Consider the following 288358-nt stretch of genomic DNA (forward strand, 5'->3'; position numbering starts at 1 on the left):
AATTGGCTGACAGCAAATATCATCCAACTGGGCAATGAGTCTTTTTGCTTTCCAATTGTCATAGGGAGGCAAAGAATGGATATTCTGACTGAATAATGGTTGGAGTGTGGGGGCAAGTCATGTGATGAAACCTCCAGGACTACATTTAATCATATTTGGCAACCCTATGCATGCAGTGCAGGATCAGTAGCTTGGACACCCCTTAATAATTCTTTCACTGCACGCTTCTGAAGAATAATTGCTGTTAAGTGAATAAAATATGGTCATGGATTATTCAGTCAGATCAACAGTGTTGTATCTATCACCTAGATTCAACAAGATTATGTCAAAAATTGGCCACTTAGTTCATCTGCATCACTCACTCCACTGCTAACTGTAGTTAAAGAAGCAATTAACACACCTCCTGCCTACGAGCTTATATTGATTTTTTTTGCCTTATAGATTTTGCTCTGCTTCACATACTGTTGACGTGTGCAGTAATTTTCTCGTTGGCTCACTAATATTTCATCCAGACATAGGTCACTAACTAAACATAAAGTAGTTGCTTGAACTCACCTGGAGTTTGGCTGTCCTTACTGCTCTTGGACGTACACCTGTGTGATAACTGTTCAACTAAGCATTCATCTGAGGTTAGTGATGCACTCACATTTCATGGAAGGAGAAGCAGGAATACTACGGGTGTTGAAAATATGGAAGAAAGACAGAAAATGCTGGAAGCACTCAGCAAGTCAGGCAGCAACAGTGAGGAGTGGAACAGAGTTGATGTATCAGGCTAATGGCCTTCCATCAGATTGGGGAAATGCTAGACAGAGATGAACCATTTTTACACAAATACAGAGCCAGGGAAGAGGGTGGAAGAGGGGCATATGGGGTGGTGGGACTGTAAAAGAACAAACGGGGAAGATCTGTGATAGGGTGGAAAGCAGAAATGACTAAATTGACATGTGATTTAGATGCAAGGCAAAAGGAGTTGATAATGGGATCAACGATGGAAGCAAAAGATAGTTCCAGAAGGGGTTACAAAGTGTTCAAGAGAAAATGAAAAATTAAGATGGAATTTCATATTTTTCAAAAATAAATCCTTCCCTGCCTCAATGCTTGAGAATCTCAGCCACCCCTTCTCAGTGGGAACTTAATGTCTTCATTTACAAACATACAAACATATGAATTAGGCCACTCAGCCCCTCAAGCCTTCTCCATCATTCAATAAGATCCTGCCTGTTCTAATTTTAACCTCAACTCCACATTCCTGCCAACCCCCTATAACCTTTTGCCCCCTTTCTTATCAGGAATCTATCTAGCTCTGCCTTAAAGATATTCAAAGACTCTGTCTCAACCACCTTTTGGGAAGAGAATTCCAAAGCCTCACAACCCTCTGTGAAAAATAAAAATTCCTCATCTCTGTCTTAAATGGACGACGCCTTATTTTTAAACAGTAACCTTTAGTTCTAGATTCTCCCACAAGAGGAAACACTATCTCCACATCCACCTTGTCAAGTTCTCTCAGGATCTTATATGTTTCAACCAAGTCACCTCTTACTCTTCTAAACTCCAGTGGAAGCAAGCCTCACCTGTCCAGCCTTTCCTCATAAGACAACCCGCTTTTGTATTTCTTTGTATCAAGAAAGCTCAGTATAAAAATGATGAAGCCCTGCAGTGCAGGGCCTAATAAATGACATTGTGAATTAATAGAGTCTATGAACATTCGGTCATTTCACTAGTTTCTCAAAAAAGTTTTAATTAGGAGGCCGCTGGCACTCTTCTTCATTTTATACAGCCTTGGGACACAGGTCTTAAATAAAACTCCTCATCATTCAATTACCAATAAGCAACTGGTGCCAACCTAAGCCAAAAAAACAGTCTTGTCTGATTCTGACCAAATCCAGACGTTTCCTTTGAATAACCCTTTCACTATAGAGGCCAAACAGTTTCATTCAATACGATCATTCAATGAACTGATCACTGATGTGCTCTTTTTTGGGAGGGGTGAGGGTAATCGGAAAATATGACTCAGGTTATAGGTTCATGCATACACAGGACTGTAGGAAAATCTACAGAAACTAGCTTTACATTTCCAACCGCATGCCTTTTTAATTCAGTGTCCCATTCCCAGTTTGACCTCCCTGACCTCAGCCACCTACACTGTTCCAATGTAGTTCAATGGAATCTCAACGAACGTCACCTCATCTTTTGATAAGGGACTTTACACCCTACCGAACTCAACATTGAGTCCAGCGATTTCATCTCATAATCCACTGCTCATATATTTCTGTCAACATTCTGCTGCTGCCATTTTCACTTCCTCTAGACCCATCTTTTTTTTGCTTTATAACACTTGTCTCATTGTGACTCCCCATTTGCTTTGCACCCATCACCCTTAACATTTTTTAATCACACCTGCTCTCCACTTCATCACAGCTCTTCCCATTTGAACTACTCCCCTCCCACCCGCCCCTGCCACCACCCTTCCCGACTCCCTTTCCCTTGCCTCTGGACTTACTTAAAACCTGTTGTATCTCAAACTTCTCTGAAGCAAGGTCACCAACTTGAAATGTTGGTGGGATCTTCCCAGCCTTGTGGAGACAGATTAGGAGGCAGCACCAGGAGCAAAATTTGAAACTTGTGTGATGGGGTTGGTTCTCCAACATGTTCCCGCCCACAAGCGATCTTGCCCGACAGCCAATCAGGCCAATTAAAGGACCGCCAGGGGGCAAGTTGTTGATCTGAGATTTCCCGCTGAGTCCGGAGATCGGCAGCAACTTGGAAGCAGAGTCCCAGCAACAAGCCGGAGGGCCTTCGGGGTCTTACTGTTACTGGCCCCAAGAATGTACCACAAAAATGCAAAGGCCACAGACTCGGCCATAACCCTCCCTGCGGACGGTCTTCCCTTCCAGTCTGATGGCTGTACATTTTTTGAAATATTATTCAAGCTTCCAAGGGCACCTCCATTTTGAGGTGCCCCCATGCTCCCCTACCTTCCTCAACAGCATCCACCTCTGCCAATGGGGTTGCCATCCATCCAGTGTTATGAGCCTACCTATTGGGCTCGCACCTCCAGAGCCTGCCTGTCATCCTTAATTGGACGGCGAATGCGGAAGACCACCTTCCAGAAGATTCTGACTGTCAGCGCACCTCTGACCCTTGCAGGGTCAGGACCCAGAAACAGTCCCAACGGCGGAAATTTTTCAAAGACCATAGACATTCCGCCCATTAACTCTTTTTTTTCTCTCCACAGGTGCCACCAGATCTGCTGAGTATTTCCAGCGCTTTCTGTTTTCATTCCATCTTTTTTTTTAACAGGTTTCTAAAAAGGGCAGAAAGGTTTATAGAGGAAAAGAACGAAAATTGCAAGGGAACTGAGTGACGATGAGGGTGTACATCCTGACTGTAAGGAAAGTAACAGATTAATGGTAGGAGTGGGAGGCAGCATTGAGCAGAGCGCAGGCTAAAGATATTGTTCCAGCAGGAAAGCTGCCAGAAGCAAGGAAAACATTGCTTAGCAGTGAGAGTTTGACATAATGAATTATTTTAGCCAGGAATCCAATGTGAAGGCAAATAGTGTTGAGTGATTATGTGGATTAAACCCAGTTGTCACATAGAAATTAGTCCTGTGGTGAGCTGGGAGTCTTTCAGGGAAGTCAGCACTATTTAGAGACTCCAGATTTAAGCACAGTTTAGAGTTGCTAGGTTCAAACACAATGTAGAGACTCTAGGATGAATCATGGTTTAAAGACTCCTGGAGGTAAATATCTACAGTTGGAGTTCAAATAACCTCAGTAGCCCCATTTTTCTTTGAGTAATAATCTCCAATAGCAGATTTACGACCACCTCTACAATTCCAATATTCCACTCATCTGTGAAAACTGAGGCAAATTGTCACTGACACTCACTCGGCATACTAAGTCTGCTTCCTTCATTTCTGAATGGGATCCATCTCTTTCCCCTTACCACTAATATCCTTAAAACTTTGCTGCCCTTAATGATTTTTGCTATTTCCTGCTCAAATTGTCTTTTTGCCTTTTCAATCTCCCTATTTGTCTCTTTTTATACTTGTCTTCCTTTTTTATTATTATTAATTTGTACTTTGTGTTACCTTTCTAATTAGCACCTTTGTAATTTGTACCTTTCTATTATTATTGATTTATACCTGTTTATATTTGTCTTCCTGTTTTATTATTATTAATTTCCCTGTAAGCAATAAATATTTCCTTATTAAATATCAAATTCGATTGAACCTTCCTATTGAACAATGAAACCTCAGTCCACACTTTTGATTCCTGTTCACTGAAATATCATTGATTTGAACCTTTTCCATCACCTGTTCCCATTGCTGACCCATTGTTCTACTGGTCAATTTTCCTTCCATTTATTCTGGGCAAGCTCCATTTGTACCTGACAATAATTGTTTTTCTCCCCAGTCAATTGTCCCTGTCCTCAAGGTTCCTGTATCCATTTTTATCCTTAACACTGAATCTAATTATATTCTAGTTGTTGCTTGCCGGATGTTTATCCAATCAGCAACTTCCTCTAACTTCATCACCCAGAACCAGCAAAATATTGACTGGAAAAGAAAACAGCCCTGGATATCCCACAATAACAACCTCCTTTCTCACCACATACAACAACTTGCATTTATATGGTGCCATTAGCAAAGTAAAATGTCCCAAGGCATTTCACTGGAGTGGAATCAAACAACAACTGATACTGGGAAAAAGAAGGACAGATTAGGACAGGTCACCCAAAGCACAGTCAACGATATAAGATTTAAGGCAGATCATAAAGGAGGGGAGAGAGAGAGAGAGAGGCCCAGGGATGAAATTTCAGAGTTTAGGACGTAGGCAGCTGAAGAAATGGCTGCCAATGGTGGGGTGAAAGTGGAGATGCAAAATTCCCAGTTGAAGGGTCAGCGAAGATGACAGAGATTAGAGGCCATTGAGGGATTTTGAAGACAGGGATGAGACTGTTAAAATTGAGGTGTTACTGATCCAGAAGTCAGTGTGAGTTAAGACAGGTGCCAGAGAGCATTGGACAACTGAAATTTATTGAAGGTGGAAGATGAGGAGCCGGCGAGGAGGGCATTGGACTAGTCAAGAGTAAAGGTTACAAAAGTATGGATTCTCATAACTTCTCTCAAGAAATTCAACATCCTCACTAAGAGCTTAGGTGCCTGGCGTTGGATATTCATCTGGCTACTTCATACGACAAAGGTTTCTTCCTTCCTCTCCCATGACATTGCAAACCAATTGTCATCCTCGTCAAATAGTTAACGTTGCTTGAAGTTGATCACTCCCATTCTCACAGCGGAACTATAACAACAAATTTCTATCATGTATATAACAACTGAATTTCATACAAAACATTAGCTCGCAGCTGAAGGAGTATGACAGTGTGGCAGTTAAGTTATGCTACTATAGACGAATAAGGTAAAGGGCCTCATCCTAGCCTATTAATCAAGGAAAATATGAATTTAAATCCCACCATGGTAGTTTGAGAATTTGAATTTAGTTTTGAAAATCTGCAAGATAAGGTGGTATTCGTAAAAGCCTGTTGGATTGATGGGAAAACCCACTGGTTCATTAACATCCTGCAGGGGTCCTCACACAGTCTGCCTCTATGTGAGTCCAGGCCCACGCTGACATGCTAGGGGGAATTTTATGAATGGGGTGAAGGCCTCGGCCATCGGCTGGAGAGCTGCCGAGAACGTGGTGCTTCCACCTCCTGGGGAAGTCTGTCATTTAACCAGCCAATCAGGGAATGGAGAGGTCACCTACGGGCCTTTCATGGGATCAGGATCCCAGGAGTGGGAGGTCCAGCCCACCTAAAGCTACTGGCCAATCCAAGGTCAGCAGCTATTTTACTCAGCCATTGAGGAGGCGGATACTGTGGGGGATACACGCACCGGAGGTCCAGGATCGCGGACCAGCCCCGGCCGGGGGTAAGTAATGGCCGGAGGGGTTTTGTAGGGCAGGGGGGTCACAGAAGAGGAGTCTGTAAGGGGGTGGGAAGCCAGGGCAAGTGATGGCCTTCAGCATTCCAGACCTTCCCAATACCACATCCCTCGATCAGGTACTGCCTGCCTTTGAACACCAGCCGCACCCATCTACCACCTGACCCCAGGGACAACAATTGACCTGCACAGGTTTGCATGTCATGCAACCCGCTTGGCAACAGGTCCTCCGGCACTCAGTTAATACCAATGGTGATGGGAAGAGGCCCTTAATTGGGCATTAATAGCCCACATAAGGGCCTCATTTGGCAATGGGGCAGGAAAGGCATCCATGGCCCTTCACACCACAGACTTAATTGGGGTGGAGGTGGGATGGTCAGGGTGATCCTGCCACCCTCCAGCCCAATTAAATGCCCTCCCCACCTCCAAACTCACCATGGAGGCACAGGGGGGAACATAACTTACCACCTCCTGACTCTTAACTGTCACACTGAAGTGGCCCAGCAAGCAACCCAGTTGTATCAAAACTTGGGCAACTAAGAAATTGCAATAAATCCTGGCCGGATCTTGAGAATAAATTTTTTAAATGACTGCATCTGAGAGACCCTGATAAATATACAGACTTCTCCCTCTACAACAGGTGACTGTGTAGCAGAGTGTATCTCCCCTACTAGTACAGTTTCAATAGCAAGAGAGGCAGCCAGATCAATTGCATATAGCAACATAAGTCTAGACCAAATATTTTATTCAATATTAGCCTCTGGCACTTTTCACAATACATTAATTTTTCAGTCAAACTAACCAATATCCATCGAGTTAACGGAGCAGAAGTTAATAAGGAGAGAGCAAGGCCATTAGAGTTCATGGTTGATTCATATTAAAGGAACGGAATCTGATATCACTTTTGTTTAGCTTTTCTGGCTGGACTTTTCTCATTAAACAGATGGAAAATTTGGGTAGACCATGCATTAAGTTTGCTGATCTTCTCTCCTGAATCCCTGACAAGTGCCCCCATTACACAAAGCCTAGCAGTCTGAGTGCTATACCATCAAATTTCCCTTCTGACCAGCACAGCAGTCGCTGACATTGAGCACACTGTCCTCCACTGCTGCAGCTAAGGTTGGAAATGAGCCTGGATTAATGTGATAACAGTCAACAGTCTCAACCCAGTTCCCAGGGGACACAAATGATCAGTCCAAAACTACAATAATTCAGTACAAACTGACACTAAGGTTAAAATAAACTGAGACCTATCTGCCCCCTCGGGTGGACATAGGAGATCCCATAGTGCTATTCAGAAAAAAGCAGGGCAGTTTTCCCTAGCGTTCTGACCAGCATTTATCACTCAACCAGCATCATTATAAAAACAGATGAATTGACTACTTATTGTTGTTTATGAGACCTCGCTATGGGCATATGGATATTACAACAGTGACTGTACTTCAAAAGTGCTTTATTGGCTGTACTGAGGATCTGAGCATAAAGATGAGAATCAGCCAGAGTTCTTTCTTAAATTAGTAATTTCTCTTAACGAGGCCATGTGGGTAACTGGTGTAAGAAATACAAAGGTCACACTGAGGCAGTAAAATTGTACTTCTGAATTTTGGATTAACCCAGGGCCAGGGGAGCGTTCCTTCTCTTTGAACTTGACTTGAGCATCCTAGAAGCTGACAGAAAACTCATTCCTCGCAAAAAACAGAAACTGTAACAGGAAGGAAAACAAGTAACATAGGGGTGAAACCTTAGCTGGTCTGTCAGCTAGGTGTTTTTAATCCCAGGTGTGTCCGTGCCTCAAAAGGCACATCGGCCAGAAGCCCAATTTACAGTTGACCATCACGTTGGCTTAAGAATTCAATTATTTCCATTTGATCTTTTGGGTTTGTCAGATGTGAAGAGGCAGCACAATCAGCAGGTCACAGTCACCATGGCTTTTCAACTTCTTGCCATTGGTTTCTCATTATCACAGTGGCTAGTGTGGGTACATCCAGAACGTGTGGAGGGAGCCATAAGTTATTTTTGAAAAATGGATGGTTCCAGGAAACCAGCTGAAAAATGACAAAGTTTCATATTTTAGTCATGAGGCCATTGAAGAAAAAGTCATTCTTTTCCGCCACTTGCTTTGGGGTCTGAAGATATTGTGGCATTAATTCTTAACATGAAGGTTTCTAATGCAACTCTGTCAGCAGCAAAGAAAATATTAATGGACGGACATTTGTCTTGTGTTCACTTAGAATTCTTAGCATGCACTCTCGAAGGGCAAAGCTCCACAACGTGAAATCTTCGGCTGACTCATGGTAGCTTGCCTAGTTTCGTGCTTGCTGACAATTTCTAGTGAGACAAAAGGAGGGGATAAGTGTGGTGGGAATGAACTAAGGATTTACAATAAAAACAAGTGCAATAACTTTACAGAGGTGATGGTGGCATAGAGGTAATTTCACCAGACTAGCATTCCAGATCCAGTCGAATGCTCTGGGGCTAAGGATTCAAATCCCACCACAACAGCTGGTGGAATTTAAATTAAATTAATAAGTCTAGACTTATAAATCTAGTCTCAGTGATGGTGACCATGGAACTAACATTGATTGTTATAAAAACCCATCTGGCTCACTAATGTCCTGCTGCCATCCTTACCTGGTCTGTCCTACATGTGACTCTAGATCCACACAATGTGGTTGACTCTTAACTGCCCTCTGAAATGGCCTAGCAAGCCATTCAGTTTAAGGGCAATTAGGGATGGGCAACTTCTACTGACCTTCTTAGCACTGACCACTTCCCATGAAAGAATAAAAGATTAACTGTGTACATGTCCTCACAATGGAGGTAGGGCTACTGGTTGGCTATGACAGATCAGGCCATTTGCATGAAATCGAGAATAGAGGAGGAACTTATCGTGTATTCTAGTTCCCATAAGTTAGAAGTAATCACTTTTTAAACTCAGAGTGCTGGAGGTTCATCAAGTGCATTTCGTTCAGCTCTTAACTGGTGGACAGATACTTTGTTACTTAGCAACTGACTGCAATGCCGCAATAAAGTGGCATCCCAGATTCACATTTTCATAACAATTAGTTCCTAATTCTTTATGGATGATGTAACTGAACTCCTTTGGGTAGGAGGGCAGAGTAGAGAGGAACAAGACAAGAAGACACAGACACCAGCAGTAACCTATTCTCCAAAGGTCTGGGACAATAGCTGCATTTTCTATTTACTGCTATGTTACATTGTATAACTGATTGGATTAGATCATTTAAATTGCTGCCATATTGGGTGTCTTATTAAATCTGGAATACCTGGAATGGGCAGGTTATTTTATTAGGAAAGGTTGGACAGATTAGGCTTGTATCTGGTGGAGTTTAGAAGATTAAGAGGTGGCTTGTTTGAAACATATAAGATCCTGAGGGGTCTTGATAGGGTGAATGTGGGGAGGATGTTTCCTCTTGTGGAAGAATCTAGAACTCGGGGTCACTGTTTAAAAATAAGGGGTCACCCATTTAAAACAGAGATGAGGTAAAATGTTTTCAATCAGAGGGTTTTGGTCTTTGGTACTCTTTTCCTGAAAAGGTGGTGGAAGCAGAGTCTTTGAATATTTTAAGGCAGAGGTGGATAGATTCTTGGTAAGCAAGGGGGTGATAGGTTATCAGCAATAGATGGGATGCTGATTTCAGGTTACTATCAGATCAGCAATGATCTTATGAAATGGTGGAGCAGGTCTGAGGGGCTGAATGGCCTACTCCTGTTCCTTGTTCATATGTAAACCTGTTTACAACCAAGAATACACATTTGAAAAAGTCAACCGTCAGACCTCGTGCTATAATCCCACCCAAATTGGATCCAGTTTTTGAATTTGGCAGAAACTGGCAGCAGTACATCTTGTGCCTCCTGGCAGCACCACCAAGAAGATTTTGATTGCATTCATCTCAGTCACCCGATACTGTATGCGGGACCTAGCTTTAGATGGCAGCTACGACAGCTGCAGTGCCTCAGTGGTGGATATGGAGGCCAGTGGCAAGGGGACACTGATCAAAGAAACTGCTCCATCTTGGATGCTGTCAAAACCCTTGAGAGTTGTTGCGGCTGCATCCATGCAGGCATATGTTGAATATTCCATCGCACTGACATTAGCCTTGTAGATAGGAGAGAGGCTTTAGGGGGAGTGGGGCAAGCTAACAACTAAGATCAAAGAAGCCACTTTGCCAACATGTTTTTGCTTCTGCTGCTCCAGTTAAACTTCTGCCATTTATTCATTGGTTCTCTCATTAGCATCGCTATCCCTAAATCAACAGTGCTCTTTGGTTGAGCCTCGACTTCATGACAGTCATCTTCCTGACCTTCACTGAGCCTTGACTTCAGCTGCTCGGGCCCATTCTCCATCACCCTCTCTGCCTCACTCTTCTTTAAGATGCCCCTTCAAAGCTACCTCTTTGACCAAGCTTTTGGTGACCTGCTGTATTATCTCTATGCTTTGCATCAAATTATCTTTGATAATATGCCTGTGAAGTGCCTGGGGTTGTGTTTAACCATGTTAAAGGTGCTCCAAGTTGTTGTTGTTGTTGTGTGGTTCTGTGCTGGAGCCTGATTCCAGGATGAGTCTGTATACTCCAGTCAATGAAGCTCGTCCGCTTTGCTTGAAGAGCAACTCGCCATTTGAGCTGTGAATACAGCTGATATTACATTCTTATTAAAGAGGTACACTTGCCCATTTCATTGATACTGCTCTGCTTCTGGGTGCATTCGCATTAATACAACTTGGTATGCACCATGAATTTTGCTCCACAGGCCTTAAGTCTTCCAAGATCTCCCTGCCAAACAGCTGATGAATAATTTCCTCATGAAGGGTCCATAGTTTCAGGGTTCACGATTGGCACAGCAACTTTCCATTATCTGACACCCTTGCCTTTAGACATCAGGGATTGGGGATTGTAAATGGCGATTTGATCCCTGGAACCTGCTGCCTGTGGTTGGTTTTCTCTCCTAGGTGAACAGCCTTAGCTCAGGGATAGAACTTATGCCTTCAAGTCAGAAGGTTATGGATTCAAGCCCCATTGCAGTGACTGAGGCTAGGCTGACAGTCCAGTGAAGTACTAAGAGAATGCTGCATTCCATCTGCCAATCCATGTAACCTCATGCCTTCCACCCACCCCTCATATCTTCCATGCTAACCAACCTTCCCATCGTCTTTTTATAGCTCCTTTGCCAACCTGTGCACCACCCCCCCCCACCACCACCCCTCCTGGCCCTCTACTGCCCTTTTGCCAACTTAGTGCTGTAATGTTTCTATTTTTGCTTTACCCAAACTTACCAATCTCACAGGCAGGATTTGTAAACCAGATGTAGGTTTGGTTTATTTGAAGTTATGGTACAAGGTGGCTCAGCAAACAGTTCTACATTGTGGATCCAGCAACCGCTACTCACAAGAACAGTACTGCTGCAATTCTACACCACACTACGCACACAATAGCTGCTGGTCATGTGCTGCTCTGCATCCTGGCTACTAGCTCATTAGCATATTTCTATAAAGTGATATCACAAGTGCCATCTCATCCCAACACATGCCCCTCACCTACCACCCTTTACCCTTACACCTCCACGCCAACTCACCTAATATCCACCATGGACAGATCTCAGGGGCACTTCAGTAAGGTAAAGTTCAAAGTGTCTGTTGCAGACTTCACCATATTGAAAAAAAAACTCATTCATAAAAAGCCATTTACTACATTTATATTTATTTAACTAAATTAAAGCTTTATAACAACAAACTTTCATTCAAGTGCACAATCCACCATGAGAACAAGCATTAGAATTCATAGTTCCACATCAAAGAGTCCATTACCACTTTAGCCGTCTATCAAACTGTGAAGTGGCAGAAACCTGACTGATAATTATTGTTGTGAAATCAGTCATGCAGAACTCAACCAGTAATGGAAGTTCTCAGGCTTAAGGCAACAGGCAGAATGAAATAGCAAGTAATCATTTTTTTAAAAAATACTCCAGCCATTTTTTTCAAAGATTTAAAGGGCAGGACTTTTAAATGCCTTGGCTGCTCTCTTTGACAGCTCCCTTTGGCAGGTGATTCTGACAGTTTTGGCAGTTGGTTTTGACAGGCCTGTTGACAGTTCCAATGAGTTGACAGTAATGAGTTTATGAGCCTTTTAAGCACATTAATCCCTACTTTTAACAATCCCAAAGGACATCTTACCTCCTCCAAAGGATGCCTTAGCTCCCTCAAAGGTGTCCATGGAGCAGATCCAAAGGGATACCTTACCACTCCTGGCTATCCAAATGAATTCACCAAGTTCAGGCCTGCTCTTCCCTGGTCTAATCCACACACTTTGGATTTAAAACTCCTGGTCCATTAAAATCCCACTTCAGTGGAGGCAGCGGATGATGGCCAGTTGAGAAATACCCTCTGCCCCCAATCCGACCCTCACGAGAATGGGAATTTATATGCTCGGGGCTTACGATTTTTGGCCACTTTTGCTATTTTACCATGATGGAGTGCCTTTCTGTCAGGGCAGAAATCTGGGCCATTAAATTCAGATCCTGCCTGTCTTCCAATGGGGGTTCAAGATCAATAGCACTATTCAAATAAAGGGAGTCCTCCTGGTGTCCTGGCCAATATTTATGCCTCAATAAACCCAGGCCCTCACAGTTGGACATATAAGATCCCAATCCCAGTATTCAAAAAACAGCAGATGAATTCTCTCAGTGTCTGAAACAGTATTTATCCTTCAACTAACATCACTCAAACTGAACAACTCCATCTTTGACTCCATTCACTGCCTCCAAATAAAATTGCAATGGGAACCCAGTTCTCATAGTTCCTAGTTATGCCAGGCTTTTCTTGAAATACATGGAGCAGTTTCTGTTCCAGTCCTACAAAAGTCCCCTCCCCTACCTCATTTTCCAATTCATCGATGACTATATCGGTTCTACTTTCTACTCTCGCCCTGAACTGGAAAATGCATTCAGCTTTGGGTCCAATTTTTATCCCTCCCTCATCTATACATAGTCCAACACTTCCCTTTCCTTGACTTCTCCATTTCTGCGGCCATCAACCAGAAAATATGATAAGCCAAAAGAAAAACACAAGATGCTGGAAATCTGAAATAAAAACAGGAAATGCTGGAAATACTCAGCAGGACTGGCAGCATCTGTAGCGAGAGAAACAGAGTTAACATTTCAGGCCACTCACCTAACATCGGACTGGAAACTGTAAAACCCACTGACTCCTGTAGCTACGTTGATTACACTTCCTCCTACCCTGCTTCCTGGAAGAACTCTACTCCATTCTCCCCAGTTTCTCTTTCTCCCTTGTATTTGTTTGGATAATGCCGTCTTCCACAACAGTTCTTCTAATAAATCTTCCCTTTTCCACACCTGAGTGCCCGCCCAATTTCTGCACTTCTCTTCTCGAACGTTCCCCTCCATCTCAGAACCACGATAGGATTCCCCTTGTCCCTGACTTCCACCTGACCAGTCTCCACATTTCTGTTACCTTCAGCACAATGCCACCACTAAACATATCTTCCTCTCTCCTCGGCTTCCGGCATTCAAAAGGAACACTCGCTGACACCCTGGTTCACTCTTCCAACTCTCCTTCCCCTTCCCAGTCTCCCTCTTGTGCAAGCGCAGGACATGCAACATCTGCCCTTTCACCTCCTCCATTCCCACCATCTGGGGCCCCCACCATTCCTTCCAGCTGAAACTGCAATTTATTTCTTTTAATTTAATATACTGTGTTCACCACTCACATTGTGGTGTCCTCTACATTAGGGAGACCAAACTTAGATCGAGTGATTGCTTTGCTGAGCACTTTCATTCAGTCTGCTGCTGTTTGATATTTTAATTCTCCACTTCACTCCCACTCTAACCTCTCTGTCCTTGACTTCCTACACTGCTCCAGTGAAACTCAGTGGAAGCTCAAGTAACAGGACCTCAACTTTTGATTAGGCACTTATCAAATTCCAGACTCAGCACTGAGTTCAAAATTTTACATCATAACTTAATGCTCCCATTTTCTCAGGTAGCAGATTCGTGCCTGTTGTTGTTATTAGATACAACCCCTCTACCCAGGGCCGTCCCAAGGGGGGGCGTAAGGCCTGGGACAAATCACATTGTGTGGGGCCCCCGTTAACATTTTTAGACAAGTTTCCTCTGACAGCCGGGCCCCTGAGCGTGTGTGTGAAAAGGAGGACCAGCAGCGTCCCAGCTACCGAGCGCTCAGTCACAAGCACGTACTGCACTATTGACTGTGATAACTGTGTCGCATGTAAAACTGCACCTTGCTTCCAAGGCTGAATATAATTGTTGGATCTCCTTTTCTTAAGGAGAAATCCATGATCTCAATGGGAATCCATTATAACATTTTTACTGACACACCCCACACCCCAACTGGGGAAAACCTTAAGGCCCGAATTTTCCAGCCCCTCTCGCCAACAAGACCTTCCAGTCCTGTCGATGTGAGCGAAGATTTCAATGGCTCACTGGCCCTGCCACAGGGGGACCCACTGTTGCTGGGGAGGGGGGCTGGAAAATTCCAGCCTAAACTCAGAGCGAGGACATTCACCCTTGTTCAACGTTTTTGTTAAGGATTACAAACACGATGCAATAAATAATTTGACTTCAAAAGAAAAATGACTGTCCATCTTCCAACATCAAGCAAATGTTAGCTGCAAGTGCGCACTGGAAGGAAAATAAAATAAGAAGCACTGGGTTTATATTGCCACGGGGCCGAAAATAAACATAGCAAGTGAGTGACTTACCCCGCAGGTCAGACGCTATGTGCTGTATACGAGCTTTCAAGATGTTAATAGTTCGGAATATTTTATTTTGCCCCTCTGCAGTGAATGAGAGTTAAAATAAAAGCTGCTTGGCCGCTGCTGCTGAGGTCAATGCTGCCGTCTCCAAGGATTACGGGCAGCGCTGAGCCCGCACCACACTTCTGGCCACCCGGCCTGCTGCCTTGGCAGGGATTTATTCCAGTTCATATGGTTTTAGTCTGCTTTCTCGTCTACCCTTTTATGGGTTTTGGAGCAGGGATACCTGCTTCGTTTATTCGCTTACGTCCACCAGTAAACAATCATTTTGAGCTTAGAGTGCGAGAGAGACAGTGAATCAGCTGGTACGTACTACAGGCTGTATCATGTCTGACACTGTGATGTCAAAGTGCGGCATCCCCCCCGAAGTGCGGCCACTCCAATTTGCCATACCCTGGGGACGGTTCTGCCTCCACCCATATTTTGGCTGGGATTTCCTGGTGCTGCCCACGGCAGGAACTGTGGAAGAGGGGGATCAAAAAGTTTGGAGGGGGCAGCTAAAAGCCCATTGACTTATGCGGGACTGGAAAATCTCGCCCTTTGTTTCTTTATTGATTCACTTACCACCTCCTTTTGCCTCACACCATCAACGCCTTTGCAATTTAATCACTCCTGCCTTTCATCCTAATACAGACCTTCCCTTTTGTTCTTTCACCCTTCCCTTGCTTCCCCTGCCTCTGTACTTGCTCAAAACCTGATACATCTCTAACGTTTCCAGTCCTGATCAAGGTCACTGAGCTGAAAGATTAACTCTATTTCTCTCCACAGGTGTTGCCTGACCTACTGAGTATTCCCAGCATTTTCTGAGCTGTGGCTCAGTTGGTAGCAATCTGAGTCACAAGGTTCCAGGTTCAGGTCCCACTCCAGGACTTGAGCACAAAAATTAAGGCTGATAATCCAGTGCAGTACTGGAGGAATGCTGTACTGTCGGAGGTATCATCATTTGGATGAGACGGTAAACCAAGGCCCCATCCGCCTGCTAGGGAGGATGCAAAAGATCCCAGGACACTATTTTGAAGAAGACAGGGGAGCTATCCCTGATGTTCTGACCAATATTTAATCCTCAATCAACATCACAAAAACAGATTATCTGGACATTATCGCACTACTGATTGTGGGAGTTTGTTGAATGCAAATTGGCTGCTGCGTTTCCTACATTACAACAGTGACGACACTTCAAAAGTACTTCATTGGCTGTAAATCACTTTGAGATGTTCGGTGGTCATGAAAAGCGCTACATAAATGCAACTCTTTACGTAGGTAGGTACCTTTCATCCGAGATGTGTCGGTCCCACTTACAGTGCTGGAGACCACCTCAGGAATTCCTGAGGTAACAACATAAGGATAGGTTCCAGATGTAATGAGTCGCTAATCCTCTTCTTCCTTTTGCATGTTTGTGCACTTTGTACAAACAATACCTTCACAAAACACAACACAGGAGAGTTCCTTCATCTGCCCCTTCCCTAACCTAGTATTGCAGTATTGCTTTCACACTCTGTACACGCATTGCAGATTTAAACATTTCACATGGAGAGTTAACAACCCCATTTCTCACCTTTACAAATCACAGAATTATTACTGTGCAGAAGGAGGCCATTCAGCCCATCTTGTCTGCACCGGCTCTCCAAATGAGCATCTTTGACTTAGTGCTACCTCCAAACACCTAACTCCTAACTCTTGCTTTTCCCCCATAGCCTCACAGATTTTTTCCATCCAAATAATCATCCAATGCCCTTTTGAATGCCTCGATTGAACCTGCCTCCACCACACTTCCAGGCAGTGCATTCCAGACCCAAACCACTCGCTGCATGAAAAAGTTTATTTTCACATCACATTTGCTTCTTTTGCAAATCACTTCAAATCTGTGCCCTCTTGTTCTCTATCCCTTGATGAGTGGAAACAGTTTCTCCCTATCTACTCTATCTAGCCCCCTCATGATTTTGAGCACGTCTCCTCAGCCTTCTCCTCTCCAAGGAGAACGGTCCCATCCTCTCCAATCTATCCTCATAACTCAAGATTCTCATCCCTGGAACCATTCTTGTAAACCTCTTCTGCACTCTCTCTAATGCGATCATATCCTTCCTATAGCGTAGTGCCCAGAACTGTACACAATTCTCCAGCTGAGGTCTAACTAGTATCTTATATAAGCTCAGCATAACCTCCTTGCTCTTGTACTCTATGTTCATTGTCCATCTATATGGCTCAGTTGAATGCCTGATTACTCAATTGCTACTAAACTACATAATAGAAATGTCAAAGATGCCAGCTTTTCAGAAATTCCTGAAAAGGTCTATTCATATAGTCTTACAGCAAACAAGGAGGCCATTCAGCCCATTGTGTTTACTTGCTCGTTGGTAACCATGCAAGACCTGAAAGGGTGCTAGAAGCAGGTTCATTAGTAGCTTTCAAAAAACAATCGGATAAATTCTTAAAAAGGAAAAATTTGCAGGACTACAGGGAAAGAGCGGGGGCAATGAGAATACTTGGACTCACAATTCCTCGGATAATTAAGCAGTCAGTGCCTGTATGCATCAAGACCTAGACAACATTTAAGTTTAGGCTGATATATGCCAAGTAATATTCAAGGCACCCATGAGCCAGGTAATAACCATTTCCAGCAAGAGAAAGTCTAATACATTAACATGACATTTAATGGCATTACCATTGTCAAATCCCCCACCATCAACATCCTGGGGGAGTCACCATTGACCAGAAACTTAACTGGACCCGCCATATGAATCCTGTATCTTTAAGAGGCTATAAGTCAGGAGAGTGATGGAATACTCTCCACCTGCCTGGATGAATGCAGCTCTAACAGTGCTCAAAAAGCTCAACACCACCCAGGAGAAAGCAGTTCACCTGATTGGAACCCCATTCACCACTTGCAACATTCACTCCCTCCACCTCTGACCTACAGTAGCAGCAGTATGTACCATATAGAAGATGCACTGCCACAACTCACCACAGCTCCTTTGACAGCGTTTTCCAAACCTGGGACCTCTGCCACATAGAAGGACAAGGACAACAGGTCTTTGGAAACACTACCACCTGCAAGTTCCCCTCGAAGTCATGCACCATCCTGTCTTAGAACTATAGCAACATATCTTCACTGTCATTGGGTGAGATCCTGGAACCCCTTCCCTAACAGCACTGTGGGTGTGCCTACAATACACAGGCTGCAATGGTTCAAGAAGGTGACTCACCGCCACCTTGGCAAAAGCAATTAGGGATGGGTAACAAACTCTTGCTTCATGAGCAATGCACACATCCTATGACTGAATTTAAAGAAATAGCTCTTTTAAAGAGCCATGGCACAGCCATGTTGCTGAATAACTCCCTTCTTTGCTGAATGATCCCATGCACAGCTGCTTTTAAAACCCATGATACTGGTACTGCTATTAGGGAGCAAACTGGCTGGGACTCGCTACGTCCAACAGTGAGGGAGATCCATTAGAATGTGGCTCCTCCTGCCCACCAGATAGTAGATCCTAGCAGGCTGTAGCTGGCTGTGCCAGTCCTGTGTGTTAGAAGACAATGTTACTGGCACAGGTCCTGTCTGTATGTGTGTTGTGCTGCCTGATCCATTCGGAAATGAATGTGACGCTGTGGAACACAAAAGAAGAGGAAAAGATGCGAGGCTTCCCACAAAATCTGGGGAATATTTTTCAAAACTGAGGATGCTGGGTGTAGGGCCAAGGGTCATGGTGCAGGATATCACCAGTGTTAACAAAATGCAAACTTACATTTATTGTGACCTACTTGTTCTCAGAATGTAGCAAAGCTCTTCCCAGCTGATAGATCAACCAATGGATCACTGAAGAACAGGAAGAGACCATTCAGCCTTTTGACCCAGCTTCACCATTGTACTAAATCATGGACAGTCTGGTGGGTAGATCTAAAAAAGAACTAAAAATGCTAATGGAATGTTGGTCTTTACCTCAAGAGGGGTGAATTTTCAAAGGACGAATTTATGTTACAATTGCAAAAACTCTGCTGAGACCCCCATCTGCAGGATTGCACTCAGTCCCAAACATTTCATCTCAGTAAACGTATATTGGCCTTGGAATTGGTGCAGTGCAGATTCTTCAGAAGGAGGGATAAAAGGGTTAAGTTATGAGAACAGGTTGTAGGGAGTATCTTGTATCCTTTTGCAAACAGAAGCTTAAAGGGTGATCTAACTGAGGTGTTTAAGGATATTAAAAGAGCTGACACAATAGATAGAAGCTATTCCTTCCCTCTGGTAGGATGCTCCAGAACAGTTACAGGGGCATAGCCTTAAAATTAGAGCCGGGCTGTCCAGGGGTGATGTCAGAAAGCACTTCTTCACATGACTAATTGTGGAAATCTGGAACTCTCGTCCATCAAATGCTGTTGAGGCCAGAGGTCAATTGATTTCAAAACTGAGGTTGATGGATCTTTATGAGGCAAGGGTGGAATGCTTATAGAACCAAGGTGGGTAAATGGGATTATGATATGGATCAGGCCCAATCCAACTGAGTGGCCGAACAGATTCAAGGGCTGCTTGGCCGCCTTCTGCTCCTATATTGCTATCTGTACCTCGATTCCATTTACTCTACATTTTTGAAGTATTTACAGATACATAGGCAAATATGGCACCAGTTTGCACACAGCAAGATCCCACAGACAGCCAATTTGATAAAACTTATTTTATGTGTTAACTTGTTTTTAATAGTGTTAGTTGAGGAAGGACAGTTGGCCAGGCCACTCAGTTAAATCCTTGCTCTTCTTTGAATATAGCCTTAGGATCTTTTACATTCACCTGAACAGGCAAATGAGCAGAGGTTTAATATCCCCTGTGAAAGACAGTGCAGCACTCCCTCAGTACAACACTGAAGTGTCAGCCTAGATTTTGTGCTCAAGCCCTTAAGGTAGAACCTGAACCTAAGACCTCCTGACTCAGAAAAGGTGAGATGAATCAGGAACTAGGGGCAGGCTAATGTTAAATTTTGCTTTTAAATGCTTGAACAATGTAAGAGAGAGAAAAGATGGGCAAGGATAGTGCAGCCTCCTTGGCATATAGGACATAAGTAGGGAGCCAATCCAAACACACAGAAGTTGGTATTGTTTTGAACTTAGATCATTTGCTGGGAATTCAGTCAGGTAAACATTTGTCTGCACTCTTGTACTTATGAAGGATTAAATTTTATAATTAAGAGAACCAATAATAAATCTTAATTGAAAATCTATTTCATTTTAATTTACTGAACTGTAGGTATCTGAGGAAAAGTTAATGGACATACAATATTTTATCCAATTCTGAGGATGGTGATGGGAGATAACAGAATGGCTGGATAAGGTGCTCAGGGGATTAGCTTCATATACTTGGTAATCCTCTCATTTTTATCTGTTATATTTGTCTCCTAAGGGCAGCAGCTTCTGTGATTTAGATGATTTCAAATACTTCCCAGGGTACTTCAGCACAGCCTGCTCACACCTTGAGATAAAACCTGCTCCTTCATTGCTCAGAAGGCAATCTTTTATTGCTTTCCTCTGATTAAGTTGTCACCGTTTGAGACTTCGTCCCAGACCCTGTCCATATCCAAAGGTATTGTATAGAAAACTCCTTTAAGCTAAGCTGTCAGAATGTGCTGAGGCAAATCATGAAGAACTACAAGTCCTGGAAACTGAAATTAAAATAGAACATTCTAGAAGTGCAAGGCAGATCCATTGACATCTGTAAGAGAAAGGATAGATGAACGAAAAGATAGATTTTTTTTTGTCATTTCTGAACAAGAGCCTATACCACACACATTAGCCTGCATTTTACTAAGAATCTAAGAAGTGAGAGAAGGATTTGGCCATTCGGCCCATCAAGCCGACTCTACCATTCATTAAGATCATGACTGTTCTGATTGTGGCCTCAATTCCACATTCCTGCTTGCCCCCAGTAACCCTTGACTCCCTCATCATTTCGAAAACCTGTTTAACTCAACCTTGAATATGTTCAGAGACTCAGTCTCGGCTACTCGCTAGGGGAGAGAATTCCAAACACTAACAACCCGCAGAGAAGGAATTCCTCCTCATCTCTGATTTAAATGGGGGACCTCTTATTCTGGAATTCTGCACTCTAGTTCTACATTTCCCCACAAGAAGAACCATCTTCTCAGCATTTACCTTGTCAAGCCCCTGCAGAATCTTATATGTTTCCATTAAAATCACTTCTCATTCTTCTAAACCCCGATGAGTATAGACCCAACCTGCTTAGCCTTTCGTCATAAGACAAGCCCTTGATCCCAGAAATCAGCCTGTGAACCTTTTCTGAGCTGCTTCCAATGCAAGTATGTCTCTCCTTGAGTATTATGGTCAAAGCTGTACACAGTACTCCAGGTTTGTTCTCACCAATGCCCTGTACAATTGTGGCAAAACTTCCCTACTTTTATATTCCACCTCCCTTGCAATAAAGGCCAGCATTTCTTGTTGCACCTGCATCCTAACATTTGGTGATTCATATACAAAGATAGCCAGATCCCTCTGTAACACAGCATTCTGTAGTCTCTCTCCATTTAAATAATATGTTGCTTTTCTTTTCTTCTTACCAAGGTCGCCAGTCTCACATTTTCCCACATTGTACTCCATCTTGCAAATTTTTGCCCACTCGCTTAACCTATCTATATTCCTTTGCAGACTCTTTGTATCCTCCTCACAACTTGCTTTCCTACCTACCTTCATATCATCAGCAAATTTAGCTACAATATAGTCGGCCCCTTCATCCAAGTCATCAATATAAGTTGTAAATAGTTGAGGCCCCTGCATTGATTCCTATGGCAGCCCACTAGTTACAGTTTGCCATCCTGAAAATGACCCATTTATCCCATCTTTTTGTTTCCTCTATCCATACTAATATATCACCTCTAACACCAAGAGCACTTATCTTGTGTAGTAACTTTTATGTGGCATCAAGTGTTAGGCAATGACCATCTCCAACAAGAGAGAATCCAACCATCGTCCCTTGATGTTCAATGGTATTACCATCACTGAATCCTCTACTATCAACATCCTGGGGGTTACCATTGACCAGAAACTGGAACTGGACTAGCCATAAAAATACTGTGGCTACAAGAGCAGGTCTGAGGCTAGGAATAGTGCGACGAGTAACACACCTCCTGACTCCCCAAAGCCTGTCTGCCATCTACAAGGAGTGTGATGGAATACTCTCCACCTGCCTGGATGAGTAGAGCTCCCACAACACTCAAGAAGCTTGACACCGTCCAGGACAAAGCAGCTCCCTTGTTTGGCACCACATCCACAAATGTTCACTCCCTCCACCACCGACGCACAGTAGCAGCAGTGTGTGTACCATCTACGAGATGCACTGCAGGAATTCCCCAAGCCTCCTTCAACAGAACCTTCCAAGCCCATGACCACTACCATCTAGAAGGACAAGGGCAGCGGATAGATGGGAACATCACCACCTGGAAGTCCCCCGCCATTCTGACTTGGAAATATATCGCCGTTCCTTTACTGTTGCTGGGTCAAAACCCTGGAACTCACTCCCTAACAGCGCTGTGGGTGTACCTACACTACATGGACTGCAGCAGTTCAAGAAGGCAGCTCACTACTTCCTTCTCAGGGGCAACTAGGGATGGGCAATAAATGCTGGCCCAGGCAGCGATGCCCACATCCCATGAATGAATAAAAAAACCTTATTGAATGCCTTTTGGAAATCCAAATACACTACAGCTACTGCTCCCCCTTTATCCACCCTTCTTGTTGCACCCTCAAAGAACACCATTAAATTTGTCAAACACGTTTTCCCTTTCATAGAACCATGTTGGCTTTGCCTGGTTGTATTATGATTTTCTAAATGTCCTGCTGCTATCTCTTTAATAATGAAGTCTAGCATTTTCCCAATGACAGACTTAGGGTAGCCGTCCTATAGGTTCCTGTTTGTCTCCTCACTTTCTGGAATAGTGGTGTTACATTTACAGTTTTCCAATCCTCTGGAACATTTCCAGAATCTAGAATATTTTGGAAGATTACAACCAATGCATCTGCTATCTCTGCAGTCACTTATTTTAAGACCCTAGGGTGCAGGCCATCAGATTTGTCAGGCTTAAGTCCCATTAGTTTTCCCATTACTTTTTGTCTAATGATGGTGATTGTTTTGAGTTCCTCCCTCCCTTTTGCCTCTTGATTTTATATTATTTTGTCTTTACAGATGTTGCCAGGAACAGTTCTTGCTGTTTTCATTACACATGAATTGTACATCCAAAGCTATTTCAAAATAAATGTTCTTTCATTTGCCTTTCAGAGTCAAAAGGTATTGGAATGCATCTTGTAATGTTTGGGAGATGCTAAGATTGAGGGATACACTGGGTTTGTACCCAGCCTGATTTTAGCCTTTACTGAAATCACTGGAGAATAAACATCCAGTGTGTTACAGACAGGAAGGGGTTAATTTAACCAACCCTGATTTCCTCTTTCATTACTCATCCATAAACCAAAAGGTGTTTTTTTGATTTGCTTCCCCCTTTATAAGCAGTGACATGTTTCCCAACCCCCCAGTTTTGATGTGATCCAATTTCTATTAATAACCCCACAGCAAACTCGTGCTAGCATGATCTCAAAGGGTTAGTTTATTTGCACACACTCAAATTTGGGTAGCACTCATACAGTAAATGAGAGATAGAGAAAGAAAGGTTTACAGGGCAAAGACCACAGAATTAGTGTTTCACATGTGTCCAAAGTCCAGAATCAAAGTCCAATGGTGTATTCCTTTACAGAAGTTGGAAGGCTGAACCAATGCTGGATAATTCACTTTTCCAGTAGAACTGACTTCCACAATGAGATAGGCATGTAGAGATGAATCAGTTTTGTAGGCAATGGTACAAAAGTTCCAGTTGAAACAGTGCAGTTGGGGCCAGACATTCAAATCTGGACAGAGCACCTTTTCTGTGCTGCTGCTAGGAAGATAGAAAGATGGCAGACTGAGCTAAGCAGCTCCATGAGGCAATATTATTGGCTCCACCAGTTGGAAGTTCATGTCACATGACTCTTATTCCTCCACACCACCTTTGACAAAGGATATGTACTCCTCATCAGGGTCTCTGGGATGGATAAATGTCCAAGCCATTAAAAATTAAAAGGAAGATTCCAGGGTCCTTTGTCCTAGCAGAATTGTTGGCCAGCTTGAGTTCTGAAATGCAGATGGCCTTTGTATAGTTCTCTTTGAATTTGGTCTTTGCAGTCCATATGGGGACTGTTAGGGTCTCTTCAGAGATAACGAGGTGTAAGCTTCTTTGAAACTGCCAAATAGCTCCTTTTGTTCAGGGCCACAGCCATATATATCTTCAGCCATTTTAAAATAAGCTTTGCCCAGTGTTTAAAATTTTAGAAATAGCCATGAGGATATCAATGGGTGGAATTTTATGCTGAAGTCAATGGACTTTTGAATGGCTGGCTGCATGTTATGGTCCCACCCCACCACAACAGGACTGTAAAATTCCATCCTATATCTATTTTATGAAAATATACAGTGTGAAGGATTATGACCACTGCCAGTGTTAATTGAAGCGCAAATCAAATACCAGAGGGAAAGTTGACTTACTTGCCGTACCATTTTTTTTGTATTTTGAATCCCCACCCACCTTTAAAAGCTTCATCAAACCATTCCCGGCACCTTAGGCCATTTCATTCCCATTTCCTGCAACTTCTCCATCAAATCCCGTAACCTCTCATCAATATGCTATAAGTATTTACTCAACTTCCTACACCTGAACTGTAGCTCAGTGGGTATCCTGCTCACCTCAGAGTCTGGAAGTTGCAGATTTGTGTAAAGATGGTGGTATAATAGTAATGTCACTTGACTGATATGCTAAAAGCCCAGGCTAATGCCCTGGGGGCATGAGATCAAATCCTACCAGGGCACTAGTGGAATTTAAATTCATTTAATTAAAAATGATCTAGAATTGAAAGCTAGTCTCAGTGATGGTGACCATGAAATCATTGTTGTTAAAAACCCACCTGGTTCTCTAATATCCTTTAGGGAAGGAAATTGAGGGGAGACAGTGGCATTGTGGTATTATCACTGGACTAGTTAACCAGAAATCCAGGCAAATTTGGAGACATGGGTCGAAATTTGAATTGTAATTCAATGAATAAATTTGGAATTATAAAACTAATCTCAGTGATGGTGCCATGAAACTTGCATTGATTGTCGTAAAAACCTATTTGGTTCACTAAATCCCTTCAGGGAAAGAAATCTTCTGTCCTTCGCTTGTCTGGCCTACACCTCATTCCAGTTCCAGAACAATGTGGTTGACTCTTAACTGTCCTCTGAAATGGTTGAGCCAAGGGATATTATGGATTGGCAACAAATGCTGGCCTTGTCTGCGACACTCATACCACATGAAAGGATTTTTAAAAATCAGCAGTCTTTGCTTACTGTACATGTGATCCCAGACCCACAGCAATGTGATTGCCTGTTAACTGCCCTCAAAGGGAAAATAGGGATGGGGAACAAATGCTGGCTTGCCACTGACACCAACATCCTATGAAAGAATAAATTTTAAAAACTTGAGTATGGAATCTGGACTGGTATTCCTGTGCAGAACTGAGGAAATGCTACACTGTTGGGAGCACTGTCTTTCAGGTGAGATGTTAACTCAAGGCCCGGTCTATCCTCTCAGATGCCATGGTATTACTTGCAGCAGAATTCTCCCTGGTGCCCTGGACGTTACTTAACCTGCAACCAGCATCACTGAAACATATTATCTGATGGTGATCGCATTGCTGTTTGTGGGAGTTTGCTGTGTTCTCTACATTAAGAGTTCCAAAGAAGAGTCCTACGGACTCAAAATGTAAACTCTGTTTTTCTCTCTCCACAGATGCTGCCAGACTAGCTGAGTTTTACTAGCGGTCTCTGCTTTTTATTTCAGATCTCCAGCATCCGCAGTATTTTTCTTTTATTTTAATGTTTACTTTTGAAGTGAAGTTGTTATTGGTATTGTAGGAAGCGCAGCGACCAATATGCGCACAGCAAGATTCCACAAACAGCAATGGGAAAATGACCAGGTCGTATTTACTTTAATAGGATGGTTGAAGGATAAATATTGGCCAGGACACCAGGGAGAACTTCCCTGGCTCTTCTTCAGATAGTGCCATGGGATCTTTCACATCCATTTGTAAGGGTAGATAGGGTCTTGATTTAATACCTTAGCCACGAGACAATACCGCAACAATGTAGCATTCCCTCAGTAAAGCACTGGTGGCAGACTGAATTGTGTGCTCAAATATCTGGAGTGAGACTTGAACCCACAATCTTCTAAGCCAGAGGAAGGAGTGTTACCCCTGAAACATAGCTGATCTCAAGAGGTACGTATACACTTTTGAAAGCATATATAAAACAGAACGCTACTGGAAATGATAAGTGATATAGATTAATAGAATCTGTCAAAAGAGGTTAGCCATTTAATGGCAATTGGCTATATTTAAAGGTTTGGAGTAACCTTTGCCCTTAACTTTCTGAATGCTTTTATGTTAACACAGGTCTTTTTTTATATCCCTGTATCTGCCCTGTACCATTTCCATGTGAGTTCCAAAACAGCATTAAGTCTTGTTCAGCAAAAGCAATAATAATAAAGCCCAAAGTCAAATTGAAAAATAAATGTGATGAATTTCTTCTACAAAAATGGCAAAATGTGAAAGCAATTTATTTAATAGATCACTCTTCAGGCAGAGAGAGAGATCTGTGTCGATAGAGAACATTAAGTGCATTTTTTGCTGATGTGATTTAACTAATCTTTTAGCATAACCATTGGCCTCTTAAAAGAGCTAAATTACTGCTAAAAGGGTGACCATTTATAGATTATAATTAAATAATGGAAGTCTGAAGCCTGTGGAGTGTGTGCAGGAAGGTTTTTCATGATAGGTCTTCACAATGTCTGAACGGGAATTGCTGACAAAATACATTGTGAAAAATCAAGTGGGATTTCGCACAGGACCAATACGGAGGAGGCTCATCAATAATGAACAACCTAAAATGTATATATTCTGTGTACCATTCAAAATAAAAGATGGGCAACAATGGCACCTTCCACAGCCTTGGGACTTTTCAAAGCGCTTCACACTTATGGAATACTTCTAAAATGTAGTCACTGATAATGCAGGAAACCCGGCAGCCACTTTACACACAGCAAGGACCCACACATAGAAATGACGTAATGATCAGGTAATCTGCTTTAGTCATGTTGGTTGAGAGATACATAATGGCCAGGGCACCAGGGAGAGCTCTTCTCCTCTTTGCAATAATACTGTGGGATCTTAAGTCTATCTGAAAGGGAAGACGCGGTCTCAGTTTAACATCTCATCCAGAAGACAGCCTATCCAACAATGGAGCACACTTATCGCACCTGGAAAGGAGTTTGAACCCATGAACAAGAATGAGACAGTACCCATGCACTGACCACAGCTGATACCAAAGCATCTCATGCAAAATAAAAACAGAAAATGCTGGAACTGTGGCAAGAGAAACAGAGTTAACATCTCATCAGGACTGGTGAACAAACTGAAATGTTAACTCTGTTTTTCTTTCCCCACAGTGTCTGGACCTGCAGAGTATTTCCAGCATTTTCTGTTTCTATTTCAGATTTCCAGAATCTGCAGTCTTTTGCTTTTGCTCATGCATGTAATATTTACTTTAATTCACAGCACCTCACCCAAAGGTAGCTCCTACAACCCAAATGAGGCAACGCTTGCCATTTGGCAAAATGTGCGCAAGGAAAGACTAGGGGGTTTTTCTATTTTTTTAAACATGGATAAGAGTATTTATTTCAGAAATGTAACTGATTGCAATGCACTGATGTAACTGTTCCCAATTTTGTTGGATCAGCTTACTTGAATAATGAGCTTTATCACCCAGCACAGCTTTGGCCATTTGCCACCAGCTACCCAAATAAATGATGCACCAAGCCTTGGTCAAGTGGTAGAGTTGTTTAGGGAGTGAATTCCTCTCCCCCCGCAGTTCTGGAAATCAGCCCTTCCCAAACCTCCAGGCTCACAATATTCAAACAGGGCAAGCCAGCCAATAAACAATATTCAAACACAAATAGGAATGAGTCGCCTGAGTTTTTAGGGCTAAATATTGCACAGTACATACAGCACAGAAACACACCATTCGGCCCACCTTGTCAATGCTGGTGTTTATGCTCTTTGCGAGCCTCCTCCCATTCTAGTCCACCCCATCTGCATGTCTTAACTTTTTCAAGTTCTGATGGCAGGTAAAGGGTTAGCACTGAATCTCTCTCTGTAGACGCTGCCTGGGCTGCTGAGTATTTCCAGCATTCTCTGATGTAAGTTCAGATTCCTAGCATCTGCAGTATTTTGCTTTTCAATCTGCATATCCTTTGAATATGCCTAATCGCGGGTGCCACGTGAGGACTAAGGATAGTCTAGATGTCCATCCCTAACGCTAACTGGAGATTTCTGAAATAAATACTCTTATCCATGTTTTAAAAAAATAGTTTTCAGCACTGAATCCCCTGCAACTGGCTTCGATCAGAACCAGCTCCCTCCAGTGGTGGTAGCTCGGCTGTGGCTGAAATGCAGGTTCCTGCATCATGTAAGGTTTATGTTGAAATGGCTTGTTTCCTTGCAGACAATGCTTATGTCAATGATCTCAGGTATTTGTACCACGCACCTCTGTAACTGATTATTAATGTTATGCCCAGAGGAGGTATGTCCTATTCATAACTTTAAACCTGGGCATTCAGCATGTAATTTTCTGGAATTGTCTTTTATTTAAAACTGGACACGAACAAGACTGTTAAGATGGCTGCCAAAGGTCAGGTGACTTTTGCAATGCCTGCACAGATGAAGAATTAACTCATGTCTGAACATGCCTCTGGAAAGTTCTCAAATGCAAGTGGCAAACTGGCCACCCTCACCAGCTTAATGGAAGGGACGCAATAGACGATGGCTGCCAGGCTTGTTCAGAGCCATCAGAGGGTGGCATATCAAAAAATGCCCTCCAGTTATCTAATGGTAGCTGGCATGTTGATAGGTTATCAATCATTCCCCCATCTTGTATCAATCACCCGGCTCCAATCCATTATGTGGATAATGGGAGACCTTGAAACTTGCCGTCACATGACCGAAACCGATTTCAGATCACAAGTTCTTTTATCCCAAGAATCAGAGGAAAAAGCAAGGTAGTCTTTGAAAAAAAAACTGCAGAGATAACAGCAGCAAGGAACCACCAGCTCTGCCTTTTAAAAAGCTAGAGGCTGCAATACCTTAAAATGTCTCCCAGCTGTTACTTTTCAAAGTCCACCAGTAAAGAAACATGATCTCCAGGTAAAAAAAACTAAAAGTGACTAACTTCATGATCTTCTGAAAAAGCCACCTCTTTGAGGGAATCCTACAGCAACACTGATATAAGACTCCAGCTATTGAAACCACCAAGACTATCCTTTCAAAGGCAAAACTCCTTCTTCAACAGGCCCACAATGACTGCTTTCCTAAGACCAGCGGAACATGTGAACTATAAAATATTCTTTTGTTCACAACTTGAGAAAGGTATCAAGAAGATAGTGCACTTTTACAAGTGTGTGTGTGTGTGTGTGTGTGTGAGAGTAAGTGGTGGAGCATTTAGACTTTTGGGCTGAATATGTGAACAAATAATCCTCTCTATTTAATCCCACGAGAGCTGCTGCTGATTATTCAAAATTGACCTCACATTCAGGGATTGAGAAACACACATACCTTCCTTTCCAAAAATACAGCGATTATGGACAGTAAGGGAAAGGGTACAAGGTTTCAGCTCTCTCACATCCCTGTCTATAACATCAATAACAAAACTGATAAATTCCAATTAAATTCCCAATTATAATTATCCCTAACTTCTTGCTCTGGAATGCTTACTAAAGCAATATCAAATTGACTCCTTTGTAGTATTTTTAAGCTGCAAAACCCATGTACCTGATGGAATTAAGTGTTTGAAATGGCTGATTTCCTGGAGATTATTGGAAAAGAAAGGTGAAATTGACAAAAGCTCGCTGTTTTGCTAGTCAGTAGGGGCATAGTTGGAGGTATTCTCACTTCCAGGGTTGAAGTTCAGGATGTTCAAATCCCCTCCAGAGATCCAGGTTCATACTCCAGTGCAGTGCTGAAGGGCCTTCCACTCTCAGAGGTGCCACTTATTGGATGAGACGATAAACCGTTCCCAATTTGCCCTGTCACATAGACTTAAGAGATCCTGCAGCACTATTTGAAGAAGGGCAGGGGAGTTCTCTTCATTGTCCTGACCAATATTTATCTATCAGCCAACATAATTAAAACATATTATCTGGTCATCATCACATTGTTTTTTGTGGACCTTGCTGCATGCAATTTTGCTGCTGTGTTTCCTGTGTTACAATAGTGGCTTCCCACATGAAATGAACTGGTCAGCCATAATTCACAGAGGCCATGGCCCCATTGTCCAGGTATGGTGCAGTTTGCCAATAATTGGCAATCTCACTCAGAGGACCATGAAGATGCTGATGCGGGAACAGGTAGAAACACAGGCTGGTGCATTAGGACCATTGCTCAGAGGTGGGGTGGAGTAAGAGGAAATTTCTTCTGCACGTGGTGCACCTTCTCCCAGTTTAGGAGATGGTGATACTGGCCCTGGGTGACTATTTGTGAAGGAATTCCACTCTCCAACACTGACATTATTCACCTCGATGGGCACAAGATCCTTCCAAAAAACCCAGGGTATACTGCTCCGGATGAACATCTCCATCATATTGAAATTTCCCTCAGCACGAGGTGAAAAGTTAGCAGCCCTACATACACAACAGTAACAATTGGAACTGGTTTTGTTTCTAACTCCTTTAACACTGTAAATATTAACTGTCATGAAAATATAATAACTTTCAAAATATTATTGTGATTTTTGTAGAAGCGGGTTAATAATGAGGTTTGGATTAGCCTCTCTGTGTGATGTGTGTGGGGTGGGGGGGAAGGATTCAATTCAATTGGTGACAGCTGGTCTGGAGGTTTTGAGTTATCAACAAGAAGCTAGGTTTGAAATGCTAAATACGTAAACATGGCTGGAGTTTTAGACTGTGAGGTGTAAGGAACATTTGCATTTTTAGATAGATTAGGTTAGTTTGAATTTCAAAGAGATGATAGGATGTTACTCCTAGCCAGTAGAAGGTAAGCCAAACAGTGTGTTTATTGTTCCCAAAGGTTACTGATAAAGTTAGTACCATGAAAGATTTATATTATGGGCAGGATTTTCTGCTTGTCGGGCAGGCGGAGCAGGAGCGGCCGCAATTAAGGCCCACGCAGCGCATTTCCAACTCCTGTGAACAGTGGGAGTGTGGGGGCTGCGGCAGGCTTGCACTGACCATCGGGTCCAATGGCGACCCGGCAGTCTGGTTAAAGGAAGGCCTGGCAGCCTCCTGTAGGCTGGTTACAGTGGTCAGTTCCTGGTCACACCACAGGGGGTCGGCTGAGCAGGCCAGGCTGAAGGGAGGAGCAGAGGAGCAGGTCAGACTTCAGGGTGTGTCACAGGAGCAGGGCAAGCTGCAGGGTAGGCCAGCACCCAATGCACCCCTCGCTTTTCTGATGAATGCCTTGCTGCCCTCCTTGAGGAGGTGGCAGCACGGCTGGAGGTGTTGGTCCCCCAGGATGGGAGGAGGAGCCCCCCCCACCGACATGATCAAACCTGCCTGGGAGGGGGTGGCAAAGGTGGTGAACTCCCACGACGTGGTGTGGCACACCTGGATCCAGTGCTGTAAGCACTTCAATGATTTGTTGCACTTTAGCAGGGTGAGCACCATGTTGGCGTTGGGCATTTGAGTAGCCTTAGCCTTTGAGCACCCACCCCCCAAGTCTTACTGCCGTGACTGCATTGAATCATGTTGGCATTTTTCCTTTGCTGCGTTGGCAAGCTGATAGTGCCCATGGTTAGATCAGCCTGAGTGATTCATGAGGAGATGAGTTCTTCCCCGCACCATGTGCTGCTCTTAGTCACACATGACTAGTCTGGGGGCAACCTGCAGGAGGTGCAGCTCGGCGCACACTCAGAACTCCAGCACATGTCTTTTTCAGGGTGATGAGACGGTGGAAGGGGAGCTTCAAGGTGTTGTGGCCGAGAGCCATCGCTGCCCTCGACACTGCACGTAATAGCGCCTCCTTGCTATGGGAGCAAAGATTGTGTGGTTCCTAAAGTGATGGATGCAGAATGTGTCCAAGGTGGCCCTTGGTAGGGGGGGGGGGGGGTGGGGGGGGGGGGGGCGGTGGTGTTGGTACTATCTTTGTGTGATTGATCAGCAGTAGCGTGGAGAGGAGTCACTGGAGGTCTGATATGGGCCACTGTGGTTGGGGTGCAGCGTGCGTGTGCAGAGTCCGTGTACGATTAGCCACAATGAATGGTCTTCTCTGTTTTTCAGGAGCAGCCAGGTATTTGAGGTCAACAGTGACACCCGCTCTGTCCTCCCACCATCCAAAGCATTGATGATTGTTTGATTTGTTATTGTAGCAACATTGCTCAGTCACAGAGTGGTAGAGTCAGATGTGAGGGTCATAGACAAAGGTCCCTCAGCCCTTCGAAGATGTGCTTACAAGCACACAGGTCCCTGAAGGCAGCAGTTCAAGCAGACAAGGTTGTAAAGAAGGAATATGGAATGCTCTCCTTCACTGGAGGAGGTATAGAATGTAAGAGTAAGGATATAATGTTGGAATTGTATAAAACACTGGTGAGGCCACAACTGGAATATTGTGTGCAGTTCTGGTCACCACATTACAGGAAGGACGTAATAGGTCTGGAGAGAGAGTGCAGAGGAGGTTTGCAAGAATATTGCCAGGGTTAGAAAAGTGTAGCTACGAGGAGAGATTGGATAGGTTGGGGTTATTTTCCTTAGAACGAAGAAGGCTGAGAGGTGACTTGATTGAGGTGTACAAAATTATGAGGGGGTAGATAGAGTGGACAGGATAAAATTGTTTCCCTTGATGGAGAATTCTAGAACCAGGGGACATAGATTCAAGGTAAGAAGCAGAATATGTTGGGGGGACACGAGGAAGAACTTTTTTACACAGAGGGTATTGGGTGTCTGGAATTCGCTGCCCAAGTTGGTAGTAGAGGCAGAAACTCTAAACTCGTTTAAAAAGTACCTGGATCTGCACCTAAAGTGCTGTAAGCTGCAGGGCTATGGGCCGGATGCAGGAAGGTGGGATTAGAAAGGGCACCTGGGTGGCCTCGGGCTGGCATGGACAAGATGGGCCGAATGGCCTCCTTCTGTGCAGTAACTTTTCTATGGTTCTATGGTTCTAAGAATGCTCATAATGTGTCTGAGCATGTGAGGACTGGAGGCAGCCAGGCCCAGCTGATGATTTTAAGCCGTTTCGAGCAGGAGGCCCCGGAGCTTGAGAGATACCATGCACCCAGGTCAACTGGTGTCGGTGAGGCTGGGGTGGAGCGGCCAGGTATTTGAGGTCAACAGCAACATCCGTTCTGTCCTCCCAACATCCATAGCACTGATGATTGTTTGATTTGTTACTGTAGCAACATTGCTCAGTCACAGACTGATAGAGTCAGACGTGAGGGTCATAGACAAAGGTCCCTTGGTCCTTCGAAGATGCGCGTGTCAAAAACACCATCCAAAGTCGCTTTATCCCATTTCCCACCACTATCCCTATAGCCTTGTATGCCATGGCATTGCAACTGCACATCCAAATACTTATTACATGTTAGGAGGGTTTCTGCGTCCACCACCCTTTCAGACAGTGCGCCCCACATTCCCAACACACTCTGTGTACAAAAGTTGTTCATCACATGCCCTGTCAACCTCATGCCCCTTACCTTAAATCAATGCCATCTGGTTACTCACCCCTCCGCCAAGGGGAAAAGTTCCTTCCTGCCAACCCTATCTATGTCCCTCATAATGTTATAAACCGCAATAATGTCACCCCTCAATCTCCCCTGCTCCAGGGGAAATAACCCCAGTCCACTCTATGTCTGCCCATAAGTCAAACTCTCCAGCCCAGCCAGCATCCTGGTCAATGACCTCTGCACTCTGTCCACTCCAATCACATCCCTCCCATGAAGCGCATTTCACAACTGCAAGCAGAATTATAGCTGTGGGTTTGGCAACGTTTTCTGCACTTGGAACATTACCTCCCTGCTCCTATATTCTATTCCCCAGCTAATAAAGGCAAGTATGGCATTTACCTTCTTAAACGTCTTGTGTATCTGTCCTGCTACCTTAATGGGCCTGTTGACATGCACAGCAAGGTCCCTCTGATCCTCCTTACTCTCCACGGTCCTACCATTCCTTGTGTATTCCCGAATCTTGTTTGTCTTGCCCAAGTGCATCACCTCACACCTATCCACATAACATTCCATTTGGCATTCCTTAGGCCATCTAACCAACCAGTCTGTATCTGCCTGTAATGTAAGGCTATCCTCCTCACTATTTGCCACTCCACCAATATTCGTGTCCATAGGCTCTGGAAGGTTGAGCGCATAATGAGCCGGGGGAAAGGGATGAAGTGTGTTGCTGTGTGCATGCTAACTGATCCACTGTCCTTGTCAGTAATCTCAGCATCATCAGAACACAGCCATCAGGGGGAGCTGCAGATACCCCCTTTCACACCTGAGGGGTCTGAAGTCTCACCAGCATCACACCATTTCTGCGAGACAGGCACCAGCGCACATACTAGTACCTCAGTTGGCAATGCAACATTGGCTAGTGTCCCAGGGCACAGTGGTGAGGGTGCTTCACAATCGCTGGAGGAGCTGGCAGAGTCAGAGAGTGCCAATGGCGTCAGCAGGCAGAGGACTGCAAGGGACCAGGCACATGCTCAGTTGGTGCCCGATGATGTACCTCTGGAGTCGTCCGTGATGCAGCAGCTGCAGGAAATGCGGCCGGGTCTGCGGGAGCATCTGGTGGAGATACATGATGCTATGCGTCACTTGATGTCCATGGTGGAGGAGTCCATGTGGAGCATCACTGATGCAATGAGCCTCGTGGCAAAGCGTCAAGCTTCCTCCATGGAGACAGTGGTGAAACTCGTGGAGAGGCACCTCCAGGAGAATAATCAGATTCTCCTGGGGTCACACTCAGACCTGCAAACCCTCACAGCAGCATTGGCCTCAGCTGGTCAGTGCCAATGTGGGAGATGGTGCGGGCTTCAAGCTTCTCAGCTCGTTGCCCATCCATCCACAGTGAGCAGGGAGGTCCAAGGTGACCTCACATTGGCACAGCAGCTGCCTGTCATATCTGCGGGCTCCTCTCACGGCGCTCCGGATGAGGGTGGCAGCTCCTCCGCCCCTCTCCCAGTGACCGCTTCATCGGGTGAGGCTGCGATGACTGTGGAGATGCCAGCTGTGGAACTGGCAGATCCCTCCCAGGCGGGGCCAGCACAAGCTCCACGGGCCAGAGGACGTCCACCAAGGTCATCAAGGCCAACAGAGTCAGCAGAGTCAGCAGGCTGTCTCAGATACCACTCCGAGCGATGGGGCAGCACCAAGACACAGCACCTGTAAACGAAAGCATAAGGCACCTTAGGCACAACACGGGTTTCTCACTGGCACTTTTGAATTAGCCCAAGATTAGGGAATTATTATTTGTTTCTGCTTGAATAATGTTTTGTTTTGATTTTGTGTGAACTTCTGATGGTGAAAATTAAATCCAGATGTGTTACCAGGGCTGAGGGTGGCTCCTTTGTGCTGCACTTTTATGTTTAAGATAAATGTCATGAGTGTCTGTTTGGACATTCAAATTTATGTCCAAAGCCCTTAGTTGCAGCTGATGACCTGGCAGATTTAGCACTTAGGTGCCGAGTATGGACGCGCCAGGCAAGTCTGGTCCTCCTGATCCATTTGTGTGGAGCTAGCTGAAGGTTTGTTGGATTAAAGTCTCCCAGGTGTCCCTGCCTCCTTGGTGTAGCCCTGGGTCAATGTTTAGCCCCTCATCATTCTCCTGTGCTTCCTCACCCTCAGAATCAGTGCTGGACTCATCGTGTGCAGCCTCATCCACTGTGTCAACGACTTCGTCGTCCACCGCGTCCCCCCCTTTCCAGAGCAAGATTGTGAAGACTATTACTGACACACAATCTGGGGGGTACTGGAGTGCACCAACTGAGCAGTCCAGGCATCGGAAGCGCATCTTGAGAAGACCGATGGCTCTCTCCATCACAGCCCTTGTGGTGCCCTGGCTCCTATTGTACCGCTGCTCACCTTCTGTTCTTGGATGGCGGAGAGGCGTCATGAGCCACCTTCTGAGGGGATAGCCCTTGTCACCCAGCAGCCATCCATCCAGCCGGGCTGGAGCACTGAAGAGCCCCGGCACCTGGGAATGTCTGAGGATGTAGGCGTCGTGGGAGCTGCCTGGGTACCTTGCACAGACTTGTAGAATCAGCATCCTGTGATCACACACTATCTGCACGTTCATGGAGTGGAAGCCCTTCCTGTTGACGAAGGCACCGGGCTCACCCGCTGGCGCCTTGATGGCCACATGTGTACAGTCTATTGCACCCTGGACACGGGGGAAGCCAGCAATGGCTGCAAAGCCTCTGGCTCGCTGTGTCTGGCTTGTCTGGTCCCAGCGGAAGTGGATGAAAGTCAATGCCCATCTGAACAGAGCGCCTGTCACCTGCTTGACACAAGCATGGACAGCAAAGAGACACTGCAAAGATCACCCGAGCCCTGTAAGGAGCCAGAGGCATAGAAGTGGAGGGCAGCTGTGACCTTCAGAGCCACTGTGTCTACCTATACAGTTAGGAGAGATCCCAGGGCCATATAGTTGAGGTACTGCACCTCAGACATATTGAGGTAGCTGCTTTGCCGCCCGTAAACCCTGGCAGCAGGATAGTGGTGTCTTCTGCCGTCCCTTCCACCTTGGTCTACCTCTTGGCCCTGCACCCCTTGTGCCTGCGCCTGTCCTCCCAAAGGTGGCTCCCCTGGAGGCTGATTGTCCACTCCTGGCCTCCACCTCATTCTAGCCCTCCCTTCCTCCTCAGAGGAGCTGCCTCCAGTGGACATGTCAGAACCCATACCCAGGCTAAGGGGAGGCCTCTGGAAAGCATCAGGCCCGATAAAGATTCCTGACTGAAGAGTGCTGAGCTGAAGGTTCAAAGTGCACAGAAAGCTGCTGGAATTCGTTCTGAACTGCTATAGCTCACACAGGCAAGTTTAAAAAACTTTCTGCAATAAATACTCACAGACCAGATTGACAACACCAGTGAGCCCTCTTATCCCACCCCTGGATGAGTTTGATTAAAAAGTCTCTTACCCGCCTGCCCGTTGCGCCCGTGCGCTGACCCAAAGATCGTACGGGTACCTGAAAATCGCCATTGATTGATGAATTAAGGGCCTTAACTAGCCCGTTAATTAATGGCGGGCGCGCGTCGAACTTCATCGCGCGCCTGCCCAGCGAAATATCGCGATGGCGCACGGTGACATCGGGACACTCGCCCGACGTCGCCGCACGTCATTTTACGCACTGACGCGCGGAGCTCACCCTCCGTATGTCAAGTGGAAAATTCCGCCCTATGAGAAAAGTAAAGTTGCAAAAACATATTGAAACAGTGGAATTTTCATAAAAAAGGGAGAAACATGTATAAAGGATATGAGGTTATGTGTAAGGGAGAAGGCATTCTAATATCTAACACAGAAAAGTCTTTAGCCTCTGTGCATCAAGTCGCTGTCTATAGGAACCGAAGCTAAGAATCTCACTTTGGATATCATTGTTCAGGGTATTATGTGCTTTGCCTGGGTCTGTCAAAATTCATTTGTTTTCACCATTACCTTAAAGGAGGTGTAACTGGGAGCCAGATTAATTAGGGCATTTAGGAGTTGTTATAGTAGTAGTTTTTAGACATATGTATGTACTTGAAATCTTTTCTTTTGTTAATAAATGTTTAATTTAGTTTTCTAAAAACCTTTGGGGTCATGGTAGTCTTAAAACTTCTGAATTCAAGGCATGCATCTCAAAATAAAATACAAATTGCAAAACAGTTGTGGCTGCGAAATCAAGGGGAGAATTTTCTTCCCGTTCGGGGTGGGGGGGGGTGGGGTTGTGTGGGCAGGGGTGGGTGCAGACCCAATCGATGCCCCTGATCGGGTCCACACCGCCATTTTACATGGGCATGCCAATTAAGGCCCACCCATTGTAAGGCACACCCAGAAGTGATGTGCTCTCCCTGTATGGGCGGGGGTGGGGGTGGGGGGGTGGGGGGCTGCGGGGGCGGTGTGGGGGTGCAGGTGGGTGTTGCCTGAGTTGGGAGCATGTGCACAAAAGAGTGCAGAAATCTCCCTAAAAATATTAATGACATGACCCCTCATGTGAAACTGTCACACGAGCTGGGACAATGCACATCCATTTCTATAAAATTTTTTCTGAAAATCTTAAATCATTCATGAAACCTCATCCCGGCTGGGCAGCTCAGCTGATTGCCTTAATTGCTTTTTTAACAGGCCTTAATAGGCCTTTGACAGTTCGGCGGGCGTGTAGCTGAGTTGGCTGCGCGCCTGCCGAACTGAAAATCTAAATGACACGCGGTGATGTCGGGAGGCATGCTCGACATCACCATGCGTCATCTTACACTTCGGTGAATGGGCCCCGCCCCTGCTCGCCCAGCCGAAGATTCAGCCCCAAGTTCCCCTCGTGGATTTGATCACACATCATCTGCCACTTCATAACATAACAAGGGTATATATAGCTGCATTGTATCAGTGACTAACTATCCTGCAATAAAAGCAATGTCCAGTCCTGCTTCCTCCTTAAAACTACCAATTGTACACATATCTGTTATAGGTACAATGCTAATGAGTTAGCACACATAGAATTTGGTGATTTATTTTTAAATATATATTTATTTATTATTTATTATTTCCTTTTATGTGTTATTTTAGTTCATTTTTATTTCATACTGTATTTATTATTTTATTGAACATTTTATTTATTATTTAAATTATTTTGAATGTTTTATTTGTTCCTGTGGAAGCTCAGTCATTGAGCATAGCCAAGACAAAGACTGCTAGATTTCTAGATACTAATGACATCAAAGGATATAGGGAGAGTGCGAGAAAATGGCATTGAGGTAGATAATCCACCATGATCCAGCTGAATCGTGGAGCAGGCTTGAGGAGCTGAATGACCCACTCCTGCTCCTATGTTCCTAAATTAAAGGGTTGAGAATTGATGATAATTAGCCTCAGTTCTTGTGGCTCAATAAATTATGCAATAAATTATGTTAGTCTGTTGACTAACAATGATCTGCTGTTTCTGCTCCCACACAAGTTGTATGAATTTATTTAAAGAGGGAGAGGTAGCTAGATCTATATTTGCTGGAGCCTCCTGTCTTAGACTCAGAGGTTATTAATCAGAGAACCTTGAAGCACAGAAGGAGGTCATTTGGCCCAAAGTATCTTTGCCAGTTCTTTGAAAGAGCTATCCAATTAGTCCCACTGCCCAGCTCTTCGTCCACAGCACTACAGTTTTTTCATGTTCAAAAATATGCTGAATTTCCTTTTGAGCCATTAAATCCACCACTGGGGATTTTTTTCAATAATTTAAATGTCAGCTATAACAGCACAGCTTCTTTCTGCTACACAGTCCACACTTAGTTACTCCCTTCCTCTTGTGTCACAGAGCCCTTTTTTTATTCATTCATGGGATGTGGGTGTCATCCCTAGTTGCCCTTGTTCAGGGGGCTTTTAAGAGTCAACCACATTGCTGTGGATCTGGATTCTTAATTCCAGATGTTTTTTAATGAATTCAAATTCCACCATCTGCTATGGTGGGATTCAAATCCAGGTCCACAGAGCATTACTCTGGGTCTCTGGAATACCAGTCCAGTGACAATACCACTACAGCATCACCTCCCACTAATGGTGAGATGTGAGTGGTAATGCATTCCTGCTTTTTGTAACTTTCTTAAAGCTGTGTCCTCACACCTTTATCAATATAAGTAGATTGTCTGACATACAACTCTTTTAGGATTACATGATATTTTATTCAAGCTCTACTGTCCCTCTTTGTGCAGTCAACTATGTAACTTCTCACCTCTCTCACATTCCTCTGCCTCCTATAGATTCCATACCAGGAAGTGTAAGTGGTTAACAGTTCTACCAACTAGAACACATCATAATGTCTGAAAAGTGTGATTACAATATGGCAAAACAGTCAGCATTCACTGTCATTACTGTACAAAACTGACAATATCTTCTGGTGCCTGGCATGCACAGTTAAATACAGAAATCTCAAATTTGTTGTCAGTGATAGCCCATTCCTCCACAGTTCTAGTCCTGTTCTAGTCCTTGCAAATGAAAACCACCTAGCATCTGTGATTTGATGTGAACATTAACTTTTTACGTGCTATTCTCACTATAACAACCAATAAAAATGGCCAGCCTTGCTTGATCAGAGGTTACAGAGTTACTATTGTGTGCTAGGTCACGCTAACTTGTGAATAACCTCTCTGGCCCTGAAAAACTAACTTAATAGTGTAGAGTCTCATTCCCTCATAATAAAGTTGAATGATTTTTAAAATTAAAAACTGATTTTATTTTTCAAAGGTTGCTTGTGAGATTTTAGTTTCTCCTTTGATCCCATGTGTAGGTATCAATCTTTATGCTGCTTTCTGCAAAACGATTAGAAAGTCAGTTATAATCCTAGCATTTTACCTCCTGTGAGAACTTTTCAATCTAAATGGCTGATCAGCCTCATTGATGATGCCACTGTTACTAGATACCATGGACCCCCTATACATGGTATCAGATTGAAAGTCGTGTTGGAATGAGGAAGTTGGTGCTCTTGAGCCCACTAAGTCTTGTGAGCAGCTTCCCTCGAGGTCATTGGTGAGCTGCAGTCCTTAGCTACTCCCTGCAAAATCCTGGTCATTGTCACTTATTCTCTCCTCACATCTCTGACTTTGCTTTCATTCTCTTCCACGTCATGTTTCCCCTGTACCATCCTTTGCTACCCCACCAAGCATGGACTCCTCACCTCTCTCAGTCTTCCCTTAATTTGCAATTTGTTTTTGGGAGGTCATTTCCTGAGAAGATGGTGGTGTCTCTTTTCCTGCAATGCTTACGCTGATAGATCTGCCTTCGATGGTGGTATCAGGGTAGGCTTGGAATTCCAGTTACAGTGCAAAACCTTTTAAATCACAAAATAGTCCACTTCTGTCCATTCCCTTTCCTACTCTTTTCAACATGGTGCCAAGCCTATGGGCCTCCTACAGTCACTGAGGTTTCTTAACAAGAGCAAGGAACATTGAACCAAAAAGAAAAATAGCTGGAAAAACTCCGCAGATCTGACAGCATCTGCGGAGAGGAATACAGTTAATGTTTCGGGTCTGTCTGGCTCTTCATCAGAACATTCACGAACCATTGAACCTGATTGGTTGCCTCACATCCTTTAAAAAGTGCCTGAATGAGCACTTGGCACATCATAACATTCAAGGCTATGGGCCAAGTGCTGGTAAATGGGATTAGGTAGGTAGGTCAGGTGTTTCTCACATGTCGGTGCAGACTCGATGGGCCGAAGGGTCTCTTCGGCACTGTGATTCTGTGATTCTATGACTCATTTTCCTGGAAAGCTCATTTTATAAAGCATTCCCTGTAAATTTATCAACAATTATTCAAGGAAAATCTGCTTGCTTCTATAACATTTAAAAGTCAGTCAGGTTAAAGGATTTCCATCTTCATTTGAAGGCACTTGGGAAGCCATTTGTTTGTATGGAATCTCAAGATGTAATTACACAATTTTTAAAATTTTCATCCTTGTTTTCTAATCCCTCCATGGCCTTGCCCCTTCCTAACTCTGCAATCTCCTCCAGCTCCTCAACTCTCCAAGATCTCTGCGCTCCTCCACCTCTGTCCTCTTGAACATTCCCCAATTTTAATCACTCCACCATTGGCATTTCAGCTGCCTAGGCCCTAAGCTCTGGGATTCGACTCTAAATGTCACAAACCCTCCACCTCACCTTCTTCCTCTAAGAATCAGACTTAGATTTAGTTCCTTTAGTCCCATGTGGGACAATGGGCAGCAAGTTTCCACAACTGGCCACTGCAATCTCCTTCACTCCAGCCCAAGTGGTGTCCAGCTCTTTGATGCCCTCCTTAAATGTATTTACCTGTCTTCTTTGGCCAGCCGCTTCTTCTCCTTCCATCCTGTGGTATCCAGTCTATTGCCACTCTGGCAGGATCTATGCCTGTAAGGTGAAGTCCATGTCCTGCCAGCATCAGTAGTCTCTCCATCATGATGTCCTGCAGGCACCTCTGACCAGTCCTTGTAGCACTCCATCGTTGGTGATGCTGTCTCTCCATGTGATGCCCAGGATCTTCTGTAGGTAGTGCTGGTGAAAGACATCCAACTTACGCCACCCCCTTTGCTGTTCTCCTCCATGTTTCATTGGTATAGATTGCAGTTAGTGCAGCATGGGTTGCAGCATTGGCACACCTGCCAATGGTGGAGTGATTAAAATTGGGGATGCTCAAGAGGGCAGAGTTGAAGGGGCACAGAGATCTCGGAGGGTTGTGGAGCTGGAGGAGATTGCAGAGATAGGAAGGGGGGTGAGGCCATGGAGGGATTGGAAAACAAGGACATGAAAAGTCACAGCTTCATGGCTACGTTGATGGTATTGGATCCCCACACCTTGTGGAGCCGTTGGAAGACTGACGCTGCTTGGCCGATTCTTGTGTGGACAACGATCTCTACACTACCCTCCCGGGAGGTGTTACTTCCTAGATAGGCCAAGTGGTTGACATTCTCAATGTTCTGTTGCCTGAAGGCAACTCCTTAATGGCGATCCCTAAAACCTACCTCTTTGACTAAGCTTTTGACAATCAGACCTAGTATTTCCTTACATGACTGGGTGTCAAATTTTGCCTTATTTAGCATCTGTGAAGCACCTTGAAGGCACCATATAAATACAAATATTGTTATGTCACTCTCATTGGTTTGTTCGAAAGTGATTTCATCGGAAGGAAATGCCACAGAATTCCTCTTGCTCATCTCTCTCCCTGTAAAGGAGATCAGTGCCCTTTAAGACCCTCCATCAAACAACGCTGACTGATTGAAGAGTACAAAACTTTTCATATAGTCTTGGAATTGTGATGAAACAAATCATAGGATCCAAGAGTGATATAATGCAAGCGGTCAGTCCATTTTGCCTCTCTTGGCTCATTGGTAGAGTTTTCAATTAATCCCATTCTCCAACTCTTTCCCCATAGCCCTGTAATTGGTTCCTTCTAGGTATTTATCCAATTCTCTTTTAAATGTTGCTATTACATCTGTGTCTACCGTCCTTGTAACAGTGCATTGCAGACCATGACTGTTTTCTGTGTAAAAAAAAGTTTTCCCATGTTGCCTCTGGTTCTGAATCACTTTAAACCTCTGGTTACTGACCCTTCTGTCACCAGAAACAGTTTCTCCTTATACCTGAGGTGATTAGCTGCTTCATGTTCCACCCCCGAAAGTATTCCTCTCCACATATCTCTCCGTGTAAATTCCAAATATGGCCTTTCTCATCCTTCAGTTGCTGACTCAGGATATTTTTTCCTGCCATGATGAAGTGCGACAATTAGGAGAGTGTAGATGTGCCATGGCGAGATGTAAAAGTGCATTGGAGCTATTTGCTTGCAGTGCCTATTGGGATGAATGCCGCCCTTTTGTATTGATACTGTCAGCATTTGCTCTGGGGCATTGTAGCTTAATTCAGCTGTTGAAATATTAATGACAATTCAGGTATGAATGGGTTCATTATTTCTTTCCAGAGAGGCTGGAGTTGAACCTGATAGAGTACCAGTACATTGTTGATTAAATATTCATTTAGATATTAATGAGACACAAGTTTGCATTAATAGGAGAAAACACAGAACTGAGAGTAATGAATCATTTAGTGAATGCCTGGTGCCATTTCATGACCATCACTGACCCTTTGTTTCCTCCAATGTTATCCCCGAAGGTCTTCACAGTGCTAACTCCTGCCTGGAACCTGGCCTTTGGATGTCAGCCTCGGCTGAAGGTGCTAACCCTTCCATGAGCACAGTCTTATGTGTTGCAGCCTTAGTGAAAGATGCTGACTCCTTCCTAGGCACGGCCTTATGGGAGTCAGCTGTCCTCCAACGATTTGAAAACAAGAATGGGAGTTAAAGTGAAGACATTGTGGGCCAGTGAGCATGAGGGTGATGGGTTAGCAAGACTTAGTGTGAGATAGGATATGAGTCTTGGATGAGCTTAAGTTTATGGGGTTGAAAGATACGATACTAGACCGGAATGGATTGGAATAATCAAGTCCAAATGGGATATCAAAGACATGAACGAGGGTTTCAGCAGCAGGTGAGCTGAGAGAGAGGCATAGAGGGGTGATGTTACGGAGGTGGAAATAGGCAGTCTTAGTGATGGCGTGACGATGAGATTAGATGCTCAGCTCAGGGTTAAATATGACTGTATTATGACAGGGTTAAATATTGTAGCTGAATTAAGCTACAGGGCCCCAGAGCAAATGCTGACAGGGTTAAATATGAAAGTTTGCAAACCATCTGGTTCAGCCTCAGATGGTTGCCAGGATGAGGTATGGAGTCAGTAGTTGGAAAACAGAGTTTGTGGCTGGGACCAAGGACAATGGCTTCTGTCTTCTCAATATTCAGTTGAAGGAAATTTCCTGTCATACAGTACTGGATATCAGACAAGCAGTTTAAAAATTTAGAAACTGTGGAAAGGCAGTATACTATAAATGCCACAATTTTGAAAAGTAATGATGACCAAAGAAACCTTGGTCTCCACTTGTACAAGTGGCATGGCAAGCTGATAAGGTGGTTGAAAATAGTATATGTATTACTTGGGTTTATACATAGAGGAATAGAATATAAAAGCAGAGATCATGTCAGAACTTTATAATTCACTGGTCAGGCCTCTAAGCAGGAGTATTGTGAACAATTCTGGGCACCACACTTCAGGAAAGGTGTAAAGGCCTTAGACAGCATATGGAAGAAATTAACCAGTATGTTATCAAAGATGAGTCGCTTCATGTGTGAAGAGAAGTTGGAAAAGTTAGGACTGTTCTCCTTGGGACACAGATGATGATAGGGTAACCTGGGGGAGATGATGGCATCAAGGTAATATCAGTAGACTAAGTAAGATCCTCAGGCTCATACATAGGAAGCACAGGTTCAAATCCCACCACAGCAGCTGGATCAATGGATTATTTTAAAAATCTGGAATTAAAAGCTAGTCATAGTAATGGTGACCATGACAACTATCATCAATTGTTGCAAAAACCCATCTGGTTAATTAATGTCCTTTAGGGAAGGAAATCTGTCATCCTTACCTGGTCTGGCCTACATATGACTCCAGGCCCACAGCAATATGATTGACAAGCCATTCATTCCAAGGGCAATGAAGGGTGGGTAACAAATGCTGACCTTTCCATTGATGCCCACATCCCATGAGAGAATAAAGAAAACTACACATTTTTAAGACAATGAGAGGTTTTGATAGTGTTGATCTAGAAAGGGTTGATAAGCACAGAACATGAGTTTAAAATCATTGGCAAAAGATCTAGAGGAGAGATGAGGAGAATTGTTTGCCACTCAGAGAGTTTTCAGGATCTAGAACACTCTACCTGAAAATCTGGCAGAAGCTGGTTCCATAAATAATTTTAAGAGAGTGTGGGGTAAGCAGGGAGAGATGGTGATATAGCAGTAACATCACTGCTAAGTTAGAGGCTGATGGTCTGGGGACATGGGTTTAAATCCCACTATAGCAGCTGGTGGAATTTAAATTCAGTCCATTAAAAGAAATTCTGGAATATAAAACTAGCCTCAGTAAAGTTCCACAAAACTATAATGATTTGTTGTAAAAACCTATCTGGTTCACTAATGCCCCTTTAGGGGAAGAAAATCTGCCATCCTTGCCTGGTCTGACCTACATGTGACTTCAGACCCACAATAAAATGGCTGACTTTTAACTGTTCTCGGAAATGGCTGAGCAAGTCACTTAGTTCAAGGGAAAATAGGGATGGGCAATAAATGCTGTTCTTTCAGAGGGCTGGCATTGGCACAGTGGACCTCCTTCTATGCTGTGTGATTCTATGAACCATAAGTTCCAAGATGGATAGAATGTTCCAGGAAAATAATTATAGAGGTCAAATGATACCTGTGGACACCTGAGTCAGAAGAGAGAGGGAGCAGAAAGAAAAATTATTTTTGGCATTTAGTTGTTGCTGCAATGCGATTTATACAACATCCCACAAACAGTAATGAGATAAATAGGCAGATAATAGGGGTGATGTTGATTAAGGGATAAATGTTGGCTAGGACACAAACCCAGTATTCAGTGGGATGGAAGAACACTTCCTGCTTTGCTAGAATGGTTTACAAACCCTCAACTGTGTTCCAGCTTTGGAATGCACTTGGTGTTTTTGCTCTCTGCGCGGTATAATTAAATAAATTAGGGCCTGCAATTCGAGTTGTGAGGGCTCACAGCAGCAAACTGCCCTTAGAATTTATCAATCATCACAAAACTGAGAAACCAACTGGCCAAGACATCGGGAGATGTTTGCGTAACAGGGCGCACTGCTGTTTAAAGGCTGTGACTCCAGAATGTTGTCAAGATAGCAGATTGTGTTATGCCTATTGCCAGGGCACTTGATGATGTCACTGACTGGAAGATAACAATATGTACAATTGCTCAATTCTGACAGCCTTCACTTTGATGATGACAAGTACATAATGACCCTTCATCTCTTGAAAAATATTCGACTATTTAATAAACACTGGCACAAGATCAATGGAGCAGTGTCAAATCCTGGAAATCCACCATCAAAGCTAGAGAGATGTGATTTTGAAAAGATCTGAATGAGTAAAAGATTTTATCTCAATAGAGACCACTTCACTATTTGCTGCACTGACTGGATGTGGCGAAGATTAAAATTAAGATACTGACTAGGGTATTGTACAAAGTCCGGATCAATTTAAAACAGTCCCGTGCAAATTCAGGGAGGCCACAAGCCCCCACGGAGCCTTGCAAGATGGGAATGCCAATCAGATATTAGTCTGTAGCTCTAATTCTCTGACACATATTACTGACTTAATACTGTCTGGCTGACTTACGAAGTAGTGGTTCAGAGGTTTTTTTTAACTAGCCTGCTAAGTGGCTGTTCTCCATAAATAAGCCTGAAAGGTGAGCATCAACAAGCTATTTGTCCACAAAAGGCCACATAGACCAGGCCCTGGTCTGGATCAACGTGCATTCACAAACACTCTCAAGCAAGTGGTAATGGATAGTGATTAGGAATAGTAATATTAGTTGATGTTTCCTCTAGATCAAGGACACTCAGGCCAATTTCAACATTCAGCTACCTCAGCACAGAGCAGAGATTGAACGTTGTCCCCTCCCTGACCAAAGTGACTCTGCTATTCACTCAGGAGTTCAATTACCAGGGAGCTTCTAGGGAACTGTATTTAAAACTTGCATTTGCATAGTATCTTCCACAACTGCAGCATTCCCCAAAACGCCAATGAAATACTTTTGAAATCTAGTCACTGTTGAAATGTAGGAAACATGTAAGGCAGTTTATACACAGCAAGATCCCACAAATAGCAATGTGGTAATGACCAGATAACAATGCTGAGGTGATGTTAGTTGTGGGGTAAATATTGGCCAAGACCAGGGAGAACATTGTTGCTTTTCTTAAATGGTGGCATGGAATCTTTTACATCCTACTGAGGGACAGACAGCCTCTCAGTTTAACATCTCGTCCATAAGAGGCACCAGTGCAGCTGTGCAGTTAGAAACAGTATCAATAACCATGAACAGGGGTAGAGGAGGGTCGCACTATGGGTTGGTGTTTGGGTATAAACAGTGCTGGGATTGTTAATAACTCTCTATCTTCAAAGTTATGGCATGCTGAAACTGAATGTATTTTTGTTCAATTGTGCAACTCCCTGATGTCATCTTGATAAAAGATCACTCCCTCCACCACCGAAGCACCCTGGCAACAGTGTGTACCACCTACAAGATGCACTTCAGCAACTCACCAAGGCTCCTTCAACAGCACCTTCCAAACCTGCGACCTCTACCACCTAGAAGGACAAAAGTAGCAGACACATGGGAACACAACTACCTGCAAGTTCCGCTCCAAGTCACTCACCATCCTGACTTGGAACCACATCGCCATTCCTTCACTGCATCTGGGTCAAAATCCTGGAACTGCTTTCTTAACAGGGCTGTGGATGTACCTACACCACATGGACTGCAGCAGTTCAAGAAGGCAGCTCATTACCACCTTCTCAAGGGCAAAAAGGGACAGGCAATAAATGCTGCCCTAGCCAGTGACGCCCACATCCCGTGAAAGAATATATATGTTTAATTCCACGTAAGTGGAATCTAGTAATAGTGTGGTAAAATGTTGCCACAAAAAGAGCACAGGTTGGGGTTCCAGCTGCAACATTGCAACCTTCATTCTCCAGCCTCCATGCTCCTTATGATCACAGATCCCCCATTACCATCATGGAATTGGGAGTAAATCTATCAGCTTGAGCTACCACCTCAGAGTTTTGCCTGCTTCAAGCATAACAATGCCATGATCTGGCACATCTGGCATATCGCACTCAACAACAACTTGAATATAGCACCTTAATGTAGTATAACATTCCACAGTGCTTCACAGGTATGTTAGCAGGCAGAATTTGACCTTGAGCCGCAAGGAGATATCAGGGCAGTCGAAAAGCTTGCTAAAACAGCTAGATTTTAAGGAACATCTTTAAGGAGGAGAGATGAGAAATGGGGTGGGCGAGATGTTTAGAGAGGAAATTCTAGAGCTTTGGGGTAGGCAGCTGAAGCCACAGCTGCCAATGGTGGAGGGATTAAAACTAAGACTAGAATTGGAAGAGTGAAGATAGCACAGCCTAATGCACGGATAGAAAGATTTTACAGAGATCAGTAGGGGCAAGCCATGGATGGTATTTTAAAACTGAGGCATTGCTGGGTTGGGATCCAATGTAGGTCAGCAAGCATAAAGGTGATGGCTGAATGGAACTCAGTGCAAGTTAGCAGAGTTTTGGATGAGCTTAAGTTTACAGAGGGTGCAAGGTGAGAGGCCAAGCAGCACACCTCGAGATCCACCCACAAATTAACACATAATAGCAGCTCACAGAATCTGGGCATCTAAAACTGAAACAGAAACAGCAAACAATGAGGATGTTCAACTGCTCAGGCAATGTCTAACTAAGAGGCCAAGTAACAAAATGATAGAGAGAAAGAGAGAGAGAGGCAAAAATAAAAATCCTGCATTTATCTAGCACCTTTCATGACCACCAGGCATCACAAAGCACTTTTCAGCCAATGAGATACTTTTGAAGTGTAGTCACTGTTGTAATGTGGGAGATGCAGCAACTTTGTGCATAGCAAGTTCCCACAAACAGCAATGTGATAATTGGATTAATTCATTAACTAATCTGGTCCTATGTTACTATTTGGGATAAATATTGGGCTCAACATTGGGGATAACTCATATATTCTTGTACAAAATATGCCATGGAATCTTTTACATACACCTGAGAGGGGATGTCCAAAAGACAGCACCTCCAACAGTGCAGCACTTTCTCAGTATGGCATTTGTAGTTTCAGCCTTGGCTTTTGAACTCAAGACAGGACAATATAGATACTAACAATGTAAGCCACCTGCAATAGCCAAAATTAAGCAATCCCACAGCCAACGGATCAGAATAAAGCTGATCTTTGATCACATCCAGTGTGAATTGTTGTGGACAAATAAACAACCAACTGGAGCAGGAGGCTCCCCAAATATCGGGGAAAAGGCAGGAGATTGGTGTTAAGTTAAAATGCTCAGACAGCCGGTGCAGACATGATGGGCCAAATGGCCTCCTTCTACACTGTAACAATTCTGTGATTCTGTGATGCCCCATCCTCAATGATGGGGGGAATCCAGTGGAAAAGACAAGCATTTGCAGCAACCTTCAGCTAGAAGTGTTGAATAAATGCTCCATCTCGGCCTCCTCCCGAGGTCCCCAGCATCACAGGTGCCGGCCTTCAGCCAATTCAATTCACTCCATGTGGTATCAAGGAACGGCTAAAGGCATTGGATAACGCAAAGGCTATGGGCACTGACAACAGTCTGGTAGTAGTACTGAAGATTTGTGATTCAGAACTAGCCACACCCCTAGCCTGGCTATTCCAGCACAACTACAAGACTGGCATCTGTCTGATAATGTGGAAAATTTCCCAGGTATGTCCTGTCCACAAAAAGCAAGACAAATCCAATCCAGTCAATTAACATCCCATCAGTCTACTCCCGACCATCAGCAATGTGATGGAAGATGTGTCGGCAGTACAATGAAGCAACACTTACTAAGCAATAACCTGCTCACTGACGCTCAGTTTAGGTTCTGCCAGGGCCACTCAGCTCCTGACGCTCATTACAACCTTGGTCCAAAACATGGGCAAAAGAGCTGAACTCAAGAGGTGAGGTGAGAGTGACTGTCCTTGATATCAAAGCAGCATTTGACCAAGATGGCATCAAGGAACCCTAGCAAAACTGAATTCAATGGGAATCAGGGGGAAAACTCCACTGGTTGGAGACATGCCTGGCACAAAGGAAGATGGTTGTGGATGTTGGCCCCAAGTTTCACAGTCACAGGACATGGAGGAGTTCCTCAGGGCAGTGCCCTCGGTTCAACCACCTTCAGTTTCTTCATCCATGACCTACCCTCCATCATAAGGTCAGAAGTGGACATGTTTGCTGATGATTGTACAATATTCAGTACTATTCACAACTCCTCAGGTATAGAAGCAGTTATGTCCATATGCTGCAAGACCTTTACAACTTTCAGATTTGGGCTGATAAGTGGCAAGTAACATTCATACCACTCAAGTGCCCAGCAATGATTATCTCCAACAAGAGAAAATCTAACCACCTTTCCATGACATTCAATGGCATTACTATCACTGAATCCCGCCCCCCCCCTCCCCCACCACTGTCAACAGCAAGGAGGTTACCATTGACCAGAAACTGAACTGGACTATCCATATAAATACTGTGCCTTCAAGAGCAGATCAGAGGCTGGGAATTCTGCAGTGAGTAACTCACCTCCTGACTCCCCACAGCCTGTCTACTATCTACAAGGCACAATTCAGGTGTTTGATAAAATACTCTCAACTTGTCTGGATATGTCCGCCTCCAACAATACTCAAGAAGCTCGACACTTTCCAGGACAAAGCAGCCCTCTTGATCGGCACCCCATCCGCCACCTTAGACATTGTCTCCCTCCAACACCGACACACAATGGCAGCAGTATGTACCATATAGAAGCTACACTGCAGCAACTCATCAAGTCTCCTTTGGCAGCACTTTCCAAAATAGCGACCTCTACCTCCCCTCGAGGGACAAGGGCAGCAGATGCATGGGAATACCACCATCTGCATGTTCCCCTCCAAGCCACTCACCATCCTGAGTTGAAACTATATCGCTATTCATTCACTGTTGCCGTGTCAAACTCCTGGTACTCCCTTCCTAACAGCACTGTGGGTGTACCTGTACCAGATGGATTGTAAGCAGTTCAAGAAGGTGACTCACCACCACCTTCTCAAGGACAATTAGGGATGGGCACCAAATATTGACCTCGCCAGCAACATCCACATCCTATGAAGGAATAAAAAATTTGCTGTCTTTCGGACCGAAATGTATGTAGAGGTAGAGTAACAAGAATAAATTATATTAGCATGCTAGAAGGGATCAAGAACAACTCTTCTGAGGTGACTCTGTACTTGAGGATTCACCAGGTTGGCCCATGAAGGCAGAGTGTGGACAAGCATCTGTGGACTTCTATGCCCTGAGTTCCCTTTCTCAGTTGTATCAACATAGCAAGAGGTTAAACAAAGGAGCTTCCATTTAACAGTGAGAAGCTCCTCTAAGGTGCATTCAGGTCGCCAATTTAAAAGCAGAATTGCAAGTGGGCCGACAAGCAGATTGTCTGCTTTCCTCTCTACTCAGAGTAAGATGTGTGGAATTGTTTGAGCTGCTAAAAAGGAAAGAGAACAAATGCTTCATGTGGCTTTCATGCAATAATCAAAGGCAGCGAGCACTTACGTCATAATGTCTTCCATTAGATGAAGTGTTCACAATTTACTGAGATGCAATGACCTTAAAACAAGGCAAACTGCTGGGATAATGAGAGCACAGTGGAAAAATCACCGGATGGAAAAGGACTGAAATAGTCTGACCAGCATCGGCAGAACTTATATTCCAAAAGTGAAACATTTAAACTTGACAATAGCGCTCTAGGAAAACTATGGAGTCTGGAAAAGGCAGATGGGATGTAGAGAGAAAATGGAACTGTTACAGGACACAGCAAAACAACATGGCCTCTGCTGTCATGTTGGTTGTCAGAAAGCTGAAGATACAAGGTGAGTTGCCCATTAGAAATAATACAAATCTGTGTCTGAAATCATGAAGTACCTGAACTGGATGGTTTCATGAAAACAACTGCTGTGTCTACCATGGTTATGTTGGAAGCATTCTCCCCTCTGAGTCAGAAGCCTCTGGGTTCAAGTCCCACTTCAGTACTTGAGCACAAAAATCAAGTCTGACACTTCAGTGTAGTGCTGCACTGTCAGAGGTGCTGTCTTCCAGATAAGACGTTGAACAAAGGCCCCGTACACCTGGTCAATAGATATAAAAAGACCGCATGGTACTTGTTCAATGAAGAACAAAGGAGGAATCTCTGGTGTCCTGGCCAATATTTAGCCCTCAATCAAAATCACAGAAAAACTCTAGTCATTATCAGGTTGTTGTTTGTGGGAGCTTGCTGTGTGCAACCTGCTGCTACGCTTCCAATATGACAACAGTGGTTATACTTCAAAAGTGTTTCACTGACTGTAATGCACTTTGAGCTGGCAGACGGTTGTGAAAGAGCTACATAAATGCAAATCTTTCTTTCTATACAACGCCTATAAAACAAGACACACGTGACAATCTTAAATACTTTCACATTCAGGAAAAAGAAACTTTTCCCCTCCTTTCATCTCAAATGGAAACTTGGGGCAGGCAAAGCCATCTTTGTCATTGAACCAAAGGAAAGATTTGGAACCTGATGTTAATGCATTGAGGCAGGGAGGAGGGGGGAGTGCAGTAACCAAGTAAAAACAATACCGAGGGTGTAGGGGCTTTACCGGTCTTAACACCAGGGCCTCGTTTCAATAATGTGCAGCAGACATACTCCTGAAAACAAATCAGATTAGCAGCCTGATCAACAGGCGGAACAGAGAATTTACAGCAGGTGAACACAGCTGGGGACTGGTGGAATGATCCCTGGCAGTTCGTGAGGCCATGATCGGGTGCGGGTGAGTAGCCCAGAGCGAGGGAGCATCAAAGATTCCCAGTGGGGCCCAAGAAATGCACCCAACTGCTCCACAAGAAAACCTGAAAAATGTGTTTCAGGCTTAACTGCTGGATCCAAACACTGGCCAAACTTATCCTGACCCAGGATTCAGTTCCCATCAGATTTGACCCAGGATCCTGTTCCTGGCAGATTTGACCCAGGATCCGGTTCCGTTTGACCTGGGATCTGGTCCCTGGCATGTTACATCCAGGATCCGGTTCCCATCAGGTTTGGCTCAGGACATGATTCCCGACAGGTTTGACCCAGGATCGAATTCCATTTGACCCCAGATTGAGTTCCATTTGACCCAGCATCCAGTTCCCGGCAGGTTTGACCCACGATCTGGTTCTCAACAGGTTTAACCCAGGATCCAATTCCCATCAGGTTTGACCCAGGATCCGGTTCTCAATGCATTTGACCCAGGATTTGGTTCTTGGCGGGTTTGAACCAGGATCCTGTTCCCGGCAGTTTGACCCAGGATCCGGTTCTTTTTGGCCCAGGATCCAGTTCCTGGCAGGTTTGACCCAGGATCGGGTCTCCAACAGGTTTGACCCAGGATCTGGTTCCCGGCGGGTTTGACTCAGGATCCGATTCCTTTTGATCCAGGATCCTGCTCCCAGCAGGTTTGACCCAGGATCTGGTTCCCGGCGGGTTTGACTCAGGATCCGATTCCTTTTGATCCAGGATCCTGTTCCCAGCAGGTCTGACCCAGGATCTGGTTCCCGGAGGGTTTGAATAAGATTCCAGTTCCTTGTGAGTTTGACCCAGGATCCGGATCCCAGCAAGTTTGACCCAGGATCCAGTTCCATTTGGCCCAGGATCCAGTTCCATTTGACCCTAGATGGAGTTCCATTTGACCCAGGATCCAGGTCCCGGCAAGGTTGACCCAGGATCCAGTTCCATTTGACCCAGGATCCAGTTCCTTTTGAACCCGGATCCAGTTCCATTTCATGCACGATCCAGTTCCTGGCAGGTTTAACCAAGGATCCGGTTCCATATGACCCAGGATCCGGTTCCCAACAGGCTTCACCCAGGGTCCAATTCCTGGCAGGTTTAACCCAGGATCCGGTTCTGTTTGACCTGGGATCTGGTTCCCAACAGATTTCACCAAGGATCTGGTCCTGGTGGCTTTGACCCAGGATCCGGTTCCGTTTCAACCAGGATCCAGTTCTCTGTGGGTCTGACCAGGATCTGGTTCCCATCAGATTTGACCCAGGATCCGATTCCTGATTTATTGACCCTGGATCCAGTTCTGTTTGATCCAGGATCCAGTTCTTGATGGGTTTGACCTAGGATCCAGTTCCCGCTGGGTTTGACCCAGGGTCCAGCTCACAACAGGTTTGACCCAGGATCCAGTTCCTGGCAGGTTTGACCCAGGATCCGGTTCCCGACAGGTTTGACCCAGGATCTGGTTCCCGACAGGTTTGACCCAGGATCTGGTTCCCGACAGGTTTGACCCAGGATCTGGTTCCCGACAGGTTTGACCCAGAATCTGGTTCCCAACAGATTTGACTCAGGATCCGGTTCCGTTTGACCCAGGACCCGGTTTACGACAGGTTGAACCCAGTATCCGGTTGCTGACAGTATTGACTTTAAATCTGGTTCCCAGAAGGATTGGCCATACAGAGAAACTGACATTCCCCCTCCTCATTCCTCCCATCTCCCACTCAGATTGAAATTGTGAAACACATGTTGGTGGCATCATCTGACCAGATCTGTATGTTTAAAGTAGGAACAAAAATAAAAATACCTGGAAAAACTCAGCAGGTCTGACAGCATCTGCGGAGAGGAACATAGTTAACGTATCGAGTCCGTATGACTCTTCAACAGAACTGAAGAGTCATACGGACTCGAAAAGTTAACTATGTTCCTCTCCGCAGATGCTGTCAGACCTGCTGAGTTTTTCAAGGTATTTTTATTTTTGTTTTGTATTTCCAGCATCTGCAGTTATTTGCTTTTATCTTTGTTTAAAGTAAGACCCTGTTTCCTTTTTGCTCGCCACAGCAGGTTAACACGACAAGCCAGCAGGGAGGAAGCAGAATCAGAGAGGGTACATGGCTCAAGTTATTTAAACCCCGCCCTCCCCCCCTCCCTCCGATTTCCATTTGGTGAGAGGAAGTAAAAATGGAGGCCTTTTAGGTTCTGAGGTTATGGATTTGGTTTGGATTCCATATCAATGTGACCTTTTCCAATGACCCACAAAGGCCTTGCCATTCTCACATAGACCAGGAAACACAACAGAGCAGAGGTACAGAAGCCAATGAAGAACCCATGTCTCTTTATCATGCTTCCTGGAGGAAGACAAAGATTGGACTTTAGAAGCTACACTCAGACCCACAGCAAATAAACAGAGTGGAAGCAGGAGACAGATATCTTTTATAACACCAGAAGTATCTTGTGACAGTTTTATTCAGATTAAACTCCCAGGAGTCAGGAAGGGTTCACATCAGCTAGATAATTAAGAGGCTGAACTGATGAAGAACTTACTTGCATACATTAAAATGGAGATGCCTAAATTAGCAAGTGCGTCATATGAAAAGCAAGTGATTTGTTACAACAAGTGACTTATTATCACTAGTTCAGCTCAGAAACTGGCATTTTATCTGCCTCTGGGAATATCTAATAGCAAAATTGCTGTATTCAGGCAGTAGATCACACTTCCAGCAGTTGCTTCATGTTGTTAGACCTTAATTAAAAGCCCGTGTTCTCAAAAGTGTCAACCCTGGAAGTAAGGAGATCCTGAAAGGCCTGTGAAATCATCAGGTTTCTGTATTTGTTGATGAATTAACATTATTTCTGTTGCTGTACACGAACATAAAATGCATTTTCTGCAGTGATAACATTGCTTTTCTTTGGGCTGGCTACAGTCTTAGAGGATGTTAGGAAGAACAGTAAAACTTGGAAATGAGTATTACTGGTCTGAACTGGCCTTGTACACCTGAAACTGGAACTTCAGTAGTCCTGGCTTTTGACAACTTTGGACTGATTTCTCGACAGGTGCCACCCAAGACAATGATCATGTTTCAAGGTGTTTCCAGCAATGTGTCCAAGACTTACAGGGGCCCCCCAAGGCTGTACCAATGTTTGCAAGCAGTGGCTGGGGGCATGAGGGTACGGACCGGGGGCACTGTTCCTTTATTTGCAGGGATCATTTTCTGGGACTGAACCGATGTGTGTTGGGTGGGGTCCCCAAGATGGTACCAATACTTGCAGGAGTTAGTTCCCAGGACTGTACCAATATTTGGGTGATTGACGGGGGTAGGGTCAGGACTCCACCAATGTTTACATGAGGTCCCCAGGACGTCACCAATATTAGCATTTTCAAGAACATGTCAACATTGCCAGGAGTGGGGTAGGGGGCACCTTCCTTGGAAGTGTGTCAACTTTTTTATTTGTGAGTTTTGAAAAGCATTCAAATGAGACAAAAAAATGAAGCAGCATCACTTCTGTTATGCGGGCTTTACTGGAGCTGTGAAAAATAGAATGATTTATGGAAAACAACCACACATATATACAACATGGAGAAAGGATATACAGCAGGGAACAATAGAATGCTGGCTTTATTCTATGGTGGAGAAGGTTCTCTTACCGTCAAGCACAAACAAATTATTAAAGGCTTTTCTCACAGGTGGGAGAGCTCAGGTGTTCCGCTGTCATCCTCTCATTTATATCACAGGTAGTAATACAGGGAAGGGGAGGTAAATTAGTTTCAAGTCTACTGGAAATTAAAGTAAAACAATGCAAGCAGTTAAGCTCTTTTATGATGTCAGGATGCTGCTGTTACAACAAAGCAGTAATTGTGATGACACAAGGAAAGTGATAAATCACCAATGTGGCATAGAACAGCAAAGCATTGCTTCATAGAAATGACAACTTTCCGTGGTAGAGTTTTCGAGTGCCAGTGAATCTAAAGGGATTTCAGCCCTGATGTTATTCACTTTTGTGACCTTGCTGTTAATAGATATATATATCTATTTATATATATGTATATATATATATATATATATAAAAACAACCATTGCTCAGGACCAATGCAAGCGAAAATAAAGTCAATTTGCCTCGCAAGATGAACATTGCCCTTTTAAAGGTGTGATGAAGATTTGAGTAAATATTGAGTGAAAATGTCCGCAGTCTTTAAGTCTTCATGCTCAGGTGCCTAGTCTCTCCAAGATTTGCAAATTTGCAGATGCAGAGTGCACAAGCCCAGCACAGCTCCTGTGGATGTGCATGTGCTACATCTTCGACATCATGTGTGAACTTGGAGTTGTTGGCACCACGATCGATATCTCCCACTCTTCTGCCGATGCTTCAGTTCTTTGCCACTGGTGGCCTTTCCCACCCCTCTTTCATTCCCAGCCAAAGTTCTGTCCTGTCATTTGGTAGAAATGGCGGTTGAAAGGCCGGTAGAATTCCCGCAGTTTCTCTACCACCCCTGGATCTATGTTGGGGTGGATCCTGCCTTTTGTTTTGCCCAGGCAGTGAGGTTTGCCATTGCCCTGGGGTTTCTTCAGGCAAGGGAATCCCTTAGTCTCATTGAAGAAGAAGTGTTCATCCGTTATCATTCTCTGCAGGCCGAGGAAGTCCTGGACTTTTCCCAGCTCCCCAGCTGGATCACTGATCAGCCTTTCCCCACTGACAAAGTGCATCTGGGACAATGGGAAGTACTGGAGCCAGTTCTCCAAGTGCTGAGCATAGATCCCAATCCATATTGGGCTCCACGACGCATCTATCAGGCCCGTAGTCCTGTTTTTGAAAGTGAGAGTTTCAAAGCCGGGGATACCCGGTGCTTTCGAGATGATCTGGGTGTAGTCCGAGATAGCTCTTGTCACTGGGTCCCGTACAACCACTATTAGTTTGGTGTCCTTGGACATTGCATGAATACGACCTGGAGCCTCTGCTGTCACAAAGTATCTGGGCGTTTTCTCCATCACAATCTGACCATCAAGTGCTTTGGGCATCAGGTTCCTGCAAAGAATCACAAACAAGTTACCCTTATATGTCAAAAGGGAAATGTTTATTTGCCCACCACCCCCTGAAGTCACAAGCAAAGACATTGATGAAAACCCTCCGCTTGATAACTAGTTTCTTGCCAGTTGGTCTTCCACTTGCACACCCTCCAATTATAAGGTGGAAAAGCTAGAAACCTCCCCAAATCCAGGTAAGTGAAGTCAAGACCATACGTACAACCACACTTCAATTAAGACTCGAGCCAAATCTGAAAAATACCAGTGGATGCTGGAAACCAGAAACAAAAACAGATATTGCTGGGGGCACTCAGCACATCAGGCAATATCTAGGCAGTGGAAGATAGAGCTAATGCTTTAGGTCGATGAAACTGCGCGTTCTGACAATAGATCATTGACATGAAACCTTAGCTTCCTCTATCCACAGAGGCTGCCTGACCTGTTGAATGTTCCCACCATTTTCTGTTTTTATTTTCAGCTAATAAAAAAATTAGTTTCAGGACTGACAGAAAATTGACCCTTTGAGCTGACTAACAGATATCCCTTTAATGTTGAACTGGAGTTGGGAGTGATGGGGTAAGAATGTGTCAGCTCCTTTTACATGCTAAGAATGCCTCCTGCAACATTGCTGCCAAAATGTCATTGTGCCTCCAGTGAAGTTAATGAACACAGAATCTCAGGCTGGAAGTTCAACATTTCCTGAAATGTGCTCCCAGTTTCTGAAGGAGTTAATGGCTCTGTGGAATATTTGACCCAATGATAATAATTGCTCAGATGGGACTACATTTTTTTGGTGGAAGAGAACATTTGACTAATTCTAATAGGGAGCATGGGCCTCACCACAGTCCAAGAATCCAAGAGGTGACAGTCGCTGCTCAGTATTGACATCCTCACCTTGGAGTCAGAAAGTTGTGGGTTCAAGTCTCACTTTAGAGACTAGAACATATAATGCAGGCTGACGCAGTTGTCCAGTACTGAGGGAGTGCTGCATTGTCAGAGGTGCTGCAAAGATAAGCCATTAAACAGAGGCCATATCATGGACACTAAATATCCCATGGCACTATTTAAAGAGCCGGGGAGTTATTCCTACCGCCCTGGCCATTACTTATCACTGTTGTTTGTGGGAGCTTGCTATACATAAATTGGCTATCCCATTTCTTACAGTACAACAGTGACTAGACTTCAAAAGCAGCTTGTTGGCTGAGAAGCTCTTTGGGGCTTCCTGAGGTCATGAAAGGTGCTATAGAAACACAAGCTCTTTCTTTTAGAAATGCTGCCTCACTGCTGGCTACTTCATACAGTGAACATCAAAGATCCATTCACCTGTGAAGCATCTTGGACTATTTTTTTTACATTAAAAGCACAATCCAGTTGAAGTTGCTCTTGATGTAGAATGTTGTATGCTTAAATTTAAAGAAATTATATCAAAATATTCTTCTAGTGAGTATAGCATCCCAGGGCTGCACATTCCAGTCACATATTATTGAAGAGGGGCTCCCATGGGGCAACATTCAAGCTTAAACCCATTGGGCTGGAAATTCCTGTGGGGTTATAATTGCCTGTTCACATACCCATTTGGCCCACATCAATTTACGCCTAAATTTCTGGCTAATCACATTAGCATATCAAAGTGGAAGAATCAGTGTAAACAAGCGGGGCCAGAGGAAAGAGCAGAACGCAACCATAACTTCCTTAAGTGAGAAAAGTAAGCCATTTAGCCATCATTCACACACAGATATATTGTTGTTGACATCTTTTGATATTCTGCTTCTATCACTGCTTGTTTGTCGCTACAACCACACCAACCCCCTCCACCTCTCTGTCTCTCTATCTCTCCGCCCCCCACACACACACCTTAAACCAGCTTATATTTCAGCTCTTTCCTGGACTCGAACTCAAGTTCTGTCGAAGGGTCATGAGGACTCGAAACGTCAACTCTTTTCTTCTCCGCCGATGCTGCCAGACCTGCTGAGTTTTTCCAGGTAATTCTGTTTTTGTTTTTTCATCATTCACACACATTAGGCATAGAATGTTTGTGGAAGCTTTTCAATTTTTAATGTGATGTGTATGCTGATGTTATAAAGCTACAGAGAAATAGAAAATGTAGGGCAGGTCTCAGTGAAGGTAAATAATAAAATGGAGCTCCTACAGTTACAATAAAACAGCAGGAAACTATCTGGTTTCTGCTGTGCTAAAATTCTAGGCGTTATTTCACTTCCATTTGAAACAGCATCATTACAGGAAATTTGCATGTGTGGGATGTATGCTCTGGAGGTAGAACCATCACAATGGGCTGAGGGGCTTGGCCTAAATAGCCAAGTGGTTATGGTACTGGGCTTGTAACCCAAGATCAAGAGTTCACATCTCACAATGGCAAACTATGAAACAATGTAACTTCATCTGAATAGGAACAGATGGAAACGTGTTTGTACTCGGAAGAGTTACAATGGGCTGAGAAGGGTTGATAAATGGGTTTAAAAGATTGAGGATATTTGGGTGCAGCATAATTACATGCCTAACACACGTGCCGGGTTCGCTCAATCTTTCAAGCTGAGTATTTGCTTCACATCCTGATTACATTTGGCTCTGGTGCAAATAACGCAGGAAATTCCACTCCTTAATCCTCTTCAGTTTTGTTAGCCTTTTGCTTTTATTATTTTCCTATTACCCATCAAGATCAGGATGTGTTGGGTACTCATGGGTACTTAAAAACCAAACAGATGGGAAGAAAGCAATTTTTTGCACACAAATGGCAGTAGAAATCAGGTACCCGCCCCTCTCCAAATGTTGTGGATGATGGGTCAAATTGGACCATGCCAGAATGAGATGGATTGATATTTCATGGGTATGGGTATCAAGGGACACAGGGAAAAGCTGTGTTTATTTGTCCAGCGACAGGGAAGCGCACTTCCTACACATGCTCAGTTGCAATCTCAAGGTCAGTGTCAGCTGGCAGCATTAAAACAAACAAGTTGGCTTGACCCAGACTAACAATAAAGTTCATTTTTAGGTCTGTGCACCATAACCAATTGCAAGTTCTTAGAGTTAGTCCACACCTATCATTAAGTAACTGTTCCCTCTGGAAAACTTGGACCTGAATTTCACGCTACCCTGCTGACGGGTTTTTAGGTAGGTTAATTTTTGGCGGGAGGATTTACCTGGCATAGGGGGACCCAGAAAATGAACGGGCTTAGGCCTTGGGTGGGGAGGGCCACACCTCCATCAGAAGCCCCTTTCTGACTTCAAGCACCCCCCCTTTAAGGTCTGGTAGTCGTTGGACCTCCCCTCAGCCTCTCCCTCAACACACCAATTGACCACTTTCCACACGCCCTCTCACCGTGCCTTCCTACCCTTCTCACCTTGGGTCCCCCAGAACTTACCTTGTCATCCAGTCCCAGGACTTAGGCTCTGGCATGTTGAAGCACTTCCTCTTCTGTCGACTGCAGCTCTTGTCACTGCAGAGACCAGAGAGCTTCGGTAGGACTTTGTCCCAAGTGAGGGTCAGAAATCCCACCTGCAGTCAACTGATGCTCATTCGAGCATGAAGTGGCTGTGGGGCAGTCAGAGTTGGTGGGGAAGGGAAACGAGCCATCTGAAATACTCAGGTCATACCCCTGATAATTCAGTAAATGGTGATGTATAATCAGGACATTTCAGCAAATGAGATTCTCAACTTCCAATGTAGAAAATTGTTTGTAGTATTTAGTTTAAGGACACTTTCAAGTAACAATCAATCGAAAGGCATTTTGACAAAAAAAATTTAAGAAAAAATAATTAGCCAACACGGGACTCAAAATGATGATCCTGGGATTATGAGTCCTGGAATCTACTGCACAAAGCCTGAACACACTGTATTTGGCCTAAGGATGCAACAATCACACAGGCCAGAATTTTACATTCCCCCCCCACCAACGCACCCGCCCCCCCCCCCCGAACATCCCGACATCATCGCGCATTCTCGTGATATTTCTCTCGGCGGGCGCGAGTGGGAGTCAGAAGTGCTCCCGCTGACAACTAAGTGGGTAATTAAGCCCATTAATGGCACAAACAGCAGCGATTTCACGTGGCTCGTCCACATTTATGGTTGGTGGACAGGCTGTTCTCCCAGGCGGTGTGCACATTTTTGCTCAAACCTCGACCCAGGGCGGGATGAAATCTCCGTGGGGGAAATAGAATATAAAGAGATATCTGGGGGGGGGCTGGTTTTTTTATGGGGTGCTTTCAGGTGCCTGATTGTGCTGCATGGACATATCTTGCAGCATTTTTGTCATGTCCTTCAGCCTGTGGGGGTCTGCAGCTCCTTAGGCCAGCTGTCTGCCTTCAGGGAGCTCTCCCCAAGTGCTCACTCGCACTCTCGGTTAAATCGGTGCCTGCCTTCTACCTGTTCCCCCACCCCGGCAGCGCTGAGCTTTTCACTGCACATTTCACGCTGGCTGCCCGTTAATTGGCCAGCCCCCGTGAAATTGCAGTCGGGGGCCGAGGGGGCCAGTGGCCCATTTCCTGTCCGCTCCCGGGCTGGTGTGCACCAGACGACCAAAAAATTCAGGCCACAAAATCTAATTGAGATTGCAATCCCATCACAGATTGGGGTCTGGGATGAATTGGTGGCGGCAAATCATGTTTTTCGATGTGTTACACTGCTACACTGAAAAGCTACAGTGGAATTCCCATGATAATGCCACTTGCCATTATTACTGGTAACATACAAACATTTAAATATTGAATGTCAACATTGTAATTCCCTTGGGAAATGCTTCCATTACAGGTTCCAATGCAGTGTGAAATTACATGGCCTTAGATAGATCCAAACTCCTGCTGATTAGAAAGGCATCAGGAGCAGTTGTCCATGTGCTGGCAGCCATAAGTGAGCATGCGCAACTGTTCCTGACGCTTTTCCAATTGGTGGTGGGAGTTAGAGTGAGGCAGGCTAATGGAGTAGAGGTGCAGATCAGCCATCGTCTAATGGAATGGGAAAGCAGACACTAGAGGCTGAATGGCCTACTTCTGTTGCTGTATCTCTTTGTACATCAGCACTTACTCGTGGAGTCCCTCCTGGCCATCGAGATGCCCAAGCTTTTCTGTCTTTGTGGGCCAGCTGGTGTCTACCACAGAGACCCAGTGGTCAGGTGTAAAGATCAAATCCATTAATCTCTATCTGATTCAGGGTTTATCCAGCAGTGAGGCAAAAGTGCTGACAACCACTCATCCAAACCCAGGGCATAAAAATTATTAAGACAAATAGGCCTGGAGTGCTCGGCTTTGTGGAGTTGTTGAGGGGGTTGGGGTTGGTGAAAGGGTGGCACTCGTACTCCACCAGCAGCAGCTTACACAGCCTGAGGTAGAATTTGGTGTGTGTATAACTCAGTTCTTGGGAGTAAAACAGATGCAGTTCATTCCAATTTAGCAGCGACATGGCCTGGGCCCAATCCCCACAGGTGCTGGTCCCACTGCTAAACCTTTCGGGACCATTACCCTATCAGATGGACCCTTAAAACAGGCCCTTTGAATCTGCAAACTAGGGGCCCGACACATTTTGAGCATCCCACTTGGGAACTATTCTAATTGTCATTGTCAGCAAACGTAAGTTGTGAGAAACTTTAATAATAAAAACTGATCCTGTGGAAATGAACTGGGCACCCTAATTCCCCAGGATTAGTGCTTGCCCCCTGTCCCTATTTCCTCCAACCCTACCCCACCTCCTGGGACATGCAAAAGAGCTATTATGGTGGATGTGGCTCAAAATTGAAACCTTCGTCCTGTGGAGGTACAACTTGCATCAAGCATGGAGCTCAAGGACCAATGTCTATTGATCTTCAAGCCTGTCAGTTCAGGCTTGCACTAGCTGCAGAGCACCAAGTCTGGGTCCAAACACATTTCTATCCCCTGAGCTCTAATATATTGCACTTCCACCCACACACAGCATATGGTTGGAATAAGTTAAAGAAGATACAGCCAATATTTTTATTAACCAGATGCTCAGTGTAGTATGTCTGAGGAATATTAAACGCCAACCTACGAGCAATGGAATGTTATCAATGTCGAATCAATCTCCTACTTACACGGAAACACTTATGCAAATGTCCAAGGTCTGAATCTGTTAGATGTCAATCTAGGGTGGGGAGTGAAGCATTACAGGTACATCTCACCACTTAAGTTTTCCTTTGCTTGTGCTCAAAGCGCTTTTGCACAAGAAGTCAATTGATTCCCTCCTTGGATGGTGAATTCCCTTAATTTTCTTTTCCTCAGTGCCAATACACTGTGGTCCCTTAGCCTCTGCATTATTCAGCAATCTGCTACCATCCTTTGAATCCATTCCACTGCCTCAAGCACTTTTCATGTGTACAAGTTACAGGCCCTGATCACAGAGCAAACGAGGGGGTCTTTTTAAAAGATCGCCACCCGGGCTGTTCCAACCACATAGCGCACAGATGCAAAATGACCCTCAGTTCAAAGGTCAGGATCTTATTTCACGGTCTACACCCTCTGATTCTCTGGAGAACCAGCCTGTCTGAAACACTAAAACCGATTGGGGGTATTGAACAGTTCTGTGCAAAACAACAGAGACACAAAGGGAGAGATGGGCTTTATATTTTTTTCCTTTTAAGGTTGTTTTACAGGCCACAAAACAATAATCTTGGCAGGGAGGAAAATGAGCAGTCGGACAGTTTGTGGGGACCCAGGCCAGCAGTGGGTAGATGGTAAGTAGAGTGGGGCAGACACTTCAATGCCAATCTTAACCCTGTCTACCCAGTGGAAAAAGTGAGCAGTTGAAATGCTTGGGATTTACACACATCAATCGAGGTGCCAACCACCCAAGCAGGCAGGACAGACACACCCCCTGCTGCCATTTTAAATGGAGGTCCTCAGGCAGGGGAAGGCACGAGTGTAAGAGGAGTAAGTCCTTGGGATTTCCCCGTCTGGCCAGCCTATTGGGACAAGTAGCCAGGGGCAGCAGAGTAAAAGTTAAATGGTTTTATATCTTTCTTTCTGCGGGTGCCACAGAGAATATTTAAGATTCTTCTGCCCAGCCCGAGGGTTTTCTCCCTAACCCCATCCACAAAGCCGTCTCAGGCACCCCCCACCTTCCACCCCCCCCACCCCTCCCCTCCCCTACCCCGCCCCCACCCCACCCCTCCACCCCTCAATGTGATTCCCAGGGACCAATCCATCAGGTCCTCAGCAGTGGCATCCAAATGTTGGACATTCAGGTCCTGTCCGCTGGACAGAAGCTACATCCCTCTGGAGAGAGGCCAGTGCAGCAGTTAAAATCTGCCAAGAGCCTCATATTGCAGAGATTCAGATAGTTTATCTATCAACCTCAGGTCCTGCCCCATACGACTCCTGGCCCCAGTTAAAAATCGGCCCTTCAGTTGGAGTGAAATGGGCGGTCAGGCGGAACAATTGGTGTTCCGAGTCAGCATTTATCCACTAGTGAAGTAATATTGGAGGTAACAGCCTTTCCAAGCCCACACAGTGGAGGCCATCATTCATTTGGAGAGCGATGGGCTGGGAGGAAGCGGGAAGCCAAATAAAGAGGATGGAAAACGAGATGGGCAACCAGGCAAATTTCCCGACATCCCAAAGCCAGGCAATGTGTAGTAGATCTTCAGTTTGTTGATTCTGAATTCTACGTGTATGAAATAATATTTGTGCTAGAACTCATTGTGAGATGATGAGAGAAGGCCAGATGCTTAAATTGTTTTGGATTTAACTCAGGTGATTCCCCAGTCCACTATGCGGGGGAAAAGAACTATTGACTGATGGAGAAAATGTCAAAAATTCTTGTGTTGCAAGGTTAAAAAGCAAAATAACTCTTAGATACAGAGGAATAGGACACAGGCAGACTCTTCACTTTGAAAGGAGTGGAGGGGGTGGGGAAGAATGGAGATGACCATGACCATCCATTCCCTCATCAAAATATTACCGCTAAAGCAGAAAATGGAGCAAAAATGTGAACAGAGATATAAATTACAGAAATGATAGTGCCAAACATCACTGGGCCAAACTCTTGGACCTCCCTACCCATCACCACTGTGGGTGCACCTACACCACATGGGCTGCAGTGGTTCAAGGCGGCGGCTCTCCGCCACCTTCTCAAGGGCAATTAGGGATGGGCAACCAATGCTGGCCTTCCTAGTGACGCCCAAATCTGAGAATGAATAAATTTATACACTGACTGGGATCATGGGGCCTTGCCATGTTCTAAAGTAGATTTTAAAAGCTCTTAAATTCTCCTTAGTCTGTTAGAAATCCAGTAAGTTATATAAATAAATATATATTTAGTGGTTCCACAATGTGATGGTACGTGGGGATTTGCACTTAAGGTCAGACTTGGCGTATAGTAGTAAAATTGAAACAGCTGTTATCATCACACTAAAGCAGCAACTGTGCATGTGTGAGACTGTGAATGCAAAGTTATTCAAACACTAGAACCTTGACTTTGAGCTTCTGCTCGGAGTCTTCGCCAATGAAGGTTTTTTGTTTCCAGGCTTTTTGTGATTTATTGGTTGAAGAAAAAGAGGAGGTTTCACGCCAGTAACTGTTCGACCCCTGCTCGCAAGCCCATCCTCCATGGTCTGGCTGGAACAGCAATCATCAAACCAGTCAACTTGTTGTCAGATACAGGTAGTTCAGAGAATTTTAAGAGCGGGGTTGGGGGGGGTGGGGGGGGCGTGATTTGCATTTATACTACAACAGAGGTATTACTATGGGGCAGTTTCACTTAGCACCAAAATTGGAGTTACCGTCTACATTCATCCAGAATGTGGAACAGGGTGAGAGTCCCTGCGGAGCATAGTCTTGCTCTGTGACTTGATTCGCTTCAAGGGCAAAGGGTTAATGCCATTTACTGAGGTGTCAATGTAAAGGGTTAATGCTACTTAGAAACCCAGTGTAAAGGCAGAAAAAAATCAATTTCCTGTAACATTCACATTACAGAATATTTCTCAGATGAAAGGGAGGTTTGTGGTCGGGGAATGTTCATTTTGATGTTGCTCTTTTTGTAATGTAGCCTTTTAGCCTTCACTGAACAGCCTCTTATCTCTCCACAGGCTTGACAGGGGTACTCTCACTGATTGACTTCATTGTAATTATCAATAGACTCCCAATTAGTCATGCACTCAAAAGCCATGGAATGAAATGGCCCTGTTTTTAAAACATCTGAAAGAGGTTTGATGACCACACAAGCATTTTCCTGGCCTGTGGGAGAGTACATTCACATGAATTTTTGATCTGGGCGTAACTTTGGTCACTACGAGGGTGCACTTAGAATGTGAAAACACTAGCTGGCAATATTTAGCCTTTGAGAGGGCTGCGGGAGCAGTTTCAGAACTCCTCTAATTTGTTTGCTAAGACAGCTGCAGATTCATTTTATTTGCCTGAGAGTGCCTACGGTTAAATAAAGGAAAAATGATTACCTCACCAAATAATGCAATAGCTCAATTAATATTAATATTTAAAGATTATCTCTATGATATTGTTAACCTATTTTGCTATTCATAAAACTACCTTGATAAGTAACTTATTCTAGCAGAATTCTTTCATGCAATTAAGACTGTAACATTGCGTAAAAATGCCTACAATAGTTAGATTTATGAAGGTTTTGCAATACATCAGTCATGCCTCAGGTTTCACACTTCATCGCGTGCGTTTTGTAGCTTATGGAGCAGCTATGACAGCTGCAACTGTGAGCCGAGCATTGCAAGGACAGAAGTATGTGCATTTACGCTGCCTTATCACATTAACAACTTTCAATTATGGAGTACCCTCTATGTAATAAAACGTCCCGAAATATTTCAAAGTAGCGTTGCCAGACAAAATTTGCCATTGAGCCATCTAAGATAGGACAGGTGACCAAATGCTCAGCAAGAGAGCTTAGGTTTTAAGGTGCAACTTAAAGGAGCCCTTTACCTCAGGGGAAGGGGATTACAAAGGGGAAATTATGGCTCATTGTACAGAGCTTTGGTTGGACTGCATTTGGAATATTGATACTGCCCTTCAAAAAGGATATATTGGCCTTGGGAGGGGTGGAGTGTAAATTAATCCAGGATAAGACTGTGGATTAGAGGTTTAAATTATAAGATTAGGTGGCATGAGAAGGTTCACTTGACTCATTACTGCGATGAAGAGCTTATTTTGAAGAAAGAACATAAGAACTAGGAGCAGGAATAGGCAATTCAGCCCCTCGAGCCTGCCCCGCCATTCATTACGATCATGGCTGATCTCATTTCGGCCTCTCCAATTTCCCGCCCTCTCCCCATAACCTTTCAACCCGTTACTAATTAAAAATCTGTCTATCTCCTTAAATTAATTCAGCGTCCCGGCATCCACTGCACTCTGAGGTAGTGAATTCCACAGATTCACCACCCTTTGAGAAAAGTCATTCCTCCTCATCTCTGATTTAAATCTACCACCCCTTAGCCTAAAACTATGGCCTGTCATTCTAGAATGCCCCACAAGGGGAAACATCCGCTCCACATCTACTTTGTCTATCCCCTTTAGCATCTTATATACCTCAGTTAGATCTCCTCTCATCCTTCTAAACTCTAATGAGTATCGGCCTAAACTGCTCAATCTCTCCTTATAAAACAAGCGCCACATCTCTGGAATCAATCCTCTGAACCACCTCCAGTGCAACTACATCCTTCCTCAAGTAAGGGGACCAAACCTGTGCACAGTACTCTAGGTGCGGTTTCACCAATGCCTTGTACAGTTGCAACAACACTTCCCTATTTTTATACTCTATTCCTTTAGCAATAAATGCCAAAATTCCATTTGCCTTCCTTATTACCTGCTGTATCTGCATACTAGCTTTCAGCAATTCATGCACAAGTCACCCAGATCCCTCTGAAGTGTTCTGAAGTTTCCCTCCATTTAAATAATAAATCGCCTCTTTATTCTTCCGACCAAAATGAATAACCTCACACTTATCCACGTTAAACTCCATCTGCCAAATTTTGGCCCATTCACCTAACCTGTCCATATCCATTTGTAAATTTCTTATTTCTTCATTGCAACTTACTTTCCCACCTATTTTGGTGTCATCTGCAAATTTAGCTATCATACCTTCTATCCCTGAATCCAAGTCATTAATATAGATTGTAAATAGTTGGGGACCAAGGACCGAACCCTGTGGCACCCCACTAGTTACAGCTTGCCATCCAGAAAAAAGACCCATTTATCCCAACTCTCTGCTTGCTGTTAGTTAACCAATCCTCTATCTAAGCTAATATATTACCCATAACTCCGTGTGATCTTATCTTATGATTTGTTGAACAGGTGGGGCCTATACCCATTGGAGTTTAGAAGAATGAGAGGTGATCTTATTGAAACATATATGATCCTGAAGGGATTTGATAGGGTAGATACTGGGAGGATATTTCCACTTGTGGGAGAGACTAGAACTAGGGAACACAGTTTAAGAATAAGAGGTCAACCGTTTAAGATGGGGATGAAGAGAATTTTTTTTCTCTCAAAGGGTCGTATGTGGAATTATCTTCCCCAGGAAGCAGTGGAGGCTGGGTCATTGAATTTATTCAAAGCAGAGTTAGACAGGTTTTTGATAGACAAGGGTTTTGGGGGACTGACGGTAAAGTGGAACTGAGATCACAACCAGATCAGCCATGATCTTATTGAATGGTGGAGCAAGTTGAAGGGCTGAATGGCCTACTTCTATTCCTAGGTCCTATGTTCCTATAAAGTCAGCTTTCCCTTTCTCAAATTTAGGTGGTTTAGGAGTGACCTGATTGAGGTATTTAAAATGCTAAAAGGGTTTCATGGGGAAGGTCTGACAATGGGTCACCGAACTGAAATGTTGGACAGAATTTAATCCAGCCTGTTACGTTGGGAAACATGGCCCACTAAATCATACGGGAGGCTGCATGTCAATCTGGCAGGGGTGGGAAAATCTCCTCTGATTAACTTGGGGGTGGGAAGGAGCTGATGTCCCCAACTTGCCCATTTGCGGCAGGATGTCAATTGGGCTCATTAAAGAGCCACTTGGCACCAATTATCACTGAGCCCATTGGAATTTAATGGTGGCTCAGGGTTTAAATGGGAATGGCATGCCTCGCCTATGCCTCTCAAAGGCCACCCAACAAACTCTGTCAGGTTTGCCTGTGGCTTTGTTTTGGCGGTGGTGGGAAGGAGGGTGTGGGGGAGGGGAAGGGGGAAGGGGAAGGTGGGAAGGATGGAAGCCTCATTTGGAGGTGCTCAGTTCCCCATTTGAGGAACCCGCCATCTGGAAGTGGGTAGGATGTTGACAGCCCTTCCTCCAGTGACTCCTTTCATGTGATCCCCAGCCCACCCCACTCACCTGTATCCAGGGATCCAGTGATGATCCCTGTTGAGGCCCTTGGAGCATTGCTGGCAGCCACCACCAATCTCAGTGGTAATGCCAGCAATGGAGGGCTGCCCGCCTCTGATTCACCAGCAGGTCTCCGGGGCTGAGGTTTTCACTCCCGGGATCCTAAATCCCAAGGGAAGGCCCAAAGCTGGTCAGTTAAGTGCCTAACGGACACTTGAAACTGAGATTGATAGACCTTTGTTAGAGCAGGGCATCAAGGATTATGGATCAAAGGCAGATAAAGGTTCAGATAAGCCATGATCTAATCGAATAGTGGAGGAGGGTTGAGGAGGTAAATGATCTACTGCTGTTCTTATGCTCCTAAAGCGCTGCCTAATGCATAGCCAATACCAGAGAGGGAGATGTACGAGAGGCTGGAGTCAGGGAAATGGAGTGTGAAGCGGGTTATAGGGAAACTGATATGAATCGTCAACAAACTCACAACTCATTCATTTGAAACTCTGTCCAATATTTAAATAGTTCTAACCAATTTATTTTAAACTGGTTACTACCTCTTTGAAACACAATTCTAGAACAGCAGCTGTTTATATATATTACAGTGAAATGTTTGGGGAGTTCTGTTAACTTACTGTTAGTAGCACAGTCACTCTAAATTCACATGGGTTTATGTTTTGCTCTGTTGCACCTGGCAATAGCCCGAATGCTGAATTTTCTGCTAAAGACCACTGGAGGGTTAGATTCTAGTTGTTCCTTCTACGCAAAGTCAACACTTTAATTATACGTAAATGAGAATGAAGTGCCCGAGAGAACTGAATGCAATAATCGATGAAAATGCGCAAGGCCAACCTTCTGGTACTATCTTTCCCTGTTCAGTTTTGTTTGTGCTTGGCTGAATCTCCATGATAAAGTTGAGCTTTGTCAATTGTGGAACAAAAGTATTTATTCATTTGTTGAACTCCTCCAGTCAGCCCAGGTCTCACCAGGTTTGGATCATCCTAGTTGGCCAAGGAAGATTAACAACAGGCATAATGACTTTCGGATTTGATTCCAGTTCTGGGCAACTGGCCTAGGCCTTTCACTGTTACGTTAGGGATGAAATTTGGCCCTGAGCATGCTCCGTATATGTAATGTTTAAGGAGGGTCGGGGGGGGGGGGGGGCGGTGGCGAGGGAAGTTAAGTCTCTGCAAGTTTGTTGAGGGAGTTTTTGAAAGTAGAGTGAGGTGGAAAGTAGAAAAAGTAGAGAGTATGACAACATCTTGGATTTATATAGTGCCTTTAACATAGCAAAATGTCCCAATTGGCACTTCACAAGAATGTTGTAAAACACAATTTAACACCGAACTGCATACGGCAATATTAGGGCAGATGGCCAAATGAGGAGGTTTTAAGGAATGTCTTAAAGAATGAAGGAGAGAAGTAGAAACGTGAAGGGGCTTAGGGAGGGAATTCCAACATTTAGGACCCAGACAGCTGAAGACACGGCACCAATGGTGGAAGGATTAGAATCAGCATCTCACCAAAGGCCAGAATAACTTAAAGGGTTGTGGGGCTGGAAGAGATTACAGAGCTAAGGAGGGGCAAGGTCAATGGGCAATTTGAAAACCATTTGATGTGATGGAAGAATTTGTAATGAGAATTCCTAAGCACAAGAGGCTAATGGTTGAGGGTTGGAGTTAAAGGAAACCAAAAAATCCTGGAAATATGTATCAATTGGGCACATAATAAACATTGGAAATAACTTTTTTGGTTTGAACGAAATGTCAAACTTTTCACATGGAGTCGTTTTTAAATTCCTCCATGTAAGACTATAGCACTAGCTATTATTGTTCATACAGCTGCACATTAGGCTGTATGGCCTAGTGCTTGATACCTTAACAGTTTGTCTATAGAACACATCCATCACACCCAACCTACATCTATTCTTCATGGCATCAGAGAAAAGGAGGGGAGGGGGATGTGTCCCTAACTGTTGTTTAAACACATATCTACATTGGAGATTCAGTCCTGGAATGATTCAACTGTAATTTCTGACAGGAACTTATTTGTAATCTTTTTGGAGTTGGATCTTTTTCCATCAAAGCAACCATTTTTTAGTCTACATTACATCATTGACAGGACCAACTCAAATTTGACTTATAAATTGACCATTGTTCCATTGAATTTTCCTCTTCTGCTTCCCTTAAGCTCAAGTGCTGTTCTACACACTTTCCATCTTCTCTGTCTCAGGGCCGCATTGGAATAAAGATTCAGCATCCCCATCACCTCATGGTCTAATTCAACCATGGCATTCCTTACTATTCAGTTTTCCTCTTCTCCTACCATCTGGGTTTAAACCCCAAGCCAGGTATCACTTCTTGATTTACTTCATTATCTTCCCCACCTTACTCTACCCTGCAGTTTATTGAGGTGTGGCCTTGGTTGTCTGACTGTATATCAAAAAAAAATCCAGAGTAGGTTAAATTGTGCTCCTAAGAGGTTCCAATCGCCCAAAGAAAGACTTCCCTGAAAATTATTCAATGTATAAAAGGATTGTAGTAAATCGATTAGTGGTAAAATAGTTTTCGATTAGTGTAGAGCATCTTAATTACAGTCCCCAAAGGATGGGGACTTTGGCAGATTTCAATGTGAGGAGGAAAAACAAGGAGACAACACTGAAATCTCAGAGTTAAATATTCACAATAACAGGCATGTTTATTAATCCTTCACCATTGAAAACAATGGGAGGTTTGAGTTCATTAATTACTTTCCCACAGGCTTGTAAGTTTTAATTGGTTATTAAGTACTCTTGAGAAAACTGTTTAATAATCTGTTCTAGTGATCTAATACAATTGAAAACAGTAATTAGTGTTTAATTAGGGAGGCATGTGGCAGGCATCATACTGTGAAATGAATGGGAGTTTAGCACACTCAAGATAACCTATTGAGGCTTAAGAGAGATTTGATTTAACACCCTCCCACTTCTTACGGACCTGAATATAACCTTCAAGTTATCCGTTATTAAGTACCACCGTGTTCCAACAATATAACAGGCCATGTGCAATCAGTGTTAAGATCCTTTGACTTGCTACCCATGTCCAACAAAATTTATGCTTGGTTAGTCACTTTGTGTTGCATCTGTAAGTCAGTGTTATTAGTTATTCTATTGATCTTACAGTCCATAAAAATCCAAATGTATGCACTAGGGACATTCCGTGGTGCAAATAAGAATGTTGGAGATCCCACAGTGTTGCTCGCAGCTTAAAAGCAGAGTTTGGTATGCTGTATTGAAACACCTTCTCCCTTCCCATCCAGATGGCACTGTGTCCGGGAGAATAATTTGTTCTATAAGAAGTTAATGACTACTTATTTGGTGCTTGCAGATTTAGTCTAGAATTCCAGCTGTTACTACTATAAGTAAGTTTTTCTTAGCCAATTGATAAAATGCTTAAAAGAAAACTGGAAGGTTGCAACTTTTCGTTTCCAGTTGCTTGATTTCCTTCCGCTCCCTTTCCCTCTTCTGAACGTGTGGACTCCTTGACCTCATCCGAGTGCCCATGATTCATGTCTGAGCCATGACAACATAACTGACTCTTAACTGTTCTGTGAAGGGGCCTAGCAAGCCATTTAATTGTATCAAACTGCTGTGGCTCAAGAAGATGGCCCACCACTATCTTCTCAGAGCAAATAGGGGTGTGCAATAAGTAGAACCTTGCTGGTGATACCCACATTGTGATAACGAATGAAGAAAAAAATGTGTTAATAGCCATTTGAGTCATGAGGGCATCGTATCCCAGTCCAACTTTTTCCATATATCGAGGGAGCTCTGAAAGCTCCAGTTTGATGAGTTAAAGAGGTGTTTGTTTGACACGGAGCCTGTGCCTAAACCCACTACCAAAAACGAAACAACCACAATAGACAGATGATGGTGAATTCAATCTCTATCCATTGGAATAATTACTAACTAACTTCATTCTGTGAAGTAGAGGGCTTCAGCAGAAGGGATTTAAGGGATTCTCAGACTGAGAATATTGTGCCCCATTATTTTAATAACCATAATCTTCACAGCCTCTTGTAACTTGCAATTGGTATTCCATATTGAACAACTTCCCCTCACACTTGTCAAATGAACATTTCCCCTTCCAGATGTCTGAGAGAAGAGCTTGTTCAATAATGGTTCAGTTAATCTGTAGCAGCCCATTCCAAAGGGTCATCACGAATGACTCCTTGCCTGTGAAGGGTCAGATCTATATCAGAAGAACAAGCTAAACAAAGCCTAGAATGAACTGACAGTCCAAAGAATGAAGTAGAACTCCTTAGGGATGCATACTGGCCATCGTCTACAAACTGGATGCATCTCCAAGAGGGAGAACCTAAACATTTCTCACATTCTTGGGTTGGCTTACTTCAGTTTGTTTTGTTTTTATCCTTAGGATGAGTGCAGACTTTTTTCTAAAGAAAATATTATAATCTGAAATGCCTTTACGTGGACAAACATGGTAGCCAATTTACACGAACACATACCATCAGGGAGAGGAATGGCCAGTTCGCGCATTTCTGATGGCATTGGTTAAGAAAAGAACATTTGCCAGACCATCAAAACTCTTTGCTCCTTTTCAAATGGAGACATGGGGTCTTTAAAAAATGGCTTCCATTTATATATAAGTTTATATATTCCATTAATATATTATATTTTTCATAACCACTAGGCACTTTTACAGCCAATGAAGTACTTTAAATGTCTTTACTGTTGTAATGTAGGAAAAGTGATAGCCAATTTGCGCAAACTCCCACAAACAGCAACAATGACCGCATAATCTATATTTGTGATGTTGGTTGAGGGATAAATATTGGCCAGCACACCTGGGATAATCCCTTGCTCCTCCTCAAAATAACGTCATGGGATTTTTAATGTCCATTCAAGAGGGGCCTCAGTTTATCTGAAAGATGGCACGTCCAACACTGGAGCACTTCCTCAGTACTGCACTAGGTTGTCAGCCCTCGATTTTTATGCTCAAGCTCTGGAGTGAGACTTAAACCCACATTTAATCTACTTTTGACCCACTAGAACAAGCAAACAGGATATAGGTTTGTCTCTCACATAAACAATGGGATTGCTGGCATTGCAGCACTCCTCAGTATTGCACTGAGTGTCTAATTAAATTACAATATGAGGAATATTGCTACTCATAAGTCAGACCCAAACAAATTGATGACTTTGTCACTCAGCAATAGGTTGTAATCACTGAGCAACTTATATCATAAAGCTAGTTATAAATCAACTTTCCTCCCAGTCCATTCATTTCTGAGAGATTTGGTTTGCCAACTCAATACTTCACCTAAATGAGATTTTCCGATCAGCCAATTCTCGTTATTCTAACAATGAGTTAATATGCAGCTTGGTGGGGTGTTGTAGGCCAGTAAAAGATCAGATTTGATCCATTTTCTGTCAAAGTTATCTGAGCTCAGCCACTCTCCTCGGTATCCCTGGGTCAAAGGTGGTAAAAATCAACCAGAGCTTGCGTATTTAAACTTTCAAATAGGACAGGCTGATTGAGCAGTCAAGGGGGTGCATGTGGCACCAACTTATCAGTAACACCACCCCATCCTATGACTTCAAGTTCTTTCAGACCAACCTAATCCTACCCTAATTTCCAATGTAATGTGTAGCTTCCTAACAAAAAAAAATACACTATGGGCTGCAAAGCAATTTGGAACATCTAGAGTTTGTGAATGCATGTTATTTCTTCTTCTTAATTAGCAGACATTCAAGGCTTGTTCAGTTCTGGGATATATTTATTTCAATTATTAACACAGAATCAAAAACACGAGCCTGCTTCTACTGAGCGTGTGACACAGCGTACCAGGTCAAAGGAGAACCTCATACAGAGGCCACCAGTCTATCATACAGGAACCTGCTTGGTTGTAAATCTGCATATGTCTGAGGCAGTTACCCATCTATCTGGTGCACTAGACTAATCAACACGGGCTCCTCAATCGCACGCAGAGAGCTTGTCCTGCCCTCAGATTCCTCTGACATACTGGACAGTCAGCGTACATCCAGCCTACAGCAGGCATTACAAGGGTGACATGCACGAGTCACACAGAGCCAGATGTGAGCCAATTTCCTATTTCCAACCAGCATGGGCAGTCGATGATGATTTGTGGAGCACCCACTGCTGTCCTTTAGTGACACATTAGCACAAGGCAAGGCTCTGAGCATCAGTGTTCCTAACGTTCACATTAATAAGTGTCCAGGAGGCAGATGTCTGGCTTGGTGCAACATTAATCATGATAGACTGGTGACATACAAGAGGAAGACAAATGATCGAAAAGGGCTTTCTTTTCATCTCAAGATGGGCAAGGGCAACACTGGTTTCTAATCTGCATTCCTCAGTCTTACAGAGAAGGCCAGGCCTAATGAATGTTTAAAAGGCATTGAGTACACCTGCTCTCTCATCTGCCTCAGGACCCTCCTGTGCTTTCTTCTATCTGGCCTGCTGCTCATTAGATCCCATAGAAAGCTTCTATCACTGCACCTGCTCATCTCCATGACCCATATGCAGGCACCTTATCCGCACATTCAATCACATTCTTCCTAAGCCTGAGGCATCACTGGAAAACTCTTTCCACAGAAGGGGGGCGATTCTTACACTCGATTATCTATGATAGCATCTCCATCTCTTGACCCACAACTTTTGTGGTATAAAACCAAATTACTGCGGATGCTGGAAATCTGAAACAAAAGCAGAAAATGCTGGAAAAACTCAAGCAGATCTAACAGCACCTGTGGAGAGAAAGACAAGAGTTAACATTTCGAGTCTGTATCACTCTTTTTCACCTTTTGTTGTATGTTGCTCATGCCTCCAATAGTCGATTGAGAAATAAACCATTGCTGCAGTTACCTCACAGCCCTGACCCCAGCAGCAGTGCTTTGCCATGTGAGAGAGAGGGGAAGTAAAATAGAAAGAGGAAAAAAAACCTGGTTTGCATTTATCTAGTGCCTTTCACAAACTCATGACGTACCAAAGTGTTTTACAACCAATGAAATACTTTTGAAGTGTAGCCACTGTTGCAATCTAGGAAACATTGGTACAACGGTGACAAAATCTTAGGAGATGGGATGACCCCAGCCTTCCTTTGGGGGTCCCATGTGCCCATCGGAGGCATCTCCCCATCACCACCCCTGCCACAAGGTCATACCCCCACCCCTTGAACCCACCCTCCACGGCCTCCCAAACCCAGCTCCCACTTTCCTCAACCCCTTGCTGGGGCCTGCCAGCCAGGCCCTGCCAATAGCCCAGACTTACCTGAAGTCCAGCCCCCATAATTTTCTCTTCTTCGGGAACTGTTACCGGGCAATCAGATTGGCTGGCATGTCTCTAAGGCTGTACTTTCTCCCTAGTAGGGAGCAGAAGTCTCTCCCTGAGCCAATTAATGGCCCTTTGAGTGTAAAATGGCTATGGGGCAGCTGGCTTTTCTTATGGGTGGGCTCCAGCTGACCTTTGAGTCTGGGAGTTGGGGGAGAGGGTGGAGAAAACAACACCCCAATAAAATCCAATCCCTGGAGTCCAGGACCAGGTAAGTGCAGGTTTGTCTCTCAGTGGGGAGGTGAGGCAAGGCACGAGATGGGTGTGGAGAGAATTCGCTTCCCAGAGAGCAGTGGAGTCAGGGTGATTTGATTATTTTTAAGGAAGAGGAGGATAGATTCTTGACTAACAAGGGAGTCAAAGGTTATTGGGGTAAGTGGAATGTGGAGTTGAGGTCACAATCAGAGGTCTTGTTGAATGGTGGATCAGGTGTGAGGGTTCAAATTGCCTACTCCTGCTCCTAATTTATATGATTGTATGTTGGTATAAGAGAAGAATGGGGGTCTTGATGGAGAGGCCAGAGGTAATGTGCACCTGCAGAGGACAGACCTTGGGAGGAGGCACCCGATATGGAAAGGGGGTAGTTGAAGGAGCACTCCCCCCCACCTTTCTGCCTGAGGCCCGAGCAGGTTGACCTGCCAGGTTCCCCACCCCTGAACTCCTCCCATCAGCCTCAAAATTGAGGCTGTGTGGGAAGCAAACCTTAATTGGCCTAAGGCCCTCAAGTGGGGCAAGGGAGGGCCCTAGGCTTCCCCTGCGCCCATAAAATTGCAGACAGGTCGGAGGCAGATGGGAAGGTCCCCCCCACCCCCCAACTGCCTTCAAACCCACCGGCAGAGGACAATAAAATTCTGCCCCACATCACTGAGCTCCGCGGACTTTATCCCACCTTTAACAGCTAGCTGCTCCCCCCACCCATCCACACCGTCACCCCTCAGTCTTTCCCCAAACATTGAGTAAATAAAGTGTGTGGCCAGAAACTTTCATTTCTATAGTGTCTCTCATGACCTGAAGAAGTCACAATGCTCTTTCCAGCCAGTTAGTGATTGTTCAAAAACCAAATCAACATTCCCCTAAATCAACATTTAAGAATACATTGATTAGGTGGTTAAAGAAAAGGAGAATAAAGAGACATGGAAGCAGTGTGGGCACTTGGAATTGGGATGACTGCTCATATGGAGAATAAATAGCAACACAGACTAGTGTTAATGCTGTAATTTCTAAGTAATTCTGTTAACTGGCTAAACACCTCTGTTAAAGTCACAGGTATATTTGTGTTGTGCATGTACTAAGACTTGCCAACAGTATCAACGTTCAGGTGCAGGTTGGCACTTGCCTGGCATGGAATGTGCTCCTCTTAAAATCCCAATGCTTGGTCCCTCTGTCGTTACAAATTATCACCTCATCTCCAACCTCCCTTTTTTTTCAAAGTCCTTGGACGTGTTGGTTTCTCCCAAGCCCCTGCTCATCTTTCCCAGAATTCCAAGATCAAGTTCTTCCACCCCACAACAGTACGGAAAATGCTTTTCTCATTGTCACAAAGGACTGTCTATATGACAAAGGTAAACCATCCCTCCTTGTCCTTCTCAACCTGTCTGCAGCCTTTGATAGAGTCAACCACACCATTCTCCTCCAAAACCTTTCTGCTGAATGGGACTGCCCTCTCCTTCCATTCCTATCGATACAGTCATAGTCAGACAATTACCTACAATGGCTTCTCTTTCTACCCCTGCACTGATAATTTTGGTGTCCCCCATTGATCTACCCTTGGCCTCCCCCTATTTCGCATCGATGTCAATATCCAAAAATTCAATGTCAGTTTCCACACGTACACTGACAACACCCAGCTTTACCTCACCATCACCTCTCTTTATTCCCCCATTGTCTCTAAATTGTTACATTGCTTGTCCAACATACAGCGCTGGATGAATGGTAATTTCTTTCAACTGAATAGTGGCAAAATGTCTTTGCTCCTTGCCATGAACTCTGTTCCCTAGCCACCAATTCCGTTCCTCTCCATGGCAACTGTTTGGATCAGACTGTTCACAACCTTGTGTCATACCTGACCCAGGGATGAGCTTTCACCCATATATCCACGCTATGCCTAAGACTGCCTCTCTGTAACATCGCCCAACTCCCCTCCTACCACTGGAGGTTTGTTACCACTAGACTTGACAATTCCAGTGCACTCCAGATCTGCCTCCCATCTTCCAGACTCTGGAAGCTTAAGCTCTAACTCTCCACACCACCACCCCATCCCCACCACATGCAAGGAAGATATTCAGAAAATGAATGGGTTATACACCTATTAAAATTCAATTCATAGCCACAGTCCCTGATAGGATATTCAATTGGTCTAAACTCAGGAAGCTGACAAAGAAACAACATGCATTCTCTTTTGATCATCTCTTATTTTAGGTTAGTTATTTTGTACTTTATCCTCCTTTACATCGTCAATTCTCTTCTTCCCATTCATCATACCATGAGAGGGCAGGAAGGAAATTTGGCTCCAATGCAGGTGTAGATGAGAGGTATTGCATCCCTTTATTCCCCTCAGCACATAGTTTCTTCTCTCTGGGGAAGTGCTTGAAATCTGCCAGGGGCTTCCTGCTCATGTTAGGACTGAGATCAGGCACTGATTAGGTAGGGCATCATGGACATAAGCCTGTGAACTTCCTTAAACACAGGTGGGGACCTCCAAATTTGCAAGCCTCTGTTGCACCCCAATCCCTGACACAATTCATTTTTAGGAACCCTTAGTAATGGAGAATCTATGGATACATTACCTTTAAAACCTGCTCTAATGGCTTCCAAAGATTATATTAGCATAGCTACAAACAAAAACCTTTTGAATTTTTGCAATCCAGTTTTGGTTACCATGATGCTATTGTCTCACTTTTAACCATCTTCCAGCTTTCCTTACAATTTTCTGTCTTTAAAGTATCAGCTTATTTTGGGGCCTAACTCAATAGCCTCATCAACGATAACAGCTCGAGGGGGAGGACACTGGCTAATTCAAATGGGGAAACACGGGCCACTCCACAGTTTAAGCACAAGCGGCGTCTGCCATGGCTTTTAGTGGGTAATGGTCTGACATGATTCTGAAGGTCATGGACAGGACCATCTCTAGGGTGGGGGGTGTGGGGCCTGGGACAAATCACACTGTGTGAGGCCCCTTATTAACATTTTTAGACAAGTTTCCTCTGACAGTTGGGCCCCTGAGTGTGTGTGTGAAAAGGAGGACCAGCAGCGTCCCAGCCGCCGAGCACTCGGTCACAAGCACGTACTGCACTATTGACTGTGATAACTGTGTCGCATGTAAAACTGCACCTTGCTTCCAATGCTGAACATAATTGTTGGATCTCCTTTTCTTAAGGAGAAATCCATGATCTCAATGGGATTCCATTATAACATTTTTACTGACACACCCCACACCCCAACTGGGGAAAACTTTAAGGCCTGAATTTTCCAGCCCCTCTCGCCGATGAGATCTTCCAGTCCTGTTGATGTGAGCGAAGATTTCAATGGCTCACTGGCCCTGCCACAGGGGGACCCACCGTGGAGGGGGGGGTGGATTGGGGGGTGGGTGCTGGAAAATTCCAGCCTAAATGCAGAGTGAGGACATTCACTGTGTTAAACTTCCTAAAAAAAATTACAGCCACAATGCAATAAATAATTTGACTTTAAAAAAATGACTGTCCAACTTCCAACATCAAGCAAATGTTAGTTACAAGTGCGCACTGGAAGGAAAGTAAAATAAGAAGCACTGGGTTTATATTGCCCGGGGCTGAAAATAAACATAGCAAGTGAGTGACTTACCCCGCAGGTCAGACACTATGTGCTGTATGGCCGCTTTAAAGACATTAACTAATTATGAATAATATTACATCTAATACCGTGATGTCAAAGCACGGGGTGCCCCAAATTGCGGGGCCCAGGACAATCGCCCCGATTCACTGTACCCTAGGGACAGCTCTGGTTGTGGACTGAGGTCCCACTGCAGAGGCCCGAGCACAAACCTCTAGGGGAGTGCGCAAGGTCTTAAAACAAGATCCCATCTGCCCTCTCAGGTGAATGCAAAAGATTCCTTGGCACTATTTCAAAAAAGGACAGGTGAGTACTCCCTGGAGTCCTGGCCAATATTTATCCCTTAACCAATATCACCAAAATAGATTACAAAGGTGAATCAAACATTTAGATGCTGGAAATTTAAAATATGAACAGAAAATGTTGGAAATACTCGCCAGGTCAGGCAGCAATTCTGACAAAAGGCATCAAGCTGAAAAATGAACTTTATTTCTCTCTCCACAGACGCCACCTGATCTATTTCCAGCGTTTTCTGCTAATATATTTAAAAACAGATAACCTGGTCATTATCTCATTGCTGTTTGCTCCGCAACTTGGCTGTCAAGATTTTTTAATTTCAATAGTGACTACATTTCGAAATTACCTTCACCTCTGTTGCAACTATTCTACGATGCCACTTTCAAAAACAGTTCCTCTGACATGTCTTCCTTCTTCCTTAACCGAGGTTTTCCACCCACAATGGCTGACAGGGCCCTCAACCATGTCCGGCCCATCTCCCACGCATCCGCCCTCATGCCTTCTCCTCCCTCCCAGAAACATAATAGGGTCCCCCTTGTCCTCACTTATCACCCCACCAGCCTCCACATTCAATGGATCATCCTCCGCCATTTCCGCCAACTCCAGCATGATGCCACCACCAAACACATCTTCCCTTCACCCCCCCAGGGGCATTCTGCGGGGGTCATTCCCTCCGGGACACCCTGGTCCACTCCTCCATCACCCCCTAAACTTCCACCCCCTCCCACGGCACCTTCCCATGCAACTGCAGAAGGTGCAACACCTGCCCCTTTACTTCCCCTCTCCTCACCATCCAAGGGCCCAAACACTCCTTTCAAGTGAAGCAGCATTTCACTTGCACTTCCCTCAATTTAATCTACTACATTCGCTGCTCCCAATGCGGTTTCCTCTACATTGGAGACACCAAATGCAGACTGGGTGACCGCTTTGCAGAACACCTTTGGCCTGTCCACAAGCATGACCCAGACCTCCCTGTCACTTGCCATTTCAACATTCCACGCTGCTTTCATGCCCACATGTTCGTCCTTGGCCTGCTGCAATGTTCCAGTGAAGCTACAGCCTTCCGGACTGAATATGGATTTCAACAACTTTAGATCATGAGCTCTCTCCTCCATCCCCACCCACTTTCCGATCCCCCCTTTTTTCCAATAATTTATATAGATTTTTCTTTTCCCACCTATTTCCATTATTTTTAAATGTATTTCCATCCATTGTTTTATCTCTACCTTTTAGCCTATTTCGATCCCTTCCCCCCACCCCACCCCCACTAGGGCTATCTGTACGTTGCTCATCCTGCTTTCTACCCTTAATGTCACTTATTAGCACATTCCTTAGATAATATCACCACCGTCAACACCCCTTTGTCCTTTTGTCTATGACATCTTTTGGCAATCTCCACCTATCACTGGTCCTCTATCCAGCTCTACTTGTCCCGCCCCCCTTAAACCAGCTTATATTTCACCTCTCTTCTATTTTTTCTTAGTTCTGTTGAAGAGTTATACGGACTCGAAACGTTAACTGTGTCCCTCTCTGCAGATGCTGTCAGACCTGCTGAGTTTTTCCAGGTATTTTTATTTTTGTTTTTGTTTCTAAAGTACTTCACTGGTTGAAAAGCACTCTGCATTTCCTGAAGTTGTGAAAAGTGAGAGAAAGCCAAGTCTTTCTTTTTGCAATCAACTCGGGTTTTCGGAGTTAAACTTGAGTAATCTGACCACTGCACTCTAATTTACCTGTAGCTCCTTTCCACCATGGTCGAGTCTTCTATGGATGTTCTGCCCTTCTCCTTGGTAACTTTTTAATCATTTAAATTAAGTGCAGATTTTCAGGCCCAAATTCTTTTCAAAGTGCAGCTTTGTTGAGGAGAGCACAAAGGAAGGAGATCCCCTCAGCAAGACCGACCTCTTACTGTCACTGTCCCTGTGTGGACAAGTGTAGCTGATTAAATTTAGATATTTGCACAATCCATCTTTCCATTGAATAATGTGAATGAATAAAAGCTGACAGATGGATGCGCTAAAAGGATTTTTTTTAAACCGACAGCTTGACAACAGTGGGATAAATTGTTGATGTTGAACCTTCTAATCGTCTGCACATTCGACTGAACAATTAATGGGTCAGGCACAGGTGTGACTGATCGAATGATTAGCGCCCGTCTTCGGTGAACATCCCCGTTGTAGTTTATTTTTCACTTCATTAGTCAGACTGCACATAATGATGTCTTTATCCTTCGTGCTTTGAGGTTTTTTTTTTTAAAAAAGTGCTCGACGGCTCTCAAGGATTTTACGTTTCGTTTTGAAGGCCAGAAAGTATTTCAAAACGTTTCAGCAAAAAGCCACATTCCAGTTTGCCTAGCCACATGCCGACCAGGCAGTCCAAATTAATAGCTTCTTAACTAAAACATTCATTTTAGAATCACTTGGTTGCAGACTTGAAGTCCTACTTAAACACTAACACAAAAGCAAACTACGGTGGATGCTGGAAATCTGAAATAAAAACAGAAAATGCTGAAAATACTGAGGTCAGACTGGACCAGTGGAGTGAAAAATCAGAGTTAAAGTTTCGGGTCTGTGACCTTTCGACAAAACTCAGATATTCAGATTTCCAGCATCTGTATCTTGCTTCTGTATCAACGTTTAATTCACTGTCATTTCTGTTCCAGGAATGCCCACTTTGAGGAAGTTTTGCTCTCCTCTCCAATGGGATTTCCGTTAGTCTCTTCTGCCTTGCTCACCTTCATTGCTTTCTATTTCCCTTCCAATGGAAGGTCACAGAGCTGAAACATTAATCCTGTTTTTTCTCTCCACAGATGCCACCTGAGCTATTGGATATTTCCAGCATTTTGTATACTTGTTCCTCTTTAAGCATGTTCTTTGCTCTGAAATGACCTTTTCACAATGCTGCGACTCTGCTTCCAAACGGTAAATTTAGCAAGTTGCCATAGAGACAAAATAAATGTTTTTTTTTCATGGGCTCAGGAAGATTAGGTCAAAGCATTCAGATTGTGATGTAGAGAATAATCTTAAACTCTGCAATACTGCAAAGCAATAATTTGTTTTTAACATTTTCTCTGATGCTTGTGCATTTCATTTTGTCCCTCCTGCCTTAAAGCTGCTGTTTCACATGGGGCTAAGGTCCGTGAGTGCTGTTTGTCATGCGGTGCTCCCCCAAAACGTAGATGCCTACAGTGGCCATGTAGGGTTGCCAACTTTCCAGGATTGTCCTGGAGTTTCCTGGAATCGAAGAATAATTTCCAGGGCACTGCTGTCAGTGATCATGGAGAAAAGTCATTAGGGCATCAAATAATTGTGCTTTTCTTCATTATCCTTTGCACAGTTTCACTTTTTAGTTGACAAACAATGGAGATGGTCAGGGAAAGGAGGAAAATACTGTTTGACTGGGTGAGGAATAGGTCCAAGCAGAGTTGCCAACCCTATAGTTATACAGTCACAGGAGACAGAATACCAGCTAAATTTTAGCTCTTCCCCAGCCTCCACAATCTACCTCACCAAGCTTAGGTGCACTGAGGCCTGAGTAATCAGCCAACCATATCGGTGGGAGGGCAGAGAGTTCAAGCCTTAGTATGTGACTTAGTACCAGATTGGATATCCTTAACAACAGATCAAGAGAGCTTAATATAGAAACAAGAGTACAACACTAGTGTTGTGGAGTGAAATCTCAAATCGTCTCAAAGCACATTACAGCCAATGAAGTACTTTTGAAGTGAAGCCCCTGCTCAACACTAGTGGGGTCTCGATTCTGTACCCGTCTTCTTCAATTTATAAAACAATCAAGAAGGGTATTTCTATTATTATTTTGCTAAGATCATTTTTGGCCTTTTAGGAACACATGCTTTGGCCTTTATAAATGTTTGGTGTGTGGTAGCACTCAGGGACAATGGCTAACAGGGATTGTTCATATAATAAAACTTTCCAAGTTGTTTCTTAAGCAAATCTTGATCCGATCTGTTGCTGATTTACAGCCTCAAATTCCACAATAGGTCCTGTCGCGTCCTCCTCAGTCTCCTGCTGGAGTTAGGATGGGAGACCAGGAAGGAGGGAATCCCAGTGAGATTCAAGGGTCTTGGGATCCAATCTACAAAGTGTTTCCTGACTGTGGAATTACATTTTTCACAGCCATAGCTATTCTGCTCCTGCTTTCCTGTAACTTCAGGGAGCTGCTGCTTCTCATTGCTAAATGGAATCAATCATTCAGGTCAGGAATGTGCCAGATTTAATTCCCTGCTCCATTAGCTCATAACCAGCTGAACCATTGTGGCGATGTTGGTGGGGTATCAGCTTTACCATCGGTTGGAAAGGAGCAGAGGGAGCCAGCGCACTTTGCAGTGGGTGCATGAGTTGATATGCAAACACATCCTTGTCAGCAGTGCGGCATTTGGCTTTGCCACCAGGCGGATGCCATTGCTCTCTCACTTGGCACCACCATGTGCCAGCTTGCACTCCGCAGCTGTGGCATGTAATTAACTCTGCGCTGCATCTTGGCATGGGCCTCAGACAGACACTTATCCATAGTATGGAGCCAAAAGAGCTACAGAGCACAGCTGCACAGTACAAACAGATCCCAGTGATGCCATCTCCCCACAATGGCATCTCTCCGGTGGTGTGAATGTAACATTATGAGTGGATTTATCTACAATAGAGCAGCATATGGGTTCGGAAAGACTGGCCAAGGATTTTGTCTCTAAATAAATTAAATATTTTTTTAAAAGATTGTTTTATAAATTGAGAAAGGCAGGTGCAGAATCAAGACCCAGAGTGCAGGAACACATCAATGGCACAAAGACTATGGGAGGAGACAAAGTAATTCAAAATGTACAGATTAGCTGATGCCAAGTTTGGGTTTTGACCAGTTGTAAAGGGTGGCAGGAGGGTTTAGATGCCCATTTAAAATAAACTGTGCCTGATGCATTTTAAGTTTCTCAAGCACTTGAGGCAAACAAAAGGGAGAAGTAACTTGGTGTGAAAGCTTAAAGAATGAACTTGCATTTATATAGCACCTTTCAAAACCTCAAATTGTCTCAATGCATATTACAGCCAATGAAGTACTTTTGAAGTGAAGTCCCTCCTCAACATTAGTGTAATCCTGCACTGTGGGTTTCGATTCTGTACCTGCCTTCCTCAATTTATAAAACAATAAATATAGATATATAAAATAGTTCTTAGTTTTTTTTTTTTACAAACAAAATCCTATTGTAGATAAGTCCACTCAATGTTACATTCACACCACAGGGGAGATGCCATTATGTGGAGATGGCATCACTAGGACCTGTTTGTACTGTGCAGCTGTGCTCTGTAGTTCTTTGGCTCCAAACAAGAGGTTAAGTCTCTGCCTGTAATATAGAGAAATGCAGAAGCCAAATTAAGTACAGCCAGCTCCTATGAACAGCAATGAAATGAAATGATGAGATAATCTGTTTTTGGGTGTTAGTCAAGGGATACATATTGACCAGGGCACTGGGAGAGCTCCCCTGCTCTTGAACTAGTGTCATGAGGTTATTTTTTTAAACATTGATTTTCTAAGATGGATACAATGCTTCATTTAAACCTAAAACTCAAAGTTTAAAAGCTTGGTGGCATGGAAGACAGGTTTTCATTGGGAGGTAGTAAAAACTTATTTTAACACTTGTTCATAAAACTTTACTATTTTAACAATCCATATAGTCACAATCCTCAAGTAAGCCTTGTTATTACATGCCAAACATTTAAAGAGACCAAATAAATCATTTTGAAATAACTATGGAAATATTCTTTTCTTATTTTCATTGCCTAGATTCTCCATAATTAGCTAATGATGCCTCCCAATGGGAAATGGAGCCCCGTGAGTCAGGACGGTCTCAGATTCGTTGGTATTGATTTAGTTGATCCAAGTGAGAGTCAGACACAAAAATCTCAACTAGAATTCCTGCTGCTGATCATGACTCGGTGACCCTTACTGGAGCGGTATTTGTAGGATGTCAAGTGAGAACTTGGACAGAACCTCATGGCCCCGTGACCTCAAACGCCAAGAAGGACAAGGGCAGCAATTTTATGCCAAGGCCTCTCCAAGTTAGACACCACCCTGATATCAGCATATACTGCAATCCCTTCATTCAGAGTCCACTGGCCAACCAATCAGCATTCTCTTCTTATTATTGGCTCTACTATTTTTATCCCCCAGCAAGGTAAACCTATTCCCTTGAACTTGTTAGCCCAGGACCCCAAATAAAAGAAATTTCAAATCATTAAAGGAACATTGTCTGCCTGATCAGCTATAGACTGGGTCCTGAAATATAAAAAAAAATAGCCTCTATCCCGGGAGTTTCCAATCTAGCAAAGTTATCTTAGGATAGAATACACACAGAGGTATATTATAGCAGAATAAACTATTGTTAAGTTTCCCAATATCAGCTCTTAGAATTCTAACTTGGAATTCTAGGATATTGTCATTATATGTGGGCTCATGAGGATTATAGATCTGAGATTACAACTCTTTTATATTTGTTTAATGAATATTTATTGTTAAAACCAATTATAGATTACAGTTTATAAATGAGGATTACATGATAGCATAGCTGGTAACTAAAGCAATAACATGCCAATAATGTTTAACATACACAATTTGAATCTACTGTAGTAAACAATTTGGATATAGAAACAAATATTGATTAAAGATAATTATACTTAAAATCCAGTAAAATTTCTCATTAATTGGAAGTACCCTGTCTCAAAAAAGTAGGGGAATTCTCAAAAGGAACTTGGCCCCATGTGCTCAAAGATGGCTGAATTGAATTGTACTGTCCCCTATTTTAAAAGAAATTTGCAACTAAATTGACGCAGACTACTATTAGCTTTTGTTCTCCAAGAAAAGCACATTCTTATCAATTTAGGAGCCTTGCAGATTCTGTCTGGGTGTCTAGAAAAAAAAACAGCTGCATGGCATGTTTCCAACAGCAAGGTAGCTCAAGGAGTTTTATTTATTTTTACACTTGGCATCTCAGCGACGATTCAGATACTACAGCCATGTTTTTAACATTTGTATGTTAACTGTATTCATTTATTGTTTGCCTATTAATTCTCATTAACATTTTAACTTGCCCATCAAATGTGTTAATTCTGTTACATTCTCATACAGTATAAATTGTTGTTTCCTTTACACTTGGCATTCTTGCAAATTGTCCTGATGAGTGCAAGATGAAAAGCTTTGACAAAAAATGTCTCTTTTTTCAGCAATGCTCAAATTCCTTCATTGTCACTGGTTGAATAGCATGAAATTCTGAAACCAATATCCTCATGAAGCACAAAGCAGGTCACGCAGTGAGAACAAATTAAAAGAGAATGAGGATTTTCTCTGATAATCCCATTGGTAGATTAACCTGAAAATATTCACTGTCCATGCCCACAAGGAAAGAACAGGCATTCAGGCAAGGTACAGATCATCGGCTTGGAACCGTGTAAACAAATCCTAGTGAGAGCAGTGGAGAAGGGGGCGGGTTAGTCTGGTATTTGGGGAGAACCACTGTCCCAGATTGACAGTCCAAGGGGCACATAAAACAGCTTAACAAAACCATCAACCATTGGAGTAAAGCCTGACAGATTTACTAATGTTGTCCAAACCACAAGTTGTGTTTAAATTCATTGATTACGTTCTTACCCTTACTAAACTTTACCATACAGGAAGCAAGGGTTTGCAATAATTAAGCTATAACCTCGCAAACTTAGAAATGTTCTGTTGCAGCCATTTTAAGTATAGGGAAAAAAAGCACAAAGTGAGACGAATAATCTGTTGATGTATCTCTATTGCTGATATTCATTGAGAAGGGAAAGTTGGGCAGAACCCCACATGAACTCTTGTCATGGGATGTGCCGTATTACTGAATTTATCAATAAATTCGATGGTGAGGTTCATTCCAACTTTTGCCAATTGTGTAAATCCCTGTTTGGTCACCTGGTAAACATTTCGCCTCAATCTTGATTTCCACAGTTGGCTTTAATAGCCTTTCGGACATCCTGTGATCATGAAAGGTACTATATAAAAATGCACGTCAGTCTTTCTTTCTATTACCATTTCCCAATCTCATGTCGCTTCTCCTGATCTTCCATTGTCTCTCTATTTCCATTGACCAGAGAATGACAGAGAAACAAAGGGGTACGAAGGAGGCCAGAGGTAGAAACGTGTATAGGAGTAGATAAAAGTCCCCGTGCAGCCTCAGGTCAACTGCTGCCTGGGAAACTTGGAGGATGTGCCCTATGCTGACCATAGAAACATAGAAAATAGGAGCAGGGGTAGGCCATTCAGCCCTTCGAGCCTGCTCCGCCATTCATTATGATCATGGCTGATTATCCAACTCAATACTCTGCTCCCGCTTTCTCTCCATATCCTTTGATCCCTTTCACCCCAAGAGCTATATCTAACTCCTTCTTGAAAACATACAATGCTTTGGCCTCAACTACTTTCTGTGGTAGCGAATTCCATAGGCTCACCACTCTCTGGGTGAAGAAATTTCTCCTTATCTCAGTCCTAAATGGTCTACCCCATATCGTCAGACGGTGACCCATGGTTCTCCACCACCATCGGGAACATCCTTCTTGCACCTACCCTGTTTAGTCCTGTTAGAATTTTATAGGTTTCTATGAAATCCCCCCTCATTCTTCTGAACTCCAGCGAATATAATCCTAACCGACTCAATCTCTCCTCATATGTCAGTCCCACCATCACAGGAATCAGTCAGGTAAACCTTCACTGCACTCCCTTTATAGCAAGAACATCCTTCCTCAGATAAGGAGACCAAAGCTGCACACAATATTCCAAGTGTAGTCTCACCAAGGCCCAGTATAATTGCAGCAAGACATCCCTGCTCCTGTACTCAAATCCACTGGCTATGAAGGCCAACATACCATTTGCTTTCTTTACCTCCTGCTGCACCAGCATGCTTACCTTCACCAGCTGGTGTACGAGGACACCTAGGTCTCATCGCACATTCCCCTCTCTCAATTTATAGCCATTCAGATATTAATCTGCATTCCTGTTTTTGCTACCAAAGTGGATAACCTCACATTTAACCACATTATACTGCATCTGCCATGCATTTGCCCACTCACTCAGCTTGTCCAAATCACACTGAAGCATCTCTGCATCCTCCTCACAGCTCACCCTCCCACCCAGCTTTGTGTCATCTGCAAATTTGGAAATATTACATTTAGTTCCCTCATCTAAATCATTAATATATTAATAACTGGGGTCCCAGCATCGATCCCTGTGGTACCCCACTAGTCACTGCCTGCCATTCGGAAAAAGACCCATTTATTCCTACTCTTTGTTTCCTGTCTGCCAACTAGTTTTCTATCCATCTCAATACACTATCCCCAATCCCATGCGCTTTAATTTTACACACTAATCTCTTATGTGGGACTTTGTAGAAAGCCTTCTGAAAGTCCAAATAAACCACATCCACTGGCTCCATCAAATCTACTAGTTATATTCTCGAAAAATTCCAGTAGGTTTGTCAAGCATGATTTCCCTTTCATAAATCCATGCTGACTGTCTGATTCTGCTACTGTTTTCCAAGTGCTTTCCCCACTACCGACGTCAGGCTGACTGGTCTATAATTCCCTGTTTTCTCTATCTCCCTTTTTAAACAGTGGGGTTACATTAGCTACCCTCCAATCTGAAGGAACTGTTCCAAAGTCTATAGAATCTCGAAAGATGACCACCAATGCATCCACTATTTCCAGGGCCACTTCCTTAAGTACTCTGGAATGTAGATTATCAGCCCTGGGGATTTATCGGCCTTCAATCCCATCAATTTCCCCAACACCATTTCCCTGCTAATACTGATTTCTTTCAGTTCCTCCCTCTCACTAAACCATGCGTTCCCCAACATTTCTGGTATGTTATTTGTGTCCTCCTTTGTGACCACCCAGGTAATTGTGTTTTTTAGAACTCTTAGACCGAAGTGTAGGCTCCTAAAGCCACACATGTGGCTTGTTATAACAACTTGTTACACGGGAATACTCAGCAGTTAATGTCTACATGATAAGATTCAACAAAAAATCCAAAGGGGAGATGAGAAGAATCCTTTATGCTTTTAAAAACACAGCGAGTTATTGTGATTTGAATCCACTGTCTGAAGGGAGGTATATGGGGAAAGAGCAGGGAAGTGGATCTTATTAGATAGCTCTTTAAAGTAGCCAACAGAGGCATGATGGGCCAAATGGCATTTTTCTGAACAAAAGAGGAGAAGCCATGAGCTGGATGGGGATGGGGCTGGAAAAAAAATGGAGAGACTGAGGAATGACCAACATAATTATTTTTGGTGGTGTTGCTCAAGGGGTAACAGGTTTACCAGGATCCCTTGATTGTACGATGGGATCCTCAATATATAACAGAAGAGGCGGGCATGAGTTTGGTTTCAATGTACTCTGTCGGTACTGCTTTGGATTGGCAGCTTGGATTATGTGTCCATGTCTTGCAGAAGTCTTAAAGTAACAATCTTCTGACTCAGTGGAGGAAGTGCCACCCACAGAGCGCAAGCTGGCAGCTTTGGGGCATCAAATATAGACTTGTACACCGGAGTAAATTGCTAATATCTGTGACTGAAAGCTCACTGCGTGCCAATCCCTTAATTATTTCCTGTTAATTCATTTCTTTCAGACTCTGTGGGAGTTTTTCACTGCAGAAACCTTATTTAGGTGCCAGTGCTAGGCTGAGCTGTTGACAATGCTTTGTTTTAATTTATGAAACTAATTTAAAATTAACATGCAAGTCAGTAGAAAAGGCCTCCAAAACACGGAGGAAAGAACAACTTGCAGTTCTCACAATGTCAGGGTCAATGCCCCAACATGCTTTACAGCCAACTAAGTACTTCTGAAGTGTTATAATAGAAACGCAGCATCCAGTTTGTGCTCAGGTTGAGGAGTTCAGAAGAGTGAGGGGTGATTTGATTGAAGTATACAAGATCCTGAACGGCCTTGACAAGGTGGACCTCGAAAGGATGTTTCCTCTGGTGGGCGAGTCCAGAACTAGGGAGCACTGTTTTAAGTTTAGGACAGAGATGAGGAGAATTTTTTTTCTGTCAGAGGGCTGTGCAACTTTGGAACTCTCTGCCTCAGGAGGTGATGGAGGCGGGGTCAGTGAATATTTTTAAGGCAGAGGTAGATTCTAGTTAGGCAAGGGAATCAATCTATGGTTGTCAGGGTTAGATGGGAATGTGGAAATGAAAACACAAAATCACCTGCCGTGATCTTATTGAATGGTGGAGCAGGCTCGAGGGGCTGGATGGTCTACTGCTGTTCCTATTTCTTATGTTCTTATGTTAAATACCTGCCAGGACACTGGGGAAGAGTTCCCAAGCTCTCCCTCAAAATAGTGATCATTTATTTGCAGCTGAGATGTTTAACATCTCCTCTGAAAGATGGCACATCTGAAAGTGCGGCATTCCCTCAGTACTGCACTAGAAAGGGCCAGTCTACCTTTTGCACTGGAGCGGGATTTGAACCGTGAACCCTTAAATACAGAGGTGAGAGATGCTACCAACTGATCCACGGCTGACTCTTGAGGAGTAGTAATCACTATAGAAGTGTTGGCTCAGGTTTATGAAGTTGGTTTTTTGCCCCCCCCTCCTCCCCCCCACCACAGTTGCCTCAGTAGCTGAAGATAACTGACTGGTGCGGGAACTGAGACACAGAGCCCAGGAAGACCCTACGTTCAGACTCTGGTTTGCTCCAAGTGAGTTTATCTTGGCCAGGGCATGGTTGGTGCTGCTGCATTTGTCCTCGAATGGTCTTGGACCAGTGGAGGGTAAAACAGACTAGTTTACCAACCACTGACCCTTGCTGGAAAGTGGGCATGTGTGGTCAACTGGGCACTGATTGCCAGACAGATACTTGACATTCAAATCAGGTCTGAAAAAAATCTAGGCTGCACCATCCAGGCTACTTAATTAAAAATGCGACTTGGACAAGGCCTGGTTGGGCAGTCAGGAACACATGCAGCTTCACCCCAGGGCAGGCTGGAGACATCAACCTTCTGAAATCATTCTGGAGTTTCCAGGAATTAAAGATTAAGCTGCTGGGCTTAATTGCTGAGCATTGCGAGCAACCCAGGAAAAAATTCTTAGAAGCATTAAAATGATCTTTTCCCCCTTCTCATTTGTGTGTTATAAAAACTATCGTGAGATGGGAAGAAACCTGCTGGACTGAATCATCCATTGGGATGAGAAAGAGCCTGTTTGCTTTTCAAGTGCTGTGGGGAAGCGGAGCAACCTGTTAGTGAACATGTCAGGGTGCCCGTAGTGGCAGGAGCCTGGGCTCAGGCCACTTGATGTGATGAAACCTCCAAGAATCCATCCAACAATGGCAACTTTAGAACCAGTCAGTCTCTTCATGAGAGGAGGAGAGACAATTAAAAGGTAGAACAATGAATTAGAAAAGAAATCCTTCTTTCCATGATTGGCTCATCCATGTCTGATAAACTCCCATCAGAAGAAACAACAACCAGTGCCTTCCTCACACATATGGAAATAGAAACACTCAGTAATATAACAGATTACAAGAATGATGACATTCGAAAGATTATTTATAAATCTCTCCCAAGTTATGTCCTTTTTTGTTGTCCAACTCTTGGTTCAAATTTGGTACCGATATTGATTTCTAACGAAGGCCTACAGCTGAGTCTAGGCCTCCGCAGTACATGAAATTCAGTGGGAACTCATTGAATCCCCTGCCAGGATACATTATCTGTTTCTTCACTCCTGCCAGTACTTCCCTCAAACACTTCAGTGTTTACCCTGTCCCATTAGGGAGCTGCGGAGTCTATTAGAGTAACGTATCAATTATTCAGACACTGCTCTTTGCAAACTCAATATCTCTGTGAGTGCCAATGTTTCTTTCCCTCCACCCTCTCTCTATTGTTCTGACCTCTCTACCGTGGAGACAAGCCACGTTTGATCCTCTTGTGTTATCTTTTATTGTATGTTCCCAGAGCTGGCAAAAAAACACAGCACTGAAACAGAATAGGATTAGGTCAGGGCAACAGTGTTATCTTCTAACTAGAAGTGAAGAGAAAAACATGCAAAAACAAATAGCAACCCCCACCACCCCCCCCGCCCCACCCCCCCTCAGCCCCCCCACTCACCAACCCCGCCACTTTTTCTTGATTCTTAGTCACCTTGCATCACCAGATTGAGAGAAATGAACTCCATGGCATCATTTCAACAAGTCAGATGCTACCAGGGATTCAGTTACTATTGCCCATTTAGAATATTCAAAGAAAATCCATCCGTTAAGATTAAGTATCACATTATGGACAGAATTCTGCAAATTAAGGCTCGCCCAGCATGAAACGTGTGCTGCAGCGCTCAGCGTTGCCGGGGAGTGTGGTGAAGGGAGTGGGGGACGACAATGCAATGAAAGCTCCCTGAGGCACAAGCATGCCTCAGGGAGATGAAGATTTAAAAAATCAAAAATAAAGACTTTTAAAATGTTAAAAAAACATGTCCCCTCATGTGACTGTCACATGAGCAAGGACATGTTATTAATGAAACGTTAAAATTTTTTTTAGATTTTTAATTGTTGTTGGAAACCCCATCCCACCCGTGGATGAGGTTTCCTAAAAAAATCCAAAGGCCGCTTGACCTTTTCGCCTGCCCCGCCCACCGTAAGGTTGGGCAGACAGGGAAATTTTCATTTAATTCATACTTTAATGGCCTTAATAGGCCTGTTAATTGTCGGTGGGCGCACTGCCGATTCCCGCGCGCGCCCGCCAACCATAATATTGTGCGAGTGTGTGATGATGTCAGCGCGCTCGCCCGACATCATCGCGTGACATTTTATGCTCGTTTGGGTTGGGCGCGTGCCTGCCCTACAAGTGAAAAATTCTGGCCTATGTTTCTGAAATCTGAAAAAGTGACCTGTTCAATATTGCGTCCCGGAGGAACACAAGGATCTTGGTGATATGTCACGGCAGCTGTGAACTCCAAGACACAGGACAGGGTCATGAGGCACCAAGTCAGTGTTCAATTCCCTGGCAAATAGCATTACAGGTTTCCTCTGCATATTCCTGACAGCATACCCCATTCGGAACATCAAAGAGTAAGGTTGTGAGTTGAATGTGACACTATGCTAAGAATTCTAGAACTAATTTAATCTTTTTTCTTTGGGCCATTTACTGGAGACATTAAACTGAGATTTAATTAACAAATCCATTATGCATAATAGGGGTGGAGACAGTGGGGTGAGGGGGGGGGTGGTTGATGCAATAGGGAACAAGAATTCAGGCTAAATTGTGGACAGTGGGGGTAATTTTAACTTTGGCCAATAGTTTGTAAAGTGAGTGTCCACCTATTGTACACCTCTCCTGATTTCTATTCTGTACCATTCTTTCAAAGAGCTAGCACAAGCACAATGGGCCAAATGGCCTCCTTCTGTGCTGTGTCATTCTATGGTGCAGTAACAAACGTAGCAGGTAGGATTTCATGTCCCGCGGGCAAGCGTTCGCCCGAAAATAGTGCGCGCTGACATCAGGCGAGCGTCCGATGTCATTGCGCACTCACGCGATATTCCGGTCGGCAGATGCACGCGAGAGTCAGAAACACGCCCACCGACAATTAAGAGGCCTGTTTAAACAAATTTTTCACTGCCCATCCAACGTTACGTTCGGCGGGCGGGCGAATTGGCCAGGCGGCCTTTTGATTTTTTAGCGAGCCTCACCCACAGGTGGGATGAGCTTTCCACAATTAAATAAAAAATATAAATTATTAGGCAGAATTTTTATTCTGTCCATGTTAATCGTGAGCAAGTCCCATGTCAGGACGTTTTATTCAGGTTTTAAAAATATTTAATTTTGGTTCAGTTTTTGTTCAGCTCCCTGCCTACGGGGACCATTCCATGCATGACCCCCCCCCCCCCCACTCCGTGCATGCGCAGGCTTTTGCACTCGCGCCCCTCCCTCCCTTGCCCCGGCAGCGCAGAGGTTCTCAGCGCGTCTTTCATGCCGGCTGGCCGTTAATTGGCCAGCCAGAGTGAAATTGCAGCCGGCAGACCGTTTCCCAGCCACTCCTGGGTCTGCCCAACGACCCAAAATTCCGAAACAAAAACAGAAACAGAAATACCTGGAAAAACTCTGCTCTGTTGAAGGGCCGTGAGAACTCGAAATGTCAACTCTGCTCCTCTCCGCCGATGCTGCCAGACCTGCTGAGTTTTTCCAGGTATTTCTGTTTTTGTTTTGGATTTCCACCTTCCGCAGTTTTTTGTTTTTATTTTTTTGACCCAAAAATCCTGCCCAGCAAGTCTTATCGGTGTACTGTACACACTGACTTATCACATCATTTTCCCTTGCTGCAATACACCAGAGCCTGAATATCAAATTGGGCCCTCTCTGCAAAGTTCCTCACCCCACAGTGACCCAGTGGCCCACAGTGGCATCACTACTTAAAGCAGGCATCAGCTCAGAGACAGAAACACAGTGGGTGAGAGCCTATGCTTAAGGGAGGGATTTACACACACGCCGAGTGTTCGCCCAAGCTCCTACCTCCTGAATGTACTTCTGTGATATACTTCTGGATTTTTACCCATTCGACTCAGAAGAGATTTTGCTCGAATCTGTATTTTACCTGGTCATGTTCACTTACAAAGGGTCAATCAGAGACAATCAAATTTTAGTTAACTTTGTGTAAGACAATTAGGCAGAATACCAGATGAAACAGCCATCACAATTGTGTACATTCACAGATCACGTTAGTTTTCAGACAATTATGGGGGAGTTGTTGAGCACATCCCAAAACAGTTTGCAGCTTAATGCACAAATGGGTTTCATTCAATGGACCCGCAGGAGCATAACTAATCAGAGCACTCAGGCGCCTGAGGCTACAAATCAAAGAATGGGGCAGCGAGGAGGGGGTAAGGTTTCATTCAAGGTGATAACTTTGATTGACAGCTCTCAGCAACACACAGCAGAGGGAGGGATCAGAGGTTCATCTTTGACTCTTGTCTCTCTTTGGAGCAGTCAGTCTTGGAAATGTCAAGCTGAAATAGTTTAATAGTTAAAGAAATAGTTAAAGAAGGATTTCACTTTCTAATAGCCAGAGGGGACATTGAGACACCCGAGGCTGAGATGTGAATGTGTATATGCCTTTACTTGGAAAGGTTAGTGCAGGGCCTTTTAACTTGTAAGTGAATTTAGCTGATAACAAGGCAAGGTTTGGGTATTTTATGGTTCTAGGATATAAGGGGTGACAGGGGTTAATTGAATCTCACTGTAGGAAACGTATCCTGTTCATTCAAGCTTTTTATTTCATTTTTGAGCATCACTAGCAAGAGAGCATTTGTTCCCCATCCCTAGTTGCCCTCAAGAAGGTGATGTTGAGCTGCCTTCTTGAACAATTGCAGCCCATGTGGTGAAGATATTGCCATTGTCAGGGAGAGTGTTCCAGGACTTTGACTCAGTGACAGGAAAGCAACATGGGAACATAGGAAATAGGAGCAGGAGTAGGCTATTCAGCCCATCAAGCCTGCTCCGCCATTCAAACAGATCATGGCTGATCACCTACCTCTATGCCATTTTTCTCCACTCTCCCCATATCCCTTTGTGTCATTAGTATCCAAAATCCTATCAATTTCTGTCTTGAATATGCTCCCACAGCCCTCTGGAGTAGAGAATTCCAAAGATTCACCACCCTCTGATTGAAGAAATTCTTCCTCATCTGAGTCTTAAATGGCCTGTCCCTTATTCTGAGACTGTCTGTCTCCCCTGGTTCTGGACTCACCAGCCAGGGGAAACATCCTATCCACATCTAGTTTGTCATGCTCTGAAAGAATTTTGTAAGTTTCAATGAGATCACCTCTCATTCTTCGCAACTCTAGAGAATTCTGGCCCAGTTTTAACAGTGATATATTTCTAAGGCAGGATGGTGTGCGACTTGGAGGGAAACTTGTAGTTGGTGGTGTTCCCATGCGTCTGCTGCCCTTGTCCTTCTAGGTATTAGAGGTCACGGATTTGGAAGGTACTGTTGAAGGAGCCTTGATGAGTTGCTGCAGTGCATTTTGTTGATGGTACACGCTGCTGCCACTGTATGTTGCTGGTGGAGGGAATGAATATTTAAGATGGTGGATGGGGTGCCAATGAAGCAGGCTGCTTTGTCCTAATGGTGTCAAGCTTTTTGAGTGCTGTTGGAACTCATCCCAGGCAAGTGGAGAATATTCCATCACACTCCTGACTGTGTCTTATGGACAAGTTTTGGGGTATCAGGAAGTGAGTCACTCACCGCAGAGTTCCCAGTCTCTGACCTGTTCCTGTAGCACAGTACTTTGGTAGCTGTTCTGGTTAAGTTTCTGGTCAATGTTGACCCCCAGAATGTTGATGGTGGGAGATTCGCTGGTGGTAATTGCATGGAACAACAAGGGGAGGTTGTTGGATGCTCTCTTGTTGGAAATAGTCATTGCCTGATATTTAAGTGATAAGTAACATTTAGGCCATATATCAGCATAAACCTGAAAGTTGTCCAAGTTGTGCTTCATGTGGACATGGTCTGCTTCAGTTGAGAATGGAGCTAAACAGTGTGCAATTATGAACGAACATCCCCACTTCTGATCTTATGATAGAGGGGAAGACCATTGATGAAGATGATTGGACTTTATGAGTTGGTATTAAAGTGTGATAGGCTGCTTTGGTCAGAGGAAGAGTTTGGCTAGTAGACCTTGGGTTTAAAAAAAATGTGCATACTCCATTAATCCACACTGCACACTTACTGCAATGTACAAATTACCAGTAACTTAGAACAAAAGAAGTAGGAACAGGAGTAGACCATTCGGCCCTTCAAGCCTGCTCCGCCATTCAGTAAGATCATGGCTGATGATCATGGCTGATGATCTTGTGTTTTAATATCCACATGGCCACCTAACTCCAGTAACCTTTGATTCACTTGCCTAACAAGAATCTATCTACCTCTGCCTTAAAAATATCCAATTAACCCGCCTCCACTGCCTTCTGAGGCAGAGAGTTCCAAAGTTGCACAACCCACAGAGAAAAAATTTTTCACCTCTTCAATATTACACAACACTCACAATAGCAATATTTTACAATGGCATAGCAGTACTTTATATATTGCATAACAGACTGTGTTATCAAGAGATCATTCATATATATTGTAATTTTAATCTGCTCTATTTTAAACTGGTGCAAACAATTGTGGATGTCCCATATAATGCACCTGTATTATAAAGACAGAATACATCAGCACATATGCTGGCACACATTGTGACAGTGACAGATTATTTTACAGTGGTGTAACACTGCATATAATTGCTTTTAACTATTCGCTTTTATAGGCTAGAATCTGCTGCTTCATTCAGTCCATGAGGTTGTTCCTCATGATAGACAAATATTTTCAATTTTCTGTTAAAAGTCACCAAACATAAAGGCCTGTGAGAAGTGAAAAGGGAGATCTTCAAAGCAACGTTTTTGTTTTTATGAAGAGCTCACCCTCAGTCTGTCCAAAATGACAAAATGGTAGAATCACAGCAGACTCGAGCTGCTTGCCAGTTCTTTGTTACAGCTAAATAGGTTTCTTAATCAGCAGGAGTGTCTCCATATGCTAACTGCTGCTAAATGGGCAACCCAGGGTTAACTCTATGGGGGAAAACATTGAAGTGAACAGCCCACTCCAATAACTTTGTGAATGAATCAAGTTTTGTTCCAGTCTAATTCTTAACTTCCTCTTTAAACTGATAGGGCTCCCTAACCCAAACTTCTGCCATCCTCACCAATACTTTCTCTCTCCTCTTTTCAGCTTTGTTACTTTCTTGTGCTATGGCTCACCCCCTCAACACAACGAGAAGGGATTGGTCAGTGTATGACAGATCCTTACTGCTGAGGAGCTCCTAACAAAAACAAAAATACCTGGAAAACTCAGCAGGTCTGGCAGTATCTGCAGAGAGGAGCACAGTTAACGTTTCGAGTCCGAATGACCCTTCAGCAGAACTAAGTAACAATAGAAGAGAGGTGAAATATAAACTGGTTTAAGCGGAGGTGGGACCAGGAGAGCTGGATAGAGGGCCAGTGATAGGTGGAGATAACCAAAAGATGTCATTGACAAAAGGACAAAGAGGTAAGGAAATATGGCTGTGAAAGCGGGTTTTAGTAAACACCTTGTCAAACACCAGGAGAGAAATGGAAAGCAATGAAGGTGAACAAGGCAAAAGAGAGATACAAAAATCCTGACGGAGAGAAGAGCAATACATCTTCAAGGTAGGCATTCCATGAAGAGAAGTGGCAGTCAATTAAACACTAAGATAAAAGCAAAAAACTGCGGATGCTGGAAATCCAAAACAAAAACAAAAATACCTGGAAAAACTCAGCAGGTCTGGCAGCATCTATTCTCAACCTGTGCAGTTAGCTGATCTTAGCCAGGGCTCTGTTACAGCTGCTACAATGGCCTTGATGTAGAAAGGTTACGTTGGAGTTTGGGGATATTGGCCAGGATTTCCTCTCCTACTAATACCACCCAGTGACTCCTTAGCGTAAGGTTTGTGCATTTGAATATCAGGCAAGGACTGACAGTGATTTGGGAAATTAGGTTAAGTGATAGGTCAGTAAAAGATGCAGTGGCAGACATTTAAGGAAATATTTCAGAATACTCAAAAGATACTTTCCAGTGAGAAAGAAAGACTAAGGGAAGTGCACACCATCCATGGCTAACTAAAGAAGTTAACGGTAGTGTCAAATTGAAAGAAAAAAATGCATACTTCCTCAATGATGAGTGGCAGGTCAGAAGATTGGACAAAATATAAAGAACGGCAAAGAATGACTAAAAGACGAATAAGGAGGGAGAAATTAGAGTGTGAGAGAAAGCTAGTTAGAAATATAAAAATGGATTGTAAGAGTTTTTACAGGTATGTAAAAAGGAAAAAAGGAAAAATGAGTGTTGATCCTCTAGAGTGTGAGAATGGTGAATTAATAATGGAAAATAAGTAAATGGTGGATGAATTGACAGGTATTTTGTATCTGTCTTCACTGTAGAGGATACAAATAACATCTTAGAAATAATTGTGAATCAGGGAGGGAGGAACTTAAAACAATTCCAATCATCAGGGAAAGGGTACTGAGAAAATTATTAGAACTAAAAACTGACAAGTCCCCAGGTCCTGATGGATTTCATCCTAGTGAGTGTTAAAAGAAGTGGCTGGATTGGAAAATAGTGAATATGACTCCTTGGTTCAAGAAAGGAAGGAGACAGAAAGCAAGAAACTACAGGCCTGTTAGCTTAACATCTGTCATAGGGAAATTGCTGGAATCTATTATTAAGGAGGTTATAGTGGGGTACTTCGAAAATCTTGATGCAATCAGGCAGAGTGAACAGGATTTTGTGAAAGGGAAATCATGCTTGACTAATTTATTGGAGTTCTTTGAAGAAATAATAAGCAACGTGGATAAAGGGGAACCTGTGGATCTTCTGTACTTAGATTTCCAGAAGGCATTTGATAAAGTGCCACATCAAAGGTTACAATGCAAAATAAGAGCTCATGGGTAGGGGGTAACGTATTAGCATGGATAGAGGATTGGTTAGCTAACAGGAAGCTGAAAGTAGGGTTAAATGGGCATTTTTTGGGCTGGCAAGATGTGACGAGTGGAGTGCCACAGGGATCTGGGCTGGGGCCTCAACTATTTACAATTTATAACAATGACTTGGATGAAGGGACCAAATGTATGGTTGCTAAATTTGCTGATGCTACAAAGAGAGGTAGGAAAGTAAGAAAGAGATTAGATGTGAAATATGAGTAATATGAATAGATAATGATATGAATATAATAAGAACAACAACAGATGTGCAGGGTATTGCCTAAATTGTAAGAAATTAGGAAATGTAGATGTACAAAGGGACCAGGATGTCCTTGTCCATAAGTCACTGAAGGCTAACATGCAGGTGCAGCAGGCAATTAGGAGGGCTAACGGTATGTTAGTCTTTATCGCAAAAGGGTTTGAGTACAGGAGTAGTGAAGTCTTGCCTCAATTGTATAGAAGCTTGGCACCTGGAGTAATGTGCAATTTTGGTCCCCTTACCTCAGGTATTGTCATAGAGGGAGCGCAACGAAGGTTCACCAGGCTTGTTCCGGGGATGGCGGGACTGTCTTATGAAGAGAGATGGGGAAACTGGGCCTGTATCCTCTAGAGTTTTGAGGAATGAGAGGTGATCTCATTGAAACCTCCGAAATACTTAAAGGAATAGACAAGGTAGGTGCAGGTAAAATGTTTCCCCTAGTTAGAGAGTCTAGAACCAGGGGACACAATTTCAAAATAAGGGGGAAGCCACTTAGAACCAAGATGAGGAGAAATTTCTTTACTCAGAGGGTTGTGAATCTTTAGAATTCTCTACCCCAGAGGGCCATGGAAGCTCAGTCATTGAGTATGTTTAAGGTAGAGATTGACAGATTTCTGATTAACAATAACGTAAAGGGTTATGGGGATAGTGTAGGTAAAAGGCATTAAAGTGTTCGATCAGCCATGATCACATTGAATGGCAGAGCAGGCTCGATGGGCTGAATGGCCTTCTCCTGTTCATATGTTCCTAAGGAGACAGATGGGTTAAGCGAAAGGGTAAAAATTTGGCAGATGGAGTATAAGGTAGGAAAATGTGAACTTGTCCAGAACAGAAAAGCAGCATATTATTTAAATGGAGGGATTGCAGAACTCTGAGGTATAGAGGGATCTGAGAGTCCTGGTACATGAATCAGGAAAAACTTTAATACGCGTGTACAGCAAGTGATTAGGAAGACAAATGAAATGTTGTCATTGTTGCAAGGGAAATGGAACATAAAAGCTGGGAAGTTTTGTTACAGTTGTACAGGGTGTTGATGAGACCACAACTAGAATACAGTGTAGAGGTTTGGTCTCCTTATTTAAGAAGGGACATAAATGCATCAGAAGCAGTCCAGAGAGGTTCACTCAACTGATACCCGGGGTGGGGGTTATCTTATGGAGGAAAGGTTAGACAGCCTGGCTCTGTATCCATTGGAGATTTGAAGATTGAGAGGTGATCTCACTGAAACATGTAAGATCCTGAGGGGACTGGACAAGATGGATGCTGAAAGGATCTTTCCCCTTGTGGGGGAGACTAGAACTAGAGGACACAGTTTAAAAATAAGGGGTCTCCCATTTAAGATGGAGTTGAAAAGAAATCTTTTGTCTCAGAGGGGTGTGAATCTTTGAAGCTGTCTTCCCCAGAGAGTGTTGGAGGCAGGGTCACTGAATATTTTTAAGGCAGAGGTAGATAGATTCTTGACTAACAAGGGAGTCAAAGATTATCAGGGGTAGGCGTAATGTGGAGTTGAGGCCACAATCATATCAGCCATGATCTAATAGAATGGTGGAGCAGGTTTAATCTTGCTCCTAACTCGTATGTTTGTAAGGACAACAACATTAACATGTTGCATTTATATAGTGCCTTTAATTTGTTAAATGCCCTAAGAACAAGATTTGCTGTACTCTGATGCCATGCATGGTCGATCAGCCTGCTGACATTCACTGACTGTTTCACTAATGAAGAATGGCCACTGAGCTGCCAGCCAAGGGGGAACATGTCAGCGAAGAGCAGAGAACATTTGAAAATGATATACATAGAAGAGGAGGTTAGAATGAATGTTCAGTGCTACCAAGGTTAAAAGTGAGTCACCCAACCCACCACCCCCTTCTCTCCAGTCAGGTCTCTGAGCCTGCACCTCTTCGAGAAAATATTCATTGATCATCATTCCCCAGGGTGTGAAGGACATGCTCTGGGGGCCAGCTATGCTTAACCAGATACTAACGGGTTTTGCCTTTGACAGGATTAGTTAAAGAATTTTATATATTTGTCACTGTTGGATCAACACACAAGTCCAATCATTGTTACAGCATGAAATGTGGAGATCATGCCATATGGACTGAAGTTTGCTCTTCTTCGAATTGCACCCCTTTTCTCGCAGATTTAATATTCTCGGTGCCGACGCTGCCCAATGCCTTGCTCAGATGCTTCATCCTCGTGTATAGGGTGAGTCAGTGGAGAGTCAGCAGCCTGCTCAACCTTGGAGGGCTTTACAACCCAGTTGGATCCTTTCCTCATAGGTCATCCCACAGGGTAGAAATGCATCTCAGGCAGTCGCTTGACTGGAATGAAGCTAAATATCAACCGTCACCTATAACGGGTGGTCAACATGCCTCCGAGAGCTCTATGTTCCTCCAACTTGGATCTCTTCTGCATCCCCCATTCCCTTTGTCCTACCATCTTTCATGCTTTCAGACACTTAACCACTAAACTCCCTCCTTAAAAGAGGAGAGAGCCTAGGGAGTTCATTAAAACCTACCTTTTTGATCTAGCTCCGTCCTAATGTCTCACTATGTGGTTCAGTCTCAAATCCGTTTTAATTTTTTTTTGCTACATTAAATGTGCCATATAAATGTAAGTTGTTGAAGCTTTCAGGTCATATCCCAGCTGTATGTCTACACACTGCTTCCATTTTTGACTATCAGCCTCGTGATTTGAAGCCATTCAAGCAAGGAAGGCCACTGCTGAGGCACCTCCTTTGGTTTCTGTTAGCACTGTGGTAGGAGGTCAGGGAAACAACCAAGAGTGCATCTTATTGATCAGCAACCAGTGGCCTCTGCTAGAAAGGGCACACAAGTGACTGAAGGGAGGCCAAATCAGGTTCAGCTGGTATTTTTGCCAAAGATTTATGCATAAAGGATGTGCAGTGGAAGAGTTGATATGAGTTGAGAAGTGGAGGGGAACTAATGTCCCAGAACGTGCTGCCAAAACAACGGCAAGTTTAATGTCGCTCATTGTTATTAATGCATAAATTGACCAGCAACTTGTAGTGAGGAGGAGAAACCCTGGGAAGTGTGAATCTCAACAAGTTGCAGGGTCATTTGACCTGCTCCACTGTTAGCCTCATGAAAACAAGCAGCTAGCCCTTAACAACCTGCCGAGTTCCACACAGTTGCTGCTTTTACACATGAATCACCTCTTATAGGGGCCTCGAAAAGTTGGGGCTGATACTCAACAGCATGAGAACTATTTTAGATGAGATTTATATTCTTGCAATGCCACTCAATCCCTCTGGTTTAGAAAGTGATGAATTCAAACTTTGGAGTCTCATTTCTGCAGGTGGCAAAACATTAAAGTTTTTGAAAACTCCTTTGTCCCTCGATTAATCCAATCTTTCTTTCTATTTGTATTTCTGTACCAGATTTGATTCAATTTCATCCTGCTTCCATCTCTATCACTCCTCTTTCTTTCTCATTTCCTTAAATCTCACTGGTTAAGGTGTGCTGGCCCATCATTCACCAATGTCCCAGATGCCCTTCCATCGTCATTGCATTGTGCTCAGCTCATGCTTCCAGGGGCATAATATTTGAGCTGAAGGGCAAGGGAAGATGACTGACAGGCCATGCCACTCTGTGCCCTGCTCCAACAGGTGTGGGTATTACTAGCTAGCACCATATTTACTTATGCTAGCGCCATCAAATCATAGGAAACCTGATCAATTGTGGGCAGTGTCCTCTTGCAAATCCTGTATCCAATGATGAAAGCATGGTTTTAATATGACATAATCATCAATTCCCAGAGCAACAAATAACTGCTATAGTGCACTGAACATAAGAAATAGGAGCAGGCTTAGGCCATTCAGCCCCTCGAGCCTTCTCCGCCATTCAGTAGGGTCATGGCTAATCTGCTTATGTTTCGAATTCCACATTCCTATCTACCCCCAAAAACCTTTGATTCCCTTGCGTAACAAGAATCTATCTACCTCTGCTTTAAAAATATTCAATGACCCCGCCTCCACCACCTTCTGAGAGTTCCAAAGTCATGCAACCCTCAAAAAAAATTCTCCTCATCTTTGTCCCAAAAGGGAAACCCCTAATTTTAATACTGTGTCCCCTATTTCTGGACTCACCCACAAGGGGAAATATTCTTTCTATATCCACTTTGTCAAGACCGTTCAGAGTCTTATATACATCAATCAAGTCACCCCTCACTCTTCTAAACTCCAGTGGAAACAAGCCCAGTCTATCCAACCTTTCCTCGTTAGACAACCCATTTATTCCAGGTATCAATCTAGTCAACCATCTCTAAACCACCTCTAACTCATTTACATCCTTCCTTAAATACAGAGACCAAAACTGCACATAGTATTCATGATATGGTCTCACCAATGTCCTGTATAACTGAAGCATAACATCCTTACTTTTATGTTCAATCCCTCTCATAATAAGAAGTAGCATTCCATTAGCCTTCTTATTAACTTTCTGTGCCTGCATACTAACTTTGAGAGACTCATACACTACGACACCCAGATCCCTCTGAAACTTGGAATTCTGAAGTCATTCTCCAGTTAAGTAATACTCTGTTTTTTTATTCTTCCTGCCAAGGTGAACAACTTCACATTATCCCAACATTATATTCCATTTGCTAGATCTTTGCCCACTCACTCAACCTATCTATATCCATCTGCAACCTCATGTCCTCTTCACAACATTCTTTTCTACTTATCTTTGTGCCATCTGCAAATTTAGCTATTATGCCTTCACTTCCCTCATCCAAGTTATTGATATAAATGTTAACAATTTGAGACCCCAGCGCAGGTTCTTGTGGATCTCCAGTTGTCCCATCCTGCCAATCAAAAAAGACCCATTTATACATACTCTCTTTTTTTGCCAGCCAGCCAATCTTCTGTCCCTGCTACTATGTTACCCCATACACCATGAGCTTTTATTTTATGCAATAATTTTTAATTTGGCGCCTTATCAAATGCCTTCTGGAAATCCAAGTACAGTATGTCTACAGGTTCCCCTTTATCTACACCGCATGTTGCTCCTTCAAAAAACTCAATAAATTGGTTAAACATTATTTCCCTTTCACAAAATCATGCTGACTCTTCCCGATTACCTTGAGGTTTTCTAAGTGCCCAGCTATAAACTCCTTAATGATTGATTCTAACAACTTCCCCACGACAGATATCAAGCTAACTGACCTATAGTTTGCTGTTTTCTGCCTCCTTCCCTTCTTGAATAGAGGGGTTATATTTGCTACTTCCCAGTCTGATGGATCCTTTCCAGAATCTAGGGAATTTTGGAAAATTAACACCAATGCATCTACTACCTCATTCACCACCTCTTTTAAGATCCTAGGATGAAGTCCATCAGGGCCCAAAGACCTGTCAGCTCGTAGCTCCATTAGTTTGCTCAGTACCACTTCACTAGTAATTTCAATTTCACCAAGTTCTTCTGTCCCTTCCACCTCCTGAATTACAGCTATTACTGGAATGTTTTTAATATCTTCTGTACTGAACACAGAAGTAAAATATTTGTTCATATCATCTGCTATCTCCTGATTATCCACTGTTAATTCCCCATTCTCACTCTCTAGGGGGCCAACACTCTCTTAACCTACTCTTATCCTGTTTAAACATCTGTAGGAACTTTTGTTATCCATTTTTACATTTCTAGCTAGTTTCTTCTCATACTCTAATTTCTTACTCCTGATTAATCTTTTAGTCATTCTCTGCCGTTCTTTACATTCTGACTAATCATCTGACCTGCCATTTATCTTTGCTGAATTATATGTTTTTTCCTTATGTTTGATGCTTTCCTAATCTTTAGTTAACCATGGATGGTGGGTTTTCTCCTTAGAATTTTTCTTTATAGTAGGAATATACTTATTCTGAATATTCTGAAATATCCCATTAAGTGTCTGCCACTGCTTCTCTATTGATCTATCTCCTACCCTAATAGCTCAGTACACTTCAGCTAGCTCAGCTTTCATGCCCACATAGTTGCCCTTATTTAAACTCAAATTACTAGTCTTAGACCCACTCTTCTCCCTTTCAAATTGGATGTAAGATTCATTCATATTATGGTCTCTGCTACCTAGGGGTGCCTTTACCCTGAGGTCATTAATTAATCCTGTTACATTTCACAATACCAAGTCTAATATAACCTGCTCCCTGGTTGGTTCCAGAATGTGCTGCTCTAAGAAACTATCTTGAAAGCATTCTAAGAACTCATCATCCAGGCTACTACTGCCAATCTGATTTTTCCAGTTTATATGTCGATTAAAGTCATCCATGATTATTGCCATCCCTTTATCACAAGCAGCCAATATTTCTTGAATACTATGTCCTACATTGTGGTTACAGTTAGGGAGCCTGTAGACTGCTCCCACTAGTGACTTCTTTCCCCTACTATTCCTCATCTCCACCCAAACCAATTCTACATCTTGATCTCCTGAGCCAAGCTCATCTCTCACTATTGCACCAATGCCTTCTTTGATTAACAGTACTACCCCTCTACTTTTACCTAGCTTCTTATTCCTCTTGAATGTCATGTACCCCTCAATATTCAGGACCCAATCCTTGTCAGCCTGCAGCCATGTCTCCATAATTGTTATCAGATCAATGTGTGCTATCAATTCATTCACTTTGTTTTGAATGCTATGTGCTTTAAAATACCGAGCCTTAAGTTTTGACTTCTTGTTATCTTTGCAACATCCAGTCTCGACTGTTGTTGTATTCTTAGGTTTTTTTCTCTATCCCTTCCTGCCACACAAACCAGAATCCACTTCTCCCACACCAGTCTTTGAGCCACGCATTTGTCGCTCTAATCCGATTTGCCCTTTGCCAATTTGTACATGGCTCAGGTAATAATTAGAGAATATTACTTTTCAGGTTCTGCTTCTTAATTTGGTGCCTAACTCCTCATACTGACTATTCAGAACCTCTTTCCTTGTCCTGCCCATGTAATTGGTACCTACATGGAACCAGGACTTTGGAATCCTCCCCCTCCCACTGCAGGTTCCTCTCCAGCCCTGAGCAGATGTCCCGAACCCTGGCATCAGGCAGGCAACATAGCCTTCTGGATTCTTGCTCTTTGCTGCAGAGAGCAGTGTCAATCCCCCTGACTATATTGTCACTACCACCACTAGATTCCTATTAGCTCCCTCCGCTTGAACGGCTTCCTAAAATTATATAATGTAGAGACCTACATTGAAAAAGTGAATCTAAAAATCAGCATATCTGCAATTCCAATTTCATTTTTCAAATTAGTATTACAATACATTTTATGAGGCACTCTTTAAAAGGGCTATGTACTTGGTAAGGTTCACCAATAGCTATAATGGTAATTAGGTCCATAAATTGCTTCTTCCACTTATTTTTTGACCTTGCTGTAGAAATGGCATCAGTGTAATAGAAGGAGAACATTAAATTAAACAAAATAGACTAGAACAAAATTAATTCATGGTATTGTGTTTCAGATATAATATGCACAGGAAGACTTTCATTTAATATAAAAACAGAAAATACTGGAAAAGCTCAGCAGGTCTGGCAGCATCTGTGGACAGAGAAGCAGAGTTAATGTTTCGCATCCAAAATGACACTTCTTCAGAACTCAAGCTCCAAAGGAGAATCATATTGGTCTCAAAACGTTAATTCTGTTTCTCTCTCCACAGATGCTGCTGAGTTTTTCCAGCATTTTTAGTTTTTGTTTCAGATTTCCAGCATCTGCAGTATTTTATTTTTGTTTTCAGGCTTTCATTTACTTTGTGAGGGTATAAGAGGTGAGTAAGGAAGATGCTTCTGGGTGTTAACAATTCTGATTGGGGTTAAGAAAGTTGATCTTGTTTTCTGTGTGGCAGAGGTTTTGAAGGGAATTGAAGCATCAACCCCAGCATGTTGTTCACTCCAATGGAGGGATGAGTTTCTAGCAGAACACAAGTTAAAAATAAATAAGTTAAAGGCAAGAGGGTGAAATCAGGTGGAATTTTTCCATCAAAGGGTAATAAGGGTTGGGAAACAATGAGCCAGCTAGGCCCTTGAAGCACAGCATGAACGGGTTCCAGAAGGAATTTTGATGCATTTTGGTGCAAGAAGGAAGCAAGGGACGTATTGGGAAAGTGGTCTGAGGTCTATCAAAACGGACAGGCTTACGGGACTTAATGGACTTTCTCTGTTCTTAAGTGGCAAATAGTTTGATGTCTCATTGCATAGGTAATTGGATCATGTATACTGAGTGAGCGGCTGTAAAGGAAACCCATCTCGTTCCACCTTCCTGTGGGCAAAAGCACTCAGCTGGTTTATTCACCTTTCTGAATGTCAGCATGCATTCCCTTTCAGTGCTGCATCTTACAGTCCTGCTGTCAATTTCTGTGAGTACATTTCTTTCAGTGGTGCTTGTCAATATGTTCATCAGGGGAACTGGGCTGAAGGAATAGCTGAGTCTTTGATAGCTTTACTGCTGTTAATGGCACTCTGCCTCCCACAGTAACTCCTCCCAAAGGTTCCCCGATGGTCAAATCATTGCTCCTTCTTAAAGGAGTGCATTCAAAGAATTGGCAGAAATAAACAGAATTGAACAAAAGCATGTAAGTAATAAATCTATGTGCCTGCCTGATTTGTGAAAGGGTTTGAAAGGTGCCATTTTACCTTGAGCAAGACCTGGGGAATATCACAGTAGAACCAGACTTCATGTGAATCAAGAACCAGCCAGTTTTCTCTGACAATGCCCATGGAGTGAGTTGACAGTGGCGTATACCTGGTCAGTGAGGTGGGCTTACCTCCCAGTCTAGAAAGGGTCACCCATTTAAGACTGAGATGAGGAGGAATTTCTTTTCTCAAAAGCCTGCTGGAATTCTCTTCCACAGAGAGCAGTGGAGGCTGGGTCACTAGGGCAAGGCTAAGTTATAGACAGATTTTTGATTGAAAAGAGAGTCAAGAGATATGGGGGACAGGTAAAGTGGAGTTAAGGTCACAATCAGATCAGCCTTGATCTAACTGAATGGCAGAGCAGGCTCAAAGGGGTAAATGGCCTACTGCTCCTATTTTTTATAACTTTATGAAAACCAGCAAAAACTAACCAACAATTTGAGAAAAAACTGGCAATTTCTAAAAAAAAAACTCTAAACAAAACCTATAAAATGCAAAATCAAATAATTACACTGGAACTACAGGGGAGCATGAGCTTGTAGCTATGGGCATACTCGGCCTTCCCCTCCTTTAAACACATGAAAGTCCAAAATGGGATATGGAAAATTTATTTTCTAGGAGGTACCTTGGAGCATGCTTGCTGTCCCAAGTACTGCTCCACACTTCTGTACTTTGAACCTTACCTCCATACAACTCCTGGCTTCTCCTCTCTTATTAATTCTCAAAGTTTTCCCCTTTTTACAAGATGCCTGACTTTTACCTTCTCCCTTCTCAACTCTGAAGTGCTGCTCCTTGTCCCCCTGTCTCTCCCCTCTCGAAGTACTCCACCAAGTTTCTCCTCTCCTTGCTCTTTCTCCTACTTCAGGGGACTGCTAGCATTTTTATTCTCTTCAAAACTCATTCCCCCTCCTCATACCCCCAAAAGTACTGCATTTGTAAGAAGCAGTTCTGCACACAAATGGTAATGGGAGTCCAAAAACCTCTCCTTCAAGAAGTTAAGGCCAATTGAATAATTTTTGAACAGAGATTAATAGATTTTTGTTAGATAGGTTATGAAGGGATTATGGAGCAAGTTGCAGAGCTGGAAAGGGAGTAAAGGCAGAGACGCATGCTAACACAGAGTGGATTGGGGTTCTTAAAACTGCATCCAACCCAGAAAGAAAACACAGTAAAAACTGAGAAATAAGGATGCCGGTCTGAACTGGTTTTTCCTTCTGGGAAAGGCTTGTGCAGGTTGAGACATCGCTCCAGTAGCATGCGTCAAGTGGAGTTACAGGTTTATGCAGGTTACATTCTGCTATTTTGTTCTTAGTGGTATACAACAATTCACTCCAAACTCACAACATATAAAGCAATGAAATGGCTTTCTCGCAGGTGGGGAGTTTCATGGCTGCTAGGTTACAGGGAAGTTGTTTTTCTGCAATGTGATTGGGTTGAATCACTTTAGCAACATGGTCATTGGGGAGAAAGACTTTGCACACTAATGATTCAAAAGTAGAAAATAAAACTCCACCATTTAAAAAAAAAGAGGAAAATGAGGAGACTTAGCCAAAGAAGAATAAGAAAGCAGATACACAATAGTCAGGATGTTGATTGTAGGAACAGGGTAGATTCTCAACCCCTTTGACTGGCATAAACGGGGCAGTGATTTTCTCAAAATGGGGGTCAGTAGCAATACCGCCTTGTTACGCCAGTTTGTTTCAGGGAATCGAACCCTGACTGCCATATTAAAAAGGGACCTATGGCATAACTAGTACCCGGATTGTCATTGTGCAATGCAGACTCCCATCAGTTCCAAGGGCGTTGAGAGGCTCAATAACAGCAAATCTTAAATTATTAGGGGCACCAGGGGATGCAAAAAGTGCTTTTTTTTTATTCATGACAGACTTGATTATAAACTGCAACTGAGAGACAACATTCATTATTAAAAGGTACAGACTGCAGACTGACACTACAAGCATCAACACCCACCCCCCAAGATACAAGTGGACATGAAAATCAAAGCAAACATCCAAAACACAACTGAGTTTGACAGGCAAATAATGAGTTCTACAACATGTCTTTTCCTTTTTGGCAAATAACTAATAAAACGACTCCAGAAACAAATAGTGGTGTGACTTAGCTCCTCCTCTTGCACCCAAACAGTTTGTCTTGTTCTATATTGTTTTATTTCTGTGTGCTCGTATAGTGGAGCTGTGATGAATGATGCAGTTGTTAGCACTGTAATGTCGACATTATTCAGAAGTCACTGTGGATTCTAATCTCTGGACCCAAAACTAATTTCAAATGAAGGCATTTCATAATTCAAAGATTAAATACAGTTTCAGCAACCTAATTTACATAAAGTCAGTGCATAGACAAATTCGACGTCAACTATTTTGGCATTTTAATAACTAGTTCCTTGGACCATGTGATACGATGAAAGAGACCAGTTTAGTTAGAAACGTGTAGGCATTGGGGGGGAGGGGATTGCCTAAATGCCAGTTAATAATGTAATGGCTCAAAATCTGTCAACAGAAAATGGCTGTCATGGTACAGAGGGGAGGCTGAGTCCAGAGGGGAGTGCAGAGCGAGGGCTGAGCCCATGGGGAGGGACAGAGGGGGCCAGGCCTGAGCCCAGGTTTGGTGGGGCGCAAGGGGGGGTGGGAATGGAGAGCCCAGAGAGGAACATGGGGGCAGTGGGGGAGACCATGCCCAGAATGGGGGCTAATCCTGGAGAGAGGCCTAAAAGAGGTCTGGGCCCAGTGAGAGGCCGAGACAGGGCCGAGCCCATATAGGGGTGCAGAGGGGGCTGAGCTTAGAGAGGGGCAGACTGGGGGGTGATTGTTTGATTGTGTATTTGGGATCGAGATGGGGTTCTTTGGAGCCTGTCTATTCACCCCAAACTTGAGACTCTAGTTTATTAAATCCACTATTTTTTTTTTTTACAACACTATGTACATTTTAGGGAACTCTGCAGGAGGTTGGAACCTCTGCCCCCTCCAGATCTCTGTTGGTCAATCATGTGATGTTATATCATCGTTATGTCAGCATCATGGGATTCTGATGTTCATCCTTTGTGCTAAGTGACCAAGCCCGGAGAGGGCACCAGACATTCTTTTTTTTGAGGCATTGAAGCAGCTGAAGATGAACCAGGTGAGAGAAATATTCAACACTAGCAAATATAGACAGACACGATATCAAGTCAAAGTGCGATACAAGTGCCAAAATGAATGTTAAACTCATTTGTTCACTCAATATTGCAGAATAACACGAGATGAGTCATCAGATGTTGAAGCAAAGCAATACCAAGCCATACAGGCACAGAGACAGCAGCCTGAGAGCCAACACAAACTGAAGTGACAACAAACAATAGGAGTTAGGCAGGTCCACGGTGGTCCCACAAACATCATGGGGATTCAGGTGATAAACCGCGTAACAAAGATGTAAAGCCTATTAAAATCTTGTTGCCTATCAGTATGTCACAACTGGAGAAGGGGAAAGAAATCTAGGTGCGCTCAAAAATTATTTCTTTCTGCATCAGTGATCTGACTGGTGGATCTCGTATGAAAAGCCGAGTCAAGAGAAAGCAGCAGAAACAATCCCCTAGCACTCATGGGACAAGGTCAAGTCTGAGTCACACGTATGGAGGCTGCACAACTGTTATGACTGACAAGCTTAGTGATTGGATGGATTTTATGGTTGCCATTGCAATGTGAAGATGAATCCAGATCTCAAAGACTCAAACCGTCAAGAGGAAGCTTGACCCAGGTAAAGACAGTCACACATTTGGCAAGAACCATTTCCTCAGTGCCAGATCAGGGGAACTGGCAAGCATCATTTTCCAACACACCACCCATATTTGCTACATTCGACTTGCTGGACAAGCCAGCACTGAACTGTTCATATGACATGAGGCATTCAATCAGTTCAGGAGCTGTTCCAAAAGCAGGTCTATCAAGCATACAAAGGAAGCAAGGGAATTCACATCATCATAAATGGCATAACCATCATTGGCAGCAGTCAAGCTGAAGATGACAAGAGTCCAGCTGCTGAATCCAGAGAGCTGGAAGTAACACTAAATATGGTTCAGATACAACTGCATGCCATCAATCCCAGCCCTCTGGCTGAGTTCTAATCAACAGAGGACTGAACCCACTCCCAGCTATGAACCTATCAGTGCACATGAACATGAAACAGCTAGAATGCTATCTGGGTACCTTTACATATGCAGCTGAATGCACAGAACACCTTGTGTGAGAAAGCCAACACTGGAGAATTCCTGAAGGACACAGTGGGAATTATCTACAACTTCACCACTTTGGCCAAAAGCTGGCCAAATGGATTATCCACCTGATTCCCATCTCCATCAGTTTCAATGCAAAATGACAGATTGGTCTGGGGTGGGAGGTGGGGTTGGGGGGTGGGGCGGGCTTACGATGGGCCCCGCCAGTTATTACCTACTTCAATTCATGACTTGGTCCAACTGAACGGCATCAAAAGTAATACCACAATAACTCCATAAAGTCAGTGTTTGCTCATCATTGACAGGACTAACTGAGGGAAGTGATGCCAGCTTTCAGGCAAACTGAGGCCCTGTCTGCCCTCTCAGTTTGACGTAAAAGATCCCACTGCACTATACAAAGACGAGCAGGGGAGCTTTCCTGAGAGTCCTGGTCAATATTTATCTCTGAACAAACATAATAGTGAAATGGATTATCAGGTCATACATTACTGTTTATCGGAGCTTGCTGTGCATTAATTAGTTGCTATTTTTTTTATTCTTTCATGGGATGTGGGTGTCACTGGCAAAGCCAGCATTTGTTGCTCATCCTAATTGTCCTTGAACTGAGTGACTTGCAGGGCCATTTCAGAGGGCAGTTAAGAGTCAACCACATTGCTGTGGATCTGGAGTCACATGTAGGCCAGACCAGGTAAGGATGGCAGATCTCCTTCTCCGAAGGACATCAGTGAGCCAGATGGGCTTTTACAACAATGGTTTCATGGTCACCATTACTGAGACTAGCTTCACATTCCGGATTTCATGATGACACAAGGATAGGTAGGATTGCAAGATGTGAAGAGGACACAAGGAGGCTACAGAGGGATAGAGATAATTAAGTGAGCAGGCAAAGACCTGGCAAATGGAGTATGAAGTGGGAAAGTATGAAATTGTCCATTTTGGCAAAAAAAATAAAAAAGCATATTATCCAAACGATGAGAGATTGCAGAGCTCTGAGATGCAGATGGATCTAGGGGTTCTAGTGCATATATCGCAAAAGGTTAGTATGCAGGTGCAGCAAGTAATTAGGAAAACTAATAATATGTTATAATTTGTGAGGGGAATTGAATACACAAGTTAGGAGGAGGCTGGGAGAGGGAGAGAGGAGGAGGGGCTGGGGTGAGCACAGGGAGAGAGGAGAAAGGGGGTAGAGAGGTAGGGGAAGAGGGAGAGAGGGGACAGAGGGAGGTTGGAGTGGGAGAGGGAGGGTGGAGGGAGGGAGAGAGAGACTGAAGATGGATGTTGGGGGAGGGAGAGGATGTGGAGGGGGGGGAGGGGGGATGGAGAGGGTGGGGGGTGGTGAGGACTGGGGGAGGAGGAGGGAGGGAGGTGGAGGGGTAGTTGTGAGGAGGGGGAGGGAGTGGAAAGGAGGGGGTGGGAGGCAGGGGAGGACCGGCCTGTTCCTGCTAGGATGAAGGATAAGTATGGCAAGATTCAGGAACCTTGGATAATGAAGGATGTTGTGAGATTAGTCAAAAAGAAAAGGGAAGCATTCATAAGGGCTAGAAGGCTGGGAACAGATGAAGCCCGTGGAGAATATAAAGAAAGTAGGAAGAAACTTAAGCAAGGAGACAGGAGGGTTAAAAGGAGTCATGAAAAGTCATTGGCAGCCAGGATTAAGGAAAATTCCAAGGCCTTTTATACTTATGTAAAAAGCAAGAGGGTAGCCAGGGAAAGGGTAGGCCCACTCAGGGACAGAGTTGGGAATCTGTGCGTGGAGCCAGAAGAATGGGAGGGAATCTAAATGAATACTTCTCATCAGTATTCACCAAGGAGAAGGACTTAGGGGTCGATTTGTCTAGAGAAGAGAGTGTGTAAATAGCCGGGATCATGTTGAGATCAAAAAAGAGGAGGTGCTGGGTGTCTTGAACAATAATAATGTGGATAAATCCCCAGGGCCAAATGGGATCTACCCCAGAGTACTGAGGGAGGGAAGGAAGGAGTTTGCTGGGGCCTTGACTGAAATCTTTGTATCCTTACTGGCTATGGGTGAGGTCCCAGAGGACTGGAGAATGGCCAATGTTGTTCCATTGTTTAAGAAAGGTAGCAGGGATAATCCAGGAAATTACAGGCCGGTGAGCCTTATGTCAGTGGTAGGGAAATTATTGGAGAAGATTCTTCGTGACACGATTTACTACCATTTGGAAGCAAATGGGTGTATTAGTGAGAGGCAGCATGGTTTTGTGAAGGAGAGGTCGTGTCTCACTAACTTGATCGAGTCTTTCAAGGAAGTGACAAAGATGATCGACGATGGAAGGGCAGTGGATGTTATCTACATGGATTTCAGTAAGGCCTTTGACAAGGTCCCTCATGGCAGACTGGTACAGAAGGTAAAGTTGCACGGGATTAGAGGTGAGCTGGCAAAATGGATACAGGATTGGCTTGGTCATAGAAGACAGAGGTTGCAGTGGGAGGGTGCTTTTCTGAATGAAGAGCTGTAACTAGTGGTGTTCCGCAGGGATCAGTGCTGGGACTTTTGCAGTTTGTAGTATACATAAATGATTTGGAGGACATGTAGCTGGGCTACTTAGTAAGTTTGCAGATGACATTAAGGTTGGAGGAGTTGCAGATAGTGAAGAGGATTGTCAAATGATACAACGGGATATATATCGGTTGGAGACTTGGGCAGAGAAACAGAAGATGGAGCTTAATCCGGACAAATGCGAGGTAATATATTTTGGAAGGTCTAATACAGGCAGGAATTATACAGTAAATGGCAGAACCCTTAAGTGCATCAACGGCAGAGAGGTCTGGCTGTACAGGTCCAGAGGTCACTGAAAGTGGCAACGCAGGTGGATAAGGTGGTCAAGAAGGGACATGACATGCTTGCCTTCATCGGCAGGGGCATTAAGGATAAAAGCTGGGAAGTCATGCTGCAGCTGTTTAGAACCTTGGTTAGTCCACACTTGGAATATTGCATGCAATTCTGGTTGCCACATTACCAGAAGGATATGGAAATGTTGTAGAGGGTGCAGAGGAGGTTTACCAGGATGTTGCCAGGTCTGGAGGTTATTAGCTATGAGGAGAGTTTGGCGAAACTCAGATTGTTCTCACTAGAGCAACGGAGATTGAGGGGCGACTTGATAGAAGTTTACAAAATTATGAGTGGCATGGACAGAGTAGATAGTCAGAAACTTTTCCCAGGGTGGAAGAATCAATTACTAGGGGACATAGATTTAAGGTGAGAGGAGAAAACTTTGGAGGAGATGTGCGGGGCAAGTTTTTTTTTTTTACGCAGACAGTAGTGAGTGTCTGGAATTTGCTGCCAGAGGAGGTGGTGGAAGCAGGTACGATAGTGGTGTTTAAGATGCAGCTTGACAAATACATGAATAGGATGGGAATAGAGACCCCAGAAGTGCAAAATGTTTTAGTTTGACAGGCAATGTGATCAGCACAGGCTAGGAGGGCCGAAGGGCTTGTTCCTGTGCTGTATTTTTCTTTGTTCTTTGAGGTTACGCTTCAGTTATACAGAGCATTGGTGAGACCACATCTGGAATACTGTGTACAGTATTGGTCTCCTTATTTAAGGAAGGATGTAAATGAGTTGGAAACAGTTCAGAGAAGGTTTACTAGACTAATACCAGGAATGGGCGGGTCACCTCATGTGGAAAAGTTGGACAGATTAAACTTGTATCAGCTGGAGTTTAGAAGAGTAAGAGGCGACTTGATTGAAACATATAAGATCCTGAGGAGTCTTGAAGAGTGGATGTGGAAAGGATGTTTCCTCTTGTGGGACAATCTAGAACTCGGGGTCACTGTTTAAAAATAACAGGTCACCCATTTTGGACAGAGATGGAGAAATTTTTTCTCTCAGTGGGTCAAGAGTCTTTGGAACTCTCTCCCTCAAAAGGCGGTGGAAGCAGAGTCTTGGTATAATTTAAGGCAGAGCTAGGTAGATTCTTGATTATCAAGGGGGTAGGTGGGAATGTGGGTTTGAGATAACAATCAGATCAGCCATGATCTTATTGAACGGCAGAGCAGGCTTGAAGGGCCAATTGGCTTTCTCCTGATTCATATGTTTGTATGTATTTATTAATTGGAGTTAAATTCCACCAGCTACCGTGGTGGGGTTTGAACCAATGTCCCCAGAGCATTAGCCAGATCCTCTGGGTTACTAATCCAGTGACATTACCATTATGGGGAGAAGGTGGCATAATATTTCCTACTTTCCAACAGTGAGCACACTTTGAAAGGTACGTAACTAGTTGTAAAGTGCTTTGGGACATTTTGCCATTTTGAAAGGTACAATATAAATGCATGTTTGTCGTTCTTTTTCAGTTGCACATTAGCACAGTTTGTCAGCAGCTGCAGTGAAAATATTAACCAGTGCAAAATGGTGGAAGAACCCAATCAACAGTCCTAATGCTGTCGTTAACGATTCTCAATGGGGAGGCAATGGCATAGTGGTATTGTCGCTGGATGCTCTGGGGACCCGGGTTCAAATGGTGGAATTTGAATTTAAAAAGTCTAAAACCAAGAAACCATCGTCAATTGTTGTAACAACCCATCCTAATCACTAATGGGAAAGAAATTCTGCCTTACTCACCAAGTCCGGCCTATATGTGACTCTGCATATGGGCAATAAATGCTGGCCTAGCCAGTGACACCCACATCCACGAATGAATAATAAATGTTAGTAGAGCAACCAACTGTCTCCTCAGCTATCTGGGTCATCAGCGTGAGGAAACCATACTTTCCCTGATAAACGTCCCTTAGCACAATTGGGATCTGCTAACTTCACACTGCTCTCCATAGATACTCCTTTCAGATTCCCTACCCTCATGTAGGTAACAAAAGCAAAATTGACGTGTGCCAAAGAAGCTAACAAAAGCCTTTCAAGAAATCAATGCACTTTGCCAAACATATAACTTTACACTCGACAATTTCTGGTTCCAGAATTTTTAATTAAAAAGCTGCAGTGCCCAGACAAATTATTATTAGAATAACAAGCATCTTATTTGTTAATTTTAAAGCAGAAAGGCCAATTACCCTTCACAAGGTTCAATGGTCACTAACTTAATATTATTGGCTGCAGTTGCGCCATGACATCATTTTGTCAAACTGAACCCTAATAAGCGTGTCGTGAATTAGGTCAAAATTGCTAACTTTGTCACGGAGTCCTGATTAATGCAGGCTGCATATGCTAATATCGGCCTCAGCTGGTTAAAAGCTGGCAGCTGGAGTGTGTACACAGACTGAGGCTGATCCAGTCAGCTGCTTGTTGTGTGGTAGCAGATGTGCTGCAATTACGAAGCCATTCCCTTCAGCTGTTATCTGCTGGCCTTGCTTAAATTGTAGGGCCCTTGCAAAACCCCTCCCCCGACTCTGGGGCTCAGACCTATCTGCTGCAATATATATGCAAACACAAGCAGTTACACTGGCCACAGGCATTTTCCAACCTGTACTCGAAGTTGCAGTATGATTAACTATTGAAGAACACTTGTGCATTATAGTTTATTAGACATTTCTATATGTCACAGAGGTTTCAAATTTCTCCATTAGCCTCACCCCTCCCTAACTCGTTTCCTCTGTAGTATAAGGACCTGGCACGTATAGGGTTAATGTAGGACTGAGTACACCACTGCCCACACAAGTGATGTAAGAGAGCATATAACCAGTGCCCAGAATCAGTTGAGTGTTGGCTAGAGCTGTGTGCACCAGCAAGCATGGAGACAGCCCCTAACTTGTACTCTTTACATGTGTACGTGGTTCTGAGAGTCAGTAAAGACTTACAGTTAACCCCCATATGATTACAAAGATTTCTTCAGACCTACCAAACTGTAACCAATACCTTACAACATGGTGGCAGGGGTGGGATTTTACATGGTGTGAATAGGCACATAGGTTTAGCAAGCCTTCTCAGTGTGATCGGGTCCTGTGAAGAGTTTTGGGAACTCACATTTGTACTTGGAGCCAAGTCCTTGCTGGCTGACCTGGTCAATCTTCTATAACAAGTTAAGTTCAACATAGGCTCTGCAGCTTAATAAAGATCAATCCTGGTTATGGATTACAAAAAGGGTCTCACGGATTGTTTTATTCTTGTATCTCAATGTCACCTGCAGGGTGCCTTTCGCCAGGACTTTCAAACTCCTGCCCCATATAGGGGCGTCGCGGGGTGGTATCAGTCACCGGCTCACAACACCCCTCCGGCACTGCACCCTTTCGACACTGCACCCCTCCGGCACTGCACCCCTCCGGCACTGCACCCCTCCGGCACTGCACCCCTCCGGCACTGCACCCCTCCGGCACTGCACCCCTCCGGCACTGCACCCCTCCGGCACATCCTTGCTCATCTAATACTGGCCTTTTAAATTTATGGCTGTGCCTTTCAGCTGCTGAGGCCCTAAGCTCTGGAATTCCCTCACTTAACCTTACAGTGTCTCTTCCTCTCTCTCCTCCTCTACCTATTCCAGGAGTTGCCAACCCTCCAGGGTTGGCCTGGGGTCTCCAGAAATTGAAGATCAATCTCCAGGACACCAGAAACCTGGGGGAAAAAAATCAGATTTTTTTGTAATTTTCTTTGAATCCAGTCTTTGGTTGCCTGATTCACCTATTGTCACAACACCCTGTCTTCCCATGCAAATTGTAAAGTCATTCTTTCTTACCAATTGGATGATTCTTGACACTTGGTGAAACAGCCTTTAGTGGCTTTAGTACTAATATGCAAAATTCTTCAAGGAAAATGGAAAAACATCTTTTTAGTGACCCTATGAATTTTCTCCATGATTGTTTCTGGCAGTATCATAGGGAACCTACGAAAATTCTGGAATGTTGCCACCCCTGCTCCTAATGTAGAGAAGATTGTGCACAGGGAGCTCACCCTGTGCATTTAACCATTTAACTGACTCCGAACCAGGGTAATGGCATAACAACTTGCATCCAAAATGCTTCACAGGAGCGTAATCAGACAAAAACTGGCAGAAACCAAAGGAGACATTGGGCTGGATTTTACCATACCCCCACCCATGCCTCCCCACCAACACCCCCCCACCAACCCCCCCACCTCCCCCCTCCCCAGATGGTGGTGGGTTTGCAGTTTGGGGGCCCCATAGGATGCCATGGGCACCATGCTCGCTGACTACCTGTCCACACCAGCCTCAATGCAATTTTACCAACAGTAGGGAGGGGAGTTGGGCAACCTGCCCATCCATGGGCCAATTGATGCACTTTAGTGGCTAATTAATGCCCAGTTAATGGCCTCACCCCATGATGCCGGGATTTAACCAGTGATGGGAGATGCCCACAATGAGCATCCAATCCAGTAGCTCTCAATGCACGGACTGGTGGCAGGCACGTGGTGGGAGGGGGGGGGGGTCCCTCCTTTATGAGTCCCCTGGACCCATCAGAGGGTCCCTGCCATGGTCTAACCCACTCCCCTCTCAGGGTCTGTCTACGCTAGCCCCCGCCCAAGTCAACCTCTTGAGACCCTTGTTGGGGACTGCCAATCTGGCCCTGGCAAGACCCCTAGACTCACCCCAGCCCTGGCTCCAGTGCAGCACCCCTTCCTGCAGACCTCAGTGCAGTACAGGCAAATAGCCACCCCTTCTTCAGTTCCTTCCTCTAGCCGAGGGTTGGATGCAATGTTGTGGCAGGTGCTTCCACTGTAAGCAACAGCATTTTTGCAACAATGTTTCATTGCTAACCATAGGATGATGTTCGTAAGGTCCCATTCTTTTCTGAGATGACTGGTCACAAGACCACTTTGTCAGGAGTGTGCCCTGGACATGCCACGTATCTTGGTGGCACCTGCCTTCAGAGCCATTGTTCTCTTGTTAGGATCACCTGCTTCTTCCATCAGCACCAAGTTCAAATGGTCTTGCTGAGTGTGGGTTTTCCTGTTCTGTGAATCATGCTCTTCCTCCATTGCCCTGCCAGCAAGATGGGGAAATGGGTCCCACCTGCCATTTATAAAGGTCTGTGGAGTCTTCCTGACTCCAGGAAATTCTGGCCCTTACTGTCCAATGAATCTAATGGTCAGATCATCAAAGGCTGTATGCACAAGAAGCACTCCTCATGAGTGGTGTTCACTTCTAGAAGCTTCGAATTACAGAAATACCCAATAAAGAAATGGCCATGTCTTGAGTTAAAGAACCAGCTCATTTTGAACAACTCTGGTAAGAAAACGGCTTGTAGCAAGATTATTAATGTGTTCTAAAAAGTATAGTTGTGAAATAACTTACACACAGGAACCACAGCAATACCTGATGTAATTACACTAAGCAAATGCATAATTGTGAATGAGTTACAGAGCTGTAATCTAATCAAGAGACCCCCACAGTTAATAACCAGCACCTGACCTACTTGATTAGATTCGAAGCCTAGAACCTGCTCCCTGGTGCCCATTATATTTTTATAATATCTACCGCTTTATTTGTGGGAGGTTTCAGTTTCATCTCTAGTATGTGTGACAGTCTGCTCCATGCCTATGATAAGTGATCATGTTCCCTGCAGAATATTAATGAGTTTTATTGTACTGTAGGTTACCAGGATTTTATACTCCCATTCTAGGTTGCAAGTCAATAACAGAATGGTAACATGATGGTAAGGGCTCTTCAGTGGTGTGACACAATAGTGTAATAATTAAAAACATAAGAATTTTTAGGAAGAGAAAAGGCTAGCATCATGGCCATTAATAATTAATCAACCCCATCTACTCACCTTCTTCTCTCCATATCTCTTAATTCCTTTTCCTTCCAGAAAGATGTTCAAATGGGTTTTTGATTCCACTTATATCATCCAGTGCAAGGTTTTTCCAAAAGCTTATTCACTACTTTATTTAGTTCCATATGTATTGTTCACATTTTTTCCTTCTCCCATTGTGTTGAAATCAAGACTCAACCCTGCACTCTCCTTACATTTTTAAGCTCAACCTAACCTACCCTTCTATTCCCACCTATTTAATTTATAACTTGCATATCCTGCTACCGAAAGCATTTGCCAGATGAACAATTTACAATTAAATATTGACGCAAAGTCATTTTCAATTGAGGAAGCAAGAAGAGATTCAAGGTCCATCATGCAACTTGAAAAGGATAAGACAAACAACTCATGTTGGTTAAGAATGTCAAGCTTGTGTCTCAAACACTGTAGAATGGAGGACAATGAAAGCACAAGACTTATGAATGGAGTAGGCCATTCTGCCCCTCAAGCCTACTCCGCCATTCAGTAAGATCATGGCAGGTCTGATTGTGGCCTCAATGCCAGATTCTCACCTACCCATAACCTTTGACTTCCTGGTTAATCAAGAATCTATTTACCTCTGCCTTTAAGATATTCAATGACCCTCCCCCACTGCTCCCTGGGGAAGCTAGTCCAAAAGACTCTCAATCTCCAAGAGAAAAAAAAGTCTCCTCATCTCCATCTTAAATGGGAGACCCCTAATTTTTAAACAGTGACTCCTAGTTCTAGTCTCTCCAATAAGAGGAAGCATCCTCACAGCATCCACCAAGTCAAGTCCCCTCAGGATCTCATGTTTCAATGAAATCACCTCTCAATCTTCTAAACTCCAATAAACAGGCCCAGCCTCATAAGGGGAATTCCAGGGTAGATTTTTCTATTTTACTATTGGGAAAATGCAGAGAGGGAATTCAGGTTGGAAGATTGCTGCCTGTAACATAGCCCACCCAATGCTGCATTCATTTAACTGGCTAAATGAAAAATTGTACAGGCTCCATTCCAGTTGTGTGATCCTCCCAGCTTGATTTGCCTTCATGTGCTCCAGTTGATCCTTTATGTCAAATTACATGAAAAGGAAAAATCAATCTTCCACAATGCTGAAGTCAAAGAATAACCAGTAGATCATTTGCTGACTCCTGATTAGAAGCATATTTAGCTAACCTACTTGTTAGAAAACTGATGGGATCAGATGCAACATTGGTTTTACGTCTGTCTGATTTTACTCTGCACTGCAGTCAATAATATTGGGTGGGATGTAGAACCAAAGTTGCACCCGATCCCATCAGTTTTTATTACCCTGGACCTCCTCTATTGCCTCCCTCTTTTGTCCTCTCATCCTCCCACAGTGTTGGGAACCCAAGCCTGATGTTACTTAACCATCATGACTTGATTTGGTTTCATCTATCTTCCCCTTTTCAAGTTGAATGATGGACTTTGGCATCACAACTTCCTTCCTCAACTGAAAAGGACTTTGCATCATAAGTTATTTGTAAAGGTGATCCCAGCAAATTGTTCATCTGGCAAATAATTTAAGTAGCTGCATACCGCAAGGCTTAAATTTGATAGTTGGAAGTAAAAAGGTTGGTTAGGTAGAACTTAAAACGTAAGGAGACTGTGTGGTGAACCTTGATTTCAAAACAATGGGAGAGGGAAAACGTGTAGACAGTGGCCCAAAACTTCCGATCAGATTCAGAACCCGTGTCTGAAGCTGATCAGACAGAAAATCACCTGTAGATATTGAAAAGGCACCAACCTGTGATCCACGGTGCAGAACTCCCTCAGCACAGGAACCTTCACAGGACGCGCAAAGAGAATCCATGCAGTAGCCATGCTCCCTCTTAACGGCACTGGCTACCATATTCTGGTAAGTATTTAAAGCTTCCGAAGCTTCTGATTTAGTGAATGAGAGTGGGCGAGCGGGCAGGGATGTCAAAGGGCGGGCGGGGAAGTCAACGAACGGGCGGGCAGGCGAACGGGAAGGTGAAGGGGCGGGCAGGCAGGTTAACGGGCAAGCGAGCGAGCGGGTGAACGGGAAGGTCAACGGGAGAGCGAGCAAGCAGGCTAGAAGGTCAACGGCGAGCGGGCAGAAATGTCAATGGGTGAGCAAGCAGGCGAGCGAGCAGGAAGATCAATGGGCCAGAGAGCGGGAAGGTCAGTGGGCAAGCAAGTAGGTGAATGAGTGAGCAGGTGGGCAGGAAGGTCAATGGTGAGCGAGTGAGTAAATTGAAAGGTCAATGGGCGAGCAAGCAAGCAGATGGGTGGGAAGTCAATAGGCGGGTGAATGAGTGGGCGGGTGAGTGCGTGGGTAGAGTGGTAGGAATAATTAAATTTTATATCCAGCATTCCACATAATCCTGCAGGTTTCCTGCCAGGTGAGTTAGGTTAAAATTATCCCCAATTTCTTCAAAGTGAAGATATGTGAGAAGGAAAAGGAAGTACAACATTGTACTTACAGCCAAGAGGAACAAGAATGGAGCTGTGATAAAGTGCTCCCAATACAAAGGGCAAGGAATGTTGTGACAGAGAAGCTGAGGTTAAAGACGAGAACCAGGTGACCCTTTAAAAGCAATTGTGTATTAACGGAAAAATGAGTAATTATAATGTGATAAGGTACACGTCATTTAACTTCTTGCATGCATATCAAAAATACATATAACTGCATCATTGCATTGAGAAGCCAGCTGCACTGTCCTCAACCATGCAGAGTCGCCAACAGTGGTCCAGGGTGCAAGTGCCAGCATAGCTATGATTAATACCACCAGCTGTTTTCATCCACTGATCCTGTGCCTATCTTAATAATGGTACACAGGGTGCCATTGCCATTGAACGCAACTTGCTGTTGTGAAAATAGTCACTTCTATTCTATTAGGCTTGCATACATTTTCAATAACTGTTGTAACCCAGATTTAAGATGGCCACTATTCTTTTGTCCTTGAACATAAAATGGCATCAGCTATCAGTACCTGCCTGATGTCTTTAAGGTCTTTGATCTGTGTTCCACTTAGACTGTGGGTTGTTAATTGCTGATATATGCTTCAATGTATTTGTTAATTTGGCCAAGCATCCTTTTGATGGATGTCCCTTGAAGTCCTTTGTCAATTTAATCTGTCTAGCTTTGGTAAATTTGGTCTATAGTAGATCTCAGTACTGAATGTCTTAGTATGAATAGGTTCAATAGAAGAATAGAAGTGTTATTAAAACTTCAATTCTGCACGTTAAAGGTCATTCAATTTTAATTTTAACTGAAGTTGAGCTTTATCAGCAACCCTAACTGCAATAGAAAAGTCTATGTAAAAGATGCTTGGTATTAATACAAACCAACTTTTGTTCAGGAGGCTATATTCTGGACAATTTAAAAAGGCTGGGTTTATTCTCTACTCAAGAGATGCAGAGTGATACCTATTATAAACTTTATAATGAATTTGCATTGTGACTATAATATTATATCCACATTTTCAATTCCTATATATTCTTTATTGCTTAAGTAAACAGTTTGTATTGTTTAAACTATGCATGTTACTTCCATTTCAAAATAGACTGGAGGCATTGTGAGAATCATATACTAACTTCAATACATAATTTAGTGCAGTTTGCTTATCTGTTAGACCCAGGTCACATTACCTTGTGTGGGGTCTAACTTTGGAGCACAAAATCTACTCACAGAATGTGTTACAGTGTGAAAGGGAAATGCTGCACTAAAAGTAAACTGTATTACCTGGAAGTTCCACTGTCATAGTACAGACCCTAGCTGGGTACCAGAACTGTTACGACATTTGAAATATTAGTAGTCGTCCATTCATGCCCTCAAACCTGCTCTGCCATTCAATTCGATCATTAATACCTCAATGCCAAATACCTGCCTTAGCTTTGTATCCTTTCAAACAAAGAATCTATCAATCTCAAATTTTGGAAGCCTCAATTGACCCCCAGCATCCATAACCTTTTGGGGAAGTGTTCCAAATTTCCACCACCTTGTAAGAAATGCTTCCTGATTTCCCTCCCAAATGGTCAAGCTCTAATTTTAACATTGTGCCTCTAGTTATGGATTCCCCCACCAGAAAAAAGTTTTTTCTTGTGTGCCACAAAATTCTTTCCCAAGGCCTCTTTACCATATTCAACTTGCCTTGCTTAATTTTTGTCAATCTACTCGTAGCCAGAGAATCAGATACAATGGCTTCTCTTCCCACTCCTGCACCATTACCTCTGGAGCCACCCCAAAAGCCTATCCTTTGTTATGTTGTATGTTCAGTAGGTCTCACAAAGAGGTTCTGAGTCTTTTTTGGTTGAACATTAAGTGTTTATTGATAACATACAACTATTTACACGTATACAGGGTATAGCCAAGCTAACTCTATTGCTTCTGCACACATCACTGTCCAGTCCACAACTCTCTCGTCTCAAGTCATGTGCCTCCTCACATCACACTGTGGGCAGTACCGTTTTCCAGTCCCACATTAACCCTTGCTATGCCAGATATCCTTATACTACGCCTCTCCCAAGTCTTTACCCAAGTATTTACATTACATTCATGCTACCCCTTCTCCCCACCTCAAGTGTCTGACTTTATAAATTCAGGTGGTCTGGAGGCTTGACAATTCTTCCAGATCCTGTTCTGGTCACATTCAGAGGAGTGGTCGGCTCTGTTGATTTGGGCAACTTTTGTTGATTCAGGCAACTTTTGTTGATTCAGAGTTTGAGATATAGTCTGTGTTTCTGGCATTGGTCGTCATCTTCTGATACATTTTTCCACTCCTTGGAGTTCAACTTCTCTTTGTCAACTTGCTATCTGCTCTGCTTGGTGAACACTGGCTTGTCTTGTTCTTTCCAGAGAGACTGTTCACTCCATTCATTCATGGTATGAACCCAATTTTTCTTTTTCCACATGGCCTGCCATGACCTTTGTGGGAATTGAAGATGTCTTTCCCTGTTGTTTGGATGTTCCTCGTCAGTGGGGTCACCTTGCAGTTTGGCTTTTATCATGACATTGTGTCCTTCTGTGCACCTCAATGCCTCACTGAGGTGCACTCTAGTGAGTTGTTGGTCACTAGTTCCTTCCTCCATCATTGTGTTGCAGCTTTGCATATTGGCTGGAACCTGCAGTGCCTGTTCTGTGGTGTTTACAGGTAGTGTGACAGCAACTGTTGGAGCCTGGGGTTGGGGCTCATTCTTCTGTCTCTGGTCATTTCCCTGAGTGTCTTCTATTTCCACTTGAGGTACACTGGTAATTATCTGAAGGTTTGACTGGTCTGACCAAAAAAGAGCTTCTGCTGCCTGCAAAAAAAATGGACAAACTGGGTCTGTGAAGAGTGAAGACATTTCAGAGCTGAAGTCCCAATCCAGAGTCTCTCTACTGGTGAGCCTCTAGGAACTTGCAGTTCCATATGATTGACAACAGAGGTTGTCTTAAACCTTCTTAAAATGGCAGAAGACATCAAGGGCATCAGAGGTATTTCTGCTCAAGAGAGAAAAAGATTGGTTTCAGATGATATACATGACTTGAATATCTGCTTGTCTCCATTACTTTGTGGTTCTAGGATCATGCCTTTGATTGGAAGTCAGATTCCTCCAGGCCCTTAGAGTGGTGGTGTCTGTTGGTCACTGCCAGAGGTCTCTCAGCCATGGCTTCTTATCTGAGAGGACTGTAACACTGGCTACAAAGTCCAATTTTAAGTTGGTGAGGCGACCATTTACTGAGATGCCCACTTTCCAAAAAGAGAACCCGGGTCCTTGACCTCACCCAAGCAGCTCAGTTGGGTCTTTTTCTGGTGTGCTAACACAATCTCATGGATTGTCTTGGGATCCTCCACCCGTCTGGGTGTCTTAGATTTGTACAGCCCCAGGCGATTGCAGCTGAAACACTGCACAGAGATTGCTGGACATTTCTCTCGCTTGTGAGGTTGATAGTGGTGACATGATTGCCACCCTCATGTGGTCCATTTGGATATTGCTTTTCTTGGTCCGGAATCTCTCTGCCCCTTTGTTGCTTTACTAGCTGGACATGTTGGGGTTGTTCTGTACCATGTTTTGCTTCTGCCATGTAAAATGGATTGATGTTGCTGGCGTATTTCAGACTGTCTAATTATTTGGATGTCCTTTTCTAGAATCAGATCTTCCTTGGCCTGTAGCATGTCTGTAAGGGTATCAGCCATTCTGACAACAATTCTGCCCTTTATGAATTATGGCTTAGAGGCACCATAGTCATAGCCTTCAGCCAATTTGTATAATTTGTTTATAAAAGAGTCAACTGGTTCTCCAGGCCATTGGATGTGTTTGCTGAATTTCACTCTAAAATTTTGTTGCTTCTTAGATTAAAATATGTATCGAATGATTATTGAAATTAATCACTTCTACCTGAGGATTTGTTTATTCCTTATCACACAATATCATTGGCTATTGGGCCTACTGAATAAAGTAGTGTATTCACTTGTTCAGATTCTGTCTCTTTATCGAAGCCTGAAGCTATCATGTACCTTAAGAATCTTTCTGACAAAGTTCCCAATTTTGTATTTGGATCAGTCCAAATTGGTGTGGTAATGTTGATTTGTTGTCCATGGCTGCTTTAAAGTTCAGGTGGATACAGCTTTAAATGCTGTGCAGGTTTTAGAAATGGTGCCGCAGTAAGTGCTTTTCAGGGAGTCTTCCTGTCCTTGTTGCATTTTGGCTCCCACGGCAATGATGGCCCCAACCTCCTTGGGTTTAGTTTTTTTGCAGCGATTTGTTAAATCAATGATTTGGGGTCTTCCCTGCAATATGAGGATTTTCAGGCATTTTAAAATTGATTCCTGGCTTTGGCTTCTTTTTTTTAAAATCCCTCTTACAAGCTCAGCCACCAGGTGGTACGGTGCTGATTCTGAATCCAGGCAGGCCATGGTGCTTTTGGAAATGGGCTCCTTTACTTTTTCTTTTTAAGGACAACACTGAAACATTTTAAACTAGTCCTGGCTTAGAACTGACCTTTTGCTCATCCCTGCTAAATCCTATGACTCTGCACTCTATAGACAATCACAATGGACCTTCACAAGGTTTCGTGGAGCCCTCAGCTGCACAGTGGAGTTTTTTCTCTGCCTTTCTGCTTCCAGTTCTGCAATGGCGCTTCTTTCAGGCGACCTCCGTCTACGTCGTCACTTCAAGTGCTTTCAGTCAGGTCAGGATACTGCGCCTTTAATTTTCTAGCTTTTGAATTTCTGCTCCACCTTCTCTGAGGTTCTGGGATTTTCCATTGGCTGCCACCATGTTATGTTATATGTTCAGTAGGTCTCAAAAACAGGTTCTGAGTCTTGTCTGGTAGAACATCAAGTGCTTATTGATAACATACAGCTAAGTACATATATATAGGAAAAAGCCCCAGCTATGAACTAACCCATGCTTCCTTCTACACAGGTCTCTGCCCAGTCTACAACTCTCTCTAGTCTTAGGTCATGTGTCTCCTTGCATCACACGGTGGGTGGTACTGTTTCCCAATCTCCTTGCTATGCCAGATACCCTTATGCTATAATCTTACCCCCCTCCACTTTCTCATCCACATGCTGCCCCTTAGCGATATTATCTGAAAATGTAATGTTAATTTCCACCTGCACGTCGCCTCCATCTTTCTCAATCTGTCCACTGTCTCCTAATTGTTACACTGTTTGCCTGATAATCAGTACTGGAGAGACAGAAATTTTCTCCAATTAAATACTGGAAGATAGAAGCCATCATCTTTGGTCTCTGTCACAGATTTGGTCCCTTACCTCTGACTCCATCCCTCTCCCTGACAACTGTCTCAGCTTTAACCAGACTGTTCACAAACATGGTGTCATATTTGCCCAAGATGAGCTTCCAATACACATCTGCATCACTTAAGACTACCTATTTCCACCTCTGTATCATCATCCTACCTCGCCCTTGCCTCAGCTGATCTGCTGCTGAAATCCTCTTTCACACCTTTTGTTACCTCTAGGCTTGTCTATTCCAATGTACTCTTGGTCTGCATTTTGGCCTCTGTAAACTTGAGGTCATTCAAAACTCTGCTGCCCATGTCCTAATTAGACCAAATTAAACCAAAAATTCTTCAAAAAAGCAAAACCAAGGCCTGTGGTTTTGAAAATAGATCTCCGAAAAAGCTCCCCGTCAACAAATCTAAAAGCTAAAAGACCAAACATATCAACCAAACAAATTCCATTAACACCATGCTTGAGCCAGCTAAAGAGAAAGCTCTCTTCTGAAAAGTATTCCTTATAAACAGAAGGTTCAGTATCACACTTGCTGAAAGATGCAGACTCTCTGCGACAATAATTGTTTTGAATGGAAATGATTATAAACCTTTGATTAACGTTCAGTTCAAGTTAAACTTACCTCAATGGCTCTTTAATGGCAGTACCGATTCTGAAAGGAAACTAATTACATGAAGGCAAATAAATGAATGCAGACTAATTCAATAAATAATGTTAAGACTGCAACTAATGACCCCTGTTACATTTTTCTTTGTTGATGGGAGTAAGCAGAGAGCTAGCTAGCTGATATACATAGCTGCAAGCCATACATCAATGTTTAAAGTGCATTAATAACATAATTATGCAAAAGAAACTAGTTTTTCCATTTGTTTCTCGAGTCAAATCATTATCTGATAGATAAATTACATCCCACGCTCTTTTCATAGGGGCATTCAGATTCCCCACGTTATCTGCAACATCATGAATATCTTCCACATTAAACATGTTTTTATTCAATGTGTAATAAACCAGTAATAGATTTTACAAAACTGCACCTAGCAAATTCATGTGTTGCAATGAAGCTTATCCCATAGCAACCATTTTTTTCATCTTTCACCACAGGTCAGAATATTTATTTTACAATATTAATCATTTTTAATTTAGACCCCAATATTCCACCCCCTTTCTTCTTTATAGTCTTTTGCAAACGAAGGTGTTGAGCAGCAAGCTGCTCCAAGGCTCTATCATTACAACAGTGACTACATTACCTTGGCTATAAAGCCTGAAGTCAGCTTAATGTCTCATCCAAAAGATGGCACTTTGACATTTCAGTATGCCCTCAGTACTGCATGGAAGTGGCAAACTACATTTAGTGCTTGGAGCTCTAGGACTTGACCTATGACCAACTGAAGTGAGAGTGCTATACAATGACCCTCATCTCACATCTCGAAGCTTGTGTGTGTTGTATGTAGTTCCTCTAAGGTAAGGTCTAAGCAAGAATTAGTGGCTGCAAAAAGGAAGAGGGAAAAAAAGGGGCCTTAAAAAAATAAATATTGTGAGCCATGCAGAAGCTAACTTTTGGCGATGCTAGAAATCTCAGAGCAAAATGGAAAATGGAGGAAACACTCAAGAGGGTAAGCAGCTTCTACGGAGAGGAAAAGTCAACACTTCAGGAGCAGGACCATAAATCAAGAGCAAACCTGTGAGTCTCGACAAAGAGTTCTCATGTTTAGAAAGGGTGACTGGACTGTGCTCTCCACAGATGATGTCTGACCCTGCTGTGGGCTTCCATTATGTTCTGTGTTTCAATATATATTCTGCAATTTTGTTTTACTTATCCCCAGATGGAAGGAAAACCTTCACATAAAATTCCCTCAGGTAACTAAATGGCCTTGGCAGAGTCCGTGATAGAATGGCCTATGAAAGGAATGGGCCTGATGGGTTGAATGTCATCGCGCCCATTCCTTGCTCTCTTTAAGTACAACAATAAATCAAAGGAATTAGTTGGCTAGAAACTTGATCGTTGCTCCCTCTTTCTGTCCCCATTGCTAATAAGCCCATTGAAGAAACCAACACCCCACAAAGCCAATGCAGTCGTTACAGCACATTTCTCCATTGCTTCTTTTACCAATTACGTTAAATCTGTGCCCTCTCATTCTTGACCTTTCTACTAGTGGGAACAGCCCCTCCCCATCTATTCTGTCCAGACCACTCATGATATTGAGCACCTCCATCAAATTTCCTCTCAGCCTTCTCTTCTCTAAGGAAACAGTCCCAAATTCATCAATCTATCCAGGTAACTGAAGGGACTTAATTACTTCTGCCACTGTTTATGGGTTCTGTGGAGCCCCCGACTGTGCCAATATCTTTGCCAATGTTCCACTAAACTCTGCAGCTTATTGATATTCCCAAAAATCATGGCGTGCTTACTTGTGGAACATGAATCTCCGTGGAGAATGCACAAATTAGATTGAAGCAGGATGTGACCCTTGCTAATTGTAACTGAATATCCTCTGACCAGGGCTGAGCATTTTGATATTCATTTTAACTCAAGGTCAAATAGGATGTCTATCGACCCGAGGCACTGCACAGTTAGATTTATTGCATTCCTTGTCCTCGGAACTTGTCACAGATAAATCGTAAACACAAGCCGACATCTATATAGAAACATGGAAAATTTTCAGGAAGAAAAAAATGAAATGATTGACAAATGTGTAATATTAGCAAAGAAAAATATGAAACTCCAAATTCGTAAGTAACAAGTTAAAATTTCAACCACATCTGTTGCAGGTCAATAACCTTTGCACCTATTGACAAATCTGTCAATATCTATTTGGCTGTCTATAAATTCTTTTCATCTGCCTCTATTTGAATTGTAATCACAAGTGTTAGATTGGTTCCATTGTGAACACCTACAGCACTGGGTCAGAAGATTGTGTCTCTATGCTACACTCCAGCACACAATGGCAGTCCTGAGGAAGTGTTGCATTGCTGGAGGTTATGTCTATCACAAAAATTGTGAAACTGCAGGCCCAAAACATCTATCCCAGTTGGTTTAGATAGGCTATAATGATCCATGGCACTATTCCAAGTGAAGCAGGAAGTCCTTCCAGAATGCTGGCCAATATTTCACTCCTACTACTACAACTAAACAGATTCAGTGACCATTCACCTCCTGATGCTTATGGGACCCAACTATTCAGATTGTGTTTGCTCATGTAACATCAATTGTGAAGCACTTTGAGTTGTTTCTGGGAGATGTGATAATTGTATGATATGCTTGTGCTATCTATATGTAACACAAATGAGGTGTGTGGATTCTGTTTGCTTGAGGGTCTCTGGTGGGGTCTGTTTACATCTAAAATCAGTACAAGAGTAGAGCAATCTCTAGACACATCTTGTTGTCTAGGGTGCTACAATGCAGAGAGAGCCAGTAGTCCTGCTCATCTGCAAGTTGAGCTTCTTAAAGGGACATCACTCAAAGCAATATTACAACATCCCCTCTTTTTCTCCCAAAGTCAAATCTCATACGTTACAAGTGAGACACAGGCTCTGAGTAATTGCAAACTTAGTCAAACAGAGATAGGGATTGTAAGCTTTATGAGTACATAAATAATTATTGTAAAATTTAGGAATTTGGAAGTTTAGGTGTCCATATATCTTTTCAGGGGTTTGACAATTCTTCTAGACCTTGGTATAATGTAACATTCTGGGAATGTGGGTTTCACCCTTGGCTGTTCTTGATTTTCAGACATGTTGTCAGTGCGCTGGTTACTGTCTGATGTTCCATTTCATTGTTGTCATCCAGGTGTGCTCTTTCGTGTTGGCTGAGCACAGTTGCCGTGTTGTGCATTTTTCTTAGCTGGCTTCCGTTCCTCCTCAACATTGCTCCATTGGATGCTGTGACTTCTTAAGACCTAGGCTCACTGCACACTTGTGGATATCCCTGTGGGTAACCATGTTCCTATTGCGGGGTGAGCGAGTTTGCAACCTTGACTTTTTGTCCTATGTGTAGCTAAGGTAGCTCTGCACATTCACACAGGCCAAGTATCATCTTCATCCTCTCGGGTGGTCCTGAATCTCAGAAACTTTGGATGGGTGATGACTTGGTAAGATCATTCTCACTTGTCTTCGAACATGATCTCTGCTGGTGATGGTAAATCTATTTCCAGAGGCCTGGTTCAGGAGGTGTAACATGGTGACAAGAAATTCTTGTTTCATTGTAAATGATTTGATGATGCGGACCCTTCGCAAGGCGAGACCATTAGATTGGGGATTGTGTGGTGAGGCCATCACATGGTTCACCCCCCATTTGGCACACATGTTCCTGAAAGGCTTGCCCGCACGCTATGGCCCATTGTCTAAAATGATTTCATCAGGCACAAACAGACAGTCTGATGTGTCTGCCATGGACGCACTTGATGCATCCCTTGCCTGCCTGACCATTGGAAATTTGAAGTAATTGGTGGCTGAGATCTCCATTTACAGTAACTAGATCAGTGTCGATTTTAGACCAAGGAACCGACGGACCCGTGTAATCATATAGAGGTTCTTTACATTCCTATAGCTGGTGGCTCTGGCATGTCTTGCACATCCTCACTAACTTTGATGCCAATGTTAATCCCTGGCTAACAGACTATATCACATGCCAGTCATCTTGCCCGGTCTGTACCCACATGTCCTTGCTGTGGTTAAGACAATATGTCATGTCGGAGAGCTTCAGGCACAAGCGCTTGTTTCTCTTTCAAGATACTGAGTTCATCCCTTACAGCCGGAAACATCTGAGGTTGGCTGGCATCTCCTATCATTCCGGGCCATCCTTCTTTGATAGCAGTGCCTTCAGTTGAGGTAATTTTCTATTTCTAATTGAAGTTGGTCACACTTGTTGCTGACCAAAATGCAGAAAGTCTATTCTGAGCACATCTTCTGCCTCAATGTCCATGCTGTCTACTTGTATCTCCAGTGGAACATCTGCATTCTTGTTCAGGTTTGGCAATCTGCTCAGCAAGTCCAAGGTGACCATTTTGGTATCAGGCTTGCAGCAGATGTCAAAGCTGTAACCCTGTACTTTTCTGAATCGTCGCTGTAGTTGAGGTGGTGCACTTGTCAGTGGTTTGTGCCGGATCATCTCCAGTGGCTTGTGATCGGTTTCTACAGTGAACTGCTGACCGAACAGGTAAGTGTGGAATCTGGTGATTAAATACCAGAGTGAGTGTCTCATGGTCTATGGTGGAGTAATTAGAATGTGCATAAGATATGCTTTTGGATCCGAATGTGATGGGTTTGTCATCTTGAACAATGCACTTTCCTAGTCCTGTGAGGCGTCCGCTTCCAGGATTGTCTTTTTCCTTGGGTTGTAGTACTGTAGAGTGCAGGTATCTGCTGACAACGCTCGTTTGAGAGACTTACTCATATGTTGTTGGTCCTCCCATCATACATTTAGAATGTCTTTCTTCAGCAGCTCTCTCAATGATGATGCTTTGTCAGAAACCTTCGGTACGTATAGTGCCAAGAAGCTGAAAGATCCAAAGCATCTCTCTAGGTCTTTGTCCTGTGGGGTAGGCATATGCCTGACATCTTCAACTTTGCCGGGATCAGGATGGATTCTGCAACCTGAATAGATGGAGCCAAAGAAATTGATCGGACTCTGCTGTTGAAGATGATCCCCTTACGGTGAGCTATTGCCATCAGCGAGTGAAGATTTTGATCATGCTCTTCTTTGCTTTTGCCTGTCATCACAAACATCACCGGTGATGCATATGCATCCAGGCATGCTTTCTGTGACTCTGTCCACATGCTGCTGGAACAGATGTTGACTGACAAATAAGCTGAAAGGTGGTCTCTGGAAGTAATATGGTCCAAATGGTATTCTGAAGGCAGTGACTTCCTGAGATTCCTTAGCTAAGTGAACCATCCAATACCCATGTTTGGCACCAGTTTGGAGAAGAATGTAGCTCCTGTGAACCTGAGATTCAGTTCCTGCAGTGTTGGAATCTTGTGTGGACATCTCTTCAGGGAGAGGTTTAGAAATCTCGCGTTTAGACATACCCTGATTGTACCATCCTTCTTTAGGATGCTTGTAATTGAACGACGCCAGCCTGTGTGGTGCTGCACACAGTGGATAATGCCATCTCATTCCATGTCATCCAGACCACACTCAAGCTTTTCTTGTTATTCGAATGTTACACTTTCTGGGAGGGTTGATTGACGGAATTGCATCTTCTAAGCTGCAGTACAGCATCACCTTTGACAGGCGTCGAACCTGTCCGGGTACAATTATTGCAGCTCCTGGACCGACTTAATGCGTGTATTCTTGTCTCTTCTGCTGCAATTGGTACCTTGTGATCTGGTGGACAGTCACAATGTTGAGGTCCATACATGCTGATGGCCCTGCTACAGCTGGTCCGCTCATGCCTCCAGGTAATATTTATGGTTGCCATGCCAAATTGCCGTAGCTGCATTGCAGGGGATTAGTGACCCATTGTATGCAGTCAATTTAGCAAGTGTCAGTGACACCACTGAATCCCACCAGCCAGGCACATGCTCAAGATTCAGGCTGTTAGGATATTTGCACTAGCTCCCGGTGTCAATCTTGGTCTTGAGCTTGTTTGCCAAATTTCTTTGGGCATATGACGTTGATAGTGACGAAAGCTTCTAGTGGCCTGACTTCATCAACACAATGTATTACATTGTCAATGTGGGAAGCTGCTCACAGCCTCGGCTCAGGTCTGTCTTGCTGTGAACTTTGTGTATCGCTTTTAATTTGTGCTGGTCTCTCGTGCTCTCCTTGCTGCTGTACCTGCTGCTGCTGCACCCTCTGGCTGTATCTCTGGAGCCAGATTTCTTGCATTGACGAGCCCTGTGTCCTTTTGCACCACACGCCTTACATAGATCTTGGAAATCAGGGCAGCTGCGCAGTGGGATTTTTAAAATTCATTTACGGGATGCGGGCATCGCTGGCTAGGCCGACATTTATTGCCCATTCCTAATTGCCCTCGACAAAGCGGTGGTGCGCTGCCTTCTTGAACCGCTGTAGTCCCTGGGGTGTAGGAACACTCACCGTGCTGTTGGGGAGGGAGTACCAGGATTTTGACCCAGCGACAGTGAAGGAACGGCGATATGTTTCCAAGTCAGGATGGTGAGTGGCTTGGAGGGGAACTTCCAGATGGTGATGTTTCCATGTGTCTGTTGCCCTTGTCCTTCTAGGTGGTGGTGGTTGTGGGTTTGGAAGATCTAAGGAGCCTTGGTGAGTTTCTACAGTGCACCATGTAACTGGTGCATACTGCTGCTACTGTTCGTTGGTGGTGGAGGAAGTGAATGTTTGTGGATGGCGTGCCAATCAAGTGGACTGCTTTGTCCTGGATGATGTTAAGCCTCGAATGTTGTAGGAGCTGCACTCATCCGGTGTGACAATTGCGTCCAGGTGCAACGAACCACAGTAGCTACAGAGCTTGCTTGCTTTTTGTGGTCTATCATGCCGATTCTGTTTGCTACACCTAGTGCTTGCAGATGCTGTGGTCCAGCTACAATGGCTTTGTACTCCTGCCATCTTCTAGCAGCACATCAATACTGTGACCTTTCTATCTTCCCCCCCAAGAAATCTTTTTGGAATGCTCCGATGTGTGTTGAGGCTTTCGCCAATTCTGTTATTCACGCCGACAATTCGGTCCCTGAAAAGTTGCGTTTGTTGCCCTTGCTACGACATCTACTGATAAATGGTCTATTGATTCCTGTGGCTGTTGCCTGTAGGACATCAATTCTAGGCAATGAATTCTAAAATTTACTCTTATCCAAAGTTGATACTGTAGCACTTTCCATATCCTTGTGGGATCTTTCTAGCCCTCTTCAGATAAACCAGATGTATTGGCTCTGTGTAACCCCTCGTTACCAATTGCTATCAGTATTCTCACAGCTTACTCATCCGGTTCTGCAACTGCTCAGTCTATGAAGCATAGCTGCATTCTTTGTTTTAGTAGTTTGAATTTGGATAGGACATCGGTGGTCTTCCCTTCATGCTGGGGGGGTTTGGTATCCATCTTTCTGCTGATCTTTATCCTTTTTCAGGCAGTATTGGTATGCAGGAATGTTCTTCTGCTGCTCTCTTGCCTTTTCAGATACCATTGATTTGCAGGAATGTTTTATGTGCCTCCAGCAGTGTTCCTGCTGTGCACTCTGCTTTTTATCTTGCTTTATAATTTACTTTGTACCGTCCGTGTGTGCCTTGAGCACTGTATTTGTGGGCGCCTTTTTTATTTTGTGTTTTCAAATTATCTCTGTACCCTCAGTTTTGTTCGGCCTACCCTTTACTTTAAGTAGCACGATCCTGAGGCAGGTGGCTGCTTGCCCAGGCCTGTCCAGCCTAAAGGTACTCACAGTTCATGAAGTAAGTGAACTTCATTTATTCTGTTTTCAGTGCTTGTTTCTGTCTGTTTTTTGTACCTTGGGAATTTCTGGAGTGCTTTTTAACCTTGTCTACTATTTCTCCCCATGGTCTTCAAACTTGTATCATTTGTTCTGCTTTTTCACTTCAAAGAGAACAACCATTTCTATGCACCATGTAGCGATATCCTTGTGCTATCTACATGTAATACAAATAAGTTGCATGGATTCTATTTGCTTGAGGGTGTCTGGTGCAGTCTATTCATAATTAAATCAGTATAAGCAGGAGAGCAATCTCGAGACACCTCAGTGTTCTGAAAAAGGGTCATACAGACTCGAAACGTTAACTCTGTTTCTCCCTCCACAGATGCTGATAGACCTGCTGAGTTTTTCCAGCATTTTCCATTTTTGCTTCAGATTTCCAACATCCATAGTACTTTGCTTTTATCTAGACACATCCTGTTTCTAAAGTGCAGAGACAGACTGTGGCTCCTGGTCACATGATGACATCTAGGTACCTGGCTCATCTGCATGCTGAGCTTCTTAAAGGGACATCACTCACGTTACAATAAGCTACCACAAAAGTACAAGTCTCTCTCTGCCTCCAGTTTTGCACACCCAGAGAGCAATCTATGAAGGCAATGCATGTGAAAGAGGTGCAATCTGGTGTGTTTTTACATTATAAAGTGAAATGAAGTTTAAATATAATGGGAGTTCACTACCATAATAAAAGGTGCCATACTAAGGGTACCAAATGGTGTGTGCTGTGGTTAATATAAATATCCACATTATTTATCAGCACCAATGGACAAACAACTTACATGTTGTTTTGTACATACAATGTAATTTTTATCAGAGTTATTCCCACTTAAACCAAACTAAATAAGTGAATCTGCTCGGACGCCTAACCTGGTCCCTAAGCTTCTCTCCTACACACAATCCATTCCATCAATTTAGGTTTACAATGATTTCCAACACATTCGCAAAAGTATGGCTAATAATTTTATTTATTCTTTAATGGGATGTGAGTATCACTGACAAGGCCAGCACTTGTTGCCCAGCCCTAATTGCCTTTGAATTGAACAGAGTGACTTGCCAGAGCATTTCGGGGGCAATTAGAAGTGTGGGTCTGGAATCACTTGTAGGTCAGGGGCATTAGTGAACAGATGGGTTTAAATAACAAACAATAAGCGTTTCATGGTCACCATTACTGAAAGCAGCTTTCAACTCCAGATTTTATTAATTGAACTTAAATTTGATGAGCTGCCATGGTGGGATTTGAACCTGTGTCTCCAGAGCATTAGCCTGAGCCTCTGGGTTACTAGTACAGTGACATTACCACTTGCCACCATCTCCCCCCATGGCAAATGGTTCATTCTCTGTTTTATTTAATATACAGCCTGCGCGATCAACTTCTTCTTTTCACACCCACGTGTCCAACTAATCTTCTTAGCTTGCATTTGTCAGATAATAATGATGATTAGAATTTGTCTGGCTCCATTCTGACCAGTCTGACCTCATGCCAGTACCTCCTCTGTTTTACTCATTCAAGTCTGATACCGTTACGGCAGTCTAGAGATGTTCAAGCTTTAGTTCAAGGTCAGGCAGGGCAGGCCAAGCATATGATCTGCCCTAGTTCACTAAATCTAGTGTTTTAAAAGTAGTTTTACATTTATATCTCCTAAGGGTATAGCTATATATTTCTCTCAATCTTTTATAAACATGTCACCACAGTACAATAATGATAAAGTGCATAAGTATTATTGAGTTACAGTTATGGCTGCATCCAAGCATTTACCTTGTTGGTTTAATAATCCTGAGCAAAAGGAAAGCCAGTCAGCTAACTTCATCTTCCTTTTATCTTGTGTTTGTCTGCATTAAGATCCGTCTATGCAGTGTAGAGTCCACTAGTCATCACATCAACACTTTCAGTGAAATGAAAGGATGTCATTGCAATGTTTTATTGTTAAAAAGTGCAACACCCCAACAATTCATTCCTGATGGCCATAAGGAAAGATGGTTAAATAATGCATTCACAAATGATGAGATGACAAATGAGGAGAATTATCAGGGATATTGTGTCAACAGAAAATAGCACCAGTTCCAGTGTAACATAACATTTTCTCAACTTGTATAACCCACTATGCTACTTCAAATCCATATAGAGCAAATCCACTGGAAAGTCAGCTTTCAAATTTAGGTACCATAGACCTTTGCTACAATGTCTCCACAATTAAATAACCTGCTGGTATTCACTGGTTCACATATGAAGAATGACCACTTGTACAAGGTGCTGTGACGCTATAAACCCCAACCTTCAGGAGAGGATAACAATGAAAATCAACTTTGTTTCCATCATGGATTCTCTGTGCATCTAAATTTACTGATTAGATTATGATTGTGCTACTCACTCCAAACCACTCAAAATTCTATGCAGCTTCACTGGTGGGAAATATTATTGGACTGTATATGCATGTTAGCAGTGGTCCACTGCTGAGTTAATACAGCAATGCATAAATAGGTGACCACTCACTGTTTGCCTAATGGTATAGTTATGTAGCAGAATTGTTGGCTTTTATTCTCAAAGAAGCTGCAATGCAAATGGATAGAATTTATGTTCCGGTTATATAAAGTTCATTAGAATTTGCTTAGAATACTGTGTTCAGTTCTGGGCACCACACACAAGATAGATATATTGGCCTTGAAGGGGACAGTGTGCAGATTCACCAGAATGATATTCGGGGCTAAGTGGTTCCATAGACGAGGCTTATATTCCCTTAAGGATAAGAGCGATCTAATGGAGGTGCTCAAGATGATTAAGGTTCTCTCTATCTACCCTAAGGGTAGGGTAGATAGAGCGAACCTTTCCCCTGGTGGGAGAGTCTGGATCAATGGGGAAAAGCCCTAAAATTAGAGCTTGACCGTTCAGGGAGGTTGTCAGGAAGCACTTCATCATGCAAAGGGTGGTATCCATCTGCAACCCTCTCCCCAAAAAGCTGTTGAGTTTGGGGGTCAATTGGAAATTTCTAAATTGAGATTTGTCCCACAACGGATATGGAATATGTGGCTGGATAAAGTTAAAGTAGAGATTTTCTTTTATTCTTCCATGGGATGTGGGTGTCGCTGTCTAGACCAGCATTTCTATTGCCCATCCCTAATTGACCTTGAGATCAATTATAGCCTAACTGAATGGTACAAAGGCTGGACGGACCACTCCTGTTCCTATGTTTCTAACTGGCTCAAGAAGCTCTTCCCAACACACTTGATGCTGAACAGAGCTTGGGAACTGAAGCAGGCCATTCAACCCATCGATTAGTGCATGGCTGATCGATATCTCAACACCATTTACTCGCCTTAGCTCTATATCCCTCGATTCCTTTTCCCAGAAAAATCCGTACCTAAAGTCCAGCCGTTTGTGGGGGGGTTCCGTTCCCGCGAAATCTGAAATCAAGAAGGGTGAACACGTGCATGCGCGGAAATGGCACAGTGCTCGCTTTCTACTTGGAAAAGATGTGGGAAAGGTGAGAAGTTTGACACTTCAAATTGTGGATGAATGAAGCTTGGGGGCGGCGAGCTGCGATCAGGTGTACAAACACATTCGCACGGGTAAACAAATTTGCTTTAGAAGGGGGTTGCAAACAGGGAGTCGACTGTATTAAAAGCTCCAATTGTTCCCCATTATCCATAGCCTTTTAGAGGAGAGGATTCCGGAATTTTCCCACCAGTCGGAGTAAAACAACTGATTCCACCATCAGAGAAAATGGTTTCTGTCTCTACCCTGTGGAATCTCTATAATTTTAAACACCTCGGCCAGGTTAACTCAGTCTTCTAAGTTCAAGACAATGTGATTTTGTATACACTGCAATGTGGATTCCACAAGCTCAGAGCAAGACAGCACCATAAGTGCAGAGGTAAATTTTCACCCTCATTGGTTCTGATATCCATCTCTGCACATAGGAGGGTAAAAAGCAGTGGGGGAGGGGAGGCAAAGAGGGGGGACAGCTTGGGGGAGTTTGGGGGGGCGCAGAGGCAGGGAACGAGGAGGGACCCAGGGCAAGGGGAGATGAGAAGGGCAGCGGGGAGAAGATAGATGAATGTAAGAAATGTGGAAGGGGCATTTCAGGAAATCAGATATATGTTACCTTCTGTTCCCGATGACAACAATATTGCCCCTCAATCCTTTGAAAGTTTTGTAGTTTTGCTACTGATTTCCAGTGGTTGGGGTAGGCCTATACATACAGTAACAAGGAAAGGGTGAAAGATCCCAAGGAGCCACAGCACTGACAAGGTCCCCAGTATGATGCAAGTGTTATTCAAAGATTGTGAATACCGTGCCAATCAGCTAGATGTGAGATTACTACCCTCTTATTACTGGTCAGTTTTACTATGTTACCTGCAGAGGAATCAGTGTTACCCACGCTCTATGTTGGAGCGGGTACTTGACATCTCTGGGAGGGACAGTGATGCCAGTTTAACTTCATAGCGCTACTCAATGTCAGGAATGAGTTCAGCAGCAGTGCTGTAGGTCTAATAGAGAGAGGGAAAGAAAATGGCAACAGCCCAATAGCAATAGAAAATTCTGGAAATTCACAGGAGGTTATCAGTGACTGGGTATGAGCAAGGAAGATTAACTCTTCAGGGAGCAATTTTAACCTGATATACCGCTGGTTTGAGTCCAATTTGACACGTCTCCCTGAAGTTCATAGAGAGTGATATTTGATAGGTTGAGAAACAGATGTACTACCTGATCCTATGGAATTCTTGCCCATCAATGTTTAAATATCCACTCAGGTCTGAGATTCCTTTTCTCCTCTTTCAATTGCTGACTCACAACAGATTTCCAGTATTTTGCTGGTTTTTTTTCTATGAATTAGCTAGGTCATTGGAGTTATCAACAGAAAAAGCTGAAAATACTCAGCAGGTCAAGAGGCGTTTGTGGAGAGTGAAAACTTTGGACTGTTTCCCTATGCATTACAGTTTTTTTTATATATATATAAATACAAAAAAGTGAGTTTGCACATGATGAAAATCCTACCACATTTGTAGCCAGGTGAAGTGTGTTCATGGTATATCGCACTGCTTCATGAAGGCAGCTGGGAGACACATTTTTACCAATAGGAAAACATATCATTGGGCAAACCTTGAAAGTGGAAAGAATTGGAAGACAAACTGACCACTGTTGGGCACCTCCAAGGGACAGATTCAAACTCAGTACCAGGCAGAGATATGAGGACAACAAGACTCTTCATTCATCAATGAGACCATCACACGAGCTTCCCTATCTACCCCAGTGGGAGAGAAGAGCTCATTTATATATATGTTTTATTTAAAAGAAAGCAATTGGAGTGCTTGAAAATTTAAAATAAATACTTGATGCTTTCATCGTTGCCACCTCCCACAGCTGCTTCACACTTGATGGATGTGGCATTGAAAATAAAAGTACAACAAGCTGCGTTTAACCTACTGCAAAGACATCTGGAAGTCATTACAGCTCCTGACATCCATCTTGTTGCTGTTGAGTTTACTCAAGTCAGTAGTTTTAATGAAAATTACCAAACATATTGACGGCAGAGAATGCCTCCTCAATGGCTAAATTTTCCAATTAAAAAAAAGATGCAGAATGCATCAAGGATTGCAACCCCAATCAATCTTCATTTCTGCTGGATAACATACTAACTTGTACAAATTTGGCAAGCATTATAAAACGAAGGCTGGTTTATTAAAATAGAGGCTGATAGAAATTTCTCACACCTGCTGATGGATTTAATGTGAAATTATTTCCTCACCCAAATAACTAGGAGTGAAGTCAGATTGAAAAATGTGCATTTTTTTGTTTAAATATCCTGCAAGTGTAAATCTCGTTTTCCATCCAACAGCAACTAGCACTTGTATTTAAATGTCAACTTTTAACATAATAAATCACCTCTAGGTGTTCATTGATCAGCCACGGTTAGTCACACTCAAAATGTATTGTGAGAAAGATAAAAATACAAGTTGTGTGGAGGATGTCACACTTTAAATGTGTTTGTGCCCCAAAATAGTTATGCATATCTGATTGGCTCAAATAATCATGTGGTTTGTTCAATATAGAAAGGGAAAACAATCCACCCATGGCCATGTTGCCTTCTATAAACACTTACAAACAACATGAAAAAAAACATGAAAAATCGAAGAATTCTGTTGAACACAAAACTTATCAGGCCAGCAATTCAATATGTCTTCCTATACATTCATCATTCCCCCTTTTCTCAGCAATCTTGGCCCTGCCTTCTGCTCAATTCCCTTCTGTGCTTTCCCCTCACCCTTCACTACTGCACCAATTCAACCCTATGGCTTTTGTTGTGCTTTCCTGAACTTTTTTCATGAACTTTCCTCTCCCTTCCTTTCAGGCCTCTGCACCTGTGCTACTTGTACATCTGATGTTCATATGAATCTTCACGGCAACTTCCAACTGACTGTTCTGAACAAGGAACTTGTTAAGTAATGAGGGAGCAAACTTTAATACTTTACGTTCACCAAGTGATGGATCAAATGGCTTATCTCTACTTGGTTTCTAATATAAGTGTGCACATGAGAAAATAGTGAGGGAGACTTGTTGGAGACGTAGCCTTCCATCTTGAAACTACTACTTTGCAGTACCATATTAAGCTGCAAAATGTTTGATTATTTGCTGAGTTTCCATCATACTCAGTGTATAAAACACCATGGCACATCATGGTTCAAATATTTTTGAAGTGAGCCTAAGAGAGGGAATAATTACCATGGTTTAATGATTCCAGATCCACCACCAGAAATAAATCTTCGCCACCCTAGCTCACATCTCCTTTACAGAAGTTCTAATTCCAACACTTTAAAATTGTACCCTTGCAACTTTTCAGAAGGGTGAAATTGGACTTGGGTTGGAACATAAAACATGAGGAATCAGATCGGACACCCACATTCAGTCTCTCTGTCTTCAACAGAACAGGTTGTGCTTATATCCTTTGGAGTTTAGAAGAATAAGAGGTGATCTTATTGAAACATAAAAGATTCCGAGGAGACTTGATAGGGTAGGTTTTCCACTTGTGGGAGAGACTAGAACTAGGGGACACTGTTTAAGAATAAGAGATCTCCCTTTTAAGACAGAGTTGAGGGGAATTCTTTTCACTCAAAAGACCTTTAGCAGGCTAAAAGGCTGAGCGGCCTACTCCTACTCATAAGTCCTATATCCCTATATTCCTAGAAATATAGGATGTATCATAGGTGTGTGACAAATGTATTGCCACCTCTTTTGTGTCCCTGCCAGTGCTCAATATCACCCTATGGGTCCTTTTCATCACACAACACAATTAAGGGAATCTTGGGTCCATTTGTAGCTTAGATCATGACACGTTTACATCTCCCTATCCCATCATCACTCATGAAACCATTATGTTTCCATTTCACCAAGCTGAAATGCGGAATATGATCTCCAGAGCACCAACACAAACCCTGCAATCCAAGCTAGATCAAGGAACTCAGTCACTTCGAAGCCACGACCTTGGTCATTGGCCTTTATTCAGGGCTCATTTTTCAAGTTGTACGTTTTTGTCTAAGTGATTATTTTGGGGCTGTGACAGCTTTTCCCAATGTTGTAGATTGACTCGGCTGCTATGCGTCAGTGAAACTTGAGCGGCGTATTGAAAATATGCAGCGTACAGGAAAAGCCAGACTGGAACATATACGTTCTCTATTTAGCTCACTGTGACAATTTAGCAAGGGCTCGGACTAGTATTTCTCACTGTCTTTTCGTCCAGTCCTACTATCTAGAAAAGTACCACAAGTAGTTAGATCAATAGGTTCTATTTTATCAGGTTGCATTCAGTTCCTGTATTGAAACTTTGAAAAACCTGCCTCCGGATTGCATCACCTCAGTGCAGCACTACCTGCACTGTTGGAGGTGTAGTCCTTCTGATGAGACATTAAAATGAGGCCCCAACATTTTATGTCCTCTGGGTGGGCATAAAAGATCCTATGGCACAATTTCAAAGATGAGCAGGGGAGTTGCCCCGATCAGCATTTAACCCTCAACCAAGGTCACAAAAAAAAAATAGATTGGGTAACCTATGTTTCATTGCTGCTCGTGGGATGTGTGTGTAAGTTATCTGCCATGTTTTCTCCCACACTACAGTAGCAAATACACTTCAAAAGCTTGAGGTCATGAAAGGTGCTATATCAATGCAAGCCTCTCTTTCTCACTTCCTCTTGCAAAAGGACAAGCAAAGATGTGTGAACAGCTCTGAGCCTCAGCTCAATCAGCACCAGACAAGCAAGCAGGCAAAAGGAAGCCCATAGCCCAGGGTCACCAAGGAGCAGCAAGCCTATTGATGATTGTAGGAACAGGACCAACAGGCTGGAGCTGCTCATGGGTCATATGACAGATACAACTGTTTCACAGCTGGATAGGTCTGTACAGGTAAAGTGAAGTTTAAGCAGGATAGCATCTGGAATGGTGAAAACGTGAAGAAGCACATTTAAAGCCCAAGATAGACTTCCAAGTAGCCTGCCAGGTGCAAAATTGGCATTGCAAATTGTCTGCCTCATATAGAAACCACATAATTCTCATTTCCATTAAAATCAATAAAAAAAAAGCAACCAACTCACAGCAAGGGTTTGACACCTGAGGGCAAGTTGAAAGTCTACCCTGGAAAGCAAATTTCCTTCATTGGTGTATACTTATTGGAACAGGGCTCCAGATAAATCATGGAGAAGCAGTAACATTCAACAGCAGCATTATTGCAAAAAATCAGTCAAATGTGTTGGTGCAACAATGGGTGTAAGACAGATTTCTGATGAAGGTTGTTATTAAATTACTCCCTACAGTCCCAACCTCATTCTTCAAACAGAGCGCCCACATTACCAAGCTGGTCCAGTCTGCATGAGGCACGCTCTTGTTCCAGGCACCTCTTCTCCCTGTCTGCTCAAGGAGGGTGACCATAAGTCAGAAATAATAAAAGGAAATGGTTGTTCAAATGAAATACAAGCCATAGACTTGTGTATGTGGGGAGGGCAGATTTGTCAGGTAGATTAATATTTGTTTCTCTGTTTTTATTTTCTGGGATGATCAGTAGTGGCACGTTGCCCTCTCGATTTCTGTGAGAAAAAAGCTTGCGTAGCTTGGGTAAAAGTACCAGGCTTTTTATGTGGTGCTTTCCCAGCCAATTGTTAACAGTCAATCGCTGAGGATTCAGGAAGGTTAAAGGTTAGAAGTTAGTATTTGTAGTGTTAGAGTTCATATCTAATTCTTCCCTCTGCTACCATGATGAAGATGTTAAGCCATTTAAAATAAGTAGGTTAATACCTCCATGAAAAGAGCGGAGGGGAATTAAATCTAAGCACATTAATTGCTCGTCTTAATGCTCCTGACAGCTAGTGAGCTGTGGGTGGCATTACCCACAGTCACTTGAAGAAGTTGTTTTTTAAAAACATATCAAGGAGTTAGACTTGGGAAGAAGGAACTAAGAAAGACAAAGTCATACTTGCATTTACATAGCGCCTTTCACAACCTAAGAACATCCCAAAGTGCTTTAAAACCAATGAAGCATTGATAACCAATAAACCACCTAGTGGTCAGAGCCTATAACTACATGGTAATATTTCAAGAGGAAAATGACCAGGAAATGTTCACATGGAAAAATGTGACAAAAAGATGAAAAGAAATAAGGTTTGTGAATATGAAGTGTGCACCCTACTCAAGATTTTTAATGATATAATTGTACAAATGAGAACCTTCCTTTTTTAATCCTGCCTAAATATTATCATTTGCCTCATCATGACAGTGTTTTGGAGATATTTGTTTCACACACAAATTCTGAAGCTATAAGCTGCTATAGTCTTCCCCCATGGTAATCGCACTGTGTAACGTGTGGGACTGAGCCAAAACAGTCTAAAAGGTCCCATTTTCAATACCTTTGTTATGTTGAGCTAACTGATTTCCAAGGAGAAAGATATGGAGGAACTACAGCTGACTTCTGCAAAGGGGAGCGGGGAGGAAGGGTGGGGGCCATGAATCAGCCAAAGTTTACGTTCCTTATCTCTACCCAGTGTCTGCAAGTGCTTTTGCATGGCCACAGCAAGGCTCAGCTGTGATATGCCTCCGTAGGAGAGTAACCAGACAACACGTAACGTCTAGTCTCGCAGATGATGAATGGCCATTTGGGCAAGGGATCAGAGGGCAGCAGGTGCCGGTGGAACTGTACCCCAGCAGGTGACTGCATCTGGAGGAGCAAATTGCAAATGCATAGCAGCTTATTCTCCTTTGGGTGAATTTACAGGCATTTTTGGATTCATTCTGTGACAAATATGTATTCAATACTGTCAAAGGGTGTTCAAAGCAACTTACCAATGAGATACTTAACAGTTTGTGGACAAATTTTAGTCATAATCTGTGGACGTTAATAGTCCATAGGAACCGAATTACAGGATGACCCATTTGTAACCCTTGCCTCCCATAGGTGGCCTGCTGGTCCTCCCATGTTCGCCACCCTAATGGGCAGGCCCAATGTCACAGCAAAACTGATTCATTCACACTGTAATCACACATTACCAATTTGCCAACAAAGTCATGTTGGGGGTGTTTTAAAATAAAAACACCAAGCTCTTTTTAAAAAAAATATGCTCTCAATTGAGCTAAAGATAATCAATTCCTGTCAGGCAGCAGTGCACCTCAAGAGAGCATCCACCAACCATTTACTATTTCCCTCTCAATTGTCGGGAAATGACCACAGTTTGAGCACAACAGCTCACATTACACATTTGTTCCCAAGTGTCTCCCTGCAGTTTGCAAGTTGTGCTTCCCTTATCCAGCACAAAAGAGGAAATGTTTTGCATTTCAAGTCGTTGCTCAACTTTGACCTTCCAATTGCATGACTCAGTGAGTCCACAACAACAGTCACCACAGGTAGCTGCCATGCCGCAGTGACCCACGTTTTTTTTGTTCCCTTAAATGTACAGTTAGAAGAAGCAAGCCATAGGCCATTGTGTTCAAAGACAAGTAAATTGAATAGGGCTCATGTAAATTGCTGGGGAGAGTCCACAGTCAGAGCCCACAGTCGCTGCAATTGCACACACAGGGTCATGTTAAAATAACAATATTGGCAATGCAGCAATCCATTCAAGCCTACTGGGCAAGGCAGGACTGAGATCAGCCACCTCGTGTCCCACCTGGAGCTGGCTTTATTTGTGGTGCGGAGGGACCCCGGCTTGAAATGCCTGAATGATTACCACGACAAACCGGGGGCTTTACATTCAACCCAAAATTTTGGTTAAGTGAACTCATGCAAAATGATGACAATCGTTAATTAGCATTTTAACAACACAAACGAGGATGAGGCTATCCCTCAGTGCATGGTATGAAAATTCACAAAACTGGACAAATCATTGAATGCAATTAAGGAGTGTGAAATAGAGCATTAGCCAGGCTCCATCCCTTGCCAGCAAGAATGCTGAACCACCCCAAGGAATTTTCTCAAGCTCTCTCTTTCAGGATCAGAGCAGTGCTGGTACATAATTTTATTCACACAAACTAGCGCATTAGGAACCGTATTTTCTCTGTTGATCCAAAGGTACCTAAACAATAAAAGATAAAAATGTAGAAGAAAAAATATGCAAATGCTGCAGTCAGCTCTTTCCAAATGCTGATAAGCTAAAGCAGCTTAGGGTTTTGGGTGTGGGAGTATTCAGCGGAAATTGGAAGGTAAGCAGGGGCTTTCGAGAATGAAAGAAAATGGGAGCTGGTATTCACGGAATCAGGTGAGACTCCAGCTGATTCTGGCCATAAAACAACATTTGTTAAGTCTAATAATTTGGGAAACAGGGCATAGTGTAAATAATATAATAAAGCAGCACCAACAAGGTGCCCTACAGAGATATATTGGGAGATTCCAAGTACATTCACTGCCTGTGACTTTTCATCTGCTTGAAAATGGGTGGTCAGAAAATTGTGAGCATCAGGACTGAACGTGGCTGCCCATGTCCTGCATCTACAAGAGTGTGTGTGTCTGTGTGGTAGATTTATGATAAAGATTCCCCCACTGAGGAGTCACTTTTGTCCAAATGGGTTTGATGATCTGATAACTTGAAAATCATCATCCCTGGCAACATATGGTTAACACCGCAAATTATATCCCCTGGGTCTTCATCAGCTCTTCAGTTTATACCACACATTGGCTAAGCGTTTAGAATTAAGAGCCTAAGCATTCGAGTGAAATGCATTATAATTTTTAAACCATACATGATCGATTATATAAATGGGCTAATGTTCCCCTTCTCCCTCTCCTGAAGCTATTGACTCCTGCTATATTATGTTCACCCACTCATAGCTTTCTGAAGTGGCCATTCTTCAAACGTGAAGAGATGTCCCAGGTGGGTCATTTGCTCATGAGCTGGCATCAAAACTGAGCTCAATCCCGTTCTCCAGCAGAGACCATTATAGAGCAGGAACCCTTGTTGATTACTTTCCCTCCTGAACACAGGGCTACAGAAGCTTTACTTAGTGCACTGGCTGTGATTAGCCAATTCAGCACAGCCTGAAAATCAAACTGGGGACTGCCTGGTCAGTATGGCTCAGTTCCAGCCTTCTTTTACTAACTAAAGCATTGGAGGACCCTAGCTATTCATTTCAAATGTGAACTGGACTTACTGTGCTGACTGCAAACCTATTCCCTCATGGTACGGTCCAATACAAAATGAGCTAATCTTAAACTCTTTGAAGAATATAATGTCATCATGTGTGATAAACACCTATTATGAGAAACTGGGTGAAAGTTTCCACTTTTGTCTTTCCTTTTGCCATCTCAAGACGCAATTTCTCCAATGATTTCCTTTCCAGCTTCCAAAGCTCCACCCTCTGCAAATGTCAAAGTCTATCAGAACATTATACCCCCCATCCTATCCAACATAAAGTCCCCCCACCCCTGTTCTCAGCGGCCTTCACCAACTCTTCCTCCACTGATTTTAAAAATGATCATCCTGGTCTTCATTTTCCTCACTCCACCTGACCGCTGGCTATCCTCTTCACCCCTAAATCTATGTCACACTTGCTCATCCGCTATAGGGGAGATAGTGGCATAATGGTAATGTCGCTCGACTAGTATTCAAAAGATCCTGGCTAATGCTCCGAGGACATAGGTTCAAATCCCACCAGGGCAGCTGATGGAATTTGAATTCCATTCACAAATCTGGAATGTAAAGATAGCTCATACTATCATTAATTCTTGTTAAATGCCCATCTTGTTCACCAATTTCCTTTAGGAAAGGAAATCTGCCACCCTTACCTGGTCTGGCTTTTACACAATTCCAGACCAACAGTAACATGGTTGACTCTTGAATGCCCTCTGAAATGGCCAAGCAAGCCACTCAGTTCAAGGGCAATTAGGGATGGGTATCAAATGCTGGCCTTGCCAACAATGGCTACATTGTACAGAAGAATTAAGAAAAATAAAGTATTTGCCCACAAACTCCACTGATGGTTGGACAGCAATCAACCTCCAACTCCCTACTCTGGAATATTTTTCACTCTACTTATTACCTCTTTATTGAGAACTTGCCTTATGACCATGATTTCAATCACTTCCAGTGATCTCCTTTATTTCCTGCATGACAACCATTAGCACTCTTTCAAAGCCTAAAGCCTTGGACCTTTCATCATATGGAAGGCCCTGTAAAGTTGTGAGTTATTGTTGCCAATTCTGAACACAGCCAGAATGTGCTCAAATTTCAATTGGTATAATTGGGTTATGTCTACTTGAACACGTAAATGTATCTGTTCCTGTTTGTTGTCTATTTTAGCTTTTATTACCAATATTCCTGTGCTAGGGGGTAGGGAATCAGTCAGGGTTCTGAGCTATCATCAGGTAAATCCATGACTTCAGGACCAGGGAAGTTAATATGAAGAAATGCTTCCTGGCCTCAGTTTTGAACATGTCCATTATTGTTTTTTTTAAACTAAGTATGATTGTCACCCTGCAATACTTTTCTGGGTAGGGCTAGGGAGGCCAAATCTCTGGAGTTTGTCAATGGGCAGTGGATACTATTGTGGGTGGGGAAGGAGAGAGGAAATCAGATTTCTTTGGAAGAATGACCTGGATGGGCCAAATGGCTGGCCTCGTCTCTATTATTCCTCTGCTTCTGATCACTATCCCCTGTGACAAACCTCCGGTTGCAGACTTCGAGTGAGAACACGCACTGATTCAAGTCCATCATGGTTAATGAGCCAGTTGCCACACACCGTCAAAGATCAGGATGAAACATGGGGCATGTGGGCAGGGAACTACATGAGGGGGGGGGGGGGGGGGGGGGGGGGAGGGGCGGCGGGGGTGGCATCCGTGGAGCCATTTGCCAGCAGGATTTAGCTCTTTCAAGAGGAGGAGGAGCAGAAGGGAAGCAAAGTCTATCAGAAAAAGGAAGAAAAATAAAACAGGAACCTTGGGTGGCCCAAGAACGAGGAAGCATTCTTCAATGGAGCTTTTAGAAACAGAAGCCAATTCGGCTCATCACAGGCCCGTAGTGATGTGCCTTTTGTTAAGTTGCCATTGATTATATGATTGATCATTCTCAGTTAGGGTGTAATTACCTTAAAAGGATTACAGGGTGGAGATTACAGACAACAGCTGTGCCCAGGCCGGCACTCAAAACTACCTCTTTTGCTCATGTGCAAATAAAGCATGTCTGGCACCAATACAAGCAATTAACCCAGTCTATAATGTGTTGTCCCATGAAACACACACTTTGCATCATGCTGCTTATTGCACTAAAACTAACGAAGTCATTCATTTGCCAGAAATAAAGTTCCTGCTAGGTGAGAGCAGACTGCTGCAGCACCATCAGTAATAGCCTATTAAACCTGGCACAATTATAGAGGCCGAACGTAAAGGCATTAGCAGCTATTTGATGGCACTGTGGGAGTCTATGGAGGGGGCTGAGGTTTAGCCAGCTTCGTTTACCTGTAACTCCAATCCAAAGCTGGCTAGATTCCCTGCATTTTTTTTTTTGAGTATACCATGTGTGAAAACTGGCTGGGGCTGTCAGTCGAACTCCAAATTCAGACTCTGGTTTGGGTTTTTGCTCCACATGCACCAACCATTGTCCAGGACTGCATCCAGTATCCATTTATTTTTTCACATGAGCCTGGCTGCAGCATTAGTTTGGGAGTTTAACAGATTCTCAACCATAGCACTAAATACAACATATACTTTATTCTTTAGGCAGTGACAAAATCAGCAGGGTGACTATCCATGCCTCTTCATTCAGCTCACAGTAAAAAAAAGGCACCAAATGTCATTAGATTATAGGCTTAACTATTCTGCTTAGCTAGATGGGGAGTCAGGAAAGCAGTCAAAAATGAATGTAATCAATCATTCAGGCACCTCAGTGATTCAGAACTATACAACAAATTGTATTTTTATGTTAACTTTAACTGTCCCCAAAATGTCCCAAGGCAGTACACAGGGATTAATCAGGCAGGAATTTATACCCAGCCAAAGGAGATATTAGGACAAGTGACAAAAAGTATCGGCAAAGAGATAGGTTTTATGGAGTCACTTAAAAGGAGCGAGAGGCAAAGAGGTTTAGGGAGAGAACTCCAGAGTTTAGGGACGAGGCAGCTGAAGGCTATTGGTGCAGCAAAGGAAGTAGGGGCAATGCTCAAAAAGGCCAGAATTGGAGGAGCGCAGATAACTCAGACTTGTGGGGCTAGAGGAGGTTATAAAGAGGGTAAAGGCAAGGCCATGGGACAATTTGAAAACATGGATGAGAATTTTAAAATCAAGGCATTTGCCAGGCTAAAATAATGTAGGCCAGTGAGCACTGGGGTGATAGGTACCAGGGAACTCAGTGTGAAGTGGGACACAAAGATGTGACTGATGCTATCCAGGATGTTGCAAGGTTTGATTTCTAGTGTGTGCCAATTAAAGTGATCCAAGACAGGGCAGTAGTATGGCTGCTATAAATGCCACAGAAGAATGTAATGCTACTCAATATGGAGATAATCCCAGTTTTGGTAAAATCAGGGGCATTAGAGTCAGGGAAAACCTCCATTCACATCAACAGCGCAGCAGTGCAACCCACTCAGTATAACATGAAGCTAATTAATTAGACCTGTACCCATTTGTGCCACGTATGCCAGTTCCGTTGGGCTGGCATGGGTGAACTTTGAAACAAAAAGGTAGCCAGCTGTCAGCACGGCAACATAACCCAGCTTCTGTTCACCCGCCCCTGTGACTGCCAAGATAGAAATTGTGCTTTGATAATAGGCGACCACACATGCCAACACTCCTACTTTGGCCGAGAAACAGCTTCTCAATTTTACACACACGCTTAACACTTCCCATTAACTTTTCTGGACAAGAATACATTTTCTACATCCACCAAGGCACTGATTATTTTAAAGAGCAGAGAAGTGGCATGCAGGAACCTACACAATGAGGGAAATTGCAATGCAATCATGTTTTTTTATTCATTCGTAAAACATGAGTGTCACTAGCAAGGGCAGCAATTATTGGCCATTCCTAATTTTCCTTTAGCAGGTGGTGGTGTGCTGCCTGCAACTAAGTGGCTTGCTAGGCCACTCCAGAGGGAAGTTAAGAGTCAACCACATTGGTGTGGCTCTGGAGTCACAGACATGCCAGACCTGTTAAGGACAGGAAATTTACTCCCTGAAGGGCATTAGTCAACCAGATAGTGTTTTTTTAAAAATGACATTACGACATTATTACGATTTTAAGCTCATTATCAATGAGACGAGTATTTTATTCCAGATTTATTAATTAATTGAATTAATCTCCATTTCAACTCTTCTTGGTCTCTCTCTCCCCTCTGGGTTCATTGTCCTTGTTTTCTCCCTAAATCTCTCCCTCCATATAAGCTCTCCTACACATATTCACGGCCACTCCCTCAGCTTTGCCAGCTCACGTGGTCTCGTTGTACCCATTGTCACCATCAGTGGCAAGGCAATCTCCAATCATTTCCTTGTATAGATTTCTATCCATATTTTCCTTTCCTTGCCCAAGCACACTTCTTTCTGTGTCTGCCTGGGGGGGAATAAAAGCAAGCATTCTCTCAAATTACTTACCACCGTACTTTTAAATTCCCAACTATCAAGCCTTTGGACGACAGTTCATTACAATATTTCTGCAGCTACCAATTTGCTCAATCACACCTTCTCCTCCACTTCAATGCCTTTGTCCCCATTAAAACCATTATTCTCTCTCACACCAAATTGTTCTCCCAATATACTGCTCATCTCCAATCCCTTAAATCCAATGGTTGTAGATTTAAATGTTTTGGTGGATAACTGGCTGAACCATCCAGTGCCAGATCTAGCTGGACCACTTAAAGCATTGTCAGCTCTTGCTAAAACTGCGCAATATTCAAAGATCATGAAGGAATGTAAAGATAACCCTCAGTTTCTCCTCCACCAAAAACCATCTTCTGAACCCCCCTTCCCCACCTTCTACACCCTCACCTCTAACAAGTGTAAGGAGCTCATGAAATCTTGCCACAAAGAATGAGGCTATCCAATCAGTTGCCCCTGTGGCTTCTCTCCCTTCCCCTTGCCCATTGGACCAAACTTCCCCAAATGTTCCCCACTGCTCCAGACCTAAACTCACATCATTCTCTGCATCCTATCTTATCCCACCTCCTGCTCCTCAATCCTATTTCAGCTAAACCATTGGCTACCCAACTTCACTTCCTTGGCCACATGATAGCCGATTTTGTTAATGGTTCCTCTCCTCAGGTAATGTCTCTATCCCGTTTCAAACCTGCTGTCAATGTGCCTTTCCTCAAAAGATTCACCCTTGATCCCCCTGACCTCACAAGGTACCTCCTCATCTGACAACATCCTTTTTCCTCTCCGAACTCCTTGAATGTGTTGTTTCCTCGGTGCCTGTTCTTCAACTCTATGTTCGAAACATTCCAATCAGGATTCCAACTCAGCCACAATTCTGAAATAGCCCATGTCAAAGTCAGAAATAATATTCTTTTTGACTGTGATGTACCATCCCTGTTCATATTTCTCTGTATATCTGCAGCCTTTGACACCCATCTTCTTCCAAAGTCTCTTCTCTGTTATCCAGCTGGTTGGATCTGCCCTTGCTAAGTTCCATTCTGATTTATAAAATCATAGGCAGAGAATCACTGCAATGGTTTTTCCTTCCCACCCCTGCATTGTTACCCCTGGAGTATCCCCAGGATTTATCCTTGACCCCCTCCTGTTTCTCATCTATGTGCAACCCCTCAGTGATGTCATCCAAGAAACACATTAGGTTCCACATGTACACTAACACCCCCCAGTTCCATCTCAACTTAAACTCTGAATCCCTCAAAGAGCGCTGACCCTTGTCCTGCAATTAACACATTCTGCTATCTTACCTTTATGCCACAATCAATACCTTCTTTAATCTTTAACACTACCATTAACACTCCCTTTGTCCTGTGTCCATGACACGCTTGTCAAATTTCTTCATAGTTCCCACCCTCCCTGACCGTTAATTTTGCTCTACCTGCTCCACCCCTTCTTAAACAGTACCAAATCCATCACATTTCTACTTCCCTTTAGCTCTGAAGAGTCATGCGGACTCGAAAGGTTAACACCATTTCTCTTTCCACAGATGCTGACAGGCCTGTTGAGTTTTTCCAGCATTTTCTGGTTTTATTTCAGGTTTCCTGCATCTGCAATATTTTGCTTTTATCTCTGAGTCCCTCCACTGTTTTGGATTGTCTGACATATATATTTCTGAACTTAATACTGGGAAGACTGAAGGCATCAGGCTGGATTTAATGCAGCACGGCATTCATGGCAGGACACATGGTGGTGCGGCCCACTCAATCAGGGAGAAACTCTGCATCAGTCTCCGGCTGGTAGGAAAGCCTCCTCTGATTAAGTCAGAGAACGGAAGGGGCTGTTGTGGAATTCCTGGCCACCATCAGTGGGATGTCAATTAGAATCATTAATGAACCAATTGTCATCCATTATCCCAGAGCCGGTTGCAATTTAGTCGTGGCCAGGGATTAAATGGGAGCTGTGTGGCTTCCCGGCATCTCCTGGAGGCTGCCCAGGAAACCACAGCAAGTTTGCCAGCAGACTCCCAGGGCTGGGTCCCTTGTTATCAGACACTCTATGCCAGGTCAAAGGACCCAGCCTCAGGAAACTGGGAGGCTGCTGAAAGCCACCTCCTTGCTCGTGCCACCAACCACCACCTCCCCGCCCCCACCCACTTTCCCACGACTTGCACCCCATTATCCCAAACCCACACTCGCTCACCTTTAGCTTGAGGTCCAGGATTGCCAAGGAACCAACCCCTGCTGAATGCATTGCTAGAAGCTGCTGCCACTCCCACTGGCACTGACAAGCAACGAGGAGCTGATGCCCTCTAATTGGCAGACAGGACTTCCGCTGCCAGGGTCCTGAATCGCCTGGAAGGTCCAACGTTGGTCACTTATGTGCCTGACAGGCCCTTAATACAGTTGGGCCTCCACCATGGGACTGATGGGTGTTGCCCACCATTTTTCCAGCCAGTGGATGAGGCTGCTGACAGGCCCAATCCAGCACATCATCTTTGGTCCCATCCACAAATTTTGTTCGCTGGCCACCATTTCAATCCCTAGCAACTGTTTGAAGCTGAGCCAGAATGTTCACCACCTTGGTATGGTGCTTGACCCAAAGATGAGCTTCAAGCCTGAATCCACTCCATCATCAAAACTGACTACTGCTACATTTGTAACATCACCCAACTCCAATCCTGCTTCAGCTTAACTGCTGGTAAAACCCTCATCTGTGCCTTTGCTACCTCCAGGCTTGACCATTCCAATGTTCTCCTGGTTGGCTCCATATTTTCCACCCTTCGTATGCTTGTGCTCATCTAGAACTCTGCTGCCCATGTCCTGACTGGCTCCAAATCTGGGTCACCCATCACCTCAGTGGATGCTGATCTGCATTGGCTCTCAGTCTGGCAATGCCTCAATTTTAAAAGCATCATTCATGTTTTCAAATACTTTCCATGGTCTTGCCCCTTCTCTCTAGCCTCCTGCAGGCTTACAGTTGTAAAGTAAAGAGTTAACATCAGCAGCACCCAATACGGATGTAACTATGAGGCAAGGTCACATGACTAAGAGACTGCAATCTGGTGGGAAGCAGAAGTACAATCTCGTGTAGAGTACTGAGACATACATAGATCTGCAAATAAACAAGAATGTTATTCATAAAAAACATTCTATGGTAGTGTTCTTAGGGTAACAGGCAAACTTTAAAGAAACCTCATCCAGACCTTGAACTTGACAAAACACAAGATCTCTGTACTCCTCCAGTTATGGCCTCTTGCACATCCTTGATTTTTAATCACTCCACCATTGACAGCTGTGTCTTGGCCCTAAACTCCGAATTCTCTCCCTAAACATCTCCTCTCTCTCTACTTCTCTCTCCCTTTTTTTAAACTCGCATTAAAATCTACAACTTTGACCAAGCTTTGTTATCTGTTCTGATATCTCTTTCTATAGCTCAGTGACAAAAACATTTTTATTGATACCATTCTTGTTAAATGCTTTGGGATTTCTGCTATAATAAAAGTGCTATGTAAATGCAAGTTGTTGGTTGTTGTTGACCACCAGCCAACTTCAAGTTTGAATTTGAAGTGTGCAACATAGACCCACACGGTGTGACCATGGCACAGTATCTCACTCACCACCCACCTAGCAGTTTGAAAGCATTGATTCCTGTACTTCAGGAGTTACATTGGCAGTAAATCAGCGGAGGAAAAGCTGTGCCAGCTTCCTCCTTCACACAGCCCATTTGATCAGCATTCACGGCTTCAACTTTTTTCTACAGTGGAATCCTGGCCAGACCCAAAGGACTGGATGGAAGGAATTGCTCTGGTTCTGGAGAGCCAAATCTGCCTTTAGCTGGTTACAAACAAGACTCATTTCATTCAGCCAAGTGTTTTTAGCTGGTAACAATGTGACACAGGCCATTATGACAGTTGCAACAAAATGTGCCTGGAGATTGTTTAGAAGATCATTAATTAGACAGTTAAAGCACAAATACTTGGACTAATTTGATGTCTTTTGTTGATGGGACAGAGTTTTTCTATCCTAGCAAAATTCAGTTTAAGTTGGACAAAATGAGGTGCAAAGCTAGCCAGAAGTGTAATATGCCAATAGGATGAAGTCTTCCTCAGTAAATTAACCTACATAATTACTCTCAACTCACCATGTAGTTTAGGACTGGTGCAGGGAGCTGATCCATTATAGTGCAGACCTCAGATAATTGCAGAGCAATTTGTACTTGTATCCACTTAAAGCAAATGGATGCATTTTGGGGAAAAGACAGAAGAATATTTTAGAGCTTAAAGAAAGGCTTAAAAAGGAATTTAATCTGAAGGCTGGTGGGAGTGAGGAGAAATATTAAGCTAAATAGACAAGCCAATGTTTAGGACAAATGACAGAATGGTACAGCCCACCGCTTCGCTTCTTGGCTGTTGACGTAGATGTTATGCTGCCTGTGTTAAAGATGCTACTTAAATGAAAGTTGTTGAAAGAATCAAATAGAGAAAGAGAAGAGAATATCTACTTCACAGAAAATCTGGCAGTTACATATCTGGAGGCACCAAGTGAAAACTTATTGATAAGTATAGGAGAACATTTTCACTCTCTCCAGACTTTACCTGGTCACTGTTGATGTGTACGCAGGAAAATAGAGGAGAAATACATGGGAAATTATTTGGTATAGAGGCCTCTTCATGTTATGAAGGCTTATTAGGAACAGCTTTTAATTTTTGCCATTCTACAGTAAAAGAACAAATGCCCTATTTGGCAAGTCTTATTTCAGTGCAAAACATCTATGTAAATTACTTTCAATCTTTCTGCTAATGGTCTACACTTCCTGGTTTGCTGCATAGCCCTTTCAGCAGCCCCATCATCTACTCCAGGGATGAAATTAAAACTGGATCTGGTCTCTATTTAGTCCAACTGATGGTTTTGCATACTCCCATCAGCGACAAGTTGTCTGCTTGAGGAGAGTTTGAGTCGTCTCAGTGCAGTTCTGAGCCAGTGCACACCTGCAACACTAAGCATCTGGCACAATATGGCAAAATTAGTAACCTCATTCAGAGCTGGTGCAAGGATTGTCAAATATGAAGAGAAGATTTCATACTATGGCAATTAGGGATAGTCAGATTAGGGTTTGGGCATCTTGAGGGGACAGATTTACTCTTTATATGACATATAATTTGGGAATACTTGGTGTTGGGTATCGTAGCATAGACAGAATGCATGTGTTTCCTATTACTGCTGCACATGATCAGCATATTGTATGTAAGAGGTGTGTGTTTTCTTACCTTCAAGTGTGTGTCCCTATTAAATAATTTCAGCAGCAAGCTTTTTGAGAGTTTAAAAAATAAAAGTGGTCTCACACAGAGAAAGATTAGATAGAGATGAAGGTAATATACAGTTACAATTTATAATTATTTCAGTCTCATTCATGGCAGATCTATAGTTTCTTTGATGAATTTGAAGAGAAGGTCTGGTAAAACAAAGGATCCTCAATAAGCTGCAAAGTTTCCTATAGTTGAATTTCCAGGAGCTTGGATCTCAGATCAAAAGTGGAACAGGTTGGGGAGTCCATTTCTGTGTCAGAATCTCCGACTTTCAAGGTATTGCTGCTTATTATCTTGGCTGCTTGGATGATTTGCAGCTAGTTCGGTGGTTTCCAGTGTAAGTCTCTGCCTGCATGCAGCTTCTTGCTGATTACTCATAGTAGACTACAAAAATGATTCCCTCATCATTTGACTTCCACAAGTTCAAATTCCTTTTTCCAAGCAAAAGGGTGGTGCTTATGTTGATTTCAATCATCCTATGTTGTCATTTGAAACCTTTAGAGTCGCCTAGCCTAGTTTGGAAGAGGCAAACTATCATAATACAATGGAAGGTTGATATAATCTACTCACTTCCATCTTACACAGAGTTTCAATGTCCCCTTTTGTCCAGGGTGAAACAGTTCGGCCAGCTGGATCTCTATGGTTCTTTTGTGTTGATCCATCCTTAAACAAAAAGGGATGTGTGAATTCCCCAGATGGCTGCAAATGTCCATATTTGATTAGGTATTCACTAGAGACTTAGGACTGTGGTCACGTGATTTGCAGCAGCCATCTTAATAGTTTGTTTGTCCAGTTTTTAAAAATATTGACAAATGTTCATAATATAATTGGGACATTACAGAATACTTCCCAACTTCCTGTTTCTAGAACTGATTAGCACATACATTCATCTGCCAAAGTGACTAGACTCAAGATAAACTTGGAATGCTTTGTAATTAAAAAAAAACTTGCATTTAGCAGGACTTCCCAAAGTGCATTAGAGAATGAAGGATTTTTGAAGCATAGTCACTGTTGTTTCCTAGGGAACGCGACAATCTATGTATAGCAAGCTCACAACAAGGTAATTTAAAGGGTTATCTGAATGGATATGTTAATGTATGACACAGATAATGTATCACTGACACAGTCAGTCATGTGTTGGACCGGAGGGTGGGGGGCAGGGGAGGGAATGAAGGGCTTCACAGAAGCATTGCAAAGCAAAATATAGCAGCGAGCCACATAAGGGGATAATGGATCATTTGACCAAAAGCCTGGTCATAGAGAGAGGTTTTAAGGAGTCTTTTAAAGGAGGAAAGTGAAGAGAGAGATGTAGGGAGAGTATTCCAGAATTTTGGGCTTTGACAGCTGAACGCTTGGCCACCAATGGTGAGACAATTAAAATTGCACAGCTACAACGTGATAATGATCAATCTGTTTTCTTTCCAGTGATGTTGGTTGAGGGATACATTTTGAACAAGATACTAGGAGACAATCTTGGAACAGAGGGATTCGGACTCAAATTATACCGTTAACTGTTTAGCTGGCAGTGGTCTTCTTTTATCCAGTCAATGGTGACGCTGCATTAAAATTGTGTCACTACTAACAAGAGTACTAAAACCAGATGTTGTATCTATGCAGCCAAATAAATTCATGGCCTCACATTCTGCTGCCATTGCTAATTAGTAACAAGATAATTGGAACTCTACTGTCTGAGCCCATTCCCAATAGATCTCTCCAAAGTAACCTTTCCTACCAATTTGAAATCAGGAGTAAACTCAACAAGGCCATGAGGTGATGACCTGTCAGTGCTATGATTACAAACAGGTGGATGCTGTGCTTCAAGACATTAAAAGGGAGCTCTGTTGTTCCCCAAGAGTTCCAGATGATACATAGACTCTTACTTCAGTATTTTATAGCGAGCAAAACCCTCAGTATTTAGCAAATCACTAGGGTTCCATTAAAATCAGAGGTGCACAATCACGTTAAACAGCCAATTACCTTTGATTGTCCCAAGGGGAAGGTGTGTTTTTCAGCTCGTCCACAATTATAATTGGGGCTGAGTTATTCCTTAACAGCTGCTTACTGTCATTTCTCAGTAACTTCCAATGTCTGGCCATGGAACTCGCTGCTCGCAAAACACACAGAGTCAGAATTCTGAATGCCAAGAGACACCTAAAAATGAGTGAAGCAGCTGCAAAAGTTATGTCATTATTAATGAACTGCCTGACTGAAGATGCAAATGAATGGAAGCCAAGTATAGGTTCAACTTTTAGACCATGACTGGTGCTGCAGGCAGTGAGTCAGAGCTTTGGCTCTTTTTGAGAACAGAATTCTTATATGATATAACAATGTACTATTCTGCTGCTAAGTGAGCAGCATGGCCTGGCCCTTTAGGTTTCATTTTTGTAATCGCCATATGTTGAAGTCAACTAGAACATATCACTTATTGATGTGTAGTTTGTCGGAAATCAGTAGGAAAGATCAGTCCTTGGGTTTTTGAATAGTTAGTTGCCTTTGACAAATCAGATCTTTTGAGAAAATAAAATCAAAACTCAGATTATTCTTTTTTTTTAAAAAAATATTGTTCATGAGATGTGAGCACCACTGGCAAGGCCAGAATTTAGTGCCCATTCCCAATTGCCCTCGAGAATGTGGTGGTGAACCATCTTCTTGACCCACTGCAGCTTAACTGGCTTAGGTACCCCCACACTGCTGTTAAGGAGACAGTTCTGAATTTTGACCCAGCGACAGTGAAGGGACAGCGATGTCCAAGTCAGGAGGTTGTGTAGCTTGGAGGGGAACTTGTAGGCGGTGGTGTTCTCATGTGTCTGCTGTCCTTAGCCTTCCAGGTGGTAGAGGTCATGGGTTTGGAAGGTGCTGTTGAAGGAGCCTGCTGACCGCATGCACCAGTGGTCGTGGATGGGGTGCCCATCAAGCGGACCACTTTGTCCTGAATGTTGTCAAGCTTCGGGAATGTTGAGGTGTAATTTGGGCTCAGTTTTTATTCCTGATTTACGCAGTCAAGCCTGCGCTTCCTATGAATGTAAATTTGAAATTACACACAAGCATCAGGATACTAGGGGTCTAGGAAAACAACAAGACCATTTAGCTTTGAAGTATGCATCAAAAACTATTCTTGATCTACTTGGAAGAAAATATCGTCCTCCAAGAAAATTGCTTCAGGTTAAAATTACTAACCTGTAGTTATTCACATCTAAGGCTAAACAGAAGCAAAAATACAGTAGAGTTATATAGATTACAGAACATAACTGTTTAATAAAGAATAAAAGTTCCAAAGTCTTCGTAGTTTTCCTTCATAACTTCGTGCATTCATGAACAATTTTACATGCAAAATAACATTAATGAAGTGCCCAACATGCCTCCAGCCTGTAAGTCCAAAAAAACAAAGTGAGAGAGAATCTGGGTTATGTGCTTTTCTTCCCTTTGAAGTCAAGCTGATGCAGAAGGAAGATAAAACATTTGCCATTCAACTAAAAAATAGAATTGTCAATGGGAATATATTTCAAAAGACTCAACATCTTGTTTGTCTTAGCAGGATACTCCCTGATGGAACAATGACAGAGAATTGGCTTACACATGGTACCTTTCATTCTTTGGTTCTTCTCCGCTAGGAATATCCAGAAATAAAAAGTTCCATACCTTAGTTGTCAGAGATCAAAGGCTACTGAGGCATTCAATGATCTAACTAGACTATTAGACTGCAGCAACATTAGCTATCCCTAGATAATCTTTTGGGATCCATTTTTAAAAAATACCCAAGATATTGGCCTAGTTAAACTTTTAATTAAGAACAGAGTATTGAGCTTCCTATGAACTGGAATAATTGAACCGTCTGTCAATACGTCCTGTGTTTTATTCCTGGACTTTTCTAGTTTTTTTTTAATATTGTTAATAACTGTGCTAAGCAACTTTTGATGACACTCTTCATAGGTTGCTTAATGTGTGTTTTAGTTATCAATAGTCATCGATCAAGACTTAATCACAAATAACCCATGAACTGACACTTAGTTGCAGTTCTGCCAGAATCAATTAGCACCAGAGCTCATCATCGCCTTGATTCAGATATCTTACAAGAGTTGAATTTCAACAAACTGGCCAGAATAACCTCCCTCGACATCAAGGCAGCATTCCCCTGAATAAGGAGCATCAGCATCAATGGGAAAGCATTCCAATGGCTTGAGTCAAGGAAAATGATTGTCATCGTTATCGGGGGTGGACAGCCATGACAGCCCCAGGACATTACTTATAGGAGTTTTTGAAGGAAACATACCTGGCCCAACCATCCTCAGTTGCTTAATTAATGGTGTACTCAACTACAAGGCCAGGAGTGGGACTTCTATTGGCAAATCCATAGTTTTCAGGTCCATCGTAACTCCTCTGATAGTGATACAGCTGGTTCCAACCTACAACAGGACACATATAACATCCAGACTTGTATAGACAGATGTCAGATAACCCACACAAGTGCCAGGTATCACCATCTCAAACAGGAGAAGGGCCAAACAATGCTCCCTTGGTTTTCAATGCCTCCCCAGTTCTGAGTTCCATTACCATCAACATCCTGGTAGGCAAGATCACCTTTCACCAGAAACTAAACTGGGCCAGTCATTACAACACTGACAACAGCAGGACAGAAGGTAGGTTCCTCACTGTAGCCTAGCCCCGCACCCCCTCAAAGCCTAATCTCTATTTACAAGGTTCAAATCAGGACAGTAACAGGAAATATAGCACTAGCCTAAATAGGTGCAACATAGGAACATACAGGAGATATGAGAGGAGTCGACCATTTGGCCCCTCAACTCTGCTCCTCCATTCAAAAGAGATCATCGCTGATCTTATATCTCAACTCCGTTTCCCTTACTATCTCCATATCCATTGATGTTTCTACTATCTGGAAATCTATCAATCTTTGTCTTGAACATACTCAATGACTGAGCATCCAGAGCCCTCTGGGTAGAGAACTCCAAAGATTTACCAGCCTCTGAAGTGAAGAAATTCCTCCTTATCTCAGTTCTAAATGGCCTACCTCTTGTTCTGAAACTGTGTCGCCTGGTTTTAGATACCCCTTCCAGCATCTACCTTGTCGAGCCCTGTAAGAATTTTCTATGTTTCAATGAGATCACCTTTCATTCTTCTAAATTCTAGAGAATACAGGCCCAGTCTCCTCAATATCTCCTCATGGGCAATCCTGCCATCCCTGGAATCAGTCTGGGGAACTGTCATTGCACTCCCTCTATGACAAGTATATCATTCCAGAAGTAAGGAGATCAAAACTGTACACAATACTCTAGGCGGGGTCTCACCAAGGCTCTACACAATTGCAGCAAGACATCTTTACTCATGTACTTAAACCATCTTGCAATGAAGGCTGACATACCATTTGCCTTCCCAATTGCTTGTTGCACCAACACGTTAGCTTTCAGTGACTCATGAGCAAGGACACGCAGGTCCTGCTGGATATCAACGCTTCCCAATCTCTCACCGTTTAAAAAATTCACCGCATTTCTGTTTATTTCTACCAAAAAGTGAATAACTTCATATTTTTCCACATTATATTCCATCTGCCATGTTCTTGCCCACTCACTTAGCCTGTCTAAACCCCCTTGAAGACATTTTGCATCCTCTTCACAAATCGCATTCCTACTTAGTTTTGTGCCATCAGCAAACTTGGAAATATTACATTTGGTCTCCACATCCAAATTGCCAGTATAGATTGTCAATAGATGGAGCCCTGAGCACTGATCCTTGCAGTATCCCATTAGTCACAGCCTGCTAAAGTTATAATGACCCATGTATTCCCTACCCTGTTTTCTGTCTGATAAATAATTCTCAATCCATGCCAGTATATTACCCCCAATCCCATGTGCAACTGCAACAATGCTCAACAAACTCAATATCTAGCAGCTCACGTGGTTGGTGGACATGGCAGTGTCCACCTCCTCCACATCACCGCCAACCAATGGCTGCAATATAAACAACCTACATCAATACACCACCATTACGTTAACAGTACCTCCTTTGCTTGCAACCTCTACCACTAAAAACATGGAAGGTAAAACAGTGTGAATGTTTTCACATCCACGTCACATACCAGTTTAACTTGGACATAAATTGTCATTCTTTCCTCGTCACTGGGTCAAAATCCTGAAGTCCCTTTCCTAACACCAAGAAATGTAGCAATGCAGCAAATAAAGCCGAGGACTGTCACCATTTCAGGAGAACAAGGGGAGGTCAGTAAATGCAGCCTTGTCCAGGTCACCCATGTTATAATTAAGATTTCCAGGCAATGAAGGATAGGATACTGGAGTCTAGTGTTTGTACATTTAAGAGCTTTTATTTACAGACACGCATAATAAGCAACTCCAATTCAACAATTAGTTTCAGCTGGATTCTGTATATATGAGCATTGGTTGAACCCCCAGTTAATTACCTGAACACAATTAAACACACAATTAACAATGATCATCCCAAGAGTAAAACAAAAGTCTTGGCCAGTCCTTTGATTGAATTTCTATTTCTATCTATTTCTCTTTGGAAGTTGCCTGTGAAGTACATTTAGAATAAAAGCAATAGAAGGAAGTGTAGGCAATTAGGAACACAGGAAGAAGACCACCATTTTATACAAACTGAAATTGGGTGAAATTGTAACCACTATTCCCACTATAGGTTTCAACATAGAAACTGTGGAATACAGCCCATCGAGCCTGCTCCCCCATTCAATATGATCATGGCTGATTAAACACTTTACCCACAATATCCCCATAACCCTTTACGTTATTGTTAATCAGAAATCTATCAACCCCAACCTTAAACATACTCAATGACTGAGCTTCCATGGCCCTCTGGGGTAGAGAATTCCAAAGATTCACAAACCTCTGAGTATAGAAATTTCTCCTCATCTCAGTCCTAAGCGGCTTCCCCCTTATTTTGAAATTGTGTCCCCTAGTTCTAGACTCCCCGACCAGGGGAAACATCTTACCTGCACCTATCTTGTCTACTGCTTTAAGTATTTTGTAGGTTTCAATGAGATTACCTCTCATTCTTCAAAACTCTAGAGGATACTGGCCCAGTTTCCCCAACTCTCTTCATAAGACAGTCCCGCCATCCCCGGAACAAGCCTGGTTAACCTTCGTTGGACTCCCTCTATGGCAATAATATCCTTTCTGAGGAAAGGGGACCAAAACTGCACACAGTACACTAGGTGCGCTCTAACCAAGCTTCTATACAAATGAAGCAAGGCTCCACTACTCCTGTACTCAAGTCCTCTTGTGATAAAGGCTAACATTCCATTAGCCTTCCCAATTGCCTGCTGCACCTGAGTGTTAACTTTCAGTGACTTATGGACAAGGACACCCAGGTCCCTTTGAACATCTACACTTTCTAATTTCTTACCATTTAGGAAATACTCTGAACATCTATTCCTTCTACCAAAGTGGATAACCTCACATTTTTCCACATTATATTCCATCTACCATGTTCTTGCCCATTCACTTAAGTTTGTCCAAATCCTCCTGTAGTCGCTTTACATCTTTCTCGCAGCACACTTTCCCACCCAGCTTTGTATCATCTGCGAACTTGCAAATATTACATTTGGTCCCCACATCCAAATACTTGATATATGTTGTGAACAGCTGGGGCCCAAGTACTGATCCTTGTGGTACCCCACTAGTCACAGCCTGCCAACGTGAGAATGATCCGCTTATTCCTACCCTGTTTTCCACCTGTTAACCAATCCTTAACCCATGTCAGTTTATTGCCTCCTATCCCATGTGCTTTTATTTTGCTAATCGATCTCCGTTGGGGGCTTTATCAAAAGCTTTCTGAAATCCCAAGTATACTACATTCATTGACTCTCCTTTATCAATTTTGTTAGCAACATCCTCAAAAAACTCCAAGTTCGTCAAACATGATTTCCCATTCGCAAAACCATGCTGACTATGCCCAATCAGATCATGATTATCCAAGTATCCATTTATCACATCCTTTATAAAAGTTTCTAGCATTTTCCCTACTACTGACATATGGCTAACAGGTCTGTAGTTCCCTATTTTCTCTTTCCCTTCTTTCTTGAATAGTGGGGTGACAGGTGCTACCTTCCAATCTTCAGGAACCATTCTAGAATCTATACAATTTTGGAAAATTATCACCAATGCATCCACTACCTCTATAGCAACCTCTTTCAACATGCTGAGATGCAGAATGTCAGGTCCTGGAGACTTAACTTTCAGTCCCATTAATTTCTCCAATACAACCTTCTTACTCCTCATTATCCTTAGTCCCTTGGATCCCTAAATCTGGGAGATTTCCTGCATCTTCCTCAGTGAAAACAGACACAAAGTAATCATTTAGTGTGTCTGCCATTTCTCTATTCCCCATTATGAATTCTCCTGACTCTGCCTGTAAGGGACCCACATTTGTCTTAATCAAGCACTTCCTTTTTACATACCTATAGAAGTTTTTACAGTCTGCTGTTATGTTTTTTGCTACATTGCATTCATATTCTATTCCCCCTTTCTTTACCAGTTTCTTTGACTTAATTTGCTGTATTCCTAAAAATCTCCCAATCCTCAGGTTTACTATGACTTCTGGCAACTTTATAAACCCTTTCATTTAATCTTATACAATCCTTAGCTTCCTTTGTTAGCCATGGCCGACTGTCTTTTTAGGGTTTTTGCACCTTGAAAGAATGTATAAATGCTGTAAGTTATGTAACAATTCTTTGAAGACTATCCATTGCCTATGTAGTCATACCTTTTAATGTATTTTCCCAATTTGCCTCAGCCAATTTGTCCCTCATGCCTTCATAATTTCCTTTATTCAACTTTAATAGCCTTGCTTCAGAATGAACTCTCATTTTCAAACATAAATGTAAAATTTTATCATATTGTGGTCACTGATCCCTAAAGGTTTTTTACAAGATTATTAAGTAGCCCTTTTTCATTACATAATACCAGATCTAAAATAGCCTATCCTCTAGTCAGCTCAACATACTGCTCTAGAAAACCATCCCAATGCACTCCAGAAACTAGTCTTCCACAGCATTAGTGCTCGATTGGTTTACCCAATCTATATGCAGATTGAAGTCTCCCATGATTACTGTATTGGCCACACTGCATGGTTCTCTCATCTCCCGATTAATACCATGCCCCACATTACCACAACTATCTGGTGACTGATAAACAACTCCAACCAATGTCTGAACTACGTGGGAAAACTCAGCGGGTCCGGCAGCATCGGTGGAGAAGAAAAGAGCCGACGCCTCGAGTCCTCAAGGACTCGAGGCATTGGCTCTTTTCTTCTCCGCTGATGCTGCCAGACCTGCTGAGTTTTTCCACGTAGTTCTGTTTTTGTTTTGGATTTCCAGCATCCGCAGTTTTTTTGTTTTTATCCAACCAATTTCTGCTGCCCTTTGTTTCCTGGCCCCACCCAAACAGATTCCACACATTGTTCTTCCAATCAGAGATCCTCTCTTACTAATGCACTGATCCCATCCCTTATTATCAGCGCAGCTCCACCTTCTTTCCCTTCTTGTCAGTACTTCCTAAACATCGAATATCCTTGAACATTCAGTTCCCAGGCTTGGTCACCATGCAGCCAGGTCCGACCTGCCACAGAACCAGTCCCAAAGCTTCAGAAATCTGATGCCCTTCCTCCTACTCCAATTCCCCAGCCACATATTTAATCGATCAATCTCCCTATTCCTATACTCACTAACATGTGGCACTGGGAGTAATCCTGAGTTTACTGGTCTCGAGGTCCTGCTTTTTAATTTCCTTCTAATTCCCTGAAATCTACTTTCAGGACCTCATCCCTCTTCCTACCTATGTCATTGGTACCAACGTAGACCACAATTTCTGGCTGATCCCCCTCCCCCTGAAGGATGTCGTGCAGCCACTCCATGACATCCTTGACCCTGGCATCAGGGAGGCAACACACCATCCTGGAGTCACATTTACTGCCGCAGAACTGTCTGTCTGATCCCCCATCTCTTTACAACTTTTTTGGGGTCCTCCTGACAGTTTATATTCCCACTTAACTTTGTATCGTCAGCAGCTTGAATACATTATCCCCACCTCCTAATCTAAGTTATTGATATAGACTGTAAATAGCTGGGGCCCAGGGCTGATCCTTATAGTACTCCACTCATTATAGACTGCAAACCCATAAATGATTATTTATTCCTACTCTGTTTTCTGTCTATTAATCAATCCTCAATCCAAAATAATATATTACTTCTCAATCCTACGATCAAGAACCTCTTGTGTAGCACCTTATCAAATGTTATTTTTTGAAAATCCAAGTGCATGACAACCATTATTTTCCCCCTTATCTATTCTGCTTGTTAAACAAGCTTAATAACTAACAAATATATCAAATACAATTTCCATTCATAGATCAATGTTGACTCTGCCCAATCATATAATGATTTTCCAAGTGCTCAGTTGCCACCTTCCTAATAATAGATTCCAGCATTTTCTTGGTAAGCTGACTGGTCTTTGGTTCCAGGTTATCAGTATCCCTCCCTTCTTGAATAGCAGAGCTATGCCTGCTCCCTTCCAATCCATGATGACCACTTTAGAATCTAGGGAATTCTTGAAGATCAAAATCAATGCCATCACTCTGCATCTAACGCTTTTGAAACCCCATGATTCAGGCCATCACATCCAGATTTTTCAGCTTTCAGACCCATTAATTTCTCCAGTGCTATTTCTTAATCAATACTAATTTCTTTAAGTTCCTTATTCTTGCTAGACCCTTGGTTACCCACTATTTCTAGATTTTTTTGTATCTTCCACTGCGAAAACAGATAAAGTTTTTGTTTCATGTCTTTGCCATTTTCATATTTCTCATTATTTCTCCTGTCTCTGCTTTTAAAAGGGACCCACATTTATCCTCTTTACATACTCTTTTCACGTTCTTATGGAAGCTTTTACAGTTTGTCTCTTGAAAATTTACTCTCACATTCTCTCGTTAATTTCTTGGTCATCCTTTGCTGAATTCCAAAAATTCTCCCAATCTTCAATATTACTACTTTTTTTTGGCAACATCATAAGTCTCTTCCTTTAATCTAATACCACCTTTAATTTCTCTTGTTAGCCATGGTTAGATCACTATTTCATTGGGGCTTTTGTTCCTTAAGGGACAATGATCTCACTAACCTATTAGACAAGCCAATAATATCTAAGCAAACCTGTTCACCGCTCACACATTTATTCAATGGCTAACATAGCATGCTATCACAGATACAGCAGAAGGTGTTTGTGATTCCTGTCGTGGTGCCTTGCCAGTTAATCAAGTCTTTATCTCCTCTTTTCATAATACAAACATGATTAAAAGAGAATTTTTTTTGTTTTCAGCCTCACCTGTCATTTCTGCTCATTGAGTACTTGCAACATGAAACTCCATCAACTACTAACCTTTACTCTTCCTGACAGTGACAGATGAATAAGTGTTAAAGAAAACATTGTGTACTCTGTAGCAATAAACCTTTAGCAGTATCTGCCAATACATCAGCCTGACAATGAAAATAAAAGCAAAGAGAAGAAACCATTAATTTCTAGTGGCTTAGGCCAACTATATTTTTACATTCTCACAAACGGAACCTACATATTACCAAGAAACAATAAATCTGCATATACACTGCTTCAGGACCTGATTAGATAAATCGAGGGGTTAGGCGCAAAGGGGGACTGGGCAAGGTTCCAATCCATTCCCTGGTGTGGCAATTGGACTAACTCTCGCTTACCTCCCGTCAATCCCATTTCAATTATGTTTGCGGCTCAGTTCCTTTGTTTATTGTACTTCAGTTCACTAAATGCCCATCTCTTTATCCAGCCTTATGCTGTGGTTCCTGGTCCAATCCAATGTGATGTTGCATGACCATTCTGATATCATCAAGAAAATCATCATCTTCAGATATATTTGCAGCCATTCAAATGAACCATTGCTGACCCCAACAATTTCCTCTGGTGGGGGAATCCAGAGAAAGGAGGCATAATCTCAAAATTAGAGATAGGCTGCTAGGGAGTGCAATCAGAATGCACTTTTATCCCACAAAACAGTCTGGTAAATGCATATTGAAAACCTGAATACAGTTTTATAATTATACAGATTTATAAAACTTTTTAAAAATGGTACGTTCAGCATTTTTCTCTTAAATTGAACAATTCTAAGCTACATATTTACAATATTAAAATAGCTCAAGGCAACTTAAAAAGATTAGCTCTTTAAACAGCAGCTCGATTAAGGGAAGTAAATCTAAGGAGAGCACTTGGATACTAAGTATATTTATCTTCTACTTGTGCTGACGGAAGTTAATGAAACCAATTTGTTTTGAAAATATTCTCAGTTACAGGGAATCCGGCACAGCACAGCAAGAGGTAAAGAGAAGTTTAAAATAAAGAGATATCTCAATCCGCATCTGACAACAAAACACGCTGGCAAAACTCCGAGGGGATCTCTGTATCTGAGTCACCAGAGGGCATTCTGTCTGTTAAGGAAATGGGGGATCATTAACGCTCCCTGGAATGAAAATATTTTCGCAATCAGTTGTTTGAGATGCCACTTAGGGAAGTATCATTCTGTTCACCGTGTGTTGATTTAACATGTTACAAAGCTCACTAGAAATAACGACCAGGATAACCTTAAAGAATGCATTTCACATGTTGCTACACTTTGCATTAGGGCAAATCTTCAGTTTCTCTTCCTTCTTTAACATAAGTTGTCGATGCCAGGGGATGCACTATCGAGTGAATAGGGTGAGCACTGACATGCCCGATGGTCTTTTCTCTGTCTCTGAATTACATATATTGGACACATCTTGGATTAAGTACCACAGACCAGAGCACAAAATATGGGCTGACACTCCAACATAGTACTGATGGAGCGCTGTAGTATTGGAGGTGCCGTCTTTCAGGTGAGATGTTAATACAAGGCCACTCCAACCCTTCTGCTGGGCATAAAGATCCCATGGCACTATTTCAAAGAAACACAGGGGAAGTGTCTCCAGTGTCTTGGCAATATTAATCCCACAACATGGAAACAGATAGTCAGTCATCATCTCATTACTGCATGTGGAAGTTTGCTGAGCATAAATGTCTGCCAGGTTTCCTACAATATAACAGTGATTATCCTTCAAAAGCACTTCATTAGCTGTCAAGCATTTTCAACCATCTTGAGATTATAAAAAAAAAGCATTATATGTAATACAAGCTCTTCCTTTATTTTGAATTTGTCCAAAGCACTTATCACTGGGGTTACACAGTCTCCTTCAACACTGTAGCTATGAATGTGCAGGAATAGACTACAAAGATCATACACTATTTTGTACAAAGTGAGATCAAGTTTCCCTATTGACTCAACAGATGTAATAAGTAACTAAGCCATCCAGAACAGTTTATGCAACTAAACCTGTTCTTTACAGACCACAAATAGCCTTGTAGAGCCAGTCTAACTTCCCAAAATCCAAATTGAAGGACCCATATAAATGGAGCCAATCTTACCATTTCTTTCACTTGTGCTGTGGTACGACTGAACAAGATGAGCTGTGCCATTGGGACCTAATCAGAGGCTCCACAGTAAAGCAAATGATCAAGGTGTGAAATGTTCTGTTCAACCTCATGGGATTAAATTGTAACAATTTAGCCTTTATTGATACATTGAAATTGATCAATAATGGGCTAATAGCAAATACTCCATTGAACACCAACCTAGACACAAAATGTTCCATTTAATCTCACAAAGCTTAATCTTACACATTGGTTAACTGGTTAAAAAAAAGAATTTTATATTCAAATAAACTCAGAAATCATATTCCTCTCCAAAACAAACTACAGAGCAACTCGATTTCTGTTTGCCTGGTATAAAGTGCAATTTTTCCATCAGGTTGTTATCCATTTATCAAACCATAGAGAAGATAGGCATAGATTGCCAAGAGCTGAAATTTTAAGGATTTGCACAAATACAAATTGTGACTGCTGAGCTAGCTTACTAGCATAGAGCAATAGTGAGTATCCTGCTAAGTAGTGAATTAGGACAAACCATTAGAGCACAGGCTGCAGTGTCAAATGGAAGGAACTCCACCCCCTAGTAGTAGTTTGACTTTGCCATTGAGGCAGACTTGTTGGTCAACAATCAACAGAATTCTAGAATACGGCAGACTAGATTGGCTTGTATACAGATGACAAAGACTGCCACAAAGAATCAATTTGGTTCCAATCTTCCATTAATGGATTGTGGAGCTAACTTGCCCATAAAGAGAGACATACTCCTGCTCTCAACTTTCTAGATAAGCTAGGTCACTGGTTTTGCATTGGACAATTGTAAAGACGGAATTCGAGCCGTCAGGCAGGTGGCAAGTACTTCTCCTAAGTGACAATATCTGCACGACCCCTCATCATGAAATATGACTTCAACTCATAACTCTCTGATTCAGAGGAGTTTAGCACCAACTGAAGCCAGCCACAAACACTACAGGTTGCCATCCTGAAAATCTGCAATGGGGGCATCTTCCAAGTGTCAGAATGCACCAACTGGGAACGCTGACTCCAGGAAACTCCAAGAGCAGGAGAGAATTTCCTGATTTGTGTGCCAGTGATGGGTGTGCGTGCCACAAGTGGCACATCTGGGACACACACAGTCTCAATGAAGGGAGGCCCATGGGGGTAGAGTAGTGTAAGAATCATCCCCCATCTCCCTTTGTATTACCAAACAAAATTATTTGCAGGGATCCAGACCTTGACCCAGCCTATATCTCTAGGTGGGCCCCATTGGCATCCTGGTGGGCAAGGCATGACTGATCTGACAAGGCTTGCAAACACTGGCTGCACATTGGATCACACTGGTCCTAGGCCACGGAACCTCCCTATGTATGGAGACTCAACAACCCAGCCACACCCCCTCCAATGCCTTGGGCATCTTGGAAAACGTCACAAGAAAAGGACCTAGGTCCCGGCCTAGTTCCAGGCCATTTGAGTGGACGCTGACCGAGGTTACAGAGGGATTCTGCTGGGGGAAGCCACAGATTTTCAGAGCTGACAAGCCAATAATAATAGATCCAGGCTCATCTGCCTCAACACACCAAAAGAGGTCTTCCTGGGTCTGTACCCAGGGCACAAAGCCATCTGAGCATAGCAAATATCAAGGAGTCAGAAGTTTTGAAGGACATTGCTGTAAAGAAAGAACAAACTTGCACGTATATATAGTACCTTTCATGACCAGATGCTTTACAGCCTACTTTTGAAGTGTACTCACAGAAGCTATATTGGCTGACAGAAAAATATTGACCAGGGCACCATAGTGGACTCTAAATCTCTTCTCCGAAATAGTTCGACGGAATCTTTTGCTTCTACCTGAGAGGACAGGCATGGCCTAGATTCAACATATCATCCAAAAGATAGCACCTCCAACAGAGCAGTACTGCACTGGAGTATCAGCCTTTGTTTTGTGCTCAAGTCTCTGAAGTGGGGCTTGAACCTACAACTTTGTGACTGAGGGGTAGGAAAGCTATCTACTGAGCTAAGGCTGGCATGCCTGTTAAGGAAGCCACCTAATTTTCCCACTTAAAACATCAGGAAAGTTTCTTTACCGATGTGTGCTCCTAGCTCCCCAAAATTTCTAACGTTTACCATGCCCAGAAAACCTTCTCCATTGTTTCATTTGGGAAGGAGTTCTTTCAGAAATGTCTAGAACAAAGCATTCTATGCAAGCCAAAGCCTTCATCATTAGGGACCATTTTAGGTGGCTTTTCTGTCACTTCACAACCTCTCGAGCAAGGAATTACAGCAAAGGACCTGGCCATAAGTTTCCACTGATCTTTCAGCAGGAAAATTCCAATGGAAATTGCTGGCACCTAACTTCAACCCAAGCTTCCATATAGTGAAGGCCTGTGCTAGCCCAGTTAAAAATAAACAAACAAACAGTCTGTCATTTTTCATAGGGAAAATAAAAGAAAAAAACTTGCATTTATATAAGAATGTTTCGCGATCTCATGATGTCCCCAAGCTAAGTTAAAGCCAATGAAGTTCTTTTGAAGTGTCAACACAAGATCCGATATCTCATCACCAACCAGAGATCAAACCAGATATCTTTCTTTTCTCAATAACTCTGTAGCACACTGGGCAGCACACGGATTAACTCCCCCGAATCTAAAGGGGGTACTGATTTGTTCAAAAAGGAAGTCGTGCATTTATGTAACACCTTTATAGAGCCACAGGTTGCATTACAGCTGGCGAGTCTTTTTTGAAATGTAATCATTGCAGCAATATAGAAAACACAGCAGCCAATTTGTGCATAGCAAGCTCTCACAATCAACAGCATGATGATGATCAGAAAATCTCTTTCAGTGACATTGGTTGACAGATAAATAATGGCCTGGACACCAAGGAATGCTCCCCTGCTCTTCTTCAAATAGTGCAATGGGACGTGGGTGGAGAGGGCCTCTGCTCAAAAGCCAAACAAAAACAACTTACATTTATATAGCTCCTTTACCAAAGTAAAATGTCTCAAGGCACTTAGCAAAATTTCAGGGCAGATAGCCAAATGCTTCGTCAAAAAGATAAGAACATAGGACTTTGGAGCAGGAGTAGGTTTTTGGGATAGAAGCAGGAGTAGGTTTTAGGGACTGTCTTAATGGAGGAAACCAAGGTTGAGACGTGGTTTCGGGAGGGAATTCTGGAGCTTAGGATTTAAGCAGCTGAAGGAATGGCTGCCAATGGTAAGGCAATTAAAATTGGGGATTTGCAAGAGGCTAAAATTGGAGGAGTGCAAATATCATAGTGGAGGAGGTTTCAAAGATAGTTATAGGCAAGACCATGAAGGGATTTGAAAACAAGGATGAGAATTTTAAGCGAGGCATTGCTTAACTGGGAGCCAATGCAGTTCAGTGAACAAAGGGTCGGTAGGTGAATGAATGAGACTTGGAGCGAGTCAGAATGCTGGGCAGTAGAATTTTAAAAAATTAATTTACAGGATGTGGACATCACTGTCTCGGCCAGCGTTTATTGTTCATCCTTAATTGCCTTTAAGAAGGTGGTGGTGAGTTGCCTTCTTGAACTGTGCAGACCCTTGGTTGTGCATAAGTTTACATAGGGTGGAAGACGGGAAACCAGCCAGGAAAGCATGGAAATATTCAATGGTAACAAAGGCATGAATGAGGATTTCAGCAGTGGATGAGCTGAGATGGGGGTGAAGCCAGGCGTTGTTAGGCAGCTTTAGCAATGATGCAGATATGTGGTTGACAGCTCAGCTTGTGGTCAAATACAATACCAAGGTTGCAAATAGTCTGGTCCTACCTCAAACAGTGGCCCTCTCATTTGAAACACCGCGCTTTGACAGTGCAGCACTCCTTCAGCATCTCACTTTATTATCAGTTTGTGTTATATGATCAATTCCCTCGAGTGGGACTAGAACCCATAACCTTCTGAGACAAGGGTGTTACCAATGAAACCAAGGAAGCAAATTTCAATAAACCTCCTTAGAAATGTTAAATTGATTTGGTGTGTGATGTCGGCCAAAGGGCAACATGAAGCGCTAATCAAAGGTAAATAAAACACAGTAAAAAGTGGTCAAGGACTGTAGGAGTAGGTCAATGAGCCGGACAATTGTTTTGCATCACATGCAAGAGAAAAAGACAAATTAAAGCTTTTATGAATGGGGAGCAGGCAGAGTTTAAGTGATGTAATCAAAAAATTATAATCTAATTACCCATCAATGGTTGATTATTTTATTCCATACTGGAAAGGGGCTGCTCATAAGGAGAGAAAGAGCTAGATTTTCTTCACTCCTTTCAATTGCAATGCCCTTCCCACTATATTAAAGGTGCTGACACACACCAAAATACAGTTCCACAGGCACCTATCACCCTACAGTAACTCAAACTCTGATGACAAATGGCCTTTTAAGAGAGTGAATGTGAACATGATGCTGAACAATGGTGGAGGGCTTCCCATTGAACCTGTCCTCAGCTAACATCCTCAACACTTCAGATTCCTCTGTAAACTAGCCTGCTACATATGTAACATTTTCTAGTTCTGACAAATGGTCACTAACCTGAAACACAAACTCTCTTTTTTTTATTATTTTCCCATGGGATGTGAGCGTCACTGGCAAGGCCAGCATTTGTTGCCCATCCGAAATTACCCATGATCTGAATGGCTTTCTACGCCATTAAAGAGTCAACCCACGTTGCTGTGAGTCTGGAATCACATGTAGGCCAGACCAGGTAAGGATGGTAGACTTCCTTCCCTAAAGGGCATCTTCCTTTTCTCAATTACTCAGATGCTGCTGGGATAGTCAGTGGTTCAAAGGCATGAATGAGGATTTCAGCAGCAGATGAGCTGAGATGAGGTGAAGCCAAGGGATGTTAAGAAGGTGCAAATAGGCAGCTTTAGCAATTATGCAGATATATGGTCAGTAGCTCAGCTAGTGGTCAAACACTAAGGTTGCAAAGAGTCTGGTTCAATCTCAAACAGTACATGAATTAAACCGCCAACTCTAAAGGGAGTACTAATTTGTTGAAAAAGGAAGTCTTGCGTTCATGTAACACCTTTTAGAGCCAAATGTTGCATTACAGCTGCAAAGTACTTCTTGAAACGTAGTCACTGTGTTAACGTAGAAAACACAACGGCTAATTTGTGCGTAGCAAGCTCTCACAAGCAACAGCATGATAATCAAGTAATCTGTTTCAGTGACATTGGTTACAGATAAGTAATGGCCCAGACACCTCCGCTGCTCTTCAAATACTGTAATGGGACTTGGATGGAGATGATTTTTTATGATAATCAATGATAGTTTCATGGTCACCATTACTGAGACTAGCTTTCAATTCCAAATGTATTAATTAATTTAAATTTCACTTGCTGCCATGGTGGGATTTGAACCCATGTCCTCAGAGGATTAGCCTGGGCCTCTGGGTCCAGTGACATTACCACTATGCTATCATCTGCCCCTGTCTCTTCATAGCTGCTGTCTGACCTGAGGTAGAGTGACAGAAAGGTCTAGAGAGGGAATTCCAGAGTCTCTGTAGATATGGCCAGCAACAGTGAGGCGGTGAAAATTAGGGAAGTGCAAGAGGCCAGAATTGGAAGAAGTTCCAGAAATAGGGAAGGTTGTAGGACTGAGTGAGGTTACAGAGATGGAGAGGGTTGTAGGAAGTTGCTGAGACAGGGAGGAATAGAGAAGGTCTGTTAGTGAATTTATTACACAGGTTTCAATGCTTGCCTTTCATTTTAAGATCAGGGTAGCAGAATGCATCTGATTTGTTTCCTTTTCCCTCCTGGAGTCTGCTCAGTATCAGTTACTTTGAAATTAGAAGGATATTGCGACTCTTTTGTCCTTTGCAATGTGCTCTTTATTCCTTAATCTTTTACAAAATATAATTTAGTAATAACAGTCACTGCAGGGTGACTTATGATGCAATTATCACAGGACACGCAATTTTTCATTAAACACCCACACATTAAAATGAATATAGTGCCCCCGTGGTGACTGTTATTGTTCAAGCCCATTAAACTGCAGGAAACTTGGAATCGCCAATCTCATTGAGAGGCAAGTGTGAGAAAATGTAGGAGAAAGGATTGTGAGTGGGCGTCTGCGAGGAGGTAACACCAGAAAACTGTACAATATTTGGAACATTGCCAAATGGCAAATATAGGATTCAACATTTCCTACAGACAATGTGTTTTCAGTCAGAAACATGGATGGAAGTAAAATCTCAAGTCAGTAATGCAATCCGTAACGCTCCCCTATGCCAGACCAGAGAGGCCCTGGTCCTGGAGCAGCAACTTAACTAGGGGAAGTACAGTTCCATCTAAGTGATCAGGTCTGTTGCAGGACAGAATAACGTCATCAGAACACCATGGCCTCTATGCAGTATCAGCTGTGGTTCATGTTCGTATGTATTTACTCTAAGTCACAAGGCTTCAAGTCCGACTCCAAGAATTGAGCACGAGAATCTAGGCTGACTGGAGCATACTGAGGGAGTGCTGCACTGTTGCAAGTGTTGTCTTTTCGGATAAAGCATTAAACCTTCAAGTCATTGAACTGTTCTTTCAAGGTGACTTTAAAGATGCCACAGCAATATTCATAGAGCAAGGGTGTTCTCCCTGGTTTCCTGGCCAATACTTATTCCTCAAATCATTATCACACTGCTCCTTGTGGAAGTTTGTACAATGGTCTACTATGTTTCAACAGTGACTGCACTTCAAAAGTACTTAATTGGCTGTAAAGCACTTCAGGATATCCTGAGGTAGTGAAAGGTATTATAAAAGTGCAAGTCTTTCTTTTTCTTTCAGTTCAGTGACATACCATCCTGACATGCGAATATCATTGTGAATATCTTGGAACTCTCTACCTTAGACCACTGAGGAAGCACTTCATCATATGTACTGCAATATGTTACAGACAGGAGAGAGGGGCAAAACTGAGCTACTTTATTTTCTCACCGTCTGTCCATAAGCAGAGGTGTTTTAATTTTTGAAACAGGCTGTGGCGTGTTTCCCCAAACTTTGTTTGTGATGTCAATTTTTTAAAAAAACATGACTCACATTATACTCTCTTTAAAGTTAAAACAGAACTATAGTTTATTCACACATTCAACCTAGGGAATTTATACACACACACACACACAGACACCCAATAAGGAGGTAGGAAAGAGGAGTTTTCATAACTATGAATAACTTAAAAAGAGAAAGAACCACAGATATGGATATCAATTCACGTAATTGACAGAGTCCAGAAAGTCAGAGTCCAGTGAGGCTTCCTTAACAGAGAAGTTACAGTTCAGATGGGTTCAGCTAGCTGGAGCAGGATTTGCAGAATTATTCTAAAGCTCTTGGCGACACAGCGAGATGAGGTTAGTATATACTTGGGCTGCTCAGCAGGAATCTTCCAGAAAAGCAGGGCTTGAGGTTTAGACTTGATGCAGGCCCTTGGTCAGCCTGGAGTCCTGCTTTGATATTTGCAGGCTGGAGTTCAAACAGCAGACTGAGTCGCAAGTCTAGAAATGTAATATTAAAACTTTCCAAAAGCCAGAAGCTTAGGTCATGTGATGTTGCCCATTAATGAGTCAGTTGCAGACTAACAAGCAGTTTCTATGCCCCTGGCCAAGATACAGGAGATAGATGGTGGCTATTAGTGCCTCTGCAGGTATAACAAGTTTCAATGGCTCTCCCTGTATTATCGTACCAGGCAGGGAAGACAGATCATTTGTTGGTCCCTGGTTTTGTTGATTGTAATGTGCCCTCACAATGAGAGGAGCAAGATTCCACAAGGATGAGAGTAGAGAATTTGTCCTGTAACTGTTGTTGGAAAGTTCCAGAAACTGTAGCCAACTTGTGAATAATGTGACTTAGAGCAGCCATCTTTTGGTTCAGCAAACTCCACTTTTCAAATAAGGAAAAAAAGGTTTGATTTGAACAGTTTATGATCTCTTTCATGTCTTAGGGACATGACAAGCAATTTAAGGAGAACGCCCGGCTCCACTTTGAGGCAAATTATGGGCAATAAATGTGGCCTTCTATTGTCCAAATGCTGAGAACAAAATCAAAATGTCACTGCAATGGAGTTAACGATCACTGAAGAAAGATTCTCCAATTCAAGCCAACCGGAAATCTGCATGTAGAGTTTCTGTTTGAGTGTGTGTTCACATGCTTCATTTGAGGGGCTGAACTAAAATCGTCTTCAAAAGTGCATTAAGATAACCGACTCAAAGGCCAAAGCATTAATTCTGCTTCTTCTTTCTAACCATCAAACAAAGTAATCAGCTCACAAGCTGATAAAAAAAACACTCCAGAGAACTGGAACTAATTGTTTATTTGTTTTCAGAAATCAGACAATTTATTTGGTGTGGGGCTGGCTCAGTGCTGGAGGCGTTTATTTCCCTCCTTTCATTAACAATTCTGCCAGTTCTCAGACAGCCTCTGAAAAATGTATTGAGGAGCAGGTGAGCCGATCTCCTTGATTGCAGATGTAAAACAATTTGTCACGTGGACAAATCTCCAGACACACTGCCAAGCTGTCGCCAACATAGAGAGGGTTTTCCGCCAAAAAAAAAGCAATAGAAATCATATAGCACAGAAAGATGTCATTCAGCCCATCTTGCCTGTGCTGGTCCTTAGAAAGCAATCTCCAGTTTATCCCATTCCTTGCTCTTTTCCTGTAATCCTACAATTCTTTCCTTTTCAATTCCAATTCCATCCAATTCCCTTTTGAAAGTCGCTTTTGAATCTGCTCCATCACCCTTTCAGGCAGAGACTTCTAGATCATAACTTGCTGAATAAAGGATTTTTTAAGTTCCCACCTGCCTTTTTTTGCCAATTACCTGAAATCTGTGCCCTTTGATTACTGACCCTCCTGCTAGTGGAAACAGTTTTTCCCTATCTACTCTATCAAAAGCTATAATCATAATTTTGGACATCTGTTAATTGCCTCTGAAACCATCTCTACTCTAAAGAAAATAATCCCAGATTAAACATGCTTAAACTCTTCACTCCCGCCTCCAGATATGTATAATTTATGGCATAAATTATGCATACAAATTTCTTTCTTTAAACCTTTAAGTGAAACTGCCAGTTTAGCATCGAATTACAGATAACGTTGCATTGTGGATATACATCTAATCGAGAAGAAGATATAACTCCATTTCCTCCCAGGCTCCAACCCTCATATAATTCGGGACTCCTCCAATTCTGGCCCCTTGCACATCCACAATTTTAATCGCTCCACCATTGGTGACAGGGCCTTCAGCTGCCTAGGCCTATAGTATGGAATTCTCTCCCTAAACTTCTCTGGCATTCTACCTCTCTTCCTTTAAGAGGCTCCTTCAAACCTAACTGTTTGGCCAAGCATTTGGTCATCTGTCCTCATAGCTTCTGGTGTGGCTCTACGTCAAATTTTATTTGATAATGCTCCTGTGAAGTGCCTTGGGACACTCTACTCTGGTAAAGACACTATATAAATGCTAGTGATAGTATATGCCACCATCATCATTGTTGAGACAATACAACCAACAAAAAGAGAAAAGCTACATCCCAGCAGCTTGGACTGGATTCAAAACAAGGATCTAGAGGGGAAAGGTTAGGGTTTAACCCCAATCCCATCCCAGACACTCTGAAAGCAATTTGATTACATAAGTCAAGCTCACATTAATGCATCCTCAATCTTATTAGTGAGGCCATGAGCCATAGATGAGTGGGATATGATGCAGGATAAGATATGGGCAGCAGAGTTTTGGATGAGCTAAAGTGTATGCGAGTGTGTTGGATGGGAGGCTGGCTAAGGGAGTATTGGAATAGTCTAGCCTGGAGGTGAATAAAGAATGGATGAGCACTTCAGTAACACATGGCTTGAGGGAAGATGGAAATAGGTGATCTTATGAATGTGGAATTAGGTAGTGCATGTGATGTCGAGCTCAGTGGTGTTTGTGATGGTGGCCCAAGGCCAATTCCTACAGGTTCAAAAGCACAGCAGTGGGTGAAAATGCAGAGGGAAGGGACTTCTGGTCGAGGTGGGATGGATGTTGGGAGATTGGAGCCACTTAGAGTCAAAATTTGAAATTTCAGAGCAATCTGAATGTAATCACAATAATTACTAATTCCTCTAATTACCAATTGCAAATACAAGAAAAAAAGCTCCCAAGGTTTTATTGCTCAATATTGCAGCTAAAGCACAAACAGGAACATTTGGCACTGACAAGTTCATTTCAGATCTCAGCATTACAAATTTCACAACAGCCACAATATCAGTTATCTGGTCTTTGGTACATTATCAAATTTATGCTCTGAAATAAAGCTAACATCTCTTCCTCTTTAGGGCTAGGACACAGAGCATAGCTGGGCAAGGTAGTATAGAGGAGATTCAGGTTGGAAGGATTACATGGCTGTTCAATGTTTCTCTGTGACTTGTTTAAAAATACTCATTCACTGGATGTGGACCTTGCTGGCTAGACCAGCATTTATTGCCCCTCCCTAATTGCCCTTGGGCAGGTGGTGATGAGCTGCCTTCCTGAATTGTATGCAGTCCATGTGATGTAGTTACATCCACAGTGCTGTTAGGAAGGGAGTTCCATGATTTTGACCCAGCAACAGTGAAGGAACAGTGATAATCAGGGTTGTATGTGCTTAATGAACCACATCAGATGACAAAACATCTCCCTCACCTCCGCAGCTCCTGGATCTTGGTCTGGTATTAGCTGTAAAAGGGCTTTGGAGGGGAACTTGCAGGTGATGGTGTTCCCATTGCATCTGCTGCCCTTGTCCTTCTAGCACATAGGCAAGTGCTAATGAGGAAAATTGTTGCCAAATCAAGTAATGATACTAAGTATGACCCAAGGTCTCAAAAAATAAAATACAAGTAACAAATCCCATACACCCATTGTCCCTGCCCTCACTGACCTACTCCCAGACCCCAGAGGCATCCATTTTAAAAATGTTCATTCTCATGTTCAAATCCCTCTGTGGCCTTGCTGCTCTATCTCTAACCTACTCTCGGCCTGCAACATCCCAGAACTCCACGTTTCTCCAACTATAGCCTCTTACCCATTCTCCCATTCACGCCACCTTTAGCAGCTAGGTATTCAGCTGTCTTGGCCTCAAGCTCTGGAATTACATCCCCTAAACCTCTATGGCTCTCCACTTCTCTCTCTCTTGCTCTCTCTTCCTTTAAAAATTTACTTTGTTGACCAAGCTTATGGTCACTTATCCTAATGTCCCTCCTTTAGCTTGGTGTCAATTTTGTTGCTTGGTTATGCTCAACTGAAGTACCTTGTGGGAAGTTTTCCTATGTTAAAGGTGTTATATAGATGACAGATGATAGGAATGAATATGTTACATGTATAGTTATATATTATATACAATATATATTTATAAAGATGATGAGATATATAGTGAGGGGGGATACGTACACACACACACACATCACTATATTCCACCATTGGACACACTTGAACAAGAGGGGGAGCATCCGCATGAATTTCACATTCATTCAGCAAAGACACATCCTCTGCACAGTAACACAATCATATAAAAATAGGCTCTCCAACTGGGAGATGTTAATTTCCCATCCTACGCTGGTATAAATCACAATCTCTGAGCAAGATTTAAAAGTCTATGGGAAATTAAACTTTTCTTTTTCACCAAATGGACCTTTTTTTTTTACTTGAAACTAATTCCAAAAGAAGCTAGTAGTTTAATTCACCATCCCTAGTAAGGTAGAAGAAATTCTCTCTACTTATTCCCTGTTCAGAGTAAGAATGACTAGTGAGGTGATAATGTTGCCCATATGCAGAGGATGTATGGGTCAATCATGCCCCGTCAGATTTGGGAGCACTCTCAGACATCGGTTCCTTGCTATCAACTCTCCCGAGACCATCTCTCAAATTGTTTGTAAAGTTGCAGCATATCAGTATTGGCTGCCTGTGTCACAACTGTTAAACTAGCTGCCCTCCCCGAACCCCACCCCCCCCACACTGTACATATATGAAAGTCACTTACTGGGGTCACTCAGTCAAAGACCAAGGTGCTTTACAACATATCCACATTATTGTTTACCGCAGTAAAAGTATTCACATTTAATTGACAAGTGTAATTGTCTTGCCATTTTTGTTTTATGTACTCATTTCATAATGGAGAGTGGGCCTCTCCCTATTTCAGGCAACCCATACAAATATCAAGTGCAGCAGCTCAGGATAGCTCAACGCAAAGTCAAACCGCACCTAATGAATTTTTGAAGAAATGATTAAAGTAGTGGACAGGACAATATCAATGGATGACATGTGTATGGACTTCTTGGAGGCATTTGATAAAATCCCTCATAAGAGGCTTCAACTTTAGCTCAGTCTATGTAACTGAAGGCAAATTATTGGGGCATTTGGTTGAGTGGCAGGAGACAGAGTAGAGGTAATGAGCAGGTATTCTAACTGCCAGGGTGTAACTAGTGATGCCCTACAATGGTGTGTATTGGGGCCTTAACTATTCATCGTATTTTTTAAACAACCTAGATGATGGGATAGAAAGCCACATAATCAAATTTGCTGATGACACAAAGATAGGCGTTTTTGTGTAGATGGAAGCATAAAATTACAAAGAGATACTGATAGATTAAGTGAATGGGCAAAGCTATGGCAAATGAATTTCAATGTAGCAAATGTGAGGTCATCTACTTGGGATATACAGGAGCTAGAATAGTGTTTCTTCTAACTGTGGAAAAGCTAGAAACAGTGGAGGTCAAGGTACATAAACCATTAACAGGTACAGAAAATAATCAAAAAGGCTAATGGAATGGTGGCCTATATATCTAAACAATGAGAATACAATGAGGTACAAATCACATTTCAGTTATACAAAGCCCTGGTTCAGCCACACCTAGAGTATTGTGATCAGTTCTGAATACTACATTTTAGAAAGGATATATTGGCCTTGGAGGGAGTACAGTGTAGATTTAAAAGGGAGATTTGCATTTATAGTGCACTTTTCATGACCACCATAAAACATAAGGGTGTGGCAAAGAAAGGGTTAACCTGGGACTGGGTACAGTACCGCCCACACTGATGCAAAAAGAACATGACCCAAGTATAGAGGGCAGTCTTGGACTGGACAGAGACTTGTGTAGAAGCAAACATGGAGACAGCTTCTAGCTTAGACCTTATACTGTATGTATGTATATAGTTACTCATAGTTAATGAACACTTACTGTAAAACTATACAAGACTCATAACCTCTTCATGAGACGCACCAAACTGCACACATCATCTTAGAATACAGCAGATATCTTGAAACACCTCACAGCCAATGAATTACTTTTTAAAAGTGTAGTCACAGTTGTAATGTAGGAAATGCAGCAGCCAAAATGCACAGGGCAAACTCCAGCAAACCGCAATGTGATAATGACCAGATAATCTGTTTATGTATTATGGATTGAGAGATAAATAGTGGCCAAAATGCCAGGGATAACTCTCCTGCTTTTCTTCGAAATGGCGCCAGGGGATCTTTTACATCCACCAAGCAGGCAGATGGGATCGAATTGCTTAAATGTCATCTGGTGTAACATCTCATCTGAAAGATAGCCCGTCCAACAGTGCAGTACCCTCTCAGTACCATACAGGAGTGCCAGCCTTGATCTTTGTGCTCAAGCCCTGGAGTGGGACTTGAACTGAGAGCCTTGTGGCTCAGGAATGAGTGCGCTACCAATGGAATCATGGCGAACACTTTACCAGAATGATACCTGGACTCCAAGGATTAAATTAAGGGTTGACATTACATAAACTAGGGTTGAATTCCCTGAAATTTAGAAGGTTAAGAAGTGACTTGATTGAAATGTTCAGGGTATTACGGGGAACAGAATGCAGCAGATAGAGTAAAACTATTTCTGATAATTGAGGAGTCTAGGACGAGTCCAAAGAACAGAGCTATATCTTTCAGGAATGAAGTTAGGAAACACTTCTACACACATAGGGTGGTAGAAGCTTGGGGCTCTATTCTACAAACAGCAAGTGATGCTACAACAACACAAAAGCTGAATACTGCAGTTGCTGCAAATCTGAAATAAAAACAGAAAATGGTGGAAATACTTAGCAGGCTAAACAGCATCTGTGGTGAGAAGCAGGGTTAATGTTTCAGGTTGATGATGCTAGATCGATTGCTAATTTTAAATCTGGGGTTCATTGATTTTTGCCAACGAAGGTATTAAGCTATAGAGGGAAAAGGTGGAGTTAGATCACTGATCAGATATGATCTCCTTGAATGTTGGAACAGGTTTAAGGGGGTAATCAAATTGCTTAAATGTCATCCCTACTGCTCTAATTAATGCAAACCCAACAATGTATCTTAGCCCCAGCACTGGAGCCTTTCAATTTCTTGTATTAGCTATTTTTAATAGTGAACTCTGTAACGGATTGGAAATGCCATGTCAAATTAGAAGGATAGTCATGATTTGAAATGGCCCAAACTCATTTGACTTTGGACTGTTAACTAGATAGTGGTGGGTTAACACTTATCAGGTTTGTATGCATTTTTGTATTGGTCTTCAAACAAAACCATTGGACAACCCAAGCTTGACACGTACCCGAACATTTTCTGCTGTGAGCGGCTTAAACGTTATGTTCCAGAGGTAGCAGGACAGTGCAGTAACTAACTCCACCCCTATTTTGCCAGTTTTGGTCTCCAGTTACCTGATATCCCCCCACGATTTGCAGAATTGGTCTTTGTGAACACTTTGTTGCCTTTTGAGCCCACAGAGTGACAAGAACAGATTCCAGGCCAGATGCTTTTGATGAGGAAGGATTCTCACAGGGAAAATGCAGGCTCATAGGTCTTGAGTCTTCACTCGTTTAGAAGCCTTAGAAACAGAATTGGACCACTCAGACTCTCCAGCTTGCTTTGCCATCCAGTTAGATCATGACTGATCTACACCATTTACCCACCTCTGCTCCATATCCTTCAATACCCTTTAACTAACAAAATTGATCTCAGCTCCAATTGACTTCCAGCATCCACACTGGGGAGTTGATAGGATGGGGGCAAGTGCTAGATTTCTACTACCTTCTGTGCAAAAAGGTACTTTCTGATTTTACTCCTAAGTGGCCTAGCTTTAAGTTTCAGTGTAGACTGGGGTCAAACAAGGCTGCGTCATTGCACCAACCCTCTTCTCCAAATTCTTTGCTGCAAATCTGCACCTCACCTCACAGGTGTGGAAGTAATCTACGGAACTGACAGGGAACTGTTCAGCCTATACCGCCTTCAACCCAAAACCAAAACCACTCCAACCTCAGTCATTGAGCTTCGCTGTGCAGGTGATGCTTGTGTGTGTGTGCACTCACTCAGTAACAGAGCTCCAGATCATTATTGACCCTTTCTGTGAAGCATATGAGAAAACTGGCCTTTCATGAAACACCCTGAAAACCAAGATCCTCTTCCAGCCAGCTCCCATAGCAAAACACCACCGCCCCCAACACCACCCCCATGATTAAGACCAATGGCAAGATTCTGGAAAATGTGGACCAATATCCATATCTTGGGAGCCTCCTCTTGATGAATGCAGACACAGATGACAAAATTCATATCACCTCCAATGTTCGAGCTCATCCTTCGGCTGACTGAGGAAAAGAGTATTTGAGGGCCAGGATCTCAAACCCAAGACTAAGGTCATGGTTTAACATGAAGCAGTGGTCCCTGTGCTCCTATATGTTTCAGAGGGACTTGGACAATCTCCAGCAGACATCTCAAAGCACTAGAGTAGTACCACCTGCGATGACTTCACAAAAAAACTTCTCTGCCTTAAATGAGCGACCCCTTATTTTTCAGTGACCCCTAATTCTTTAATCCCCCACAAGAGGAAACATCCTCTCCACAGCCACAGTGTCAACACCCCTCAGAATCTTAAATGTTTCAATCAAGTCACCTCTTACTCTTCAAAACTCCAATGAACACAAGCGCTGTCCAACCCACCCATTCATGGTATCAGCCTAGTAAACCTTCGCTGAACTGTTTCTAATGCATTCACCTTGTTCCTTAAATAAGGAGACCAATACTATACACAGTACTCTAGATGTGATCTCACCAGTGCCCTGTACAGCTGAAGCATAAACTCATACTTTTGTACTCAATTCCCTTCGCAATAAATGATAACATTCTGGTAGTTTTCCTAATTACTTGCTGTACCTGCATACTAGCCTTTTGTGTTTCGTGCACTAGGACAGCCTGATTACTCAATTTCAGAGCTCTGCAATCTCTCACCATTTAAGTAACATGCTTCTTTTTTATTGTCTTTGCCAAAATGGACAATTTCACACTTGCGCACATTATACTGCATTCGCCGGATCTTTGCCAATTCACTCAACCTAACAACGTCCTCTTCACAACTTACTTTCCTACCTATCTTTGTGTTGTAAGCAAATTTACCAACCATACCATCTGTCCCTTCATCCAAGTCATTTATCTTAATTGTAAAAAGTTGAGGCCCCAGCACTGATCCCTGTGGCACACCACTCGTTACTTCCCACCAAACAGAAAAAGACCTATTTATGCCTACTCTCTGCTTCCTATTAGACAGCAACCTTCTATCCATGCCAATATGTTACCCCCTACACCATGAGCTGTTATTTTCAGCAGTAACCTTTGATGTGGCACTTTATCAAATGCCTTCTGGAAATCTAAGTACAGTACATCCACCGGTTCCCCTTTACCCACAGCACATGTGACTCCTTCAAAGAGCTCCAATAAATTGGCTACACATGATTTCCCTTTCACAAAAACATGTTGACCCTACCTGATCACCTTAAACTTTTCTAAGTGCCCTGCTGCAACATCTTTAATAACAGCTTTCAACATTGTCCCTATGACAGATGTTAAGCTAATTGGCCTGTAGCTTCCTGCTTTCTGTCTCCCTCCCTTTTTGATTAAAGGTGTTACATTCACTATTTTCCAATCTAATGGAACCTTCCCTGAATCTAGGGAATTTTGGAAAGTTAAAAATAAAGCTTCAACTATTTTACTTGCTACTTCTTTCAAGGCCCTATGATGAAGTCCATCAGGACCCAGGGATTTTTCCGCCCACGGCTCCAATAATTTGCTCATTACCACTTCTCTGGTGACTATAGTTTCCTGAGTTCCTCCCTCCCTTCCATTTCTTAATTTACATGTCAAGCATAACCACAGGCAAATGGGAGACTCTGGCTTGTGATCGACCAAATTGGAGAAGGCTTATTCAGCAAGGCACTGAATATATCAAGAGACTTTGTCGGGGACCTAAAGAGGCAAAGTTGAGGAGTCGGAGAAAACATAAAAACGTCCAAACAAACCATCAGTTCAACCCTTCAAACATCACCTGTCCCATAGGTGGCAGGATCTGCAGATCATGTACTGAACTATTCAACCATCTCAGAACCCATCGAACCGGAATGGGAGCAAGTCATCCTCAATCCCAAAGAACTGCAGAAGAAGGAAGATTGCTAAGACGACTATGCTGTTGGCCTTTGACTGGTACTGCCAAGTTAAAGGGATAAAAATTCCACAAATGGCCAACTGGAATTGCTCAAATTTTCAGTCTTCCTTTGCAGCATATACCAAGTCACAATTATGTTTTTTAAACCCTTCCTTTGTATTATATTGAGAGCAGCTCTATACTACGGACGTGAGACCATTGGGAAGTGGGCTGAGGTTGGTCAAGCACATTACACTGCAGCTGAAAGAAAAGTCATTCTTTCACCTGACCAGTCTGACCAAAGATTCAAACCAGGTCTCAAACATGAAGAAAGTCTTTTCCCCACACCGCTCCACCTTTTTAATCATTCTATTCTAATGTATACTGGGCACATGACTTCGCCAGAATTAACTGCTCATTGTTTCACCAAGTGTCAAAGAGTTTCACTACCCTTCTGTGAATGACATATGGCACTACAATGCTCAACAAAATCATCTACTACTGACATGACACATGCCCACTGATTCCTCATCACGCACAGCCGCAATGTGCCAAAAACCTGCTCCCCAGGCCTTTGCCAATCCTCCTTCGTAGGCTGGTTGCTAGGAGATGCCTAAAACTGGCCCAGGGCAACTCTCCTGCTGATTCATCACCCTTCCACCATCCCACCCAGCACTTCTCTCCTCCCCTCCCAATGAGCCAAATCCTCCACTCAGTCTCCCAGGGCTGGATTTTGAGTGTCAATGTACAAAACTGTGAAGCTTTGAAATTGAAAAGCATCGCAATATGTAACTTTTCTACATCAATAACAGTACTGCTGTGTCTAATTTGCCAATGTGTAAGAGAGATTGGTAATAAGTAAATAAATTGGCATCACCTATCAGGATTGTGGGTGCAAATAACTGTATTTTTACTTCCAAACAAACCTGTTTCTGCCCGAGTAATGCTCAATTATTAGTGGGAGGTTTCTGAATGTTGAAGACAGGTTTGAAATGTGCCTAAAATGTTTAAGATTGAAAATATTAGAGTTCAAACAACTTCGATGTCCTTAACCCTTAAAAATTGGAAACAATTTCAATTAACAAAAACAACGATGAAATGAAATGTATATGTAAATGTTACCCTGGTAGTCAATATGTCAAAGGCCAAACAAATCAAACCTTATTTAAATTTTTTCTCTCCCCGCATTAGGCTTTCCCTGCTGCCTTGCAGTTTGATGGGCTGTTGCATTTGCATGGGACTGATTAAATACTTTTGCACTTTACTAATATACGGTCCTTGAGAATATTTAAACAGTTCTTTATTTAAAGATTTTTTTAAAAAAAGACTTACTTGCCTCATATTGAAAAATAAACTGGGGTCAGGAATCCCAGTCTGCTCGAAGCTGAGAGGCTCAATTGAGAACAGGAGACACCGCGGGGTGGCGCCAACGTGACTGCTTTAAAGTTGTGAATGAAGCAGCGAAATCTTTTAAAAGATTCAGTTTTACCTTCACAACTTAAGCTATAAGACAGTGCGGGGACCTTCCCTCCCAATAAATCCACTGCAGCTACTTTCAATGACATGCACTTGCAGATGATAATATTACATCTGCATTTTGTATGTGTGTGTGTAGAAGCCATTAACATGTAACAAGAGGCGATGGTCTCTCTTCAAATATTTATGTAGCACTTTCCTTGAACAGGGATACAAATAGACCGGGGGCGGGGGGTAGACTTAATAGCAACTAATGCACGGTGCTTGATATAAATACAGCATCTCCAGCTTGCTCCCAGTGAAACTCCCCAGCCCTGTGTGTTAGCTAGTCAATAAAATACAGATTCAAACTGCAGACAACCTAACTCCTGTCAGAATTTTCGGTCTCATATTCGTGGACAATCGGGTGAATCTTTAAAAAAAAGCCCATTGCGATTTTAAGATGATGAATTGCAATTGGCAGTTTATTGCATCCCATAATATTACCATTCAGTTCTGATCAGAAATGACGACCCGAAGCACAAAGGGGACGTCAATGAAAATTAACCTTGTTTCCGGCTCTCCCGTCCCCTACATTCAGATTTAACAGCCCAGCCAATTCTGCTTTGTCGGCGGTTCCCGTTCAAAAACACTGAACGGTAACAGGTACTAGACTGGATTGAATGTGAGGCAGACCCGCACTATTTATACATTCGCGATTTGAGAATTGAAGAGAACTCGCTTTTAACTCGGTTAAAGACGAAATGAGCTCACAATGAGGATTGACCAAGCTTGGTAACACAGGCCAAAGCTGAGCTGTCCGTTCTGAACCTTTGCAGCACGTTCGCATGACAGACCTTGGACCCTTTCTAGGTGTTACATTATAGGTGAGATTGGCCGCACCCTCGTTCAGAATTGTGCCCGACTAAGGTCCCAACACCACCAGAGGAGGGGGGAGAGGAGGAGGGAGAGGGGGAGAGGAGGAGGGAGAGGGGGAGGAGGGAGAGGGGGAGGTGGGGATGGGAGAGGGTGGATGGGGAGAGGAGGGGGGAGGGAGGATGAGGGGGGAGGATGAGGGAGGGAGGATTAGGGAGGGAGGATTAGGGAGGGAGGATTAGGGAGGGAGGATTAGGGAGGGAGGGAGGAGGAGGGAGGGAGGAGGAGGGAGGGGGAGGGAGGGATGATGAGGGAGGGAGGGATGATGAGGGAGGGAGGGATGATGAGGGAGGGAGGGAGGAAGGAGGGAGGGAGGAAGGAGGGAGGGAGGATGAGGGGGAGGGAGGATGAGGGGGAGGGAGGATGAGGGGGAGGGAGGATGAGGGGGAGGGAGGATGAGGGGAGGGAGGGAGGATGAGGGAGGATGAGGGAGGGAGGATGAGGGAGGATGAGGGAGGGAGGATGAGGGAGGGAGGATGAGGGAGGGAGGATGAGGGAGGGAGGATGAGGGAGGGAGGATGAGGGAGGGAGGATGAGGGGAGGGAGAGGGAGGGAGGATGAGGGAGGGAGGATGAGGGAGGGAGGATGAGGGAGGGAGGATGAGGGAGGATGAGGGAGGGAGGATGAGGGAGGGAGGATGAGGGAGGGAGGATGAGGGAGGGAGGATGAGGGAGGGAGGATGAGGGAGGGAGGGAGGGGGTGGGAGGATGAGGGAGAGAAGGGGAGGGAGGATGAAGGAGGGAGGGGATGGCAGATGAGGGAGGGAGGGGGAGGGAGGATGAGGGAAGGAGGGAGGGAGGGAGGGGGTGGAAGATGAGGGAGAGAAGGGGAGGGAGGATGAGGGAGAGAAGGGGAGGGAGGATGAGGGAGGGAGAGGGAGGGAGGGGGAGGGAGGGGGAGGGAGGGGGAGGGAGGGGGAGGGGGAGGGAGGGGGAGGGAGGGGGAGGGAGGGGGAGGAGGGATGAGGGAGGGAGGGGGAGGGAGAATGAGGAGGGAGGGAGGGGGAGGAGGAGGGAGAGAGGGAGGCGTGGTTTGAATGTGGATCCGGCTGCATTGTTGATACCCGCCTAAGCTTGATACAGACCAGTAGTAAAGAGAGGGATGGGGGTAAGATAAGAGCTAGAGGAGAGTTTAAACACCAGAATACAGCAGATAGGCCGAACGGTCTGTTTCTTTGCTCGCGAGATTCCATGAAGAAGTAAACCCCCTAAACTCCTGCACGGGACGAGTCAATTCGATAGTATTTGCATGGGATGAGTATCCCTACAGCCTTATAGCGGAGAAGATATAGGCAACAATTTCAAAGCACACTCCACCACCCCCCCCCCCCCCCCCCCCCACCCCACCATCCCATTTCTCGATCTGCTTCGCTTCCCTGATTTCTCGAGCATTGGAGAGGACAGAGCGAGAGGCGGTGATACCCCAGCAGAGGGTTCAGTGTGAATCGGGGGGTGGTCGGTTTGAACGGATCAGCAAGGACAGGGTGGCAGATCACACGGTTGTACTCAATCCATGGCGAGGAGAGACGTGCATGAAAGTCACACTGAGTCGGCAGATGAACAGTGCAGAGTTCACTAGATGGAGTGAATGGTTCGAGATAAATAGCAAAACGATACAAAAAATAACGAGTTTCGTAGGTAGTTGAAGAGAGAGATTTATAGGGAGATTACGAGATAGGTAGATAGCTATAGGAAAAAGATATAGATATCAGTATTCAGGGAGATCGATTGTAGTGTAAGTGATTGTACAGCAATACTTACAGATTAATTTACAATTTACAGCACTAGGTAATAATGCAATATGATAAATAGATAAACAGGGACAAATGACCACAGATAATGACTATAAATTGGGTTGTTAGGCTGCAAACAGATACATTATATATCTATACTGTATGTGGGCCATAGCTGCATCAGATTAATAGCCTGTGTAGACTTTTGCCATAAATAGCGACCCATCTCCAAAACTGACACTTAACCCAGCTCTTTCCGAACTCAGGTCAATATGAAGGATGTAGAGTGTGTGTTTCTGTTTGGGGCAGTTTACTCGCTTGCTGACAGTTTGCAGGGCGATGTATCTGTACTGCAAAGCTGGGACCCCGCTCTGGCAGGATCTGGGTCCCTGCATTTGTTTGGTGGGCTGGGTGGGTGGGAATGGGTTTATCTGGGTCTCTGCCCATGTGGGTGAGTAGGAGGGGTATCTTGGGCCACTGCTCTTGTGGGTGGCCTGGGGGGGTGGTGGTATCTGGGTCTCTGGTCTTGTAGGTGGCCGGAGGCGGGGTGGGGGGGGGGGTTGGTTATCTGAGTCTCTGGTCTTATAGGTGGCTTGGGGGGGGGGGGGGTGGTATCTGGGTCTCAGCTCTTGTAGGTGGCTGGGGGGTGGGGGTATCTGGGTCTCTGGTCTTGTAGGTGGCTGGAGGAGGTGGGGGGCGGTTATCTGAGTCTCTGCTCTTGTAGGTGGCTGGGTGGGTGGGGGTATCTGGGTCTCTGGTCTTGTAGGTGGCTGGGGGAAGGGGTACCTGGTTCCTTACTCTTGTGGGTGCCCTGGGGGTGGGAGTGGGTTTGGGTTGGTGTCTGGGTCCCGCTCTTGCGGGTGTCGGGGGGGGGGGGGAGGTGCTATCTGGGCCCCTGCTCTTGTTGGCGGGGGGGGGGGGGGGAGTATCTGGGTCTCTGCTCTTGTGTGTGGGGTGGATGAGGGGGTATCTGGGTCTCTGCTCTTGTGTGTGGGGTGGATGAGGGGGTATCTGGGTCTCTACTTTTGTAGGTGGATGGGGGGGTGGTATCTGGGTCTCTACTCTTGTAGGTGGCTTGGGGGGGGGGGGGTGGTGGTGGTATCTGGGTCTCTGCTCTTGTGGAGATTGGTCATGCTGATCCTGTCAGGTCTTCTCTCACACGTTGCTTGTCGTCTCCGCTCTCCAGGAGTTGCACTGTGGAGAGTTACTGAGATACAGCTGAAGTCTCTCTCACCTGTACCACTGGAGCCCTTTCCCGTAGTGTCTGTCGAAAAAATGCGGCTCTGCTCCCAGCGCCCTGACTGCCGGGTGCAGTCGCATGAACTCGAGCAGAGCCCGTGTCCCTCCCTTCTTCACGCCGATGATGAGAGCCTCGGGCAGCCGGCGCAGAGCGCACCACCAGCGGCTGCCCGCTTTGGCCGTCCCGTTGGCCGCTGCCCGGTCTGGGGGAGAGCGTCCCGCCGCCTCCGGAGCTCCGCTGCCCTGCTGCGGCTCAGCCCCGTCCGGGCTGGCTGGGGTGTAGGATCCGGACGAGGGCTCCTCGTCGCTGGGCGGCACGGTGCTCAGCCTCCTCGGCCGCCCTTCCGCCTGGATTTGCCGCCTCAAGCCCAGCTCCTGACTCCTGCCCCCCGGCGGGATGGAGTCACAGCAGCCGGTCAGGAAATAGAAGCAGAACAGCGAGAGGGTGAAGAGGGAGAACATGGCCAGCAGTTTGTGCAGGAGGCTCCCAGTGAACAGGCTGACTTGGTGGAAGGTCCTACATGCCATTCCTCAGAACGATGCCCATTTTCACCCATCCTACTGGCATTAATGCCCCTTCATCCTTACTGCTCCGAACACCAAACAGCATCATTCCATCTTCTGTTGCTCTGCAAACTCTTCAAACGATCTTCGAAACCATCAACCCACAACTTTTCTCTCACCCCTTTTGCTTGCTGTTGGGCTTTAAAGCCCCAGTCTCTATTGCAGCTCTGACAGGCTGCTGGCTGCATTTAATTCCAGCTCGCCCTCTCTCCCGCCTCCCCTCCTGCTCACAGAACTGGCTCCAGGCACTTTTCATTCACTCATTCATTCATAGAAGTCAAACAAGCTCCAACCCAGATAGACTGGTAACACGAGCCATTTCCATTGGAGCAGGCAGCGCTGCAGGCGCGGTTATTTAAATTAAGCGGTTCTTAATTGGATGGGACTTCGAAAAGGCGGGGCTAACTTTTGCATCATGTTAATTACTTTGAGAGACGAGGCTGGGAATTGAGATGTGTTTGTTTCTGTGGCGGGGGCAAGGTGATTGGCTCTCAACATTTAAATAAGGGTGACCAACAGAAGCTTATCAGTCACTGATAGTAATTAAATAACTTGAGTCTTGAGTCTTAACAAACTACATTTTCAGGAAAACTTTCTGTCATGTGATGAGAAAGTGAGATGACGAAAAGTGTTTTATTGGCACTGCGACTGGAAATCTGAAAGAAAATAAAAATGCTGCAAATACTCAGCGAGTCTGAGAGAAGAGAACCAGAGTTAACTTTTCAGCTTGATAACCTTTCATTAGAACGCCTCGACCTGAAACCTTAATGAAGGATCTCTATTTAAAGGGCCGCCAACAGACTTCGCAGAAGCAGCAGTGTTTGGGGGGGATAGGTCCACTGTGAGTGAGGGAACAGCTGCGAAATGAATGGCGAGCCTGGGGACTCATCCCTGGAGGTCATGATTCAAGCAGTGAGGGGTCGGAGAAAAATAGGGGCCAACCACCCTCACTAAGCAGGCCTGGTTTCAAGTTGCGAAGATGATTAGCATGAGTGCGGTGCCCGGATATTGTGCACTGATGTGCCCAGGTACAGTGCCCAGGTGTGGTGCACTGATGTGCCCAAGTGTGGTGCCCAAGTACAGTGCCCAGGTGTGGTGCACTGATGTGACCAGGTACAGTGCCCAGGTGTGGTGCACTGATGTGGTGCCCAAATGTGGTGCCCAGGTACAGTGCCCTGGTGTGGTGCACTGATGTGGTGTCTGGGTGCAGTGCCCAGACGTGGTGCCCAGGATCTAGATCCAGTGCCTAAAAAGATTCAATGACCCTAGTAACTTGAGTTTCTCAGCTGGCAAACATCAAAGTCTCACCAGCTGAGCAGTCTTCTGCACAGCACCCTTCCACACATTGGTGTAACATGTGTTCCTTTCTCTCCAGCTGCCCCCTCAAATCCCCATCTCAACAGACAATACTCACACACGCACATACTTGGATGTCAGTGATGGCTCAGTTAGTAGCACATGTGCCTCTAAACCACAAGATTTTGGGTTCAAGTCCCACTCCAGGGCTTGAGCACAAATATCAAGGCTGACCACTCCATTGCAGTACTGAGAGAGCACTACACTATCAGAAGTGCTGTCTTTTGCTTAATCTGGGCCCCAGCTGCCTGCTCAGGTGGATGTAAAAGATTTCACGCCACTATTTCGAGAAAGAGTAGGGGAGTTATCCCTGGTGTCCTGATTAACATCAATCCCTCAATCAACACCCCAAAAAGAGCTTATCTGGTCATTATCGCTTGAAAAGGATTGTTCTTCCAGCTCTGCCTCTCTCCTCAGATGCTGCCAGACCTGCTGAGTAGTTCCAGCATTTTCTGTTTTTATTTCCAATTTCCAGCAACTGCAATATTCTACTTTTGATTTCTGTTTGTGGGAGTTTGCCATATGTAAATTAGCTGCCGTTTCTTATTTTACAACAGTGACCACACTTCTTTGGCTGTAAAGCAGTTTGAGACATCCAGTGGTTGTGAAAAGCACCATATAAATGCAAATCATTCTTTCTGTCTTTTCTTTCGCCTGCGATCTCTTGCCCTCTTGCTGTCATCACAGTCTTCAAACGTCTACCCTCCATCTGCAGCAATCAGTTAACTCCTCACATTCCTAACTCTCCACCTTTCTTCATTACAGGAGAGGGGAGCCCACAACTCCCGGGAAAGGCTGAGGGAAACTGCAGCCATGACCTGACCTTGCGGGTGGAGAGCGCCCTGGGGATTGGCCAGGCACAGGCCATTGCCTTTGGAGAGATGTGGGTGGCCCAGGGGCATGGTGACAGCATTGGGCATCTCACTGCCAGTTGGCACGCAAGTTGAATCGATGTCAACAATCCATAAATGTGGTGATCTGCACCATGCCAACATGGAACTACTTCACCTAGATTCAGCACAAACTCACATCTTTCATCCCCCATAGGTGCATTGGCGGAGTAGGTGCAGGGGATGAGGAATGAGCTTGCAGTGACCTCAGAGGAGCACCAGCATTCCGAGGATGCACCGTCACATGACTCCTCCACCTGCGCAGGCACACACACCTTATTGCACCCAGCTTCTCAGTTAGATAGGGGAGTACATGTTGAGCCTTTAATGGGGGTGTCTGTGGTCGGGGTATGTCTTGTGTGGGATAACAAAGGGAAATGTGAGGGCATGTCAGAATTTCCAGAGGCAATACATGCCCTTACACAGAAAAATGGCAGAGTCCATCTCCACCATGAGTGCCATGATGCCCCAGGCATTTGCACCAATGACCGCCTCCATTGAAAGAGCGACAAACCTCATGGAGAATCAGATGTGGCAGGTCACTAAGTGCAAGCTGGCCTGTACCAGTAGCCTGAGTCCTCACGCTGCTCGTTTACATAACATCAAACACAACATACAGCCACATGGGGGGTGAGGGGCTCTCCTCAAAACAGCCATTGCTCTCTCCCACTCAGCCATGTTGCCAGCTGCCCCCACAGCTGAGTCTACCATTCGACAGGTGCAGGTGGAGCCTGCGGGGCTTTTGCGGGGCCCTCACAGGCTCCAAAACCCAGAGAATGTCCATCACTTGCAGCTCATGTGTCAGAGCAGGGGGGCAAACAGCTGCCTGCAGCTCTGCTGAAGCCACAGGGGTAGCACCAGATAGAAGAAAGAGAAAGAGGAAAAGTCTTAGTTGCACAAAGGAAATCAATTAGGTGCTTATTATAATGCTATTGTGACAGTGATAGGATGATTTCAATGCTGCAAACACGCTTCTCAAATGAAGCATGTCTGAATGAGGACGTTGCTGGTTTCTCTCACAGGCCGGGCTATGGCTGCAGACACCAACAGCACGTTGGAATGCTCCTTCACCCCCTTCAAGGATCCTGGATGCCACACCCTCTGGCAACAACTCCAGTACTCTCTGTAGTGCCATCTTGTGTAGGACACTGGACACACTTCTACCCAAGTGATCCTTGCTGGGGCATATTGATTAATCAAGGCAGTGGACCCTCATTTTGAGCTTGCTCTACTGTGGCCCTGAAGGTAAGGTGGCTTCTGTTTTATCTCTCCTGTTACTCTGTTGTCGGGAGTGTTGGGGGATGTTCCTCTAGGGGTCATCAGCCAGATCTTAAATGCTTACCTCTTATTGAGTATAGCTGAAAAAAGAGACATGTCAAAGCTTTTCTTCTTGCACCCATCAGGACACTAGCATACAGTATAAATTGTTGTTTTCCCCTTATATTGATATTCTTGCGATGTATCCTGGTGAGTGCAAGACAAAAAGCTTCAACATGTCTCTTGTTTCAGCAATAGTCAAGTTCTGCATTACCAAATAACTACTTACCCCTTATTCCTCAGGTGCTAACCGCTGATGCTGTCTAGAAGAGCTGCAGAATTTGAGACAGGCAAAGGATGAATGAGTCATGGCCACTCCCTGGACACTTGCATTACTCGCTTGAGGTTTTCACGCACCAGATGCACATTAGATGAGTATAATCCTTTCCGGTTGACAAATACACCTGGTTGTTCTGACAGTGCCTGGACTGCCACATGGATGCAGTCAACAACCTCCTGGACCTGTGGAAATCCTGCAGGGGAAGCAAAGCCAATAGCCCTTTGGCTTTGAGTCCGTATGACTCTTCTTCAGAGCTCTGGAGAAGAGTCATATGGACTCGAAACATTAACTCTGCTTTTCCATCCACAGATGCTGTTAGACCTGCTGAGTTTTTCTAGCATTTTCTGTTTTTGTTTCAGATTTCTAGCATCTGCAGTATTTTGCTTTTAGCCCTTTGACTTTGGCTGGTCTCATCTATCTCAAAGTTGGGCAGCTGGAGGCCCTCTCTAACTTGGCTGTTGCAGTTGTAGGCTGCAGATTGTAAGATCTTAAAAGTTTTTTCCTTTATTCTTTCATGGGATTGGGTGTCATTGGCAAGGCCAGCATTTGTTGCTCAGCCCTATTGCCTTTGAACTGATTGGCCTGCTAGGCCATTTCAGAGGGCAGCTAAGAGTCATTTCTTTTGGAATCACTTGTAGGTCAGATCAGCTAAGGATGACAGATTTCCTTCCCTAAAGTGCAGTAACGAACCAGATGGGTTTTTAATGATAATCAATGATAGTTTCACCATTACTGAGACTAGTTTTCAATTCCAAGTTTATTAATTGAACTTAAATTCCATGAACTGCCATGATGAAATTTGAATGCATGTCCCCAAAGCATTAGCCTGGGCCACTGGATTATAGCCTAGTGATATTGCCACTACCCCACCATCTCCACCTATGTCAGCAGCTGAGCCCTGGAAAGACCCGGAAGCAAAGAAATTGAGGGCATTGACCACCTTGACAGCCATGGGCAATAGGTGGCTACCTCATCTTCTTAGGAAGAGCTAATTCTCCAAAAGGTTGAAGAGTTCTGCGACGAACTGCTTCAGGGATGTCACCGAAGCTGACCCTTGGTCTACCGATCCTGTGCTGAGGGTACCACCTCCTTCCAGGTGCAGCTCATGGTCCATTCCTTCTGTTCCGTCCTGCATGTGGCTGTGGGGAAGGCTACCTCTGCTCCTGTGAGAATTACTGCTGCTGTTGCTCTGGCTGTTGAGCTGCAGGATGCTGCACCTCTTCCTCAGAGTTCCAAGCAACATCAGAAAAAGTTACCCCACACTGTAGGGAAGTCTCACAGGCCATAAGGTAAGGTGACCCACAGAGGTATCCAAGGCACTTGCAATAATTGGCACAATGTTGCTGCTGCAAATGAAATCAATGAGTTTGTACTGAAAGAACAGCTCCTGTCAAAACAGGCCTTTTACTGTGGCTGACCACAGGCCTGCCAGTTTCACCCTTTATACTACTCATTAATATCAGTTTCACTCTATGATGGGCTCCTGCTGTGCACTTACATTCTTTTAACTGGGAACTTAGAGACAGAGCATGTAACCTATGTGCTGTTGGCAAAGAGGGATTTTGTGCTTAAAGAGGTTCCCAATTGCCTTTTAAACTCTCATAATTAGCTTCCCAGCAGAACCGTTGAAAAGTTACGGCACAGAAAGAGGCCATTCAGCACACTGTGTCCGCACCAGCTGGATAAAGAACTAGCCACCCATTCCAACCCCACCTTCCAGCACCTGGCCTGTAGTCTTGCAGGTTACAACACTTCAGATGTAGATCCAGATACTTTTTCAATGAGTCCCCATAGACTCACAAACCCCCTAAGGAATGCCATATGAGGGCAGGATCATGCTGAGATCTCGACCTGATTCCGTTTTCTGGGACTTTACCACCCAGCTCTGCCCCCACTCCTGGAATAGTCTGGGAAACATAATATAAATAAATGAATCTCTAGTGACATTGTAAACAGGTTGCCAGCCATGATGCGGTTGGTAACACTACCACCTCTGAAATTAAAAAGACCATGGGTTCAAGTCCCACTCAAAAGCACTGAGCACAAAATCTAGGATGATATGCACCATTGAGGAATTGCTGCACTCCCTGGGGTGCTACCTTTCAGATCCAATGTTGAACCAAGGCCCTGTATGGACTGTCAGGTGGACAGAAAAGATCTCACAGCACTATTTCAAAGAAGAACAAGAGTGTTCTCTTCCAACATTGTTGCCAATATTTCTCCCTCAAGCAACATCACTTAAAAGCAGGTGACGAGATGATTTATGTCATTCCTTTTAATGGATGCTTACTGCATATAAATTGGCTCCCATGTTTCTTGTGACTCACCTCAAGAGTATTTCATTTTCTGGAAAGTGCTCTGGGACATCCTGAGGTTGTGACAGAAGATATATAAATACAAGTCCTTCTTTTCATTCAAGACCAAGTTAAATTTTATGATTAGACCAAGGTGTTGGAATTCACATCCCCATCAATGCCCTCCTCCTCCCCTCCCACCAACCCCAAGAGGTTCCATCAGACCTTGTGGGGATGGAGCTGTGGAGACTCCAAACAAGGCCCTTGATGCAGGAAGGGATGGAGAATCCCAATAGAGTTGCCCCATCACCAGGCTGCCATCCATTGGACAGATCATAGGCAGCTGCTAAGCCAGGCCACTGAATGGCAGATGTAGGTCCACAACTGTAGAGTTCAACAATTTTGTGTTTGATTATGTGAGTCTATTTACTATTGAGCCTCACTGTGCTTGATTGATTAAGTCTGGGTGTGGCCACAGGGAAAAGTAAACAAAGTTGTAGATAGATAAAAGCAAAATACTGCAGATGCTGGAAATCTGAAACAAAAACAAAAACAAAAATACCTGGAAAAACTCAGCAGGTCTGACAGCGTCTGCGGAGAGGAACACAGTTGATGGTTCGAGCCCATATGACTCTTCATCAGAACTAAGGAAATAGAGAAATGAGGTGAAATATAAGTTGGTAGAGGGGAATGGAACAGGTAGAACTGGATAAAGAGCCAGTGATAAGTGGAAGCAAAGAGAGATTGCCAAAGATGTCATAGACAAAAGGACAAAGAGGTGTTGACGGTGGTGATATTACCTAAGGAATGTGTTAATGGGGACATTAAGGGTACAAGCAGGACAAGTTAGTGGCAAAAGGCCCTGGTGGGGGTGGGGTGGGGGGAAGGGATCAAAATGGGCTAAAAGGTGGAGATAAAACAATAGATCAAAATAAATTTAAAAATAGGTGGGAAAAGAAAAATATATTTTTTTAAAATTATAAATTATTGGAAAAGGGGGAATCAGAAAGGGGGTGGTGATGGAGGAGAGCTGGAAGCCAAAGCTAGAAACTTGGAGTGGACAATTTAAAGCACTGTGAATAAAACAAGTTACACATATAGAAACTTGTGTAATCTCTGCATAGGTTTGAGATATAAATTATACAAACACACATACCCAATGTTCAAGTCTGGAGCCCTGAAGTAAAAGGTGAAGCAGTTAAAATATTTTTTACAACTCAGCCCCTTCATGAAATGGCCCAATGGGGACAGTTTGCATTTATTTTTGGTGGGGGTAGTGGGTGCTAGCACAGGCATTTGGGGGAGGGGGTGGTGAGTTGCCCCCCTCCCTGCCTTTTCCCGTATCAAACAGAGGATCTCTGATTTTCCAGCCTATGGGACCAGGCAGGTGCTACAGACACAGCTGTAGTGGTACCGGCACTCACTGCATGTGGCCCTGTCCCAGTCAGGCAATCCCAGCACTTACATTGCCCAAGGCTTTTCATCTGGATGAAGAAGGTGAAAGCACTAAAATGTTGCATATCCTATCTGCTACTTGTTGTCTGTTAAAGGCGATGAGGAACATGGGAATTGGTTGATAAAAATAAAGGCCAAAGTCCAACTAGTTACTATTAATGATTGTGGAGTTGGTGTCTATTCATAGTAATCAGTCTCCAGTAGTCAACTGCAAACTCAGAAATGAGATGAGGAAAACCACATTGGTGCAGAGCTTTAGGGATCATTGGTCCAAAGTTAGCTTTTTCCTCCCAAGCATGCAACACATAGCACATGTTGCATCTCAAATTCCTCTTGTAATGTAACCCAGAAGTTTATCTTTTGAAAAAATGTAATTTACATTTGTATGAAACACTACTGACTTGCTTCCACTATTTCACAATGGAACCTGTTTCATAAATTGATCACGCACTCACTGTAAAATTGTTTCTGCAGATTAGTTTTGAATTTAAACCCTTTTGTGTGTCAGCCTTGTACTTTGGTTCTATTGTATGGGCAAGTTGAAGTAGTTGTTCATGGCCTATATTAAGGAGATATTTGTTGTAGTATGCCTTTAAGGGATAGCAGCATGCCTTCACTCGAAAGGAAGTGTGTCATATGATCCAGTCTCAGTTTCACTTTGGCCTGTGAGTAGCACACAGCACACACAGCTCTGCTGCTGATATCTTCAAACTTTCTATCCATGCATATATGTTCTCATGTGCCTAGTTTAAGTAAATGAACCTACAATGTGTTTACATAATCCCTTATGAGGGATTGGTGCTTTATATCATTATAAAACCATGATAATCTTGTGTCACAGTGGGCAGCATACCTGCCTCTGAGTTAGAAGCCCCAGGTTCAAGTACCACTGCGGGACTTGATAGCCAAGGAAGGATTGCTCATAACATAGCCAAATAGGCTGAATATCAATCTGCAAATCATTCCAACATATGCCAATGGCAAGTGGTAAGAACAGGAAAGATGCCTGGTCAGCCATTTGATGGAAGGAATATTGGAGCCTTGACCATCACTATCAATAGCTCTGGAATACAACATACATTCAAAAGCGCATAGAACTGTAGACAACTTGGATTCCTTGCAGGATGGGGAGCGGCAGTTGGCTGGATGGCTGGTGTGGATCAGATTGGTGCCAATAGCACAGAGTTCAATCTCTGTTCTGACTGGGGTGAATTTGGGACCTGCCTCCTCACTCTACCTGCAGTGGAGGTTGTGCTGTGGGTCAGAGCTGTCTTTGAGCAGAGAACTCAGTTAGAAGAAGTTTATATTATCTATACAATATTGACAAATTCATTATTTCTTGTCTGTTTACAAGCTATGGGAATCTACCTGTGTTTCAATCAAGATTTCAGTTGTTTTAATTTAATCTCATTTACTTTTCATTGTCTTTAACAAGTTGTCAAGGCCAATTAGGAACTCATAATTGACAGCCTCATTTAAGAAATAACAGGCTGTCATATCTGCCTGAAATAATCACAATGCCCGCATATTTTGGAAAACTATGCATTCAACGCCTCTTAAGTCTGTTACCAGGGAGACGGTAATGAGAAATTTCATTACATATTAAACAATATAGGTGCAAGTGCCTTTTTAAACACCCATGTATTGAGTTTAATTTAAATCCACAGCTACCAGAGCAGAACAAAGTGGAATTATTTCATATTTTTTATGGCTGCTATGGTTGAGTTATAGAGAAGAGACAGTGGTGAACTCTGAACCTTCAACTGGTGGGGCTGCTATTCATTAGGGTACAGTAGGCATCCAATGTAATAGTCAAGAGGATAGTAACAATGCATTTACACATTTGATGGTGAGTTGTGCTACTTGTATTGGCAGCCATGCCTTCAGCTGTCTATGCCCCAAGCTTTGGAATTCCCTCCTTAAACCTCTCAACCTCTCTACCTTTCTCTCCTCCTTCAAACCTACCTACTTGACCAAGCTTTTAGTCACCTGTCTTAATATCTCCTCATGTGTTTTGCTGACATTTTTTTTCCCTCAAAAGCAAAATACTACGGCTGCTGGAAATCTGAAATAAAAACAGAAAGTGCTAGAAATACTCAGCAGGTCTGCCAGCAGTAGTAGAGAGGAAAACAGAATTAACATTTTGAGTCTGTGGCCTATCATCAGTCCCTACTATTTTTATGTCAATGTTATTTTTGTCAGGTTACTTTCCTTGAGATGTTAGAGGTTATATACAAATGCAAGTTGCTGTTGTAAGGAGCACTTGGTGCCTCCACCTTGGAAGGGTTCAAACTTCTGCTTACTAGTTATCCAATGACCAATGAGTAACAAATGGGAAGTAAGAAGGACCTTTTTTGAATTGAAGCAGGACCAAGACGATGCCCAGCAATGAAAGCCCAGTCCATCCTCCGTAGCAGTCTCAGTTAACCTGAATCAGGTGAGTTCTCAGCACGCCAAGACAGTGTAGAGGATTAATCAGCCAACTTGGGCCTCATCTGACTCATACTCAAGAAGGTCCTTTGGCCAGTTTCCACAGAAAGGATTTGAAAAAGGAATTTGTTCAAATATTGAACGTGAATTTCCATCAGGACACTCAGTCATCTGCAAAAACTTTGATGGAGAGGCAATGACGTCATGAAAAATGGGGTAAATACCATTTTTGCTATTTTTTGATATATTGCCACACAACAGACTTGTGAGCAAAATTCTAGCTCATGGAATAAAAGGAAGAGTCGGCACTTGGTCAAAAAATTGGCTGAGTAACAAGAAACAAAGAGCAGTGGCAAATGGATGTTTTTCAGATTGGAGGAAGGTTTGTAGTGGAGTTCCCCAGGGGTCAGTGTTGGGACTCTTGCTCTTCCTAATATACATTAAATACCTGAATTGTGATACGCAGGGCATGATTTCAAAATTTGCAGATGATATGAAGATTGGAAACATTGTCAACTTGTAATAAGGATAGTCTTGAACTTCAAAGGACATAGACATGTTGGCAGATTGGGCAGACAAGTGGCAGATGAGGTTCGATGCAGAGGAGTGTGAGGTGATTCATTTTGGCAGGAAGGATATGGAAAGACAGTATAAAATAAATAGAGAAACTCTAAAGGAGGTGCAGGAACAGAGGGACCTCAGAGTATATGTACATAAGCCATTGAAGATGGCAGGGCATGTTGAGAGAACAGTAATAATGCACATAGTGTCTTAGGCTTTATTACTAGGGGCACAGAGTACAAGAGTAAGGAGATTATGTTTAACATGTATAAAACACTAGTTAGATCTCATCTGGAGTACTGTGTCTAGTTCTGGGTGCCATGCTTGAGGAAGGATGTGAAGGCATGGAGAGAGTACAGAGGAGATTCACAAGAATGATTCCAAAAATGAACAACAGTAGCTATGATGGTAGATTGGAGAGGTTGGGCCTGTTTTCCTTGGAGAAAAGACTGAGAGGAGACTTGATAGCAGTATTCAAGATCTTGAGGGGTATGGACAGAGTAAATAATGAGAAACTGTTCCCACTCAAAGGAGCATCAGGAACTAGAAGGCAAAGGTACAAACTAATCAGTAAAAGGAGTAAAAGTGATGTGAAGAAAAATTTTTTTGCCCAGAGGGTGGTTGGAGTCTGGAACGAACGTCGTGAGAGGGTGGTGGAGGCAGGTTCGATTGAGGTATTCAAAACGGAATTGGATTACTATCTGAAAAGGAAGAATGTGAAAGATTATGAGGATAAGGCAGGGGAGTGGGATTAGGCAGAATGCACTAGAATGCCTGTGCAGACTCAATGGGCCATATGGCCTCCTTCTGCACTGTAAAGATACTGTGAGCTGAATTTTCTGTTTATCTTGCGGGCGTAGCTGACCCAATCGCGGGCGGGCGTGAACCTGATCGCCGCCAGCGATTGGGGCCGCACTGCCATTTTACGTGGGCTATGTGCTCCCTGTGCGGGTGGGGGTGGGGGGGGTGGGGGGGGGGGGGTGGGGGGGGGAGCCCAAAAATCGAGAGTGCAGCCTCAGAGAGATCGCCTCAACTTTTAAAAATATTAAAAATAGAGAAAAAAATTCCCTTACATGTCCCCTCAATGTGACAATGTCACATGAGTTGGGACATGTTCATTATTTCCATAACAACTTTATTACAATATTTAAAACCCTACATGAAACCTCATCCCGCCGGTGGATGAGGTTTCATGTTTTTTCTAGTTGCCGCCGGGGCTCCTGACCTGTCCGCCAACCTTAAGGTTGGACGGGCAGGTCCTTTAATTGCTTCATTGATCCCGTCAATGGCCTCAAGTGGCCATTGACAGGTTGGCGGGCCCGTAGCTGACTGTGCTGCACCCTCCACCTTCCTGAAGATTTAAATGGGGCGGGGTTATGTCATCCTGCGTCATTTTACACGTCGGTGAGCAGGCCCCAGCCCCCACTCACCGGCGGTAAAATCCTGTCCTGTGATTCTGTTTTCCAGGTACTGTGTGGTTCTTCCACAAAAGTTAGAGTGGACAAGTGGGTAGAATCTCCAAAGTGCCACCTTGGGAAACCACTCCCATTGAGTTTTAAAAGCTGAGTGTATTTCTGCAAGAATAAATAGGTTCTGAAGCAGTAGGATTTAGGCCTTCGTTCCTCATAGACTGCAAATAATAAGCAATTTGATGCTCTGTCTCTGTAACTAATAAACACATCACACTCACACCCATTGTGTTGACATGTTTTTAAATAAAACTGAATGGCAGATGACTAAACAGCAGTCTTGCTTTACAGCAAAAAGTGCAACTGAGGCAGAAAAACCCCCAAGAAGTCCAGCTTAGGCTGTTAGGGTGACCCAGTGATATTGGGTGACATAGTCTGTACATCATTTTCATGCCTCAAAGTTAAGCCATCTTGACTGAACTGAGTGAATTTTATCATGACATCGCTCTGTATGTTCGCCTTACGGGCAAGAGTAGCTTAATGATTCAAAACGTGCCTTGCCTCTTCTAGCGTTAACTTGTCCTGCCTTTGACATGAGTGAAGTAGACATGCAAAAGACATGGATTCCCAGTTTAAGCCACAAGGGAGTTTTATTGTTATACACCTGGGTCCCACTATTGTAAAGTAAATATAGGCACATGTGAAGCAACTTCCATAAAACGAAGACACTCAGATCACTTATGAAAGTGGCTGAGGTCACTGCAGATATCCACAACAGACCTGAATACAGAGCAATCTTTCCCTGTGGCTAGGATTCTACTCTGCTGAGCTTCTTCTGACCTTGGATCTGGATCATGACAGTTTTGACCTGGTGAGGATCTACTAACTGCTCCACTCCCAAAATAGTAGTCAGGAACACATGGTGCCATTGGAGGATCGGAGCAACACCCAAAGATTGAATTTCTAAAAGGTTCCTGGTTAACTTGCATTCATTTCATAAAACGGCTGCTAATTTGGCTCGGATTAGCAGTCTAGCTCAGATGGCAGCACAGGGCAGCTACTCTGTTCTTTTTTTTGGAAAAATATACTTTATTCTTAAAATATCTGAAAGAACATTACAAAACGTTTCAAAATGGCCATCACAAAAAGTGCAATCAGATCCAAGTTTCCCACATAGATCATGGGGTGCTTCAAAACAATCAATGAACATTACAGACATTTCAACATGGTCATTACAGTCAGTCATAAGTGCATTGGTATTCAAGTTATCTACATAGTTCATCTTGCACTCTGAGGTGCTTCAATACAATTGTGACACATGTAGTTTTCACAAAATACATTCCTTGTGAGTCATACAGCCCGAGGGGTCTATACAATTCCCAGCCCCCCCAGTGCATTATTGCAGAAAGGTCTTAGACAGCGACCTTTCCCCATTGTGCCTTTGCGGCGGCTGCCCCAAGCTTTAGTACGTCCCTCAGCACGTAGTACTGGACCTTGGAATGTGCCAGACTGCAACACTCGGTCAGGGACAACACTTTGCACTGGAAGACCAGCAAGCTTCAGGCAGACCAAAGGGCGTCTTTCACCGAGCTGATGATCCTCCAGCTGCAGTTGATGTTTGTCTCAGTGTGTGTCCCTGAGAACAGCCCGTAGAGCACAGAGTCCTGTGTCACAGAACTGCTCAGGATGAACATCGACAAAAACCACTGCATCTCTCTCCAGGCCTTCTTTGCAAAAGCACATTCCACAAGGAGGTGAACAATGGTCTCTTCCCCACCTCAGCCACCTCGAGGGCAATGTGCAGAGGGTGTGAAACTCCTGGCACGTAGGAAGGATCTTACAGGGAGGGCCTTTCTCACCACCAGCCAAGCTACATCTTGGTGCTTGTTGGAAAGTTCTGGCGATGAGGCATTCTGCCAAATGACTTTGACAGTCTGCTCGGGGTACAATCCCACAGGATCTACCATCTCCTTTTCCCTCAGGGCCTCTCAGACATTACATGCAGACCACTGCCTGATGGACTTGTGGCCAAAAGTGTTTCTCCGCGTAAATTCTTCCACGAGGGACCGGTGGTACGGCACAGTCCAACTACTTGGAGTGCTCAGCGGCAGCATGGCCAGACTCATTCTTCACAACACCGGGGACAGGTAGAACCTCAGCACATGGTGACACTTGGTGTTTGCCTACCGAGGCTCTACGCATCGGTTGATGCAGCCGCACACAAAGATGGCCATCAGGGTGAGGGTGAGGCTATCAGAAAGAGGGTTTTTTCCCCTTTATCTAGACATCGTGTACATCGTGACCCTGCAAACACAATCCATTTTTGACCTCCAGATAAAGTGGAAGATGACTCAGGTGATCACCACTGCACAGCAGTGTGGAATGGGCCAGACCTGCACCACGTACAGCAACAGTGAGAGTGCCTCACACCTGATGACCAGGTCCTTACACACAATGGAGAGGGAGCGTCACTCCCACATGCCCAGTTTTCTTTTCACCATAGCCACTCGCTCCTTCCAATTTCTAACACATGCCCTGGTCCCTCCGAACCATATCCCCAGCACCTTCAGGCCACCTGACCTGACGGTGAAGGGGACAAAGGATTGGTCAGCCCACTTCTCAAAGAACATGGCCTCACTCTTGCCACGATTTACCTTGGCTCCCGAAGCCAGTTCGAACTGGTTGCAGATGTTGATTAATCTGCGCACCGACAGTGGATCCGAGCATAAGACGGCGACATCGTCCATGTACAAGGAGGCTTTGACCTGAGTGCCTCCACTGCCCGAGATCGTCACTCCTCTTAAATCTGGATCCTTCCAGATGGACTCAGCAAAGGGTTCTATGCAACACACAGACAGGGCAGTTGTTCTGTCTTTTTTTTTGCAAAAATATACTTTATTCATAAAATATCTTCAAGAACATTCCAAACCATTTCAAAATCACCATCACAAAAGTACAATCAGGTTCAACCTTTTACAACATGTATCACGAGGTGCATCAACACAAACAATGAATATTACAATCATTTGCAGACATTCATTTTGAGCTGTACAACCAGAGGGGCTCTACCCTCAGTGCACTGTGGCAGAAAGGTCTTAGGCAGTGATCCTTCCCATTGCACCCATGCGGCAGCTGCCCCAAGCTTTAGTGCATCCTTCAGATTCTGTCACACTGAGTACAGTAGGGGGAGCTGCTCTGTGACTGAGCTGAGGGCTGGTTTTTGGGGACAGAGCTGTACTCAACTGACATTTAACTGCATTTGACTGGGCATCCAAAATTGGAAAATGCTGCATTCCCCAGTGTTAATGGTGGTTTCAAAGTGAACTTTTCATCAGGTTGCTTATATTGAAAAAGAAAGCATGCGCTGATATTTTCTCTCACTCTTTCTGTCATCACTTGGTAATGAATTCCAACCAATGCACAGAAACTTTATTTCATATTGATGAGATTAGGTGCTGCACAACATGACAGCATGTGCTGCACGCTCTGGCACCACACTGAACCTTTAAGAAGTTGAAAGCTACGCAGTGTACAAGCATCAAAATTTACACAGAATAGCTTTTGATAAAATCCAGTCCTAGGAGAATTGTTTTACATTTAAAAGATTTGCAAATTGTTCACTGCTGCTTATTTATCCTGCACCAAGGATTCTTCAGCACTCAGTGACAATTCATGGTTAGATCACCTGCTCTTTCCTCACACTCTGCACTAAGCAGCAACAGCTTCAACAATGCGTAGGATTCTCAAAAGGTACATTTTTGCAGGTCTGTAAATAAATGTAGCAACAGTACTCTGCAGTGTGGCTGTTAGCTTATGTCCATGGAGGTGTTCAAAAGAGTGTGAATCTATTGAAATGACTCAGCATTGAACAGCAAAAGCTACAGTGTAACTTTTCTAAATTATTTTCTTTTCATTCATAAGATGTGGGCGTTGCTGGCAAGGCCAGTATTTAGTGCTCATTGCTAATTGCCTTTGAGAAAGTGAGGGGGAGCCGTTTTCTTGAATCGCTGCAGTCCTTGTAGTATAGGCATACCCGCAGTGCTATTACGAAGCATGTTCCAGGATTTTTCCCAATGACAGTGAAGGAACGACGTTATATTTCCAAGTCATGATGGTGTGAGACCTTGACGGTTCCCATGTGCCTGCTGCCCTTATTCTTCTATGTGTTGGAGCACACGGATTTGGAAGGTACTGTTGATGGAGTCACAGCAAGTTGCTGAACTGCATCTTGTAGACAGTACACACTGCAACCCAAGATGAGTGGGTGGTGGAGGGAGAAAATGTTTAAGCTGGTGGATGGGTTGCCTATCAAACAGGCTGCTTTGTCCTGTGTAGTATTGATATTTTTGAGTGGTGTTTGGATCTGATTTTATCTGTGCAAGCGAAAGATATTCAATCACACTCTTGACTTGTACCTTGTAGATGGTGGAAAGGCTTTCGAGAGTCAGCAAATGAGTTATTCAATGCAAAAGTCCCAGCCTCTGATTTACTCAGGTAGTGATAGTATTTAAAATAGCTGGTCCAGTTAAGTTTCTGACCAATGGTAACCCCCAGTTTGTTGATCATGAGAGATTTAGTAATGAAAATGCTGATGAATGTTAAGGGAATGTGTTTAGCCTCTCTCTTGTTGGAGATGGTTATGTCTGACCCTTAAGTTAATGTTGCCACTCATCCTGAATATTGTCCAGGTCTTGCTCTACATGGACATAGACTGCTTTATCATCTGAAGAATTGCAAGTGGTACTGAATACCATACAAACATCATGGAACATTCCCACTCTGACCTTATTTTGGAAGGAAGTTGATGCAGCAGCTGAAGGTGGTTGGGCCTAGGACAATACCCTGAGGAACTCCTGCAGCAATATTCCTGGTATTGAGATGATTGGCCTCCAACAACCACAACCACCTTCCTTTGCGCTTAGTATGACTCTAACCAGTGGAGAATATTCCCCATGATTCCCATTGACTTCAATTTGCTAGGGCTCCTTTTTTTGATTAATTCATGGATGTGAGCACCGGTGGCTGGGCCAGCATTTATTACTTATCCTGAACTGCCCTTGAGAAGATGGTGGTGAGCTGCCTTCTTGAACCGTCCATGTGCTGTAGGCACACTTGTGGTGCTGATAGGGTGGGTGTCCTAGGATTTTGACCCAGCGATAGTGAAGGAATGGTGATATATTTCCAAGTCAGGATGGTGAGTGCCTTGGGGGGGAACTTCTAGGTGGTGGTGTTCCCATGTGTCTGCTGCCCTTGTCCTTCTAGGCAGTTGTGATTGTGGGTTTGGGAGGTGCTGCCTAAGGAGCCTTGGTGAGTTCCTGCAGTGCATCTTGTAGATGGTACACACTGCTGCCATTATGCATCAGGGGTGGAAGGAGTGAATGTGTATGGATGGGGTGCCAATCAAGTGGACTGCTTTGTCCTGGATGGTGTCAAGCTTCTTATCCAGTCAAGTGGAGAGTGTTCCATCAAACCCCTGACTTGTACCTTGTAGATGGCGGACAAGATTTGGGGAGTCAGGAGGTGAGTTACTCTTCACACTATTCCTAGCCTCTGACCTGTTCTTGTAGCCACAGTATTTATATGGCTAGTCCAGTTCAATTTCTGATCAATGGTAAGCTCCAGGATGTTGATAGTGGGGGATTCAGCAATGATAATGCCATTGAATGTCCTGGAGCGATGGTTAGATTCTCTCTTGCTGGAGATGGTCATTTCCTGGCACTTGTGTGGCATGAATGTTACTTGCCACTTGTCAGCTGAAGCCTGGATATTGTCTAAGTTTTGCTGCATTTGGACACAGACTGCTTTAGTATCTGGGGAGTCATGAATGGTGCTGAACATTGTGCAATCGTCAGCGAACATCCCCACTTCTGGCCTTATGATGGAAGGAAAGTAATTGATGAAGCAGCTGAAGATGGTTGGGCCGAGGACACTACCCTGAGGAACTGCTGCAGTGATTCCCTGGACCTGAGATGACTATTCTCCAACAACCACAACCATCTTCCTTTGTGCTAGGTATGACTCCAACCAGTGGAGAGTTTTCCACCTGACTCCCATTGACCCCGGTTTTGCTAGGGTTCCTTGATGCCACACTGGGTCAAATGCTGCCTTGATGTCAAGGACAGTCATTCTCACCTCATCCCTGGAGTTCATCTCCTTTATTCATGATTAAACTGAGGCTGTAATGAGGTCAGGAGCTGAGTGACCCTGGTGGAACCCAACCTGAGTGTCAGTGAGCAAGCTGTTGCTAAACAATTGCCACTTGATGGCACTGTTCATGACCACTTCCATCACTTTACTGATGATTGAGAGCAGACTGATGGGGCAGTATATTGGCCGAGTTGGATTTGTCCTGCTTTTTGTGTACAGGACATACCTGGGCAATTTTCCACATTGCTGGATAGATGCCAGTGTTGTAGCTGTACTGGAACAGCTTGGCTAGGGCCACAGCATGCTCTGAAACAGAAGTCTTCAATACTTTTGCTGGAATATTGTCAGGACCCATAGCCTTTGCGATATCCAATTCCTTCAGCCAATTCTTGATATCACATGGAGTGAATTGAATTGGCTGAAGACTGGCATCTGTGATGCTGGTGACCTGCAGAGGAGGCCGAGTTGGATCATTGGCACTTCTGGCTGAAGATTGCTGCAAATGCTTCAGCCTTATCTTTTGCACTGATGTGCTGGGCTCATCCATTATCGAGGATGGGGATATTTGTGGCCTCCAGTGAATTGTTTAATTGTCCATCACCATTCCTGACTGGATGTAGCAGGACTGCAGAGCTTGGATCTGATCCGTAGGTTGTGGGATTGCTTAGCTCTGTCTATCACTTGCTGCTTATGTTGTTTGGCACACAAGTCGTCCTGTGATGCAGCTTCATTTTTAGATATGCCTAGTTCTGCTCCAGGCATGCCCTCCTGTACTCTTCAGTGAATCACGGTTGGTCCCCTGGCCTGATGGTAATGGTAGAGTAGGGGATATGCTGGGCCATAAAATTACAGATTGTGTTTGAGTACAATTCTGCTTCTGTTGATGGCCCACAGCGCCTCATGGATGCCCAGCCTTGAGTTGCTAGATCTGTTCAAAATCTATCCCATTTAACACAGTGGTAATGCCACACAATACAATAAAAGGTATCCTCAATGTGAAGATGGAACTTGTCTCCACTGTGCGGTGGTCACTTCCACCGATACTGTCATGGACAGATGCATTTGCGGCAGGCAGATTGGTGAGGATGAGGTCAAGTGTGTTTTTCCCTCTTGTTGGTTCCCTCATCACCTGCTGCAGACTGAGTCTAGCAGTTATGTCCTTTAGGACACGGCCAACTTGCCTTTAGTCGCATTACCGAGCCAATCCTGGTGATGGACATTGAAGTTCCCCACCCAGAGTACATTCTGTGCCCTTGCAATCCTCAGTACTTCCTCCAAGTGGTGTTCAACATGGAGGAACACTGATTCATCAGCTGATGGGGCGGAGGGTGGTGGCGTAGGGAGTGGTACATGGTAATCAGCAGGAGGTTTCCGTCTCTATGTTTGACCTGGTTCCATGAGACTTCATGGGGTCCAGAGTCAATGTTGAGGACTCCAAGGGCAACCACTTCCCAACTGTATACCACTGTGTCACCACCTCTGCTGGGTCTGCTGGTGGGACAGGGCATATCCAGGAATGGAGATGGTGGTGCCTAAGACATTGTCTGTATTATGACTATGTCAGGCTGTTGCTTGACTGGTCTATGAGACAGCTCTCTCAATTTTGGCAGAAGACCCCAGATGTTAGTAAGGGGCACTTTCCCGTTATTGTTTCCAGTGCCTAGGTCGATGCTGGTTAATGCTGGGTGGTCCATCTGATTTTATTCCTTTTAGATTTCGTAGCAGTTTGATTGCCATTTCAGAGGACATTTAAGAGTTAACCACATTGCTGTGGGTCTGGAGTCACATGTAAGTTAGACCAAGTAAGGACAGATTTCCTTCCCTAAAGGGCATTAGTGAACCAGATGGGTTATTATAACAATCAACATCATCAGACTTTTAATTCCAGATTTTTATTGAATTCAAATTTCACCATCTGCCATGATGGGATTTGAATTCTGGTCCCCCAGAGCATTACCCTGCGTCTCTGGATTATTAGTCCAGTGACAATATGGCTATGCCACTGCCTCCCCACTTGGTCAAATGCTGCCTTGATGTCAAAAGCCAGTCACTCAAACCTCACCTCCAGAATTCAGCTCTTTTGTCCATGTTTGCATCAAAGAGTAAGAAGGCCTGGAACCGACTGGTCCTGACAAAACCCAAACCCATCAGTGAGCAGGTTATTGGTGAGGAAATGTTGCTTGGTGGTATTGTCAACCACAGTACTATCAAGCAGTATCAAGACTTACTGCTGATGTCAAGAATTACTTCCAAGATGAATGGAAACTTGTAACTGCTCTAACCATTTGCATTTCTATACAGCTACCTTTCAGGCAGAGAAGGTCTATTGGGACAATATCTATACAGAAGCTGTTGACATGTTCTTTCTTGCTCATCACAGGGCAGAATAATCAATTCAGAAGTGATGACAGAGCCATTAAAGAAATTAATCAACCAGGCCACAACACAATAACCAAGATCCATCCAGACATGAGTGAATTAATTACTTTCTGTTGTAATGCATGTTGTGAGTAGTATACAATGCTAGTTGTGAGCAGCATACAGTGCATGTTGTAGAATTATGGTTTTATTTAGTCTGTGGTGTACCTTTGAGAATAATACTTGTTAGGCAAGATCACATGATCTGTAGTAACCAATAGGAGAGTAGGGCAGGCTACATCAGCAGCCAGTGTAGAGACAGAGTTGGAATTGAAAGCATACATGGAGTTGCTGTAGAATATATTGTAAATAAACTTAATGTTTCCACTCAAGAGGTGTCTTTGGATCAACTCTATCATTAATTGTACAACTCAGCCATCCAGCATACAGTGCTAGCTCTGAGTAGCATACAGTGCTAGTTCTGAGCAGTATACAGTGCTTGTTGTGAGTGGTATACAGTACTTGTGAGTAGTATACACTGCTGTTTGTGAGCAGTATACAGTGCTTGCTTTGAGCAGTGTACAGTGCTAATTATGAGTAATATATAGTGCCTGTTGTGAACAATATATGGTGCTTTTTGTGAGTAGTATACAGTACTTGTTGTCAATAGTGTTCAGTGCTTCCATTGAGCAGTATATTTATTGTGAGCAGTATACAGTGCCTGTTCTGGGTAGTATACAAGGCTTATTGTAAGCAGTATACAGTGTTTATTGTGGGCAGTGTACAATGCTTGTTGTGAGTAGTATACAGAGTTTATTGTGAGCAGTATACAGTGTTTATTGTGAGCAGTATACCGTGTTTGTTGTGAGTGGTGTACAGTGTTTGTTGTGAGCAGTATACAGTACTTGTGTACTTATGGTTTTATATAGTGTGTAATGTACCTTTAAGAATAATATTTGTTAAGCAAAATCACACGATCTTGGTGACCAATAGTAGAGTAGCTCGGGCTAGCTCAGCAGTTAGAGTTAGGGTTGGAGTTGAAAGCACATGTGTAATTGCTGCTGAGTATATTGTAAATAAACTTAATTTTTCTACCCAAAAAGTGTCTGTGGATCAACTCTATCAATAATGCAATTCGGCCAGCCGGTATACAGTACTTATTGTGACCAGTGAATGGTGCTTATTGCCCAGTATACCATGCTAGTTGAGTAGTATACAGTGCTAATTGTGAATAGTATATGGTGCTTGTTGTGAGTAGTACACAGTGCTAGTTGTGAGCAGCGTACAGTGCTAGGTGTGAGTAGCATACAGTGCTTGTTGCGAGTAGCGTACAGTGCTTGTTGCGAGTAGCGTACAGTGCTTGTTGCGAGCAGTGTACAATGCTTTTGTGAGTACTATTTAGGCCTTGGTGTCAGCAGTGTACATTGCTTGTTGTGTGTAGTATACCCTGCTTTTACGAGCAGTATACAGCGATTATTGCTTGCCACATCTTGTGGATAGCACCACAATGTCTTTGTAGCAACATAGATGTCCCGGCAGAACATGCATACAGCTGCACATTTGGGAAATAGATTAATGGATGAACAGTTACTGAATGATGAGTACTCCTCTGTGATGGTCCCAAGCATGACTCTAAGTGGCTTGGATGCTTCAAAGTGAGCATTGTGCACTTAAATAAGTAAAGACTTCAATTTCTCTAGCAGTTTTCACATCAGGAAGACCCAAAGTTCTTTACCTCCAATGATGTACTTTTTAAGTGTAGCCAATGGGGTAATGTTGGAAATGGGGCAGCCAATTTGTTCATAGCAAGTTCCTACAAAAAGTCATGTGATAATGACCAGAAAAACAGTTTTACTGAAGTTGGCTAAGGGATAAATTTTGGCCAGATTTAGAGACGCACAGGTACCTCAGGGAGTACTTCTGGTCCCTGGGTTTGTTGATGTTGTTAAAGACTCTTTCTCTTCATTATTGTCCCTCTCCTTTAAATCTGCCTTCTTTCCCCTCCTCAAAAAGTCCAGCCCTTGATGCCACTGAACTTGCAAACTCACCAAAGTCCTTGAACATGCTGTTGTCTCCCAAATTTGCACCATATTTCCTGAAGTCTATGTTTGAACCCCTCCAATCAAATTTCCACCGCATCACAGTACTGAAATGACTCTTATCAAAGTTATAAATTACATCCAGTGTGACTGTGACAAAGATAAACTTCCATTGTCACCCTTCTCAATCTGTCTGCAGCTCTTGACACAGTTGGACCAAGCCATCATTCTCAAAAGCCTCCATCTGCTTCCATTCTTATCCATCTCATCATAGCCAGAGAATCACTTGCAATGGCTTCTCTTCCCACATCTGCACCTTTACCTCTGGTGTTCCCCAGGATTTACCTTTGGCTCACTCCCATTTATCATCTACATGCTGTCTCTTAACAACGTCATCTCAACAGTATTCATCTTCATGTGAATGCTGGCAACACCCAGCTCTACCTCATTACCACCTCTCTCGACTCCTCCATTTTAAAACCGTGACCAGACTGCTGGATGACCAGTACTGGATGAGCAGTTAATTTCCTCCAAGTAAATATTGAGAAGACAGAAGCCATTGTCTTCACTGCCCTCTCCTGGCAACCATCTGAGCGACCAAGCTGTGCACAATCTTGATACCATATTTGACCCTGAGATGGGCTTCCAGAGCATCTGTTGCTGAATCCCTCTTTCTTGCCTTTGTTAGCCCTATATTTGATGATTCCAGTCCATTCTTGGCTGGTCACCCACATTCTACCCTCTGTAAACTTGAGGTCATCCACAGCTTTGCTGCTCATCTCCTTACTTGCACCAAGTCCGATTCCCTTACACTCCTGTGCTAGCCGATCTGCATTGGTTCCCGATTAAACAATGTCTTGATGTTAAATTCTCATCCTTGTTTTCAGATCTCTCCATCGCCTCACCGCCTCCCTATCTCCATAATCTCCTGCAGCCCTACAACCCTCTGAGATGTCTGCGTTCATTTAATTCTGGCCTCTTAAGCATTCTCGATTTTAATCATTCCATTCTGAAATTTCTTTCCTACACCTCTGCGCCTCTCTACCTTGCTTTCCACATTTACAACCCTCTTTAAAACCTACCTTATTGGCTGAGCTTTGGTCATCTGACCTGAAATCTCCTTATGTGGCTCAGTGTCATATTTTGTTTATAATGCACCTGTGAAGCGCCTTGGGATGTTTTATTACCTTAAAGGTGCTTTATAAATATAAGTTATTGTGGGGCTGAAGGAGATTAGGAGATTACAGAATTGAGGGGAGGAGTGGCAAGTTCATGGAGAGATTTAAAAACAAGGATGGGAATTTTAAGGTCCAGCCATTGATTAATCAGGAACCATTGTAAGTAACTATGCACATGGATGATGAGTGAACAGGACTTGGTGAGTGCAAGGATATGGGCAGCAGAGTTTTAAATGACCTCCAAGTTTATGGAGCATAGAATGTGACGATCTGGCATGGATTGCATTGGAATAGCAAAGTCTATAATGAACAAAGACACAGGTGAGGGTTTCAGCAGCAACTGAGAGAAGGGTGGAGTTGGGCAGTGTTACAGAGGTGCAACTAAACCTTCTTGCTGATGGCATGAATATATGGATGGACACTCAACTCAGGCTCAAATTTGTCACCAAATGTGTAACCCAGCTCCAGACAGTTAGCAAGGAGAGGAATGGAGTTGGTGGCCAGGAAACAGAGTTTGTTGTGGAGACCAAAGACAGTGGCATTCATCTTCCCAATAATCAATTGGAGGACATTTCTACTCGTCCAGTACTGGATGGTGAACTAGAAGCCACAGGCAGAGAGAAGCAGACAATGCAACAACAACGAACTCGCCTGTGTGGTCTCCCGAGTCATACAGGAAGCTGCATGTACTTAACCATGTGTACACATGTAGGCGAGTACACACATGTGCAATGCACACAGGCGTAAAAGCACATTGAAAATGCTTTCCTAATTCAGGAGTAAATGTATCCCCTGGCACCAGCACCTGCCATGTTTCATTATAATAACCAGTAGCAGAGATGGAACAGAATGTCACATTTTGTATGCAGTAACAAGTTATCCATGCAGATATTTTGAGGGGAAAAGATTTAGTAGTTGTAGGGTTAAATACGTTTTTTAAAGCGAGTGAAAAAATAAGTTGGATGAATATTACTGTTCAAAATGTCTCGTTGTTTCTTTTGAAGATATTTCAGGGTTAATAGGATTTAAACATTATGAGGAGCTCAGTGGATGAAGGAGACCCTGCAATCTGTCCACCATACAGTCTCATCATTTTTCTGACTCTAAGATAGCAGCTGGTGACATTAATTACCCACCATCCCCCAACCTAACTACTCTAGTCCAGCTGTATAGAATTGTAGGCAGAGTACTTACAGATAAGGACAGTCTATGACAGATGTTCCCTCTAACCTGCACATCCACGTAGATATCTGGAGCTTCTGCTGCAGCCCAAACACAAGTTGGCCCCTTTAAGTGACTGCATTGTGACCCCACTGCATAGAAAAATTTAAAGGTCCCACACACTTAAAAGAATAGACTGTGCACAACAAAAGAAAATAGTCAGTAAGGACCTTGTCTCTGACTATTGTTCAATTCCAATACTGGTAGCATTCACCCTATCTGAGGCACTTTGCACACGTTTCCTCTGACTACTTGTGTAGAAAACGTTGGCTTAACTGCCGTTCTAATCTGAAAAATCATTGTAATGGTGTAAGATAAGCCTCTTTTGTACATGGCCACAAAGCTCGCCAGCATCCAGGAGGTTTGTACCACCTTCGGTCTATGTACTGAATGCACTAAATTAATGTGGGTTCCAGGCATCCTTATGAATTTGGAAGCTACGTTGAACAGACTAGTGCTGTGAAAGCCATACATAGCCAAGCATCAAACTTGAAGGTTTACATGACTCTTTAATGTCATGAAACTGGGACAATTTAACCACCACATGTTCTATTTCCCTTAGTTATTCTTTGTGTTGACAGTCTTTAAATCCAAGGTGGGTATCACCTAACGCCCCAAATTTTTTGCATTTCAAAGCAATTCACTGTACATGAAGCTTTCTGAGAATTTTCCAACAGACATGATAAGGCACTATGAAAATCCAAATCTTTCTTATTCCTTGAGTTACCTTGACTATTCTTCCAGCAGAGAGTCACCAGCTTGACGTAGTCAGGGAAGAGAATAGAGTGCTCCGTTTGCCCTGGGAACTCTGAGGGAGAGGCTCTAGGGGGATACTACATTGTATTTTCTGACTGGATAGCACTGGACAGAAGGAGGCTCTGTTAAATTTGCAAACCTCCACAGCAGAAGACAGTTTTCCTGTCTTGCGTTTCCGACAGCTGTATAAAGCAGGTGCACTGCCAAAGAGAATGGACTTCCATTTCTTTCAGAGCTTAGCTGTCAGCAAGGCTCACTGGTAGCACTCTCGCAGAAGGTTCGAGTCCCATTCCCAGACTTGAGAACGTAATCTAGGTTGACACTTCAGTGGACTGTTGGATTGTTAGAAGTGCTGTCTCATGGAAGCAACATTAAACTAAGGCCCCATCTGCCTGTTCAGATTAATGAAAAGGATCCCATGGGACTATTCAAAGAAGAGCTGCGGAGTTCTCCTCTTGGCCCGACAAACAATTATTCCTCAAACAACAACATTAAACATTTATCCAATTGCTGTTTGTGCCTGACCTTGCCAATGTTGCTTACGTCACCACACTTCAAGTGCATTTCATTGGCTTGACATGCTTTGGGATGTCCTGAGGATGTGAAAGGTGCTATGTAAACGCAAGTTCTTTCATTGTGTTCTTTGCTTTTGTGAGTGATTAAGTGTGCTTTTGTTTGCATTTTACTTTAAGGTTGCCTTTTACTGACTTTTTAAGGTACCCTTTTCTCTTTTAGCTACCTACCTTCACAGTGATTTCATTGTGATTTGCAACAGATCTTTTAGGAATTCCACTTGCCTTTAGGAAGTGAGAGGGCAGGAAGAATTTCCAGTAGAATAATCAGAGCAAGTTCTGTCAGTGCCTGAGCTGAGGTGCATTGGCAGTTGAAGGTATTTACTCGCCTTTGCTCCATACGCCTTGATACCCTTGCCACCTTCACCCAAGTTGGTATGTCCATGATCACCATCAGAGGATACAGGACTGTGCCATTTTTCCTTGCTCATGGAAGCCTTTCTCCAGGATGGATTGGCACCTTCGAGGTGCCCACTTGCTGTACAAACAGTAACATTGTCTTGACTTCCTGAGGGTTGAATATCATGCAATAGTGACAAACACATGCTCAACTTATACATCAACTCGGCACCAGTGCATGACTGTATATCATGCAGCTAGGTTGTTTTATAATAGCTTGTAAGTAATGGTCTTGGAAGAATTGAATGTTGCAAGGTTTTCTGTCATGCATTACACTTTGTAAGTGTGCTCCACTGAGATGTGGGTAGGCGTGAGACAAATATGAAAAAGTACTGAGAGTACACATTAGATTCATCAGTAACTGCAAGCTGATAAGGCAGGCTATGTTTTAGATTTGGAGCCTTCTGCAAAGCTGCATCTCTTCCCTTGACAGATCCTCTTGCCACCGTGTTGTACTTGCAGAATCTCTGATGTGTTGGCGAAAGATTCTCTTTGGATTAACAAAAGCCCTATTTTTATTCACAACTAATACATTTGTCAATGTGGAATGTTGACAGCTTTAAGCTTGGCTGGAGATCTTTGGAGAGATTGGTTTGGGAATATCAGAAGCACAATAATCTGTAGCCTCTGCCTTGTCAGGAGGGATGGGTTCTGGGAATTACGTTGACATTTTGCCAACAGTTTACCAATTCCTATATTCAATATGTTGCTGCTGGCTGAGATTTCATTTTTAGGGTTTATTACATTTTAACTCATAAATTCTCTTATTGGTTTTGTTAAATTTAGCAATATCACTTCTTTTTATATAGATGACAGTACATTTGGGAAGGAATAGGATTTAATTCAAACAGCAGGATGGGAATGTGTGTCAGCAGCATGTTCCAAACCCATAACCTCTACCATCTAGAAGGAAAAGGGTGGCAGACACTTCGGAACATCACCATCTGCAAGTTCCCCTCCAAGCCACTCACCATCCTGACTTGGAAATATATCACTGTTCCTTCACTATCGCTTGGTCAAAATTCTGGAACTCCCTCCGTAACAGCACTGTGCGTGTACCTACACCACATGGACTGCAGCGGTTCAAGAAGGCGGCTCACTACCAGCTTCTCAGGGGCAATTAGGGATGGGCAATAAATGCTGGCCTAGCCAGTGACAGAAACATCCTGTGAAAGAATACGTAAAAAAAAGTCAGGTGGACAAAGGCGATAGGTGGGCAACTCACTGATTACCCAAAGGACTCTTTATAGAATCTGAAGCTCTTCACCTCCAACTTCCCACATTCAGTGATATTTTTTCAGATGACACACTTACACTGTGATATGCAATCCTGCAAGCTTTCAGTCTGATCATTGCACAATCACTCTTGTTGGAAATGGTCATTGCCTGGCACTGATGTAGCACGAATGTTACTTGCTACTTGTCAGCCCAAGCCTGGATATTGTCCAGGTCTTGCTGCATTTGGACATGGACTGCTTCAGTGTCTGAGGAGTCATGAATGGTACTGAACATTGTGCAATCATCAGTGAGCATCCCCACTTCTGACCTTATGATGGAAGGAAGGTCCTTGATGAAGCAGCTGAAGATGGTTGGGCCGGGGACACTACCATGAGGAACCCCTGCAGCGATGTCCTGGAGCTAAAATGACTGACCTCCAACAACCACAACCATCTTCATTTGTGCTAAGTATGTCTCCAACCAGTGGAGGGTTTTCCCCTTGATTCTCATTGACTCCAGTTTTGCTAGGGCTCCTTGATGCCACACTTGGTCAAATGTGGCCTCGATGTCAAGGGCAGTCACTCTCACCTCACCTCCACATCTCAGTGGGGTACACTTTCAAAGTGTAGCTCACGACAAAAAACCTTAAAACATTAATTTCTTCCAAGACCATTACCTACAAACTATTATAAAACAACCTAGCTGCATGATGTATGTTCGAACCAAACCAAACCAAACAAACCATGTTTGTCCATGTTTGAACCAAGGCTATAATGAGGTCAAGATCTGAGTGGCCCTTGTGGAACCCAAACTGGGCATCAGTGAGTAGGCTATTGCTAAGCAAGTGCTACTTGATAGCACTGTTTATGACCCCTTCCATTACTTTACTGATTATCAGGAATAGACTGAAGGGACAGTAATTGGCCGGGTTGGATTTGTCCTGCTTTTTGTGTACGGGACATACCTGGGCAATTTTCTACATAGCCGGATACTGGAACAGCTTAGCTTGGGGCGAGGCAAGTTCTGGAGCACAAGTACTATTGCCAGATTATTGTCAGGGCCCATAGCCTTTGCAGTATCCTGTGCCTTCTATTTCTTGATATCACGTGAAGTGAATAGAATTGGCTGAAGACTGGCATCTGTGATGCTGAGGACCCCCGGAGGAGGCCGAGATGCATCATTCACTCGGCACTTCTGGCTGAAGATTGTAGCGAAAGCTTCAGCCTTATCTTTTGCACTGATATGCTGGGCTCCCCCATCATTGAGGATGGAGATATTTGTGGAGCCTCCTCCTCCAGTGAGTTGTTTAATTGTCCACCACCATTCACAAATGGATGTGGCAGGGCTGCAGAGCTTAGATCTCATCCAGTGGTTGTGGGATTGCTTAGCTCTGTCTATCACTTGCTGCTTATGCTGTTTGGCACACAAGTAGTCATGTTTTATAGCTTCACCAGGTTCACACCTTTTTTTTTAGGTATGCCTGGTGCTGCTCCTGGCATACCCTCCTGCACTCTTCATTGAACCAGGGTTGATCCCTTGGCCCCCATCAGAATGAATCATTATGACACGATTGATATCTAAATGTATGATGGAAGTTGGAAATGAAATTCAGTGGCACAAGGGTTAAGGAGCTTGCAAGAAGTTCAAGCCACAGACGATCATATTGCGATCCACAGATTCTCCTCTTCCCTTCCCACAGTCTTCCACAATAGCCTGTTAGATCCTGCTCCAATGTCATCTTGCTATCATAGTGCAGAGTGGGTACACAGTTGAAAGGATTTGCCATTTGTTATTCTCACTGCTATCCAGTCAGACAGGCCTTCATAAAGCCAACATACAGACATGCTGAAAGATATCTTGTGGATTTAAGGGAAGGTTAGAAACCTGACACAAATTATACAAATTGGTTCCAAATGTTTTCACTCTAGATTTTGATGGTTTTTCAGCTGTGATAGAATGAAATGTTTTCATTTGGTGTCCAAAAGCATCAACGTTATATGAAGGCCTACATTTCAACAGCCAAAGAATGATGTTTTTCATGTTCACTGTATATAAGGTCCTTACTATGAGTTAATGGAGTGTCAGCCTGGTTCAGTTTATAATAGTGCACTCTTGGCTCTCGGTCATGGGTTCAAAGCTCATTCTCAGACTTGAGCATATAATCCTGGCTGACACTTCAGGGCAGTACTGAGAGAGTGTTTCATTATTGGGGGTGTAATCCTTCAAATTAATTGTTAAACCAAGGCCCGGATTGCCTCCTCAGGTAATTGCCAAAGATCTAAAGGCACTAATTGAAGGCAAGTAGAGAATTCTCCCAATGTCCTAATCTTTTCTAAATCAAAATCATCAAAAGTAAAATGCAGGATCTGAGAATTCATCTCATTGTTTTTGTTGGGTTTTCTCACATGCAAAATGGCTGCCCTGGTTATTGAGCAATTTCAAATTAATTGTATCCATGTGAAGTGCTTCTGCATAAGATGACAGGTGTGATGAGGTGCTATATAAATGTACATATCTTTCCTTCTCTTGGCTTGCAGGTCTCCCCTGCCATTCTGACCTCTTATATTATCCCTCTCCTCCATTCTAAAGTTCTTCCCTTTCCTGTCCCATATCTCTATTTGGCTTCTTCCTTCCTTGTAATCAATCTTTCTTCTCTCCATTTCCTTTTTATTTCAGTAAACTGAAGCAAAAGTCTGTTTCCATCCGGATTAATGGAAACATGTCACTTCTGAATACGTCTGGAGGATTTGGCTTTAAGATTAAAACCCCACTGTTCAACAATCTCCTTTATTATCATTCAGCCAGCACACTTCGACAGAAGCACAAGTGGGGAAGGCTGAAGTTTGCAGAATGCTTGATGATGAATGTTCAACTTCAAACTGACTGAACAGAAAATAATAATGTCACTTGCAACCTGCTGGATGTGCCTCGAAAAGCAGCTTCTTCTGCTTTTGGGGAATTTTGAGACTTGTTTTGTAGAGGTACAAACTTGGTGTTTTGCAAGTGGTTTCTCTTCCTCCCTGATCTTCCCTCACTTTCAAAAAAAGTCATTCTTAAGGACATGGGCATCACTGGCATTGCCAACATCGAATGCTCAGGATTAGTTACCCTGAGAAGCTGGTAGTGGCCTGTCCATATTTGTAACAGCTTGATACAAGTGGCTTGCTGGGCCACTTCAGAGGGTAATTAAGAGTCACCCACATCATTGTTGGTCTGGAGTTACTTCTTGGCCAGACCATATATCTTTTCCTAATGAACCAGTTGGGTTTTTACAACAATCCAACTGGTTTGTGGTTACTTTAACTGGTATCAGCTTTCTTTTTAAACTGAACTCAAGTTCTCATATGACCATGATGGAATTTGATCTCATATTCAAGAGATCAGGCCTCCACTTCACTCTATGAACATAACCACTAACTACCATACCCATGTACCAGCTGCAATAAAACAGGTGTATAACCTATTTTCGGGCCTCTAGATGACGTTGTATCGTCCTTTGTCAGATGTTGTGAAGAGGTCCAATGATTTTTATCCACTTTTCTCTCTCTTGCTCTGAGAGGTGCCTGAGTATGCCAGCAGCATTGAGAGGAGACCAGGTAGAAATCAACAGTACAGGAAACGCAAATAATCCCATTCCATGGAGCTGGCACTCTGATGTGCTACTGAACAACGTTTTTATACTCATTCCCAAGAGGCATGCACCCCTGACAAGACCACCATTTGTTTCCCAGATCTAGTGGCTCTTGAAGCATGGGGCTGCTTTAACTGCAGTCTGTACGGTGAAGGTACTGTTAAGGTAGGGTGTTTCACCCGGTGATGATGATGATGATATATGTCCATGGCAGGATGGTGTGTGACATGGAGCGGAGCTTAGATGAGGCGGTGTTACCTGCTGGTACCTTTGTCGCTAACCTTCTAAGTAATGGAGGTAGTGGATTTGGGAGATGCTGCATTGGTGAACTGTATGTGATGTGAGGGCATGATCAGATGGTTGAACAGTGTTGCTGGCACTCCCTGCTCAACATCATGCATCAAGAACTGTCACGTGGGTCAGGTACTGAAGGATGCTGATGTCTATTCAACTGGACCTCAGGAAAAAAAAAATCAACATCCTCAGAAGAAATAGGGAGTAAAAAAGAAAATGAAACAGCTGCTTTCATAATGGCAAATAATGTTACAGAACTTCTGGACTGCAACAGTGAAGCTCATCTGAATTATTGATACTGTACTGGATCATGTCCATAAGGATGGCATCAGTGGCATTCCAATCACCACAAGACCTGGGAAAAAATAATTTCAGGGCAGTTTTAAAAAAAAACAATCTATTAAAACAAAACCTGAAATAACATCAGCTTGAAAAGAATAATAGTTTCCAATTCCATTTAATTACTGGGGTGTTTACGTTCTGACCTGTCAGTCAATTGTATGATGGATGTAGGAAGTCTGACAGCAATGCCAAGGGCAGGGTTTTCCCTTCATCGGGCAGGCGGGCCTGGGAGCAGCCATGAAACGGGGCCCGTCCACGATTTCACGCTGGCTGGCCGAATAAAAGGTACGCTGAAAGGCCCAGCGCTGCCGGGGTGGGGACAGGAGGAGGGCGAGCGCAGGGGAGTGCATGCTGACCAGCTCCCCCAGGACACAGCTGTCTCAGGGAGCTGAAGAATTGGACAAAGGAAAATAAAGGTTTTATAAATGATATAAACATGTCCCCACAGGCGACTCCATCACATGAAGAGGGACATGTTTGAAATTAAGTGGAAAGGTTTTTTTTACTTTCCATTGGAAACCTCATTCCGCCCGTGGATGAGGTTTTATAAAAAGTGCAAAGGCCGCCTGGCCTATTCGCCCGCCCGCCGGCCAACAGAACGGTTGAGCGGGCAGTGAAAAATACAACCTAATTAATACTTTAAGGGCCTTAATAGGCCTCTGAATTGTCAGTGCGCCCACTGACCAAGAGATCGTGAGAGTGTGTGCTGACCCTGGAACGCTCGCCCGACGTCAACACACGAGATTTTACAGCCGATCGGGTCAGGTGCACACCTGCCCCAAATGGGTGAGATGAACATGAGAAACCCTTTCAAATAGAGGGACCCACCCAGGGATGTGAAAAGAATGACATATAGCTTGAATTCAATGGGACTCCTAATGGTATATTAAAACTGAAGATTTGTTCCTGTCAACTTTCCTTCCCAGGAATATTTTTAGGTATGTTTCCATAGGCACTGATCACCATCAAGTGTTTTTACAGCAATGGCCAATAACTTGCATTTATATAGCATCTTTAACGCCGTCCCAAGGCTTTTCACAGGAGTGTCATCAAACAAGGTGTGACACCGAGCCATATAAGAACATAGAGAGACAGGTGGCTCAAAGTTTGGCCAAAGGCATGTGCTTTAAGGAGCATGTTAAAAGAGGAGAGAGAGGGATAGATGTTTGAGAAGGGAACTTCAAAGAGGGCTGATGGCACAGCTGTCAATGACAGGGCAAAGGAAGTGGACGATGCACAGGAGGAACATAGTGATCTCAGAGGGTCGTAGAACTGGAAGAGCTTACAGGGGATGAAAGGAGCAAGGCCACAGTGGGATTTGAAAGCAAGACTGAGAATTTTTAAATCAAGGCATTGGTGGACCTGCCGCCAATGAGTACTGGGATGACGAGTGAACGGGACTGGCATGAATTAGGATTCAGCAGAATTTTGGATCAGTTTATACTTATGGAGAGTAGAAGATGGAAGGCTGGCCAGGAGAGCACTGAAGTAGTGTAATCTGGATGTAACAAAACCATGGATGAGAGTAGTAGATGGACGGAGGCAGGGCCAGAGTCAGATGATATCACAGAGGTGGGTCTTCAGATGAATGATTAGACAATATGGGTGACTCTGTAATGTCACTCTTCTCAGCAATGAATTGTACATACAGGGAGGATGGATTAGGTGCAGAGCTACAACACCTTGACCTAATTCTCGCACCTACAATCTTAACCTGAGTCTGGCTAGTTATTTTCACTAGCTAGCTTTAGAGTGCTAAGTCAACAATAACACTCCCACTGTCACTCATAAAACAATTTATCTGGTCATTATAACATTGCTGTTTGTGGGAACTTGCTATGCACAAATTGGCTGCCATGTTTCCTACATTACAACAGATACTACACAATTAAAGTCCTTCACTGATTGTAAAGCACTTTGAGACATCTGATGGCATTGAAAAGCGCTATATAAATGCCAGACTTCTTTTTTCAGCACAGACTGGGGATTGAAGCTGGGACCTTGCCAATGTTTATGGCTGAGATCCACACTGCAAGCCATTCACGCCAATTAGCCATCCAGGAAGCGAATGGTTTTCTTTGTGAAAATTGAAGAATTCCAACAGCGGAAATAATCAAGAGATCTGTCAGCACATGGAAAAGTTTTAACTGGAAGCTTTATCAGTGTTTGACAAGAATGAGTTCGCAGCCGGAAAGGGCAAGGTGAGAGGCAGGAAATAAAGGAACAAATAAGCAAAGACTTTCATTTACTTAATGCCTTTCATAACTTCAGAATATCTCAAAGTGCTTACCATCAATGATGTACTTTTGAAGTGTAGTCACTGTGGAAAATGGTGAATAGAGTGAAATAGACACTCAAGCAGGTGTGAGGTTAGAAGTGGAGATGGTGACTTCAAAGACAGGGCAAGGGAAGCAGACTTGGATCTACAAGTAGCTTCCAGTCCTTAATCATTCAAAGTTAGAAAGGTCAGAGGATTTGGTGAGAAAATGTCAACAGGCATTGGGACAGGGGTGTTTTTGTTTTGTTTGCTGTTAGCTGGGTGCCAGTTGTTAGTTACTGTAGTTATTGTAAATGCCATTAAATGTTTAGACTGACAGATTTGTGATTGTGCCAATGAAGAAATTATTTGCAATTGATGGCTGGATAAACCTAAAAGCTGTATTAATTGAATGTAGTTAAATATGGAGTTTATGTCAATTAAAATATGGCCAAAGCCTGGACCAAAAGAACATGGGAACAGCTGATAGGAATGCATGAGGCTTGATCCCAGTGCTGCGTTAGTGTGTGCATGTGTCTGCGCGTGTGTGTGCGCGCATGCGTGTGCGCGCATGCGTGTGCATGTGCATGTGTGTGTGCGTGCACGTGTGTGTGTGCGTGCGTACATGTGTGTTTGCACATGCACATGTGTGTGCACGTGTGCAGGCATGAGTGTGCATGTGCATGCGTGTGTGCGTGCATGTGTGTGCGCAAGTGTGTGCTCATGTGTGTGTGTGCATGTAGTTCTAGCACAATGGTAAAGATATTCATATTTTAAAATTGCATTGAACAAATAAAAATCTATGACATTATCGACAAACTCAGCTTTCATGAAATGTTGGTTATCGCAATTTTAATGGCCTTAAAAAGTCCATACCAATCTGAGCAAATACCTTGTCCCAACTAGAACTGGATGTTGAATGGAGGCAGCTGCCTTTGCACTAGTTCACACTACATCTATGGATTAAATTATGGCAAGACTATTAACCGTAGTTGTTAACCTTGAGTAATATATTCTCACCCAAAGTGACCAGCACCTTCATTGTAAAAACATAGGAATATTAGAAATAGGATGAGGCCATTCAGTCCCTCAGGCGTCCTCTGCCCTTCAATTAGATCATGGATGATCTTCAGCTCAACTCCATTTTCCTGTTTTTGTTCCATATCTTTTGATGCCCCCACCAAATAAAAATCTATCAATCTGTGTTGATAGCTCCAATTGTCCCCCAGGGGTGGTGGTCTTGTGGTTCAGTAGGCAGCAACCCCTACCTCAGAACTGAAGCTCTGGATTCAAGTCCCATTCCAGGGCTTGTTGGCCACAGAAGGAGTTTTCATGACACAGTTCAAGCAGGGTGACAATTAGCCTGCTAATAATTCCAATGCTTCCCTACTATTCCCCAAAGGGAAAAAAATGTGGGTGAAGATATGAAACCAGCAAACTATGTCCCCCAGCGTGCACGTCCTTTAGGGAGAGAGAGTTCACAGCTGATACCATTTTGAGAAAAGACAGTTCCTGAATTTGTTCTTCGAATCCTAGCTGAAATTTTATGATGATGCCCCTTGTTATGATCCCCCTCCAAATCAATAACCTGAAAGAGTCAAACTCACCAAACGACCTCAGTGGAAGAAATTACTGGACAATATTTTACTCTTTATAACTTACACTTTAACAATCAAACCGAAATCAATATAAATTAAACATGAATTAATAAGCAAATTTTATTCAATGAAACTATAAATTACACCTTGAATAGCTAATATAACAAATAAAGATCTCATGGATTTACTAGCAGTGCCCTTAGCACATATTGCACCACGTTCAGCCACAAAGTCCTTCAAAACTCTGTCTTCCTCAGGTAGAGTTCAACTTCTTTTCTTCACCCAAGATCAGGTCATCGAGTTGCCTCCGGCAGCAGATTTATGCCATCCTAGTTCCACGGATACAGTCAAAGGGTGCACTTCTGCAAAACCTCCTTGGCTCAGTTCAAGACAGTCTTGATGGTGTGGATTGCCCAGAGTTACTTTCATCTGACTACTCAGTGACAGCCCAGTGAACTGTATGGCTGGCTCTGGTTGAAGAACTGAAAGAGCAGTAGAAACTTTATTTCACTACTCCTGCTGCTAAATCCAGCTTTCATTTTTTTTTTCCTTTTAGCTTTCTCACACACATAACTGTCCCCAGCCTGTCTGCACTGCTCCTGCTAAAATCTGATCCCTGAGAGATCTGCATTTCCTTTAAATCAGCCTCCATATCCTTAGCAACCTGAGATCACAGTCTGATTTCCCAGAAAGCTGAAACTTCAGTTTCTCTTTCAGCTGGGGCAGTCTCAAAAAAAACTCCACAGGCTTTGAAGCCAAAGTCAGTGCAGACAACTACTCACACAAGCTTTCCCACTGATCTCGCAAACCACCGATGTCATCAAACCCCTTGTTCTGGTATTCCCTACCAGAAGAAATAGTTTCTCCATTTCTACCCATCAAATCCTTTTAATTTTATAAATATCTCAATCAGATCACCTCTCAATCTCCTATACTCAAGGGCACACAAGCCCAGTTTTATACAACCTGACATCATAATTTTACCCTTTATGCCCTGATGAACCTGCACTGCATTCTCTCCAAGGGCAATATATCCTTCCTGAGATCTGGTACCCAAAACTGAATCCAGTACGCTCGATGGGATCTGGCCAAGGCTCTGAAAACTAAAGCCTCAGTTCCTTGCTTTGTATTCCATCCTCCTCTTTGTTTCATGTCGCTGGCCTTTCCGACCTCTTCTGGTTCCAAAACACTGAGGGTAAACTGTTTCTTTGTCTTTGGACCATTGGCAACTCCCTCCTTGGTCCAGTGCCAGAAAGAAAAATAACACCAGCAGACAGACAGGCCTGGATTTTTCAGCTCTGTCGTGGGTGGGAACCGTCGTAGGCAAGGTGGTGCCGCAGCCAGAAGTCCATTGACTTGCTGCGGGATGGGAAGATCCTGACAGTGGGTGGGCGCAGAAATTCCCGCCCATAGAAAATCATCACAATAACTAGATGAGCTGAGGGCCGAGGACCCTAATTTTGCAATACGTATGTTAGCAAACCCACGTATTTAACCAACACCATTGTATAAAATTGTAACCAATATAAGGATCCACAGTGCAGATGCCAACTCTAATCTGTTTGATCCAGCATTCTCGAAATTCATTTTTTTTTATTAATTCAGAAGGGAAGCAACTACTGTTAAAAATTAATGGACAACATTCCAGTTCAGTACTGAAGAAATGCATCATTGTTGGATGAGACATTAAATAGAGCTCCCAGTTGCCAGATTTCAATGTTCAGGTGGACGTTAGAGATTTGATGGTATTATTTAAGGAAAGGAAGGAGATCTCCTAGCTTCCTAACCAATGATTCCCTGAATGAACAGAATAAAAACAGATTCATCTCACTGCTTTTCATGGGATCTAATTGTACGGTTGGCTACATACCAGTCACTGCCACACCTCAAAGTAATTCGCTGTACAAGAAGCACCTTGAAATGTTTCCCAGAGATATGCACAGGTGCTATATAAATGTGCGTCCTTCTTTCCTCTAGTGGCCTTATGAGCTGCACGGCTGTCTGCCTAAGAACAGTTATTCACTGAATGTGTTTGAAGAATAAATGCCACTTCCAGTGATTGTCAACTCTTTGATGTGTCTGCTCTTTATCTCTGTGCAAACACCTGCAGAATGTTATTCTCAGCTCCCTTGATGACTCCCTCTATCTCCATTCTCTCCACAATCAGCTTCCTGTGAGCATGAGTTCAGAGCTTCTAGCAGTTCTGACTGGTGCCGAAAAGAACATGTTGCAGTGTTCAATTATCCTGTGTTTGATTATATGAATCCATTTACAATTGATGCTCACTGTGCTCCATCAGTTATGCCTGGGTGTGGACTCCGAGGAAAGTAAACAAAATTGTAAAAAGAGCTAGAAGTCAGAGCTAAAAACATCTAGCAGACATTGTATGAATTAAGCTAAAAACATCTAGCAGACATTGTGTGAATAAAACGCATTACAAATATTGGGCAGAATTCTCCCATCAGGACTAAGTCCCATGGTGGGGGCAGGGATGGGGAGTAATTCCCACAGTGGAGGCTGACGGGAAATCCCAAGATATCTTCCGTCCCCGGCATCATTAATTTTGCAGCCGGGGATTTTGCTATGTCTTCTATGGTGGGACGGGTTGGGTTGTGTGTGCCCCGCCGTCATATCTGGGTGTACTTTTAAAAGGCACCCAGGCATCCATTATACACTAACATCGGGATGTCTGGAAGGGGAGCTGAGGGGCCAGCGCCTCGAGTGACACCTCCCTGAGGCACATCCTCTTGGACCAAGTGGAGGTCCGGAGGAACATACGTTTCCTGGCTGATGGATGGAGGAGGCCGAGCAGGGAGACCAACCCTGCATGGGCGCAGGTGGCCAATGCCATCAGTGTACAAGGTCAACCATACAATGCAGGCAAGGATGAACCACCTTATTCACTCCGCCAGGGTAAGTCTCATCACGTGGTCGCTTATACTGCAAAGAGACCAATATGTCAGGGTACGAGGGCCTCCGTGGCAATGGCATAGTCATGTCTCACAGCCCCACTGTAGTACACCCACTCTGTGGTAGAGTGCCCAATGCACCTCCTTCACCCTTCAACAGACATGGAACGCTGTATGGAAGAGGGGTGCGGGAGAAGGAAAACTGGCTTTGACACGGAGGGAGCCAGCAACCTCCGCAAATCAGATGCCCGTCTGAACCTTCTCCTTGCATGCGGATGGGCTCGGCGCTCTGGAGGGGGCTGGCCCACAAACCTTCTGCACAATTTGCACCAGTGATGAACTGCCACACAAAAGTGGGCCATCTTACATGAACCAAATTGCAATGTTCCAATGTGTGCAATATGCAACTCTTCTCAAACTTATGTTCCATTGTCTTTGAGCAGGACAAGTTCAATCACAACCGTATGGAGCTGTAGAAGGTAGGAGGGGGATGCCCATATCTGAGTTGTACAAGGAGGAGGGGGATGCCCATATCTGAGCTGTACAAGGAGGAGGGGGATGCCCATATCTGAGCTGTACAAGGAGGAGGGGGATGCCCATATCTGAGCTGTACAAGGAGGAGGGGGATGCCCATAACTGAGCTGTAGAAGGTAGAAGAGTGATGCCCATATCTGAGCTGTAGAAGGAGGAGGGGGTGCCCATATCTGAGCTGTAGAAGGTAGGAGGGGATGCCCATATCTGAGGTCTCTCACCGAATTCGAAGAGAGGTCATCTGAGCTCGCTGGAGTGGAGCGGAGCGGGACCGTGCCATTAGCAATGGGGAACTTGGACCTGGGATCCACCTAGTAAAGATTCATCCATTCTGTGGAAACCCAAGAGTCAAATATGCCTCCATGTTGGACAGCTGATGCTGTCACTTGCACTCTCTTCTCTCACATACAGGTGCCTCCAGGAAGAGGCCAAGCACTGAGCAGAAGGTCTTCCTGCCAGGCTTCAGCACTAGCCTCAGCCCAGAGAGGAGCAGGAAAGACCAGAAGATGAGATCTGCACACCTGTAGAGGTGTAACAGCAGACACTTGCCTGTTGTTATACTGTGTGCATGCAGACAATGACATGTACCTTTAATAAGCTGCATCATGTGTATTGCTGGGGCATAAAAGGTTCCGCCTCCATGTTAGATATTCATTATTGCCTGTGATCTCTACTGCATGTTAACTACTGTCTTTGGCTCTGTATCAGTAAGACTTTATGTCAACCTTATTAATCAGACATATAGTCAAGTAATCAGCCTATGTAACTGTTAGAACCCAGGCTAGATCAAGTACTGTGCAGAGCTGTACAAGTTGTTGCTAATAATAAGCTTTATATTATTGAATTCAACCAGAACCTCCATTATCTCTCAATATCTTGCTTAGCATAGGTAGCATACAGACAGATTCCTTGAGGTCTACACTGAGACCATCAACATATATGGTGGCAGCAGACTATAAGACACCACGACATGGTGGCATCGTTAGAGAGTCAGCAAGAGGCTGAGCGACAACAGGCAGAACTGTTGGAAGCCCTCAACCGAGTGACATTTGCACACATTGAGGTCTCCATAGGGAGGATGGTGGAGGCCATGGACACCCTGGTCCAGGACAATGCCCAGTTTCTGATGGAGATGCATGCAGACTTGCACTTCATTGCTGCAGCCATGGGTAAGTTCCTGCAGTGGCAATGCAAGAGGCTGATGGGGCACACTGGCCTCCCTCCAGTTGCCCCTTCCCCTCAAGGAGTCAGGCCAGGGCCCTTGGGCACCCAAAAGGAGGAGCAGCAGCAGTTCCATCCCCCTGGGTCCATCCACTTAGGACTCTCAGAGGTTGTCTGCACCCTCCAGAACCCCTTTGCCTCTGACCCCCTTCAACTTCGTCCTCTGTCACCACAGAGGGAGCAGCTGGCCCACAGGAGGACAGCTAACTGAAATCAGGGCCATGCTGGCCTCAGTTCCCCAGAGGCAGACCACCGAAGTCATCAAAAGCAACGGAAAATGAGTCAGCAGGCTGTCTCCACCCCTGCTGCGGATGTCAGGGCAGCACCTAGGAGAAGAGCTAGGCCTAGAAAAATCAAGGAATTTTGATCATAACTGGTTGCACGGGTGAACGCAATAATTTTCACAAATTAAATGTCTGCAAATATATTTACTTTCACTGCTTAATGTTTACTGTTTTCTTCCAGTGTCCTTCTAATGGCTTTACAAACACCACTCCCCCTCCAAACAGTTCTCTTGCTCGCAGCTGACCCCAAGAGTGAATATGGGAGATGGTTCTGTGGCAGGGCCTATCAGAGCCTTGTGAAAGCACTCTCCTGTACATGCTAAGCCTTCATCCATCAAACTCATCTCACTGGTCCCTAGCCTATTCAATACTGCCCGCAGCAGTTCCCTTTCAGTGGTCCAGCTGAGATGACCTTCATCTCCACCCACTCACTGACCCAACTCCCATGCGGCTCACGTGTGCTCTCCAACATAAGGCTCCGCTCACTTTCGATTTGAGCGGTATGGTTATTGTCACTTACTTCATGAGCTCCTGTATCATTTCCCCTCCCCCAGTCAACCATGTCCTTTCCCTCATCATCATTGACTCCCCTGGCATCACCTTCAACCTCCCCACTGTCACATTCCAGCCCGAAGCCTTTTCCTTCCAGAATGTCCAGGTGAATGTGCTTGTTCCCTTCCTTCCAGAGCATCCTATATCAGTTCACATTGACCTCTCCAATTTCCTCATGCCCACCCTCTGTGTCCATGTCTATCTCTGTGTCCCCACTAACAACCTTCACCACCGCTTCACCGACAGTGTTGAACACTCACCCTACCGGTTCCCTCTGCCCCCTGTATCCTTAACCATAACCTCCTATCACACTCACCCTGAGTTCGCTCCCCAGGAGCCAATAATTGACTCCATTGATCCCTCCCTGTGAGCACATTCACCTGAACATCCCCACCCACTTCAGAACTAGACATTCCCTGCTCCTTCGCCACTCATTAGAACCAGCAATGGTCTTCCATCCCGCAGCTCGACGATCCCATCCCCCATGGCAAAATCCCTGGAAAATGGTTCAAGCCCATGCCAAAGACCCTGGCAGGTGGTCCAAAGCCTCAGTGAAGTCCCTGGAAGTCCAAAGCCCCAGCGATGTCAAAGCTGCTATGTGGAGACCTCCCATATTCCGTTTCGCGGAGGAGCCATGTGGGTGAGGTTCCAACCACCATGCGATGCACGTGTTCCTCTGGGGTCTGGCAGCAGTCAGCCTCCATCATCTTCTTCTTGTCTGATGTCCGTGAGCTGAGCAAGGCCCTAAAGGTAAGTCTCGACTTTTGCACGCCACACTGGCCCAGGCGTGTTTGGACTGGAGCGTTTCCCACTGGCGTTGTGGAGGGCAAGATTCTGATTAGGCTTTCATTTGCATTCCATTAGTGGGATGCAAATTGCTTTCATTCCGTCCTCCAGTGGGATCCCCCGATCCGCCATGGCGGGCAGCATCGGAAGATTCATGCTGGCATGAAACCAATTTTTGGACCTCTCGCCAAATACTCCCTCCCCCCCCAACCCCGTCTACCACTGTTCCCACCATCAGGGGCATGGGACAATTCCGCCAGTAGAGACTAGTGTCATTTCCACATTGATCCAAGATATTAAGTGTATCACAAATGTCACTGACTATTCCATCTCCTTGGAACTCCTTGAGCTTTCTTTGGGAGTAGAAGGCTACAGTTTTTTCTATCCCTCTAAACATTAACATTCTATTTTCCACCTCAGTTGGTGAGCAAACTTAGCAGAGCATTGAACCACATCTGATTCCTCTTTAAAACAGAGTATGTATTACCAGACTGTCTACAGAAACACAACACTGTTTCATTTAATTTAATGTTGAATTAAGCTGGATACTAGAAGTATCCTTCTCATGGACTGCAGTGGTTTAAGGAGGAGGCTCACCACCACCACAAGGCTGATTAGTATTATGGGCAATAAAAATGCTGCCCTAGCCAGCAATGCCCATGTCCTGTGAAATAATTTTAAAAACTAGGGGTATGGCTCTCATATTACAAGAGTTGTTGCATCTATCTTTTGTTCTTGGCCCTCATGAATCTATCTTTCTCATTTGATTTATGCAGAATGTCCATCATCATCTCCTTGTAAGGTCTAACATCAAGTCTAATTGAAAACAAAAGTAAAGAATATGTTTACTGAGGAATAAACCAAAAAAAAACAAAATTGAGACCCTTCCTATGAAACCAAGTAATGGGTGGACCAAAATGCAACCAAGGAAACATAAAACTGCAAAACAAAACTGACAATATACCTTTTCCCTTTAAAATTTCCTTGGGCAAGAAATCTGAGTGCATTCAAGTTCCATGGCAAGTTCATGCTGGATGTAATCTGTTACCTAGGGTTGTAAAGTTAGACAAGGGATGTTTAAAGTGCCATTTTCATATTTTAATGAGACTCACACATATCTGAAGATCTGAGTCCCAGAAAAGACCCCCAAATTGTTTTTGCAAGATTTTGGGTGGAAAATACGCTGGATTGGGTCTATATTTGTGAACTTCACCAATTGTGCATGGGACACCAGACCTCACCAACAGAGCTTCACAGCATTAGAGTTTAGGCTTAGGTCTCTTATGGTATTCAACAGTGCCAATCTCACATTTTGATAACTGTATAGAGGGAAATAATGCAAAGACATCAGTTGGTGTGATGGTTAGGATAAATGTAAGGGTTAGGGTATGGAGATGATGATCATTTGAGTAAGGATCATGTTATGGTGAGATTTGGGATTATAGTTATGATTATGGATAAAGGTAAGGTTTAGGGGTTTGATTATGATGAGGGTTAGGATTATTGTTATGGTTAGGTTTAAGGTGAAAATACGTTTTGGTGAGGGTTAGGGTTATGGTTAGAATAAGAATTATTGTAACCATTAGGTTTAGAAATAGGGTTAGATTTCGGGTAAAGGATATGATGAGGCTAAGGTTACAGTTTTTGGTTAGGGTGAGGGTTATTGTGATTTTTAGGATTAGGACTCCATTTGTTTATTTTGCTTTTTTTTCGGGTTGCACAGCCTGGGAGACACAGACTTGCCCAGCAACTGCATCTCCCTCTTGACCTTATAGACTGAACTCAGAGGAAGGGCAGCAACCTCTATTTCTGGAGCCTGCTTGGTTGCAGGCGTTGACGGAAATGTCCCAGCTTAAAGGGATCACCAGTTGCCTATATGGCCCCACTTCAATGTCTTTGACTCTCCTGAACCAGAGCCACAAGGCAGAGGGTAGTATTTGACACATTAACTGGGACCTGGTTGAGGACATCAGGGAGTCTACGTATGCCGGTGGACATATTGCAACTCTGAACCAGGGTTCCTCCGAGCTCCCTTGCAGTTCAGCTTTGGGGCCTAGGGTGCCTAGTTGCTGTGTGTTACCATGAGGAGGCACTACAGGGGGTCTTGGTGATGCAGGGGCTGTGTACTGGCAAGAGAGACTGACACACCCAACTCCATATTCACAGTAAGCTAGTCAGCGGCAGTGGATCATGCAACTACGTTTGATGCAAAACATCACCTTGTGGTAAATCACTGACACACCGGTGTCTATGACATGTCCTTGGCATCACAGGGAAAGACAAAACCACCAATGAAGCAGAACTTTCTGGGGGATTAGAAACCAAGCATGCTAGCACTAATCAAGCAAAGAAATCTCTGCTGGTTTGGGCATGTGCACAGGATGGAAGATGGCTGCATCCCAAGGATAGCTGTGACAAGAGACCTGAAGAGCACCCAAAGCTCTGAAGCTGTTAAAAAAGACATGAAAGCCCTCAGCATCAATTATGACAAGCTGGAAATTCTAGCTGACAACCGATGGAAATTGCAGCACCAGCTGTGGACAGAAATTCATCGCCATCACAACACATGGCTTCTGAGGCTCCAAAGCAGATTCCAGACCTGCAAACAAGGAGAGATTATCCCAGAGCACCGACAAGGGACAGCTTCATGTGTGGCATTTGTGGTAATCTGATGTGTAATATACCTTTAAGAAGAATGTTATAATGAAAAATCATATGATCTTGGTATCCAATAGCAGAATAGCGCGGGCTACTTCTGTAGTTAGTAGTCTGTAGTCAGTAGTTAGTAGTTGCAGTAGTGTAGTGATAGAGTTTGAAGTGTGAGCACATGTTTAGATGCTGCCGAATGCCTTTGTAAATAAACACAGAGTTTCTACCTATGAAGTGTCTGCTACTCAACTCTATCATTAGTACCAAATTGGCCACCCCTTATAACAAGCGTGCAAACAGGATCCAACAAACTGGCGACGAGGATTCAACAAGTTAAACAGAAGCAAACAAGAGAAACGAAATTGGCACTGTACCTCGCACAGCAATTGTAAGTAGAAGTTCTGTTCAAACTATCAAAGGAACTCTCTCACAGCATGCCGCAATTCAGAAGAATTGATCCTTTCAATCCAGCAACGATGATCAGTCCCACTATGCTGACCGTCTCTCGTTCTTTTTCCAAGCAAATGACATTTTGGGGGAAGAGAAGAGGCGGGTGATCCTCTTGAGTACATGTGGGAATAAGACTTCTGGCTTAATTCGAAGTTTGACGGCACCTAGTGCCCAGACTGGAGAAATTTTGATGAATCAGTGGACCTGGTGAAGGGCCATTACCAACCAAAGTCCTCAGTACCGATGCAAAGGTTCAAGTTTAATTCAAGAATAAGAGCCCTGGGGGAGACAGTTGCAAGCTATGTGGCAAGCTTGAAGTCATTAACGGAGCATTGAGAGTTTGGTACACTCTTAAACGATATGCTTTGAGATTGTTTAGTGTGCGGTGTGAATGAAGAAACGATTCAGAAGCGATTGTTATTCAAAACAAATTTGGATTTTAAGAAGGTGCTGGAGATTGCACTGACAATGGAAAGTGCAGTTAGAGATTCAAAAGCAAACAGGGCACATAAAATGGTGCCGTCTTCCACATCGGGTGGGAAGCCCCAGCCAAAAAGGGCACGAAAATGCAATAATCTACTGAGAGGCGGGAAAAAGCCCCCCACTAGTAGGAAAATGAGAAAAATCGACTCTGCAGAGAAAGCAAGGAGTAATATCAATAGAGGTGGGAACAAATAATCCTTTAACGATTGGCACTTAAAAAAAATAGAATGTTTGTATTGTCACAAAAACGGTTACATAATGAGTCAGTGTAAGGAAAGAGTCAAGCAGACTTTTAAACAAAAAAAAACCCAGTGAGATCTACAGTGTAGAAGAGCCTGAAACAACAGATTCAGTTATTTATCCGATGTATAACTTGAAGGTTGGAAGAACAGAACCAATCTATGTAACAGTGAGAGTGAATGGTAGGCCTGTTAGAATGGAACTGGAAACAGGAGCTTCCACTACAGTAATTGTACCTTCATGCATACTTTCAGATATCTGAATAATGGCGAGCATCAATTAAATTTGGAAGAAACAACTGCCTAATTAAAAACATACATGGTTGGGGACATCCAAGTCAAAGTGTAACTGCTCATTATGGTAACCAATCAGTAAAGCTTCCAGTGTTGCTATTGAAAGGCAGAGGACCAAGCCTCCTAGGGCGAAACTGGTTAAGGGAAATCAACCTTGAGAGACCACTGAGATTCCAAAAGGAAGCAAGAAGCATTTATGCTTTGGAAAAGGAGTGATTAAAGACTCAACAGCCTGAAGAAATGTAGGCTGTCATGAGCCAAAACATGGAAGAACAGTAGAAGGACCTCGAAGAGACCATGCTTAAGGACAGAGTTCGAGACGAGGTGAACAACCTCCGAAAGGAAAAAGAAAATCTGCTGAGAGATCTTCACACGCTATAAGATTCCCTCAGGTCTCACTGTGTACCATTGGAAAAGTACAAAGAGAAATGAAAAGAATTCAGCAAATCTCTGACCAAAATGAAGGATGAGTTGGCAGAGATGACATATCAATTCATAATTTTCCAGGAGGCAACACAAAAATACAAAAAATAGATGAAAGAGCTGAAGAATCAGGTACACGAAGCCAAAGAGGCTTTGGATACAAAAGTCGCCGAACTTTCTAAGGAGCAGACAAATGGTGAAATTCTGGGAGACTCAACCACTGAGTTCACTCAAGTCGAGCTTAGATCTCAGACGAGCCTGGCCAATATTGTAGTCGAGAAGAAGGCCGAGATTAAAGTCAGCACTAGAAAGAAAGAGGCACGTAGAAAGAAGACACAGAAACACCAATAAGGCTTTAACCCTGGCAGCATACGAGTATACCTTCGTACATAGGCCTGGTAGTCAAATTACAAACGCTGATGCACTTAGTCATTTGTCTTTTCAAGAAAAGGATGTAGAAGTGTCAGTTCCACAAGAACTTATTTTGTTGTTACATTTCTTAGGGTAGAATTTTCTGGGTGACGTGCAGGGGGCAAGCCCCACGCGTCAGCATGTAAAATGACACACAGTGACATTGGACAAATGTCCCGAGTCACTGCGCGTCATTGCGATATTTCTCTGGGCAGGTGTGCAATGAAGTGTAACGCGCGCCTGCCATTAATTAACAGACTAGTTAAGGCCCTTAAATCGGCAATCGACACCAATTTTCAGGCGCCCGTGTGATCTTCAGCTCGATGCACAAGTGCAACGGGCAGGCAGGTAAGCGACTTTTTAATAAAACTCATCCACGGGTGGGATATGTGGGCTCAGTGGGGTTGTCAATCTGGTCTGAGAGGCAGAAAGTTTTTTTAAATTTGCCTGTGTGATCTGTAGCAGTTCAGAACAAATTCCAGCAGCTTTCTGTTTACTTTGAACTGTCAGCTCTGCACTATTTAGTCAGGAATCTTTAACAGGCCTGCAGCTTTCCGGAGGCCTCCCTTTAGCCTGGGTATGGGTTCTGACATGTCCACTGGAGGCAGCTCCTCTGAGGAGGAAGGGAGGGCTAGAATAAGGAGGAGGCCAGGAGTGCACAATCAGCCTCCAGGGGAGCCACCTTTGGGAGGCCAGGCGCAGGCACAAGGGGCACAGGGCCAAGAGGTTGTCCAAGGTGGAAGGGGCCACGTAAGATGCCACTATCCTGCTGCCAGGGTATACAGATGGCGAAGCAGCTACCTCAATATGAATGAGGTGCAGTGCCGAAGGAGGCTCCATCTCTCAAGGGAGACAGTGAACTATATCTGTCAGATGATTGGCCCTGAGATCTCCCCTAACTGTGTGGGTGGACACCCCATGCCAGTGGCTCTAAAGGTCACAGCTGCCCCCAACTTCTATGCCTCTGGCTCCTTCCAGGGCTTGGTGGGCGATCTTTGCGGTGTCTCCCAATCAGCTGTCCACACTTGTGTCAAGCAGGTTACAGACGCTCTGTTCAGACGGGCATTGACCTTCATCTACTTCCACTGGGACCAGGCAAGCCAGACACAGTGAGCCAGAGGCTTCGTGGCCATTGCTGGCTTCCCCCGTGTCCAGGGTGCTATAGACTGTACACATGTGGCCATCAAGGCGCCAGCGGGTGAGCATGGTGCCTTCGTCAACAGGAAGGGCTTCCACTCCATGAATGTACAGATAGTGTGTGATCACAGGATGCTGATTCTACAAGTCTGTGCAAGGTACCCAGGCAGCTCCCACGACGCCTACATCCTCAGACACTCCCAGGTGCCGGGGCTCTTCAGTGCTCCAGCCCGGCTGGATGGATGGCTGCTGGGTGACAAGGGTTATCCCCTCAGAAAGTGGCTCATGACATCTCTCCGCCATCCAAGAACAGAGGCTGAGCAGCGGTACAATAGGAGCCTCGGCTTCACAAGGGCTGTGGTGGAGAGAACAATCAGTCTTCTCAAGATGCGCTTCCAATGCCTGGACCGTTCAGGAGGTGCACTCCAGTACCTCCCAGATTGTGTCTTGGTGATAGTGGTTGCATGCTGCACTCTCCACAATCTTGTGCTGGAAAGGGGGGGGAAGCAGTGGACGATGAAGTCGTTGACACAGTGGATGAGGCTGCACACGATGAGTCCAGCACTGATTCTGAGGGTGAGGAAGCACAGGGGAATGATGAGGGGCTAAACACTGACCCAGAACTACACCAAGGAGGCAGGGACACCCGGGAGGCTTTAATCCAACAAACCTTCAGCTAGCTCCACACAAATGGATCAGGAGGACTAGCCTTGCCTAGCGCTTCCATGCTCGGCACCTAAGTGCTAAATCTGCCAGGTCATCAGCTGCAACTAAGGGCTTTGGACATAAACCTCAATGTCCACTCAAACACTCATGACATGTATGTAATACATACAAATGCAGCACAAAGGAGCCACCCTCAGCCATGGTAACACATCTGGATTTAATTTTATCCATGATATGGTCCAACAAAATGAAAGCAAAACATTTTTACAACAGCAAGAAATAATAATTCCCTAATTTAGGGCCAACACAAAAGCACCAGAGAGAAACCTATGGTGTGCCTAAGCTGCATTATGCTTACATTTACGGGTGCTGTGTCTTGGTGCTGCCCCCATCGCTCGGAGTGGCATCTGAGACAGCCTGCTGACTCTGCTGTCCTGTTGGCCTTGATGACCTTGGTGGACGTCCTCTGGCCCGTGGAACCTGTGCTGGGCTCGCCTGGGAGGGAGTGGCCAGTTCTACAGCTGGCATCTCCCCAGTCATCCCAGCCTCACCCGATGAAGCAGTCACTGGCAGAGGAGCAGAGGAGCTGCCACCCTTATCTGGAGTGCCCTGAGAGAAGCCCACAGATACGACAGGCAGCTGCTGCGCCAATGTGAGGTCACCCCGGACCTCCCTGCTCACCATCAATGGATAGGCAACAAGCTGGGAAACTTGGTGCCCACACCATCTGCCACATTGGTAATGACCAGCTATGGCTACTGGCACTGTGAGGATTTGCAGGTCCGAGTGTAACCCCAGGAGAACCTGATTAATCTCCTGGAGGTGTCTCTCCACGAGAGTCGCCACTCTCTCCATGGAGGAAGCATGACGCTTTGCCACGAGGCTCATTGCATCAGTGATGCTCCGTGTGGACTCCTCCACCACAGACACCAAGTGAAGCACAGCCTCATGTATCACACCCAGATGCTCCCACACACCTGGCCACATTTCCTGCAGCTGCTGCATTGCAGACGACTCCAGAGGCACATCATCAGGCACCGACTGAGCATGTGCCTGGTCCCCTGCAGTCCTCCGACTGCTGGCACCATTGGCACTCTCTGTCTCTGCCAGTTCCTCCAGCGATTGTGAAGCACCCTCACCGCTGTGCCCCAGGACACTAGCTGATGTTGCAATTCCCACCGAGGTGCTAGTTTCTGCACTGGTGCCTGCCTCACAGAAATAGTATGACGCAGATGACAGTTGAAGGCCCTCAGGTGTGAGAGGGGGCATCTGTAATCGAGCCTGGTCGCCAGCCTCTGATGATGCTGAAAATAACAACAAGGACAGTGGATCAGTTAGCGTGCACACAGTGACACACTTCATCCCTTTCCCCCTGGCTCATTATGCGCTCAACCTTCCAGAACCTAAGGAGATGAACATTGGTGGAGTGGCAAATAGTCAGGAGGAGGCCCAAACATTACAGGCGGATACAGACAGGCTGGTCAGATGGCCTAAGGAATGCCAGATGGAATGTTATGTGGATAGGTGTGAGGTGATGCACTTGGGCAGGACAAACAAGGTCCAGGAATACACGAGGAATGGTAGGACTGTGGAAAGTAAGGAGGATCAGAGGGACCTTGCTGTGCATGTCGACAGGCCCGTTAAGGTAGCAGAACAGGTACATAAGGCGTTTAAGAAGGTAAATGCCACACTTGCCTTTATTAGCTGAGGAATAGAATATAGGAACAGGGAAGTAATGTTCCAAGTGCAGAAAACGCTGCTGAGACCACGGCTATAGTTCTGCGTGCAGTTGTGATCAGCACTTTACGGGAGGGATGTGATTGGAGTGGAGAGAGTGCAGAGGTCGCTGACCTGGATGCTGGCTGGGCTGGAGAGTTGGAGTTATGAGGACACATAGCATAGACTGGGGATATTTGCTGTGGAGCATAGGAGATTGAGGGGTGACATTATTGAGCTTCATAACATTATGAGGGGCATAGATAGGATTGACAGAAAGGAACTTTTCCCCTTGATGGAGGGATGAGTAACCTGGTGGCATTGATTTAAGGTAAGGGGCATGAGGTTGACAGGTGAGGTGTTGAGGAACCTTTGCACATGGTAATATGGGACACACTGGCTGAAAGGATGGTGGACGCAGAAACCCTCCTAACATGTAATAAGTATTTGGATGTGCAGTTGCAATGCCATGGCATACAAGGCCATGGGGATAGTGGTCAGGAATGGGATAAGGCGACTTTGGTGGGTGCTTGACACGCGCATCCTTGAAGGGCCAAGGGACCTTTGTCTATGACCCACACCTCTGACTCTATATGTCTGTGAATGAGCAATGTTGCTACAATAATGATTCAAACAATCATCTGTGCTTTGGACACTATTGACCTCAAATACCTGGCCGCTTCACCCCAGCCTCACCGATACCTGTGGACCTGGCTGCATGGTGCCTCTCAAGCTCCAGGGCCTCCTGCTCAAAATGGCTCAAAATCAGCAACTGGGCCTGGCCACCTCCAGTCTGCAAATGCTCAGAGGCATTGTCTACATTTTTGTCCTGCGTAACAGAGAAGCCCATTCATTGGGGCTAATCATTCATGTACTCTGCACGCGCAAGCCGCACCCCAACCACAGTGACCCATCTCAGGCCTCCAGTCCCTCCTTTCCACGCTCCTGCTGATCAGTCAGAAAAATGTAGTACGACTGCTCCCAACACCCCACCCCCTCCCCACCACCCCCCACCCCAACAATGGCCACCTTGGACATATTCTGCATCCATCATTTTAAGAAACACATGGTCTTCGCTCCCATGGCAAAGTTGCGCAACTAGGTGCAACAGATGGCTCTTGGCCACGACACCTTGAGGCTCCCTTTCTACCATCTCATCACCCTGAATAGAACGTGTGTTGGAGTTCTGAGTATGCGTCTAACTGCATCTTCTGCAGTTTACCCCCAGACTAGTCATGTGTGACTAAGACCAACACATGGTGCAGAGGAGAACCCATCTCCTTATAAACCACTGAGACTGATGTAGGCATGGGGACTATCTGCTTGCCCACCCAGCGTACGAGAAATGCCCAGCATGATGCAATGTAGTCACGACAGTAAGACTTGGGGAGGGGAGGCGGCCCTCAAAGGCAAAGGCTTCCTGCTGGGTTAAATGCCCAACACCAACATGGTGCTCACCCTTCCAGAGTGCAACAAATCGTTGAAGCGCTTGTGACACTGGACCCAGGGGCACCCACCATGTCGCAGGAGCTCACCACCTCCGCTACCTCCTCCCTGGCAGGTTTGGTCATGTTGAGGTGGGGGGGGCCTCCTCCTCCCATCCTTGGGGACCAACACCTCCCACCGTGCTGCCACCTCCTTGAGGTGACAAAACACCTGAAGTTATAGAGCTGAGACGCTCTACACATATAAGGAAACTCTCAGAGAGACTGAATTTCTGTAAATTACTTACCAGCATAAATATTTTGCTATTCTGAGAAGATTGTAAATGTAAATATAAAATGTATTTCTGAGTAAAGGGGGAGGATGTGCTAAATCTGATGTGTAATAGGCCTTTAAGGAGAATCTTATAATGGAAGATCACATAATCTTTGTATCCAATAGCAGAGCTGCATGGGCTACTTCTGTAGTTAGTAGTCTGTAGTCAGTAGTTAGTGGTTGCAGTAGTGTACAGATAGAGTTTGAAGTGTAAGCACATGTTTAGTTGCTGCTGAATACCTTTGTAAATAAACAGAGGCCAGAATTTTAGCTCGGTGGGCGGGCGCACGCCTGGCCTGACTGAGCATGAAATGATGCGCGATGATGTCGGCTGAGTGTGCAGACGTCAATGCGCAGTCGCGCGATAGTTTGGTCAGCGGGCACTCGCTGGAGCCAGCAGCGCACCCACTGACAATTAAAAGTCCTATTAAGGCCATTAAGTTATCAATTCCTGTTAATTTTTCACTGCCTGTTCAACCTAACAGTTGGCAGGCAGGCAAAAAAGCCAAGTGGCCTTTGCATTTTTTTGGAAACCTCATCCACGGGCGGGATAAGGTTTCCAAAAGCAAATATAAATGAATTGAAAATTTTATTTTTTAATTAAATACACGTCCCTGCTCATGTGACAGAGCCACATGAGGGGATATGCTTTCTTACATTTTTCTGTTGTTTATCGATTTTTTTCAATACCTTCTTCATCTACCTGAGGCAGCTACGTGCCTCAGGGAGATTATTCAGCACTCTCGCGCATGCACGTTGAAGTTCGCGCTTGGCCCGCTCGCCCTGCTCCTCCCATCCACACCGGCAGCACTCACCGCTGCCGCTCAGTAATCACGCTGGGCAGGCAGGCCTTAATTGGCCAGCCAGCATGAAATCGCGGTGCGCTGTCGATTGTGGGTGGTAGGCAGCTTCCCAATCACCCCCCCACCCCCAATCCCGCACGCCAAGGGCAAAATTCTGCCCAGAGTCTCTACCTATGAAGTGGTGATTAGGATCCAACAGCATTTGTGGCAAATTTTGTCTTTCCAAAACTGGCTTGTTCGGCCATCAAAAGAAGTGTAGCAGATGATCTCGTCTGACCTCAAAGTTTTGAGGCTGCATTCTCATCCTCTCTCACAGATAGACAGATGCTAAACACAGGATTAGGACTACAGTTAGGATAAGAGTTATGGTCAGTGTGAAGTTTAGCGTAATGGATGGATTTAGAAGAAGGGTTGGGTTGGTGCCTCTCTGTCCCATGCTGCTTTATTTTTACACAAATTAAACTGAATGAACATAAAACATGCCCTAAAATCTGTGCATTTTATTCTATTGGGAGCGTTTTTTGGCATCAAGAATCATCAGTGATATTTTAATATAGATGCTTCCTATGTAATGGTGAGCCCGTTACTTGTCAGCTCTTTAGTACATAAATCCTTGTTGCCCTAATTTCTGAAAAAGCTCCAACTGGTGATGCTGCTGAGAATCCCTCAGAGACATAGAGAAGCTACAAGCAGAAATGTGAGGCTTGCTCAACTCAGATACTCGAAATGTTGAAAGGACTGAGTGGAGGCTGTGCTCTTATAGTTGCTTAAAACTCTTGTCAGACCCTATTGTGGAGCATCTGGGTAATGCACCTCAGGGAGGGAATACTGGCCTTGGAGGGGCTGCAATGCGGACTCAACAGAATGACACTGAGTCCAAAAGGATTCAATTATCAGGACAGGTTGCATACACCAGCCTTGTATTCCCTCCAGCATAGATGATTAAGAGTTGAACTCATTGAGATTTACGATGATTAAAAGATTTGATGGGGTATAGGCAGAAGCCATTTCCTGTAGTGGGGGAGTCCAGAGCAAGGTGGCATAACCTGAAAATTAGTATTAGGCCATTCAGATTAAACTAGGAAGAATTTCTTCATACTGGAACTCCCTCCTGCTTAAAACTGATAAGGGTGGCTCAATAGAAAATTCCGCAACTCAGTTTGGTAGATTTTTGATGGGCAATGGAGTTAAGGGATGTGGAACCATGGCAGGTAAATGAAGTTAAAGTACAGGTCGACCATGATCTAACTGAATTGTGGAACAGGCAAGAGGGACTGAATGGCCTACTCTTGTGCTTATGTTTGTATATGTTGCTCCCAAAGTAGTGGCAGGGTCAAACTACATGAGGTAAAAAAGAGCCCTGGCAGTGTCTACTTGTTGGTATTATTTTCAGCTGGACAGTAGACCAGGTAACCGCACCCCCCAAACCCACTACCCCATCAAGTGCCCAATTTTACAACAGACGTCAGGCTGAGAAGGTTCTGACTTGCCACCTCTGGAAAGTCAGAACCCAGGTAACCATTAGTATGAAATGAAGGCAGCAAGTGAGGGCAGAGGTTAATCACTGGAGTTTGTTTTGCTGTAGATAAAATTTAATAGAAAATCTTTAGAATCTGCATAATTAATAACTGGTTATCTCTATAATTTGTCTGTATAATTAATCATATGTATCATTATTAATCTCTATAATTAATTATCTCTATTATTGATCATCTGAATAAATAACCTCAATAATTAATAATTGTTTCAGATGATGAGACAAGTAAATCAATAGATAAAATGTGCTTTTCTTTAAAAAAAATTAAAATTACACGATGTGAAGGTTCGTATATAAATGCCTCACTTACTTGTACACAATTCTTCAGTCTGTTATTTCAACATAGTGTGGCCCTTTTCTTTTACAATAATCAACATCTTTGCAAAATGCTAGTCAAGGGAGCTGTGAACAAGCACATTAAGGGTTCAATAATGTGGTTCCAGAATGGCAGTGTTGAAATGGCTGCGATCCAAGTCCTGGCTACATCTGTGGGGCTGGAATGATAAGAATGTGCAACTTGCTACCACAGAGTGGTTGAGGTAGAAGAACACATGCCTTTAAGGGGAAGCTAGATAAGTACGTGAGGGAGAAAGGAGTAGAAGGCTATGTTGCTGGGTGAGATAAAGTAAGATGGGAGGAGGCAGCATGTTAAGTTTAAACACCAGCATAGACCTGTTGGGCTGAATAGCCTGCTTATGTTCTGTAGAATTCTACGTAGAGGCTAACATCAGAGTTTTGTTAGGCAAAGGTCTTAAGGGTATTAGAACCATGGTGGGTAGGTGGAGTTAAAATTCAGATCAGCCATCACCTAATTGAATGAGAGAACAGGCTTAAGGCTCCCATCATGTGGCCGATAATGCAGAATGATTAGGTCCCATGGGCAGATCATTGGGTGCCAGCAACTAGTAAAAGTCTATCAGTTATCCTTAAGGACGTACTGTAGACTTTTTTCTTCCGCATTGGAAGAAAAGCCCATTTTTAGACCAGCTGCCGCTAGAGGTCATGGTGTAAAAGGCCCTGTGACAAAGGTCGTCCTTAATTGTGCAAAGGACATTGCCAACCAGTGGTGTAAGTCTTGGGGGTTTTTCGCAGACTTCCCTTGAAGCACCATTAAAAACAGACTTGGAGGGCTGGCTTTAGCACTTTATGGTGTTCACCTTTGGCTTATATGGGGAAAACGTGGCCTCGATGATCAACGTGTTGACGGGATGGGACATATGCGCACACTATTGGAGTTAAGTTGGGCAATTCTTTTTGAACATGTTCCTGGAGATTTCATGACATGATCACCTGCCTGATCGAACAGCCATTCTTTCCCTGCGCGACACCTCCCCGCGCAACACCAATATTCTTATAATTAATAGCAAAAGTGTTCAAAGAAAATTTACAAAAAACATACTGGCCAGGATTTTCAGCTCGGTGTGTGGGCACGCGCCCCACATGCCCGAGTGTGAAATAGTGCACGATGACATCGGGCGAGCGTCCTAACATCATCATGCACTTGTGCAATATTTCAGTCAGTGGGTGTGGGCGAGAGTCAGCACCGCGTCCGCAGACACTTAAGGGCCTATTAAGGCCCTTAAGCAGGTAAGGCCCTTACATGTGGCGGGCAGGTGACTGGGCCAGGTGTACTTTTTGCAAAACCTCATCCACAGGCGGGATGAGGTTTCCTCCAGTGAATATAAAAAAAGAATTTAACACATTTTTAGCATGTGCCTCCTCATGTTGGCTGAGTCTGTATTATTTGTTGATTCTTCATTTTTCTTTTTAAAATTCTTCAGCTCCCTGAGGCAGCTCTGTGTCTTCAGGGAGCTTCCAGTGCGCGCTCCCCCCTGCGCATGCGCAGACTTCAGTGCTCGCGCTCCTCCTGCCCCCACCCCCGCAGCGCTGAGGCTCTCAGTGCGGGTTTCAAGCTGGCGCGGTTAATTGACCAGCCAGCATGAAACGGGGCCTGATCGCCGGCAGTGGACCATTTCGAGGCCGTTCTCCGGCCCACCTGCCGCGCCCGCCCAACAAGGGGAAAATCCTGCCCACTGACGTTTCATTAACCCTTAAGATTTTACTCCAGGATTTTGCTCACAGCAGCTTCCAGGAGGTTAATCTTTAATCCCTGGAAACTCCGAGACAATCCTGCAAGATTGACAATCCAAAGTGGAGTTCTCTGCACATCAGGTACTGAGTAGGCCTCAGGCAACTGGTAATATAAGGCACCAACACCTAAGTGCCGAACAATGCATAAGGCACCATGGATCGTGTTATTGGCGTGTAAACGTCTGTATACCAATCCAGCACAAGGTAAGTTCAAGCCCAGGTTTTTTAGAAAATGTTCAGACTCCCTCCTCAAAAAGTGGACCACCTATCCAAGACCAGACCAAGGACACCCATTGGAGTATAGATAGATTGGTGATTGGACCCAAAAACACCATCAAACTAAGATTGGAAACAATCAAATTTAACTCTTGTCAAACTGTGGCCCCAATATGGTTCCTACAACCATTGAACATTAGATATTTTTTGATTCATTCTGAGCACATTGGCATCACCAGCAGGCCGAGCATTTATTGTCCATCCCTGATTGCCCTTGAGAAGATGGTGGTGGGTTTTCTTCTTGAGTTTCTGTAGTCGTGCGGTGACCGTGCTTTCACAAAGGGAATATAAATAATTTGACCCAGCGATGATGAAGGAATGGCAATAAATGTCTAAGTCAAGATGAGATCAGTGAGATTTGGACAGAAATTGATTGAATCATTAAATCATAAAATCTTTCAGAATAACAAACAGCCTTTCAGCCCCGTGTCTTTGCCAGCTTTACGAAAGAACTGTCCAATTTAGTTCCGTGACCTAGCTTTTTCCCTGTAAACTTTTATTAATCCTCTTCAAGTATATGTCCAATTATCTTTTGAAATTTCCTATGCAATCTACTTCCATTATCCTTTCAGGTAGTGAGTTTCAGATCTTAACAACACTGAAAATATTATTCCTCATTTCCCTTCTAATTATTTTGCCAATTATTTTAAAAGTATTACTCTGCTTACTCGCTGACTTGTCAGAAGAAGCACATTCTCCCTACTTGCTCTATCTAAGCCGCTTGTAATTTTGAATACGTCAATCAGCTCTTCTACATAGCTGAACTCCTTCATTCTTGCAATCAGCCTGGTAAACCTCCTTTGTACCCTTCCAAGCTCTTGACATTCTTCTATAAGTATGCTGCCCAAAACATTCCAGCTGAGGCCTAACCAGTACTTTATAAAGGTTTACTATGACTTTATCTACAAAGCCAGTTATCCAATATGCTTTCTTAACCACCTTATTAACTGGTCCTAACACTTTCAAAGGTTTTTGAATACGCACCCCAAAGTCCCATGGTCCCTCTGCCCCTGCACCCTTCTCAAATTTAGTACCATTTAGATTATGCTACGTACCTTGATCTCCTTGTGGCTTCAGTGCAGCTCTTCACAGTTATCTGCATTAAACAGAATCTGCCATGTGTCTGCCCATTTAACTTGTCTGTCTCTGTCCTTCTGAAGTCTGCTACTACCCTTCTCACTGTTTACTACGTTGCCAGGTTTTAGATCATTCATAAATGTTGAAATTGTACTCCCTCTGCTCAGGTCCAGGTGATTTAGATGTAACAAGAATAGCAATGGTCCTAGCACCAATCCCTGGGGTACCCCACTCTAGCCTTCACTCCAGTAAGAAGTATATTTGGTCACCACTACTGTCTGCATTCTGTCCCTTGGCTAAGTACATATACATATCTATCATAGCCAACTCACCTCTCATACCTTTGTAGTCTCCTTTGTTTAGATTTAGGACCCTAGTTTCAGATTGGACTACTTCACTTTCCATCCTCATGAAGAATTCTATCATATTATGGTCACTGTTCCCTAAAGGACCCCATACAACAAGATTAATACTTAACTCCTTCTTATTGCACAATACCAAATCTAGGATAACTTGTTCCCTAGTTGGTTCCTCGATGTACTGGTCTAAAAAAAAATCTGGTACACACACCAAGAGTTTATCCACCACAGTTTTATTGCTAATTTGGTTTACCCAGTCTATATTTGGATTAAAGTCACCCATAATTACTGTAGTACTTTTGTTGCGTGCATCTCTAATTTCCTATTTAATGCCATCCCCTACCTTACCACTAATGTTAGGAGGCCTATAGACAACTCCCACTAATGTTTTCCACCCCTTGTTGCCTCTTAGCTTTACCCAGGCTGATTCTACATATCGATTTTCTGAGAAAATATCCTGTCTCACTCTTGCACTGATTTCATCCTTAACTAACAATGCCACCCCACCTCCTTTTCCTTTTTTTGCCTGTCCTTCCTAAATATTGAATATCTTTGGATATTCAGTTCCCAGCCTTGGTCACCTTGCAGCCATGTCTCCATAATCACAATCATCTCGTACCCATTCACTTCTTTTTGCACTGTTAATTCGTCTACCTTATTGTGAATGCTCCATACATTCAGATACTGTGCTTTAGACTTGTCTTTTTAACAGTCTTACACATCTTTTTTGTACTGTAGGCCTATTTGCTGCTATCCCTTGTTTCCTCTGCCCATCCGCTTTTACTTTCTACTTTTCTGTCTTTCATTTCTATCTTTGTTTCCCTCTCTTGTGTCTCCCCTCTCAGGTTCCCATTCTCCTGCCACTCTAGTTTAAACCCTCCCCCACAGTTCTGGCAAACATGCCTGTGAGGATATTGGTCCTTGTCCTGCTGGGGTGCAACCCGTCCAGCTTGTACAGGTCCCATCTTCCCCAGAATCGGTTACAATGCCTCAGGAATCTAAATCCTTCCCTCCTACACCATCTCTCCAGCCGCGATGCCTATTCTCCTATTCCTGATCTCACCAGCACGTGGCACTGGAAGTAATCCTGAGATTACTACCTTTGAGGTCCTGCTTTTTAATTTATTTCCTAGCTCCCTATAATCTGCTTTCATGACCTCATCCCACTTTTTACCTATGTTGTTGGTACCAATATGGATCATGACCTCTGGCTGTTCACCCTCGTCCTTCAGAATGTCTACAGCCGCTCAGTGACATCCTTGACCTTGGCACCATGGAGGCAACATACCATCCCGGCATCATGTCTGTGGCCACAGAAACATCTGGCTGTTACCCACATTACTATTTCTCTCCCACTCTTTTTTTTTGTCCCCCACCCCCATCCCGGCCGCCCCATGCAGCTGAGCCACTCACAGTGCCACAGACTTTCATCTTGTTGCATTCCTCTGAGAAACCATCTCCCCCAGCAGTATCCAAAACAGAAAACCTGTTAGAGAGGGAGATGGACCCAGAGGATTCCTGCACTACCTGCCTACTGCCTTTACTCTGCCTGGGAGTCACCCATTCCCTTTCTGCCTGTCCACTCTTTACCTGCGGTGTGACCGCCTCTCTGCACACACTATCCATCAAGATCTCAGCCTTATGAATGCTCCATAGTGACACCAATTGCAGCTCCAGCTCCGAAACGTGGATTTTGAGCAGCTGCACCTGGAGACACTTCCTGCACACGTGGTCGCCCTGGACTCTGGAAGTATCCTGGACTTCTCACGTCGCACAGGAGGAGCATTCCACGTAGCTGAGCTGCCCTGCCATGACAGACCCTTAAATTACTCCCTTTACTTTTACTTCCTCTAATTTAAGGAATATTAAGGATAATAGAAATATTCACCATGCCCTACTTACCAAAGCCGCCGCTCCTCTCATGCTAGTTCCTGGTCCCGCTCTCATCTCAGGCCTGGTTCCTCTCACTCTTTAAGGCCGCTGCTCCTCTCGCGTTATCAAATGCCAAAAGCAAAAGCCAGGAGCACCTCTTTTGCTTCCTCTCCTAACTCCCTCCCTTAATCACCTCACACCCAGCACTATATTCTAAGTCACACTAAGCTTTGTATGCCCTTAAGACAAAGGCTAGCTGACCCAGTTATAGAGGAGCCCATTTCAGCTGCTGCTTTAATTAACTTAGCCCAACAGCCCACCCAGTGGAGACTTTGTTAAAATCCTGCTTCAGGCTGGGAACTTTAGAATTTAAACTGTAGATTTCAGTTAAATGCTAACTACAAAGAAAATTAGATTTTTACAAGATTTTTTAAAAATGAAGGCTTCTTACTCACCATCCACCAGCATCCAGTTCGATACTTAGGCCTATATTTAGTAACCAATAAATTTACAGGACTCATATGACATCACTTTTAGACTTCATCTGTAAACTCACAGCTCACTGTCTCTCTAAACTCCCGTTGATTTATGGGCAAGGTAAGAGCCAACTACTGGAGGCTGAGAAAAGGTAGAAATGAAAGGATCACCTCCTTCCCCCTTCACCAAACTCCCTCACTCACCAAACTCCAACTTAAGCACTCTAATGCAGTCCAAAGCAGCACTCCAATGCAGCAAAATTTCATGAATAAGTTTGTTGTCTGATAATTTTTTAAATGCCTTTTGTAAGTCTAAATAGAATTAGAAAGGTTTGCATAACACAGGAACAGGCCATTCGGCCCAGCCCACCCATGCTGATATTTAAGCTTCACCTGAGCCTGCTCCCATTCTTCCTCATCTAAATCTACCAACATAACCCTACTTCCAACCTAATCCATCTCCCTCAGATGTTTGCCTAGCTACCTCCTAGATGTATCTCTACTATTCACCTCACTTATTTATCTCCACCTTTGAGGCAGATGGTGATGTAGTGGTAATGTCACTGGACTAATAATCCAGAGGCCCAGGCTAACACTCTGGGACATGAGTTCAAATCCCACCATAGCAGATGGTGAATTTAAATTCAATTAATAAATCTGGAATTGAAAGCTAGCCTCAGTAATCAGGAACCAAGGGCTATGATGGGGGGCAGATGGCAAAGTGGAGTTGAGACACAACCAGATCCACCATGATTTTATTGAATGGTGGAGTGGGCTTAAATAGTCTATTCCTGCTCCTAAGACCTCTGTAATGGTGACCATAAAACTAACATCAGTTCAATAATGTCATTTAGAGAAGGAAATCTGCCATCCTTACCTGGTCTGGTCTACATGAGACTCCAGATCCACAGCAATGCAGCTGACTCTTAAGTGCCCTCTGAAATGGCCAGGCAAGCCGCTCGGTTGAAAGGCAATTTAGGAAAGGGCTACAAATGTTGGCCTTGCCACCAACACTCATTTTCCAGGAACGAATAAATGGAAGAAAAAAACTAATCCTTGTGGTAGCAAGTTCCACGTTCTCACCAGTCTCGAAATAAAGAGGTTTCTTCTGAATGCATCTATCTGAGGTCATTGCTCTCTGTCTTTACATGGCTGTTCTGCTTTAATTAATGATTTGGCGTGACAGCAGCTAAATACATGAGCAAATAAATACTGGAAGTCTGGGATGCTTGTCTATAAACTTGAGGGTGAGATTAGGCAGAGTGAACTTTAGAAATACCTGAAGAAGAGTCATACAGACTTGAAACGTTAACTCTGTTTCCCTCTGCACAGATGCTGTCAGACCTCCTGAGTTTTTCCAGCATTCTCCCTTTTTATTTCAGAAATACCTGATCCAATCCAGTATAAGCTTACCAACCCCCACTCCCGTATTATCGAGGAGTCTCCAGGAATTAACGATTCATCTCCCAGACACAGTTGACAACAACAGAAGAGAAAATTCATAGGGACATAAAAAGGGTTTGGAGGATGGGATAAAAAAGGCGGTTTGGCTGACAGTCAAAAAAATATCCTCGTTTTCCAATCAGAGTGCCACTCTGAGGATGGATGTGTCAGGTGACCAGTGGAGGCAGGAGGTCATGTGATCGAACTGTGAGGGTGGTTGGCAACACCAGTCCCAGCACCTAAACGACCTGCAGATACTTTGTGTGAAGTTTCTCACTGAATTAGTCGAAACCCCTTGTCTAAAGAGCAGCTGCAGACTGAGTTCTCGAGTTTTCAATGGCTGGGCCATGCCAGACTTGCTGTCGGGGCAAAGCAGTAGTTGTCTGCCTCTGACTTCTGACAGAGTGTCCTCCGGGTGACATATTAACAGGCCCAAGAGAAAATTACTTCATATATTCACTGCAAAGACAGGTTAATATTAAAGCATCAATACTGGGTGTGAAATTGAGACATGTCGAGACTGATTGCTATCAATTACAGATTGAAAGCTTGCGTTAAAAAAAGGCTCTGTGTGTGGGAAGTCATCTTTTACTGCCATAGTGGCTATTGGAATCACCTTTATTGCACCCTGACAAATGGCTAAAGCCCTTTAGCTGTGCTACAGTCATTAGACGCCAGTAACTAGCATATTGATTTAATTACGCGCAAAAGTTTGACAAATGCTACTGAGTGTCAGTTAAGCAAAGAAAAATAAGGCCCGGTTCATTATAAATTTGTGCAATTCGCATAGTCATTTATATCATTTAAACGACGATGGCAGGTACCAATATTAAGTATTGATCATGTGCTTACTGTGGGGAGTCTCCCGTCATTCTAAAGGACAGAGAAGTCTTAATGTGGTGTTTCACATAACCTTCAGTGCAGTGTAAAGCTCTGAGGTATTTGGGTTGGTTACCTGGGTGAGGGGCCACTGTCAATGCAGCACCAGATGAGGTTTCATTTTTTATTTTTATTTTATGAAAACATTCACTCCTGCTCTCCTCTTCATATCCTGACTCAGTAACCTCTCAACTCCTGTTCCGTTCTCCTCAATCCTGGACTGGCCATTCCACCACCCCCCCCACACCACCCCCCCCACCCACCCCAGGCAGAATTTTGCCCTTGGTGTGCGGGATCGGCGGGTCAGGCGGGGGCGGTCGGAAAGCTGACTGCCGCCCGTAATCGACCAAATTACCAGATGGGCTCAACTCAGCGCACCGTGAATTCATGCTGGCGGGCCAATTAAGCGCTGAACGCGGCCTGTGCGAGTGGATGGAGGACGGCAAGCGGGCCTAGCGCGAACTTCGCACAGGTGCGCGAGAGAGAGAGCGCTGAATAATCTCCCTGAGGCACGGAGCTACCTCAGGGAGATGAAGAAGATATCGAAAAAATTAATAACGAGCAGAAAAATGTCATAAAACATGTCCCCTCATGTGATTCATGTAAAATGAGGAGGGACATGTTTTTAATTTCAATGTAAAATTTTTATTTGATTTTTGTTTGGTTATGGAAACCTCATCCCGCCCGTGGATGAGGTTTCCTAAAAAGTGCAGAGGTTGCTTGGCCTTTTCACCTGCCGGCCAACCGTAAAGTTGGACGGGCAGCGTAAATTTGAATTGAATTACCTTTATAACGGCCTTAATAGGCCTTTTAATCGTTGGCAGGCATGAGGCCGACTCTGGCACACGCCCGCTGAACGAAATATCACAGGACTGCGCGATGACGTTGGGATGCTCGCCCGACACCACCGCCCGTCATTTTACGCTTGGCCGGGTTGGACACGCACCCGCCTGCTGAGCTCAATATTCTGCCCCCCTGTTTCTCCTCAACTCCCAACCCAAACCCACACCCCAGATATGAAACCTTCCTCAGCAACCTGTTCCCAGCCAACTCTCCCGCCAATACCCCCAGTGCTCATTGGAAGAAAGCATGTGTCAAACATTGTCATGAGCACGTACATACATGTCCAGACACACGCAAGTAAACAACGCACACATGCAGCTACGTAAAAATGCAAGCAAGCTTGGCTATACATAGACAGAAACAAACATTGTACTATTGTAAAGGGACACAAATACATATGCATATACCTGTAATAAAAAAAATAATTCTGGAAACACCAGCAGATCAAGAAGCATCCGTAGAGACAGAAACAGAGTTAACAGGGTGTGTTTCACTGTGGGGATTGATTACCCACAGCCCCCAACAGACAGGTCCATTGGCACCGTGCCAGCCAGAAACCTGGCTGCCCTGCTGTGATATTAGATTGGGGCAGCCTTAAACTCAGTCAGAATGGCACTTCCTCCTCCTCCCCAACAACCTGGGAGGAAGCCCCACCCCCGAGAGCTGCCAGTCAATCTGATTGTTCAGCAGCTCTGTAGTCCCAGCAGCACCAGGATAGAGTAATGGCCACTGCTGGGGCTGTAGGCTGTCCACAGAGAAGAAGTGTCATCCATCCTGGACTTCAGGTAAGTCTGGGGACTTTGGACAGGCTTGCCTGACAGACCCCAGCGAGGGCAGGGGAAGGGGTGCTGGAGAGGCCATGTTTTATAGGCCAGGGAGGGAAGCTTAAAGGGAAGCTATGATCCTTGGGGGAGGGAACTGCTTCCAATGAGCACAGGGGACCCCACCCATCCCCCAAAGGAGGTACCCTGCCTTTCCTGCCCAACAGACACCCACACAGTGAAATGCCGGACTGCTTGTGTGCTTTCAGCTTCCCTTGTGGCTCATATTATAGTGGTAGAGGCAGAATGAGACCATTAAGTGACCACTGTAATATGGGAGACAGGTGGATGAGGAGCTGGTGGGGTGGGGGGTGGGTGGTGGGGGGGTGGGTGGGGTGGCGGGGGTGGGGGGGGGGTGGTGGGGGGGAGTGCCCATTTCATTTTATGAGTTTCCCCAACTACAACTACACTGGCGGGGAGCCGTAAAATTCATCCAAACATTTCAGGTTAATGACCTTTTTATCACTGCCAATTCAGATGAAACGTTATTGAGCTGAAACATTGGGCTGGACTTTGCCATGGGCATAATGTCGAGCCCTTATTTGCCAGCAGCAAGCCAGCGGCACAATCTTCTGGGAGGCTTCTCCTAATTGACCACCGATTTGATGGCACCCTATTAATGGCGATGGGCAGATCCCCGAAGCTGGAGGCCCAGTATGGAGCCAGCAGCTCTAGAGCCTTGGCAGTCCCATTGGGTGAGGTAGGCGCTGCTGAGGCAGGTCAGTAACGTTGAGGCCACCTCAACATGAATGAACCCTCACTGGCCAGCACACAAGGTCTGCACTGATGACTCCTGAAGCTGGTAGGGACAGCGAGATGGAGGGCAAACCCTCACGAGGATTGGATGTACCTGCAAATGGATCCTTTCACCCGCGGAGCCCTATCTTTGGGGCGCACAGCTTCCAGCTCAGATGGGCACTCTGGCCTGCTGCAAGGAGGCTGCCTCCATGGTCTGACAATCTGTGCACATGGTACTGCTTCACAAGTGGGAAAGTTCCGGCAACCTACAAAATCACCCTGAATTGGGGCCTTAATCCTGTGGAGTGGGCGGCCAATCCTGTTCCCAGCCCGACCCTGGGAAAGTTTCCCAGCGGCGGCATTGTATCAGGGAGCAGTCCCAATGCAGCTCGCCTCCTGTTTTCCCAGCTTCCTGCCTCCACCCTTGTCTCCACGGTGCCAGGAAAATCCAGCCCGTTTACTCTTTACTCCTATTGCTTTGGATTTCTCATTATTTTGCTTTTGTTCTAAATTTAATTATCAATGCATTGTTGCACATAGGCTGCACATGTGATTGTACCAGTCTGCGTGTCACCTTGGAAATTATGATGGTCCCTCTTTCCGATCTCCTGAGGTGCATTGCTGGATTGGAATTCTCCTGTGGGCTTGAACCCCACTGAATGAGGAGGTTGAAACTTCAGTCCCTGAACTGCACTTTTCAGCCAAGGACGACAATCGGACTTGAAGGCCCTGAGTTGAAGTGCATTCTTGCTTCTGATGCCTAAGCAGTTTATCCCAGTTAGAAACCATACCTGTTAATTGAGAGCAGGGGCAGACTAGACCCTCCCTGAGTACAAAACCCAACCAATAGTCACTGTCTAAACTTAATGAGCAGCCAATTAGTTGAAGTACTGTGCCCCAGCAAGAGCCAAGAGGAAGAAAACAACTTGCATTTATACAAGCAGATCCCAAGGTACTATGCAGGCAATTAACAGACAAAAATCAAGGCCGAGCCAAAAAAGCAGGTGTTTGAAGGTGTCTGACTAAAAGCTTGGTCAAAGAGATTGTTGCTAAAGGAGGAGAAGTGGGTGAAGAGGTGGAGAGGATTAAGGACGAAATTCCAGTGTGTGGGCCTAAGCAGCTGAAGTTTTTGGCTGCCATTGGTGGGTGAAAGGAGGGAGAGTGTGTGCAAGAGGGTAGGAGGAATGTAGGTTTCTTGGGAGGTTGTGAGGCTGAAGAATGTAACAGAGGAAGGAACGGTGAGATCATGGAGAGATTGAAATTTAAACACAGAGGGATTTAAATACTAAAGTGAGCATTTTATTAGTTCTCACTCAGACACATACAGCTGCAAAAATGAATCCAGCAAAACACAAAGGAACACCTTGGTCTCTGTGTGTAGTAATATAGGAAATGTCTTCAGGAAGATTGCCTCTGGTCACTGATTCATACAATATTAGACATACTTTAGAAAGGATAGGGAAACTAAGCAGAGCAAAACTTTGTGATCACATTTACAGCATTACAGACATAGTCACTGGAGGAATTAATCCCTGAGAAAGGGATTAATCTCCATTCAATGAAGCTAGAGACACATAAAAGTACAGTGAGAGATACACACCTACTATTACACATAGCTGGGCACATGGATTTAAACGGACACAGGTATTAAACAAAGGGCTACACAGTGAGGTCAATTACCTGATCACGCTCAGTGTTTCTTTCAGCAGATAAACCTGTGATTAGAGATATATAAAGACAAAATTAGCCCCCACAGAGAGTTGCCAAACATTCACACCCAGACACACACTTCCACACACACACTCTCACAGACACACATTCACACACACAGACCACATTCACACACACACATGCACAAAGACACATACATTCATACATATAGACACACACACAAACACACACAGCCATAGCATTCACACACACAGACACATACACTCACATAGATGGACACAAAGGATGGATTTTAACAAGAAGATCGCAGCTCCTTTTTAAAATTAATTTACAGGTTGTGGCCGCCGCTGGCTACACACTTATTGCTCATCCCTAATTACGCTTGAGAAGGTGTGGTGAACTGCCTTCTTGAACCGTTGCAGTCCACGTAGTGTAGGTACACCCACTGTGCTGTTAGGGAGAGAGCTCCATTATTTTGACCCAGAGACAGTGAAGGAATGGTGATATATTTCCAAGCCAGGATGGTGAGTGGCTTGGAGGAGAACTTCCAGGTGATGGTGTTCCCATGTATCAGCTGCCCTTGTCCTTCTAGATGGTGGCAATCATGGGTTTGGAAGGTGCTGCATAAGGAGCCTTGCTGAGTTTCTGCAGTGCATCTTGTAGATGGTACACACTGCAGCCACTATGAGTCGGTGGTGAAAGGAATGAATGTTTATGGAAGGGGTGCCAATCAATTTATCCTGGGTAGTATCAAGCTTCTTGAGCGTTGTTAGAATAGCACTCATCCAGTCAAGTGGAAAGTATTCTATCACACTCCTCACTATGTCTTGTAGATGGTGGACAGGCTTTGGGGAGTCAGGAGGTGAGTTACTCGCTGCAGGGTTCCTAGCCTCTGACCTGCTCTTGTAGCCACATTATTTATATGGCTAGTCTAGCTCAGTTTCTGACCAATGGTAAGCCCCAGGATGTTGATAGTGGGATGGTTCAGCGGTGGTAATGCCATTGAATATAAAGGGGCGATGGTTCGATTATCTCTTGCTGGAGATGGTCATTGCCTGGCACTTGTGTGGCGCAAATGTTACTTGCTACTTGTCAGCCCAAGCCTGGATATTGTCCAGGTCTTGCTGCCTTTGGACATGGACTGCTTCAGTATCTGAGGAGTCACGAATGGTGCTGAATATTGTGCAATCACCAGTGAACATCCCCACTTCTGACCTCATGATGGAAGGAAGGTCATTGATGAAGCAGTTGAGGATGTTTGGGCCGAGGACACTACCCTGAGGGCAGGAGAAGGAAGTATCTGCCCCACCATCAGCTAAATTAGTACCAGGTCAGGATGGGCGATAAAAGGCCCACCATTGCACACCCAGTCTCTGCCGGCAGGGAGAAGTGGTGCCTATTGGGGAAAGTGCTCATCCAGCTGCAGGGCCATCTTTAAATATTTTGGTGTAACGCAGCCCCCATCCCCTATCCCCCTTTGACACCCTCCATCAGGTAACACTCATCATTCCCCCATTTCATCTATCAATGTATGTTCTTGGGTCCCTGTCAATGCCTGCTACCCCACACCTCCCCCCACACACATACACGCACACTCTTTCAGCTGCATTGTTATTTTTTTGGATAATCACTACCCCATCAAGGTGTCTTGCCACAAGACAAAGAGCGGCCCCACGGTTTAGCGATATCTTCCTGCAGGTTCTCCTCCAGGCCATCTGGGAAAGGCAGAGGTTCTCTTCCCCAGGGATGGCAGCAGGAGAGCCTGACATTTACCAAATACCAAAGTGACCTGGACAGAGATCACAGAGATCATGCAAGATCCTGGGCCTAGTGCAGTAAACGGATGAACAACCTCCAAACAGCCAGGGGAAGTGGAAATTTGGTGTTGGCAATAAAGGGCATCTAATGGGGGTATCAAGCCAAAGGACTTTGCAAGTGCTGAGAGAGACCAGGCTGTGAAATGTGTGGTCATCATGTGTACCACATAGCCAAAGAGTCAAGACCATGTGACAGTTGTGCATGATAAGGCGATGGGATAGGAGTAAGAATGTGTGGCCAATATGTGGCAAGCGAATGCATGGAGACAAAGTAGTTAGGTGTCTCTTGACATGCTAATAACTCTCCAATTAGTCATGCAGGATAAGGACATATTTAATGCCAGTGTGAAGGCCAAGACTAGAGGAGGACTGGCCAAGCTGAGAGTCATTATGCCTTTGAAGCAGGCAGCCTTAGAGATAGCTGGAGAACATTGAGGACTCTCCATTTCAGACAGAAAGTCTGGAATAGCCAGCCAGCAGAGTGAGAATGCCTCCAAATTGGAGCTGAAATATCAGCACAATAGAGACATGTGTTAAGGTGTAATTTCCTGACTGAAATGTTCCTTAATGTCCTTCTCGTTGTTCTCCACTGCAGGTCATTGCCACAGACTGAGAAGGGCAGAGCCAATATTGCAAAACAATATTTTCCATTTTCCATCTCAGATGAAAATGAAGAACAATCAGAGGATGTCCTGTCATCTGCCTCTCCCTCATCCTCCTCCAGCGCAGTTACACTCACACGGGCTTCCAAGGGTTTGTGTGTTGAATCAGGGACAACTGTGGTGATCGCTTCACGAACATATTCCAGCAGTTGAGGAAGGCTGTGTCAGCTGAGGTCCTTGACAGTGGGAGGACTGTTGAAGATCAGGACCATGCTGAGCCCCAGACTGATGATAAGCCTCTGGTCTCAGCCACAATAAGCCCACTGGAGGTGCAGAGCAGACAGGGGAACATCTGGCAGAGGTGCCAGAGTCTATGTGGAATCTTGCGCAGATGGTGGAGGAGTCCATCCATACCTTGATTTCTGCCATGGCTTTGGCATGTGGGTGTGTGGCTTCCTCCATGGAGAAGTTGGTGACTACCATGGAGAGCCAAGTCTATCATATGACCCATATACGCGAGGGACCTGCAGTTTGTTGCTCTGGCCATGGGCTTAGTACAGCAGTGACCTCCATCCCAGGTGCCCCTTCTCCACAGAGATACAGGGAGGTGTCATTGTACACTGAGAGAGAGAGGAGGAATGCCAGTCAGCTGACCTGGGGGTGTCCTCTCAAGGGACTCCCAGGTTAGTGGCCACTCCTCATCCCCTCTACAGGTGACCCAAGAGCCTCCAGTAGGCGAGGTTGAGGAAGGTGGCCCTTCACCCAGGCAGGAGGCTCCAGTATGTCCTTCAAGGTCCTGGGCCACCAGTGGACAGCTGCCAAAGCCATCACAGGCAACAGCACATTGTTCTCAGCAGCTTGGCTCCTCATCAGCTACTGATGCCAGGGTTGCAAAAAGTTGTGGTGGGCATAAAAGAAAAATTAAGACGTCTTGAAGGTGGCACAGGTGCTGAGAAACTATTATGGTGTGCACATGTATATGGAAATAAAAATATGTTTTGTTCACTTAAGTAGCGTGTGCATTATGTGCATTTGTTCAGACACCCTCTTTTGGAAGGCATATTGCACTGTCATGCTTCATGTTCTGCAGTTGTTACTGAATGAAGGGAACTGAGAGATATCTTATCTATGTAGGCAACACTGTGGCGGTGTGTTAGAGGTCAGTCTTCATTGGATGGTAATGTGTGGCGTGATTTGTATTCTCTAGGCAGTGCAACATGGCTGAACATGCTGCATCTACTGGCTGCCCCATGAATGACTTGCCGAGCAGATTGGCCAAGGTCAGTGATGAGCGTGAGAAGTGATGTGCAACTTGTGCATCCATGGCCTTGGCAATGTGGGCAAGGAGCAGAGAGATGGCTCATGATAGTTTCATTGACTTGAGTGGCAGTGCAGCATGGTATCCTCGGGGCCAGTTATGTCTTTTCATCTCATGTGAGAACAGTCCGGTCCCCTTGGCCTTTGGGTGGGAGTGGGGTAGTGAGGTAGCCCGGGATGGAGGCTGGCAGAAGGAGGGTATTGAAGTAGTCCAGGATGGAGGCTGGCAGAGGGAGGGTATTGAAGTAGCCCGGGATGGAGGCTGGCAGAGGCAGGCGTACAATTGGAGTAGGCAAAGGTTTGCAGGTGAGTAAATAATGGTCAGGTAGATACGTCACCTGTGGTAAAAATAATTGAAGATGGGGTTGTCCCTGACAATCCTGGCATGTTTCTGCATGGCCCTGACATCTGCCATGAGATTTCTGTCCTCCTCCTCATGTCCTCCCTGTCATCCTTGTCTGAATAGGTCAGGAGTTCCTCCATTTCTTTGATTGACAATTCTTTTTCCCCTTCCAATTCCATGTTGTGCAAGGCAGAGCAGACAGCAGCAATCCTAGGCTCTATCTATGGTGAAAATTGTAACGCTCCACTGGAGCGGTCAAGCCATCAGTAGCACATTTTGAGCAATCCTATAGCGTTCTCTATGATTGTCCTTGTTCAGCAGAGTGCAACATTGCAACTCTTCTCTCCGGGTCTATGAAGATGATGCACTGGTGTCATGAGCCACTTTCTGAGGGGATAGCGCTTGTCACCCAGGATCCAACCCTACGCTTGGGCAGGGACACCAAATAGCTGCGGCAGCTGGGAGTTCCCGATGATGTATGCATCATGGGAGCTCCCTGGGAAAAGAACACACCCCTGCTTAATTCTTTTCTGGTGGTCACAGACAACTTGAATGTTAAGGGAGTGAAAACCCTTCTGATTTACTGTTCTCAGGAGCCCTAATGGCTATGTGCGGACAGCTGATTATCCCTGTGGGAACCACACGATGACCCCGAAGCCAACTGCTCTAGCGGCCTGGCTATCAGCATTTGTCACAAACCTGATTGGCCCTTCTGCACAGGGCACCATTCACCTCCTGGGTGCACCTGTGTTGCAGCTTGGGAAATGCCATACATGTGGAGTCTTGTGCCCTGAGGAAGCCTGAAATCAGCAGTTGGCATGGAAGTTTAGGGCCACAGACACCTGAGGGCAGTTGCCTGGGGTTCCTTCCAAAGCTATAGGGAGGCAGCTCTTGTTGTAGGAGCACACATAGGCTGGTAACCACCTCCTGAGAAAGCCACAGCCTCCTCTGACATTGCCTCTCAGACATCCTGAGGTAGTTAGCATGTGTCCTGAACACGCGCTGATGCACCAATGCTCTTCAGCGATGAAGACAGCCTGCGTTGGGTTCCTCCTGGCCTCCCTCCCAACTGGTGCCAACTGATGACCTTGTGGGCTATGTTATTGTGTGACTAAGACTCTCCTGTGATAGATCTTCTCCATTGCCTGAGTTTGCAAAAACATTCGGGCCTGAATTTCACGTGTGGCGCTGGCTGGCTAATTATAGGCCAATCAGCGTGAAACATGCAGTGAGAAAGCCTCAGCTCTGCTGTGGAGGGTGCCAAGAAAAGTGAGGGTGTGGGTGGGCACTTCTAGCGAGCTCCCTGAAGGCCGACAGCTGCTGCAGAGCTGACTCAGGGAGCTGCAGGCCTGGGCAGATTAAATGACAAGAAAAAAAATGCACCAAACTGTGTCTATGCAGCACATTCAAGCACCTGACAGCAGAATTCAAAAAACATCAGTCCCCAGATATCTTTTCTTATTATATTTCACCCCGGACTTTTCATCTCATCATTGGATGAGGTTTCATTAAAAATGGGCTGTCTGCAAAATTGCACGGGCAAACTAAAATCGTGGACACTAGCTTTTTTAATGACCTTAATTGGCCCTCTAATTGTCGGCAGGCATGGCTCCAACTCCCGGGCCTGCCCACTCACCTCAATATCACTTGCGTCCGCAATGACATGAGGAGGCACACCGGACATCATTTCGCGCAATTTCACATGCATTTGGGTCGGGTGTACACCCGATTCTGCCCTGGGTGTGTTAAACCCACAAAGTGATCTGTGAGCAGTTGGCAGGCAAAGGTATGAGCCCCTCTGTTGACATGGCTTTCATTCCTAGAGAAGCTGCAGCTGACCAATGGGAACGCCTGACCCTCCCATGGGCCAAAATTCCTCCCAATACCGCAGTGGCCTCTTCCCACAACAACCAGATCCCCAGTGAACTAGCAGTTTCTTAGCAGTCATGTCGATGGACATTAACACTCTGACCCTGAAAGCTGGAGTCCAGTGTCAGCAATCCACCCACACATGCTAAGGTTGTTTCAATCTACTTTGCCTCGATAATTACAAGTTCCTATAATTTTATTGATTGTATCACTCTGTCCATTGTGGATTTAGTTTTCTTTTGTTTTGATGCAATTCAGACTCTATTGGCTCACATTACTCACTAACCAATTCCAATTGGAGTTAACAAACATATTAGAGTGAAGAGTTATCATTGAGCCTGAGAGCAATGGAGGCAGTAGCACCTGAGCTGGCAGATAATAAAACAATGCGCCCCAACCATTCTATGCTCCGGTATAACTTTTTTGAGAGGAGTTTAAGCCTTTCCTGACAGCCAATTCATCACTGAGATTGTACCAGTCGAGGTTGGACAGGCATCTACATCAATCCGATCACACTCCCACAAACTCATAACCTGGCTTGCCTTATTTGTATCTTTTGCTAAGTTTCCCAACTGCCGTCTTGTTGAAAAGTGCTGACGCTGAGCTCAGTCCGTGAAATGCTCGATATTATTAGGGAGGCCAACCCTGAGTTTATCCAAACTGTCACAGAACTAGGCCGAGGCTTTGCTTGGATTTTATGCTGACCTATCAGCAAACAGCTGCACAATATTCTAGCCTCAATTTTATGAGGTATTATTGATTTTACAAGGGGTGGGAGGGGTTGTTTCTCTGGAATTTTTCTCAATGCACTCCTTTACCTGTCACCTGATTCTTTCAAAGGGGGTGCCATATGATTGACAGCGATTGCTGACCAAATAAAGTGTAAGTGAATGCAAACTTGAATATTTGGAAATACGTGGCTGGTCCAGATTTTTAACTGTCGAGGTTCCCTTTATGTCCTCTAAAACCTACCACTTTGGCCAATCCTTTTGTCGGATGCCCTACAGTATCCCCTTAAGCGGCACAGTGTCAGAGTTTGTTTGATGTTGCTCATGTGAAGCACCTTTAGGATGTTTTACCAAGTTAAAGGTGCTATATAAATGCAAGCTGCTGTTTTGTTTGCTTTTTTAATTTGTGAATTTTGTACTCAGGTTGTGGGTTGTGGGATGTTAGTGGTTAGCAATGAAATACAAGCAATTGGAGCCAGCGTCAAGCAGGTCAGGTATGGCACTGTTAAATGCTGCAAAATGAAATGGAAAGACTTCAATTTATCTAGCACCTTTCATGACCTCAGGACATCCCAAAGAATTTTACAGCTGGTGAAGTAAGGTTAAAGCGTAGTTACTGTTGTAATGTAGGAAATGCAGTGGTCAATTTGTGCTCAGAGAGATCCCATAAGCAGTAATGAAACAAATGACCAGTTAATCTGCTTTTCACATTGGTTAATGGAGAACTATTGGCCAGGGCACCAGGAGAACTCCCCTGCTCCTCTTCAAATAGTGCCCTGAGATCTTTGATGTATGTCTGAGAGGACAGGCTGGAACTTGGTTTAACATCTCACCCAAAAGACAGCGTCACCGGCAGTGCAGCACCTCCACAGTGCAATGCTGAAGCACCAACTATGTGCTCAAGTCTCTGGAGTGGGGGCTTGAACCCATGGCATTCTAACTGAGAGGGGAGAGTGCTACCAACTGATACCTTAAATGAAACGTTGATTGCTCATGAAGTTTTAAAAATAAAACCTCTGCCCCGGTGTTTAATTTGATAGTTTTGTCTGACTGTGATTGTTCTGACCAGATATCAAACTCTTATGCGTAATTTAAACAGGAGCATTCTTCTCCAGAATGACATACTGGTTCCCATTGAAATTTCGTTATGGAAAAAGTAACTTGGATTTTTTCTGTTCTTGAACCTAAACCCTTCAGCAGGTCACACAACACAAAGTGGGTACATTATAAAAGCCCACTCTGAATTCATTACAGGAAGGGCTGAAGATTCAATTGAAAGACAGTGTAATTAAGGAGCTGGTGACTTCAAACCTAAGAAGTGGAAGTAACTTTTCAATGTACTCATGATCTGCCATATAGCAAAGAGCTGTCAGGCAGCACTTAATGAAGAGCAGGGCAACTTTAAGGTGGGTACAGTAGCCTATTGGTTACAGTACTGGAGTGGCAACACAGAGATCCTAGGTTGGAATCTCACCATGGTGAGTTATGAATTTGAACTTAATAAATCTGATAAATTGTGTCCTGGCGGCAGAATTTTATTTTATTTTATTCTGCTTTGGGATTAGGACATCACTGGCAAGACCAGCATTTGTTGCTCTTCCAAACTTGTTACATTTAAGTGGCTTGCTCGGCCATTTCAGAGGGCAGTTAAGAGTCAAACACATTACTGTGAGTCTGGAGTCAAACGTAGGCCAAACCAGGTAAGGGTGGCAGATTTCCTTCTAGATAGGGCATTAGTGCTCCAGATCGGTTGTTACGACAATCAATGGTAGATTCACGGTCACCCTTAGTAAGACTAGTTTTCAAATCCAGAATTATAAACTCATTTTTATTAATTAATTGAACTCAAATTCTACCAGCTCTCATGATGTAATTTGTGCCCATGTTCCCAGAGCATCTGGGCTTCCAGATTATTTGACCAGTGAAATTACCACTATGCCACCGTCTCCCCAATAAATGGTCAACAAATAATAAAATTGCACAGCACAGAAGTGGCCGCTCAGCCCATCGTGCCTGTGCCAGCTCTTTGAAATAACTATTCAACTGGTCCCACTCCGCTGCTCTTTACCCATTGCCCTGTAAACATTTCTTTTTAAATTAATTATTCAATTCCTTCCTGAAAGTTTACTATTGAATTTGTTTCCACCGACATTTTAGGCAGTGGAGTCCAGATTACGACGACGCACTGCGAGGTCAAACATTCTCTCCTGATTCTTTTTCCAGCAGTCTTAAATCTATGTCCTTTGGTTTACTGACCTACCCATTAGTGGCTATGCTTCAAGCATCAATTCACTGGCTGTGTGGCACCTTGAGACAACCTTTGGATATGAAAGGCGCTATATAAATGCATGTTCTTTCTTTCTATGTAATTGAATGTTTATTCCATTTCAGAAGCATGCAAAGATTTTTAAAAAAGAGCATATTTGGGAATAATTTGAGATCTGGCCAACATTTGCCTATACTGTTATAAGATAAGATTGGTCAACAATGAGGGACAGGCATTACAAAGTATTATTTTAATTGTTTTAAATAGGAAGTGTATTAAGCCTGACACCGGGTGAAAATTCTGATCAGAACAAAAATAAGCAATTTTCACTTGTTGATACAGAAGGAAGGTCTTTTTTGTAAATACTGAGATCAAATTACGTTCATTATGTTGCATACTGCAAAAAAATCCTAATTCAATGCCATTAACGTAAGGATTCTCAATTTATCTGATGCTGACACAACAAGTAGGGTTGTGGATGCTTCATCGTTGAATATATTTAAGGCTGTGTTCGACAGATTTTTGGTCTCTCAGGGAATCAACAGATATGGAGAGTGGACGAGAATATGGAGTTGAGACAGGCATGATTATATTGAATGGTGGAGCAGGCTCAAGAGGCCACATGGTCTACTCCTGCTTATGTTCTTAGGTTCTTAAGTATGATTCTGAGTTTAATAACAGTTTAGCATGCACCTACATATTTTTATTCTCTTCTGAGTATCACTGATGCCTAGGTTCCCATTCCTGGACTATGTAAATTGGCAGTCACGAGTTATTTTTTGAAACAATTCATGCTTTTTTGCCCTCTTCCAACTGTCGAAAGACTCCACCTCAGTCACATCTGAGTACACCATCTCTTTCGGGGATGTTTATTGTGCTTATTGGAATGACCATGAATGATTCAATGCCTTCCTAACCCCTTGAGATGGGAGTCCAATTAATGACCAAACGCTTTATTGTGTCTTTATTATGGGAGCATTAGGACATTCTCCAAGCAGGGCAAGAAGCTCCTCCTCCAAACAGTATGGCCACTAGATCGTCACACATCTGCACAGGTGACTTGCATCTGTTAAAATTGTTCACCTACTGCTCCCTCGCAACTTATTCAAGACTAACATGTTCGTGCTTTGAGGCAAATCAAGGGCATTTGTTCCTGAGTTTGTAGCAATTTTATTGTTTGTGGCTGGGGTGAGGGGAAGTCTGGGGCTGGAAAGAGGAAGCATCTGGCTCTTCCTCATTGAGAACTCCCTTTGGAACTGCAGAGTTCACCACCGGCGCCTTCCTAGGGCAATGTTTTCTTATTATTGATTCATCAATAGCCAACCAATCAATTACTGATATGGATTGTTCAGTTAGAAGAGCATGCCACTGAATATATTGACGAGGTCAGGATTTCTGTGTAAGTGTGGCTCGGGTCAATGATTTTCTGATGCTTCTGTTTTGCTTCCTTATTGGAAACACTCAAAAGGCAACTTTTCTTTATTAAATACTGGACATCACTAATGCATGTCATTTTTAAAATTTATTTTCCTTCCATGCATGCAACCTCAAGAGCACTAGGATATCTCCTCCGCTGGGATTATATCTAAATTGATGCACAGTGCAAGAATCTCTCAGATGCAGTATGCAGAAATTAATGTCAACAATTCTGGTACAGTCCAGCAGCTGAAACTTAATCAATCCCAAAGAGATAAACAAATTAAAGAAAATGTTACAAAAGGCACAATCATAAAGGTTTCCAGAAGCAATTAAATATGGCAACCAAATGACTTCTAAACACACCTCCTTGTTAGATGTAGTAATGGGATCCAGGTTACTTCCTGTTTCTTGTTTGCCTGCCCAACTAAATGAATAATCTTACATTCCAGTAAAATTACTCTTAAAACCTGATGAAGATGGTTAATGGCTACTTTGTGAAATTTTAGTAATGACGAACAGAAAGCTGAGTGAACTGCCACAGATTCTCCCATCACATAGGAAGATAATAAAGAAATAAGGTTTCCATTCACATAACGCTACATTGCCTCTTGAGAATCTCCTCAAAGCATCTTACTTACAATAAGACCTTTTGAAGTTCAGGAACTGTCAGATGTAACATCCTTTGGATAAGCTATTTATCTGAGACCTGTCTGCCCTGCGTAGGTGGGGTTAACAGATCCCATGGTGCTATTTTGAAGAAGGGGAGTTTTTCCCAATGTCCTGGCTAATATTTATCCCTCAACCAATGCTGAAGAACAATTTATCAAGTCCTCATCTAGGATTAGTTGCCACATTTCCCTACAGTACAACATTCCCTACATTACAACAAAGACTATAGGCAGAATCTTCCACTCTCGTGGGAATCATGGCTGGCAGCGGAGCAAGGTTTGGTGGGAGGCCAAAAATCTGTATTCCAACAGCAGGAAGTTAGTTTGGAATCTTGTTCTCCTGACTTTCGTGGCGCCATAAAAGCGAGTCAAGTGTCCATAGCTCCATAGTGGAGCTATGTCGGGAACCCCATTTGCATCTCATGAATGCTCATTAAATGGCCAACACACTGGAATCTTGTTCCCTCTCCAAATTAAGTGCCCCACTAGTGGTAATTTAAGACATCCTGTTTCACAATTGTACATTAGTGGCATGCACCTGACGAGGTAGACTTCTTCCTGGACTTTCAGGTTAGTTGATGCTGCTTTCACCTTCCTTTCACACCGTCACTGAGTGATATCAGCTGGCTGCCACACAGCTGCACCAAGGCTGGGTACAGGGGAGGGTTAAGACAGAGGCAGAACTGCGTGGGAGTCAAGGAGCAGGGTGGAAGAGTGAATGGCTGTCCGGGTGCCATTTAAATATAGCGCTCAGATGTTGGAGCCCATGAGGTAATGGCGGGCCAGGCTGCTTCCTGCCTGCCCTGTCACAAGCAGATGCATAATTAATGAGCTGAACAGTGCAAGATCCCATGTGTTCAGCTGCCTCACTCTCCAGTGGAAGTCACTCTGACGTTCGCTTCCACCACCAGACTTAGTCTGTAGAACAGAAAATTTTGCCTATATTTCAGAAGTTCTTAATTGGCTGTGAGGCATTCTGATGTTGTGAAAGGCACTACTGTTGCAATATCATAAACCAAAATAACCAAATTTACTGAACGGCCCCCAAATGAAGAAATTACCAACAAGAATCCACTTTTTGTAGCTATTACTTTAATAAGAATCAGAACCAACACAAATTGAACATGGATTAACAGGCAAATGATACTGCAAATAAAAAGGTAAATTTCACTTTAAATAGTCGGTACAACAAATATACATCTTATGCAACCACAAGCATTTCTATCACTCCCTGCACCAATATGGCACTATGCAGTTCTTTATTCATGCAGGGAAGGTAAGGAGTCCTTTCTGACAACAGCTTTCACTTTCGAGTTTCATGGGTATGATTATCATCTACAAGGCACACTTATACAAATCTTCTCTCCCTCAGGTCATAACAGCCCAGATGGTGTATCTTCCAGAGCTCTTTTTCAACTGATCAACCAATAACACCCCAGTTCATGGTCGGGCCACTTCTGGGAAAACACCCAGCTCCATAGGATCTGAGATATTCACACAGCTTTCCAGGTTTTAGATCTTTTTAGCCAACTCACACAGTATCTCCAAGAGCTCCTGTCTCCTTTTCTGCCAAACAGAAAAAAAACCTCTTTCTGAGAGTGATTTGCTTCTTTTCCTCATGACAATTTGGAATGTTCCTCTTTCCGTCTCGATCTGCTTTCTCATAGTGTCTGCATCTGTGCACTGATCACCTTCCTCCTCCAGCTCTGCTGCTTGTGGCTCTCCTTTCTGTCTGCAGCTCTCCTCTGTGTCTGATAACCACACAGCTTCTTTCTTAACTTCCTTACTGTCAGAATAGCTTTCAGGTCAGGGTTGCCATGTCACATGGACCAGTATTTCTTATTATCCAAGAAAATTATAATTGACTTCTTTATAATTGGTATAAACTCTTAAAAGCCCTTTCCAAACATTTTTAAAAGCAATTACAGATTCCACCAACCTCTTAAAGGTATTACACATCTTCCTTTCTGTGCTGCGTCTGGGTGATAGGTCTTCACACTATGTGAACTGAAGTTTTTCTTTTCTCTTTTAAGCAGGGAAATATGGCATTTCAGAGAAAACAATGCCCTACATGTACCAGTGAGATGTAAATTAACCTGTTTCTTCACTGTTGGTTAAGAAATGAATTCTGCCCAGGACATCAGGAGAAAATTCCCAATGTTCTTTTTCAAAGAATGACATGGCATCTTTTAACATTTACTTGATCCAGGAGAAAGGAACTCATCTGAAAGGCAATGCTTTTGACAATGCAGGGTCCCTTCAATACTTGAATAGGAATATCAGTTCTAAATCAGATGCTGGAAGCCCTGGCATGAGCCTTGAACCTACAGCCTCCTGACGCAGAGCCCAACAACTCAGCCAACTTGATGTAGATCTAGCATTTTGTGTGAACAAGGAGAATCCTTTGCAAATCGAAGCATGTCCAATGGTATCGCCTAACATGAGAGACTGGTCAATAGTATCTCAGCAAGTGACAGCATTTATGCAGACAGTAAATCAATAGCAATATACAGATAGGCACATAACTTCTGAAGTCCCCGGACAGATACTGTAGCAGAGCCTTTTTATGGCCACACTCAATTTGTGAGCCCCAAACAATGTGACAGTAAGAGGAGAAATGACAATATCAAACCCACTGCTCTTTGATGATGTAGATTTCCTCAGGGAAGGATTCACAATGATCCATTTTGTAAGAAAATTACTGCTAAAGAAAGGAATTTTGCTCTTACTAGCAGACACTACTGTAACATAACGGCGATCTTGTTCCTATTGTCCGAGAGCTGTAGACAGCTGTGCACACTGCAGGAGTGCTCGACAGGTAAAGAGAAACAGACTGGGCAGGAATACATTAAGCTTGACAACTGAGAATGTGCAAACGGTATAACAATAAATAACAATCATTTATTTCAAAATTGTCTGGTCCATTAGTGAGAGACCACAAAATGTGTTGGATAATAATATGCAAGTGCTTGATCAATGACAGCTTAAAGTTAATATAGCCAAATGTAAAATACTGTACGTAAGAAGAAAATCTAGGTAAAATCAAATGAAATAAGGATGAATTTCTAGTAGACTCAATAGAGGGAATCATGTCTCCTTAAAAATGATCACAGACAGGACAATTTCCAAGTCCCAACCCAACACTTGCAGGGAACAGGCTGCCAGGGCATTAATCTTATGGGAGGTGGCCATCTAATTGGCCACTTCTATGTCCACCGTCCAATTAAGGGTGGTGGCTGTGTTTCTGAGGCTGCAGGCCCATTCAGAGAATGTGTCCAAGGACTTTGGAGGGAAAAGGGAGGTTGGAGATGGGATGGTACTTTTCAAGGACATTGGGGTGATGGGTTTTTTTTGAGAAGAGGGATGATGACAGCAGATTTTAAGGAGAGAGGGGCAACACCTGAAGGGAGAGAACCGTTAAAAATATTGGCTAACCTACAGAAGGGAAGTTGGGTGGTCAGTAGTTTCGTAAGAATAGGATCAATAGAGCAGGAGGTGGGTCTCCTGGGCAAGATGAGCTCAGAGGGCATGAGAGGAGTTAGGAGAGAAACTAGAGAAAGATGTGAAAGGTGTGATGATTTGTACATTAAATGTAGGGGTACAGTGGTGTAGTGGTGATGTCACTGGGTTAGTAATGTTCTGGGGCTGTGGGTTCAAGTCCCACCATGGTAATGGGAAATATTAAATTCAATTAATTGGAAAAAAAACACTAGGATTAAAAATTAGTCTCAGTAATGGCAACCATGAAACTATTGTTTATTGTTGTAAAAACCCATCTGGTCACTAAAGCCTCTGGGGAAGGAAATCTGCCATCCTTACCTGGTCTTGCATACATATGACTCCAACAATGTAGCTGACTCTTTACTGCTCTCAATGTCAATTAGAGATGGACAATAAATGCTGGCTTTGCCCATGATGCCTACATCCCTTGAATAAATAAAAAAACTTCTGATCAGTGCTTTATCCAATCATTCCTAACTTATTCTTTACATCATATTCCAGAGCTATGTGCCAATGCTCTCCTTTTGAAATAGTTTCAAGCCTGTGCCTCTTGACTGATTCCAAAATTCATCCAGTTTTTTTCTTAAAATACTTCTACCAGCTCTTCATTAACCCTGAGAGGTAACATATTCCATAAATCAACAGCCTGTGAGAGAAATGGTTTCATCTTCTTATTAATTCTTGCTTTGCCAGTAGTTTTCTAATTTGAAAATTATGCCCCCTCATTCTGACCTTCTGGAGTGGATTCAAAGAGCTTATTAGTTTCTAATTTATCTCTTTCTTTCATTATTATAATTACTGCAACCACGTTTGCGCTGGTTTTACATCTGATGACCCAGCACCCATTGAACAGCCTAGGAAGTGACAGATACTCCAATAGAAAATAATTAGATTGCTGTCAGAAAATAAAAATGACAGATTCACTTTTCTGAATGTTGTCCTCAGCATTGTTTGTGCTGGGTAAAGGAAGATTTTGGGAAATCTGTGTCTACAGGGACTACTCCTAGGTGTGATGCAGTTAGTTGTCAGCCTTAACAAAGTGGTCGCCGTATCACCTTCGAGTTAGAAGGATGTGGTTTCAAGTCTCACTTTAGAGACTTTTGCACATAATCCAGGTTGGCAGTCCTAATGCCAGCCGTGAAGGAGTGCTGCACTGTTGGGGGTGCCATCTTTCAGTTCAGACATTAAACCAAGGCCCTATCCACCCTCTCAAGTGGGCATAAAAGATTCCATGGCACTCTTCAAAGAAGAACAGGGGAGCAATGCTGGTCAATATTTATCCCTCAACATGGTTACATGGTTATTATCTCATTGCTGTATGTGGGAGCTTGTTGTGTGCAGATTGGAAGCCATATTTCCTGAAGGACTGCTTGAAAAGTATTAATTGGCTGGAAAGTGCTTTGGGCCACTGTGGGGTCAGGAAAGGCACTACATCAATGCAATTCTTTCTTTTTCTCTTTTTAAGTGGTCAGAGAGCCATGCATTGTGTTCCTAAATGTTCACTTTGGTGGAATCCCGTGCTTTCGCGGGTGGCAAGCTTGGGGGCAGGAAGGACATTTACTTAGGCAGGGTGTTGGCATACCCAAACCCCGGCACCTTCCTAGGCAGGAAGACCCATGGTCAACCTTCCCATCCCACCACCAATTGATGCCCTTAAGTGGCCAATTAATGACCACTTAAGCGTCTCATCCAGCCGCCACTGTTATTAACCCAGTGGCAGGCGGGCCTGTCGCCATGCGCAACAAATAGATCTGTGTGGCCGGGGGCAGTGGTTCCTTCGACCAAAGGCACTCAGTGCCTGATTGAGGGACTGGACTTCGGGAAGGGGGGAGTCCGCTGAAAGCCACCACCCTGCTCTTGCATCTAACCCACCTGCACCCCTTCTGCGTGTGACCCCCAACCTGCAAAAACTCCCACCACCACATTACTTACCTGTTACCTGGGCTGCCCCGTGACCCTGGGGCTCCGGGGGAGTGTCATTCTGGCAGCAGCTACTTCCTCCTAAGTGGCACTGCTGAGCACAAGAGCTGCCGGCCTCTGATTGGCTGGCAGCTCTCACTAAGTGGGACTTCTGCACCCCCCCCAACCACCCCAGCTCCCAGGGTCTTGATTCAAAGGGAAGGCCTGCTGGTGGCTTCGCCACTGCCTGATTGGCGTGTGGTTCGGTGGGCCTTCCCGAAAGGAGGCATCAAGGGTTTCTCGCTGACTCTGCAGCCAGCAGGCAAGACCCCCGATGCCAAACCAAGATTCCGCCCACTGTTTTCAATAAGTGACGCTCCCAATCAGCAGATCAAAGCCTGAAATTAGCCCATTAATGGCATCAGCTTAATCTGCTTCACTGTAATTCCTGCATCTATCTATTTACAACTTTAATGTTTCTTCTTTGTAACTGATATGTACAAGTGACATTATGACATTGTACTAATGCTTGACTTGCTCATATCAAATTTTTGTGTTCATATTTCAGCAGTCAGGAGCCTGCTTAAAATAACCAGTTGGCACATTCATTTAAATAGCAGAGGAATTTGATACAAATGTACTAGGTGTTCATACAGCACTGCCTTGTGTAAGTTTCAGGCTTACCTCTGTTTTTATCTAGCATTTAAATGGAAAATGTGGCACCTGTCAGATAAAATATTTATCCAAATCTGGATCAAAATGCCCTGGTGACATTGTCACTTGTGTATTATCTATTGAATTGATATTGTCTGACAGATAGTTTATCATTAAGTACTCATTTGATCTATACCATTACTGCCTAAGTAAAATATTAAAAATCTATTATAATCTCACGAAAATAATACTCAAGAGTGCTATATCTGGTGTTTTGTTATCAGGTCACACTCTGTGTTGGCATCTAACATCATCTGATCCCAAAAACAGTCATTGGTGGGATATTCCTGCCAATTTATGCATCTGTTTGCATTCATCATTGCAAATAAACATTCTACAAGCCCAGAAAACACTTTTGCCTATATCAGCAGATGAGTGAGCTTGCATGATATTCCTTCATTATGTTAGCAAAGGCACTACCGAATTAAAATAAATGTATTTTTTTTATCCATTCATGGGATGTAGGCAGCGCTGGGTAGGCCAGCCTTTATTGCCCATCCCTAATTGCCCTTGAGAAGGTGGTGGTGAGCTGCCTTTTTGGACCACTGCTGTCCATGTGGCATAGGTGCACCCACAGTGCTGTTGGGAAGGGAGTTCCAGGATTTTGAGCCAGCGACAGTGAAGGAGCGGCGATATATTACCAAGTCAGGAAGGTGAGTGGCTTAGACAGGAACTTCCAGCTGGTGGTGTTCCCATGTGTCTGCTGCCCTTGTCCTTCTGGGTGGTAGCAGTTGTGGGTTTGGAAGGTGCTGTGGAAGAAGCCTTGACAAGTTCCCATAGTGCATCTAGTGGATGGTAACACACAGCTCCCACTGTTCGTCGGTGGTGGACGGAGTGAATGTTCGTGGATGGGGTTACAATCAAACGGGCTGCTTTGTATTGGATGCTGTCAAGCTTTTTGAGTGTTGTTGGAGCTGCACTCATCCAGGCAAGATTCCATCTTACTCCTGACTTGTGCTTTGTAGACTCATCCTTGTTTTAAATCCCATCATGGCCTTGCCTTTCTCTATTTCTGTAATCTCTTCCAGCCCTCCGATATACCTGTGCTTCTCTAACTATGGCTTCTTAAGCATCCATGATTTTAATTGCTCCATCATTGGTCTTTGAGCCTTAAGGTGCCTAAGCCCCAAGATCTGCAATACCCTCCCTATACCTCTGCACTTCATTTCTTTCTCCTTTAAGACACTCCTTAAAACCTACCTGTTTGACCAAGCTTTTGGCAATCTGAACTAATATCTCTTTATGTGGCTTGGTGTTATATTTTGTTTCATTAAGTTAAAGGCGCTATATAAATTTAAGTTGTTTTTGTTGCTGAACGAAGGAACTGATTGAACGAACCGTCTGTTTGCTTCCCTCAACTCCTTGCCCTTGATTTGCCAGTTGTCATGGGGTTTCTCTTTTGAGTGTTAAATTGTGCCACAATTTTCCATCTTACATATGCTCTTAGTGGTAAAATGTTCCCCACAGCAGCTGGCTCAAAATCTGTCCATGGGAAAATGACCAGAAAGCCTTGCTCACATTGCCTCCTGTCCAACTGGTCTCACAAAACTCTAAAACTTTTTGAAATTTTACCCATCTTACCAATTGCCAGTCATATCGATCTTAAGTAGTCCATTATGGACAAATTAGACAGGGTACAAACAGAGTCTTGTCAAGTGACACTTTGCCTGTTTCAGACAAGATAATCCAACCCCTGCCATGTGCTTTTGACTTGGCTTTCTAGGCTGTAGAATCCTGACATTGTACATCGTGTCCATAAATGGAGGGAAACTTAGGTTCTTTACAGTCTGTTTTTAGAGTTTGAAAGCATTTCTAGAAACTCAAGAAATCAACTTATTTCACTTGTGGATGCTGTTGCATTGCCTTCTTGTCCTAATTTGTTTTGTTACTTTAGACACCGGAAAGTGGGTGACAATACAAGATCAGGTCTTCTTTAAGACATCACATTTCAGGGTGCTAGGAGGAATACATGGGTCTTTAGCTCACAGTTCGGTATGAGAACTCAGGCACGTTGCACTCCACAGTCAAATGTGTATAACAGCAGTGGCTCATTCACAACTCTTAAACTAATTCTACTTTTAGTTGTTACATTCCATGCATACTGCCACTATATCGTAATGCAATAAAAATACATAAAGGTGACAGTTGAATAATAACATGGAGACAGCAAGATGCAATTAGCTCTTCTCAATATCTTCCCATCGTTCTGTTACCATGGTTATATGGCCCGCTTCACTTTATTGCTATTAATACCAGTGACCAGACCAAAATCTCCTCAACCATGAAAGGAAATTTCACAATTTTAGCTACTCATCATTGCCTTAGGTCCACTTACACAATACAGGCAGGGCAGAAAGTTATTTTAACTCATTGTGCGCTGGGTGATGCAGGTAGTGTGAACCACCATTCCCATAGATGCCCTGTAGGATGAGAGCCAGACTTCAATAATACATAGCTGATGTATTTCAATACAGTTGCCAGGTCAATACAGGTGTCAATACAGGTGGCTCACTGGTAGCACTCTAGTCTTCAAGTTAGAAGGTTGTATATTCAAGTCCCAATCTAGAGACTTGAGAACATAATCTAGCTGACTCTTCAGTGCAGTTTTGAGGGACTGCTGCACTGTTGAGATGCTGTCTTTCAGACGAGATGTTAAACTGAGACTTTCCAGTGAAGCCCAATGCAAACTGGAGGAACAGCACCTCATCTTCCGACTAGGCACTTTACAGCCTTCCGGACTGAATATTGAATTCAACAACTTTAGATCTTGAACTCCCTCCTCCATCCCCACCCCCTTTCTGTTTCTTCCCCCTTTTGTTTTTTTCCAATAATTTATATAGATTTTTCTTTTCCCACCTATTCCCATTATTTTTAAATCTTTTATGCCTCCCACCCCCACTAGAGCTGTACCTTGAGTGCCCTACCATCCATTCTTAATTAGCACATTCATTTAGATAATACCACCAACTTCAACACCTCTGTGTTCTTTTGTTCTTTTGTCTGTGACATCTTTTGATTATCTGCTCCTATCACTGCTTGCTTGTCCCTACAACAACACCACCCCCTCCACTTCTCTCCCCCCACCCAACCCACCCCCGACCCCCAACCACCCCCCGCCCCCACCTCACCTTAAACCAGCTTATATTTCACCCCTTCCTTGGATTCACCCGGTTCTGTTGAAATGTCATGAGGACTCGAAACATCAACTCCTTTCTTCTCCGCCGATGCTGCCAGACCTGCTGAGTTTTTCCAGGTAATTCTGTTTTTGTTTTGGATTTCCAGCATCCGCAGTTTTTTGTTTTTATGACTGGGATAAAATGTTGTACATGCTGTAATGCAGTGGCCACATGGGAAACACAGTCAATGGGAGGTACTTTTATTTCATGCGCTCTTCAGAAAGCAGATATAAAGGCTGAAAGTGAGACCAAGGCCATGTTTAGCAAAAGAGTCTACTGCTGAAGCTGTGAGATCTGGCGAGCATTGCAAAGTTTACTCTTCATAACATTTGCACCTACATCAGGGCATTTCCTGAGGGAAGGGGGGGAAAAGGGAAGTGCTCTCATCAACATTGAGCACTGCACCATTTATATTCAAAGTTGGTGCCCGATATGGGAATTGCCTGTCTGGTTGGAAGCAACTCCTCCAGTGAGGAGGAGAGGAGGAGGGGATTGAGGAGATTGAGGACAGGTGGAAGGAAAAGGGAAGGAAGAAGCCATCTGGCCATGGACAGGTGGGCCATGAGGGGCAGGAATATGGGATACCTGCTGCAGAGTGAGGGGCTGTGGAGGGGAGAGAGCAAGAGCAGGCAGGACGAGGCCCTACCCTGCCAACTGAATGTACAGAGTCAGGATGTCTTACCTGCTGTCAGGATGACAGTGCCTCTGGAGCTGCGTTTACCGAGAGAGGCAGTCACAGGCCTTTATGACATGCTTTCCAGAGAGAAAGCCCTGAATTGTGCATGTGGCCACCTGCTGCCTGTGGCATTGAGAACTTCCTCCCCTCGCGTTCATGCCAAGCAGCATGTGGAGACCTTAGTGGAATCACCCAGCCAGCAGCCCATCGCTGTATTAAAGCTTCACTGCTGCCTTACTTAAGCATACCCATTATTATATTTCTTTTGCATGTGACAACACAAGTCAAATGGAAAGAGCCAGAGGCTTTGCAGCCACGGCTGGACTCCCAGGGGTATAAGGGGTAATTGATTGCATCCATGTAGCCATAAAAGCTGGACGGCTAGATGCATTCATAAACAGGCAAGATTATCACACCATAATTATTCAGACTGTATACAATCCCAAAGAATAATGCAGGTC

The 288358-nt window shown here is 43.9% G+C and overlaps 1 protein-coding gene across 1 annotated transcript; it reads right to left on the minus strand.

Moving 5' to 3' along the window:
• Window positions 1-56591: 56591 nt before the first annotated feature.
• hs3st3l (heparan sulfate (glucosamine) 3-O-sulfotransferase 3-like) lies at window positions 56592-199679 on the minus strand. The gene is made up of 2 exons (XM_041217131.1): window positions 198937-199679; window positions 56592-58084 (listed from the first exon to the last, which is right to left on the minus strand). Exons 1-2 carry the CDS (start codon window positions 199467-199469, stop codon window positions 57466-57468), a joined length of 1152 nt encoding a protein of 383 aa, XP_041073065.1. The 5' UTR covers window positions 199470-199679; the 3' UTR covers window positions 56592-57465.
• Between the last annotated feature and the right edge of the window lie 88679 nt (window positions 199680-288358).

The sequence above is a fragment of the Carcharodon carcharias genome, chromosome 22 (genome assembly GCF_017639515.1).
Source record: "Carcharodon carcharias isolate sCarCar2 chromosome 22, sCarCar2.pri, whole genome shotgun sequence".
NCBI classification, from domain to species: domain Eukaryota; kingdom Metazoa; phylum Chordata; class Chondrichthyes; order Lamniformes; family Lamnidae; genus Carcharodon; species Carcharodon carcharias.

Excerpts from the sequence above, each read along its gene's own strand:
- hs3st3l (XM_041217131.1), bottom strand. The coding sequence starts at position 199,469 with ATGGCATGTAGGACCTTCCACCAAGTCAGCCTGTTCACTGGGAGCCTC. Across the intron at positions 58,085-198,936 it reads AAAGGGCTCCAGTGGTACAG|GAACCTGATGCCCAAAGCAC; the intron begins GTGAGAGAGACT and ends GATTCTTTGCAG.